The 288,358-nt window shown below is 32.9% G+C and overlaps 14 protein-coding genes across 19 annotated transcripts; 5 read left to right on the top strand and 9 right to left on the bottom strand.

Annotated features, from left to right (window-relative positions):
• Nucleotides 1-31,643: 31,643 nt before the first annotated feature.
• On the top strand, nt 31,644-60,816 carry LOC132730978 (monocarboxylate transporter 12-like). Of its 2 annotated transcripts, none has more exons than XM_060717070.1 (8): nt 31,644-32,405; nt 35,930-36,238; nt 50,006-50,197; nt 50,991-51,132; nt 51,425-51,584; nt 52,615-52,725; nt 54,611-54,992; nt 55,803-60,816. In XM_060717070.1, the coding sequence occupies exons 2-8, from the start codon at nt 35,998-36,000 to the stop codon at nt 56,519-56,521; spliced, it is 1,947 nt and encodes a 648-aa protein (XP_060573053.1). In that variant the 5' UTR covers nt 31,644-32,405; nt 35,930-35,997; the 3' UTR covers nt 56,522-60,816. The 2 variants fall into 2 exon arrangements, with proteins under 2 accessions (XP_060573053.1, XP_060573060.1); XM_060717077.1 differs by lacking the exon at nt 31,644-32,405 and adding an exon at nt 32,744-33,015.
• A 1,945-nt stretch (nt 60,817-62,761) lies between these two features.
• On the bottom strand, nt 62,762-70,572 carry LOC132730956 (uncharacterized). 3 transcript variants are annotated; one of them, XM_060717051.1, is made up of 8 exons: nt 70,410-70,572; nt 67,784-68,614; nt 65,855-66,238; nt 65,434-65,643; nt 65,126-65,196; nt 64,801-64,929; nt 64,296-64,439; nt 62,762-64,046 (listed from the first exon to the last, which is right to left on the bottom strand). In XM_060717051.1, exons 2-8 carry the CDS (start codon nt 68,592-68,594, stop codon nt 64,002-64,004), a joined length of 1,794 nt encoding a protein of 597 aa, XP_060573034.1. In that variant the 5' UTR covers nt 68,595-68,614; nt 70,410-70,572; the 3' UTR covers nt 62,762-64,001. The 3 variants fall into 3 exon arrangements, with proteins under 3 accessions (XP_060573034.1, XP_060573026.1, XP_060573041.1); XM_060717043.1 differs by lacking the exon at nt 70,410-70,572 and adding an exon at nt 69,538-69,845; XM_060717058.1 differs by lacking the exon at nt 70,410-70,572 and adding an exon at nt 68,780-68,834.
• Nucleotides 70,573-82,922: 12,350 nt separating this feature from the next.
• On the bottom strand, nt 82,923-101,242 carry LOC132730938 (uncharacterized). Of its 2 annotated transcripts, XM_060717025.1 has the most exons (9): nt 101,133-101,242; nt 98,828-98,988; nt 98,101-98,214; nt 97,528-97,592; nt 96,643-96,735; nt 95,320-95,565; nt 92,911-92,979; nt 91,828-91,883; nt 82,923-86,316 (listed from the first exon to the last, which is right to left on the bottom strand). In XM_060717025.1, exons 1-9 carry the CDS (start codon nt 101,144-101,146, stop codon nt 84,066-84,068), a joined length of 3,069 nt encoding a protein of 1,022 aa, XP_060573008.1. In that variant the 5' UTR covers nt 101,147-101,242; the 3' UTR covers nt 82,923-84,065. The 2 variants fall into 2 exon arrangements, with proteins under 2 accessions (XP_060573008.1, XP_060573015.1); XM_060717032.1 differs by lacking the exon at nt 92,911-92,979.
• An 8,861-nt stretch (nt 101,243-110,103) lies between these two features.
• On the top strand, nt 110,104-111,330 carry LOC132731024 (uncharacterized). Its single transcript, XM_060717127.1, has one exon. It carries the CDS (start codon nt 110,104-110,106, stop codon nt 111,328-111,330), a length of 1,227 nt encoding a protein of 408 aa, XP_060573110.1.
• Nucleotides 111,331-116,341: 5,011 nt separating this feature from the next.
• Nucleotides 116,342-118,313, bottom strand: LOC132730920 (uncharacterized). Its single transcript, XM_060717004.1, has 2 exons — nt 118,132-118,313; nt 116,342-117,713 (listed from the first exon to the last, which is right to left on the bottom strand). The coding sequence occupies exon 2, from the start codon at nt 117,682-117,684 to the stop codon at nt 116,698-116,700; it is 987 nt and encodes a 328-aa protein (XP_060572987.1). The 5' UTR covers nt 117,685-117,713; nt 118,132-118,313; the 3' UTR covers nt 116,342-116,697.
• Nucleotides 118,314-118,717: 404 nt separating this feature from the next.
• Nucleotides 118,718-120,708, bottom strand: LOC132730929 (uncharacterized). Its single transcript, XM_060717014.1, has 2 exons — nt 120,558-120,708; nt 118,718-120,014 (listed from the first exon to the last, which is right to left on the bottom strand). The coding sequence occupies exon 2, from the start codon at nt 120,005-120,007 to the stop codon at nt 119,027-119,029; it is 981 nt and encodes a 326-aa protein (XP_060572997.1). The 5' UTR covers nt 120,008-120,014; nt 120,558-120,708; the 3' UTR covers nt 118,718-119,026.
• Nucleotides 120,709-125,075: 4,367 nt separating this feature from the next.
• Nucleotides 125,076-134,419, bottom strand: LOC132730908 (GSK3B-interacting protein-like). Its single transcript, XM_060716995.1, has 3 exons — nt 134,207-134,419; nt 129,851-130,104; nt 125,076-127,436 (listed from the first exon to the last, which is right to left on the bottom strand). Exons 1-2 carry the CDS (start codon nt 134,390-134,392, stop codon nt 129,919-129,921), a joined length of 372 nt encoding a protein of 123 aa, XP_060572978.1. The 5' UTR covers nt 134,393-134,419; the 3' UTR covers nt 125,076-127,436; nt 129,851-129,918.
• Nucleotides 134,420-137,382: 2,963 nt separating this feature from the next.
• On the top strand, nt 137,383-201,978 carry LOC132730898 (mannosyl-oligosaccharide 1,2-alpha-mannosidase IA-like). Its single transcript, XM_060716985.1, has 11 exons — nt 137,383-138,163; nt 144,996-145,211; nt 153,250-153,330; nt 164,572-164,666; nt 186,664-186,787; nt 187,708-187,801; nt 188,465-188,580; nt 190,513-190,621; nt 191,401-191,505; nt 193,023-193,195; nt 196,451-201,978. The coding sequence occupies exons 1-11, from the start codon at nt 137,555-137,557 to the stop codon at nt 196,688-196,690; spliced, it is 1,962 nt and encodes a 653-aa protein (XP_060572968.1). The 5' UTR covers nt 137,383-137,554; the 3' UTR covers nt 196,691-201,978.
• Nucleotides 201,979-217,811: 15,833 nt separating this feature from the next.
• Nucleotides 217,812-223,748, top strand: LOC132730888 (uncharacterized). The gene is made up of 4 exons (XM_060716974.1): nt 217,812-218,425; nt 219,896-219,971; nt 221,767-222,951; nt 223,240-223,748. Exons 1-4 carry the CDS (start codon nt 218,411-218,413, stop codon nt 223,689-223,691), a joined length of 1,728 nt encoding a protein of 575 aa, XP_060572957.1. The 5' UTR covers nt 217,812-218,410; the 3' UTR covers nt 223,692-223,748.
• Nucleotides 223,749-231,425: 7,677 nt separating this feature from the next.
• Nucleotides 231,426-251,642, bottom strand: LOC132730875 (USP6 N-terminal-like protein). Of its 2 annotated transcripts, none has more exons than XM_060716957.1 (14): nt 251,507-251,642; nt 249,219-249,275; nt 247,333-247,412; nt 246,688-246,773; nt 245,368-245,410; nt 244,019-244,099; nt 242,358-242,465; nt 240,662-240,771; nt 239,755-239,869; nt 239,516-239,570; nt 238,931-239,025; nt 238,459-238,524; nt 237,980-238,079; nt 231,426-237,454 (listed from the first exon to the last, which is right to left on the bottom strand). In XM_060716957.1, exons 2-14 carry the CDS (start codon nt 249,226-249,228, stop codon nt 235,959-235,961), a joined length of 2,445 nt encoding a protein of 814 aa, XP_060572940.1. In that variant the 5' UTR covers nt 249,229-249,275; nt 251,507-251,642; the 3' UTR covers nt 231,426-235,958. The 2 variants fall into 2 exon arrangements, with proteins under 2 accessions (XP_060572940.1, XP_060572945.1); XM_060716962.1 differs by lacking the exon at nt 251,507-251,642 and adding an exon at nt 251,257-251,439.
• Nucleotides 251,643-253,442: 1,800 nt separating this feature from the next.
• LOC132731015 (sialate O-acetylesterase-like) lies at nt 253,443-259,111 on the bottom strand. Its single transcript, XM_060717116.1, has 9 exons — nt 258,953-259,111; nt 258,021-258,358; nt 257,660-257,792; nt 257,255-257,420; nt 256,732-256,820; nt 256,097-256,227; nt 254,344-254,498; nt 253,962-254,154; nt 253,443-253,694 (listed from the first exon to the last, which is right to left on the bottom strand). The coding sequence occupies exons 1-9, from the start codon at nt 259,002-259,004 to the stop codon at nt 253,443-253,445; spliced, it is 1,509 nt and encodes a 502-aa protein (XP_060573099.1). The 5' UTR covers nt 259,005-259,111.
• Nucleotides 259,112-261,080: 1,969 nt separating this feature from the next.
• On the top strand, nt 261,081-268,584 carry LOC132730848 (uncharacterized). The gene is made up of 5 exons (XM_060716921.1): nt 261,081-261,214; nt 262,712-263,208; nt 263,402-263,470; nt 264,935-265,046; nt 265,275-268,584. The coding sequence occupies exons 3-5, from the start codon at nt 263,402-263,404 to the stop codon at nt 268,127-268,129; spliced, it is 3,036 nt and encodes a 1,011-aa protein (XP_060572904.1). The 5' UTR covers nt 261,081-261,214; nt 262,712-263,208; the 3' UTR covers nt 268,130-268,584.
• Nucleotides 268,585-271,851: 3,267 nt separating this feature from the next.
• Nucleotides 271,852-277,643, bottom strand: LOC132730867 (sialate O-acetylesterase-like). The gene is made up of 9 exons (XM_060716944.1): nt 277,484-277,643; nt 277,051-277,388; nt 276,460-276,595; nt 274,497-274,662; nt 274,045-274,130; nt 273,341-273,471; nt 272,867-273,021; nt 272,441-272,633; nt 271,852-272,147 (listed from the first exon to the last, which is right to left on the bottom strand). The coding sequence occupies exons 1-9, from the start codon at nt 277,533-277,535 to the stop codon at nt 271,896-271,898; spliced, it is 1,509 nt and encodes a 502-aa protein (XP_060572927.1). The 5' UTR covers nt 277,536-277,643; the 3' UTR covers nt 271,852-271,895.
• Nucleotides 277,644-281,795: 4,152 nt separating this feature from the next.
• Nucleotides 281,796-287,079, bottom strand: LOC132730857 (sialate O-acetylesterase-like). The gene is made up of 9 exons (XM_060716933.1): nt 286,921-287,079; nt 286,486-286,823; nt 285,907-286,042; nt 284,119-284,284; nt 283,681-283,766; nt 283,310-283,440; nt 282,796-282,950; nt 282,398-282,590; nt 281,796-282,094 (listed from the first exon to the last, which is right to left on the bottom strand). The coding sequence occupies exons 1-9, from the start codon at nt 286,970-286,972 to the stop codon at nt 281,843-281,845; spliced, it is 1,509 nt and encodes a 502-aa protein (XP_060572916.1). The 5' UTR covers nt 286,973-287,079; the 3' UTR covers nt 281,796-281,842.
• Nucleotides 287,080-288,358: the final 1,279 nt, after the last annotated feature.

The raw sequence follows: 288,358 nt of genomic DNA, 5'->3' as shown, positions 1-288,358 counted from the left end.
TGGAAACTATAATAGGGCGCCCCCCCAAAAAAAAGGTTTTTAGAGATGAAAATAAAAGCATTTCTGAGGTATAATGTGCCTTTAAGATAAGAGACTGAAGAAATGTATCAAGTCACATTCTTGAAGCCGATTTGTACATTTCAAATAATGAATGCTTAGTTCAAATATAGTAGTAATGCAGTAATTCAGTCATAAGAATGAAAATTGAGTAATCTATTCATTTTAGTGAGGAAAAAGAGTTTACATGGAACGCTGGCACCCCATGGAGCGAAAATGCGACATGGCACAAATCAGCCACCATATGCAACACCAAAGACAGCAAAATCATTACAAAAAACTGTGCGATGTGCTTGCTTTTGGGCATCACATTGTCGGCACATTTGCCTGTAGAAAACTATAACGAAATGAGCACAGATACAAAGGAATCCATTGTGAAAACATACTTAGGATTTTTTTTTTCAAATATTAAAAATCCCTCGTTCACCTTATAATTGTGATAAGTATAATATTAGTGAAATAAATACTAGTAAGGGGAATTTTATACAAAGAGCGACTTTTAACAGTGACCGTATTTTCACCCATTCATTTGCAATTTCATATCATATTGACTTTAGAGTCGTAATTTTCACACTTATTTCATTAAAAACTTAATCGTGTTTTGATATGGATTTTTTAAATTGAATAACGTTTCATTTTCTATGTTATTTACCTATAAATTTGGACAAATTTGATTTCAATAGAGTGCTATTTACATGGTATTATATACAAATATAGGTAGCCACTAATACATTCTTTTTGAAAATGTTAGTCAATCTTATTAAAAGTCAACAAAAACATATTTCTGACTTTAATTTTATGTCACACGTTTATTTTATTTGTATGGTATAAAACTTTAGAAATAAGTTCTTTGGTTTACTTTCTGTCGCATGTTTATAGCTTTTTCATGGGTAATATTTCGGTCCGCTTCATATGAATAAAACACCATGTCTAATTTTCGCAAAAATGTGTATACTGTGCTCCTCTTAGTTCACGGTACTTAACGCTTTGAAATCAGAAAGAAAACAACAAGTGAAACCTATCGTACACAAATTGTCATAAGCTATACCATGTAGGTATTTTCTGCTGTATGGCATAAGAGAACAACAATATATTCAGTGAAAGTCAGTTTTAATGGACCAAACGTTTTCAATCTGTCGGCCATTTTGAAAACAGTATGTCATCATTTAAATCGCGGTAATGGTGTAACATTTCAGTTTTTTCATGTTTCAGTTATAATTTCTACATATTGTTTTGCTTGATTATAAATATTAAAATTATCCTTACTTCGTAACTCAAAATTTATTTTTTCAACAAACAAGAACATTTAGAAAATGATGATTGTTTCAGACATATGCACAAATTTAATGGACTATTGATATGTGAGAAGTTAGCAGTTAACAGTGAGCTAAGCAAAAAGGCATTGCAATTTATATAGGGAAATCAATGATCTGCTGCTATGCTCAGCTTGGTAAGCAATCTAGCGGGGCATTCCAAAATATAGTGCGAAAAATGCTCTGCTGCTATGCTCAGCTGGGTAAACAATCTAGCCGGGCATTCCAAAATATATGTGCGAAAAAATGCTCTGGCTGGTACGCTCAGCTGGGTAAGCAATCTAGCGGGGCATTCCAAAATATAGTGCGAAAAATGCTCTGCTGCTATGCTCAGCTGGGTAAGCAATATAGCAGGGCATTCCCAAAATATAGTGCGAAAAATGCTCTGCTGGTATGCTCAGCTGGGTAAAAAATCTAGCGGGCATTCCAAAATATAGTGCGAAAAATGCTCTGCTGGTATGCTCAGCTGGGTAGGCAACTAGCGGGGCATTCCAAAATATAGTGCAAAAATGCTCTGCTGCTATGCTCAGCTGGATAAGCAAACTAGCGGAGCATTCAAATTAATGATCTGCTGTTATGCTCAGCTGGGTAAGCAATCTAGCAGGGCATTCCAAAAAATAGTGGCGAAAAATTGCTAAATGCTGGTAATGCTCAGCTGGGTAAAAGAATCTAGCGGGGGCATTCCAAAATAAGTGCGATAAATGCTCTTCTGGTATGGCTCAGCTGGGTAAGCAACCTAGCGGGGCATTTCCAAAATATAGTGCAAAAATGCTCTTCTGGTATGCTCAGCTGGATAAGCAAACCTAGCGGGGCATTCCAAAATATAGTGCCAAAAATGCTCTGCTGGTATGCTCAGCTGGGTAAGGCAACCTAGCGGGGCATTCCAAAATATAGTGCGAAAAATGCTTCTGGCTGCTATGCTCAGCTGGGTAAACAATCTAACCCGGCATTCCAAAATATAGTGCGAAAAAAAATGCTCTGCTGGTATGCTCAGCTGGGTAAAGAATCTAGCGGGGCATTCCAAAATATAGTGCGATAAATGCTCTTCTGGTATGCTCAGCTGGGTAAGCAACCTAGCGGGCATTCCAAAATATAGTGCCAAAAATGCTCTGCTGGTATGCTCAGCTGGGTAAGCAAACCTAGCGGGGCATTTCCAAAATATAGTGCGAAAAAATGCTCTGCTGCTATGCTCAGCTGGGTAAACAATCTAGCCGGGCATTCCAAAAATATAGTGCGAAAAAATGCTCTGCTGGTATGCTCAGCTGGGTAAAGAATCTAGCGGGGCATTCCAAAATATAGTGCGAAAAAATGCTCTGCTGCTATGCTCAGCTGGGTAAGCAACCTAGCGAGGCATTCCAAATATAGTGCGAAAAAAGCTCTGCTGGTATGCTCAGCTGGTTAAGCAATCTAGCAGGGCATTCCAAAATATAGTGCGAAAAATGCTCTGTTGGTATGCTCAGCTGGGTAAAGAATCTAACGGGGCATTCCAAAATATAGTGCGAAAAATGCTCTGCTGCTATGTTCAGCTGGGTAAACAATCTAGCCGGGCATTCCAAAATATAGTGCGAAAAATGCTCTGCTGGTATGCTCAGCTGGGTAAGCAATCTAGCGGGGCATTCCAAAATAAAGTGCGAAAAATGCTCTGCTGGTATGCTCAGCTGGGTAAACAATCTAGCGAGGCATTCCAAAATATAGTGCGAAAAAAGCTCTGCTGTATGCTCAGCTGGTTAAGCAATCTAGCAGGGCATTCCAAAATATAGTGCGAAAAATGCTCTGCTGGTATGCTCAGCTGGGTAAAGAATCTAGCGGGGCATTCCAAAATATACGTGCGAAAAATGCTCTGCTGCTATGCTCAGCTGGGTAAGCAACCTAGCGGGGCATTCCAAAATATAGTGCGAAAAATGCTCTGCTGGTATGCTCAGCTGGGTAAGCAATCTAGCAGGGCATTCCAAAATATAGTGCGAAAAATGTTCTGCTGGTATGCTCAGCTGGGTAAGCAATCTAGCAGGGCATTCCAAAATATAGTGCGAAAAATGCTCTGCTGGTATGCTCAGCTGGGTAAAGAATCTAGCGGGGCATTCCAAAATATAGCGCGAAAAAATGCTCTGGCTGGTATGCTCAGCTGGGTAAAGAATCTAGCGGGGCATTCCAAAATATAGTGGCTAAATATGCTCTGCTGCTATGCTCAGCTGGGTAAGAATCTAGCGGGGCATTCCAAAATATAGTGCGAAAAAAGCTCTGCTGGTATGCTCAGCTGGTTAAGGCAATCTAGCAGGGCATTCCAAAAATATAGTGCGAAAAATGCTCTGCTGGTATGCTCAGCTGGGTAAAGCAATCTAGCGGGGCATTCCAAAATATAGTGCGAAAAATGCTCTGCTGGTATGCTCAGCTGGGTAAACAATCTAGCTCCAAAATATAGTGCGAAAAATGCTCTGCTGGTATGCTCAGGGATAAGCAATCTAGCGGGGCATTCCAAAATATAGTGCAAAAATGCTCTGCTGGTATGCTCAGCTGGGTAAACAATCTAGCGAGGCATTCCAAAATATAGTGCGAAAAAAGCTCTGCTGGTATGCTCAGCTGGTTAAGCAATCTAGCAGGGCATTCCAAAATATAGTGCGAAAAATGCTCTGCTGGTATGCTCAGCTGGGTAAAGAATCTAGCGGGGCATTCCAAAATATAGTGCGAAAAATGCTCTGCTGCTATGCTCAGCTGGGTAAGCAACCTAGCGGGGCATTCCAAAATATAGTGCGAAAAATGCTCTGCTGGTATGCTCAGCTGGGTAAGCAATCTAGCAGGGCATTCCAAAATATAGTGCGAAAAAATGCTCTGCTGGTATGCTCAGCTGGGTAAGCAATCTAGCGGGCATTCCAAAATATAGTGCGAAAAATGCTCTGCTGGTATGCTCAACTGGGTAAAGAATCTAGCGGGGCATTCCAAAATATAGTGCGAAAAATGCTCTGCTGGTATGCTCAGCTGGGTAAACAATCTAGCGAGGCATTCCAAAATATAGTGCGAAAAAAGCTCTGCTGGTATGCTCAGCTGGTTAAGCAATCTAGCAGGGCATTCCAAAATATAGTGCGAAAAATGCTCTGCTGGTATGCTCAGCTGGGTAAAGAAATCTAGCGGGGCATTCCAAAATATAGTGAGAAAAATGCTCTGCTGGTATGCTCAGCTGGGTAAGCAATCTAGCGGGGCATTCCAAAATATAGTGCGAAATAATGCTCTGCTGCTATGCTCAGCTGGGTAAAAATCTAGCAGGGCATTCCAAAATATAGTGCGAAAAATGCTCTGCTGGTATGCTCAGCTGGTTAAGCAATCTAGCAGGGCATTCCAAAATATAGTGCGAAAAATGCTCTGCTGGTATGCTCAGCTGGGTAAACAATCTAGCCGGGCATTCCAAAATATAGTGCGAAAAATGCTCTGCTGGTATGCTCAGCTGGGTAAGCAATCTAGCGGGGCATTCCAAAATATAAGTGCGAAAAATGCTCTGCTGGTATGCTCAGCTGGGTAAGCAATCTAGCGGGGCATTCCAAAATATAGTGCGAAAAATGCTCTGCTGCTATGCTCAGCTGGGAAAAGAATCTACCGGGGTATTCCATAATATAGTTCGAAAAATGCTCTGCCGGTATGCTCAGCTGGGTAAGCAACCTACCGGGGCATTCCAAAATATAGTGCGAAAAATGCTCTGCTGGTATGCTCAGCTGGGTAAACAATCTAGCCGGGCATTCCAAAATATAGTGCGAAAAATGCTCTGCTGGTATGCTCAGCTGAATAAGCAAACTAGCGGAGCATTTAAATTAATGATCTGCTGTTATGCTCAGCTGGGTAAGCAATCTAGCGGGGCATTCCAAAATATAGTGCGAAAAATACTCTGCTGGTATGCTCAGCTGGGTAAGCAATCTAGCAGGGCATTCCAAAATATAGTGCAAAAATGCTCTGCTGGTATGCTCAGCTGGGTAAGCAATTTAGCGGGGCATTCCAAAATATAGTGCGATAAATGCTCTGCTGGTATGCTCAGCTGGCTAAGTAGTCTAGCGGGTCATTCTTATATATAGTGTAAAAATTAAAAAAATGCTCTCCGTAATGCCGAGCTCGCAGAGCAATCTAACTGGGAATTGCAAAATAAATTGTATCATTGCACTGCTGGAATGCTCAGCTGGCTAAGCAATCTAGTGGGGCATTCTTATATAAAGTGTAAAAACTATAAAATTGCTCTACTGTAATGTCGACCTGGCAGAGCAATCGAGCGGTGCATTCCAAAATTAAGTGTTAAAATGCTCTGCTGGTATGCTCAGTTGGCTAAGCAATGTAGCGGGGCATTCATATATATAGTGTTAAAACTATACAATTGTTGTCCGTAATGCCGAGCTAGCAGATCAATCGAACTGGGCGTTACAAAATAAAGTGTATCATTGCACTGCTGGAATGCTAAGCTGGCTAAACAATCTAGCGGGGCATTCTTATTTATAGTGTAAAAGCTAAAAAAATTGCCCTCCGTAATGCCGAGCTGGCAGAGCAATCTAACAGGCCATTACAAAATAAAGTGTATCAATGCTCTGCTGGAATGCTAAGCTGGTTTAGCAATCTAGCGGAGCATTCTAACATATAGTGTAAAAACTATAAAATTGCTCTCCGTAATGCCGAGATGGAAGTGCTATTTAACGGGGCGTTACAAAATAAAGTGTATCAATGCTCTGCTGGAATGCTCAGCTGGCTAATCAATCTAGCGGGGCTTTCTAACATATAGTGTAAAAACTATAAAATTTCTCTCCTTAATGCCGAGCTAGCAGATCAATCTAAGGGGATATTACAAAATAAAGTGTATCATTGCACTGCTGGAATGCTAAGCTGGCTAAGCAATCTAGCGGGGCATTCTCATATAAAGTGTAAAAAATATAAAATTGCTCTACTGTAATGCCGAGCTGGCAGGGAAATCTAACAGGGCATTACAAAATAAAGTGTATCAGTGCTTTGCTGGAATGCTCAGCTGGTTAAGCAATCTAGCGGGGCATCCTTATATAAAGTGTAAAAAACTATAAAATTGCTCTCCTGTAATGCCCGAGCTGGCAAAGCAGTCTAATGAGGCATTACAAAATAAAGTGTATCAGTACTCTGCTGGAATGTTCAGCTGGGTAAGCAATCTAGCGGGGCATTTGAAAATATAGTGCGAAAAATGCTCTGCTGGTATGCTCAGCTGGGTAAGCAATCTAGCGAGGCATTCCAAAATATAGTGCGAAAAAAGCTCTGCTGGTATGCTCAGCTGGGTAAACAATCTAGCGGGGCATTCCAAAATATAGTGCGAAAAATGCTCTGCTGGTATGCTCAGCTGGGAAAACAATCTAGCGGGGCATTCCAAAATATAGTGCAAAAAGTGCTCTGCTGGTATGCTCAGCTGGGAAAGCAATCTAGCGGGGCATTCCAAAATATAGTGCGAAAAGTGCTCTGCTGGTATGCTCAGCTGGCTAAGCAATGTAGCGGGGCATTCCAAAATACAGTGCGAAAAATGCTCTTCTGGTATGCTCAGCTGGGTAAGCAATCTAGCGGGGCATTCCAAAATATAGTGCGAAAAATGCTCTGATGGTATGCTCAGCTGGCTAAGTAGTCTAGCGGGTCATTCTTATATATAGTGAAAAAAATTATAAAATTGCTCTCCGTAATGCCGAGCTCGCAGAGCAATCTAACTGGGCATTGCAAAATAAATTGTATCATTGCACTGCTGGAATGCTCAGCTGGCTAAGCAATCTAGCGGGGCATTCTTATATATAATGTAAAAACTATAAAATTGCTCTACTGTAATGTTGACCTGGCAGAGCAATCGAGCGGTGCATTCCAAAATAAAGTGTTAAAATGCTCTGCTGGTATGCTCAGTTGGCTAAGCAATGTAGCGAGGCATTCTTCTACATATAGTGTATCATTGCACTGCTGGAATGCTCAGCTGGCTAAGCAATCTAGCGTGGCATTCTTATTTATAGTGTAAATGCTAAAAAAAATGCTCTACTGTAATGTCGACCTGGCAGAGCAATCGAGCGGTGCATTCCAAAAAAAAGTGTTTAAATGCTCTGCTGGTATGCTCAGTTGGCTAAGCAATGTAAAAGGGCATTCATATATATTGTGTAAAAACTATACAGTTGCTGTCCGTAATGCCGAGCTAGCAGATCAATCGAACTGGGCGTTACAAAATAAAGTGTATCATTGCACTGCTGGAATGCTAAGCTGGCTAAGCAATCCAGCGGGGCATTCTTATTTATAGTGTAAAAGCTAAAATAAATTGCTCTCCGTAATGCCGAGCTGGCAGGGAAATCTAACAGGGTGTTACAAAATAAAGTGTATCAGTGCTTTGCTGGAATGCTCAGCTGGTTAAGCAATCTAGCGGGGCATCCTTATATAAAGTGTAAAAACTATAAAATTGCTCTCCTGTAATACCGAGCTGGCAGAGCAATCTAACGGGCCATTACAAAATAAAGTGTATCAATGCTCTGCTGGAATGCTAAGCTGGCTAAGCAATCTAACGGAGCATTCTAATAAATAGTGTTACAACTATAAAATTGCTCTCTTGTATTGCCGAGCTGGCAGGGCAATCTAACAGTGCATTACAAAATGGTGTGTCATTGCACTGCTGGAACGCTCAGCTGGCTAAGCAATCTAGCGGTGCATTTTTATGTATAGTGTAAAGAATATAAAATTGCTCTTCTGTAATGCCGAGCTGACAAAGCAATCTAAAGGGGCATTCCACAAATATACTGTAAAAATGTTTTGCCGGTATGATCAGTCTGGCTAAGCAATCTAGGCAGGACATTCCCAATTAATAGTGTAAAAATCGCTCTCCGTAATGCCAGACTGGCCTACCAATCTAAAGACGGCATTGCAAAATAAAGCGTATCAATGCTCTGCTGGAATGCTCAGCTGGCTAAGCAATATACCTCGGCATTCTTTTATATAGTGTAAAAATGCTCATCTGGCTGGTCAATCTTATATATAGTGTAAAAATTCTCTGCTGGTATGCTCAGCTGGCTAAGCAATCTAGCGAGGCATTCTAAAATTTACTGTAAAAATGTTCTGCTAAGCTGGCTTAGCAATCTAGCCAGGCATTTTTATATAAATGTATAGTTTACAAATGCTCTGCTGGAATGCTCATCTGGCTAAGCAATTAAGCGGCACATCCCAAATATAGTGTTAAAATGCTCCTCTAGTACGCTCAGCTGGCTAAGCAATCTAGCGGGGCATTCTTATTTATAGTGTAAAAACTATAAAATTGTTTTCCTTTAATGCCGAGCTGGCAGAGCAATCTAACGGGGCATTACAAAATAAGGTGTATCAATGCACTGCTGGAATGCTAAGCTGGCTAAGCAATCGAGCTAGGAATTTTTATATAAATGTATAGTGTAAAAATGCTCTGCTGGAATGCTCAGCTGGCTAAGCAGTCTAGCAGGGCATTCTAATATATAGTGTAAAAACTATAAAATTGCTCTCATGTAATGCCGAGCTGGCAGAACAATCTAACGGGCCATTACAAAATAAAGTGTATCATTACACTGCTGGAATGCTAAGCTGGCTAAGCAATCTAGCGGGGCATTCTAATATATAGTGTAAAAACTATAAATTGCTCTTCTGTTATGCCGAGCTGGCAGAGCAATCTAACGGGGCATTACAAAATAAAGTGTATCAATGCTCTGCTGGAATGCTCAGCTGGTAAAGCAATCTAGCTGGGCATTCTTATATATAGTATAAAAAACTATAAAATTGCTCTCCTGTAATGCCGAGCTGGCAGAGCAATCGAGCGGGACATTCCAGAATATAGTGTAAAAATGCTCTGCTGGTGTGCTCAGCTGGCTAAGCAATATAGCGAGGCATTCTAAAATTTACTGTAAAATGCTCTGCTAAGCTGGCTAAGCAATCTAGATGGGCATTTTTATATAGCTGTTTAGTGTAAAAACGCTCTGCTGGAATGCTCAGTTGGCTAAGCAATCTAGCGGGGCATTCTAATATATAGTGTAAAAACTATTAAATTTCTCTACTGTAATGCCGAGCTGGCAGAGCAATGTAACTGGGCATTTCAAAATAAAGTGAATCATTGTGCTGCTGGAATGCTCAGAGGGCGGAGCAATCTAGCGGGGCATTCTTATGTATAGTAAAACTAAAAAACTGCTTTTCTGTAATGCCGAGCTGGCAGAGCAATCGAGCGGGGCATTCCAAAAATATAGTGGAAAAATGCTCTACTTGTATGCTCAGCTTGCTAAGCAATCTAGCGGAACATCCCAAATATAGTGTTAAAATGCTTAGCTAGTATGCTCAGCTGGCTAAGCAATCTAGCAGGGCATTCTAAAATATAGTGTTAAATGCTCTGCTCAGCTGGCTAAGTAATCTACCTCGGCATTCTTATATATAGTGTAAAAATGCTCTGCTGGTATGCACAGCTGGCTAAGCAATCTGACTGGTCATTCTTATATATAGTTAAAAAATTCTCTGCTGGTATGCTCAGCTGGCTAAGCAATCTAGCGGGGCATTCTTATATTTAATGTAAAAACCATAAAATTGCTTTCCGTAATGCCGAGCTTGCAGAATAATATAACGGGCATTACAGAGTAAATTGTATCAATGCACTGCTGGAATGATAAGCTGGCTAAGCAATCTAGCGGGGCATTCTTATATATAGTTTAAAAACTATGAAATTGTTTTACTGTAATATCGAGCTGGCAGAGCAATCTAACGGGGCATTACAAAATAAAGTGTATCAATGCACTGCTGGAATAATCAGCTGGCTAAGCAATCTAGCGGGGCATTCTAATATATAGCGTAAAAACTATGAAAAAATTGCTCTCTGTAATGCCAAGCTGGAAGAGCAATCTAATGGGGCATTACAAAATAAAGTGTAGCATTGTACTGCTGGAATGCTCAGCTGGCTAAGCAATCTAGCAAGGCATTCTGATATATAGTGTAAAAAATATATAATTGATCTCCTGTAATGCCGAGCTGCCAGAACAATTGAATGGGGCATTCCAAAAATATAGTGTAAAAATGCTCTGCTGGTATGCTCATCTGGCTAAGCAATTTAGCGGAACATCCCAAATATAGTGTAAAAATGTTCTTCTAGTACGCTCAGCTGGCTAAGCAATCTAGCCGGGCCTTCTTATTTATAGTGTACAAACTATAAAATTGTTTTCCTTTCATGCCGAGCTAGCAGAGCAATCTAACGGGGCATTACAAAATAAGGTGTATAATGCACTGCTGAAATGTTCAGCTGACAAAGTAATTAAGAGGGAAATTCCTAAATATAGAGTAAAATGCTCTGCTGGAATGCTTAGCTAGAAGAGCAATCTAGCAGAGCATTTTGCTCTGCTGGAATGCGGAAATATATATTGAAAATGCTCTAAAAGATTGCTCAGCTGGCTAGGCAATACAGCGGGACATTCTTAAAGTATAAAATTACTCTGCAGTAATGCCAAGCTGGCAGGGCAGTCTAGCGGAATATTCCAAAAGATAGTGCTAAATGCTCTGCTGAAATGCTGAGCTGGCTCGGCAATCTAGCAGGGCATTCCTTAATTAAGTGCAAGAATTGCTCTGCTGCAATGCTCAGCTTTCTAAAATATAGTATAATATTGCTCTACTGAAATGCCGAGCTGGCAGAGCAGTCTAGCAGGACATCAAAAATAAAGTTTAATATTGCTCTTCTGAAATGCCATGCTGGCAGAGTAGTCTAGCAGGACATCTAAAATATAGTATATTGCTCTGCTGAAATGCCGAGCCGACAGAGCAGTCTAGCAGGACATCTAAAATATAGTATGATATTGCTTTGCTGAAATGCCAAGCTGGCAGAGCAGTCTAGCAGGACATCTAAAACATAGTATAATATTGCTCTGCTAAAATGCCAAGCTGGCAGAGCAGTCTAGCAGGACATTCCAAGATAGTATAAATGCTCTGCTGGAATGCTGAGCTGGCTAGGCATTCTAGCAGGGCATTCCTTAATATAGTGTAAAAATGCTCTGCTGGAATGCAAAGCTGGTTTAGCAATATGGCAGGGCATTCCTAAATATAGTGCAATAATTGCTCTGTTGCAGTGCTCAGCTGGCAGAGCAATCCAGTAGAGCATAACTAAATACGGTGCGAAAATTATCAAATGAAATGCTCAGCAGAGAGAGCAATCTAGCAGAGTATTCTGAAATAAAAGAGTATACTGTCACTGATTTTTGGGCAATGGAGACTTACAGGAATATTTGTGCCAACGCTGATGATCACATTTTTGTTTGGTCTGCAATTTATTCTTGGACAATCGCAGACTTTCAAGAACTTTTGGTGCCAATAAAATCATGACTATTTTTATTTCTAGGGACCATCCAGAGTCCAAATATTTGGTCTGCGTCTGATTATGAGATACTCGCAGACTTTCAGGAATTGTCAGTGCCAATGGAGATAATGGTAATTTACCTTAAGGGACCATCCAGAGTCCATTTCTTTTGTCTGCGACTGATTATGAGACACTCGCAGATTTTAAGGAATTGTCAGTGCCAATGGAGATAATGATATTTTTGACATCTAGGGACCATCAAGACTCCATTTCTTTTGTCTGCGACTGATTATGAGACACTCATATAATGGAGATAATGGTATCTAGAGACCATCCAGAGTCCATTCAGGAATTTTCGGTGGCAGTTGAGATACTGCTATATTTTACTTCTAGGGACCCTCCTTAGTCCATTTCATTGGTCTGTGACTGATTCTGAGCACTCGTAGACTTTCAGTAATTTTTGGTGTCAATGCTTATTATGACATTGATAACATCAGTAGACCCTCCAGAGTCCATTTTCTATCTGCAGCTAATTATGGGATACTCACAGACTTTCATGAATTTCGGTGCTTATGGAGGTAATGACATTTTTGACATCGTAAAACCTTCCTGAGTCAAGTTTTTTGATCTGCAACTGATTCTTGGATACTTGCAGACTTTCAGGATTTTTTGGTACCAATGGATATAATTACATTTTTTATTTGGAGTGACCATCTAGATTCCATTCTTTGGTCTTCGCTGATTCTGGAACACTTGCAGATTTTCAGGATTATATCATGCCAATTGAGATCATGATATTTTGAAATTCTAGGGGCTCTCCAAAGTCCATTTCGTTAGTCTGCGACTCACTCTTGGGCACTCACAGACTTGCAGAAATGTTGGTGCCATTTCAGATAAATCCATGTTTGACTTATTGGGACTCTCGAGAGTCTATTTCTTTGGTCTGTGACTTATTCTTGTGACTTATTCTTGTTCCCGGATCATCCAGGTCTTTGCCGGCAAAGTTATGGATGTACCCGGTTGTTCCCGGTCATACCCCGGTTGTTCCCGGATCACCCCGGACGTCTACCGGGGCTCTGCCGGGATGTCAGTGAGACGGTAGCTTTAAGTCAAGACCTATTATGAGGACCTTGTATTCACAGTTGTTATGGTGTCTCTGTCATATTTCCAAACAAATATTTTTCAAATGCTACAGCTGAAACTGTAAACCTGCTAATGGTGTCACACATTCTATCATGCAACCAGTAAAGATCAGAGCCAGCGTAATTATCCTTTAAAACATTTTGAAATCTAAAAGCTTTTGAATGATTTTGCTAAAATTGAAGATCTTAATTTTATAATATCAATTGGGGTAAGGATTAAATGCCCAGCAGCTGAAAGGGTGGCTAAACCTTACTTTTTGTTTTGAAATACATGTACATGTGTCTAAGATAGCATTTATACCATTCTGTAGAATAACATATAAATTTATAATTTAAACCATCAACAATAATTTTAGCTTATCCCTTCATATATTTTTAAATAAAGTGGTATATGCTATATTATTCTCTATTGGGGACATTCATTCTCTTCAAACTTATCACTGATTATTCTTACATTCATTTTTTTCATCATTTAAAAATGACTTGCACTTATTTTAAAATTCTGGGTGGCCTGGGTTTTTGGCTTACCCAAAAAATTTGGGCATTCCCAGATTGGGGAAAGAAATTTTTGGGGGTTTTTCAGAAAATTTGGCTTGGTTTTGGGATACGGGGGAATTTTATTTTTTTTTTAATTATTTTGGAAAATTTTTCCCCCCGGAAAATAAAAACCGGGTCTTTCCGGCTTTGGATGCCCCTTTTAATTTTTTTTAAGGCCCCCCTTAAATTGCCCCTGTAGTGGGGGATTTAAGTAAGAAAATTTTATGGGGTTTTTAATTATGTTGAGGGGCCCTGTAATTTTTTCCAAAAAAAATTTTTTTTTCCCAGCAGGCTTTATCCAATTTAATTTTTAAATTTTCCCTTTAAAAACAGACCCAAAGCAATTAGGGAAAAACCTTTTTAAAATTAAAGTTTTTAAATATTTTGTAAATTGGTTTTAATTTTTAAAAGGGAAGGTTAAATTTCCCGCAGGGGGGGAAAATTTATTTTTTTTTAAAGGGGCTTAAATTGTCTAAAAAGTTTATCTTTTCGAAAGATTTTTTTTTTTTTAAAACCATAAAAAAATTTTTGCCCCCTAATTTTTAAAAGGGGGTTTAGCTTTTTCTCGAGGCCAATTTTTTTTAAATTAACGAATTTTAATTATTTTTTCCAAAAAAAGGCGAAATTTTTTTATTTTTATTTTTTAACAAAATTTTTTATTGTTTTGGTAAAATTTTTAAAAATTATTTTTAAAAAAAATTTTTAAATTTTTTTTTGGGCACGTTAAAATTTTGCCCCTTTGTGGGGGAACATTTTTAGATAACCCTTTTAAAAAAATATTTAAAAAAATTTTATCCGAAATTTTAAAAAGGTTGAACTTAGCATTAAATACCTTTTTTTAAAAATTTCCCATTAGGGCCCTTTCTAATTTCCCCAAAAAATTTAAAAAAAAACATTTTTTTTAATTTTTAAAAAAATTTTTTAAAAATTTTTTCCCCTTTTTTAAAAATTTGTTTTTGGAAAACTTTTGAAGAAACCCAAGAAAAAAGCATTTTTCCATTAAAATTTTGGGAAGCTCCCCCAAAGATGGGCCCCCTTTACCGCGACCCATAAACCCAAAATTCATTTATTTGGGAAGCCCTTTGGGCTAATTCAGCCTTTAGCCAAAAAACAACCCGGAAAAAAATTTTTCCCCCTTTAAAATTTTGGGAAAAACCCCCCGGGTAGAAATTGCCAAACCAAAACGGGCCCATACCGAAAGAAAATTTTGGCAGAATATTTTGAATGCCCCGAAGTTTTCCCTTACCAAAGGCTTAAAACATTTCCAAAGGCAAAAAAAAAACTAAATTGGAATTTAAATTTTGTAAAAATACTCCTTAAAGATTGCTTTGGCCCGGGAAAAAATTGGGGAAAGGCCTTTTTTTAAGATTTTAAACCACCAAAAAAATTTAGGGAAAATTTTTCACTAGAAATTTTAAAACCCAATAAGCTCCGCCCTTTTTTTTTAAAATTTTTTTTCCCAAATTCCTTTAGTTTGCTTGCCAGCTGGGCTTTTAGGAGAGTTTTTTTTTAATTTTTTTTACACTAAATAAGAATGCCCGTAGGGGGTTATCCACCCTGAGTTTTCCAGCGGGTTTTGATATTTTTTTTGGGAATCCCCGAGATTGCTTCCCCTCTGGCCCTTTTAAAAAAGGGCTTTTTAATTTTTTTAAATATTTTTTAAAAAGCCCGCCAAATTTTCCCTTCCCCCAGTAAAGAATAAAAGGGGCATTTTTCCATTTAAAATTTTAAAATGCCCGCTGTTTGGGTTAGCCAGCAAAAATTTCCAGCAGCCATTTTTTAATTTTATTTGGGGACCCCCCGGGTTAGTTTTCTTACCCAGTAAAAAAAAAAAGGGAGAGCATTTTAACATTTATTTGGGATGTTCGTTTAGATTGTTTACCAGTAAAGGTTTCCAGCAAAGCATTTTCCTTTATTTTGAAAATTCCCCCTTTTTAGATTTTTTGCCAGCTGGGTCATTTGGGGAGAAAATTTTTTTTTTTTTTTCATTTTTAAAATTAAGGGCCCTTTTTTTAGTTTGGCTTACCCAGTTTAGCCCCCAGCAGTAAAATTGATCACAATTTTGAAATGCCCCCTTAAAATTTGTTCCCAGCGAATTTTTAAAAACAAAAGTTTTTACACTATTTAAAAGAAGGGCCCGGGTTAATTGTTAGAAAACTGAGCTTTCCAAAGGCATTTTTTAAAAATTATTTTAAAATGCCCCCCCGAGCCCCCAGTTGGCATTAAGGGAGCTTTTTTATAGTTTTTCACAAATTTTAAAAAAATGCCCCCTAGATTGTTTAAAACCCCCGTTAGCTTTCCCAGCAGGCAATTGAAACAATTTAAATTTTTGTTAAATTGGCCTTTAAAAGAGACCTCCCAAGCCCCGGTTTTAGGGAGAGAAATTTTTTTAATTTTTACACAAAAAAATTTTAGAACCCCCCGCTAAGTTAAAAGGCCGCTGGGGAAACCGGGCAAGGCATTTTTAACTTTATTTTTAAAAGCCCCCTTTAAAATTGCTTCCCTTGGCTTTTACGGAGAAAATTTTTTAATTTTTTTAAAAAAATGCCCCGTGATTGTTTAAACCCAGTGAGTAAGCAGAGGCATTTTTTCCCCTTATTTTTTAAAAATTTCCCCGTTAGATTGTTGCAGTGGTTTCGGGGGAAAAGATAATTTTTTCACTTATATTTTTTGGAAATGCCCGCTAGTTTTCTTACCAGTTTGAGTTTTCCCAGCTTTTTGTTGAAAATTTTTTTTTAAAATCCCCGTTGGGAGGGGTTTTGCAGCTGGCTTTCCCAGAGAATTTTTTTTTTTCCAATTTTTGGAATGCCCCCAAAAAATTGTTAGCCGGGGAAATTCCCGCAGTGCAATGTTTATTTTTTTAATTTTGAATCCCCCTTGTTTTGTCTGCAGTCGGCATTAAGGAAAAAAAAATTTTTTTTTTTTTTTTTAACAAAATATTTAAGAATGCCCCGCTGGGTTTGTTAAGACCCTAAATTTCCGGGAAGGGATTTTTTAAACTTTTTTTTTGGGGAATCCCCCGAAAAATTGACCCAACTGGGCATCCCCGGGAGCATTTTTTTTTTTTATTTTTGGAAGGGTCCGCTGATTGCAAACCAGTGGGGCTTTTCCAGAAAGATTTTTTCACAAATTTTTTGGGTTTCCCCTTTTGGATTGTTTCCCCGTGAAATTTACCCAAAAGGGGCTTTTTTTGACCCTATTTTTGAATCCCCCGCTGTTTTTTAACCCGCTGAGCTTCCCCAGACATTTTTAAAATATATTTAAAAATCCCCCGTTTTGTTTGGGCTTTCCAAAGTTTGGCTTTAAGGGGAAAATTTTTTTTTTCATTTATTTTTGAAATGCCCCCTGGGATTGCTTAACCAGTTTCCACCCCCAGAGTTCTTGAAAATTTTTTAAATTTTTGTAATCCTTTTAGTTGTTTCCCCAGCCGGTTTAAAAGGGAAAAGAATTTTTTTTTTTTTACACTTAAAATAAAAAGCCCCGTAAAATTGCTTAAAAGTAAAACATTCCAGCAAAGCACTGATACACTTTATTTTTTGTAACGGCCTGTTAGATTTCCCTGCCAGCTCGGCATTACAGAACAGAGCAATTATATATTTTTTACACTTTAATGAGAATGCACCGGGCTAGATTGCTTTAAGGCCAGCTTAGCACTCGAGCAGTGCAAATGATACACTTTATTTTTGTAATGCCCCCTTAGATTGATCTGCTAGCTCGGCATTAAGGAGATAAATTTTATAGTTTTTTACACTATATGTTAGAAAGCCCCGCTAGATTGCTAAGCCCAGCTGAGCATTCCAGCAGAGCAATTGATTACAACTTTATTTTGTAATGAACCCGTTAAATAGCACTGCCATCTAGGCATTACGGAGAGCAATTTATAGTTTTTACACTATATGTTTAAGAATGTCCCGCCTAGATTGCTAAGCCTAGCTTAGCATTCCAGCAGAGCATTGATACACTTTATTTTGTAATGGCCCGTAAGATTGCTCTGGCCAGCTCGGCATTACGGAGGGCAATTTTTTTTAGCTTTTACACTAAAAATAAGAATGGCCCCGCTAGATTGTTTACCCGCTAAGCATTCCAGCAGTGCAATGATACATCTTTTTTGTTAAAGCCCAGTTCGATTGATCTAATATCTCGGCATTACGGGACAGCAATTGTAAAGTTTTTACACTATATATATGAATGCCCCGCTACATTGCTTAGCCAACTGAGCATACCAGCAGAGCATTTTAACAACTTTATTTTGGAATGCACCGCTCGATTGCCCTGCTAGGTCGACATTACAGTAGAGCCATTTTATAGTTTTTTACAAGCTATTTATCAGAATGCCCCGCTAGATTGCTTAGCCAGCGAGATTCCAGCATTGCAATGATACAATTTATTTTGCAATGCCCAGTTAGATGGCTCTACCGAGCTCGGCATTACGGGGAGCCATTTTTTTAATTTTTACACTATATAAAAGAATGCCCCCGCTAGACTGCTTAGCCAGCTGAGCATATCAGCAGAGCATTTTTTCGCACTATATTTTGGGAATGCCCCCCGCTAGATTGCTTACCCAGCTGAGCATACCAGCAGAGCTTTTTTTTGCAACCTATATTTTGGAATGCCCCGCTAGATTGCTTACCCAGCTGAGCATACCAGCAGAGCATTTTTCGCACTATATTTTTGGAATGCCCGCTAGATTGCTTACCCAGCTTAGCATAACAGCAGATCATTGATTTGAATGCCCCGCTACTTTGCTTACCCAGAAAGCATACCAGCAGAGCATTTTTCGCACTATATTTTTTGGAATGCTCCGCTATATTGCTTACCCAGCTGAGCATACCAGCAGAGCATTTTTTTTCGCACTATATTTTGGTGTGCCCCGCTAGATTTGTTTACCCCAGCTGAGCATACCAGCAGAGCATTTTTTTCGCACTTATATTTTGGAATGCCCCGCTAGATTGTTTTACCCAGCTGAGCATACCCAGCAAAGCATTTTTTGCAACTATATTTTTGGAATGCCCCGCTAAATTGTTTACCCAGCTCAGCATACCAGCAGAGCATTTTTTTCGCACTATATTTTTGGTATGCCCCGCTTAGATTGCTTACCCAGCTGAGCATAGCAGCAAGAGCATTTTTCGCACTATATTTTTGGAATGCCTCGCTAGAATTGTTTACCCAGCTGAGCATAGCAGCAGAGCATTTTTCGCACTATATTTTGGGAATGCCCCGCTAGATTGCTTACCCAAGCTTAGCATAACAGCAAGATCATTGATTTGAATTGCCCGCTACTTTGCTTACCCAGATAAGCATACCAGCAGAGCATTTTTTCGCACTATATTTTTGGAATGCCCCCGCTATATTGCTTACCCCAGCTGAGCATACCAAGCAGAGCATTTTTCGCACTATATTTTGGAATGCTTCCGCTAGATTGTTTTACCCAGCTGAGCATACCAGCAGAGCATTTTTCGCACTATTTTTTGGAATGCCCCGCTAGAATTGTTTACCCAGCTGAGCATACCAGCAAAGCATTTTTTGCACTATATTTTGGAATGCCCCGCTAAATTGTTTACTCCAGCTCAGCATACCAGCAGAGCATTTTTCGCACTATATTTTGGTATGCCCCCCGCTAAGATTGCTTACCCAGCTAAGCATAGCAGCAGAGCATTTTTTTTCGCACTATTATTTTGGAATTGCCTCGCTAGATTGTTTACCCAGCTGAGCATAGCAAGCAGAGCATTTTTCGCACTATAAATTTTGGAAATGCCCCCCGCTTAGATTGCGCTTTACCCAGCTGAGTAATAGCAGCAGAGCATTTTTTCGCACTATATTTTAGGATGCCCCGCTAGATTGCTTACCCAGCTGAGTATAGCAGCAGAGCATTTTTCGCACTATAATTTTAGGATGCCCGCTAGATTTTGCTTACCCAGCTGAGCATAGCAGCAGAGCATTTTCGCGCACTATAATATTTTTGGAATGCCCGCTAGATTACTTTACCCAGCTGAGTATAGCAGCATAGCATTTTTCGCACTATAATTTTGGAATGCTTCCTAGATTGTTTTACCCAGCTGAAAGGCATAGGCAGCAGAGCATTTTTTTCGCACTAATTTTTGGAATGACCCGCTAAGATTGCTTACCCAGCTGAGGTAAGCAAGCATAGCAATTTTTTTTCGCACAATATTTTGGAATCCTCGCTAGATTTGTTTACCCAGCTGAGCATAGCCAGCAGAGCAATTTTTTGCACTAATTTTTGGAATGCCCCCCGCTAGAATTGTTTTAACCCAGCTGAAGCATACCAGCAAGAGCATTTTTTTTGTTGCCCTATATTTTTGGAAATGCCCTTTCTAGATTGTTTTACCCAGCTGAGCATACCAAAAGCAAAGCATTTTTTGCAACTATATTTTGGAATGGCCCGCGCTAAATTGTTTTACCCAACCAGCTCAGCATATTACCAGCAAGCGATTTTTTTCGCACTAATTTTTGGAATGCCCCGCTAGATTGCTTACCCAGCTGAGTATAGCAGCAGAGCAATTTTTCGCACTACATTTTAGGATGCCCCGCTAGATTGCTTACCCAGCTGAGTATAGCAGCAGAGCATTTTTCGCACTATATTTTGGAATGCTTCGCTAGATTGTTTACCCAGCTGAGCATAGCAGCAGAGCATTTTTCGCACTATATTTTGGAATGCCCCGCTAGATTGCTTACCCAGCTGAGTATATAGCAGCATAGCATTTTTTCGCACTATATTTTGGAATGCCTCGCTAGATTGTTTACCCAGCTGAGCATAGCAGCAGAGCATTTTTCGCACTATTATTTTGGAATGCCCCGCTAGATTGCTTACCAAGCTGAGCATAGCAGCAGATCATTGATTTCCCTATATAAATTGCAATGCCTTTTTGCTCAGCTCACTGTTAACTGCTAACTTCTCACATATGTTAAATCTACTGTGTGTAGAAACATTTTGAGAATAACGAATTTTGAAAATGTTGATAAAACTTTGTTTGCTCATTTTATTTCACTCTATAATTTTTCAAGCGAAATACAAATTATTAAAAGTGAAATAAATGTTAAACCTAACTCGTCTGCGATATTAAAATAACGTACTTGATTTGATTGTTTTGCACGTGCTGTTTGGCGCTACATTGTGACGTCACGTAAACAACACTTTAAAAACGTCTGTACAGCGTTAACGAACTGAATAAAAAGATATTGGTGTTCGGATTCATTTTCTTAGTTAGACCATTTTTCTATCATTCTAGATAGTTTTCACAAAAAAATTCGACAAAAAATGTTTTTATTTATCAGATTTTTAAACAAAATGGCGCCCTCAATGTGAAAATATACAGGGAGATAATAAGAACGGCGAGTGCATTGTTGTAGAATAATGCACGCTTCCAGCCTTCTTTGTCTATATAGGAAAATTTCCGATAGTGTTAGAATTTGCATTCACACAGTTCAGTTCTTCTCTAATTAGCTTATAGTAATTATTATAGTGAAATGCAATTTTAGACATGTTACTGCTAGATTATATTAATGTTTAGTCTACGAAACGTGGCTCATCAAGATACTGTTTTATACAGGGTGATTCATAATATCAGATACAGTTTCAAATGCTATAGAATATTGTTCCATAATAAGTCAATTATGAATATCATATCACTTGAAACTTAACTTATTTACTGATACAGTTTCAAATGTTATAGAATATTGTTTTATAATAAACCAATTATGAATGTCATATCACTTGAAGTTTTAACTTATTTAATTAGCTCCAAATCGTAATCATTTGTTGGTGGTAAAACGAAGTTCCCGGTGTCACATACTTAATTGTCATTGGAGTAATTTGATTGTATTTGGTGTTTATTGCCTTGCATAATGTATATTAAAAAACAATTAGATAAAAAAAAGGATAAATGAAAGAAAAAAATATAGTTGACTTGTTGTGACATTCTAACAAATATGTACGAACTATTAATTTGATTTTTTCAGTTTACTTTTGATTTCAGAATTGGTTGATGAAGAAATCAAAACAATTTCCTTTTTGTCGCCTACTACACCAAAGACATTTGTATCACCATTGCAGTGTTTAATTGATATTTGATAATTGTACTTAAGAATAAGACTTATAAATATTTAGGTAACACTCTTCAAGTCATAAATATATTACACTGTTAAGGACGACTTTGAGTTCTGACATTTTACGTAGACAAAACACTGCCAATTTTTTAAGTGACAAATTAAATTCTTTCCCTTTAGTTCTCATTTTAACCGCTGCACTTATTTTCGAGAAAGTAATGATGCCTTTAAACGATATTGAGTAAACATATTTGCTGGACTTTTCTAATTTCGTTCACACCGGTTCAGAATGTAGCTGCTATGTTTACATATATTGCCGTTATTTCGTGGCGCTTAAGGTCTCAACCCGGTACGGAATTAGACCGAACCCATTGTAGTCTAGAAAGTAGTTCTTTAAAATTTTGAAATGACCCAGTTTAAGTCATCTCTAGTTAGATTGGTCATAATTAAAGTGTATTTATTGCATGTGTGTAGTTTTTGTGTGTTATATGATGACTTTAAAAGTTATTTTTTGTGTATTCTCTAGGAACTCATTTGTTGGTGGAAGGATTAAAGATGTACTACCCACCAGCTGTCTGGGAGTTTTTAAAGAGGTGAATTTAAACAGTGTTACAACAGAATGAAGATTTCTGAAAAAAGTAGATGGCTAACCTATTATATTTTGGGCCTCATTGGACTTAGATAGGGTTAATGTTTAAAGTTGAAGACAGTATATAATTCATAAAGAACAGTGGAATCCAGAATTAAGCCTCAAATTTGACTGATTTACTATAGAACAAATAGTACGAAAATTCACTGGTCCGAGTCCTTAATAGGAGTTTGAACTTTAAGTTTAGAGGTCACTATCTTTATAAAGCATGTTTGAATTATTATTTTTAAATCAACTGTAAAGTTTAGTGATTTTTGCTGAATGCACTCTTTTACTGCCAGACAGAATGAGAAACAAGTTAGAGTTTAATTACTTTTATTGATATTTATATATATTAAAAAAATGATTCATGGGGGTATCAAATCACAATGTAATATAAAGCTAGGTTTATTAAATATTGCCGACTACTAAAGATTCATATTGCATGTAATTGCTGTATCTTAATGAGGAAAAAGTTAATTAAAGACAAGGCTTATATTATAACATGACTTCATTCGTTTTCATATAAAGTACAACAAGTTCTAGTTTGTTTTGTATAACTGTTATTTGTTTCAAGGTAAATGCTCATTTTTATAATGCTGACTCGCTTCTAATAAAGTAAAGATTTATGAATGTCGTTAACGTATATGATGAAATTTCAAATGAACATATGCTGCACTGATAGCGATTCTAATTAAAATTAGTTCTTTCTTATGAGAGTATGGGTGTGTGAGTAAATATGTGTACTTGTACATGACATGTACTTTGTACAAGCCTTAAATACCGTTTCTGTTCTGTTGTTATAAGGCATAAGAGCGATTAGAGTGATGAGTGCTCATTAAAAAGGATGCTCACTCAATAGAGTGCATGCTCGCTGGAATATATCATTTATTGTTTTAAATGAGTGCATAGATTTTTTTTTAATTTAGCAAAACACTACTGATGAAAACAATGCCGAAATGTCAGATGTTAGATAAGCAGACAAAAGATTTCTCGCAAATAAAGTCAAAACTAACAAATATAATAGAAGTAATATTTCATTTTATGTCATTGTTATTTATTTGCTAAGAATCTTTTTATATACATTCTTAAATTTTATATTAAAATGGCAAAATAATTATACACAATAAAAATACAGCTGCTAGTACATAATAAATCACTAATATATATTAAACCGCTCCATAAAACGTTTACACAAACACATCAGATCTTTAAAATCACATTTATAAGAAAAATGGAAAGGTGTTTTTTAATGATCGGTGCTTTGCTTATTACTTTGATATTTTCTATTTAGGAGCTTTTATTCACCCCATCATACGGCTTTTGGTTATTTTGCAAATTATATTGAGGGGCTTTTGTCCGTATTATGTGGGGCTTTTGTCCGTATGGTAAGGGGCTTTTGTCCGTATGGTGAGGATGCTTTCTTCCGCATAAGGGCTTTTGTCCGCATGTTGAGTGTCATTTGTATGTATAGTTAGGGACTTTGTCTGTAAGGTGAGGGGCTTCTTTTAACCAGTTAAGGTACTTTTGGTCGAGGGCTTTTGTCTGGATATAGTGGCAAAATCACCTGAATACACAATAAGTGCATGAATATATACATTATTTTAGAGCATGACAATATGTCTACATCCATTTTTATGTTTATCTACGTAAAGGGTACATTGTACAAATCGATATCTAATGAAATATTTTATAAAATTTATTAACGTAACATTATATTGTTTATATATATATATATAAATCAAGGCGTAACCTAAAGATATCACTTTTCAATGTCTGTTGTAAACCGATAACACGATATAACATAATAAATATAAAGCAGATTTTTTGAAAATATTATATGTACATATTTGTATCATTAAATTGTATACAACATGTAAAAACGCATAGTTAAACAAATTGGTTTCAATAAAACATTTCTTTACATAAGCACATCAATCCATGCATCATTTTAAAGTTTTAATATTGGCGTCTGCTTAATGACATGGAAAACACTTTGCATTAACAAGCTCAATCAAACTGACCTTCCAATATTTTAAATATTGCCGAGTTGGGCGACCTCTGTGGTTTCTTTTTTGATAATTCTATATTCTATTATTCTCTAAAAGGGTCAACTACTAGAACCGTCATAGAAATAAAATGCTTCATAATAAGTCAGTTTATGTCATATACACTTCTTATGTTTATTTTACTTGTAGTCAATGTTTAGAAATATCTATCTCTATGGTAAAGTAATTAATGCTGGACAATAAACGGTTTCTGATATCATTTTAAAGTAATAACACTCTACAATAAGAACACATATATACATGTACACACATTTACAACTAAAGATGAACTTATGTCCATCTTATTTAAAAGATTATCAACAATACTTAAGCATTAAATCCGGTATAATCCGGTGGTGGCTGGTGCAAGATTAATAATATCTGTCATATTTTGCGGTTCGGATCGGAATATCCGTCCCGAGGTGACCCGCCCATTGGGCGGTAACGAGGCTTGCCGAGTTACCGCCCATGGGCGGGTGACCGAGGGACGGATATTCCGACCGAAACGCAAACATATGTCAATATTTTTTCTTGCATATTCTAATACCATATTCCATTATATTTTTAATTCTTTAATCTTTAATTTTCAAATGAAAATGTAATATCATTACAACCGTAAACTATGTTTCATTCAAACAGCTATGAAATTAAACAAAATCAAAATTCATTAAAGGTAAAATGACGTCATTAAATATCGTGCCATTGTACAGCACCACTCATCTGGAAAAACCCCCCATCCCAGATGAAAATTTTCCGGCATGGGTAAAACTAACGGAAACGCCAGTCTGATATGCAAGAAATGTGCTTCCCATGGCAGAACTAGTGAACATGTGTTCAGTCAAATCAGCCAACATTCCGGGTGACGACAAAGCATCTTTGTTTATCTAATTCACAATTTGTTGTGGTAGAATTCAATTGACCAAAGGACTATAAAAAGTGCAAAACATCATACAAAACTTTATGCTGTATATAGTAGTATAACGTTGAAACATATTAAGTGACTTATAACGACAAATTTGTAAATATGCAGGGCTCAATTTTGACTGAGCATGTTGTTAAAACCTCCATAGGCAAAATGCACCACCCTTGGGCATTCAACTAGACTTTAATCCATTTTTTATATAAAACAACAAACTATATCTGTATGACAGTGTAATCACAAGGCATGGGATATTTTTAAATATAAATGGATAAAAGATTAAGTCACCATAACTATTTTTCCCATTCGTTGTGCCCAATTTTATGAAATTTTAATAGGAAAACAGTATACAAATATCCGGCTCAATTGGATTTAAAGCACTAAATGAAAATACATGAACTTATTTTGTGGATTTTTAGTTGTGAAAATAAAATATTGCTGTCTGTGGGAACTTTGTTCTTGTCCCCAAAAAATAGGCAACAAAAAGATGGCATGCTGTTAACTTTTGCATTCGGAACTTTGTTCAACAATAAATGACACAGCATATACCTATAACTATGGAGAATATAATAAGAATATGATGCGTGTAGTACAAGCAGTATGGTACAATTTAAGTGAAGATAAATAGTTCTTTAAGTTAACAAATCTTGTACAAGTATATTGCATTAATTTTAGTGTGTCGTGATATTTTATTGCCTTTTCAAAACATCTTCAACTATAATTGTTATTCATCTATCTAGAACCTGTGTAAGATCATCAGATAACGTTTCTTGCTTGAATCTGAAGAAGACTACCAAGTTTATTTCTAGTATTATAGGCATTTGGCACAACACAATCAAACAATAGAGTGATAAATTGCAAATACATTTTTTGCTAAATGTAATTAATTGAATTATCAATTGATTATACAGTATTAAGCTCTTCCTTTCTTACATACACTCCTTGCATGATATGAATATTTAGAAATAGAAATTACTTCATTTGTTATTTTTAATGACACGTGAGGATAAAATAAATTATTGGAATAGTGATGTAACCATGAATCTTAGCAAAAGAAAGCTCTGGTATTGTTATATAATGAACATTTGAAGAAAACATTAGTCATCTTCAATAACATAGATATATTTGTCTTTAAGCAATGATAGCAATATCTTAAATTTCCATCTATTCCAATATGTCTGGCTACCTTTTTCTACTATAAGATTATGACATGAACAGCGAAAATTAGAAATAGCTCTTTTATACTTATACACTTAATCTAAACTAGAATATCGTTCAACATTAAGTTAAGTCTTAAAGTACTTGTAATGTGAGGCATTTGGTGAAGACTCGACAACATTATGCCAGTTTTGTGAATAAAAATACAATAAGCGTTGCCTAAACACATTAATGAAATTTGAGTCATCAACGACAACATGAGAGATCCATACATATCAAAAACCAAATTGAAAAAGCATATCTTTAATGTTACCAGCCCGTGCTTTTCGTCAAGATTCGTGTAGTCGTTTTAACATTAAATAACAATGTTTTGGATACCTGTGATCTCCCATTCATGACAATTTTAACCACTATTTAACACAATTTGTCAAAGAGGTAATCTGCTACATTCACCAAGAGAAAAATAACTTGCCAAGGTATGTTACAATGGCACTAAAATAAGGTGGACTAAGATATAAAAAAAAAAGGTTTGATTTTGAGAGACTGGCAGAGTGTTAACATGTGCCAAAGAGTTATCAAATTGAATTGAAAAACAACATACATTGTCTTTAACACATTTAAAGTAATAAAAACCAGAATAGTTTTTGAAGAAATCAGTTTCTAAACTTATAAAACTTGGATTTTGTGGGATAGCTCACTATTGAATTGCTATTTTTTGAGACTTTTATTTACACAATTGATGCTTAAAATCGTTTCAAAAACAAAAAAATATCGTTAAACATGATAATTATGGTAATTAATGATTAAATTGTCTGCGAACACATTTGTATTATGCAATACTGAACATGGCTGTTTACTGTTTTGTGTATACTAATATAACTTAAAACTTTAAGAACCAAAACTATTGGTTCTATAACTGGCATTTCACTTTATGAGATGTCTTCATATAAAACCAATTGTTGAACAAGCAAGTCTACACAATGGCTGCAGGTGTAGTCATTGCATCGTTTTATTAAGGACATTAAATTGCCAACAAAAACATGTCAAAGAACTCACAACATGCTATTGGTCGCTTCCATTTCAGTTAAACATTGAAACGCAAAGACAATAATAGTTTAATATAAGTTCTTCACATTCCATTGGACTTGATATTTCAATTTTTAACTCCAAACTGTGTTTGCTGTTATATATATGTCCTGTGTTCCGAATGTTCAGGTGTAGAGGCCATGCATGATAAAGGTTATTCAACCGTTTACACGTGAGAGGCAGGTGGGGAACATTTAGTATATGTAGATATTTTGATATGTGAAGAGGACCTTCATCTGTGAGAACTAGTTAACTATTACATTTTTCAAGAGATAACACTTGAAATGATATTGTTTTCATATTGATTAAACGTGATTTCAATACACGATCTCGTAAGAGTTGTTATATAAAATTCCTAAAACGAGTTCAATAAACTGTAATTAAGCCATCTTCTGGCGAGATTTATATCATTTTCTTGGACAAGTTTTATAACATTATATATTTTATGATAGAAAATACGAGATCCGATTCTTTCATTACAAATCACTTACCGCATTAAAATTAATAAAATGAAAATTTGTTTTGATATTTTGCTGAAATGTATAGTGTCGAAAATGAAGCCATGGCTATGTGATATACATCGTGTATAATAATGGTTATATGACATTACAATGGCATCATGATAAAGGCATTTAGATGTATTTTTTAGATTACAAACCTTCTATGTTTACAGTTTATGAAGACTTTGTAAAAGTTATAAATTCTATAAACATACCTAGTTAATGAATAACATTAGTTTACTTGTTTAATTGAAACGTATTTTTGAAATTTATTTCTCTACCTTCCCCCATTTCGTATTCTATTGAATAACCGCATGTGTCATCCACAAGTACTTTTATAAGCCTTATTATAACTGAAAGAGTGGTAAATTGGAGTTATATATAGCAAAAGTACCCTCAGTTCAGCTCTCTTTCCAGTGTTATTGCTCCCCTAATGGGATTTAAAAATGGTTGTTCTAAAGAAAGCCTTGGTCCATTGGCTCTGTTCTTTTTTGGTTCGAGATCATTTGTCTTGAAATAATCCTGAGTGCGGTTGTATTTGTAGTAAAGCTTCTCGGACGAAGTTTCCTTAAATGGAGGTGCTTTATGCTTAGCCACTCTACCTTTCTTCCAGATTTAGCTTTTTCATGTTTACCAAAGCTTTCTTACTATAAGAGGAAAATACAAAAGTGCTTTGACCATTACAATTTAGTTTAATATTGTACCACTAATCTGGACTTTTAAACCATTTGAATAAAGTTTTTTGCTCACTTTTCAGTATCACCAAAGTAAGTGCTGCATGGTATTTATGAGTGTCAACTTTTGTGGACTTTATGTTCCATTAACTAAAGTTATGAGTTTTCCAGTAAATGAAGCCACATCACACATATTTTGATATTTCTGTTTGGTTCTCAATATGTATCTGACCAAAGAGTCAGATATGTTACTTATAAAGACAATTTGCTAAATAAAAAGTGCTGTAAACAGGAGACAACACACTAATTTCAGGTCACATGTTTATAATAAGTTTTCTTTTGTAATTGATAACTAAATTTCGAGCATTTTAGCTTTCTGTTAGGTGGACAGTGTGCTCTTTGGACTGTGTGCTCTTTCTGATCCTCATGTACCTTATCATCGTCTCTTTTACTTTCTGTTTTACCATTTTTGGAACGTATTTGCGTGTCGGGGCTATCACAAGACCTACAAGTCTTTTTGGTAGAAAATGTGAATGTATTATTAAATTCAGCATGAAATATTGATACGCACTCTTATATATTTTTGCAAACAGAAGTCAGGTTTTCATCACTTAAATGTTTTATATATACTTTATACACCAAAATTCTACTGGAAGACACCTTTTGTGAATCGGATCAAGAGTAATATGAGATGTACCTAGGACGAGTCTTTTTCCAGGTCCATGTTTAATGTTACATTTTACATATCTTTCATGCAGTCGCTCTTCGTTTTCACGAATGCCACTTGCACCCGATGTGTTTGTGCGAGTATCTATCAAGATAGTAGTTTTTTTTTTCATTTTTCTTATACTTCCTTTCCCATTTTTTATATATCAATATATACTATCTTAACATAATCACTGATGTAGGCTTTTTCAATTTCCCTGTTTCCACAATCATAATACATGTATGTGTCATTTTTTCCGGACCGTTTTCAATTTAAACTTGTCATTGTCTTTTATATTTCGTTTTGTTTTCCTTTCTGTTGACTATTGTAAAGACTCATTCAAACCGAATCTGCAGTTTTCATGTTATTTTTTTGCAATAAATACTTCAGAAGGATCACCATTTTTACAAGATTTTTTGTTGGCGCTTTAAGTACGTTTCTTTCAACTTTGATATTTGCTCGATTCACAAGAAAAATAATCTTTAGGGGGCAGGGGACCTAAAAATGAAAAATTTTGTATTTCAGTGTGACCAGAAACACAATTCCAAATATTTCAAAATATGTTTCACAGGCAGATAACCAGTTGCACAGCATTATTCAATGATATATGACATACATTGAAGAAAATAATAGTTTGCATGCATTGCTCCTTCAAAAAATGACTGACAGCAATTAATATTTACCCCCACCCAGCCAAAATCACACCTAAAATATACCAATATGGGCAACCTTCATGAAGGTGCAGCATACTCCAGAATCCGCCCGATTCCTTTAGAAATATCAGTAACACGCAGTGCAAACCATGGCATTTTCAGAAATGACCAATAAAGTGTCTGTCATACGTTTAGATTTTTCACAAAATTTATCTGAAATTTCTTACTTGTTTGGCGCCAACTGTCAAAGCTTGATTTTTAACTTTTTTACCTCCATTCGGAGAGTCAGAAATACATACAAAGCTACCAAAATGCTTAGTTTCGGGTAAAAACCCAAAAATATTTCTCATTTCCTACATACAAACAAGAAAGAATTACAATGACAAAGAAATATCAGAAGTTATCAGTACCTTCAAAACACCATGTCTGAGTTATTAAAAAATTTGACCGGGGCCATCATTTGAATATGTCCCCTGCCCCCTTACATTGAGCCGTGTACTCCTGTACATCTCCGCCTTTATCAGTATCACTACTTTACCTTAAAAGTGCATGCGCATCACATGTTCAAAAACACTATCAAAACACTATCAAACATATCCAGAATTAAAGCAATTTGGAATGCGTTCTTATGTCTTGAGAACAGAGACACATGAATCCACAGTTAAGCAATTATTTCAGACATGTGTGAAAAAATGAAAACAGTCATGAAAAAAATCAAACAATATTGGTTAACCTTTGTCATATATTTTTTATAAAGCAAAACTTACGTCAACTAAGTTGCATTTACTCGTTGACTTTATTCTGTTATGATGCAACTTGCGATGCATATTGAGATATTTTCGTGGCAATGTAATACATATCCAAACTTGAAACTAATACATCAAGACTCTTGCTGGTTGTACTCGTCTCGTTAATTTTATCTCTCAAAAAATGTTCTATAATCGCGATACTTGTCAGTCGTATCAGGGTGTTGTTAGGTGAAACCTGTATTGTATCATAATATATGATGAGTTTTTTATACATTATTGAGTACAATACTGAATTCAATTGTTGTCAAAACTATATTGGACGAGGCGCTAGCCGTCAAAACACTATATGGCGTTAATAAAATTCTCTTTATTAGTGTTATAATCTTAAGTTTAGATACATAATTATAATTGATTTATAATGTAAAACGCTTCATCGGAGGTTTATTTTTCTATAGTTTAACATTTGTTCACTAAATTAATCGAGGTTTATTGACATGACGGAACTGGTATTAATGTTCCATTTGAGGTAATTTTAGATCATTCGCTCGCTCTATTTTCCCAGAATAATTATAATTCTTATTTCAAAAAAATGACACGAAATTGAAAAGCGTTGTAACGCTTTTGCCCAAATCCGGATAAGAATTTTGCAAAAGTACGATTTTCAATTTATTTTAGAGTATTTTTATTTTTATTATCTTTTTTATTGTCTTTTGTGTGTCTCTCTGTTATTCTGTATCCTAACTGATCTATGTAAGAAATTCAAATTTAATGTTTTCAAGCTTTTGTGTTCCTTTAAATTGTTACTGTAACTTACGAGCTAGTTTGATGACATATTTTCATAATACATAATATATAAACAAAAATTCATAACCTAAGCAAAATTTAAATTTACATAAAATGAAGATTGGATCAACTTTATCTTAAGACCTTCCCTAATAAAACATTAAGTGAACAAGCGTAGCTTTAATGATAAATATATAACATGATATGCACTAAAAGCTTAAAATAGGTGCAGTGCAAATATACTATAATGATTGTTGGGAGTAAACATTCTCTTATTCTTTTATACATGATGATTTATATCCGGTAACTGCGTATATAAAAGAAATAAAAACTCATACAACGATCAACCGCGGTTTATTTGTTTTGTGAAAGTTCGGTTGTAATTTACATTTCAGCGCATGTAAATGTAAAAAAAATTGATTTACACGTGAGCTGCCTTACGAAATAAATTTTAATGTTAAAACGTAAGACGGACTTTATTTGGAGCATGTTTTTGTTTAAAATGTGTAGAGACGACTAACGCTTCTAGTATAAAATATGGATGTCTGTATATATAAGCTGTATATAGTCTCGAATAAAAAGTATTGAACATCGATAATGCTAATGTAAGAGAGTGGATAAATCAAACATGGATCAGACACTTGTCACTGGCTTGTAACAAAGTAGCAGACGACATTCAAATAACGCCATCGGATAAAACGAAGCTGGAAAATTGCAGCATATATTCATGTTCTATTGTGCTTTATAAACGTCACGTATCTATGGCAACGCAATATTGCGAAAAAAGACATTAAGATTGCTTTATAGTGCCGTTGATGGTATTGATAAGGAATTAAAATATTAAATTTGACGAGAAAATGATAAATATTTGAAATTTTAACACGATTATATTTCAGATAAGTGAATCCGGGATAATTGTAGACTGATAGATAGAAAATGACGTTAAGTGAACTACGTAAAAACTGCTGCAAAGATGTTTGTTCTATTTTCACATTTCTGCAGTGAATATTTTGATCTATTTCTGCACGGTGTTTACAAAATCATTTAAAGATGAGTGGATATAAGAGAATAACGACATGCATGTAGCCTAGAGGGCTCGTTAGCAGGTAATTTATCATCTTTTCTCTAGTAATTATTGTTAACAATACAACTTATATGAGTCACTGTACAAAAAATATAGTAATTGCTATCACTAACAGTAAGATAGTATCATATATATTTTTTGTTACTGAGGAATATGATGGGTAAAAAAAATATATATGTTTTTCGTTGTAAAATCGATAATATTCTTCTTGGCTGTAAATTGCTAGGTCCGGGGGAAAATATTTCTTTATCGCCATCATCTTTCTAGTGATTTTTAGTTCAGACAGCTACCTGTGTAAGATCGGCCTCTTGTTCGGTGAAAACTTATTAGAGACGGTATTTATAGGTTTTTCCATAGAAACTGATGCACGACCGAAGATATATTCGTAAGTGCACTGTTTACATAATCCTGGCATAGCTTAAAACCGTCTACTACGAACACACGATAGTAGTAAAATATTATGGAACATTTTCTGGCATTATTCTTGTGGGAAATAGATTATCGATCGTTATTAACTTCGTCATACTGGACTGATACAATGGAACGCAGATGGACGCTTTGGTTTTGTTGAATAGTGATTGGATATTACTCGCATTAAAATGTATATAAAATCTATTCAAGATGAAATTGACGTAAGTTGCCATGCCGACGACATTTTACTACGTCGTCGCATATCAAAATTATTTACTCGGATGAGATGATCAAGTTTACATTCTTTTGTATCATGTCAATTTTACTTTCGCCGGATAATGTTGATGACTCACTAGGAGTTCAATACTTCAAATAAAATAAATAACATGTAGGTTGAAGGTAACATACGAATAAAAAGGGCGCATAATATTTAGAAAATGTGAAAAGATGTTGTTTTTTCTTTAAAATAGATTGCGTTTTACATATTCCTAGCTTACTGGTGACACGCTGCAAAAACTTATAAATCCGCATTCCAGATACATGTACGTGTACTTTATTTAAATCATTGATGACGCGTGCCTTTAAAGTTTTCAAATTAAGTGTTTTTTTTTCTTATTTCATAACAATAATATAATTATTCATAACTTTATATGATATAGTAGACAGGCCAAAGGTCAGTAATAAAGAACTCCAGAATACAAATTCAAGACAAATACCTATGTGTTTAATGGTGATTTAATCTTGCGTGATATGATATAGAATAATATGATATGTAATGTGATGAGATGAAATATGAATTGATACGATATAATAAGATATGATGCGATAAGATGGTATACCATAGCAAGGTACATGTATGCTATGATGTGGAATGTGATATGATTTATCATGATATGATATGATACAATATGATAAGTGATATAATGTTTCATGACTTGATATAAAATAATATGTGATATAATGTTTATGACATGATAAAAAATTATATTTGATATGACATTTCATGACATGATATGATATGTAAAAGATATTCCATGACATGATACAATATGATATGTGATATGACATTTTATGACATAACATGCTATGATATGTGATATGATATTTCATGATATAATCAATTAAATATGATGTGATATGATATGATTTGTGAAATAAGAGAACAAAGTAATACTTTATTCAGATATATAAGTTATTTATGTAATCAAAAAGATTATCGTGTTTTCTGATAATGTATTCAGATATATCATATAAGTAATTGAAACTTTTAAAATGATAACTGATATTATCAAATTAGTAATTGCAATTCAAATGACTAATTAGTTTATGAAATCAGTATTCAATTTATCAAATCTAAAAATTGAGAGTTATTCATATTTTTAGATATGTTATTTTGTTGTATTTTATTAAATAAGTAATGGAATTTATTAAATCAGTGATTGAAATTATGAAATCAGTAATTAATTTTTTCAGATGAATTATTCTGAAAAAGATCATTTCAGTAAATGAATTGTGATCATATTTTCTTATGATTATTTTGACTGATATGTGATATATTAATTTAGTTTACAAATTAAAATCTGAAGATGGTTTTACATGTTTAGGTAATCATCATTATACATGTATACGTATATCGTTATCATGAGTCTAAGATGTCGAAATGCTAAATGTATATTTATAGTTTCATGATGTATCACCTAGAGCTATCATCGATAGAAATGATATCAATGTATCGATGATATTTTTTGTCAATCAATAATCGATACACATTTTAGAAAATCGATAATTTTGACTTAATAATTGAATGCTTAGAATATTATGAAAAATCACCTAAAACATATGTAGAAGCATATTTCATGGCAGTGATACCAAAAAACTTGGTCAGTAAAAATCAATCATTCAATGGGCTTTTAAAACAAGAAACATTTAAGGAAACACCTGAAAGCATTTAAACAGTTGTGAAAAAGAATAACAGACAAGTCATTAATACTTAAAGTAAGTCATTATCGATATATCGGTGTATCATCGATATTTGTCATATGATATCGATATATCGTTGATTTGCTTTGCACTGAATCTATGACAGCTCTAATAGCACCATTTGTATCTCAAAGCCTCTGGCGGAAACGAAATGTAATTAATATAATTATAATTTATAGTAAATCTAGCTCCTATTTATAATTGTACTCTAGGTAGTAAGGTATATTGCTGGTATGCACGTTCTTCTGTAAGAAGTACACATGTCTAATGGTCAGATGTGGTCAAAAAAGAATCACCTTGTAAAACATCGCCGAGGAGTGTCCAAGTAAAGCAAAAAAAAAATGAAATTACATAAATTGTGTTTATTTACAGAAATGACCATAGTACATGCTTATTTTCGGATACCATTTGACATATAAGAGTTCACTCATACACTCTCTATTGCTCTTTGTAAAGGCGTCGACATATTAAAACTGTGCGTTTATCAGACGATATTGCACTGAAGTTATTTTTTAAACAAAACTCGTTTAAATATGTTTAATGATCGTGACATCGGTGTAGTACGTTATATTTTACAGTTATATCTTTGTAGTGCGTTTTTTGTTGCGACGTGACACCGTTGTTCTGCAACATGTTGTGACCGTGACATCATTACAGTGCGTTTATGTTGTGTTTTACGTTACGTTATGACCGTGACATCGTTATGTGGACAAATTGCGTTACGTTATGACCGTTACATCGCTGCAGTGCGTTATGTTATGACCGTTACATCGCTGCAGTGCGTTATAACCGTGATGTCACTGCAGTGCATTTTGTTGCGGCGTGACATTTTTGTAATGCGATCATGACTATCTTCCATTTTACTTTTTTTCTCAGTTTGATTGATTTTTGGAAGATATTTTCTTTATTCACTCTTTAAGTCAAATATCTTACCGTTCTTTGTTTTCCCGTGTTTGCTGTATAAAACATTGTTTTCATTGCATGTTCTTAATAATTCTCTTTGCTTATATCGCTTTTACCAATGTTCTTTAAAAGTAAATAAATAAGGAATACCGTCTTTCTTTTGCCAAATTTATTACTTTTATTACATTAAATATGTTTAACCCATCAATTTATTTAATGTGATATTTACACTTTAATTACTTTATTTTTCAGACTTGTCTGACATCTCTACAAAGTTATCATATTGAATTAAGAGTTGACCACAACAAGAGGCTGGCTCAATGAGAATGAAAATGTTATCCCGTAAAGACTTAGCCATCATACATGACCCAAAACCCGTGACCCGGATAGACTTTGGTGATCACTATCCGGAAGGTGGGTGGGGTTGGACTATAGTCGGCGCGGCCACACTTGTCTATGTTTTGTGTCATGGAATACACTTTGCCTTTGGAACTCTGCTGATTAAAATAAAGGAAATATCAACACAACAGTTTAAAACTGAAATAGACATCATAGATGCAGGTAATTATATTGATGTTGTAATATTTAACTCATTTAAATTACATTTTATTTTATTCCAAAAGTGTTTTGTACATAAATAATTTTACTTATAATAGACTAGCTAGAAGACTTAGTTTTAAGATGGTTCATGTACATGATTGTAATATTTACAATCGTACAAACAAAAAATAAATACTTATCTTCAATGTATATCATTCTCAAAACCGACTTAGAAAAGTATATAAGTATCCTTAAGTATATTAGTATATATATATAGCTTATAATCTACACTATTGAAACAAAAAGGTGGTAATACTATTGTTTTGTATATTGTTCAACGAATGTTACATGATCAGTTCAAACAGAATTGGCATTATAGATTGAATAATTATAGCAGAACATTGTTTTATACTAGAACTGTGTCCAAAGGTCACGGATGCCCCCACTGACAACAAATATATGGTATATAGTGAAAAAATCAACAAAGGGCCATAATTCTGTTAAATTTGGTCGAAGCGAAAATTCCTTCCTTTACTACCGTAAGGCTGTTCATCCCTGGAAGTTTAAGCAAAATCTGCAATCCGGTTTAAAAGGAGTTGCGTTCACAAAATTTCTATATGGTATATCGTGAAAAAATCAACAATGGGCCATAATTTTATTAAATTTGGTCGCAGCAAAAATTCCTTCCTTTTCTGCCATCTACACATTTAGGTTGTTCATCCCTGGAAGTTTAAGCAAAATCTGCCATCCGGTTTAAAAGGAGTTGCGTTCACAAAATTTCTATATGGTATATCGTGAAAAAATCAACAATGGGCCATTATTCTGTTAAATTTGGTCGCAGCAAAAATTCCTTCCTTTTCTGCCATCTACACATTAAGGTTGATCATCCCTGGAAGTTTAAGCAAAATCTGCCATCCGGTTTAAGAGGAGTTGCGTTCACAAAATTTCTATATGGCATATAGTGAAAAAATCAACAAAGGGCCATAATTCTGTTAAATTTGGTCGCAGCAAAAATTCCTTCCTTTTCTACCATCTACACATTAAGGTTGATCATCCCTGGAAGTTTAAGCAAAATCTGCCATCCGGTTTAAGAGGAGTTGCGTTCACAAAATTTCTATATGGCATATAGTGAAAAAATCAACAAAGGGCCATAATTCTGTTAAATTTGGTCGCAGCAAAAATTCCTTCCTTTTCTGCCATCTACACATTTAGGTTGTTAATCCCTGGTAGTTTAAGCAAAATCTGCCATCCGGTTTAAGAGGAGTTGCGTTCACAAAATTTCTATATGGCATATAGTGAAAAAATCAACAAAGGGCCATAATTCTGTTAAATTTGGTCGCAGCAAAAATTCCTTCCTTTTCTGCCATCTACACATTAAGGTTGATCATCCCTGGAAGTTTAAGCAAAATCTGCCATCCGGTTTAAGAGGAATTGCGTTCACAAAATTTCTATATGGCATATAGTGAAAAAATCAACAAAGGGCCATAATTCTGTTAAATTTGGTCGCAGCAAAAATTCCTTCCTTTTCTACCATCTACACATTAAGGTTGTTCATCCCTGGTAGTTTAAGCTAAATCTGTCATCTGGTTTAAGAGGAGTTGCGTTCACAATATTTCTGGACGGACAGACTTACGGACGGACAGACGTACGAACAGACGGACAGACGGACGGACAAGTGCAACGCTATATGCCTCCCACTTTGTGGGAGCATGAAAACTGTTTCGAACTTAAGGTTTCAAACATACCTAGAACACTTTGCAAATGGTAAATTTTGTTGTTTGAAGCATTATAGTCTATTTTTATGTAGAAATAACACGTTGGTCAAGTATCTTATTTTAATATGATGTTCTCTCCAGTCAGTCACCTTTATGTTTAGTTTCATGGAAAGGTTGACTTTAAAACAGGAATCATGTAGCCTGAAAATAACTGTGACTACCAAAGTTGAAAGGCCTTCTCCATAGCATAAACTACTGATAAAGTTATTTCGTTTACACGTTTCATTTTATACATATAAAATAATTTAGTTTATACATGTCTTGATATACTTATAAAGTTATTAAGTTTATATGTGTCTTCATATGCTTATAAAGTTATTACGTTTAAACGTGTCTTCATATATGTATAAAGTTACTCCTTTTATATGTGTCTTTATATACTTATAAAGTTATTAAGTTTATATGTGTCTTCATTAATCGTTATGTAAAATGACAAGCTATGACATAGGAAGAAAAATGGGTTCTCTATATATTAAAGGCTACAAGCACATCGAAAGTATGTCATAAAACAAAAGAAAATAGTTAACTTTTAAAGAAAAGTTTGCTATGGCAAAAAATGTTAAAAGTTTGCTATGGCAAATTTTGTTTAGACCTGGAAGAAACATTGCCATGGTAAACAAAACCTAAAGCCCATTAAAATAGAAATCACCAAAAACGTATAAACTTTAAGCAAATTGATAAAATTTCATTTTAAAGATTTCATGTTCATTAGGAGGGTTAAGAATATTCCAAATTATTAACATGGCGTGACAAAAAAGAAACCGTCGGCTATTTGTAATGATTCATTTATTTCATGACTCCATATGACAACATTTAAAATATGGCTTCTCAAGAATAGTTTTGTTTTGTTGGCAAAACAATTAAAATGAAATCTTACATTGTTAATTTGATGCTAAGATGTTTGACATTTTGTTTGACCTTTGATGAATCTATATTAACTGTCATTTGATGCATAATGAAAATTATTTAAGAAGAGAAAATCCAAATGACACTAATGAGAAAAGTAACTGCTTATTTTGTTATTTATGAGAAATTCTTGAATTATTTATTCTAAACAATGTAATCTTGAAAGAGACCAAATATAATGGAAATATGCAAATTAACTTTTGTTTCATACAAAGAATTGGTGTATGTTGAAGTATAGGATGTGGAATTATATACTGTCGACTGAACATTCTGTTTGAATGTTATGTTATGTCCGATTCTTGTTATAAAAGACAAAGATTTTTTTTTCCATTTTATTCACAATTATTAGATGGGACTATAAAAAAATTCTCTACTTGCGTTATTCTCTATTTTGTAGCACTGTTATTTAGAAATATATATTTGTTATCCTCGAACAAATCTTAATAAAAGGAGAAACACACACATATTCAATCTTAATTTAATTTCAGAGGTTGATTTCTTTTGTGTTATTTATAAATAATAAAAAAATACAATTGTATGAAAATCCTTGACAATATGATAACAGATGTTGCCATAGATATAGATAACAACAGAACTGTAGATATCAGTTAGTATATTTGCACTTTACGTGTTGGTATAAAAACTAGAAAAAGACGTCTAATAAATGGTCTACACCTTTGCCAGCAAATTAGTTCTATATTTACTTATTAAAAGGAAGTGACATTTATGAATTGATAGAACGTGCCTATATGTTGCATTGTCCCTAGATATCTAGATATCATCTAGATATACATGTTTATTAAAGAAAACAATGTTTCCAATGCCTAATTGGTAACCTTCATCTTTTTTATTTCTTCTTAGAATCTTATCGAGTAAATAGAGAAAAAATAAATAGATAAATTTACTTTTCAGATTCTATGAAAATTTCATAAGTCTCCTGCAGAAACGTAACTTTTAATGTTGTTTAAAAATACAGTCATCTTCACAGCACCATAAATAACCTATTTTTACAAAGGCAAAAAAACCTAGTGCCGAGAGTTTTCGTTAACATTGCTTTATTAAATAGAAACTAAAATAAATGAAAAACATTCGGGGGTCCCCACTAGTGAATATGAGTTTCTAGCTCTGATGATATTTTCAAGAACAGAAACATAAAAACTGTGGCAAACGACACCTTATTTTATTTCAAATTCATGTTAATTACTTTTATATTGTAGGACAAATATGTTATATAAGTTCGGGACGACGGCTTTAATGCTTATACAGCAAATAATCATTTTCTTATACTACACAAGTTAATGACATCTGTAGCGAACAGACTGGTTTTGTTACATAATATCAATGTCATTGACACTGTAATATAAATTCCAGTCCTGCTACACAGTCTTTGTTCTTTTGGTAACAGATTGTCTGTAAATTAAACACAACATAAACCTTGTTAAACATGGTAGACAAAAATATACTAAAATGAAATAAAATATGACAAACATATTATGATATGCTACATGTATTTTCAAAGGAATAGTCGGCAGTTTTAAGAATATATCTTGACTAAGTAAAATACTTCTGTACCTACAATTATGCCCCTCATCACTTTTTATAATGTTATAGGTTTGATTAAAAATAGACGAGGAAATTTAGATATAGATCTTTTTTTTCTAATTTGCAAATATTTACTTTATTTTATTTGTAAAGACCTCGGAAAAGGCGCGGAAATGAAGACATGTACAATTGTACATACATTTGTAGTTTGTTCTATTCCATTCGTTTCAGTCATTAAAACATATGTTCTATGCTGATGTAACTATTCTTATTCATTAACATTCATTGTTAATATGCCGCGATTCATTTTTTAATAATAAGTTAAAGTTGTTTGAAATTCATATGATCATATAGATATATTACCTCTTGAATAGATTGATATATATCACTTCTTGGGTATAATGATATTTTTTGAATATATGAGCCGCGTCACGACAAAACCAACATAATGGATTTGCGACCAGCATGGATCTAGACCGGCCTGCGCATCCGCGCAGTCTGATCAGGATCCATGCTGTTCGCTTACCAACTCTATTACAAGTAGACCAACTGATAGCGAACAGCATGGATCCTGATCAGACTGCGCGGATGCTCAGGCTGGTCTGGATCCATGCTGGTCGCAAACCCACCATGTTGGTTTTGTCGTGATGCGGCTCATATTTTGTCTATCACACCTTGAATAAAACGCTATATATCACTTCTTAAATATACTGATACATATTAACACATTCTGAGGTCATCTTTCACAAGAATAAAGTATGTACATATTTACCCTTACTTACATGTGTTTATACTATCAACTATTTTGACACACATTTTACATGTTTTAACTATATGGCAATATATTAGCAATATAGGTTAGGTAATAGTTCATCTTTAATCAGATCAAAACGTATTATTATTTTAGGGAAATTTTCAAAATATGTACTGTCCGAATTGCGAAAAAAGCAGACCATGATTAAACGGCACCATTGGTGATCTAAGTCTGTGCTGGTCTGCAATTGTAGTATGGGTAGATGCAGGCTAGGTGTTAAGGAACAACCTCTTCTGTAACCGTTAGCTAAAACTTGTGACATCTTTCACGAGGAAAGAATACGAAATTAAATATCTAAAACTGAAATTTGTTGACCATAAACGACAATAAAACTGTCTAAATTTTAGTTTTCTTACGTCATTAAATGTATCTAGTTTAGATGCAGCGAATCATCGCCATATATATAGTGGTCAGATTATTAAATTTTAAGTAAAGGAAATTATAGCATATCTTAATACAATATACGTAAATGATTGCTTGAAGAAAAAGATTGTTTGTATAAAAACAGCATTGTCTCATTATAGAAAATATCGTCTGCTGTTTCATCTAAATTCTGTATATGGTATTTAGAGAAAATGACGTGAAGAATTTTATAAGAAGACGTAACCTACGAGAAAGGCAGCGACACGGTGTGCTTGTAAAAATGAGCCGCGTCACGACAAATCCAACATTATGGGTTTGCAACCAGCATGGATCCAGACCAGCCTGCGCATCCGCGCAGTCTGATCAGGATCCATGCTGTTCGCTTACCAACCCTATTACAAGTAGAGAAACTGATAGCGAACAGCATGGATCCTGATCAGAATGCGCGGATGCCCAGGCTGGTCTGGATCCATGCTAGACGCAAACGCACTTTGTTGGTTTTATCATGACACGTCTCAAATTATTGATTTAACAACATCGTGATGTTCGCATGCTATATAAGGAAACATTGTTATCGAGTTACAGTTATAACTTCTCAGAAATATTATACAAACACTTTAATGAGCTATATTTTATATCTGCTCTTAATCTCTACTCTTCCACTTACTTGTTTTGTTTCACCTTAAAACCAGGATAGAACACGTGGGTTTGATTATGTTACAACCACGCATTTGTTATAGTTATAATTAATATAACACAAATGTAGCCTGTGATAGGCATGGTCTAATAAGGAACACACTATGAAGTAAACTGCGATTTAAATAAACCCATTTCACCTGTGTCTAAATTTCAACTAAGTTCTTAATTCTGAAAATAAAACTAGTTATTGAATTATTGAACAATGGACTGATCTCCAAGCTCGGTTAGTCTGAATCGGAGTAATGAACTTCGGATCGAATAGAAATCTGCCAGGGAGTTACTTAGAGTCCATATGTTCGGATGTCAATGAAATATTGATTAAAATCAAAAAGTGCATTCCGCTCAATAACTTAAAACTAGAATTAAGTAATTGTCACGAAAGTTTCTTTGTCGATGTTGATTTATACTGTTGGAACAAGGTTAATGTTATTCTTTAAGAAGAAGAAAGCATATAAATAGAGGCAGAGTTTGTTCTCCTTTGGCATGGTTCAAGGTCACAATTTCGCTGAAATTGCCTACCCAATGACTTTAGGTTATAGTTGATTTATTTAGATGATGTAAACGGTTTTACTCGAGTCGTGGCCTTTTTGGGATGTGTTTGTAGTAGGATGCAGATGGTCGTGTGTGAATGTCCTTAGGATTAAGGTGTATGTATAGTCGATTATATAGACTGTGCAATATTATTGGGAGAAAAAAGTTTGTTTCTTCAGAATCTCTAGGTTTTAAGATGTCTCTAACCAATATCTTTTTACCAAACGCCAACATTTTTGCTAGACTTGTTCTTGTTGACCCATAGATAACAATATTGAGTTTCTCTGATTGCAGTGAGTTTGCTCTGGGAAGGGCTTAATCTAATGTTGTAAGAACTTGTTGCCCAACCCTTTTGCATTTTGATATATACTCATTATTTGTATGATTTATTTGTACACATGTATTAAATGCAATAAAATATGTTTAAACTAGTGAGTTTGATCAGAACTTTGCCAGAATACATTGTTTTTTTTTCTATTTATATATATGTACAGGACTACATAAAGCTATTGTTATAGATCTGTCAAGATAATGATAATTATCATATACAAAGAACGTTTCTCTAATTAACATACATGATTATGAAGTTGACCTCGCTTTAGAAGCCATATCTAATTTGTTCAATTGCGACATCGCTTCATTGCTTTTCTATCCCTCTTACCATCAAAGATTCTGTCAGTTCCACAAACGGTATATGATGTTGTTTTCACTTATATTGATCCATTCGTTTTCTTACAGTTCCTTAGAGCGCGGCAGTATCGTCTGCCCATTATCTGAACGTTATTGATCTTGGCGCCAAATATTCCGCCATGCATATACGCGGAACTACGTCATCGCTGTCCTCGACTCTCGTCTGCTAAATATGTTTCTGAAATGTTTACTGAAAGATAGACAGTAACAATCAAAGTTATCGTGCGTTCGTTATAAAAACATCAGCTACTTTGAACTTTTGTGCTTGTTCACTTGTGTCACCATTTATGAAGCAATAGCATCGAAGCCATATGAATTTTACAGTATAGAATCTTAATTCCTATATTAAAAACCTTATGTAATTTTACAACGGAATTCAAATTATTACATTACAGACAATATCATAATCAATCTTAAATTAATTCATTTTACAGTAAATTGTTGATTTTTTTGTAAGAAATATATACAAGGACCATTTCTTTTTCATATTATGTGTCATATTTTGAAAAATGATACTAGTATTATGATATATATCTACTTGTTCTCATAAACAATATGTCATTTTATTGACTTTAGAATAAAAATATGTAAAAATCAACAAACAAGAAATAATGGGAGTATAACCATGGCAACTCAGACTGGAACAAAATCAAGGTGTTAGGGAAATTGTTTAAGTTTTATTAAGAATGGTTTTCAAGTAGGTCACTTGTACCAAAGTAAAAAAAGAAGTCACTGAAGGTTTTTCAAAAATATATTTATATGTATAGTGTTTGATACACAAGTTATGTTTCATGTATCTCTAATTCTCTATTCATCTTGTATTTTTAAATTACAGTTACTGATTAATCTGATAAGTTCTTCAAATAGATATGAGCCGCGTCATAACAAAACCAACATAGTGGGTTTGCGACCAGCATAGATCCAGACCAGCCTGCGCATCTGCGCAGTCTGATTAGGATCCATGCTGTTCGCTATCAGTTTCTCTACTTGTAATAGAGTTGGTAAGCGGACAGCATGGAACCTGATCAGACTGCGCGGATGTGCAGGCTGGTCTGGATCCATGCAGGTCGCAAACCCATTATGTTGGTTTTGTCGTGACGCGGCTCATATCTATCATCACACAATGCTATATTTGCAGGATCACTCTTTTATATCTTATGTCGGTTGACATTAAATTTATACTTGCTATTCACCTGTTTTAAGTACATTCATTATATAGGTTTTACATGTGTTTTCAGTGCCAAGCTAGCTGGTATACATACATCATATATTAAAATAATAAAGTCACAGCAATAACACGTATAATATCATTTTTTATTTTTCCAACGTTTCGGCAAATGTATGCCTTTTTCAAGGTAAATAAATAATAATAATATCAACGGACGTGACGTCGTAATTTTACAATTAACGTCACGCCCACTTTAGCGGAAAAACGAACAAATACGAACAATTCCAATTCATGATAAAAGAGATAAGTGCACCAAACAAAACATCAAAATATAAAAACGACACAATAGATATCGGATTAATAAATACGAATATTTCCTATAGGGTTTAATTATAAAAAATGATAATAGGAAAAAACGAATATCTATGTGGCGTAATTCTAGCATTTGTAGCGTGGATTGATATTTTATGAATTATTTAATTGAGTATAACAACTTTGTGTTCATTCCTTCTGGAAAATGAGTTTTTAGCTTATGAATCCAAAATGTTTCTTTGCACAAACGATCTAAAGTATTGTAAACAACATCTATGGGCATAAATGAAAAGTCGGTAAAATTATGATCGTCCTTATTAAAATGATTTGCAACATTAGTGGAGAATGCAGGATCTACAAAATTGCATATATCAAATTTATGGCTATTCATTCGTTTAGACACAGGTTGTTTGGTTTGACCAACATACTGCATGCTACATTTTTTACATGTTATCAAATATATACAATTCTTGGTTTGACAGTTAGTATGTTGACGTAAGTCAAATATCTCTCCTGTATTTGAACTGTAAAATGACGTACCACTATTAATACGAACACAATGAGAACAGCGTTTTCTACAACAACCTCCAGAATGTTGATGTAAAGTCACTGTCAGTATCAAATCTAGATCTAACTAAAAAGTCTTGTAAGTTTCTTGGACGTTTATAGGCAATTATGGGTGTGTAGTTATTGTGAATATTTTTAACACCTTCGTTTTTTGACAGATTTAGTAGGTCCCAATATTTATGAATAGTATTTCCAATATTAGGTAAGGACGGATTATATGTCACAATAAATGGAAGAACGTTTTTCTTTTCTTTATCTTGTGGCCGTAAGGCATCCTCTTGTGACATCTGTGACACGTGAAGAAACGCTGAATCTATAACCGTCTCAGGGAAATTTCTACTTATGAAGAATTCTCGTAGTTTGCTTAGTGAAGTAGAGAACACGTCGTCGTCGGATATAATTCTCCTGTAACGCTTAGCCTGACTGTGGGGTATTCCGTCTTTACACCGTTTTGGATGACAGGATGTATAATCAAGATATTGGTGGTTGTTAGTTTCCTTTACATAAACATTAGTTTGAAGTTCGTACGATTTTCCTTTTGATACTTGAACATCAAGAAACGAAACAGATTGTTGAGATATGGTGTGGGTGAATTTAATGCTTGGGTGAACATTGTTGATTTTGTCAATAAATGTGTTAAGTTCTTCAAGAGAATGATCCCAAAGCATAAAAATATCGTCTAGAAAACGAAGCCACAATGACGGTTTAAGCTGACTATCTTTCAAAAAATCCTCTTCGAATTTCCCCATAAAAAGTGCTGCGTACGCGGGGGCGACTGGGCTTCCCATAGCGGTACCCATTTTCTGAAGAAATAGTCATCCCCGAACTTGAAGTAGTTATTTTCAAGAATAAGTTTCAAAAGTTTAACAATTTCATCTGACGAAAGTCTGCTGTTATTATTTCCTTGTCTTAAATAATACAAACACGCATCAGTTCCATCCGTATGTGGTATATTAGTATAAAGTGAAGAGACATCTAGTGTTACCAAATATGTGTTTTTGCTTTGTAGTTTAATATTACGTAATTTGTTGATGAAATCTGTGGTGTCTTTTACATATGATGGCAATCTAAGCATATGTGGTTTAAGTATAAAGTCGAGATACTTTGAAATATTTTCTGTCGGTGAGTTACATCCTGACACAATAGGTCTACCCGGATACTTTAATGGCAGTGTGAAGTCTGGAGGTTTGTGTGTTTTAGGTAAGATATAAAAACACGGTGTACGTATGTTCGTTGGAAATACATCAAATTCATCTGAAATACAGTCGTTTGTTTCTTTAATCTTATCAATGCATTCCGATATGTTACATTTAATAATTTCTGTAGGATCTTTCGTACATTTTTCATAGTAGCTGTTGTTTTCGAGTTGACGTAAAACTTCCCGTCGGTAATCGTCAGTATTCATAATTATGATAGTGTTCGATTTGTCCGCTTTCTTTATAATTATACTTTTATCTTGTGACAGTTTACGTCACATATGAAAAATTTTTTTTTTTTTTTTTTTTTTTTTTTTTTTTTTTTTTTTTTTTTTTACATCATATATGTAATTCTATATATTTGTCTAGAAATGGTTGCTTAAATACCGGCGTCAAATGTTTTACAAAAGAATGACATTAAATATTCCTAACTCATATGTTCTGTTTTCATATATTCATCGTTAAGCAAACGGCAGCTTTCACATTGACATATATTTTTTACACCTACTAAAACAGGATTTTTATATAGTAACATTAATATGCATATGACAAAGTAACAAACATTATATTCATGAAAAAAGTCTTCCAGTTCTATTGTTACTAGGTACTGTATTAGTCCGGCGATAATGTCATTTTGCATACCGCCCATGTTTTTTCCTTTTTATTTACAAGTTAATTTGCCAAATTTGGCATGTGATATGCCTTTGACCATTTACAATTCTTATTAAAATGAGATGGTCAATACAACCTATAAAAAAAACATAAGAAAAGAAAACAAAAAACATATACATATACATCTATATCATATACAAAAATAAGATATGAATTGGTAAATATATTTATATTTTTACCATATGTAAAAAATGACAATATTAACAAAATTTTAAGGAGAAGCTATATTTGCAAGCAATTATTTTCTTATTTATGTTCTAAATCAAGCAACATTTCTAATAGATCTTGTAGTTTTACTAGACAAGTCAAATCTGTATGTAGAGATCTAGCACTTATTGAATTAATCTCCATAACAAAGGTTTTAAAAGAAAACTCTTGTGCCATATGAAACCTCAAAGGAACACCCATTTTTTTGTATCTGTACCTTTATTCTTCAATGTATCCATAAAATATTTATATACAGCCAATGACAAACAATATATGCGCAATGGACTATAGCAATTTATTTTTATTTTTTCCAAGAAGCCTTTTTAATTATTCAAACGTTACAGCATGTATTATGAATTTTTACTCAAGTATTCAAGTGCACCGAAGCTTGTGTATGCTTTAGTACATCAACATTCCATGTTGTTTGTGAACATTTTCAGCTTGTAATTCAATACATGTATAAAAAGGACTGAACATGACAATATAACATTGTTACGAAAACCAGAAAAAGTAAAAAGAATTGAACTATGTTGAAAACTCACGTATATTTGTCCATACACATTTATGACATTTAATACAGTCTTATCAAAATGATAATTATACTTTATAATTGTAAGATTTGACAAAATGCGTTTTAAAAAAAATAACAAGAACAGTGAAACTAACTTCAATAAAAATAATCTATAATTGCCTCCATTTAACTACAAAAACCGATGTTCCAGTAACAAATTAATAAAAATTGATGTACTCATAATTGTCATATCAATAATGTATTTGGTATATTTTCAACTAATGGTTAGCAGTAGTACATACATGTAGCGGACCAGTTTCACGTTAGAAACATAAAAAACTTCAGACTCCAGACGAGGCCAAATGGTCAATTATTCCATACAGCGACGGGTGAAAAATAGTGCAGGTTAAGTGATGAATCTCTTGCAACAAAAAAAAAAACAGAAAAGATTAACTGTATATGTAAATGGAAGCTTTATTAATGATACATTGATACTGATTATCTATCACATTTGAAAGATGTATGTCAAAATTCTAACAAAATATCGAATGGCACTTTTAGTCTTCATTTCTTGGAATGTAATTGATATTACGTATCGTCCATAGACACAGAATTTTAATAAGGTGCCTTGAACATTTTTCTATTATACATTGACCGTGCATTTTATGTACGTTGTCTAGCATGTTATTAAGTACATGTATTGCATGTAAGTACAAAGTATAGCGTTCGTATTTTGACAGATACAAGATAGATAATGGCCATGTGTTAAAACTATTTGTACTTAAATAGTCTCACTGGTTTCCATTTTCATTAATATTCTGACATCCCTGCTTTATCATCAAGTTACTGAAACGCTTGTTGTAGAAGCAGACGATCGATTGAAAATATCTCAGCTATTTCTCAAGAACATCATACATAATTATTTATGTCAAAACATGTTTGTTTTTGCCGGAGAAAACAAGATACAGTTCATAAAATGTATTTAGAACGTTGTTTTCGTGTTAAATAACACATGTATTGACTGCACCGTACTCCAGAGAATCAGGGTCGTGACCGTTGATTATTACTATTGTTATAAAAAGATCTATTTTAGGAGAATATTCAACTTTAATAAAAAGAGATAACCTTAATCGATGTTGATATAAAATTTTAAAGGACAAATGTGAAAAGACATTGTCCTATGAGATGAATTAGAAATCACAAATCGGTACAGACTGATTTCAAACAACATATAACTATACAGCAATACAATTTATATTTCAGCTTACGTCTGCCCACATTTTCAGTATATGACATCTAGACCAATTCTGGCCGATTTTTGTAGGAATGTTCCATGGTTCATCTTCCGAAATAGTTATACTACTTTTACTGAACCTTTAAAACAGTTTGGTAAATTTTAATGTTTTTTCAGAAGATGGTTTGGAAACCATTATCCTCCATACAAAACCGTCACTATATGTTTGCATAGTACAATAAACTTAAATAATCATAATCAAATCGCAGTGATAGTCAATAATCATTCGTAGATTGATATTGTTAAACATAGATTTAGGTTCACAAGAAGACAAAATTTCATAAGTTTGTTATATGTCTTATACTAAAAAGGTATTCATGTTTTGGTCACACATGTCGGCATGAAGTTAATTAACAAAGATATACAGCAATAGGAACGCTTCGTCGATTATTCATTATCATCACGGAAACAGAATTCTGCCACGCGACTTTAGATTTAAGCAAATATTAATAATGATTATTTTAACTTTTTATTTCAGTATGGCTGGGTAGTATTGAAATCAGTATATCATATTGGTGACTATTTTAACTTTATATTTCAGTATGGCTGGGCAGTATCGGAATCAGTATATCCATGATGCTTTCTCCAATAATAACAACAATATGCCGACGGAAAAGTCCGCGACTCTATGCCGTGATTGGAGGACTGGTGATCTCCCTTGGAATCCTGTTTATGTCTTTCTCTAAGTTATTAGAACAATTATTCATCAGTTACTGTTTGGTGCTATCCGTCGGTAAGTTGGGGTTATAACAATTCCGAAATGACTGTTTAATTACAATGTCATTATTTTTTTTTTCTTAGAGTCACAATTTGCCTCAGATTTTTTTCTTTCTGTAGAACATGTAAGATGCTTATCACCTGAAGCAAATAATGATGAATCGGAAATGTTTATGATAAAGATAGCAATTTTTATCAAAGTTTATTTTGAGTTAAATACTAAATACTTAATCATCATATGATGTACTTATCAAGCGAAAGATGTTTCAACTGGTTAGCCAATGAGTTACTTTTTGGAAACTGTGACAGGACACCATAAATAAAAGACAGACTTTTGAAAACTTAAGATAACAGTATTTAGCTTAACGGGCATTTAAAAAATAGCATGTGGCTGTGTGGTAAATTTCTTATCCCAAAGCACACGGCCATCATTTCTTTAGGTTTCAGATCCGTGATGTTGATGTCATTTTCTAGTGATTACGATTATTTATATGCATTGGTCAGATGCAAGAACTGTCATATTATCTTGATACCCTGCTTTGTCAACAAAAATTACCATTAGTTTTCCGGATGGAGTTGAGCATTTGTGGTCTGTGCTTTGAATAAGGCAAACTTTGTAAAACGTATTCCGATATCATCATTATATATAATTATAATGTTTTGGTTTATAAGTTTCTATAACGTTTTGTCCGTTTCAGCATTTAATGAAGATTATCTAATTTTACGTGGAAGTTAGGACTTGTGTTTCATTGTATGTTGCCTATATTTTTATTGACGATAGCAATATAGCAAGTCTGCTTTATATACAGGTTCTGGGATCACGATAAATACCGCTAACATCATGGTTGGCCGTTACTTCCGTTGCAGACGAGAGTTTGCGGAGATGATAATGTTGGCGGGAACTGGTGGCGGCGCTGCTCTTGTCGCTTATATCATAGATGAATTGATGAAGTATGATGCGTTTTTCATTTCTATTATCAAATTAAACTTTCATTGAAGTCTTTAGATTTTTATGTATTTCAAACTGATTATAAAGTAAGGAAAATGAAATAACCAAGTGACTATTGGCTAGATAGAGTCCATGCAATTCTGTCTGACATGGTCAAAAAGAAGAACTAAAAATGTAATAAAAGCTAAGCTGTTTTGTGTCGTTTTCCCAATGCTGTGCATGACTTATCTAAAAGAATCTTCTACACTGTTTTTCATTTAACTACAATTCAGGCCATTTTCATGAATGTTTCAGGAAACTTGAATGGAATCACGCAATGCAGTCAATCGCCGGGTTATCAGCTATTACTATGATTGCCGGTGCCATGTACAGGTCGGCGTCCCTTTATCATCCACGTAGAAATGTTATTCTTCATATCAAAAACCAAAAGAAGTGCCGTCGGGAAAGAGACCAGGTATAGATGCATTAATTATTGTAAATAAACGGGAAAACAAAAGAAAACGACAATAATTACTTACAATTTGTGTATGAGAATTTAAACTTAAATTAGATTTGGAATCGTAGTCTTGCACAATCAAAATAAAATAATAAATTGAAGCTAACTACTATAACTACTTCGCTGAGACGCCCATTACAATAAATAAATACCTTGTGGTCGTAATTAAAACTAAGCATAGTAATCGGGCAATAACTGGTATTATATTTGTCATCCTAATTCAGGGCTCTAAATTTTTTAAGGTCAGTTTATTTAGGTTGTGCATAATAGGAAAAAAATAGTATACATTGTTTGGGTACTAGCTTATTGCTAAAGAAATTTATCTTTTATTTTTCGGTTTGTACCATAGTAAATGTACATTAATTTAGTAGATGGAATTAATGCAAAGTACATGGACTTTATACCAAAATACATCTTGATTACCCGAGTATTTTGTTAGTGTCTAATGAAGCTGACAGAAAGTAAATTAAAGTACATGAAAACAATGTATGTTTATTATTGTTGTTTTGTATATCTGTTTATGAAAGCTGTATATGCCTGTACACAACACATCAAATACATGTCGTACCAAACCATTGCGTGATATATTTGGCTGAAGAAACAAAACAACAAAGCTGACAGTTCGTATTATTGAAGATGATTGTATACAAAATTCGAGCCGCGTCACGAAAAAAACAATACAGTGCGTTTGCGACCAGCATGGGTCAAAAAAAGCCTGCGCATCCGCGCAGTCTGATCAGGACACATGCTGTTCGCTTACCAACTCTATTACAAGTAGAGAAACTGATAGCGAACAGCATGGATCCTGATCAGACAGCGACGATGCGCAAGCTGGTCTGGATTCATGCTGGTCGCAAACCCATTATGTTGGTTTTTGTTGTGACGCGGCTCAGATGTAGTTCAAGTTTGTGATGTTTTTCTTTTTTAATGATTCGTCTGCTTTGCTTTTTTTCTTGGCGTTCATTTTTATGATGCTATATTTGTGCAGGAGAAACCGTCCTATTTTGACTTCGCAGCGCTAAAGATGCGGGCATTACAGGGTATAATGGTGATGGTGGCAATCATAGGATTGGGCATGCATACACCGTATATACTTATGGTAAGCTGAAGTTTATATAGAAGTTTATGAGTACCGTATGTTATAGTTCTATATAAGAATTATATACAAATTAAGTGCAAGGGGTAGATGTGGTTTAATGATTAAAGTATGAGCGTCTCGTCATAAAGATTTGGGAATCAATTTAATCAACCCATTCGGATTGTATTCATGTTTTCCTTCCTGTGTCACCAGCGCTTGACTGTTCCAGTAAGGGGTACTCTAAAATGATTTATATAGGTTGCAAGAATTTCACAATCAGGCATAGAAAAATACAGAATATGTTTAAACTAAGCCTACCCTAAAGTTATCAGTGTTAACTTTGCTCATACATGTTGGTTAAACCCAGTTTTCAGACGCTATTTAATACGAGAAAGTCAAACGTCAACTCTTGTTTTACTGATATCATTTTATAAAACAACCTTTTACACATTTCCTGGGCATGGTTATTATCATAAAAATGTCAACATATTAGTAAGTCATTAAATAAACGTATTATACTATCATTTTAGATACAGATATATTACTTATGTCACTGAATCTGTTCCTAAATGTTTGGTTTTGTCTTAAACGACAAGGAAAAAATACAGCATTTGTAGATTTAAATATGAACATATTAGCTAACTTTTCTTTGCTCTCTACTTCTGTCCTTCTTCTAATAAATCCATGTATAATCTACATGTGAAGTTGTCAGATGAGGGGTACAGTCAGTTAGAATACGAAATGCTCGAGACATATATTCCATGCTCATCAGTTATAAATGTTTTACCTTAAAAAAAATAATTAAATTGATATCACTCTGTACATATATAGTATTGATGTTCCATCGCTTTAGTACTGGTGTACTAATGGTCTGTCTCGCTTAACAAAATATCCAGTGAAAAGAATGGAAAATGACCTTTCGGTTATATATAGATCTATAAGTCTACTGTAGCTCATTCGTGAATTTTCCATGACCTGTTAAATACCGTCTGGAACTGTGATTTTAATACATGCTTGTCTTACATTTAGGTCAGACATAATTATGTCGTAGAATTAACAAGAGGTAACAGAATAAATAAATCATAATATATCACTGTAGACGGACAGCTATTACTTAAGGTTTATTCCTCTTTAACATTCATATTTCTCAATCTAAATTGGTAAAATAGACAGGTTGGACTGCCCAGTTGTAGTGTAAAAATACAAAACTTGAATGACTTACAGTAGTGATTCTGGTCAGATTGGAAGAGGTTCAGGTGATATAAAGGTCAATAATGACCGTCGCCAGTGACCAAAGGGTTAAAGCATTGCATGCTTTGAAGTACATAGTGGTTTGGTGCACTTCAGTTCTAACTCTAATTTGATAAAGTTCTTATTTAAACGTCCGAATCTCATAAGAGTTAATAACTTTTGTAAATGAAGTTTTCCTCAGTATCCGAGGTATACTCAATAACTTTGGTGAGCTCTATACTAAATCACAAAATTACTGTAAACATTATAAAAATGTGTCCAATTGCTTCTTAGTTTGTATGAAAAAAATCCTTATATTGCGGATACTTTGGGTTTTATGGACATTGTGAACTGCTTTCCGGACCTATTTCGGAGAATTTTGAGTATATTTCAGCAGTAGCTTTTATAATTACAGAACCGACTATTACTTAGCCGACTGACGGTAACTCAATTTACACATGCAACCATTTCAAAAATCAGCCGGCACCGTCTGATCATGGTTTGCACTGTTAGTCAATATACATATTTTGAAAATTTTCTTTGTCTAGTTTAAGAGTTAACATGCTTCATTTACAAGCATCGTGGCAAGAGAACATATATTAACTTTGTTGTCTTGAGCCTTTCAGGGAAAGAGATTTAAATCTTATAAACAAACATTTGGTGCTTCTCTTTCCAGCTTCAAACAGCCAAAACAAGAGGTATAGATGAAGATTCACTCGTTCTTTTGAATGTTTTCTTGGGCTTAGGATATCTTCTCGGCTGTTTCATATTTGGCTACATTGTGATTCGAAACAGTAACGAGTGTTCCATAAGCAGACGACATCTAACACAATCATGTGCACTTGCTAGTGGTGCAAGCACGCTGTTGTTCATCATGGCACGTGACTTCCACGCATTCGCGCTCTACGCGTGGTTATACGGGATCTCGTCTGGAGGTTATTACTACACTGTGAAAATGTACACTTACGGGATTGTGAAAGAGCGGATTATGGAAAGAGGGTGGGGGTTCGTCAATGCTGCTCAATTCTTGTCCTTCCTCCTTGGACCCCCGCTTGCCAGTAAGTATAGTGTAGATGTCTTATAAACTACTTATTAATGTCTTCCTGTCTTATAAGAGTATGATAGTGAAAGAAAACATTAGAATGAAATAAAATCGAATTTGGTGTCTAGCGTTCTTGCGACTTTCTAGTTACAGTGTGTCCATATTTTCCAATGGCCCTTTCAGAGGCCAAGAGAGCTCAAATAGGTATAAAACATTTAACATCTGATGGATCAATGAATGGATCATCACTATACTCCATGTTAAGCATTTCGAGATGGTTTCTGTAATACAATTACATTTTATAAATATGAAATTCTTTTTTTAAAAAAGGCCACCTTTCATTAACCTTAAGATAGATCTGAATGGCCATTCTATATAATTATTTGATAGACAGACAACTGATAGAGCCAATCTGACAGTTTAAAGGTTTTTTTATACAAAATTGAGTACTGTTAATTGAGTCCATGTAAATAAAGGGAGGTAATTAGAAATTTATTTTCTATAAATTTTAAGTCAAATTTTTCAATACGAAATGAATGTATTTATTTTAATGATTACATATAATGTGCGCAAATATTTGCAGTACATATTTTACATATTCTTCGATGTTTGAAAATTGTTTTATAGGCATAATTATATACATATACAAAATTTAACTTAAGTTTGGTATACAACCTCAATTTTTACATACAGGATTTTTAAATAAAGGTTGATTTATTTCTCTACACTTTGATGCATTTCATTATATTGTAAAACACTGAAAGTGGTTATTGAAGTTTATTTGATTTATGTCTATATAATACGTTGTAATCTTGTGTATTTTCAGTATATCTCAACGAGTCTTACAACAGTGATGTTGCATGTTACATATTCTCCGGTATCATTATGATCGTTGGTGGTCTAATGTTCTACTGTATGCCGCTCTTTGAACGACATCAATCTAATATGGATATTGTTCAGCGCTACCAGAGCGCATGCTCCAAAAACACAACGGAAGCGGCCGCTCTTCTCGACCTTGACCTTACAAATGCGATGGTGACGAAACCATTGAACAATGTGCAGTTTATTGTTTCACCATCGCGGATGAAACATAATCAAGGAAGTAAGGACGCCAGTAAGATTCAAATGCAGTGCTTTATACAACACAGAGATAAAGAAAAGCCAAAACAAATAGTGCTTTCAAGAATTACCGAAGAGAAAGAAGGCCTTCGGTTGGATTTTAACGAAATTTCATACGTGAGTAATTCAAACTCTAAGTCGTGTTCAGACAGTAGTGGGAGGAGAAAGAGTGTTTCAGACCGCGATTTTTCAATTCCTCTGTGTGAGAATCATTGCGCGGACATTCCTTCAGACAGCGTTGCTTCTCACCACACGGACAAATCGTGCAAAGGATCACACGCTTCTCGTGCAGAGGGAAAATTCCGTCGAAGTTCGGACAATGTGAAATTGGAATTCTTTGATCCTCCTAGTCAGGAAAAAGAATCCACAGCGACTGTTTCATATGACAGTGATCTGTACATAAATCTTTGTGAAGCTCAAGTTTAAATTTCTATGTTTCTCAAGAGTGAATCTCTGTATATTTTGAATGTTATATATGCTTTAAGTGGAGCCATATATGTATTTAAGAATTATGTTTATATATTTCATAAGATCATGTTTAATGAGGTACACGTTCACATGTTGGCTGAATTGTGTCATATTCAAATTGTAATCTAGCGTCATATGAGTACATAGATTGTCGTTTGGAGTTATATACAGATTGTCGTCTGGCGGGATGAAAAAAGTGAAATGGCACAAAATTGCCACCATACATTTAGTACTTTGTGCTGTTTTTTCAGCGACAGGAGCATAATTTATCAGATTTACTCCTGCTATACAAACATAATTATGATATACAAAATTGCTTCCTTTTTAAAAAAAAATGGTAGAATGTTAAAATGTTTTATTTCTTTATGTTTTGTTATAAAAATATTTGTGAATTTTTATTTGTTGTAGGACAAAATTGATTGAAATCATATCTATCTTGATATTTTCAATCTAAAATGATAGGATTTCGCATTGTTTTGTTGCTGTACATGTTTATTTATCTAAGTAATATTAACAGATTGACGAAGTTCATCAACTTCTTTGGTACTATCTTGAAACTTAGAAGTTGGATATTTTTATGAACATGAATTTCACATCAAGGATTCGATGATAAAACGCCAATGACTGTCTTCAGTATAAGACGTTTGGCTGATAAACTTAGGTACATGTATTTTATATATTATAAATGGATGTCATAAAAATAGAATATTTCTTCAAGTGAAGTTATCCCTTTTCAAAGTCTTGATAGTTAAGTTCATAAAATTGACACTTACTAACTTAATATCATATCAAAGTTAAATAGAGCTTAATTTCAGTTTCTAGGTTCTTCTTAAAACATCTCATTGAAAGCTTATTTTTATCATCATACTGAGAAATCGGACAGTTGCATGATTTCTTCCAAAGTTTTATTTAAAACTTATTAGGATGTAAAGAAATATATACCTGTACAGATTCTATGAAGGGAATGTGGCGCACAGTAACAAAGGGAAGATACTCATAGTAAATTTCACAGAAATAGTTTCCGATTTACCTCCCATTCAAATGGTCAAATGGTGTTATTTACAAAAAAGAATATTGAGCCTATGATATTCTTAACCATTATTCTTAATGGATTTTTTTTCATTTATAGTAGATGTGTAAATTTATTTCATGTTTGATGAGACTCTGGTGGAATATTATCGAAGAAAACATGTTTATTTTTATATTGTTATAGATGTATATTATATTACATATAATATGCATTTCGTTATGCGTTATCTTTTATTTATCGCATGGCTGTGAGCTTTTCCTTTGTTCTTTCCAACCCATTATACTCAGTACACTTCAATGAGCATTTCAAAACTGTATTGATATATAACAGTACAGTTTTTTCATTGATTCATATAGGAAAAAAAACTGTACTGTTATATATCGGTCTAGTTTTTTACGCACCTTGTATATATCAATACAGTTTTTTCATAGAGGCTCCAAATGGGGCAGTGGTAACGACCATTCCCAGTAGTAAAAAAAAACCCATAAGATAATAAAAAATGAAATCAATAAAATATAATATAATAAATATATAAATACAATGAAAAATATAAACAAAGATAATTAATGAAATGAAAAAAGCCCTTTAATTTCAAATCAATCTTGTTAACAGTATACAATCCGCCTCTTATATTTGATGTCTTTTGAATATTTTTTTGCGGCAGCTGCCTTATGATAAATAACTGTAATGTAGATAACGATTAATTTATTTATTTGTTTCTACACAAAAAAGAAAACATTATGCCATTGCGATAAAACAGTTATAGTATACGAAACTCGTTAGTTACGGGGGTATAACACTGGCTGGGGCGACATCTCGGGATGTTTCTGCAAAAAAATGTCTCGGCCTAACGGCCTCGCCATTTTTTAGCAGAAACACCCCTTGATGTCGCCCCAGCCAGTGTTATACCCTCGTAACTAGCTCGTTTCATATACTATAACTATTACGTAAAAGAAAGCTCCATTGTTTTGTTTGAAAGTCTGGGCGACTTCACGTGTCTGGAATTGTATGTGCCGGTATGGGGAAAGGGAGGGGGGGCAGTCTTGTAGAAGGAAACGCTTTGTGGGTATAAAAAATATTTGATAAAGAACAAAAACATAGTTTTGTTGCAAACCTTTGTTTCTAACATAATTCACACATGCTACAAGATTAAAATGTGACATATAGATATTGGCCTAAAAAGTGAAAACACTACTGTAAGATTTATACAATGTATTTGTTTGTTTTTTAGAATGATATGGAATATTTTTATTTTTGGCCTAAATTGTCACGTGATATCTAAGAGGTCGCTTGGTAAAAGGACAGGTTCAGGTTATTTGAATATTCAATAACTTTCTACACAATTTGGTTTTAACCAAGCTAAACCTGGAATAGCTTTCTTTATTGCTTACAATATATGAAATACCTCCACTAAACACTACTTTTGAAAGATGACTGTTGATTGCATCATCATCATCATCATCATAATCATCATCATCATCATCATCATCATCATCATCATCATGATTATCATCATCATAATCATAATCATCATCATGATTCTCATCACCATATACTTAATTATATTCAAATAATCCTACATAGCTACTGACTGTAATAAAACTAGGTCATCAGAGTAGTGTCAGGATAGCCTGCAAACTATGTTGTTTTGACTGACTACCATGTTACCTATTCGAAATAATCTGCTTTCACTCTTACAGTGAAACCCTGAAAATTGTCAGTTTAGTGGTTCAAGTTCAAACCAGGTCAAATCCGTTTACTTTAATTAAGCGTGGTAAAGGATTAAAATGTTTTAGGAAAAGTGCTTAAATGTTTATAGATGTAAATATTTGATCACCTTTCGGGTATTTTTAAAGTGTGAAAATTATATATTGACTGGTATAACATATATGAAAAGCTTGAAACCCGCTTAAAAGTCTTTATAATACAAACTCTATATATAGCCAATAGCTTTCTGCTTCTTATTTTCATTTTGTACGGAAGTGATTCTAGAAACTGGTAAGCGGGCTTGTATGACATCATTGATAAAATTACTGAAGTGGTCTTATTGTCGAAATATTTTCCTATTTAATTCTTATTGCTCACACTTTTCACACATAAAATCTTACTTCCTATTTATTTTAAAATATTTTGTTGTAGTGTTAATAGTTTTTTGGAGATAATGCTCTTCCACTGTGATCACATATAGTGGATTGAAGTATCTTTCATGAGTACAAAGATTAAGAAGGAAAAATTTTAGTGGTGTTTAACCTCTAAAGACATTTGAGCCGCGTCACGACAAAACCCACACAGTGCGTTTGCGACCAGCTTGGATCCAAACATCCTGCCCTGCGCACCCGCGCAGTCTGATCAGCGATCCATGTTGTTCGCTATCAGTTTCTCTACTTGTTATAGGGTTTGTAAGCGAACAGCATGGATCCTGATCAGACTGCGCGGATGCGCAGGCTGGTCTGGATCCATGCTGGTCACACACGCGCTTTGTTGGTTTTGTCGTGACGCGGCTTATCTATGTAAATATATACATGTATATAATGTTGTATAGTTCACGTGCTGTGATTGTTATTCATTGCTGCAGTGCTTCATGTATCTTGTGTAAATAATGAGAGATTCCTAATAAAATTGTGATTTTATTTTAGAAACATTTTTATCATTTAGCTGAATGTTTAAATTTGTAGTAGTGCTGTATGTTCAAAAACTGTCGATCATCGATTTAGATTGGGTTTATACAGGGTATGTTCTTTCTAACTAATGGATTTAATTAAGAAAAATATATTAAAGCATTTGATTTTTTTTACAAAATGTTAAGTATTATGAAATACTTTAATTAATGCTGATTTTCAAAGTTGAAAATTTCTCAGCCTTTCTTCATCGTTTTGTAGTACCTATATACAGTAGATAAGATATTCATTTACATACTACAGATATTTTTCCTCCATCAAAGATTTGGTGGCAGTTCTTTTCACATACCAAACATGATTAATTTTATATCTTTACATCTAATATATCATAAATGCACGAGATCTATTTTGTACACAGACAGACGGGCGGATATGTTTTGCATACAGCATTGCTACAAATGTCAAGTGAAGTTAGACTATATACTTGCTCCAGTTATATTTTGCTATTAAAATAATTCTGACAGTGCTGAATGAAATAAATATTCTTTATATATAAACATGAAATAAATTCTGTCAGAAATCTTCAAATAAAAGTGTAATTAATACTGGTGGTTTTTCTTTGTTGTTGTTGTTTCTACTATAAGCGATGGTCCTGGCGGAAGTTCATAGTTATAGCATAGCTATTGCCACATTCTGCCGTGAACCAAATGGTGAATACCACTGGATGAGTTCAAAAAGAACAAATTTATTTAATGAAGACTCCTTCATTCCTATTTTGCCACATAAACGGTATAATTTATCTACACCTATATGCCTATAGAAATAATGCAAGTTTGGGCTTTTATCAGAAGTATAAATATCCAAAAGTCTAAGTCTCCGATGTTTAAGTCGTGTTTAAAATTGAATGACGCATAAAAAATGACATCAAAACAAAATCCCAAACAGTCTAATTTTCCTGTAAGAGATAGAGGATATTCAAGTGTTGTTTTTTCCCCTATAAATACAAGATTTATTCTCATCGACTGTATGAAAATAAATATTTCATGAGTGGCGGTAGTCACGAGTGAAATATGATACTTTTCTTACCATAAGATGAAAATAAATCCTTTATTTATAGAAAAAAAACTTGAATTTTCTGTTTATGATATACATTTTTTTTCCTTTTCTTAACATTACAATTTGAAATATTTCCCTTAAATATTGTGTATTGGCTGAAGAAAGTAGTCCAGTAAGACATCGGTGAAAATAAGGAAAATATGTTCCACTGCAGTGAAAAATACTCATTTTATTTAATGATTTTTTCTCAATAAATTATTTCATTTATAAGTATATAATAAAACGGTATATTTGTCCGCCAAGAACGATTTTCGCACGACAACAGGTCAAATGGGAAGCTTCAATTAATGGTGGCCTTTCATTTATTCAAAGGTGGACATTGCAATAGGTTAAACTGCGCGTATGTTACGGTCTGAAGTAGGAAAATTAATTAATAATCAATTAGTTTCGTGTACTTGGAGATGGAACAGGCCTGTATATATATATCCGGATTCATTTTTAATCTACCATCACAATTTTCCCATCAGGTGTGTTATTCTTTTTATGTTTTTTCCTCATACACAAGCAGCAGGTTTCATCATCATCATCATCATCATCATCATCAACAACAACAAAAACATTCTGTTTTGTAAAAGTGCAAACGATAACAGAAACTTCGCTTTAATTTAATAGTAAGAACAAAATGCCAGATGTTTCGCTTAGTGAACAAAGGTTTAAATAGGAAGTATGTCCCTTTTATCTCAATCCACAAAATTATATCATTCTAAAATAATTGGTAAAAAGATAATAAAGTTCAGTTAATGTTCAAGTGGATTTAGTTACCACATCTCTTTATATATACGGAAAGTACATTTATTATTACAGTACTTCTATAAAATGATGTTTGAAATGCTTTGGTAACACAATTATATCTTCAATGATAAGAGTGAATGATTCATCGATTGTCAATACTTTAACTTGTCACTGCAGATATCGATAACTCTAAACCAACTGTTACAGCGGTAATTAGTCACAGCAGATGAGGTAAGCTCTAAAAGTGCACAATTCATATAGGTGGTTTAACTTTTTTATTCACAGAATCGATTTTTTCACACATTCAAAAGTCATGATTTGAACAAGACATGTGACACACGTGTCGTCATAACAAAATGACAAATCATTGAAATCTTATTTGACAAAACCAACATAATGGGTTTGCGACCAGCATGGATCCAGACCAGCCTGCGCATCCGCGCAGTCTGATCAGGATCCATGCTTTTCGCCATCAGTTTCTCTACTTGTAATAGGGTTTGTAAGCAAACAGCATGGATCCTGATCAGACTGCGCGGATGCGCAGGCTGGTCTGGATCCATACTGGTCGCAAACCCATTATGTTGGTTTTGTCGTGACGCGGCTCAGATCATTGAAATCTTATGTGACAAGCTTATATATTTTTACCTAGTTTGTAATCATCATTCTATATTTCTTCACCAAAATGACAGCAACAACAACAAATCAGTTTATAAACTTTATTACATTATATGTGATAACAAAATATTAAAACAATAAATATAATAAATTATCACAATAGAAAAAAACATTATGCAAGATGTCTATATCACGATTACTTTGATTAAGAATATTCAAGTATTTGTGCACAATATTTTAAAATGTGTGTATGGAATTTAAAAAAAACTGTTTCCCAAAAGTTTATTTAACAAAACGTCGTGATATTGAAGTACAGATAGATCAAGCTATTGGTATCTTAAACATATTAACAAAGGTGTATCAATTGTACATTTCCACTTATCATATTCATGTCATCCTTCAAAAATGTGTTCAATTTAAAGCTTAGAAAAACAAGCGAGATCTTAAAACAACATAATATAACGTTTAATATTCATTGAAGACAAATATCACATAAAACCATTGCTCCCATTTGTGGTTAATTACAAATACCTCTCCTACTCATTCATACTATTTTACAATACTGAGATCATTAGTGGACGATATATGTATATCAAAATATCTACAACCATATGTGTACTATCACAAAAACCGACCTAAAACTTTCATTTACTACTTAATATGAGCTTTTCTTAAAAAGTCGAAAATTACAAAAAAAGCTTAACGTAGTTAGAAATTTTACTATAGATATGTATTTTTTATACAACAAAGTATGCATTCTTGCATAAAATAAACCATTTCAATGTAAAAAGGTTTGAGCTAAACGCAAATCACTGACAAAATTACAGACACAGTCCAATTAATAGTCTCTGTTCTTTAATATAACAAGTTCTGAGCAAAAGAATACATATGAAGATTTAATGTGCTTCAACACACAATATGAATGCTCCACTTCGGGAATTTTGAATGTAAGTAAGATATGTTGCACCAATACTGTACAAAGGACCGCTTGCGACAGTGAGCAACAGGTTTGCCCATTTCCATCTGACATATTTCATAAAAGTCTGGGTCTTTAGCCTTACAATATGCCGAACGTTTCGCGTTTATGTCATTTCAGTACGACAGTACAGTGACGGCCATTGTGTACATAAATTGTTTTTGCAACTTCACATCCGCTGTGTAATCTCTATCCACTGTGAGTGTCGATCAATGTACATACCGATCCATTGCGTATGTCGATTCCATGCGTATGTCAATCTATTGCGTATGTCGATTAACTGCGTATGTCGATCAACTGCATATGTCGCATGCATTGCAATACATTGTCCAGTATAGATATTATTTAGCATCAGTCCACTTCACATTCGGTATCTGTCTCCTCGTGTAAAGATTCCTACAAGACAAAACAAATAATTATACCAACTTCTACTAATTCTATCATATCACTAACAGGTGTCTCATCTTTGACACATTATTTTTTAAAGCAAGTAAAACATATGTGAATGAAGTCCTAGAGTCAAAAACCTAATAAACATGGTCTGAAGTAACAATAAATTAGAGAGGAGAAAATGAAATATCTTTAACTTCGTAATATAAGGATTATTCCTCTTTGAGAAGTGTAACAATTTGGTGTATCACTCACCCATCCATTTGGTTGTCGCTGTATCCAGGGTTTTAAAGTAGAAGAGAAGTAACGTGTGGCATGAGTCTTCATAATTCTGCCCGCTGTCTTGCCAGCACCGGCGATATCCATTGTTGCTTTCATTAGGTAAGTGTACCAGGCTACCTGTAAGTTTATATAAATAATATATTATCAAAGGTTTCTCATTCAAATAGGAATTGAATACCTATGTATTCAATAGATAGTTTAAAATACCTTTACAATATAATCATTTGAAATAGAAAAGGTTATAATCATTTGAAATAGAAAAGGTGTGTATCACTGTTGTCCGACATGATATGTTAACATTGGAGACAGACGAGATACGAGACAGCCGAGATATGAGACAAACGAGTTATGAGGAAAGGGAAATGATGACAGTGGACCACCTTTTGGCAAAGAGGAAAGTGAAATAAAATGAACTCGAAGGTATTAGAATGAATGATATAAAGTCACTAAGAATAACAGTCTGATGTTAATTACTAACCTGTTCCCAGCCTACAGTATTTGAGATCTCACGTTGAACAACTTCTCTAAACGTGCTGTAATCTTGGGACCGGATGATTTTACAGATGATAGGCAGTACTACTGATGAAAACTGAACTCTGTTTTGACTCTGCAAATTAATACAATATTATAAAGCTATTATCAAAATATTCTCTATTTGATAGGTATAATAAAATAAAAGGCAAATGTCATGTATTTGTATTTATAATACTCTGACCGTGACAAAAACGAAAGAGTGAGGTAATCATTACAAAAAGAAACTACATTTTGAGCATATGAACTAGGTAATCAAGAAAACGTCTTACTCGAGCCATTAAAGTGCCATCAATTTGGTCACCAAAACGCCTGAGCTCCCTTAATAGCTCTTCTTCCAGTTCTGTAATGATAAAGGTCACGTGTATGTGATAATAATTTCATTGGTTTAGTAAGATTATTTTATTCATTATTAGAGATAAATGTAATAGAAATTTGCCATTTAGAAAATTGTTAATATTAAAACATATGTGTTGGAAAACATAAGAAACTATAAAAAAAACATTTATAAGTGCATCTAATACATAATAACTGTTCATATGACAGTTTTTGGTGACGAATGATAATCATTTACAATTACCTGAACGTCTTCTAGGTTGATTACCAACTCTGAAGCCTTCAACTTCCTCTGATGAACCGGCACTCTCGGACTCGATCCTGCCGGCGATACTATCACCAATGGCAGCAAGTCGCTTAGCAACATCATCCACGCGACGTTGCTGCTCGTGCTCGGAGATCTCAGCAAACTCTACCTCACTCTCTTCAACACATCGGACACAAGGTGGCGCATCTGAAATACATTAGTTCTGTTTAGTCTAATATAGTTTTAATTCTTTACATAAGCTTCTATAAATACAGTACATATCTTTAGTTATATACATGTAGTACATACAGTGTACACTAATCTTAATATAATTATGTATCTTTATACTGTAATGTGTAACATACTAAGAATTTTTATTGAATAAAGATGAAGAACAAAAATATTCAAGTTAACCTACCGGCGTAATCAAGTCCGTCGATTTCTACAGTTGGAGACAAATCACTTCCGTGTGCGCCACGTGCATGATGACCATCTGTGGAAGGTGAATTTCTGTCAAAACTTCTTGGTTTAAACTTTTTCAAACCTTCCAATCTAAACTTGGACGTGTCCGGTCTAGGTCCCTTCTGGAAATTTGACGTGGCATTATCAGAAGTGCGACCCTCGGGGTCAATCAAACTTCCAAAAAGTTCGGTAATAGAGTCATCAGCTTCCATGAAATCTTCTTCAATCGTTTGCACATGCGTAGCCGTTGGCACGGTTTGATCTCTTTCTAAAGAACTAGGTAAACTAGGGCTACTATGTGGTTCACCGCTACTTTCTTTTTCCTGGTTCTTCTTGTATTCTTGAAATATACAGACAAATATGTTACTATAAAATGGGATAAATAACCATACTCTTTTTTTCTATTTTATATGGATAAGCTGTTATGATTATATAAAGACCTTCCTGTTTAACATGACCTAATTTCATGAATTGTTTCAAAACTATAACAAAAAAAAACAACATATATACATGTTATTAATTCAAATCTTAAATCAATCAAATATTTTCAAATACCATTTGGCTTTTTTTCTGACTGCATTAGATTTATTACAAACATCAGTCTTATTTATCTCTACTTATTTGCATGTCTTTACTACGTATTAAGATAGTTTATCTTATCTCATATCAAAATAAACATGTCGGGTAATCTAATATACTTTCAATATTTGATCCGGATTATTAAAATATGACTCATAAGTATAAGTGTATATTTTATATCTACAGGTGGATGTATGTACCCAGGGGTTACGCATCAATGACGTCGACACCTATTTGATCAATGGATGACAAGTTTTAATTCAACTTCCTAGATAATGTGATTCACGGAAATAAAAAATCACAGACCAAGAAACATATTGACGTAATAACGCCTTGTATTGCAAATAATTCTTACTGAAATATTTGTATTAGATTAAATGATAAATTTGCACAGTTGCGTCACAAGAAATCAATAGTTGAAATCATATAATATTGTTATTTTAATAGGCATAATGTAAATTATAAATGTCGTATAATATTTTCAATATTTATTAGCTATGATACAAAGGTCTAGGTTTTGTATTCCATACCAATACAATAAATACAATAAATAAAGAAACAAAGAAATAATGAAGTATAGAAATAATGAATAAATACATGTAATAATAATAGCTCAAATTTGGAATTAACGCGCATTTAGCCCTATCACTAAAACAGATAACGCTTCTATGGTATTACACCCTTATTTCTCACAAATTTGGTTTTCAGCCATTGTTAAGGTCATATGATGACGTTCCAGCTAAGTTTACTTGTCAGGTGCCCCTTAGAGCATTACTTCAGGCACGATCGAGCATTACTTCAAGCACGTACACACCACCCAAGTAAACCACCAACGTATTGTAAGCTCTATCTTAGATTGATAATAATATTTGTTTGGATCAAATAAAGCCACAACTCCTAACATAAGTTTGGATAAAATAAAACCACTTTTCTTTGTATAAAAATATAACTCCTACATATATTTTACAAACTAGGACTCATTTTATCAACCTATTTTCCCTTCTGTTCCAACATGGTATGACATAATAGACTATCATAACGTCATACAATTATATCAATAGAAATATTATATAATAAATTTGTAATTGTTACTGTTGGTATCCCAGTCATGTTTACTTTGTAACTTGATATACATTATCATATCTTCTGAATAGATCTCAATATATCTTTCTAAAATTTACACATAAAGGCTTTAACGTAAGCTATTATGTAAACGAACAATTAAATCGTGCACGTACTTATATACAGGTAATACCCAGGAAAGATTACAAAAAACAAGGTTTGAATAAAACTAAAATGCACTTACTTGAAGGCGCCGCTTTTATCCTAAAACTGTTCCTCAGAGTTTTTAAGAAGCCAGGTCCTTTGTTAGGTTTTGAAAAACCACTATTAGTAACACCAGACTTGTGGTCGTCATTATTATTGTCTTCTATAACTTCTATATCAACATTAGGAGTTTTAAATGCGTCACGACTAGAAGATTGATTTGGTTTAACACGACCAGTTGGTCCCTTATATTTGCTACCATTCCCTTTATGTTTTTCATGATCCCTATTCTTTCTGAAAGTAAGGATGAGCCTTTCTTTCATTCTTTTAAAAGTACTTTTCTTTTTACGATCAGGTTGTATTGACCTCTGGTCTTCGTCTGTATCAGGAGAAGGGTAAGTGCCGGATTTCTGTGAAGCTGTTCTTTCAAAATCGCTCCGCGGTGCTTTTGCCTCCCGCTTACGGCGCCCAAGTTCGACAGGTTTCTTTTGAGGAACAACTGTTTCTGTCCTCGGAAGAGTGTTATACTTTGTCCGATCCACTGTCCGAACACCTTGTGGACCTCTTGTTGTGTTAGCACTAGATCCTAATGCACTTAATCCGTCCAGGTCATCGGTTGATTGACGGTTGGTGGCGATCTTATAGGAAGACGTTCGTTTGACTTTGTTTAGTTTCGGCGAGCGTTTCTTACCAGCCACCATATTAGGATTTGTATTCACGTAGTCCTTCTCTTCAAACTTCTTTGGCGTTGTACTAGAGCCATTCGCTAGCAACGAGACCCGCGTGCCATTTGACAGAAGTGAGTCCCTCTTTGTCATGGGTATCGTTGGATTTCTTTGTATGTTCGTCATTATTGAGTCACGTGACCTCGCTGGAATGAGAAAACAAAATTTTACAACTTCTCTCGAAGACTACTAATATGTTTACAATGTATACACGAGATCACCCTTGAAACATACTATAGTGTATGGAAAACACTGATATTATATATATTTGTTTCCATTTGTATACTCATTCATTAATCAATATATTTAACCTGAGAATTAGATTCCTTAATTAATTAAACGTAAAATCCTGTATACAGTATGTCCATAATAACGAAAGGATTAAATCAATAGTGTTTTAAAAAACATGCATGATTCACGTACAGATAACATTCCGGGACAATGTGTAATTAATTAGGACAAGAAGCATTGCTATCTTACAAGTCAATCTTAAGTTTAAACAATGCGTTCATGTTTAACAGATAATGGAGAAAAAAGATAAAAAAATTAACTTTTCAAAAGTCCATAACCTTCTATATGTTTTACTTTAAAATAACATCAGTAAAGTAAACACGAACACTAGATTCACAAGTGACATACAAAATAAATTCTGAATATTTAAACATACAGTTAAAGATTTGTTTGATTTCTTAAGTCCATTTTATTACAATAAAACACTAAAAACAGTTATATTTTAAAACATTGGTCTGTTATTTAATACTTCAACTAGGTGTATTAAATTTAAGCTAGTTTAAAGAGTTCAATGTTGATTAAACTAAACATGACGCCAACTTATTCCATGTACAATAAATATTCGAGATCTATGTAACCCATCCACATATTTCATTTATCTAATGAGGAAAGAGAAATCAGATTAAGCACCCGGTAAAAAAAGATAAAAAAAAGTTAAAATGTACATATCAGATAATCAACCGAACTATATCAGTAATTAAGCGGAAACACCAACCATTTCTCAAACTATGGAAGAATATGAAAGTAAAGTCTTCTTTAAAACATCATAAAATAATACCTTCTGTTTTCCCGTGACCCATTTAGCCGTCTGTCTGTATTAACTTTATTTGTAAATAAATGGTCAAAATAAATAATCAACTAATTCAAAACTTAATAAGGTTCTTAACCCTCTATTTTCAAAAGAGGTCCTATTTGTACAACAAATGAAATGAAAATATTAGATCAATATCAGGCGTATGAATGTTAATGACCAAACTTCATAAAGAGTTTTATAGTCTCATAATATATAATGTATTTTTAGAACAACAAATTTCCCCAACGTTGACTATAAAGGAATTCTAAAATAATTCACGTGACTTGTGTCAAATTGGTTAAGCAGATGTCAACGTCCGTGTTTACTTTAATACAAAATCAATCCGGGTATACTGTAGCTCAGTGTGATAACTGTATGTCAAAACATGTTTGTCTTGATTCTGGGCCAATTCAACCATTGTAAGAAATATCATGAAAAGTGACGTACACCGTAAAACGGGTAATTTCCGATTTCTTGATAACCAGCCACAACACAATTTAATTATAATTATGATGATGGGTAGTTTACTTTATCAATGGTTTATGATGTAAGATAGATATATAAAGATATGACATTGTGTAAAACCGTTGGGTGGATCTACTTTCTCTTTGGGTCCAACTCTTTGTTGTATGCCTGTCGTGACGTTATTTGAAATAACCTGGTTAAAATTGGAAGATGAGGCGGGGGTGAGATGAGATGGGTATCGTTCCACCCGATAGATTAACATTCACCAATGATAAACAATGTGTCATCTTTCTTTTATTTTTTCAAAATGGTGTCATTTACAACACCTGAAATTTTAGCATAATTAATTTGACAGATCAGACTTGAACTACGAGTTATATACAAAATCTTACCTCATGTTATACAAACTCAAATTATCAATTAAACGTATTCCAGAATAGTATCTTGCACTCTGTTCACTTAAACAACGGGAAAACCCGAATTAACTTGTCACTATGTTTGTGACACAGAAAAGACATAACATTTTTTCTAAAAATAGAACTATACAGGTGTGTTGTCACATCCGGTGTAATACCTGTTAAATGATTCGTCATTGTCGCGTGTCGATACAAAAATAAACTACACATAAAAAGAAATTTCAAAAATAGGTATATCGTATTTAGTAAGAGCAGATTAAACAAATATTAAGGCGGCAAATTATTATATAATGCTTACGTAGTTATATTCTAACTTTGGGATATACAGTTAAAAGAATGAATGAGTTTACTATAAAAAAATAAATAATGATTATGTACACATTCATATATAGACCATTACATACATTACATACAGATCAATTATAGAAAACCATGTATAAGTTGTACAATAAATATTATTTACAACATTATAAAAGCATTCAAATAATTTCATTGACAAATACAAATATTTAATGATCAACAATATTTTTTGTCCAATCACATTGCAGTATTTTTCAAATTTCTGCTTAGTCTAACTTTGGTTAATGTGTATTAACTAAATAAAATTCACTTAATCTGTCGTCTAACCGCAGTCTAACAAATTTCAATAATGCATTATACTAGGGAGGAGTTAGAGGTATGGTTTACACTCTGATTTGTAAAATGTCAAGGTTAGCAAAACAATGCCAACATAAAAAAATAGGCGAGGTCAGGTGTTTCTAAATGTGAGGATACAATCAATTGATTTATTACATAGATAATACATGTTGGGCACGCAGAGACAAATGATTACTAGTACATAGTAACTTTTTATATCCTTTTAACTCTAAGAAAAATGTCTGTTATAAATTGCTTCAAGTGTTGTAAACTTTATATTTTCCAAAACATTATTTTTTTTCACTTGATAGGAATGAACTGCATTAACAATCATTGATATTAAGAATACAATGATTACATTTTTTGGCTGGAAAACTCATTGTAAATGGACCCCCTCCACCTGTAAAAACAGAAAAATAAAAAAAAATGAACTGTTTTTCAAATGAGCAAATCAATAGGGATTTTAAATGTTAGTGAATAACTTGAATCTATATAACGAACTTGTATCAATTAATAATCTTTAATGTATTTTCTCACATTTTCCATTTATTTTGAAAGGATATACACATTTCATTAACTCCATTGTTAGGGTTTAAATGGATCGCTTCTCCAATGGTTCTCCTCTTATTTGTCTTGCAGGCGACAAAGAGTACAGTACAGAAATGTATCCTCAGCATGGGTTTCTATCTCCGCAGGTGTCCCTCAAGGTTCAATTCTTGGCCCCCTTTTGTTTCTTGTTTACATCAATGACATCGTAAATGACATATCTTCTAACATAAAACTTTTTGCGGATGACACGAGTTTGTATATAGTCGTAGATAATCCACTTACTGCAGCAACCAGTCTTAACTCAGACTTAGATCGGATACATTCTTGGGCCAATACTTGGCTTGTTTCTTTTAATCCAGAAAAAACAAAAACAATTACTTTTTCAAGGAAATTATCTAAACCGTCTCATCCTTCACTTAGTTATAACTCTATTCCAATATCTCAGGTCACATCACATAAACATCTTGGTGTTACTTTATCTCATGATGCCCGTTGGAAAACCCATATTCATCTATTACTTGATAAGGCCTGGAAAAGAATCGGACTACTCAGAAGTTTTAAATTTCTTTTATCACGAATAAGTTTAGAACGCATGTATTATTCATTCGTCCGCCCACTTCTTGAATATGCTGATGTAGTCTGGGATAACTTAACTGACGAACTAAATAAGGAAATAGAATCCGTTCAAAATGAAGCAGCAAGAATAGTCGCAGGCGCTACCAAACTATGTAATATTAACAAGCTTATCAGTGAACTTGGGTGGGAATCATTAGAAAATAGAAGAAATAAACATAAATTAATCTTATTGTATAAAATGAAAAACCATATATCACCTTCTTATCTTTCAAATCTTCTAACTCCCACCCAACAAAGTACATATAACCTTAGACATATTGACGATTTAACTCCAGTTCCAACCAGAACACTTTTATACTCAAAATCTTTTCTACCTTCTACTATTCGCACCTGGAATTCTCTTCCTGAAACTCTACGATCTAGTCCAACTTTAAACATATTTAAGTCCAAAATAACCCCGAACATCAAAAGACCACCGTCTTACTATAATACAGGCACACGTAAAGATCAAATCCTTCACACAAGATTAAGATTAGGATGTAGTTCATTGAATGAGGATCTGTTCAGAAGGTCTATTGTGGAAAGTCCAACATGCACATGTGGAATGAGAGAAACTGTATCTCACTTCTTATTGCAATGTACCAAATACAGAAATATACGCGAAAGATTTCTCACTAATTTAAATTGTCCGGCTACAGTAAATAATCTTCTTTACGGCAACGAACATCTCTCTTCTGATGAAAACAAAACCCTCTTTCAGAATGTCCAAAAATTTATTACACAATCGAAGCGCTTTTTGTAAGAATTACTATCAGTGTGAATAAACTTGGTCTTTCCGTACGCTCATATTTCCTTACATGTTAATCTTAATTATTTAACTCCGATATATATATTCAATCATACCTTTCCTTACATTCTTCCTTTCTTTTAGCATTTCACCATAATTTACTTTAGATTTTCTATAGTGATAATTTAACAATATATTATTCTCTTATTCTTTGTTGTACATTCAAAGAGCTTACATCTAACCGCAACATTTTTGTATCTTTATCTTGAAAATTACTTTTACTGGAGAGGAATTGATATAAGTATTGTTTTACTTGTTTTCCAATCCAGTCTGAATTACATTGTTGTGCAATGTTTGTAAATGTCATTTATGTACAATTTATTGAATAAATAAAGTTTAAACTAACTCCATTGTTTTTACCTAATTGCATCGTTTTCCTCGCTGTTTTTTCCAGATATATTATAAACATGATAGTCTTACAATAGATAAAGGTATAAATTCTGTGACATTTCAATAAAAAATGTGCCTGGGCCATTTATTTAGCTTATCTAAATGTGACATGTTAGCAACTTGACAAGGTGTAGTCATGTTGTAGAGCGAAAGGGCGGAGCTATAGGTGATTTAGAGAAATGCCTTGTTGTTGGTTGAAAAAAATAATGTTGATCATTAAATAGGTTAATGTTTAATAATATGCATTAACAAAAATAATTGGTCGCCTGCCTGCGGCAGGCTTGACCAATTATTTTTGTTAATGCATATTATTAAACACTAACCTATACATAATTTTTTGAAAAATAAGGAAAATTTAAATGGCCTATATTGAGAAATTAATTAAACTCGGTTAATAAAAAAATAAAAAGAGATCACTCTTATTAATTAATTTGCGAACCCAAATGAACGTCATAATTATTTATGAATCGTGTTCAAGTGTCTATGCATTTTAGATATAAAGCCCACGAAATGTGTGCTTTATTAAATATACTTTAAACAATTAACAATTAAATGTTGGATCAGATTACTAAAATACATTATTCTATTGAACAAAATGAATTCCATTACATGTATTTACAAAAAAAAATGTATGAATTCGGATTGTTCTAAGCTACATTTGTGTTTCAAATTATTTATGTCCAATAGAATTGCAGTATTTCGAATGAATAATAACACATTTACTATGGATTAAATCAGTCTAGTAAATCGACAGTTTCATAAAAATAATTTCAAACACTAAATTGGGTAAGGTTTATTAGTAAGCATTTACTACATTAATTGGTCGGACGGTAGCCGTTCTTGGCCAATTTCATTTTGGAAATGCTTACTAATGAACACTAACCTATACGTAAATTTGTGTTCATGACTATACAACATCGTAAAATATACGTACGCGTTTCTAAATAACTTCACAAATTATCTATACTACGTTTAAAAAAAAATACATTTAATAATGAGATTAAAATAAAAATAGTATTGAATTAAATTGAAATAATAAAAATAGTGTGATAAAATTGCACTTACTGAATATTGAAAATTAATACTATAGATATATAATTCTAGAATTATTTTCAAACAAAATAAACATGCAATTATTCGAATAAAATAAACATGCATATTAATGTGTCTGCATATGTACATATAGCGCAGCAATGTGTTGTTTTTTGTTGTTGCTGTTTTTAAATAGGTACAGACATATAAGTAATACAGATTCCCAGAATTTCGACCCAAAAATCACTGTGCCCTTGATGACTGTGGCTATGACGCAAGTAGTATGTTTACATAGCGAATTCAAATATGTGGGTGAATTATATGTATTAAATATGTCATTACTTTTGTAGCTATTTTTGTATTCATTTTAAGTTGTTTTATCATGTTTATCTCCATGCCATAAAAGTACATTATACTTTATCCCTCTGCGGTAACGCTCCTTCGGAGGGGTTATGATATTTTAAATGATATAAAAGATAAAGCAATTGCCAGTTCCAGGAAAAACAACTTTTTGGTGCACGAGTTGCAAGGCACCAATACATGGGGCTTCATAATGTTCTCATCTTTTTAATTGGATAGGCGGAAAAGAGTATGGGGGCAAACTCGCGACCCTCATATTTGTAGTGGGTAAATGTGTTGTACATGTACCAGTCTCGCGACCCTCATATTTGAAGCGGGAAAATGTGTTGTACATGTACCAGACTCGCGACCCTCATATTTGTAGCGGGAAAATGTGCTGTACATGTACCAGACTCGCGACCCTCATATCTGTAGCGGGAAAATGTGCTGTACATGTATCAGACTCGCGACCCTCATATCTGTAGTGGGAAAATGTGCTGTACATGTATCAGACTCGCGACCCTCATATCTGTAGCGGGAAAATGTGCTGTACATGTACCAGACTCGCGACCCTCATATCTGTAGCGGGAAAATGTGCTGTACATGTATCAGACTCGCGACCCTCATATCTGTAGCGGGAAAATGTGCTGTACATGTATCAGACTCGTGACCCTCATATCTGTAGCGGGAAAATGTGCTGTACATGTACCAGACTCGTGACACTCATATCTGTAGCGGGAAAATGTGCTGTACATGTACCAGACTCGCGACCCTCATATCTGTAGTGGGAAAATGTGCTGTACATGTATCAGACTCGCGACCCTCATATCTGTAGCGGGAAAATGTGCTGTACATGTATCAGACTCGTGACCCTCATATCTGTAGTGGGAAAATGTGCTGTACATGTATCAGACTCGCGACCCTCATATCTGTAGCGGGAAAATGTGCTGTACATGTATCAGACTCGCGACCCTCATATCTGTAGCGGGAAAATGTGCTGTACATGTACCAGACTCGCGACCCTCATATCTGTAGTGGCAAAATGTGCTGTACATGTATCAGACTCGCGACCCTCATATCTGTAGTGGGAAAATGTGCTGTACATGTATCAGACTCGTGACACTCATATCTGTAGCGGGAAAATGTGCTATACATTGATTAGACTTCGCGACTGCTCTTCTTACTCTATGGTCAGCTATCAAAATCACAAAAGCAGCGGACCATGGTGGTGGTGGTGGTGGTAGTAATTTACCCTCAGTATCACGACAGTAAGCTACATGGAATTCACCAGAGCACAGTTCAGCCACCGCTTCGTTTCTTGGACAGGCTGTCAAGCAGTTTACCAGGACCAGTTACCTTCACTTCCGCAAGAAACTGATAATTAACTTCTTTATATGCCAGAGTAGAGTTACTGTGCGAATGACCGTGGAAAAAATCACAAAAAAGTGACCTGCATCGTCCGGGAAATGACCTGGGTCCTCACGAATTTAATACCATAAAAATGGGTGTTAGGGTAAGTCCGAGTCAGGCCTTATGTACCAGAGTGACTTACACTTAAACGAAGACTGTACATTATATGTGGAATGAATTTTGCATATATAAAACTATAATTCAATGTGCATGATTGAACCTTAGAATATTTTAATTTTTAAAGTTCAAATGGTAAAGTATTCGGGTTTGCAGGTAAAAAGGAGTTTATTCAATTAGATTTGAGATAAATGTTGAAAAAAACAACAAATGTCGATGGCTAATCGGGGAATTTTATTCTGTCAATGAGCAATATATAACTAAAACGTTTTACTCGAAAGTTGGGGGGGGGGGGGGGCGAGGAGTGTGGGTATGTTTGATTCATTTTTAATAGAAAATATATTTATCTATCAAGTGAATTAGTCAAAGTCTACGGTAATAAACACGTACTGTACCACAACACCTTTTTTCTAGTTAATTAAATACAACATTTTCTGTCGGTGATCTTTTCTGGACTTTCTCGCTGCCAACCAAAAGCGTCGATACATTCAAAGCGACGTCTTGTATAAAGTGAAGAAAGCCAACAAACAACCTTCCTTTGGGCTTCTGCTTTTACCCATTTTAAATTAATGACAAAGTTCTATATGGAGAATTCGAAAATACCAATTAAAATACAACACATGTCATGGGCCAGTTTACATGTACATTAAATAACTTTATTTAGATAATCAGTCAATTGTTATATTGATAAATAACCGCAAGCTTGACCTTTTTCTTCTGCCCTGAACATACTTTTTTGTAAAATTCATGTACAATGTTGGGTTGCATAGTACGGGTCATGTACCGGTTGTTCCCGGATTTGATGCAGGTGCAATCTGTAAATTGTAACAAATGATGAAGAACAAATAGTAAAGAACTCAGTGACATGTCATCCACACATTCCTTGCGATATTGATAGATAATGGAGACGCTAAATTATGGAACGCCGTGACTGTCTTATGCTATCAATGTTTTTGCTATCTTGTGAAATGATGATATTATTTTGTCATTTAAGCATATTAACATGTGCAAATTACATCATATCTTGTCTAAAGACAATGCTGACTTGTTCAAACAGCATGTTAACTTGTCGAATAATCATTATGACATGTGCAGACAACATGTTAACTTGTCAAAGTATCATGATGACTTGTGCAAACGACATGTTAACTTGTCAAAATATCATGATGACTTGTGCAAACGACGTGTTAACTTGTCAAAATTTCATGATGACATGTGCAAACAGCATGTTAACTTGTCGAATTATCGTGATGACATGCTCATAATACCTTAACAAGTTAACATGTGTTTTGCACAAGTCATCACGATTTTTTTGACAAATTAACATGTTGTCTGCACAAGTCATCATGATAATTTGACAAGTTAACATGTCGTTTGCACAAGTCATCATATTTTGACAAGCTAACATAGCATTTGCACAAGTCATCACGATACTTGGACAAGTTAACATGCTGTTTGCACATGTCATCATGAAATTTTGACAAGTTAACATATCGCTTTCACAAGTCACCATGATACTTGGACAAGTTAGCATGTTGTTTGCACATGTTATCACGATGATTTGACAAGTTAACATACTGTTTGCACATGTCATCATGAAATTTTGACAAGTTAGCATGGCATTTGCGCAAGTCATCATTATACTTGGACAAGTTAACATGTAGTTTGCACAAGTCATCATGATACTTGGACAAGTTAACTTGCTGTACGCACATGTCATAACGATAATTCAACAAGTTAACATGCTGTTTACACATGTCATCATGGAATTTTGACATGTTAGCATGGCATTTGCACAAGTTATCATGACTTTGACAATTTAACAGTACGTTTTGACATGTCAGCATGATACAAGATAACATGTCATTTGCACAAGTCATCACGATTCTTTGACAAGTTCACATGTTGTCTTCACAAGTCATCATAGTTATCAGACATGTTAACATGCTGTTTTCACAAGTCATCATGATACTTTGACAAGTTAACATGCTGTTTGCACATGTCATCACGATAATTCGACAAGTTAACATGTCGTTTGCACAAGTCATCATTATACTTTGACAAGTTAACATGGCGTTTGCACAAGTCATCATGACACTTTGACAAGTTAACATGCTGTTTGCACATGTCATCACAATAATTCGACAAGTTAACATGTCGTTTGCACAAGTCATCAGTACATTTTGACAAGTTACCATGTCATTTGCACAAGTCATCATTATACTTTGACAAGTTACCATGTCATTTGCACAAGTCATCACGATACTTTGACAAGTTAGCATGTTGTCTGCACATGTCATCATAATAATTTGACAAGTTAACATGCTGTTTGTACATGTTAGCATGTTCTTTTGACAAGACATGATGTAAATTGCACATGTTAACATGCTCAAACGACAAAATAATATCATCGTTTCACAAGATAAAAAAAAACATTGATTACATAAGACAGTCACGGCGTTCCATACTAAATATAGTAAAGAAATGTTACGCTTCAGACAATACCGCATTAGTATTTTCAATAGTTAAAGATACATGCATAGCCGCTAAAATCGTCGTGTTATTTGCAAATGTTTTAAAGAGAAGTCTTATTAATATGGTAACATATGGACCTTGATACTGTGTCCACATTGCACAACTATAAGAACATATTACATGTTAAGGTGTATTCTGTAAAAGAAATATTAAATTCTTGTTTCAGGCCAACATGACAAAAAGGAATAAACAATAGTCATCTATTGGTTTAGTAGTTATGATCAGTCTCGACTTGTAGGCAAAATCATTATCTAAATATTGGTCGGACAAGCTAGTAGGAGGCCGTATATTTGACCCCTCTGAGTTAAAATATGTCATCTACTAGCCCATCAACATCTACCACAACAAATCCTGGGACATTATGCGGAAGCATTCTCTCCTTATTGGCTGGGAAAGTTTTTTGTTGTCAAGTCGCCCTTCACACCAAGTCTTAGGTCTGTAGACTTCTTAAGCGTTATGTTATGATTGGTTAGATAAGCTTTTCATAGCCAAAGCCACGGTTGAACCCAATCATTTGAAGTCATCTACTAGACATGACTATAGCCTCCCAATATCAAGAGGGCCATATTCTAGTCATGACCAACGTCCATATCAAATCCTAATAGGACTGAAGGTCTTATAGTTCTCTAGTTATTAGAAAGGAAAGTTTTTTACGGACAAGGCTTTGGTTAGATAGACGTTTAATTTAATGACCCTATTATATACACCAGATAACATAATCTGACTGTAGGTCTACATTCTTTAGTTAATGGTCAAACCAGCTTTTTGTGGCCAAGGTGAAAGAAACTTTCAAACCAATACGGTCACCTACTAGCCATGACAACCTCCACAAATAATCTTAGGTCTGTAGGCCTAAGTGTTGTCTAGTTATTGGTTTATGGGGCTGGGGCGGATAGAAATTTAAGTTTGTTCCCGGGGCAATATCGGTACCCTTTGTTTGAAAACTTGACACTTCATCTTGGCACTTTCATTAGCCTATTAATGTATTTAAAACTGGCAACAAACCAAACGTAACCAGTTCGAAGAACAAATCAGACAGTTTTTATAGTCACAAGCAGAAAACAAAATGCAACATTTGTAACTTAGAAATAATTAAGTTACCTTGGTGGTGGTAGGCCTTAATTGCCCACGAATAAAACATCAATAAATACAACAAACAAAAGTTACAGATTTCTTAAGTATCTATCCCATTTGTCAAAGGAATTATTTATCATGTTGTTTGAGCCACTTGATCAAGACGTGATAATGCTAAGTTCACAGCAGCGTTGAGCCTAAAAAGTCCATTTAATTGCTTGCGGTAGCATCTCTAACAGTTAAAAAAGTATATCTGCACTTTTAATTGCACAAATTAATCATCAACTCATGACGTTTAAAGTATTAATTTTGCTGAGAATTCGGTTATCATTTGGACTATAGATGTATAAAGTGCAAATAAATCACGCATGAACGATAATGTTTTGCTTTTGTTATCGGCGTTCGGGAGTTTTCATGTAGACATAATAATAGCAATAACCTTAGTGCAGTAACGGGTCAAGTCCTTCTAAATTTTGATATTATAAGCAATATTAAAACTGTTCCAACAGTTTCTTCAAACTTGGCAAGTTGTTAGAATATATTTGTATGTATACGTATGTGTGTGAAATATATACTATATATTTATATATTACTACTACTTACTGGTCGGACAAGGTTTTTGTATGGCTGACAGACCTCAAAATCAATAGAGGATCATCTACAAGTCGTGACTAACCTTCACACCAAATCTTAGGACTTCAGGCCAAAGCGTTTTCTGTTGGATAAGCTTTTTTCCGCGACTGACACAAAACATAATGGGTGATACAATACCAAACCCATTTGCATTTCAGAACCAAATCTACACGAGTTGGCATTCGTCATCTAAAAATTTTAGAACACATTTCTCTTAATTAGTGAATATTATCAGGCGAATGGTCAAAATTTTTAGTTTAATTTGTCATGAAAATTCTTGTAATCATTCTCTCAATATAAATGACAAGAACATGTTGAACCGGGTGATGCTCCCCGAGAAGGTTTTGGACACAGGCAAGTATAATAAAATAAACAAAGGGCAAAAACTCCAAAATTAGGCAAGGCAGAGTTATTATTTATTTTTTGCACTGCAATTCCATTCAATGAGATCTATCTACCTATAAAGTTTCGTGATGATTATAGCTTCAGAGTTGTGTCCCGGGTAAAATTCAAAATGTAAAAATGAACAAAGGGCAATAACTCTAAAACTAGACAAGGCTGTGTTAAGGTTGTTTAGCATTGCAGTTCTATCCAATGAGATCTATCTACCTACAAAGTTTCATGATGATATCTTATAGTTTTAGAGTTATGTCCCTGACAAAAGGCAAAAAGTAAAAATAAACAATGGGCAATAACTTCAAAATAAGGCAAGGCAGAGATATGGTTCTTTAGCACTGCACTTCTACCTAATGAGACCTATCTACCTACAAAGTTTCATGTTGATATCTCTTATAATTTTAGAGTAACGTCCCGGACAAAATTAACAAAGGGCAATAACTCCAAAATTAGGCAAGACAGAGTTATGATTCTGTAACAATGCACTTCTACTCAACGAGATCTATCTACCTACAAAGTTTCATGTTGATATCTCTTATACTTTGGAGTTCTGTCCCGGACAAAGTTCTAAGTGTAAAATAAACAAAGGGCAATAATTTAAAAATTAGGCAAGGCAGAGTTACAATTCTTGTGCACTGCACACCTACTCAATGTGATCTATCTACCTACAAAGTTTCATGTTGATACCTCTTGTTGTTTCAGTTATGGCCCGGACAAGAAAAGGGGACGGACGCACAAAGCGGCGACTATATGCTCACCCTTCGGGGAGCATAAAAATGGAACGCGGACATATAAAATCTGTTTAATTAATTTTTGAAAATTCAAGAAATTTCACATTTTCCTTATTTATAAACAGATTTGAACTAGAACTATCACTAAATGTGATTAATACCCCAGCAAGACTGCTTTGGAAATGAGGAAGTTACTAGTAACAGAATACCTTGTAAAACAATTGAAATATAGTTATGGTTGTGGGCAATTAAAGATAGTTGTGGTTCTTGTATGTTGCATTTCCTTTCAATGTGGTTGCCCATTGATGAAGTTTCATTGGATTACTCTGTAAAAAGTCCAGAAAGAGTTGCACTTCTTGAGCACTGCACTTCCTCTCATTGCGCTTGACCATTGTATGAAGTTGCATTGAATTCCAAAACATTAGTTTTTAAGTTATGCACTGGACAAGGAAAATGATGATCAAAGGGCAAGAACTCTACAAATACTGAAGATTGAGTTATGGTTATTGTACTCTGCACTTCCTCTCATCGCGCTTGACCACTGTATGAAGTTGTATTGAATTCCAACTATAAGTCTTGTGCACTGCACTTCATCTCACTGCCCTTGACCATTGTATGAAGTTTCATTGAATTCTCAAGTTGTGCACTGGACAATTAAAAATAACACAGGGCAAAAACTCTTAAATGAGTCAAGAAAGAGTTATGGTTTCTGTGCACTGGGCTTCCTCTCAATATATTGACCATTGTATGAAATAGTATTGAATTCCAACTAGTAGTTTTCAAGTTATGCTCTGGACAAGGAAAAGTAACAAAGGTCAAATACTCTGTAATTAGTCAAGATGGAGTTATGGTTCTTGTGCACTGCACTTCCTCTCAATGTGCTTGACCATTGTATGAAGTTGTATTGAATTCCAACCATTAGTCTTCAAGTTCTTCAAGCTCCGGACAAGGAAAATGCTGGACTGACCAACCACCAGGTGACTCCTATATACCCACCCAAACTTTTGTAACAGATCTGCTGTCCATTCAAAGGATTTGAACATCAATATAGAATTGATCTACCTGCCATACAGACAGTAAAGCACCTGGTCAGACAGGCTTGGCTCTATACTTGTTGTGGTTAAGACTGTAACTTTCAGTTCCTGCAGGTGTTGGAAGATATTTCTTTAAACCACTCTTTTTTTCCATAAAAGATTGATGCCCAACATGAACAAAACAACATATTTCAGATTTTGATGTCTTTATATACAGAAATATATATAAAAGATGCACAACATCAAAAAGCAAAGAATATACATGCATAGTTACAAATGTACATGCTGTAAAACAGAGACAGAGGTTTTCATACAGTTTTATATACATTATGATTACATAACTATGATACCTTAACAAATACAATAACTGAAAAAAAAACAAGTCACAACACTGACTATTTTATACCCGCTTTTAAAAGATCAATTAAATAAAGAAACAAAAAAAATATCCCTTACTTAAACATTATGGATAAACAAATTATTTGAACAATTCAAAATTCATATTTTTATCATGAAAACAATATTGTACCTAAATGGATACATTAAAGGCCCAAACCAATAAGCCAAAATATATCATTTTTATTTTTCGAAAATATTTTAATTCCATAGTCACTCATTGCCAATCTTTTGCATTTTGGCAATAAATATAGTATTATGTATGGAAGTTAAACTACCACTTCTTTTACATTGTGCTACCTTTACCATAAATTGTATACATTCAGTGCTTTTTTTATTCCAGTAATATCCTCATACAATGTCGATCAATAATTACAACATTATAAAACATATGTTTGCCATTTCTACTGAAAGAAAAAACTTGCTCATATATGACGCTCTCAACATGCCTTTAAGCTGGGACAGAATATTGTGTCCCAGCTAACTTTAAGAAACAAACCGATTAATGCTTAATAGGGAAATACACCCCCTTTACCAAACTATCTTCCCAATTGAAACTTGTTATTTTAGGCATAAAGCTACTGAATCTTAAATAAATTTATATGATAAATGATATTGAGACAGCCTTAAATATTAACATTATATTAGATACTAGTAAGGCACACAAAAAACCAACAATTCATTACACATATATTTGTCCCAAACATACCAATACATTGAAGCTACATTTTCAATCTAAAAATAGATGTGGAGTCTACCTATTTCTACAGGGAAATGGTTTAAAGTAGTGAGAGTTCAGAGCCTTGCGGCCAAAAAAAATGCCAAGCCAGGTTGCATGTCTGTGCAAACTGACTGAACTTGATACTGACTGTGGGCCGCCCAATCTTAACCTTCAAAAACAATAAAATTGAAATTCACTAAACCCAGATTCATATTGCTACCAGATATCTGTTACAACTGTACTAGTGCCTGTATCAAAACCACTGTGACTTTTACTTTTCTTCATTGACCTCCGGCTTTTATCAGTGATCACTTTATCAAGATCAGTCTCAAGATAGTGGTCATCTACAGTTAACATACGTTTCTTATCTCCACAATGTCTCTTGCTATCTGGCCAATGCAAGCTTTCATCACTTCCATTAAAACCTTCTTCAAACTTTGACTTTCCATACAAAACAGTCTCACCCTTTCTACTTTTTGCCGCATTAGTTACGGTCATGGCATCTTCATATTTTACAGGGATATCTTGAACTGTTTGTACAGTATGTCGCCTCTCTGTTTCCTTCCTTGAAGAGGACTTCCCTACATCAACTTTGGTCTTCACCCCAGACAATTTATCTTTTATAGCTAACCTTGATTGGTTATCAAACAGTTTCTGATTGACAAGAGGTTCACCAGTCTTTTTAGGTTTTCGCACATGGCTGTCTAATGTTGTCTGCAAAGTCTTCTCATTTTCAGGGACATTTTCTTTACTTTTATCATCTTGTTTTGCAGGTTTCAGTAGATACACTGATAAATCTATTCCATGTTTTAGAGCACTTATTTTCCCTGGGGTCAAAGGAACAACATTTGTTTTAACTGATTCAAAATCACCATTCACAGAGTCCACAGGTTCATGTGTCAGACTTTTCGTATTTTGTTTTCCAAGTAATTCAACTTTAGTTTTTAACTCATTCTTTGCATCCATGCATTGATCAAATTCCTCTTCTTCTTTTACTGGTGAAAGTGATTTGTCAGAATGCAAGCTCTGAAGTGAGCCAGATTTATCATCTGGGCCAAATGAAAGGCTTGAATTAGTTGAGGTTGACATGTGACTTTGGGAAGACAAGCTCTCATATGACCCAGACTTATTTGGCAAGCTATGTGATGAAAAAGATTTACAACTAAGAGGTGTCACATTACAGAGAGAATCAAATGATGGTGTGGCCATTATAATTGGTGTTCTTGGCTCTTCTATGTTCCTTAAACCATCCTCGTAACTTTTAGCTCTTCCGCTGTCTTTCAATTTATTTTCATTCCTATCTTTATGTGTGCTTTTGTTATTTTCAATTGGTTTGAAAGAGCTGAACTGAGGAACAGAACTTAAGTGATCCTGGTCTTTGTTCATATCTATATCAAATGTTTGAAGTCCTTCACTGAATGAAATGTCTGGTTGAGATTTAGATTTCAACTTCAAGGAATGTGTAAAGGGACCAGAGTTAAAGTCTGAAGCTGTGTCTGGTAATTTTGGGATATCCGTTTTCCCTTTGAAAGGGTTTGCATTCCTTCCTAGACTCAGGTAGGTTTCATAGATTTTCTCAGTTGAAGCAGCCATTACCCTCATTTTCTTTGACCGTGAAATTGTAGCAAACTTTTGTGTACCTTCTTCTCCACTTTTATCCATCATATCTTTTACTTTCCTTGTATCATCTTTAACTTCCCTAATATGGCCTTTACTTTCACTGGATTCACTGTTAACCTTGGCAAGACACTCATCAATTGTTTCATAATCAGGGTCGGGTTTAAAACTTGTTATCTTACTAGTGTCTTCTGAACTGCTTTTGTTTATATGTTCCATTATTTCATTGTACAAATCACTTGGTTCACCAGAGACTGGCTCAGGCTTTTCTGTACCTTCTGATAGACTGCCAATATTATTTCTTTTTGCTTTCTTGAGAGGTTTTGCATAAAGTTCTTCCAATTCCTCTTTGCTTAATCTTTTCTCTTTCACAGGTTTAGAATACAAACTCAAATCTGGTTCATCATTTCCTGCCAAATTCTGGAGAACAAGTTTAGCATCTTCCGGAATGGTTCTCTGTTTTACAAGAGGAACACAGTCTACAGGGTCCTGATAATGAGAAGTAACAAGTCTCTGTTTAGACTGTGGATCTGGAAGTTTATCATACGGATCTGCATAGTTACCAGCCAGTTTTGGAGAGTTTGAAGTACATTCCCTTTTCTTCAGACTTCCCATTCTAGGAGGAGGGGGTGGAGGTACATGTGGTGAATCATGAGTTCTTGTTGTGTGTTCACCTAGTAACTCGCTATCTGAGGGTGGCGGAGGCCAAGACTCCTCCTCCTCTTGTAGGTTAAAACTTGGAGGAGTAGCTGTAGAGCAAATATCAACATCATCTGATTGGTCATTCTCGCTTACTTCTGTTGATACCCATGGAAACATTGAAACCTTGTACGGAGTAGCACCTCTAGGCCTGAAAAGTATAAAATACATCAATGATATGTAATAATCTTTTATACTACAAAATTCATATCAAGAGCTACTTGTGTACTTGTCTTTATAAAATTTAATGTTGAAATACAAATTGTAATTTAAATGTCAATCTAACAGGACTCGAACCCCAAGACCCTTGGAATACCATACCAAGGCTGCACTGGCTAAGCTCTCTGGTTGCTTACACAATTTCTCCCCTAACAAGAATTTGTAACAGTTACCAACGTCCCCCGCCTCGGGGATGAACTGGATGAACGCTAATAAACTCAAGATGATCTCATCGAAAACAGAGTTCATAACATTTGGAAGTTCTCAACAACTCGAAAAGTGTCACCTAAAATCCATTTGTATTAACGGAGATAAGATCAACTCCGAGGAGTCCATTAGATATTTAGGCGCATTTCTAGACCAAACACTAAATTTCAAGGAACATGTCAAACGAAAGTGCCGTACAGCAATGTTAAACTATCTTAGAATAAAACGTATCCGAAAATACCTCACCAAAGAAGCAGCTGAAATACTAGTTATAGCACTCGTAATGTCACACTTGGATTATTGCAATGTCATTCTTTATGGTGTATCCGATTTTGAATTGAAAAAAATGCAACGTATTCAAAACATGTGCGCTAAGTTAGTTCTGCAACGAAAGAAATTTGACAGTTCAAGGCAAGCACTGTTCGACCTTCACTGGCTGCCCATCAAATCTAGAATCGAATATAAAATTTTGACTTTTTGTATACAATTGTTCAATCGGTCATGCTCCAAAATACCTTTCTGGACTCCTAACCAAACAAGTACCAAATACCCGACTACGTTCAGCTAAAACCTCTGAGAACTGCTACATTATTCCATTCAATAAAAGAAAAACATTTAGTGACAGAAGTTTTGGAACTATTGGTCCAAAATTGTGGAATCCGCTGCCATTAGAGTTGAAACAATCTAAGAATATTGATGTATTTAAGAGAAATCTTAAAACACATTTTTTCAGAAAGTTTGAATCACTATTTTAAAATCTGAATTGAGATAAACATGAGTAACGTATAACTGATAACTGACAGTGTGATGAATGTGCAATGTAAATGAATGTTTTATTCTTTTTAATCTATTTGTAATCAAGTTACATGTATGTACATAATCTTATCTCATGCTACATGTATATCAATCAGTTTTATCATTTCATGGTCTCTGCAATTTTTTAAAAATATGTTAATTGGAATTGTATGTAAAAGCTTTTATTTCACTTGATGTTGATCCACATATTCTCATGCATTCACAATTTTATTCTTATTATTTATATGTACTGTACAACGCAGTTGAATATTGTTAAATAGAAACAGGCGTTTAATTAAATAAAAAGTTTCAAGTTTCAAGGGAAGTTTTATATGAAGCATAAAATTGTGCTATTTAAAAAGATTGAGGTATGGATTAAAGGACTTTCAGTCCAAAATTATGATCAATGCTAGATCTGCAAATGCAACAATAAATTTATTAAAGAAAAAAAAAGAATGTTAAGCTTTGACCTCTTAGTGTGACATTGACCTTGGAAGTAGGGGTCCAGGTGTTGTGCATGACATATCGTCTTATTATTGTAGCTATTTGTACCAAGTATTTTCAAAATCCCTTGAACTATGAAAAAGTTATAGATGGGACACAAAATATACCCTCTAAGAGACTATGTTAATCTTTGACCTCTACATGTGACCTTGACCTTGGAGGTAGGGACACTGGTGTTACACATGACATATCATCTTATCATTGTGACTATTTGTGCCAAATATTTTCAAAATCCCTTGTTCTATGAAGAAGTTATGGACGGGACATAAAATATACCATGTAACATATACTCTAGGTCTAATATTTTTTGAAAACTAAAAATCTTTTACTAAGTAAAGGGCAAGAACTTTACAAATACTGAATAAATCCACAAGCAAACCCCAAGGCGCATACGTACACATGCTGACCAACATTCTTGTAAACTTTCAGGCCTACAAGTGAAATACCTTTTGAGCTATGCATGAACAAGTTGAAAATTGCAAATTTATACTTCTGTAAGTCAAGGGCAATAACTCTAACAAAACTGAAAAAAATCCACATGCAAAGTCTCAGTTGCATAGCTTCACAGTGATGTGAATCATTATTTCTGTAATTTAGTGATGTTGATCATTATTCCTGTAAAGTTGGTTGATTCTAACTCAAGCACTCAAGGAACAAATAACATCATAATGAAATGGTTTTTACTAAGTCAAGGGAAATAACAAATACTGGATAAATCCACGAAACCCCAGGTGCAAAACTAAATATGCTGAGCAACCTTCCCATAAGGTTTAATGACTTTATGTCAAATCTTTTTTGAGTTACATGCAACACAAGTTGAAAATTACAAAAAAAAATTTAAGTCAAGGGCAATAACTCTAAAAATACTAAATAAATCCAAACGAAAATACCCAGGTGCACAACTACATATGCTGATCAATATTCCTGTAAAGTTTCATGACTCTAGGTCAAATACTTTTGAGTTACATGCAACACACGTTGAAAAATTACAAAATTTTACTAAGTCAAGGGCAATAACTCTAAAAATACTAAAAATATCCAGATGAAACTACCCAGGTGCACAACTACACATGCTGATCAACATTCCTGTAAAGTTTCATGACTCTAGGTCAAATACTTTTTGATTTACGTGCGACACAAAAGAGAACGGATGGACCGAGGACAAGGGTAAATCTAAATGCCAGCCACTAAAGTGGGGGCACAAAAATTTATGGACCGGACACGACATATACCCTCAAATAGACAATGTTGACCTTGAATGAGCAAGTGCGACCTTGACCCTGGAGGTAGGGGTCTGGTTGTTGCTCATGACACATCGTCTTATTATAACAAACATTTGTGCCAAGATATTTCAAATTCCTTTGATAAATGACAGTTATGGACCGGACACGAAATATACCCTGTTACAGACTTTGTTAATCTTTGACCTCCAAGTGTGACCTTGACCTTGGAGGTAGGTGACAGATTGTTGCGCATGACACATCTACTCATTATTGTGAGCAATTGTGGCAAGTATTTACAAAATCCCTTAAAAGATAAAAAAGTTATGTACCGGACACGACATATACCCTCAAATAGACAATGTTGACCTTGAATGAGCAAGTGCGACCTTGACCCTGGAGGTAGGGGTCTGGTTGTTGCGCATGACACATCGTCTTATTATAACAAACATTAGTGCCAAGTTATTTCAGATTCCTTTAATAAATGACAAAGTTATGGACCGGACACGAAAGTGTGACGGACGGACAGACGTTCCAACATTTTGGGTTTAGAGGCTATTTTCTTTGTTAGTTTCTTTGTTTTCTTAAGGGCTACCAGCCCATAAACTCTTTGATCACAGAATGAACCTATTCTCTTTACTGTCATATAGCCCCTAAACCCAAAATAGACCGACGGAAAGACAGACAGACGGACAGAGCCTATTTCTATATCCCCCTTTTTTCTTCGAAAAGGCGGGGGACAATAACAGGCTGTCCAGCACCTTCTGACAAAAAATTAGGGCAAATTTTAGGGCAATTTTTAAGAAATTTTAGGGCTAAAATTAGGAATTTTAGGGTAAACAAAAGAAATTTTAGGGCTAAAATTTGAAATTTTATAACTAAATTATGGCCTCAAAAGACCATAATATGGACTCAAATTTGCATATTTGACACAAAAGTAACTCACAAATAATGTTCTAGTTCGGTTATAGTAGAGGTGTTACCAGTATTCCATAGTCACCAGTGAAGAAATGGATTCACTGGTCAACTGCCTTTAAAAAGAGCTGAAAAACTACATTAAAACATAACTAGAATGAAAACATTTTCAAAGTTATAAGTTTACCGGAACAACTTATATTCAATTAGTTAAGCTATGATTAGCCAATAATAAATGGAAGGGGAAATAATGCTTTAAATTTATTTTAGCTTTTAGCTATAAATGCATTTTCTTATCAACATTTATTTATTTTAAGGTTGGTACATTTTCAACAAGTCTTGATCTTTCTTAAAAAACAATAAAAACGATATGACCCACTCAAGTCATTCCCAGGAATATTAAAACTTAAATTCAAACAGCAGGGTATATATTCCTATGAAGAATTTGTTCATGATAAATCAGGCTACTAAAAATTGTAGAAAATTTCACAACAGTATCACCTTTTTCAATGATTTTCGACAGTTTTTTTTTCCAGATTAAAAAAAACTTACACTATATGTTATAGCATGTGTTCAGAACATGTTAATGTGTACAAAAAGGGTAGCTGAAGGTGTCACTTCTTAGTATGCTAATTGGGTAGCAAAATGGTTAAAGCATCCAATAATTACTGCCAGTTTACTTTACCCACTTTATAATTAGCAAATATTGAAACTTGTCTAGATCTACCAGCTGGTATCACTTACAAAAGATCTGTTATACAGTCATCACTTGAAAATAACTTGATTACAAATTAAGATTTTATTAATAAGGACCCCTACATAAAGTTTGATGAAATTCAGTGGTACATCATGTAAAAAGTTGCTTTGAATACACCTAAGACTGAGGTAAATGGTAAAACTCTGTAGCCAATAAAAATGTAACTTCCTTGGAAATTTTTTTTATCAAAATTTTAAACAGGTGACAATTTTGATATAGTCAAAGTCAGACAATTTTCATTGTTCCATTTAAAACAAACAGTTTCTTATTATTTTTATGATAACATCTGACAATTTATCAAGTACATTTCTGCAGGAGTTGAAGTAAATACAACATGTGACTTTATGCAATTTAGTCAGACATGACATCAGCTCCACTGACTGTTCGAATTTAGGTTGTGATTGAAACATGGTTGTTTCGCAATATGTTTATCACAGAAGATAAAAAAAATAGGAATTTAAGTGAAAAAATAGGGCTTTTTTAGGAATTCCCTTTGAATTTTTCATTTTTTTTAGGAATATTAGCCATACTGAAAAAAATTAGGATTTTTTAGGAATTTTAGGGACGCTGGACAGCCTGCAATAAGTAAACAGTTTAATACTGAGACTTAAAAAAGATCATTGACATGTTTGGTTGGGTTTTATGCTGATGTTAAAAATATTTGGTCATCTCTCGGCAGAACATTTGCTTTTCTATCTTAATCCTAATTTTTATGACTTTCATTTAAAGGACTTTATTTCCCATAATTAAGTAGGTTAACTATAAGAGTTTTAAAACAGTAAATGTTTATATAAATATACAATATAAATATACACATTATATTGGGCATAAGATCCAGACACTGGTCAACTATGTACAATGAACATGTCCAGCTGTTAATTTGGACCTGTCCGTTGTTGGTTTTAAAGATTTTAGTATCAAAACAATAAAACTGAGCAATCATCAGTATAGAGTATAGAGCCTGGTCAGACTTCATAAGAAAGCTGTTCTGGCTCTTTATTTATGACATAGGTAGTTAGTTATCTCTGCTGTTGAATATACTTACATTTTCTGAATGTCATCGCCAGATTCTTTCTTTTTGCGTAGCTTTGGTACCTGGTACTAAAACAAAAGCTGACATTATTGTATATGACTTATATTCACTAATACTATCATAACACTATATAGTAATATCTGAAAATAACAAATTTTACCTGCAGACATAAATAATAATGTGTTAACAAGACTTTTACAAAAAGCATCAATATCATTTTTATTATCAAAAGATGATTTATGCCCTGTAAGATTACTCTTGACAATAGAATTTGACTTGGATCCCAATGGTGAACATTTATGCCTTGTAATTTTAAAACCCATCAAGGAATAAAGGATAGAACCCAGAAAAAATTATTCCATGTTTGGCCTTTGACCTTTATGTAACCTTGACCTTGTCCACCCTGATCTTACATGCAGTACACTTGACTGTGCCAAGTCATTTTAACATCACAAAGTCATCGACCATACCGAAAAATAAAATCCATTTTAGGTTGATTGACTCAGCCTGTGTCTGTGAACATTCAAGGAACTCAATCTTGCACGCACAATATTGTCTTATGATAAAAGAACAACAAAAGTTATGATATGACCCCATTTTCGACAGACTTAAGGATGGACAAGGTGATATCTTTAGAGGAAATAAGAAAAATATCAACATAAAACAAGAAGGATGAATATGGCTGTATGTAATCACACAAAATTCATTTTAAGAAACTTTCTTCTAAACCCATATCAATAAACTTTAAAGCCTGAAATTTAGTTAAGATTTAAACTTTAAAATGTTAAATTCTAAATAGTAGTCTTGCCAGACTTTTTTCCACAATTATTTGCTTAATTTTGTAAAGTTTTAACTTCCTAAGTGTATTTGCAATATAAACAGAACCAGTAAACAAACTATTCAACTGTCTTTTGCACATTAAAGTCTAAAATAAAATAAATCAAATAAACCACAAACAAGTTCAAGGTAATCCATGGAGTACTGTCCCCTTTTTATGATAACAAAATCAAGTAATGGCATAAAAAGTCATTCTTCTTTTCTAAATAAGGAGATTTCTGAACAAAGTAAAAGCATTAAAATTTAAACTACATATACCTGTTCTTTAGAAATATTTTCTTTTTCCATTTGTACAACTTGTGGGGAACCTATGGGCGCAACAGATAACTAAAACAAAAAATAAACAAAACATAACAAAATAAACATAACATATGATAACAAAATTAGAGCTGTCATTGATTCAGTGCAAAGCATATTGACCGTACATCGATATTGAAATACAAATATCAGTGATACACCAATATATAAATAACTACTGACTCCTAATTTCTTGTATATAATTCATTTTTATACCCCTTTAAATGATTTTAGTAAAATACATGTTCTGTTCATACAAATATGTTGTGCCTTGTTTATAGGTGTCCTCTGCATGATTTTTTTCTGATCATATTTTGTCATTACAATATAAAATACGTCCATAATGTAAATACAACTTAGTGTTAGACATAGTCATCTGTTTTTGTATATGTTTTGATCGCATTTTCATAATTAATAAATATTTAAATAATAATATTTATCGTTTTCTTCAAATGTGTATCGATTATTGATTGGCAGAAAAATATGAACGATACATCGATATTGTCTCTATCAATGACAGCTCTAAGCAAATTAACATTACAATGATAACAAAATAAACATATCAAACTAACACACCCAATATAGGCCAGTATATGTTAGAATGAAAATTTAATGGGATACAAGAAGCGCCGCAATGCGACGAAAACCAGGTTTTCAACGACCTAGTTTTGATGTGACAGCAATCAATAGGTCAAAATGCACTGAAGTTATTGAGTAGATACTGAAAATTCTATTGTAAGCAAATTACCTTGACCTTGCTCCCAGATATCTGAGTGGCAATCCAAAGCTGCCACTCAGCAAGTTCGGTGTCAAAAGGTCAAAGCAAACTCAAGTTACAACATGAAAACTAAATGCATTAACCTTGATCACAGACACTTGGGTAGCAATCCCAAGCTGCCTCTTGATATAAGCTACCCATTCATCTAGTTTGGTGTCAATAGGCCAAAGCAAACTCAAGTTATTGAGCAGAAACTGAATTTCTATTTTTAGTCACAGTGACCTTGACCTTGATCAAAGACACCTGGGTAGCAATCCCAAGCTGCCTCTTGATATAAGCTATCCATACACCAAGTTTGGTGTCAATAGGCCAAAGCAAACTCAAGTTATTGAGCGGAAACTGAATTTCTATTTTTAGTAACAGTGACCTTGACCTTGATCACAGACACCTGGGTAGCAATCCCAAGCTGCCTCTTGATATAAGCTATCCATACACCAAGTTTGGTGTCAATAGGCCAAAGCAAACTCAAGTTATTGAGCGGAAACTGAATTTCTATTTTTAGTAACAGTGACCTTGACCTAGATCACAGACACCTGGGTAGCAATCCCAAGCTGCCTCTTGATATAAGCTATCCATACACCAAGTTTGGTGTCAATAGGTCAAAGCAAACTCAAGTTATTGAGCGGAAACTGAATTTCTATTTTTAGTAACAGTGACCTTGACCTAGATCACAGACACCTGGGTAGCAATCCCAAGCTGCCTCTTGATATAAGCTATCCATACACCAAGTTTGGTGTCAATAGGCCAAAGCAAACTCAAGTTATTGAGCGGAAACTGAATTTCTATTTTTAGTAACAGTGACCTTGACCTTGATCACAGACACCTGGGTAGCAATCCCAAGCTGCCTCTTGATATAAGCTACCTACACACCAAGTTTGGTGTCAATAGGCCAAAGCAAACTAAAGTTATTGAGCGGAAACCAAAAGTTGACGCCCGCCGACTTCGGCATTACAATAACCCGGTTTTCGTTGAAAACCTGGTTAAAAAGTAATATTTCAAGTGAGATAGAACCCCACCTGAAACATATCATAGAAAATGCTTTTTCTGTCTCAATGAAATTTAAACTAAGAATATAAATTAATAATAACAGTTTGAGAGACGAAGGGTGGATACAAAATAAATGACTAAAATATTTGACTATAAACTAAGACCTTGACCTTATTATGATAATGTGGTGCCTCAAATGCTTGCTCTGCCAAAGTATCATCAACATCCTTTAAGTAGTTCAAAAGTTTGATTGGACAAGAAAGTTAATAACAATCAGGTGGAGTTTATAAATTGTCTCAGAGTTAAACATTTGACCCATGTAATATTAATATCTGTTAAGCAGCTCAAAAGTTACAAGACAAACAAGAAATTCTAGGTTGAACCAAGGACCTCTTACTGTGACCTTGACCTTAAATCAGGGAGCCTGAAATGCCAGGTTTGCATGTTGTCTATCTTAAAACATTGGAATCAAGTATCACAAATAAGCAGTTCAAAAGTTAAAATAAAGAAGACAAATTTGCTGGCTTAAACCATTTACTGTTAAACAATGTGTCTAAAATGCTTAGAGAAAACTTTTAAGAACAAAATCTGATGAAAAAACTTACAAGTGCAACTTCCTTAGATGACCCAGAAGAACCAAAAAACTGAAATTTCTTTGATCTGAACACCTTTGGTGGTGTCTTGCCAAATGTGACAAATGGCGATGCTAGAACATCTTTTTCAGGAGCTTCACTGTCCTGATCATGGAAGAGAGGACTCCCTCCTTCAGTTACTTCATCTGACAGAAAGTTAAACTTCTGAGGTGTCAGAGGAGCAGGACTCTCTGGCAAAGTTGAACATCGGTAATATTTCTATAAATACATGTAGAAAGCATATAATTTTGATGGTCCTTTTTTAGTTTAAAGGCGTTTCATTAAGTTACAAAATTTATGAGAAATTGCATAAAAATTAATTCAGAATAAATATAGTTCTGGTTTCATATAAAAATACTGTAACCTTCACTATGTGATACACCCTGTGTCAAGTCAGTGCTCAGGTGTCCCTCTGTACATTATTTCAGGCACAAACAGGCACCTGAGTAGAACCACTGACGTTCTGTAAACTAACTTTCTCACATGCAGAATCTCGACAAGGCTTGTGCGGCTCGAACCTACAGCGATGACAGGAAAGTCGATTGAAGTTAACCTAGATCCACTCAGCCACTGAAGCCTCAAGGTCTCAGGTCAAATAAACACCCTGACTTTGACAGCCTAACTGGTCTATTTGATTGATTGGCTGACTTTTAAAAGCCTGTCATATTTATGATATTATTTTTGCATTCAAGTACAGCTTAAGATTTGCAGAGCGACCCTCTATAGACCAGTCACCTCTGTACAAAAAGTTAAAACAGTATCGTTTTTACCCAAAGTAAGACTTAACAATATAGTTTTGACATCTGTCGATCAACAACTCTCAGCAGCAACCAACATTTCTGTCTACCAAACGATGTTGCTATACAAAGATTTCCATGTATCTACTAATAGCTCTTGTCAAAAGATATTAAAGCGGCCTTCAGCTTTAATTTTCTGTTGGAAAAACAATTTTGTGTTGTTTCCAACTAATTATTTCAGTAATTTAATAATGGAAATGTGCATCATATCACTGTTAAGCCTTCTTCAAAACAGCATCCGGAGAGCTATTTATAATGCATATGTATGTGAGGTCGTTTTTAAAATCAGAAGATTGGGAAACTAATCGTCCCCAGGCCCTTTACTCATTTAAAGTTAGAGAGCGAACCGTTAGATTAGAGGTATCAAGGGGTTTACATATTGTTTATGTATTTTGTTGTCTGTAAACTTCATTTTCCACCTTAATTCTTTTGATCTGATAATTATATGAATCGATATTTCACCTTTAGAAAAGATGAAGGCTGCTTTTTAAGTACTTACTGTTGCCAGTTTCTTCTTGTTCCATAATCTCACAAACTGTTTAAAATGAGCTTTCAATTTTGGTGATGACATTTCTCCAGCATTCTTGCTTTTCTGTACAATATAATTTAACATATCATTTAATTACTATTTAGTCTGGTGAATTTCATAAAATGAACTTGTCCAGTTCCTTTTCTTCAAACTTTCCATTATATAGTTAGGGAAATTTAAAGATGATAAACAAACAGTATGGAGCTTGGCCAGACTGTATGGATGTGCATCCTGACCAAGTTTTACGGTGGAAGCAAATGCTACTCACTCTTGGTTGCAGCTGAGTAAGAGTTTAAATATATCTATTAACTAACATTTAAGTTTACTAAATTATGCTAGTTTACCTCTTATTCTATAAAATGGACAAAGGTTGTCAACTTCATTTATCATAGCATTAAGCAGGCTAGAAAATTCAATTTAAAAAACAACTACAGAACAATATACATGTGTCTGGTACAGTAAAGAGCCTGTAAGTTTTTTTGGGGGGGGGGGTGGAGAAACATATCCATATCATTGGTGATGAGACTCAAAGAATGATTCATATTAAGAACAAGTACTGTCAGTAGAACAAAGTGCTTGACTATTCCAGTACTAGATAGTTAAACAAGAGCCTTGTTGATGAAGAATTTTCTAAGTTGACAAAGGGTCATACCTCTGTCAAAATCCATGCAAGAGTTACTAACTGAGTTATGTACCTTGAACAGTGACATCCTATTATCTAAGTGTGTGAAGTTCCAGTTGTTTTGGAGATACCAACTTGCATGCATACCTTAACCAAAGTGTGACAGCCTTTGCATTATCCAGAAACTAAATAAGTATTTTTTATATAAATTGTGGTTGATAATTCATTTATACCTCTTCATAAAGCCACATCTTGAATTCTGTCTGTTTACCAAGGAAATCTTCCATAGATATTAAATCTGAAATGCATTAAATATATTATAACAACTTATGGCATAATTATCTTATAAATATTAATAATATTAATAAAACTGATGATATAACATCAATTTTAGACAATTGAAATTTGTATATTTAGTCACATAAAATTACAACCGATACGTAGAGCTTGGTAATATGTTGATTATCTGAAGAGTTGTATCATAGAAAGTTTCAGTTATTTAAATTAACAAACATGAATACTGCACATAAACAGAATAAAATGTTCTGGAACAAAATATTATGCAGATATTTTAAGTAGGGTTTTAACCATTTAGCAAAGACTTCATGCACATTAGGAAATATAAAAATATATCTATACAAGCATACAAAATGTATATCTGTCATACAAATATTTTGGAGTAACTCTTTTTTTTTCAAAACTCAAACATAAATCTTGTAAACTGCTGCCAGGCAGCAGGGAATATAGCTTTATACACTTAATACTGAACTAAATCAAAATATGAAATAAGTGACATTAAAGATTACTTTTCTCAGTCTTTTTCCTCTGCTCCTTCTCTTTCTGCTTGGCCCGCTTGATTGAAATTTTGGCAAAAGCCTTTTGTTTTTTACTTGCTTTATTAATATCATTATCATCATCATCTATAAATCAATATAAGAACAAAATCTTAACAATACTCCTTTTAAAGTTTAAAATCTTAAATGAATTAATTTCTTCACATGAAATGTTATGCATTCAAATTCTGTTTATCATAAACAAAGTCTACACATAGTATGCATCATGCATACAACTATAGATACTAACTTATATTAACTATACTTTACAGCCACCTCATAAATACAGATTGAAATGAAGTTTTCCTCATTTGAAACTGAAAGAATAAAATAAACAGCATGGCATTCTAAATTTAAATATGACTTGTCAATAACTTTCAGAGTGGCTGCGTGGCCAAGCAGTTAATGATTCGGACAAGAAATCTAAGGATTGCTGGCTGCATGGATTCATACCCTATCAGGGGCAAGTCCTTGTTTCTGTGAGCAATAGATTTTACACCTTATGCTTAGGACTGGTTAGTTCCAGAAATGGATTCAAGAGTGTTTAAATAAGCTACTGGCCTCTAAAACAATCAAACTTAAATTCTTATAAACTAATATACATGTAGTAATAACTAAAAATTTACTTATTGAATCTGACAACACAAAAACATTCAGAACTATGTGAAATAAGAAATGGTATAAGTAATATTAAATCTACCTGATTCTGAGGCTGTATTCTCTGAGGCTGTACCAAGGACATCATCATCATCCTTTCCAATATCTAATAGATCATCTAGTGATCCTGACAAACCATGGTGCTTTTTCTGGAGGCCCACATCATCCTCTAAAGATGCCTGATTAACATCTCGCTTCTTAGATCTATAATGGAAATAAACAACAACAAAATTGAACTAAACTGATGAAAACTTTTGATCTATTACAACATAATATAAATAAACCGAAAATATGTAATACATTTTGTACATTTGTTCCTGAGAGGTTGCTAAAATGACCTATTCAGTATTTACCTGCATTGATATTATTTGGCAACATTTTAAAGCAGTGAAGGGGCAAGTAACTAATAGCAAACTAAGCATCAAACTAAGTTTAACCCGGATCATTGAAATAACAGCTTATGAGGAATTTTTATATTAAAAAACATAAAGAATTATAAAATTGATCCATGTTTTATAAATTTTCATACCGGTAAGTGTTGATAGTGAAAATTTAAATCTGAAAGCAAAATATAATATATATACATCTTAATTTATGTGTTGTATAAACATGAAAAAGGGGAAATAATTCTCACAAAAGTGACAGCAACCAAATATTTTTCTTTCTGTTTATGTCATATACATGTATTATGCGTAATAAACAAAGTTTAAAAGAAGTAGCTAGCCATAACAATGAACGATAGTTTTTTAATAGCGAGCTCGACGAGCTGGCCCAAAGGGCCTGCTCGCAAAGCGAGCTTTACGGTAACGCGAGTACCTGCAAAGTGATGGTTTTGAAAACTTTCGCAACTTTTCGAATTTAAAGATAACGATAAAAACTGAGGAATTCTGACTGAAAACGGATGTGTAGACTGGTCACCCGCGTACGTCTATGGGAACCATAATTGGACAGGGAACCAGAATAACGGAAGCTTTCACATTGAAGGCGCCATTTTGTTTGAAAAATCTGATAAATAAAAACATTTTTTGGTCAAATTTTGTTGTGAATGAACGAAAATGGCCGAACTAAGAAAATTTATCCGAACACCAATATCTTTTATTCAGTCTTAACGCTGTACAGACGTTTAAAGTATTGTTTACGTGACGTCACAATGTAGCGCCAAACAGCACGTGCAAAACAATCAAATCAAGTTCGCTATTTTAATGTCGCAAACGTGTAAAGTTTTACATTTATTTCACTTTTAATAATCTTTATTTCGCTTGAAAATTATAGAGTGAATATATATAGCCATATTTAACACAGTACTTGTGACGTCACACGCACTCGGAATAAAAATGAGTGTGACTAAAAAAAGGATTGGAGCACCACACTAAATACCGTATTCCGGTATATACCGGACAAGGCGCTTGAACTATAAAATGCTAAAATCTTGCTTTTCGACCCAGCGGAATGAACTTTATAACGTCTAATTCATCTTTTCACACCGATTTATGTCAGATAATGAATGAAAAATGTAAAAATCGGCGAAAAAAAACGATATTTGTCTATTTTCAATTTGTGATTATGATTTCTGCAAGCGTCTACAGGTACTGCTCCAATCCTGTATTGAGTTAAATCCAATAAAAATGAGCGATTATTTCATACTATTTCACGTTAAAAGTACATCGAGCTTGCTTTGAGGCTTTGCCTTTTTCATATTACTATTTCACGGTAAAGAAAATAGAGCTTGCCTTGAGGTTTTGCCTTTTTCATATTAATTTCAGTTTAGTAGCGAGCTCGACGAGCTGGCCCAAAGGGCCTGCTCGCAAAGTGAGCTTTACGGTAAAGCGAGTACCTGCTAGATGATGGTTTTGAAAACTTTCGTCCGAAGTACTGAAATTCTGAATCGACAAATCGCAACTTTTCGAATTACAAGATAACGATAAAAACCAATGTATTCTGGTTGAAAACGGAAGCGTAGACTGGTGTCCTGTGCACTTACATTTTCACCATAGAGGGACAGGGAACCAAAATAAACGGAAGTAGTGTATAAAATACCAAATGACAATTTTAAAACGGAAAATGTAAAATAAAAATGAACGATTATTGCATTCTTTTTCAAGGTAAAAAATAAATCGAGCTCGCTTTGAGGCTTTGCCTTTTTCATATTAATTGTTGGCACATATGCGATATTTCAAAATAAGAGACACGAATCTACAACATGTACAGTACAAGCATGATGAGAACAGGAGAAAATGGATAATCAGATATTTTTTTAACCAGGAGAGAGTAAAGTTATGCAAAATGTCTTTTTGGGTAAATTTGAAAATCATGTATTATGTTAAACAATTTTTTATTTGTAAAAATACCTGAATAGATCCATTTTGAATCAAATAAAAAGCAAGTCGGTTGATTCAACTCAAATCAAATTTTGCGCCATGTTAAACCCGGAAGTAAATACCCGGAAACGGTGTTTCTGCGAAATTAGCATAATAATTAAATTCGCAAAATGAGTGGTTAAGTACTGATATTCGATTTCACTTTAATAGATGAACACCACTATAAAAATCCGTCACGTCAAATAAATTGGACAAATTGTGGTACCGAGATAGGAATGACCTTAGTGAGTTATATTTATATTGATACCGAAAACCATCAGATAAAACCAATTCTTCATGAAAGAGTTTAAGGCTGGTGGAAACTAGCCTTCATCTACTCCAAGATCGTCATAAGTATCGTAAGTATCATAGTTTTGTTCTATTCTATTCTGTACTGTAAGGGTTGATTGATTGATTGATTGATTGATTGATTGATTGATTTGTGTATATATATGTCATATTACAAAACAAATTTAGACAATTTATCACAGATATATCTATCACATTGTTTTTAACACAGTAATTAAATTGAAAAATAATAACTTTACATTCATAATTAAATCAAGATCTTGTTGACTTCAAGACAATATATACAACACAGGATAACCCATGAAAGTTCGATATAAAATAGAGAACTTATTTCCAATGGGGTCCTTTGATGGTAAAGAATATATTTTCTTGAGAAATGGCATTCAGGTCCATACTTAGAGATGATTTACTGGACTGATATCAAATAATATTATTTTCTATTGCACATTATGTTAATTACATATATCACATATTTGCAGGAATAATACTATGAATATGACTAGTTATCACACCAATGAAAGATATCTATTTATATATATCACAAAACCAATCACAAGATACATTTATATAAAACATGTACTATATTGATTAAAACAATTATCTCTAAAACTTATCAAAATAAAATCAGCTTGTTCAAATTGTTTCATATTTTTGCTTAGTTCAGCTTTTACTTTCTTTTTAAAGTTAAAAAAGTTACTTTCCTTTTTAATATCAAGTGGGAGCATGTTCCAATCCCTAATACCCTGGTAAAAAATGTACTTTTTGTAAAACTATTAACATGGGGTATATGAAAGTTCCCTACACTGTTTCTACTATTATAACAATGAACAGACTTTAAAGAAAAGTTATCATACATATAAGATGGACACTTTTTATTAAATATTTTGTGTACATGATTGAGTCTTAACTGTATGACTCTATTTTCTATATTAAGCCACCCAATACTGCTAAAATCAATAACTTTCAATGATTTTCTAGAGGAATAACCATGAATATAACGAACAACTTTGTTTTGTACTACTTAAAGTTTAAAAAGGGTAACATTAGGCAGCACGCCCATTTGAGGTAATACACTCATTTCCGTTTTATTATGTGGAAGTAGATCTATAAGAAAGTCATGAAAAAGATTTCTTTGCAATTAAGGTATACTGTAAAATCTTGAAAAATCTTCAGATATCTGTATTTTTTATGCCTATGATAAATATTCCTTTCTATAAAAAGAGAACACGACTATACTTGAGTTTAATATATCATTCTTTAAGACACAGTTTCAGTTTTTACCGAAGACTCTCTACAAATGTAAACATGTAAAGCTTTAATTCTCATTCGTATGACGCAATATAAGTACATGTACGAGTAACTGAGGAAGGAGGGAGTGAGTCCGATGCCTACACTTGCTCGGGACAAAAGAAAACCTATCCGCGGCTGCTCTTATTGTGACTGTGATCTTTTCTACAGTGTTATTCGTCTTGTTTTTGTTGTTGAACACTGTTTTTCATAATTACAGATAGAAATTCTTTCTTTAAGTTTAAGGCTCTCCATATATCGTTTGTAACGACATTTACCAAAACTGTTTAATTTTATAAAACAAATCATCCCAAGAAAAATATCTTCAAAACAGATAAAAACAGAATCACACAAGAACGCACAAAACGACAAAATTGAAAAAGTTGCAGGCTTGGTTTGGTTGAGCCTGTTCATGGACGGTAATGGAAAGTTCAAGTTACTTTCACGCCCTCTAGCACCGGCTTTAAGAATTCAACATTTGAACACGTAAATGGCGTAATTTTGAATTTAGAAACACCACAGATGTGTTTGCCCACAGCTGGAGTACTGTAGCTCAGTGTAGAGTAGTGTAGGTAAATATGTATGGGTTCATCATAGAAAGATGCTTAAGTTAGGCGTTTTGTCCCATGTTACTCTTTGCATTTTAGCTTTTAAGCAAAACAACATTGATTATAGTGTGTACATATACCCGCAACCTTTTCATATAATTAAGTGATAAAGCTATTCGACAACCTTTTCGATATGTTATAAATCTTTGAAAAATGATGACATGATATAGAGAAAGTTTTGAGTCGGCATGGCATAATCCTAAATTTTCAGACAGAGAAAGTCAATATATAGAGGATATTCAAGTTTCTTTTATAAACACAGGATTTATTTTCATCGACTGGTTTGAAAATAAATATTTCACGAGTGGCAGTAGCCACGAGTGATATATGATAATTTTCTTACCACAAAATGAAAATAAATCCTGTATTTATGGAAAAAACTTGAATTTTCTGTTTATTATATACTTTTTTTCTTCATTTAGCCTATGAATAGAAAGAGTTCCCTTTTAATTTTGTTTATTAGCTGAATTTAGAAGAAAGTAGTCCGGCAAGACACCAGTGAAAATACGGAAAATACCAGTGAAAAATAAATTTTTACAGTGAAAATACGGAAAATAAAAATACGCATTTTATTTCATCAATATTTCTCAATATTTCATTCATAAGTATATAATAAACTCGACGTTTTCAGGATGAACGTTATCAAAAAGCAAACAAAAAAAGCTTTTTACAACTTTAAATTTTTAAATTAACAATTTGCGATTGTTCTAGTGACAAACATTAAATCTGTCATTTTAGACTGTACAAAGAGTAATCGGCAATGTTAGGACCAAGTAGAAAATCTGCAGCTATAGTTGCACGAACTAGACTAGATTGTGTACGACTTGAATCAGTTACTGGTTCTATGCTATTTGTACGAAGTGCTAAACAAATTGGAACTGTGGTCAAAGAATATTCCGGTTATACATTGAACAAACTTCGATCGACAAACAGGAAAAATGGTGAAAAATTTAGAACAAGTAGGGACGAGCATTGGTACTATTGGAACAAAGAAATAAAACTCATAGATGTTCGCAAACGTGTCGACTGTTGAATGTAGAGGTTGACGTTTGAACAAAAACGAATTTGGAGTAACATTACATGATGCTCAACGAATCCAAAGTCTAACAGTCAACGACCACACATTAAATATTCAAAAAATATATCCAAGTAGTTCAGCCTTGTCGTGAGTTTGTTTAAAAGTAGGAATTAAGCTCGAATAAATTAAAATATATTAAAGTTTCTGCACTAGATGATATAAAAGTTTAGACATATTGTATGGGGACCTAACAGTGTAACATAGAGACTTAGCCACCTTTCGAGGGTTCAAAGGTAAAAGGTAATAACTGCCATTTTCAATATTTCGAGAAAAACGCAAAAAACCATATATTTTAATACAACTTTATTTTCCGTAATATTCTTATAACAATTTTGATTCTCCCATATTTGTTGACTACGTTAGGTCATATTTTGTTTAGTTTACCTTGCTTGGTGCTGATAAAACACTGTAATTATGTTTTGTTTTAAAGTTCTAAGATCAAAATAATATCATTTTACAGATATTTATAGCCTTGTTCCTCTGAAAAGAATTTAGATGTTGCAGTAATTGTTACTGTTGCAAATTTATTAATTATGTCCTTACTTTGAAGAACCTTACGTAATGTCATTAACACACATGCACAATAATACTCAAACACAAAATTGACAATTTTCATTCATAGAAATATGAAATATATACCTGCTCAATATTTAGATTCTACAGAATAATTGATAACTAAAAAGTTAGGAAAATACGCACTAAAATCTAAGTTTACAAATTTTCATTTATTTTGAATGTTCTCTGGTATATAATCGAATTGAAGTCAAACATACCCCAGACATCAGCAATTAAGGATATTAGTGACCCATATCATAGTTAAGTAAATAAAGACTACTGTCACAAAATGTGAATGTTTGTCATTAATTATTCCATGAAGTTCACTCATTTTCTTCACTCTCAATAACAGTTTGTGTTTTATAGATTTGCTGCATGGCAATGACTCGTAATATGATTCGTACTCATTCGGAATTGTCCCAGAGACATAAAATCAGCTTTTTTTTGCAGCATATATTGAGAGTTTCTCTGTATAAGCCTTTCGTAGAGCCTTAAGAGACTTTTCTTTGCTTCTGCTCTTCTTCTGCATTGAACTCACATCAAAAACCATAGTTCACAAAAATACTGTATTCTTTCATTTCTTTGTCTTTACGAACTTGAATCCATTTTATATTCAGCCAATTAACACGTTCTCCATCAACATCAAATTTCATTGAGCCAAAGTTTTGTTCTTTGTACAACTTGTAATCTAGTATGTCAGTGTATTTTATTAGAACGACAATATATGGTTGCTTCCGGCGTGCTTATGATATAACTGTTTCCCCCTGATATGGAACCTGTACTTTTGTGAGGCTTTTTGCATGCTCGATAGATGCATGTATGGAATCACATTCCATTTCTGAATGACCACTTTCGAGTAAATTGTGGTTTATACACTTGATGTGAGGAATATACTGGACACAGTGAACTAAGCAACTTGCAACAAACTGATTGCGATTCGCTCCCCCACATGTATCACTATATAATGTCACTTCTTCAATAACAGATGTCTTACTTGCATCAGCAGTAACACACAAGTACACACAAGTTCCTACTTCGCACGAGCCTCGTTTCCCCTGTGTCTCATCCCAAAGATAACAAGTCCCGTTACCATTTCCCAGTTCATAGAATGACAAATAATTATTGTAACAACACAGTTTTCTTTTGTAATAAAGTTCACCAATTAAACTGCATGGTGTTTGGCGATACAGCCTGGATATCAAATGCCGACACAGAAAACTTTGGATCTTTCTTTGTCCGTTCTTTATCGGCTGATTTTTCCATTCTAGCATTGTTTTTTTCTTTCTTGGTGTGCCTGATATTTTGCTTTTGTTGCCTCATCTAGTCTATCTTCCATTCTCAAAGTGTCATACAGATTGCAGAGTGGACATTGATCTTGCTTAGGATGGAAGAAAGACAAGTTATATACTGTACAGAAAATGTTTCTGTATACAGACTCTGAAACACACCTTCTATTTTGTCCTTTGCATTTTTCTACATACAGTGAGTACATTCGTCTTATACTTAAATCTTGCGTTAGATACTTCCTGTTGAAGTCTTTTCGTGTGTAGTGTGATTCAAAAGTCGGAAAGCTTTCGATGTGTTTCTTTACAAATGATCTGTGATATTTCTTTGTTTTATTTCCAGGCACAGCTTTCCCTTTCTTGTCATTTCCAACATATAACCCTGCCACTTTGTGCTTAACTGCGTTTGCAACTGTTTTGGAACCGACATCGAGAGTTTTTAGAAAAAGTCATTGCACACTCTAACCATTTTGCCACCAACTGTGAAGAAAAACGAATTTGAAGTAGTTCTTTGTTTTCTTCTCTGTTTAGATACCTTTTCTGGTTCTTTATTGGCAACATGGAAACAAATGAATTGCCTCTGACTTTTGTAATCACCCATTGACCAGTATGTACTGAATATTTTCTGTCTTTCATCTTCGGTTATATTCTCGCTGCATTTAAATCTACAAGATAAATTTCTTGGGAAAAGAGATAACAGATAGTGCCTGTGAACTGTATGAATGCAGTATTGTGTCAGAGGAAAAAGGTGATAAAATCAGTTATAACCTTTTTCCACTACAGATTCTTCACAACATGTGGAACAACAAGTAAACAACAGGTCATAAATACACTTAGCACCGTTTACCCCTACATAATTTGTAGAAAAAAAGTTATTACAAAATACTTTTTAATGTTTTGCCCTTATAAGGATTGAATATTTATATAATATTTTCGCCAAACATAAAGGACAATAAGTACATTATAAATCAAAGGGCTGCAGCTCTATGGTATTTTCTGATCTTTGCAATCTAAATCATACTGACTATTTGTATGTACTTTCCTGTATAAGTTTATTTTTATATACTATAATTCATCTTACGCAGCGACAGCGTTTTGATTTTCTTCTATAACAGTTTGAGATTGATGCATATGGAATTTTGCATGAAAAAAAATATAATTGCCTCGACTAGGATTTGAACCATAGGCCTCTCACACCCTCAACGAGACCGCTTACCTCTGCACCACGGCGAAGTAATACATATGTACCTTGAATAAAAACGAATACATTATGTAATTCTAAATTGAGAATTTCCATTTCGTGTTTGCAATCCTTATTAATTTCGAGGTATTTTGTTCACGATAAACCTGTTGTTTAACACTGATGAAAATAATTTAGCGAAAATCTTCTCGCCAAAACAGTCCGACATGTATATATTCCACTACTCGACAGTCAGATTTATTTGTGTACTACGCTCTGGAGTATTCATTAATCGACATAGCTAAAAATAGCATTTTCATTGATTAAAATGATATTCATGATAATCCGAAGCTTTACGGAAATAGCCGAACATTTTTCATTGGGTTATAAAGATATTCATCCGCGAAATTTGTGATTGTAACCTCATATTTCTATTGACTAATCTAAACTTTTAATGCACTGTAATTTGTTAAATGCCTACATTAAAAATTATTCTTTCTTTTAAATTGCTGGTTTTTAAGCAGTTATGAGTGAGAACTACTTTGCGTTGTTAGGACTGTAAGGAAATTTTGTGTTAGACCGTGGATGTTAGCTATGTATTTACTGATCTTACGATCAGAAAATACAAAAACATAAAAAGTCGATTTCAGCAAAAATGGCAGTTATAACCTTTTACCTTTGAACCCTCGCTTTTAGACCTCATATTAAAAACCTATTTTTATTCGAGATGACTAAGACTTCCTCAATTACTTTCCGGAAAATGTAGAGAAAGACACTATTTAAGTTACTTAAGATGTCTACAAACATTCCATCCACATGATCTTGGTCTACATTCAATTTAAAATTTCCCAATTTTCCCGATAAAATAGATACTAGATTCCTACATCCATCTTTATTGAAATCACTTCAACTTACTCTAAAAAAAATAACTATTTACTTTGATAGTAAATATATCCAGAATAAAAAAGGAACAGCGATGGGAACAAAGGCCACTCAAACATATGCACTTTTGTTTTGCACTTGGATCTCTAGAGAAAACACTTTATGAAAGAATAGCAACAATTAATTCACGGAAACGAATTTATTAAATTACATGAAAATGATCTGGAAAATATTGTTAGCTGATTGTTTTTCAATACGCAGGAAAAACACTAACACTGTTGAATTATTAAGAGAGATAAACAATATACACCCGTGCACTCAGTTTACTCTGAATAAAAGTGAAAACATTAAACAAGCATATCCTAAAGCGTTTCTCTAAAGACGCGTCAATAACAAAAAAGGATTGTTTTCATTGTACATAAACAGTTCTTATGTTGGTTATTTGATAAATAGAGTACATATATTCGCATAGATTAAACAGAGGCTCGCATAATGTAATTTTACAAAACTCGTTCAATAAATTCAGTATTGAATCAGCTCTCATTTAATATCGTCTGTAAATTAAAAAAAAAGTTTTGAAAGAAAAGTTGAATAATGTTAAATTTGTCATGCGTAACTATAGTTAGTAAAGATAATTCAATACTTAAGAAGAGCAGAAATAATCAATCAAATTGAATGATAAAAATGAAATGGAACTCCTAAAATAAGTTCACTTAGTGAAAAACTCTACAAACATGTACGTAGCACATGACCAGGCTATAGAAATTCCAATAATGAAGTTATTTTGTTTAAGAATTTTTTTAATTCTAGACTTTTTTACAGATATGAATATTAAATTATAGTATTCCTGATTTCTTAATTCATAGGTAACAAAGCAAAAAATCAAGCAAAATTCACTAATTTGACTTTCGGAATCAGGGTCAATGATGAGAGGAAGTCATGTCCGATGGATCGGTGTGTCCAAATATGAAGACCACCATTCATATAATATATATTATAACAACGTGCCTGAATAATGCACGGAAGGGCACCTGAGGTCTCTTGCAAGAGTTAAGCTGGAATGTCGCCATATGACCTAAACTGTGTAGGTGTGACGAAAAACTCAATCAAATAAACAAACAAACAAAAATAGCAGGGTTATAGCAAAAATCAAGTAAAATTTAAGTATTTGACCTTTAAGGTCAATGCCATTTATATGTCAAGGTTTAGTTCTACTTTAATGTCTTGTCTGTCCAAAGGGTTGTTATGTCGAAGTATAAATACAGTCCATTTATAAATAAACGGCCAGTGTTAAAGTTTCTGGACAATATTGAAAAGGACGTACGATATGAATGTAGCATTATATTCGTTCAAAGTTCCATGCCATCTTTCTCATTTTCATGTAAATACATATAAAAATGTAAAATATGTAAAATATTGAAATAGATATGTTTAAACTAACTAAATACGAGTGGTGCGTTTTTAAAGTAGATAAGTCTATATATTTATCGATCTTTATTTTTGAAAACGTCTCATTAACATTTCCAAAAACTTATTTTAACAATTGTAAAATATAAACGAGTATATATAAATATGTTTATCAAGTGACACCACGTACACCAGTCTGTGAATGTGATAAAAATAAAAAAATGACATAAACAATTTCAAAACACTTGGCATTCGTACAAGATTTAATAAAAGCGTAAGAAATCATTTAAAGCTGTGATAAAAGCTAATGGTTTAAACTAAACAAATATACCGGTATATGTTATGGTATTGGTGCATTTCATTTATTTAAAGAATGTACAGAGAGTATTCAGCTATGTCAGCTTCAAGTAGAAAATCTGCTTCTAGAGCTGCACAATCTAGACTTGAGTCTCTACAGTATGGGTCAGAGAATGGCTCTATTTTATACGAACGAACGGCTAAACAAATTGGGAATAGGGTTAAGGAATATTGTAGAAATACTTTATCGAAGCTGCGACAGACAGAAGAAATGGTAAATACTTTAGAACATCTTGGAACAAACATTGGTCTTATCAACGATGAAACAAAAGTTCTTGATTGTGCTAAAAATATATATGAGACTATAGCAGACACTCAGAAAATGTTAGACACAACTAAAATAGAAACGCGGCAGCTTGGGATAACTGTTGATGATCTAATGAGTACAATGAAATCAGAGGGAAATCCTAACGTGAAAGCGTTAGATGATAAAGACTTCATGGTGACATATGTAAGTGACTTAAATATATCGCACGAAAAGGACGGATATTTGGCCTACCATATCTACAGCACACAGGCTCTTGAAGATGGAAGCGTAATTGTCGCTGATTTTTGGAATCAGACAATCAAGCTGTTAGATAGCTCACAAAATGTGTTAAATGCTCTTAAATGCAGAGGTTGTCCTTGGGGACTTTGCAAAATCAAGAAAAACGAATATGCAGTAACATTAACTGATGCTCAACGAATCCAAATTCTAACAGTTGACGACCACACAATAAAGGTTCAAAGGGATATTCAAGTTGACCAACCTTGTCGCGGCCTTTTTTACCACAAAGATAACTTCTATGTTGCTTGTGCTGGAATAGGAAATGAAGGACCTGGCCATGTCCGAGTTGTTGCCATGGATGGAAAACGTAAGGTTATCAACGACAACACCGGAAAACAATTATTCACGAGACCAAGACAAATTTTTGTAAACAGCGCCTCAGATGAAGTGTTTGTGACCGACGCAGATGACGTAAAAGTTCTTGATTTACAGGGAAATGAAATTCGAAGAATAAAAAATGACAAGCTTAAATCGCCGTATGGAATATGTGACGACGGTCGAGGCAATGTGTTGATCAGCGGATTCATGTCAAACAATGTTTTACGGTTGGATAAAAGGGGCAAAAGAATAAAGGAAGTGATCGAAAAAGATCAGGTAATCAATCCTGTATCACTCTTTCTACATCCTAAAACTGCAATGCTGTTTGTTGGTATGGAAAGAAACAAACACATTAAACTTTTCAGTACCGAAAGATAATTATGTGCCGTTGAAAACGTGCCTGAAAGACTAGAATAAATTAGGGATTTTGCATGATAAGGTGCAAATAAACATATCAAAAGTATTTTAGATATTCTCTCTTGATGAGTAAACTTTTGTAAAACTTTGAAAAGACAACAGTTAAATATAAAGGAAATACTTATTCTGAATGCTTGGCTGTATAAAATTTCTGCTTGGTCTCGATACCCGTTTCCACCCGGATAGATAGATAGAGAAATAATGGAATTAAAATGATAAGTATCATGCCAAATCAATTGAAAGTTAGAAAAAAACCGGCTTTTTAGAAGGATACAACTTTTTTATTCTTTTATTTGCCGATCGACGAACGTTATGGTATCTATTGCACTATTTACTGTTGGTGTGTCAAGTATTTTTATGTCGTTGCTATGCGAGAAAATGAAAGGAAACGACGAAAAGAGATAATCTACAAACACAAGTACATTTTAATTAAAGCAATTGAATTTGTGTGATGAATATCCGATTGGAAAACGTTCGAATGTTTGTTTTTGTCATCAAAACGAATTCATCAATTGCATAAACTTGCAAAATTTGATGTAAACTTCTAGTAATTGAACATTAATTACTGTAAATTGACTGTCAGTTATTGTTTAATTACTGTTTTGCAGTCTTATACCTTTTGTTTTGTGTAAACGAATTTAAGGTTCCCGACAATAAGCTATCCAACTGCAATACATTTTATTATTGTGAAATAGATCTACTACATGCATCTACAAAATGCCAAACACAGATCAATACTTGCAAAAATAATATTAGGTTCCCACAAACTATATTTGGAATCTAAAAGACATAGGGGTATTGAAAAAAGTCAAAGAAAATGCACAATATGTATGTCTGGTGATATAGAGGCTGAATTTCACTTTATTCATTAATATGTCCATTTTATAGAGATTTTTGAAGTATGTATATATATATATTTCAAGATACTACATTGCTAAACCCAGTATTTACAAACTCATACAGTTGTTAAATGGTTATCAGAAAATTGGCAATATTTTGTAGCAAATCGTTTGAAAGACGAGACAATGTAGTAGATTAGCACATCAATATGATATTATTAATGTAGTAATTTATTTTTCTTTTTTTTGACATCCTCAATAAATTAAATTAACTATATCATGTTTTGTATGTATTTCTTTATATGGGAATATAACTGATTGAATTCATAATAACATGATTTCTTGATGCATGCTTTGTAATAGATATACATGTATATGTGTGTTATGATGATGGGTGGTGAGCCCGAGTCAGAAATAAAGTATATGTGCTGTTCGGTACTGTATTTGCAAGCTAAAACTGGTAAAAAGTAAACAACTTACAGATAATAATAACATACTTTTAATTCGTCAAAAATGTTTAAAAAGACGTGTTTAGATATAATGTACGATAATAAATAAATAAATAAATAAAAATCAAACAAACAAACAAATAACTCATTTCACTGGAACCATAATTAAAGTAGTATTTTGATTCTTTTAAACTTTGTCATTATTATCATCATTTGAATAAAACATTAATATTGTTTTATGTTTAGCTTTTCCATGAATAAATGACAGTCTGTTATTAGAATAGTAATGTACCTAAATGATAATTAAGCCTTAAATTTTTGTTCAGTAAATTTTAGTGACGTTTTAGTTTTTTCAGACCAATCATCATGCAGATGAGTTGTTTAATACAGTGCCACCTGTATGTAGATGCTAGCTCCCTCTGTGATTTAGAAATTCATTTAACCAGGCATCTCAGGACGTTTTGAAATCCTTCTGCTAATGTTTGAAGAAGTAACACCTTTAAAAGCTCTCTAAGGTTAATTAATTAATTAATTAATTACTGAATTTTCGATAGAAAAATAATCACACAAAAATTCTACCTCAGCCGAGCTATTTTGGCTCATTTTGGCCATAGACACTTGGTTTTGGGAATAAAAAAATCCTTTTGAGAGGTTTAATTGTAGAACTCAAAGATTTCAAATGTAACGATTTTTATCGCAGATGTCTTGATTCTAAAAGCGTCATTTTTCCGATGTTTTAGTAACATCGAAAAAATGACGTTTTTAGAATCGAGACATCTAGTTAAAAAAATCGTTACATTCAATGAGTTCTACAAACCTTTCAGAAGGATTTTTTCCCGAAACCTAGTACCTATATATGATTTTGACCGTGTACGTTGACTTTTGTGGTCACGTGACCAAAGTTGCTTCCCAAGGTGTAAGCCAAAATAGTACAAAATTGAATGTGTTGAGTTTGGTGTGGGCCGTGTTAAAAAGGAGAATCATCGCAAATCAAGTACTGCAAGCCGGATTTTTGATTACAAAGAACGATTCTCATTGGTCAGTTGGCTCCCAATATTTTATGGTTGGATCATAGGGGCAAGGAAAACAAGTAACAGCAATCATCGCTCTATTTTCACCCCAAGATTGCCACGGAAAGAGAAAAACACATCAAAGTTTTTAGTACTGCAAAATACCTGTTACAGACGTTCCGGAAAGAAAATAAAATAACACGAGGACATAAATCCATGAAAAAATAAAGTCTAATCAGAATATTTAATGTATTGTCATGTTGGGTGACCTAGCTTTTGCTAAAAGATAAAAAGAAGCCAATTCGTTTCTATAAACTATCAAGTTATAACAAGCAAATTCGTTGAATTTATATCCCCCGCCGAGTACTGGTTATTATTAACACAACAACTGGAGACATAAGGCTTTATTTATATATTAATCATGGCATAAACAGTAATATTCTTTGAACTTGATAAATATTCAGGGCAATAACAGAGCCATAACTTTGTGTTAAATAGTAAAATCTGGAAATGCCAATGAGATGTATGCAAACTACATAACTAATCAAGGGCCATAAATCTGAGATATAAGTATCTGACTGGAACAAGGCAACTATATGCACATCTCCTCTTAGTATCCCATAAAGTTTCATTGAATTCCAGCCAGTATTAGCAGAGAAGTAGCGAGGAAACAAATATTTTTCTATATGGATACTGCATAACTAATAAAGGGCCATAACTCTGAGTTAAAGTGTCTGACAAGCCGACGATATGCGCATCTCCTCTTGGTATTGAAGGTTCCCATAAAGTTTCGTTGAATTCCAGCCAGTAGTTGCAGAGAAGTAGTGCGGAAACGATTTTTACTCTATATGCATACTACATAACTAATCAAGGGCCATAACTCTGAGTTAAAGGGTCTGACCGGAACAAGCCGACGATATGCGCATCTCCTCTTGATATTGGTGATTCCCATAAAGTTTCGTTGAATTCCAGCCAGTAGTTGCAGAGAACTACTCCGGAAACGATTTTTACTCCATATGCATATTGCATAACTAATCAAGGGCCATAACTCTGAGTTAAAGTGTCTGACCCGAACAAGCCGACGATATGCGCATCTCCTCTTGGTATTGAAGGTTCCCATAAAGTTTCGTTGAATTCCAGCCAGTAGTTGCAGAGAAGTAGCGCGGAAACGATTTTTACTCTATATGCATACTACATAACTAATAAAGGGCCATAACTCTGAGTTTAAGGGTCTGACCGGAACAAGCCGACGATATGCGCATCTCCTCTTGATATTGATGATTCCCATAAAGTTTCGTTGAATTCCAGCCAGTAGTTGCAGAGAACTACTCCGGAAACGATTTTTACTCTATATGCATACTACATAACTAATAAAGGGCCATAACTCTGAGTTAAAGGGTCGGACCGGAACAAGCCGACGATATGCGCATCTCCTCTTGATATTGATGATTCCCATAAAGTTTGGTTGAATTCCAGCCAGTAGTTGTAGAGAACTACTCCGGAAACGAAATTCGGACGGACGGATGGACGGACGGACGGACAACGCCAAAACTATATCCCCCTCCCGATTCCATCGGCGGGGGATAAAAATGCATGGTTGTAATTACTTTGCATCGAAAGGTATGTCAAATGTATGATGTTAGCAGGGTAAGTGCCATATGGAAAAACTGACGTATTCTAAAAGACAGAGGAAAAAATCGTTTTTCGTGGTTTTCCAGAAAGAAAATCGCATCAGTAACAAGCTAATTTATATAATTATAAACAACAAACAATTGTTAACAGAAAATACTTTTATTCGTCACAAAATGCTTGTATATACAGTATATTATGTTTGTTTATACGTGTGTAGTGTATCTCTCTTTTTAAGACACAGTGACGCTGACTATCATAGTAGTTTATTCTTTAATTCCATAAGGCATATGCCCATGATGTCATTACAATGTATAAATGGCGAGCAAAGACAAACATAGATGTTCATTAAACATCAATATTTGGAGAAGTTTGAACATTAACATTGCTCACATTTATATACATACATATACACACATATATACATACATATACACACATATATACATACATATACACACATATATACATACATATACACACACATATACATACATATACACACATATATACATACATATACACACATATACTAGTATACATACATATACACACATATATACATACATATACATATTGACGGATGCAATTTGCAGATCTTATTGATATTTTTATACATATTTGATAATTTAAATCCATCTTAGTAATGATGTCAATAATGATCTCCATATTGAGCTGTTGGTCTTGACGAGAGGAAATTCAAGTCCAATATTATGGATATATCCTAATAAGGCATTTCATTTAATTATATTCTTATTCTTGCACGTGTTTATATAATAATTCTAATGAAATTGAGAATATCACAGAAGCAAAATCACTGATTGCTAAAATAGAGTAAAACAGTAGTTTTAAAAACTGAACACATACATATGTCATGAATAAAATACGAATCTTTGGTCATGTTTAAAATGGATTGGGGCTATATACCCATTAAAAGAAGTTACTATAATTATCTTTCAAATATCAATCACAAATATTTACAAATATTTTTTAAAAACATTAATGGTGATAAATCAAAATAAAGACACATAGATCTATTTTTAAAAGTTAAACAATGTAGTTTTAAAATACAATGCACATATGTAAATACAGGCACACGTAACCAGTACGTCAGCAAGTATCGAATATCATCTTAATTTCAGAGTGAATAACATAATATACAACAAATATATCCCTGAGTTTTCTTGTCACAAACAGCGTCTATGGACGTGCAAGATAACAATGTAAAATATACATTTATGTAAAATAATAATAACGTTAAAACTAAAACGTTAAGATTTATAATAAATATACTAAATGCATAGTCAACATGCTCTTCAAATAATTGTTGTAGTCATGCCGCAGTTAAGTCTGTCAGTTCCGTGAACATGTAGTGATTTCATGGGGTGGCTAAAATATTAACTATGTCACAATGTCCGCAAAGCAATTAATGACGTAAGTTGGAGTCAAATCTGGACAATCTCTTAAATCTTTCAGACTACTTACACCTGTCAAAACTAAGGCAGAATCTATCCCAACTGTTTTAGCAAATCCCATGTCGGCCTTGAGGCTGTCACCAATAAACACTGTGCGACTGTTATCTATATCGTGTTTCTTTTTGATACACTCAAACATGACTGTATTAGGTTTACCGACAATCACTGGAATTCTATTAGCTGTTTCAGATATTGCATTAACCATCATGCCAGTTAAAGGCATACGCCGTCTGTTGTCTGCTTGACCAATAAACGTCCCTTTTTCTATACTGTTTGTTGCAATGAAATGACATTGTGGATTACTGATATACGTGGAAGCTTTGCATATCTTATTGAAGCTAAAATGTTCGTCAAAACCTACAAGCACTGCTTCGATATCGTCATGTAATCTATACTTAAGCAGATCGTTAACATCCGACGAAGGGGTGTCTGAATCCGAGCCCATTCCAACGGATTCCAAACCGACTTGGTCCAACTCCCATTTCATCCCAGCACCACCAACGAGGTAAACTTTTCCAGACACTTTTAGAAGCTCTTTAATGAAAACGGCTGCCGAGTATCCGTTGCCAAATATGTTTTCTAGAGGTGATTCAAATCCATGACTGTGAAACTTCCGTTGCAGCGAATCACGTGATACAATGCTGTTATTAGTTACATACAAAATGCGTTTATTAAGTGATTGTAACTTTTGTATTGCATTGTTTATACCAGGTATTGGTGTTATATGATCATTTCTCCATAAAACACCATCACAGTCAAACATAAACGTATCATATCTGTCCAGAAAGCGATCTATCGAGTCCTTACATTCAACACTTATCACAGAAGCCAGAGTTTCATTATTCAAGACAGAATTAAAATACCTCCGTACGTTTTTATACGTCATGTGCCTAGAAATTGACTTCGAAAACATTGTATTTTTAGCGTGAATTCCTCTAACATCTGAAATGAATAAGGAATGACATAAACATGGGGTTATTTGCTAATAGATTGTTCAAGTTAAAGAATTGAAAACGAGATCTATTGACAACTGGGCAAAATTGTTAACCAGTCAAAAGAAGTCGGAAGTGGCGTTCCATAGTACACAAAAAAGTCAAAAATTGTTTTGTCGCATGCCGAAAGACTATGATCAGAGAAAGAAAAATTATCATGATCAGAGAAAGAAAAATTATCATTTAAAATAATCATTATATCATTCTAGATCTGATTAGTCTAACCTCCTTTGAACTTTGAAAATAAGATAAATTAATTGCCGATGGCTTTATTTTTCGAAGAATATTTGTATACAATGTTATTAATATTGAATATATTTTACGATTTACATTTAAATGACAGCGATTCGAAACAATAAATATCTTACCTACTTCCTGTCACACGAACAACTGACAATACAACAATGGTTTCGATGGTCAAAATTACATAAAACCGTGTTCTAAATATAGCCTCTGGCCGAAATCCGGTCTTTTTCACTGTTAATAAGTGTTACATGGTTTATATCTTAGTGACGTGACGCGTTCTTTACTAACGTGCCATACTACATACGGTAATAACCTTTTACATTTTAGATATTCAATAAACATTAAAATATTAGCGCTATGCATTTATCATAACAGTTTTGCATAAATTCAGTGGAAATGTATGAACATTTTACCGAAAAATTATTATAAATAGGTAACAACCGGTAGAAATATTTGGCTTCTTGTTAAAACAAGGTCTTTAAGTAGAAATACTATTTGAAAGACCCTACTTCAAAAATATAGAAATAATTTCAAGAAACTGCACAATGCATAATTTTGTTTAAAATATATTTTTGAAAGAAAAGTTGAATAATGTAAAAACATTCATAAGTAAAATAATTAAATAAAGTTAATTTCAAAGTGAATTAAGTACTTATGAAGTTCAGAAATAATCAAACAAATCGAATGATTAAAATAAGATGGAACTGCTTATAAACAGATTAAAATAAGATGGAACTGCTTATAAATAAGTTTACTTTTACAAACAAGTACGTACATGACCTGGCTACAGAAGTTCCAACACTGAACACTATATTGTTTAGTAATTAATACTTTAATTCTAAAGAGATAATATCATATAATAGTATTCCTGATTTAATAAATATCAATTATGTTAAGTGTATTTACATCAGCTATTTGACAATTAAAATAAAAGTCATGTGGAATTCAAAGTTTTGAGAATTTTGTTTTTAGTAGCTGCAAAGAAGTAAAATTACATAAAATGATTTTGTAAATATATCAGTGAACAATGTCTGAAAGAGAATGCATCACATAATTCGGTGTCAACTCTGGATTACTATCGATGTCCTCAACCTTGCCAACACCAGTCAACACTAAAACGGAATCAATACCGTTAGTTTTAGCAAACTTTACGTCAGTCTGAAGACGATCACCGACGAAAACAGTTCTGCTGAAATCAATATCACAATGTTTACCGACAATACAGTCCAACATGAACCTATTTGGTTTCCCGACCACCAGTGGCTTTCTACCAGCAACTTCTGTTATAGCGTTCACAACCATACCGGCTAGCGGCATACGGCGTTTATTGACCCCGTCGCCGATAAAGATCCCCTTTTCTACGTTATTGGTCGCTATGAAGTGACATCTCGGATCGCAGATATATGAAGCTGCTTTATAAATTTTATTGTAGCTCATGTATTCATCATGGCCTACAAGAACAGCCTCTATATTGTCATCAAATGAATGATTTAGTAATTCCTGCTCGTCACTTGTCGGGTTATCAGGGTCCACACCAAAACCGACATTATCTACGCCAAGCTGGTCTAATTCCCACTTGATGCCGGGTCCACCAACCAGATATACTTTCCCGCTAACTTTTAGAACGTCTCTAATGACTCTTGCGGCAATATATCCATTTCCAAATATATTTTCCAACGATGAATCAAACCCGTAGCTCTGAAATTTTTGTTGCAACATCAATCGTGAAGCAATACTGTTGTTTGTTACGAATAAAACACGCTTGTTTAAACTCTGAAGCTTCTCTATGGCCTTTGAGATTCCTTCTACAGGAGTAATATGATCACCCCTCCACAATACGCCGTCACAATCCAGCATAAATGTATCATATTTATCTAGAAATCTGTTCACAGAATCTATGCAGCCGACGCTGCAAGCGGTAGATGTCTGAACCTGAGAAGTAAAACACCTCCGTATTAACTTGCACGTTATTCTCGTGGATGAAGACTTAGAAAACATCTTCTATCTGAAATGCAAATTACTTTAAACGTCATTTCTACATTGCCAACCTGTGATTTTAAAATGAATGGCACAACAGAACTATACAAGGCCTTTGAAAGTGATGAATTACTGGGATTTTCGTTATTGATTTTTCTACATGTATATATATATATCTTTAAAGTTAAAATAATTCTGATAATGCGCAGCGCTAAACAGAAATTTCAAATTATATAAATTTCACATATGGCCATTTAAAAGTAATACTGTAAAGAACTCATTAATGGCGTTCCATAGAAAAATTAGACGTCAGAATACCTTGACATTGACTCTTATTAATTATTTTTTCGTAAATTAAATGAAATTAGATTATGTGATGATATAATAGAGTCACAAAAATCTTAAACATGTGTAGTTCATCAATTTCCTTTTTATGTCTTCTTAAATGACGCGTATGTGTAAGTATATGAAAGTATTAAACAGTTAAAGCAATACTGTACTGTACATGGATATGAAGGCCGTAATTATTTTGCTAAGTACGTATATCAACGACCAAAGAAACAATTCTTACCTCTTTAAAATTAAGTATTAGCCGAAAATATCAATAATTTAATTCAACTTTATATAATTCGAAACCTGAAAATCCGGATTATAACCCATTTTACTTCAATGACAGTCAATGTCGATAGCGCATGTGGTTTTCTATAAATAGACAACTAAAACAACCACTTCCCTGAACGTGCTACGGGAAATTAATTTGGAGCAGTAGCCTTGTCCGCGTGAGTAAAATCACGCAAAGAATGGCAGAAAGGAAAGGGTCTTTCCTGACAACTTTACTCATGAAACTGGAAACGCTTAGTGTTTGTGCAACCAAATCAACAAACAAGAGGTCTTTATGGAATTAAATAGCTATCCTTTAAGTCAGAAATGCAGATAAACATATGCAAAAGGTGGGTCACTTTTGACAATAAGGCTTTCATATACGTTTGAAATATAATAGACGGTTTTAAATAAATAACTTATAAATTTCCAAGGAAAAAGTCTTTAAAAGCCATTTCCTTGGTTTTTATGCCATCGAAATGTGGACATATAAATTTGACTCTAAGGGCAATATTTACTAAAACAGCTTGCTATAATTTAATCTACTAGACAATGCTAAATAAGAGCTGTCTAGCTGAACGTGGGAATGATTGTCACTAAGTAGTAAAGCAGTACCTCGTAGAGTAGGAAGAAATGTCGGGTGGTACGAAAAAGTAGGGATGGTGCTCACTAAAAAGCTTCAGAGCAATACCAGAGAAGGACCTAATTATGGATATGTAATACACGATTTCTTTGACCATTAATATCTTTTGCCACAAAGCAATGCCAAAAATGTAAACTTTGGAACTTTTTGTTTCAGATGATTTTTAAAAATGTGTGTTTTTGTTTTGTTTTGTTTTTGCCTAAATAAATCTAGGTAACAAAATGGCACCCATGGCTGAACCATTTTGACTCCTGGGGCACGCTGTACTAGTATTATAATCTAATTTTCATAGAGGACTCAAAGTCAACGACACATGCTTTATACCTAAAACCTAGAGCACCTGTAGTTCCATACTCAAGGTTTTTTATGCGATTTTTAAAAAAGTTTTGTTGAGGACGATTAAATATGCTCTATACCAAATTTCTATGCGCTGGTCTATGAACAGACGATCTTTAAAACTTATTTTCCTACATATTTTCTATGAAATATTTTCTACAAAAGATATGCTATACGCACTTTGTGCTAAAGATATTTAAAATTGGGATGTACTTCACTTGAAATCTGGTAAAGGCTTTAAGGAAAGCATATGGACTTTACTCAAGTGACCGAGCCATAGTACAACTCCAGGTAACACTGCATAGAATAGTTACCATTATAAGGACAAAAAATGATAATAAATTATTTTTGAAGTTATGTATTTGAAATATAAAAAAGCAACAATTAACATGTTATATGGAATAAAAGTACTGAAAATAACACAAATACTAGTGTAAACAGATAAATACGAGACAACAGTATACAATATATATATATCACAAAAACAGATTATCACTATTATTAAAATCTACATTTCATTGTCTAATAGGATTAACCAGGCTCTCTAAAACATATCAATCATATTTTGTAAACATTTTGTGAAACATTTGACTGGAAAAGTATGAATTTAACTGCCTACATTAATTTCAAAATCTTTACTTCTAATAAAGGCTGATCATACATGTTTGGTTTCATAGTAAAAAGACAGTTAAGTTACAACATATTCATTAATGCTTGACGGTGAAACAAATTCTTGCAATAAATATCAAACAGTCTTTTTCCTGAAACGTACGATTATTTGTGTCATAAAGAAAACACGGCTGTGACTTCAGTAGCACTCAAGCCCAGGACCTCTGAATTGAAAGGCAGACACCTTAGCCACTAGGCAATTGCTCCTCTTATGGGGCAAGACCTGATTCTTTACATTAGATTCTTATTTTCTTTTACTTCATTTCATTGTTTAAACCTAAAATATGTTTCTATTTCTATAGCAACCATTCTGTTCAGTATTTTACAGGTACAAAGGTACATTGAATGTACAATAAAATTTTGTACTTTTCAAATTCTGAAGTCAGGAAAATCATGTCATATGTAGCCATTTCTGGATAATTATGCGTGTGGATAAAACCAACAAAATATGTTTCACAGGACATTAATTAATATCAAGTAGACCTCCGGTTTAACTATAGATGTAAGTAAAGACCCATTTTTTCTGATAATGAAATGTAATATTCTCACATCAAAATAACAGCACATATCATTCTCAGAGCAAGGTTAATACTTAAAGACAATAGTCATCTTATCATGAAATTACATAAAAGACATGAAATTACACAACCAATAGGCACTAGAAGATGGATAACAACGGAAAAAAATGTAATTAAAATATAGTAATGTATAAAAATTGAAGAGTGACTAACTAGCACATAATGACATTATAGCATGGCTAAATGAAATTTGCTTATATCAATTTAATCATGCCACTAACACTCAACTATGAAAATATATCTATATTAAAAGGGACTCCACTATGGTTATTTTACATAATGGGACTGAAAATACTTTTTTTAATATTACAATAATGTTCAACTTGATGCATTCTAGATCAATTTACTAACAACAATTTTTTTTATATATTTAAAAAATGAAAATAGTTACTACATTTAAATCAAATTGGTTAAGAATCAAACAAAAATACAGTTTTCAAATTAATTCTGTGTATATTTTCATTTCATTTTTTGCATATCTTTACAGTTTAAGTACCCCAGGTGATATAGGTATATTAATTAATTAATTTATTTATTTAATCCAGTCTCATCTATATACAACATAATATAAAATACATATATATATATAGCCATTCTATAAGAATGTATGAAATTAAAATTTAATGTTTTTTTCTACCTCAGTGGAGTTCCTTTAATAGCTGAACAGAAAATAAGATACATATTATTATGCAAAAAATAAAATGTGACAATCAATTGTAATGAATTCTAGCCAACATATACAACTGTAATTAGTATATTACAGAGGGATATATGTATTCTACTATCTGGTACCTGGCAACGTAATTTAATGTAAATAATTTCTATAATGTATAAACCTGTGTAATGTTTAAATCAAAGATATAATTATTTACTTTTTAAATACATGTAATTATATTAATAAATCTGCTATCTTTCAAACCTTGTTTCATTTTCAAATTTATTGCATTGTAATTGTAACAATGATACACCTAATTATGTTGAGAATGATTATCCTGAAAGGAACTCAAAATCAAACATAAATTGAATTCAAAAACTGTCATAAATTAAACTCAAAAACTATCCTTTAGGGATTTCAGAAACTTAAATCATCAATAAGGGTATTCATTAAATTTTATACTGAAATTAAGGGAATTCTAGAATTATCATCAAGGGAGTGTCTGACAAAATGGTCAGAATCTATACCATAACATAGCCAAATGCTTTATTTTGCTTAAACAGACAGATGAAGATTCATAGAACAGGGGACATATTTAATGGCTTGAAAATACCCAGCAGTGGAAGATGAGATATAGCAAAGAGATAAACAGCTACAAACAACAATCTTTTAATCCCTTTGAGTTAAACTAAAATGGAAGAAATTATTTGAATCAGCACGGTCCAGTCAAGTCCAGTGGACTTGAAATGCCATAACTCACTAAGCAGGAGACATCAAACTTTAAATGAATGTTGAAAAAACAAATGGCTAGTGAGGTTAGTATAATCATGGTAATTTACACCTGTCAGATATTGTAAGCTAAAATAATGTGACTGACAATAGTAACTTTAGATATTTCACCAGTAAAATAATGCTTTAAACAATACCAATGTTGAACAAACAGACCGATACAAACTCTTTTACGGTCGTGAAAAAATTGTAAACTTTAAAGAAAAGCTATTAAAGCACACTAGACAAATATCACATAACATCACTGGAACAAAATTCTTTGCATAGTGGCTTAATGCAACAATATTACATATATTTATACAGCAATTATAAATTACAGTATTATCATCTTCATAGAAAAATACTATAAATGTGTCCAAAGGACACTTATGACTGCACTTAATTTGCTGTCACAGTGGAATACTTAGAAGCTTACAGTATGCATATTTTTTTTTATAAAAGCAAAGTGTTGTATCAATATGTCATATATATATCGATAGCATTATAACAAATAAATTTCAAAAACCTATGACTGAAGAAACTCTTATTCTTGATAAGACAAATATTTCATTTGTTACTTCTGGCCTATGACCTTAAATTCAGTTGATAGGGGTCTCCTACAGGCCATAGGACAATGTCCCTACAAAGTTACATAAACTAGGTTTACTACATCTAAAGTTTTTTGTAAGACAAAGAATTTACATAATGTCACAATGACCTTGACTGTTGACTCGATGACCTCAAATCAACATATAGCATCTACTGGACATAAGGGAACATCCCTAATAAATTAAAGGGTTTATGAAACAAATTTTTACACAGAATGGCACTGTGACCTTGACCTCTAAATCAATTCACTAGTGTTAAAATTTTTGAACGCAAAAATTAGCACTTTTATAATCTATATAACATACATAATACAAATATTTCTCTAAAAAATACAGTAAAATGAATAACTTTTATCTACATAATGTAAACTTAGGCTAGATTAATGTCTATTACTTTTATATACACTATGTTGTAAAGAGCACATGTCACCACATTTATGTACAGCAATGACTATTATTCAACATTTTACACATTCAAGACAGTAATGGATTTCTTTTTACAAATAAAATTACAATAACAATAAAACTGGAAATGTGTCCATAGGACACGGATGCCCCCACACGCCACTGTTCTGTCAATCTTATGACGCTAGGTCAAATATTTTTTGGACTACATGTGCCACAAGTTGAAAACTAAAAATCAACAAAGGGCCATAATTCTGTTAAATTTGGTTGCAGCAAAAATTCCTTCCTTCACTACCATCTACACATTAAGGTTGTTCATCCCTGGAAGTTTAAGCAAAATCTGCCATCAAGTTTAAGAGGAGTTGCATTCACAAAATTTCTACATAGTATATAGTGAAAAAATGAACAAAGGGCCATAATTCTGTTAAATTTGGTCGAAGCAAAAATTCCTTCCTTTGCTACCATCTACACATTAAGGTTGTTCATCCCTGGAAGTTAAAGCAAAATTTGCCATCCGGTTTAAGAGGAGTTGCGTTCACAAAATTTCTACATAGTATATAGTGAAAAAATCAACAAAGGGCCATAATTCTGTTAAATTTGGTCGCAGCAAAAATTCCTCCCTTTACTGCCATCTACACATTAAGGTTGTTTGTCCCTAAAAGTTTAAGCAAAATCTGCCATCCGGTTTAAGAGGAGTTGCGTTCACAAAATTTCTACATAGTATATAGTGAAAAAATCAACAAAGGGCCATAATTCTGTTAAATTTGGTTGCAGCAAAAATTCCTTCCTTTACTGCCATCTACACATTAAGGTTGTTCATCCCTGGAAGTTTAAGCAAAATCTGCCATCCTGTTTAAGAGGAGTTGCGTTCACAAGATTTCGGGACGTACGGCCAGACGGACGGACACTCGGACGGACAAGTGCAACGCTATATGCTCCCACTCTGTGGGGGCATAAAAATTTGAAAACTCTACATATGGAGTGAAAATATTGATGTAAGATTACTAAATTACAACCAATATCTACAATAAGTTTCATTACATTAATAGTTTACTAAAGAGACCATTTTTCAAGAACTTTGCTAAATTTATACTATGAACTATAACATATTCCTACTTTGACATAAGATCAGTTCACAGCCAGTTAATGATTTTTCACTATCAAATACTACCATTAAAAGTAAACAGTATAACAGAATGTGACACTGTATGGTAAGGACGTTCTAGCCTGGTTCTATACTGTAGGCATGAGTGAGTCATTATTGCTTGAAACACTACACGTGATAAGTATGCCATGTTGAAAATCATACCACTGTGAAATTGAAGATAATATCATTACAAAGATGATATCGCTGTGAAGTTGAAATCAATGTGAAGTTGAAGATGATATTGCTGTAAAGTTGTAGAGATATCACTATGAAGCTGAAGATGATATCATTGTGTAGTTGAAGATGATATTGCTGTGAAGTTGAAAAGATATCACTGTGAAGTTGAAGATGATATTACTGCGAAGTTGAAGACGATGATCACTGGGAAAATGCAGATGAAATCATTGTGATGTTAAAGATGATATCATTGTGATGTTGAAGATGGTATCACTGTAAAGTTGCAGATAACATTGTGATGTTGAAGGTGATATCACTGTGAAGTTGAAGATGATACCATTGTGAAGTTGAAGGTGATATCATTGTGATGTTGCAGATGATATCATTGTAAATTTGCAGATGATATCATTGTGAAGTTGGAGATGATATCACTGTGATGTTGAAGGTGATATCACTGTGAAGTTGAAGATGGTATCACTGTGAAGTTGAAGGTGATATCACTGTGTGGTTGAAGGTGATATCACTGTGAAGTTGAAGGTAATATCATTTTGAAGTTGAAGGTGATATCACTGTGAAGTTGAAGATGATACCATTGTGAACTTGAAGGTGATATCACTGTGAAGTTGAAGATGATATCACTGTGAAGTTGAAGATGATACCATTGTGAAGTTGAAGATATCAATGTGAAGATGATATCACTGGGAAGATGAAAGCATGGTGATGTTGATATCAATGTGATGATAAAGATAACACTACTCTGATTATACAAACAGTCCTGAACTAATCTACCCAAGATGATGCTGGCTTTGTTATATTCTGTATTCATTTACAAGATGAAGATCCATTCCAAAATCTAGTGTCAACCTGAAACATATAAATCATTAAACAGTCATTTACTTTTAATCAGGAAATAAGTTAGATTTTTAAGAATTTCAACAATTTAAAAATTACTGGCAATATTTTCTTTATTGTACATGTACTAACATTGCTACATTTTCCGTGAAGTAAATCATTTGCTTTTCAAGTCAAAGATCATTTATATAAGCTCTATTAAAGTCTTTTATAAGTTACTTAATACGCCATCTGTACTGGTTTTATAAAAGGCAGATTCAAAAGTAAATGGCTTCAGTTCAGATATTTCTCCAAATTAAACTTACACAATAAAGTTTTAACTGAATAGATTTACAAATGATCTTAAACACGTTAAGTTTTAATTTATGTCATACTTTGAAGTAATTAATTCAATTGTAACTAAGTTAGGTCAATCAATATTCAATAATTTGTCTAATAACTTATTTACATATTTACCTTGAAAAATAAAGTTAAAAAGTATATTAAATATTCATCAAATGAAAATGTTAAATAATCAATTAAAGTATTAACATGCATTTTAATTAATAGTTTCTTCTTCACGCCATATATATCCTTACATCATAAACACAATTATAGAAATATTTGGTAATTTGAAAGAAAAAAAACACAGTTATGCTCAATAAATAGGCATTCAAAAATATATATTCCAAAAAGAAGAATACAAATTCAAAACAAACCAAAAAGTTATGGTCAAATGTGTCTTCAAATACATTTGTGTACCTTAACAATTACTTCGATAACAAAAGTACCAAACTTTCTTGGTTGACAAACAACTGTAAAAAATCTCTATTTGTAATTAAGCGTTAATACTTATGTGATAAGAAATTTACATTAACTTATACTTTGTTATTTTTTAAAGCAACAACAAGTTTTCATACTCTTCTTAATCTTCATAAAAGTTATTAAATTGTTACAATTGATATAAATGTTGTAATACAAACAAAAAGGTTTAACTGACCTTAAGGCACTTGTAGAAATAACAATGCAAAATATGCAGAAATAGCAACTTCTCTATACTGACTGGGCATTATCAACTTTCAACCTTTTGAGCACTAGGGACAATCATCCCAAGTTTAAAACTAGTGGAGATATATCTATAGAGAGACTGACCTGTTTTGTGTTTTGGAACTAAAATCCAATTAAGAAAGAATGGACAGATCTAAATCAAAGTATAACAAGGAACATTAATATGAAATTTGATCTGGGAAAGGTTGATGATGCAGAAAATAAATATATTGAAGAAGAAGCTATCAGCAACTTTATATTCATTAAATGATTAAAAAGAATCAGATGTACTCTAGTATGCAAGCAAGCTATAAACTAAACATACCAGTATTTAATCCTAGAATTATTTCTATGCTGTAATCTACAAACATCCTCTTATTGTGAGACTGTTGTATTTAATTAAATCTTACCACACTAAATATATTTAATGGACTTGTCCATCTTTCTATTATGACAAAACCATTCATCATTTTTAGGGTTAAATTCAAAAAAAAAAAAATACATACTGAATAGGAAACAGTGCAGACCATGTGCTGGCTGATCTTGGTCTGCACTGGTATTATGTGTAGGATCTGTTGCCCCGAGCATGCTTAGTGCTACATATGAGGCAGGTACATTTATCTCACAATGGTTGTGACAAGAGGCTTATTTTTGTTTAAACTAAGTAGAAAGCATACCTGCATTTTCATTTGGGAAAAACAATTCTTGTATTTATTTTGACATGGAAAGCAAAGCAATCATGAATGACATTTAAAGCATTTAAGCACCCTAGGTCATAAAATAATAAGACAGAACATTGTTTAATATAAAAAATAACTGTCACCTGTCTTTGAATATAGACTTGCATGTCCAAGACATTAAATATCACTGATAAATAAATTGATCAAATAGTGTTAAGTTGCAAATTTCTTGTCCTAACTTATAAAATGGATAAAATGGTAAACTCTCTTTAAAAGTAACTTGAAAGGCTACTCATAAATATTGAGAAACTCTGTATTTTCATATATATAAATTATATCCAATAGAAAGGCTAAAGAATTTTTTACACTTAAATTATCTCCAATAGAAAGGCTAAAGAATTTTTTACACTAAAGTTCTGAAGAAAAAAATCCCCATTAGATATACTGGTAAGTCCAGTTGAAAAGTTACTAATTAGTTAGAACTATCATAAAGAATGACTATGTCTACTAATATATTAATAGATATTTGAAGAAGGTTCTTAAATTCAATATTACCATATAAGATAGATATATACAGCATCATGCTTCTATCTAGCTATGTATACATCTGGTCTGTAATAAACATCACTATCATCTCCCATAAAATCCTCTCCCATCACCACTACCTAGATACATTTCTATAAGCAAGCAGGTGTAACAAAAGCATGCTCATGTACACACATTTCTTGCCCAGTAGCTATCCTATGGAACTGGGACCATCAAGCCAGCAATGTCCTTCCAGTCTGATGTCAAGTGTCCTCGGACCCATCACCATGTTGCATACTATGAAGGCCTTGAAGTTTCTGTATAAGCGTATCACTAAAAGTATTTCTGTACTCGGGACTAATCGAGTCAAGCAGTGCGTAGATTGTCTCATAATATTTGGCATTTTCATCTTCTGCTTGGTCCAACACATCAAATTGTGTTCCTACCAACTAAAAATTAATAAAAAAGAAATAATTTAAAAATCAAGGAGTTTCTGTTAATAGTTCTAGGTCACTAGCGTAACATTATCATGGAAAAATAAATTAAATTAGAAAATTTATGCTTTAAATAATACATCATAAATATAGCATAAGAATATCTTTAACAATATGTTAATACAATATACAATATGTTCTTATTTTGTTAAAAAAAATAGTGAATTAAAACTTATTATTAACTTAGTTGTTTTCATCAAATGAGTAACCATATTACAAAAATTGTCTTTATAGATTTAATTTATCAACTAATTGTCCTACACGCAATTTTGTGTATGAACAAACATGACACAAGATTCTGACCCAGAACAAAAATATCTCAGAATCTAGCTTTGTTTGGAAATCAATAATAGATTAGTAAGTAGAATATATCAAAATCAGTGATTTTATCGCATCGTTCGGATGCGCATCATTATATCACTTGGGGGTACGCCCTTGTGATATAATTCCTCACATCTGAACTCCAAACAGTGATTTTATCGCTCAATAAATCGCTCTTTTTACTATTATTGATTTATATATTTACAGTTGACTCTCAATAAGTCAAAATCGCTTTACTCAAAATTCCGCGTAAGTCGAAGTATTTCTAAAGTCCCGTCAAATTTCCTTCTTTATCTTTGTATTTTAACTCCGCTTAGGTCAAATTTTGACTTACCTAGACTCCTGTTTAGTCGAAAAGAAAATTTGGTCCCGTCAATTAAAGTCCAACATATTTTCATCTCAATTAGTCAAATTGTGAAACCAGCCGACTGATCAAAGGTCGACGACATCAAGGTGAGATGTTGTCTTTTGTGATTCACACGTTCCATAGAAATTTTAATTGCCGGTCATCATGTATTATTAACACGTCGTAAAAGTGGCTTTAATCGGTTTCAGGACTTAATTGGTTTTCACAGTTAGATAACAAAATTAAGACTCGTGCCACTCTGACAGGTGTTAGTAAAAAACCAGCCTAGGTATTCACTCAGATGTGTGTTATCAACGTAAATGACATTTGTATAATTAATGTTCCTTCATATTGCATACATTAATATGTACTCTCGGTTCACGATAGTTGCTACTTTCGTTTTTCGTCCGATGATCAATTCACTTCAAATACTAGATAAATTGTTGTTGAGATAAAAGTGTTATTGTGCTTTTTTGTAATGATATGTCATGAGTGTTCATTATAAGCATGTGCTTTACTGATGAATACTGACAAACTTGCATTTATGTCATTGCTACGAATGTTTGTGTTTATGTTTCACTATCAATATACATGTATTACATTATATATTTTTGTTCATAATTTGTAGTTGAAAGTGATTTACCGTCATTTCAACGGTTAAATATTGTAGCATTGTCGCTATCAACAATAATAAACGTACTTCTTTGTACATTCAATCAGGCACATGTATATACATGTACGAATGTCAACATAATGGCAGCAGATCCACCTTACTCGAATTCCGTTTCTCTCGAAGTAAAATGCCCAGTCCCTTGGATTTCGAGTTACCGAGAGTCAACTGTATATATATTATTTCTTAATTCTAACATGACCCACATTTTACCCTATCACAGATATATACACAACAGATAGGAAGCTCCAAACATGGATGATAGTCAGATTCAGACCCACAATCCTTTGCGCACTTTGGTTATAATGGGGTTTTCCTGCTAGTTTATGATTTTCATGCTCTCGTTAAACTTCGGCGATATCTGTGAATTATTATTTACATTGCCAACATGGATTTTCATCAGAGAATATTTGTATGGAAAAGTGTGTATTGTCATTTAAGAATAAATAACTATTGCTTCTTATATAAGCAAAAAAAGATTCGTCTTTTTTTTTTATTGCTACAAAATATATACCTGCTGTGTCCATTGCGGAGCTTTAAAACATTTACTGGTGCCTCATATTTCCGTGGTACCCATATTTCCAAAGTATTAGGCATAAACAGTATCAACTGACTCCTAGACCTCATGCACCTGTCAGTAGTTTTACTTTTACTTTTTTACTGTATTATCAAATTTTACATATACAACCGGGAAAACTTATTTTATTCAGATTAAGAGCAAAGTAAATTATTTTGCCATTTTAATTTTACTTTTCATACCTTTCAAGACAATTGACTCTGTTAAACAACCATTGAGATATTTGATAAATGCTATGGAGAAAATAGACGAGGCTAAGTATAGATATACTAAAAAATAAAGATTACTTTTGGTTTTCATTTTGAAACTCTTAAAATGTAATTGCCTTGGAAATACGAGAACACAATTTTACTAACTTTGCAGTAGATGGGTGTTAATTGCCATGTTGTGTACATTATTGCTTACATGCAAACATTAAATGGAATAAACTATTATGTACTTGACATGTCTTTCCTACAATATTCAACATATTTTCCAGAATTATATTCTTCTAACTTTTATTGTCTGTGTAAACAGTTAAGTACCACTGAACTATGAGGCACCAGTATACTGGATTCTTGACAGAAATTAAAGACCCTGTCAAAATCAAATTCACAATGAACGAATCCGTGTGGAGAGAATTGTTTTGATTATGAATCGTAACTATAACTGTATATAATTTTCTTATGATTAAAATATCAAGTATAATTTTAAATATCATAAATATAAAGATCGGACTGGAACAATTTACCAGAAGTGGTTGTGAATGCTCCTTCACTTAACAGTTTTAAAAACAGGTTGGACAAATTCATGGGAGCAACACAGTATACCACCATACCGGATCAGAACTCGGTACAAAGCCATGGGGGGTTATAGAAGACGATGACGTCTTGCGACCTCAACTCCAGTAAAGTAAAGTAAAATATGATTTATTAGTCGCCGGTAGAAACCGGCGACTATATTTGTAACAGTTTAATATTATACCTATGGTAGGAGAAGGCATTAAAATCTGAAAATAAAAGCATAACAATTACTGAACAATTAAAGACTACAATTGTTTTCAGTAATCTCAAAATTTCAAACATACAATAATGTTGCTCAATGAAATGAAATATTCAAATATTGACATCGTAAAAAGCAACATTACAATTTTTATAAAATGAATTAATGACGTATCCCTATGGATCAGTCATTAAATTTATGGATGTTTTCCTTTTTTTCAAAGTGTCAAGCAATGCTATTTTATGATAAATAAATCACGCCTGATATTTGAAATTACACTTTTAAATTATCTGGTTGTTTGTATGTTATGAGACCTATTCTATTTTTTTTTCTTATTTATTATAAACAGCTTCTCCCAGAATCACGTGACTAAACGTTGTATGATACTGTTATAAAATCTATTAATAGTAACAAATGGCTGATAAGACTGACATACAGGTAAATTGTGAATGGTTGGCAGCTGGTTAAACTGCAAATCAATGTAATTTCGTATGCAAATCTCGGTATGACAGTAGGGGCCGGAATCGTATTGGATACACAGAGAAAACTAATAAACTATCTTTGTGTTGATAGTTATCGCACTGAAAGGCAAATAAACGTTAACTATATCCTATGTAACAACTTCGTCATACTTACCACTAGGCCATCGAGCAGTATTAATTGATATAATTATACATGTAATTATACTTACAATAAAATCGTTAACATTAATCATAATAAGTTATGTAAGCTAACGAAACAGCTCCCGAAAATTATTGAGTCTTGGGTAAATATTGCCAAACAATACTTGCTTATTTAATGATAACAGTTTCTTGACAAAATTGCTAAGCAAGTTTGCTTAAAATATGATGTTTTATTATAACATAACATCAATTTATTGCGTAAAACTCTTTTACAAAGTTTACAGCAAGAAAGATATAATTGTGGCAAGTACATGAAAACGTGTTTATGAGTAAACATTACTCAACTTATTGTTCCTATTTTCTTTATACTCGAACCATTAAACTGATATTTTCTTTTATTTATGATAATACAATCATATTTCTATCCGGCGACTTGATGCTTTAGCATCAAAATCTCTACTTGTTTGTACGAGGACTGTTAATGTACGGAAACTACTGCAGTTTGTTTTCAATTACTTTGAGATAGTCCCCGTACTAACCCGAAATCCTTTGGGAGTGAGTTCAACAGTATATTTGTGATTCTCCTTGGTTTCCATATTGAAGTAGACACATTCCTCTGTACTTTGAAGTATTTTCGACAGTTCAACACTTTTAACAGCATATTTAATTTCTTTGATAACTTCCTGAGCCTCAATTTTTAGAGAGTAACTTTCATCCGCGTCCATTTTTTAACTCCGTGTTTTGTCTTATCATGCACGGTATGGTACGGCTCTTCATTTTAATCAAAGGGCTGCAAGCTCTGTGGTATTTTCTGATCTTTGCAATCTAAATCGTACAGTATCTGTATGTATTTTCCTGTATAAGTTTATTTTGATATACTATATATGTATAATTCATTTTGCAGGGCACCGAGTTGCAGCGCCTGCGTTTAGATTTTTTGCTATAACAGTTTGAGTTTGATACATAAAGAATTTTGCATGACCAGAGTTTCTAACTTGCATTATGAAATCATTTATGTACATTTTAAGACAGCCACACTTTATCCTTGCATATCGTTGCTTATTCTATAAGAAAGAATGTTAAAATCGCTACAAATACTTAAAAAACACACCAAAAAATATGAGTTGCCTTGACTGGATTTGAACCCCAGACCTCTGGCTTCTTAAACGAGCGTGTAAACCGTGGACCACGGGGAAGTTATAAGAATAGTCTGAAGCAAAACATATTTTTCTAAATTAGGGGATTGTAATCCTATAAAATTACGAGATATTTTGTTCATGGTAAACCTGTTGTTTAACAATGATGTAGATAATTTAGCAAAAATCTTCTTCCCAAAACAGTCCGACATGTATATAATGTTTCACTACTCGACAGTCGGATTTATTTGTGTAATACGCGCTGAAGTGTGTAAGAAAATAGCGCTTTGTTTACGTGGATTAAATTATCGGGTGCTTAACGTATAAGACCGTTACTTATTGTAGAAATTGATTATCGATCGTCGACTGTCCTAAATTCGGCCCTGTCATAGAGTCAACATCCTTACTTTATATTTCAGAAAGTCTAAGTAACAAATGTTCATTTAGTCGGTGTTTAATTCTAATCAAAATGATCCGAAGCTTTACGGAAATATCCGAGCAATTTTCACTGATTAAAATGATATTCATCCGCGTAATTTGTGATTGTGCCTTTATTGACAATTCTATAAGCCAAAGCTACTTTAAACTTTGAATGCGTTATAATCGCTGGATACTTGTAACAAAATAAAAATATTTCTATTTTTTTACATCGCTAGTTTTAAGCTGTTTTGAGAACTACTTTTGTTGTTAGGATTGTTGGGAGCGCTGTTCCTGAGATTGAATGTCAGCATTGTATTTCCTGATCTGCGATCAGAAAACACAAAAAATGAAAAAGCCATATAATATCTTGAAGGATTATAACAGTCCTGTTTTTAACGTGAATTATTTAGTTTTGTTACCTCATACCTTATATAAACGTTATATGGTATTTTTTACTGTTTTCTGAAATTCTAAAAACGTCAAAGTTCGCGAACTGTTGACCGGTTAATAGTTTTGACTGTTTCCCTCGCGTGCTCTGACGTCATAGAGTAATATCCCTTGAAGGTTAACATATTTGCAAAACTATTTTCTTGCTCCTTTTTTCTTCTGCAAGTACTGTTGAAACAGTATTTGATCAGGTAATAAAACAGTTATTTCATATGTGATTTGGGAATAGTCAAACAGTTATCCCTCGATGTTGGGGATAGTGTTTTGAACTGTTGCCCTCGGCACTATCCCCTCCACCCCGGGCCAACAGTTTGACTGTTCCAAATAACATACGAAATTACTGTATATCAATGTTTAATATTATCAAGGACGTATGTTATAGTCTGACTGATATTAATCTTTTGTTGGTAGGTAGGACAAAGGGTTTTTATGTATTATATCTTTATGTCGCAAAGCATTTTCATGCCTGATCTTTTCTTTAAGGTTATATTTCAGAAAAATGGTATCTATATTGAGCAAAGTCGATTAAAATCATTATTACTGTTTCCAGGGTATTTCAAATAGAAATACACTGCTGTTTCTTAGAAGCTATGTATAACCAACCGCATAATTTTATATGTATACATGAGAATTAAGTGTGATTTAGAGTGTAATACTTCAAAATAACATATTTTTGTACAATACTTTTGTAGCATATACATATATCTCATGATCTATCATTGTTAAATATGAAAAAATTACAGTACTGAGTAGACAACACATTCCACTAGTTCTGACTTTAATACTTCTTCATCAGAACAGTCATGAAAATCAACAACATACCGCATACAAAAATTATGTAGATCTAACATTATAAGGTTTAGAACATTTTTTTTTTTTTTTTGGGGGGGGGGGGGCATTATATAGATAATTTGTAATAAAAGTTTTTACCCAATGTATTTTCGTGTAAGATAATTAGGAAAAAGGCTGTAATAAACGTAAAAGATGTATTAGCTTAACAGGGATGCAATGATAATAATCATCATCATATAACAAAGGCTCACACAAAAAATCTTTTGTGACTCTTCCAAAAACACATCTTTATGTACTTTAAGTCGATTTGCAAACACAAATAGTATACATGAAAATACTTTGAACAGCCTCGTTTGTCTTGAACTCACTGTACATATATCATCTTTTATTTCATTCAGTCAGCATGTTCATCGACGGTACCAGCACTAGGCACTATTGTGTTTAAATGTAGTTTAAGAAATTATGTACGGACTTTAAATGACCTTTTTAGTTTATGTAAACGTCCAGGCCGAAACAATAGACCTGTGCTTCTCTGATCCTGTGCTTCTCTGAGCTGCTTAGGCCGTTCGACTGTTTGTTTTAATGGTCACACTATCTCTTTAAAATTACCATTTGTTTTGAAAATATTTTATTTTGTGCATTAATTTTATTTATACATTTAGGAACATAGCACATGATACAACAATAATAATTTCATACAGTTAAGAAAAAACATATATATCAATACTGTCTCTATAGTTTCCTGCTCAACTTGTAAGAACACAGAACATTACTGTTCGTAACTTGATATTTAGATACGGTTTGATATACAGTAGCACTTGGCTTTAAACTTATTTTGACCTGCCCAATTCTTATTCAATTTCAACTTGAATCAGGACATAGCGCGTTCCGAACTTCAGGATTCCTCCGCGGTTTTTGTATTTCATAATTAACTTTGAAACAGTCCCCAGACGGAAACAGCTTCTTCTCACCAAGACGCTTGCAGAAGTTGCCAGTCATTAATTTACATTGGATATGAAAGCGTCTTAGGAGTGACAGTAACTGGAGTTGACACGAAGTATAACTTTATTTTTCTTTTATTTTTAAGCGACCATGGCCACTCCGGGTGTCCTACCAACCTTCCAGAGATATGTCAATGGAGTGCCAATACCAGTTAGCAGGAAATCGCTACGAATGCGTGAAAAATATATCATTTTACTGGTTTTTGCAACATTTGGTGTGGTTTGCTTTGGTGCTTTTTTCTTTTTACCAGATTTGAGAGACAGGGTAAGTGTTCCTGAAATGAAAAAACAGATCCAAATATTTGGTGATGACATATTCATGCCAGGGGGACAAAAAGGAGCATCAGGACAAATGCGACATATGGATAATCATGGCGGTGATGTTGATATTCACAAAGTTGAAGATAAAGCAAAGCTAGATATGAAAATTGCTGAAGAGTTTGCGAAACAAAAAGCTTTGAAAGAGTTAAGTGAAAAGGCAAATTTAGCAAAAGATGATACCTTGAAATTTAAGGAGGAAATAAAAGAAGATAAAGATAAGCTGATAGAACAGCAGCGACAGAGAGAGATGGAAATGAAGGAGGAGGCAGAAAAAAAATTAAAAGAAACAGTTCACAAAGAGCATGAAGGTGGTGATGGTACACAAGGAGGTGAACCATCTGACCCAGATGTCAAACAGAAAAGAGACAAAATTAAAGAGGTAACTATAAATAAGAATGGCACCGTTATATTTTCTGTAAACACCTATTAAATATAACATAAATTGTTGCTAAGAACTGTTCAACTTCAAGTCAAGTAAATTTTATTTATAAGTCGGATATAAGGTTAGATAACTGTTATATATTTAACTTCTATTTAATATAAAATGTGCATGTTTTGTAAAGCTATTGAATTTCAAGCATCAGAGGTATATTATGGTAGTTAGATTGTTTAGTTAAATTCTAGAACTTGGATACAGACATTTTTGCCCAGTCACCATGGTCACCATGGGACAAATTTTAGGCTATACCAGAGACAAAGTAACTATAGTTATCTATGTCTCTGGCTATTCTCAACTTAAAAAAACATTATCTGAAGTCACAGTTTCGATAGTATAATCATGCATATAGAAAAATAAAAGTCATTTGTAAAGTGTTGCCAGGTCATTTTTACCAACATTTTGGGAATGCCACTAACACTGTTATATGAAACTGGGATTAAAATTTTATAAAGTCCAAATTGAGAATTTCACAGTATGGTCGGTATTTTAACTAAGTGAGCCTATTGAACACTTAGGATAAAGAAGAATAGATTCTGTTTATAGTTTTTGTATTCATGTTTTCTTGTATTAAGATTAATTTGAAGTAATAACTCTTCTAAAGGAAAATACATGTGTATATTTCAAAGAAAATTAACAACACCATTAATGCAGACTGAGGGTTGGGAATTTTATGCTTGTCAATTGGGAAAAAAAATGTAAAGAGATGTAATATATACAGATTTCCAGATAAGAAATTAAAGAATTGTTTTATCATTACAGGGCTCTACAAATTTTTTTGGAATAGAGTTGTCCAGGACAACTGACCTAGCAAAATAGAGTTGTCCCAAAATTGACTACAAGTGTCTAAGTCTCAGTAAATGTTCAGTATGCGTAGTATGTATTATATATCCAAAGTAGAAGTAAAAACAATTAATCTTTTAATATTTTTAAGTTACATTAAGTATTTCATTTAGTATAAAATAGAACATTTTGCTTCAACTGAAATAGTTTTGATGGTTCAGCTGTCTTCCCAGGTACCTTTTAGCACTGTTCAAGTTCAATAGCCTGTGTAGGCCTATATGTTTTGTTTCAGTTTTATTTTTTTCCTGGATTTTTATCCTTAAAAATTTAAGTAAAATTATTCTAACATGAATCTAGTTAACCATAGCCTCTCTCAGTTTCCACATTTCACATTGGACATGGTAAATAAGAAAAAGACAGTCATTATTACCCGGTAGGGAAATATAAAATATGATAGTGAATTAGACTATTCAAATACTTACAAATCATTATTTATCTTAACATTGTCAAAAGTCCTTTTGATTCATAAGTAACAAAAGATTTTTAATATTTCTACTTGCTGCATAGCTTTAAACTGATTAAAACTGCCTCACGATTTATATAAAAAAAATCGGCATCGCGAAAATATGTGACAAATGAAAAATTTTCTGTTTTCCTCATAAATTATACTATTTTGACTATTGTATGTTCGAATGCGTTCATAAAAGATGCTTTTTGGATATTTTATTATTGTTTTCCATTTAGGAATTCATAAAAAAAACCTAAAACAAAAAATTCCAAATTTTCAATTCACGGCACAAATTACTGTCTGCTTGTGTCAATATATCAACTTCAAAGACCAAGTCTGTGACTTAATAGTGTTTTGGACATGTCTATAATAATGTTGGACTTTGTCTTTAAGATTTTTATCAAACATTTAGTGTTTTATCTATTTTTATTGCCTGTAGCAACTGCTGAGATTGATTGCCTCAGGCGAAGATTACCGGCGCACCATGCTGTAAACATAATTTTACAGTTGTCCAAGATTAGCATCTGTCAAAATTTGACTTGTCCGGGACTAACTTTCTGCTTATTGTCAGTTGTCCCAAGTGGTTTTAGAGTTGTCCCGGACGTCGGACTATAGGATTTGTAGAGCCCTGCATTAAAACAAAATGATTTTCACCAAAAACAAATAAAATTTCAAATGCTGTTGTTCAAAAACAAATTGATTTTCAATCTTAGAGATCCTGTAACACAATTTTTTTTATGGTTTTAAATCAAAAATATGATGCTCAAATTAAGATTTATCAATATTGAAGGTTCCAAAAAGCATTATTTATAAAGATATTACCGAATTTAACATTTCATGTAAATAAAGGGAGGTAATAAAAAATTATTTTCTATAAAGTTTAAGTCAAATTTTACAATAAGAAATGAATGCATATATTTTAATGATTTCATAATTATAATATGCACAAATATTTGCAGTACATATTTTATATATTCTTCCATGTTTGAAAATTGCATAATTATGTACATATACACTTAGTGTGGTTTACCACTTTGATCACAACATACAGGATCTTTAATCATTTCAGAATGGGTAAAAATTTCTGAAATGAAAAAAGCAGTTTTTCGATATTTCCAGTAATATTTACTGTGGTATATTTTTGAGTGATAACGTACAACTACATAACACCACTTATGCAAACCTTAATGAACAGTTTTGTCATGTGCTAGAGTGACCTCCCTTTTGGAAAAATGACAAGGCAAAGAACAAACAGCATATTTCCTTTTTATGCTAAATTTTGTAAAAAGATTGGAGAAATTGAATGAGGAAATCGAAGTTAATAGCAAATGTCATTGTTCCTAATTGAAAAAAACAACAACATGAAACATAGAAAACTAAACATTACTTAAAAGTTACTTAATTAATGGAAAACTGAGCATCTCACTACCGATGGTGAAGGTGTTTATCTCATGCTTTATAAAATGCATGTAGTTTCTTATTAAATATGACTCTACAACAAACAATAAAAAAATGAATATTCAAAAAAAATTGTCTTTGAAATCTGGTGGTGAAAAAAACTAATTGCTGAAAACATCAAGAAGTTGAAAACTAATTGCATGAAAAATTATCTGGAGCTCTGTAATATATACCATATATCATCACCTAAGTGCAATAACTGGTAACTCCACATAATTCAAACATTTGTTTTAACAGGTAAAAGTGAAATTCATCATATAACCAGTGAAATTTATGAATTATTTTTAAGAAACCATGCATATTTTTGTTCTTCAACATAACTTTTTTCCAGACAGGTATCATCATTTTATACTTAGCTCTTTTAAAGATAATATATGTAAATGTTTTGCAAAGTTTAAGTATGGCCTCAAATAAGCATTTTATTTTTCAAGTTTGTAAATAAAGCATAATTTATATTAAAAGAATTGATTGCAATCAAATCTTATGAAAGTATTATGCATCTTAAAATAATAATTTGAGTAAATGATATTTAAGATGTGATGCACTAATATGTAAGTATGGCCATCACTTTGGCAAAGTGACATTCAGGTTTCTTCCCTGTGGTAATATTTTTAAACGTGATGCAACCTTACATTAATTAGCAATAATTTATGGATCAATTAGTTATCTTTGTAGTTATGGTGGCAATACTTTTATTGTTTTGCGCATGCTTGTACAGTTAGCTCATTTAGAAAATAAAACAAATTTAACATAATTCATTTATGTTAGTTACACTAATGTAAAAACCTACTATTTATCAATTATACATAGCCCAAATTGACCTTAGAAAGGTTTATTGGACTATATAGATACTAAACTGCCTAGAGCATTGTATTTGTGTATTGACTTGTACAATATATTGAATGATTCTTGTCCTTCAATACTTTAAATAGTAATTTATCACTAAATTTGTTGTTGTGATTTATTGGGTTTTATTACTCTAAATCAATCTTTCCTGCAAATTGCAAATACATCCATACTCTTAAAGAAACAAAACTTGTTTAGTTTGTTTTGGTTTGTTTTTTTTGGATGAAGGATAGAATTCTTTTTTCCAGCTATGACTGACTTATATTTTCAATAGAAAGAAGTACAATGTATTTTTCTTTCTCATTTCTTTGGGGGAAAAAAATCTAGTGACACTTTTTAAAAAATAATTTAATTGCCATTAAAAAATACACCCTTTTTGGCTATTACAAGTTGAAACTTGAATGAATGGTCACAGATAATATATATATGGTATATATGATAATAAATGTACTTTCTGAAGAAGAACAAGGCACTGGCAATTGGTGATACTGATACATTGTATTACAGTTGAATTATGACTTTATAGCATGATAAGTATAGACACAGTGGAAGTGTTCAATTACATTATGTCATACTCTATAATAAATCTGTCTGTACCAAGAAACAAACCAAGGAAACTATTTATTATAAGAAAACAATGCTAGTTTATGTCCTTGAGAAAGGGAAATCTTAACAGAGGTCCTAGCAACATAAAAATTTTTTAAATTAAATTTTGCTATGTGTAATTAATAATATTATGAACACTGTATGCTGCAAATCACTTCACCAGTCCACTTTTATGGGGAAAAACCACACTATTATAAATCTTTAAAGTGAAAAATATTTATAACTCTAATAATTCTTTAAAATGTCATTTATTTTGTTGTAAGACAAATTTTAGGAATTGAAGTGAAATAAAGTTGAAGCTGAACAAGTGACAAAATGAATTATTATATTTGTTTGATTCGAATACGAAGCACTTGGATCAATATTTGTGCCTGTCAGACTGCTGTAAATGTAAACTTTATACTACCGGGGTATATTCAATTCTGTTTCTGTTTCAGCTCTATGCTTTTGAAATATTGCAAGTTTATAGTCTTAGTTTAAACTTGTCGGGCAGAATCCATTGGGACAGCTCCACATGAAGTGTTTATCTACAGTTATATGGATCTTAGTTTCCTGATATTATAATAGAAATATTGTTACAAACTGTTCTAGAAATACAACCAAACTTATAACTATAGTATGTCTTTATTTAGATAGCAGAATTAATTTATAGAAAATATTTTGTCATCGGTAAATTAACAGTGAAGTGTAAAAGTAATACATTTGTAGGTCTAGCTATATGTATATTCAGCCTCTATTTTATATAAGTGTTTGAAATTATTTTTTGTCCAATAGGATTGCAGTATTTCAAGTGAATCGTAACACATTTACTTTAGTAAATCGACAAACTGTTAATCAGTTCAGTAAATCTACTGTTTATGAACATAATTCAAAACAATAAGCAGGTTAAAATTTATAAGTACGTATTTACAAATATAAATGGTCGCGCGGCCATGTCACGCCTGACCAATTTAATTCTGTTAATACGTACTAATAAACTTTAACCTATACTGAATGCAAAAGAAAGTACTAATCCTTAAAATCTGAAGGGATGATATATTTCTCAGATGCCAGCCATGTTGTTATACTAACTTCTATAAGAAATATAATTATTAAGAAAGCTTGGGCTATTAAATATTTATTGTAAACATATTATTATTTTAAACATATGTGTTAAGCATGGTATAAAGTGTTAAAGCAGCTGTTACATTGTGTTGAACTAATAGTACAGTATGATACATGTTTGAGCACAAGTAAACTACAGAATACAGATGTATGTAAACTATATACATGTTATCAAAACATATTAGTTTGGATTAAACATATGTACATGTATGTTTTTAGTAGCCATAATCATTTTGTATATGTATATGTCCACCATAATTTCATTCTACCCTTAACCCATAAAGGATTTGCCATACTTTGAATTTTGAAAGTCAATTAATTTGAATTTTGAGGATTTCAATAACAGAATACTAAAATAAAACAACCAGCAATAGATTGGACAGTCATATAATTATCATAACATTTACCATGCTAAATATCTTACATGGACTTTTCCATCTTTCAATATGGATAAAATCATTCATTATTTAATACTTTAAATTTTGATGTGATAGTGACCAGCACAGACCATGATCAGGCAGCACATGGGTGCAAGCTGATTTTGGCCTGCACTGGTCACATAGGTAATATCAGTGGACACCAGCAAAGAGTTAATAAGTAAAAGAAAGAGCATTATAATACAAGGCTGTCTGATTTGTAGGAGGGGTGAAGCCCCTGAGTGTTAATCAGATTGCCTAGTGTTTTGATGTTCTTTCTGTCTTGTATTATAGGAAAAACATGTTCCATGTAGTCACAACATGAAACCCCAGAAAAAAGTGCTGGTAACATCTGAATATGACTTTTCTATTGTTATCCTTTCCTTGACGTCACAATAAGTAAACCCCAGAAAAAATGTAGCCAATCAATGAGCATTATGCATTCATGGATAAACAATTAAACATATTTTCAAAACAAAGGTCACCAAACTATGATACAATTATCTTTATGTTGGCCTGGAACATACACTGGTGAAAGAGTCTAAGGCCCATCATAATGGTTGCTATTGCCGGTCTATGATTTGTAAAAATTCCATTCTTTGCTTGATTTTCTGTAGATTGATATTGAAATCCCTTTAATTTACAATGGTTGATTCCAAATGTAAAGCAGGACTTGTCTAAGGTAAAATGAGGTTAAAGAAACATCTAACTTATTAGATGGAAGCTATTTGTGAAAGGCTATTTTAGTCATCTGTGAATCAGTTTTGTTCTTTATTTGAATATTTATTATTTATCAATTATGCATATCAGTCCTTTGCACTGAATATTGTTACAATTCAATTGTAGAAAAGTTGCCCCACTGGTACAAACGGATTGATTGTTATTTATATTAAACAATAACTACATTAATGATTATAAGCGTTATTTTTAAAGAGATAATGTCTTGAAATCAATTTTATTCAACTTAGTTCTCATATGTTGTTAAGTTAATTTATTGACAAACATGTATGATATTGATCGATTTTTTACAATGATAAAACATTATATGTTGTAGATGATGAAGTTATCGTGGGAGAGTTACAAGAAGTTCGCATGGGGAGCAAATGAGCTGAGACCTATCTCAAAACGAGGACACAGTGCCAGTATATTTGGTACATCAAGTCTTGGTGCAACAATTATTGATGCCCTTGATACGCTGCACATTATGGAGATGAACGAAGAATTCAAGGAGGCAAGAGACTGGGTTGCCACACAATTTCAGTTTGAGGGTGTAAGTATCAGAAATAGTGTATGATGTATCATTGAAGGTATTGAGCCTCGTGGTAGCAGATGTGAATTTAGCTCACTTCTTCCCTTTTTATGCTCACACTACTTCAGTGGGGGCATAACAAATTTCCCCCTATTTGTCCTGCTGTCTGACTGTCTGTCTAGAATGTTGTGGCATTTTGTCTCATGGATGCATTTCTAGTTGTAGCCAACATTCACTTGGAAGGCAGAAGTAAAACACAAATTTATTTTTGATGCTATCTTGTTTTTAGTTATTCTTTATGAAGCAGACATTAATAAGTTTTCCCAAAAGTTCACATCATTCTCATGAATGCCACATTGTAAATTTGATAATGTAATACAGTCGCACTACCCTAAATAAAGCAGGCTGACTTTATTATTAAAAAAGTCTTATTAAAGCTGAATTGCTTGCAAACAAACCAATTTGACTTCTGTGTTAAACAGTCTGACTTGTGAGTAAACCTGTTTGAACCTGTTTGACTCTGTTAATAACGGCACAATATGGCCAGTTATGTGTTGACGTGCCATAAAATCCGAACAAACAAACTCTGTTAATAAAATAAGCTGACTTATAACAAATTCAGTGTAGTCCATCAAACCGAGCTTGTAACATTTATAATTTTGCCATCTTGGACTTTTTTTAGGGATTCTATTTCTCTGTATTTTAAGTATAAGACCAAGCTAATGAAAATGAAAATTCTACCACTTCCTGACAAGTGGTCTTTCAAAATAAAAGAAAGCACATATAAGTAAAGTTGTTTACAAGGGATAAATATCATGTTTGCCATTAATGTCAGAATATTCATGAAGTATCAGTGTTTTTGTTTTGTTGTTGTTTTTCTTTCATTTTGTGGGAAAGTGTTCCAGGCCCAGGGGTAAAAAGCATGCAAACAGGCTATAAAATAGGATTTTACTACTATATTTAATGGTATTTTGTTTAAATCTCATGATATTTTGGGGCTTAAAGAATATTAAGAACAATTACATAACATGTATTAACAATTTGATTTCATAATAAGTAAAACAAATCAATGCCATGGAGTATATTTATTATGAAAAAGTAATTACTTGGAAAAATGTACAGCTATGTATTCCAAGCTGAGGGGGATATTTACACACAACAAACACTTGAAGAGTTTTTATAGTACAGTGTGAGTGTTGTTATTTTAATTTGTGTGAAAGTGCATGTTAATGATGCACTTGAAGTAATTGGCCTGTGGTTACAATATGTCATTTTGTTTTACGATGTTTACAGACTTCTGATCTTGTCAATGTTAAAATGCTATTATATAATTAGCCCATAAATTAAAAGCTAAATAATTAGATAGGAAAATTATGTACCGTAAGTAAATAGATTTAGATATTAATAAAGAAAACAATTGTGTACCTTTCAATATTAATTGTGTCACTATAGCAATAATTTGATAGGTTTATATTATGTATAGCTTAGTGTTTAACCTTTTCCCTTATATAAGCGTGTTTCGACGGCTTTCCCCCCCCCCCTTTTTGAGGCCTCAAACAGTGAAAAAATGCCCTAATTAGGCCCCAAACACTGTTTTTCATTTGAGAAATGTTGTTTAAAAAAGTGACCAGTTTTTCGGCGCCGTCCCCCATCCAAATATTACATCAGGGGGTTGCCAGAAGGGGGATGTGCCCCCTTCTGTTTTGGAGGTTTAAAGGTGGGCGAAGCCTCATCGCAAGAAAATTTTGGACATGTGACAGGCTAAAATGGCCTCAGGTGGATCTTAGGGTAACTAGTAACCGACGCTGAAAAGCCTTTTACTCTATCTCAATTCATTGAGAAGTTGCAGCACTTTGAAATCAGTTTTGATGGAAAAAAACAATGCAAAATAGTGATTTTGGCAATTTTGAGACGTCCCCCCATTGCCATGGTAACAGGAAATTGACCATTGAGCATGCTGTTACAGAGGCTATGGTGTAGTCAACATTTGTGCCAAGTTTCATTAGTATTGAAGCATTTTTCATAGTTTCATAGCAGTTTGAACTTGTTACAGGAGGCTTTTCAATGAAAACGGCCATTTTTCGCAATATGCTCATGGGGTAAAAGGTTAATAAAACATATTAACAAAAATAATTGGTCAAGCCTGCTACAGGCAGGCGACCAATTATTTTTGTTAATGCGTATTATTAAACACTAACCTATACATGTTGTTCTAAAATAACCTGGATTAAAGAACTCAATAGTATATTTAAAGGAAATATATCCTAATGGCAAGAAAAACAAGACTGTCTGATTTTGAAGCAAAACATGGAAATATGCATGTTTTAAAGCTTTTAATTATTTTATGCATTTGGGGAGAGATTTAAAGTATTATATAAGTACAACGGTAGATTTTCTGTTTTCTTCTGGAGGCGTGCTGCTTTTAACATATAACTCTGACATTAATCTTCTAATACCTGTATTCTTAAAAGACTGTTTAGTTAAATTAGTTTACTGATTTAAATCTATTATATCTTCAGGCCTATAATTTTCTCCATGGCATTATACTTCCAAATGCATTTTATTCCGACTAAAAGACTTTCCGAATAAAAAATGGCTTCCTTTACAGGAAATAAATTCCTCACAGCAGTCAGAAAGGAAATAGGAAAATAAGTTAATTGTTTTTGACAATTATTTCCTGGAAGGTTTCTTCATATGTCACTGATGTATCCTTTGTTTTCAAACAAGACTAAATGAAGAAAAATGATATATAAAGTATTTATTTACTTTTCTTTGAATTAAATTGTAATGACTCTTTTGAGATATAGTTTAAGAAATGCTGTTTTATACACACTAAGAATTTTTTGAATATGTTGAACATCTGAAAGTGAAGCATTTTTAGTACTGATATAAATCATTGATTAATGACAAATGGTGCAAATTCAACTTCAACAAAAACAACAGAACATAATATTATGTTACTTTTGCTTTTGTACAAATAAAGTATAGAGCAATTTAAATTTAGAAAGCAAAAACAACAGAAAATATGCTGGTTATCCTTTTGTACAGGCAAACTAGAGCATAACAAAACAATAAGGTATTGATGGGCTTTTAACATCATTAAAGTTTTTTTACTTACATATACAAAATGTATTAAGCTAAGATATTGTACATGTATTGCATGCTCAAGTGAAAGCTATAATTTGCCCTATTTCCAAAAAAAGTATATTTTCTTCATCAGTCGAAACATTATTTAATCTGACCATTCTTTTTCACATTAATATATCACATTCTAAATGGTTTACTTACATATTTTTATTTTATTAAATTAATGTAAATGTGTCTATAATGGCAGGTCAGTAATACCAAAAAATAATGAAATATATTGATAGTGTTCTGTATCAGTTTATTAAGGACCTTTTTAGTATGCTCCATAACTGAACACAAACTACGGTAGTTATATTTTTAACCAGGTTTTCCGAAGGAAAAAACTGGTTATTAGATTGAGGTATGTCGGCGGGCGGGCGACTCGGCGGGCGGGCGACTCGGCGGGCGGGCGGATGGGCGGGCGGCGGGCGTAAACAATTTCTTCTGTGCGCAACTCCTTCTACATTTCTCAACGGATTTTGACCAAACTTTTACAGAAGCTTTGTCATCAAGTGCCCTGGCGCATATTGTCGGGGTTTTGCGATTGGATTATATTTGACCTAATTATGGCCCTTTGTTTTTTTTCCTTATATAGAATATATAGTGAACAATTTCTTCTGTGCGCAACTCCTCCTACATTTCTCAACGGATTTTGACGAAACTTTCACAGAAGCTTTGTCATCAAGTGCCCTGGGGCATATTGTCGGGGTTTTGCGATTGGATAATATTTGACCTAATAATTGCCCTTTGTTTTTTTTCCTTATAAAGAATATAAAGTGAACAATTTCTTCTGTGCGCAACTCCTCCTACATTTCTCCACGGATTTTGACCAAACTTTCACAGAACCTTTGTCACCAAGTGCCCTGGGGCATATTGTCGGGGTTTTGCGATTGGATAATATTTGACCTAATTATTGCCCTTTGTTTTTTTTCCTTATATAGAATATATAGTGAACAATTTCTTCTGTGCTGAACTCCCTCTACAATTCTCAACGGATTTTGTTCAAACTTTCACAGAAGCTTTGTCATCAAGTGCCCTGGCGCATATTGTCAGGGTTTTGTGATTGGATAATATTTGACCTAATTATGGCCCTTTGTTTTTTTCCTTATACAGAATTATCAATATATAGTGAACAAATTTTTTCTTCTGTGCTGAACTCGTCCTACATTTCTCAACGGATTTTGTTCAAACTTTCACAGAAGCTTTGTCACCAAGCACCCTGGCACATATTGTCGGGTTTTGTGATTGGATAATTTTTGACCTAATCATGGCCCTTTGTTTTTTTTCCTTATACAGAATATATAGTGAACACTTCTTCAGTGGCAATTCCTCCTACATTATTCATGTTTTACATTGCACATAGTTACATTGTTTGTTGCTTGTATTTGTATTTCAAATACAACATATTTATCTACAATGGTGATAATTGAAAACCTGGTTTCATGGCATTGCCATGTTTCTTGTTATAAACATGAAGCGGGTTGCATTCACGTATACCCAAGATGCTAGAGGCTGCCGTTCCCTTCACAAGCAAACAAATGCTATGTTATTTGTTGACATGTGCATATTTCAGATTGTCATCTGTCAATGTGGGTGTTTCAAATTAAAAAAAAAAGCTATAAACAGTATTTTATAAACTTTTTTCAAGCAATGAATCATGATATTTCTTTGGTAACTTATGTCATACAGAAAATTGTTTAAATAATTCCTTTAGAATTTTTTTTGATATGAATATCAAATCACTATAAATATAAAAAGGTGGGGCATTTGGTGTATAATTTTCATGAGGATTATACATTATAATATTATTATTGAGGGACATATAAGATAATGCTCAATAATAAAATTGAAATATATATGAATTAATTAAATCTTACCACACAATATATCTTAAATGGCATTTTCTATCTTTCAGTCTGTACAAATCTATTCATAATTTTTGGTAAAATTTTAAAATAAATACTGACTGAATTAAAGAAAACAGGGGAGCGATGACTTAGTGGATAAGGTGTCTGCCTCTCAACCCACCTGCGTGATCATGGGTTTGAGCCCTAATTGGGTCATGACCATGTTTCTTCATATGACACCAGTACTGGCTGGTTCCAGAAAGAGGACTCAGAAATCGAGTTTGATTGAATATGTTCAAACCAAAGCAAACAGTGCAGATCATGGTCAGAAAACACAGAAATGCGGGCAGATCTTGATTTGCATTGGTTAGCAGGCTAACAGTTAATATAAAATAATTTAAATACATGTATTTTGTACTTGTTATAAAACTTTCTGCAATATAATTTCCTCCTTCAATGATATTTCTCCTTGAAGTGGGCTCTATGACAGTGTAATTCCCTGCAGTATGACCAAGTCTTTGTTCTGTGTAACAGTCTGATTAGATTAGAAAACAAATTAAAAAAAAACACAACCAAATAAAGTGATCATGATGGGCCATTTGTTCTCCAGAAAACCAGGGCAATGTTATAAATTGTGGTATTTTTTATCTAAATTACAATCTATTTTGCAGTTAATTTCTTTGAAAAACATTTTTCTGCACACAGTGCAGTGTGTGTTGTTTGAAGGTCAACAGACAAAAAATCAAATGTTTGATGCAATCACGAAAAAGATACATCATCGTTCCCAACTCTGATCGAGTAAAAAGATAGATCTTTTTTGCTTGTCATTTCAGGGAAAATTCAGTTTTAGCAAATGAATTTGAAAGATAGTTCTTTTTATTTAATTTATCTGTTTGTCTGTCCGTCTGTACAAGGTTAACCTAATACGGCAAGTTGGATTTTTTGTACCAATCATGAATGGCTTCATAATTTACATACTTACCTACCAATACAAAGAACATGATCTGGCCAAGTTACATAACTATGACTGTTTTTTTTCCAAGTTATTTCCCTTTTCAGCACTTTTTTCCCCTTGTGGATGAGGGGTTGCATTTAAGGGATGAGGCATCAGAATTGCAGCCACTGTTATGTGATCATAGGAGGCGACTAAATCGGTTCAAATTACTGGAGTCTATTCATCTCTTAGCTCCAGCAGGGGACCTCCAGGTGTTTCTATAAGTTTTTAGCACACAAGGTTAGCAAAACTCATCTTTCCTGGTCCCATACATGACTTGTATGACAGAAATTGTGTTGGTGCACTGTAAGACCAAACAAAATAAACAAACCAGAAATTTTGAATCATCATTCATGCAGACATTATTCTTAGGAAATTTATAATCTTGTAGATGAAATGCCAATATCCGACCGACTATAGCTTATAGAGATATAATATTCAAATGGGAATTGTCTGATATCAAAATCCTTTGGAACCAAAATAAACTTACAAGTCTGTGTGTATCTTTACAAATTTTATTACATGCATATAAACAATGTAACTTGTTTCTAAATAATCATTGTTCATATAAGGTACAGGCTTTTCAAATTATGATTTCTAACTTAAGGGCAGTAATGTTTATCCGTTTTATGATTAAAATTGGAATGGTCAGTTTTAAAGCCACTGACCACTGTGGTAAAATGAAAAAATGAAATAAAATTTCAAGTAAACGGTAAATACTGATTTAGTTAGGTTTATTGTATAAATCCATCATTAGTGACACCCTAATTCAACAGAATGTTGACAAAAGCGTTAATATATCAGGTTTTTTCTTTTTCATAATAAATCTGCTAGTCGGATATTTTCAAATTTAGGCCTTCTCTTGGACAATAAAGAAGGTCAAAGCCTGAAGAAGGTTTACAATTAGTATTGTAAAACCTTTCAAAATGTCAGCAGAAATTCTTGAAATAACATTATTATCAATCAATAATCTAAAAACTTTCCTATTACTAAAAAAGAAGATTTTTTCCCTCAAAACTATCCTAGTTAAAAGGTTATTATTTATTTTGCCAAGTTTATGGCCCTTAGGACCAGTGTGTCTCATACTCAAATTATTCACAGTGAAACTACTTTACAATAATACTAACAATTATTTTTCTTTTTTTTGTTGACCATATTTATAAAGTTATTTCTGAGGAGAAATCATGTTACATTATTTTGCCATGTTGACAAGGAAGTTAAATCGTGTCTCTGTGTCCCTGATGTAATAAATGAAATGAAGAAATGTAAGATAATCCATGCCTGACAGCTTGTTCTCTTCCCAATAGAGTAAATCATAAAAACAATTCTCCAACAGAACAACTTGTACGACAATATTTGATAGATTAATAAAAGAAATAAATATGTTATGATATTAGCAAATGAAAATAACTACCGTCCAAATATCTGACATGAAGTTTTAAATTCAACAGTAAGGTTAAAGTGTGGTCAAGTGTATAAGTTAAAAGTGGCCTATATACAACTGTAAGTCGCTGACATGATTGTGTGGAGATTATGTTAAAATTTTATTTATTTAAGCTTGATTATGGAGATTGATTTGAATAACTCGCAACATTTCTTCCTGGAACAGTCAGTACTGCTCTCATATGAAGAAACATGGTTGTGACCCAAGGCAGTGCTTGAACCCACAATCTATGAATTGAGAGGCAGACACCTTAACCACTCTAGGCCACTGCTCCAATTTAATTTTTATGTGTAGATTTGAGTCCAAGTATATCAGCTGCAATTTTATCTTAAAATTTTATTATGAAGTTTTTTTTAACCAACTATAAGGTTACTAAATGACTTGCATTGTGAACCTGAAATTGTTGCTTTTCTTTTCTTTACCTTAGGGAACTCATGTAGATTTTTATTTCCAGATGTTAAGTATTACAATTATACTTGCATGAAAGGTCTGTTATTTTAGTATTATTACTTGGAAGAACTAAATTTTATACAAATTTGTTCAGATAATGTTTTTATGGAATTTCTAATTTTTAAAGAAATCCATCATATTATAGCAAGGGCAAAACCAAAGATATGTTTAATGATTTAATTGTTAATTTATTTTCAGTCTACAGAATTGTCAGTGTTTGAAACAAACATCCGATTTGTTGGTGGTCTGTTGTCTGCTTATGCATTAACTGGAGACAAGGTGAGTTCAGTTGATTCTCTTAACACTGGCATTATGACAGTGGTATTTCTCTTAACACTGGCATTATGACAGTGGTATTTCTCTTAACACTGGCATTATGACAGTGGTATTTCTCTTAACACTGGCATTATGACAGTGGTATTTCTCTTAACACTGGCATTATGACAGTGGTATTTCTCTTAACACTGGCATTATGACAGTGGTATTTCTCTTAACACTGGCATTATGACAGTGGTATTTCTCTTAACACTGGCATTATGACAGTGGTATTTCTCTTAACACTGGCATTATGACAGTGGTATTTCTCTTAACACTGGCATTATGACAGTGGTATTTCTCTTAACACTGGCATTATGACAGTGGTATTTCTCTTAACACTGGCATTATGACAATGGTATTTCTCTTAACACAGGCATTATGACAGTGGTATTTCTCTTAACACAGGCATTATGACAGTGGTATTTCTCTTAACACTGGCATTATGACAGTGGTATTTCTCTTAACACTGGCATTATGACAGTGGTATTTCTCTTAACACTGGCATTATGACAGTTGTATTTCTCTTAACACAGGCATTATGACAGTGGTATTTCTCTTAACACTGGCATTATGACAGTGGTGTTTCTCTTAACACTGGCATTATGACAGTGGTATTTCTCTTAACACTGGCATTATGACAGTGGTGTTTCTCTTAACACTGGCATTATGACAGTGGTGTTTCTCTTAACACTGGCATTATGACAGTGGTATTTCTCTTAACACTGGCATTATGACAGTGGTATTTCTCTTAACACAGGCATTATGACAGTGGTATTTCTCTTAACACTGGCATTATGACAGTGGTATTTCTCTTAACACTGGCATTATGACAGTGGTATTTCTCTTAACACTGGCATTATGACTGTTGTATTTTTCAAATGAAATATATTCAATATCAGCCATTGTAAATACTATATATCTCATTGTTCAGACTTACTGCTTTTTAAATGAAAGTTGTATGTCTATCAGGGGATATTGAACAAGATCAAAATGTCAAAATGTAGTTTTGATAATAATTCACTTATGCCAAATTATGCAAGACCTGCAAATGATTGAAATTTCTTGTGATAATAGTTCTAGTTCTAGGATCACAAAATAATGTTTTAATAGCATTTGTAAAATACAATGTCTTACGGCTTAACATATTTTTTGGCACTCAGGAAATGTATTTTTGAGGCTTTACAAGACAAACAAATATTGCATGTTAGTTTTCTACATCTGTGATGTTTCCAGCATGAAAGATTAAAATTCCAAATACAGGATATGATTGGAAACAAATATGCAAATTTTTCTGTGAGAATGCAGATTTTTTGCAATTTGTTCATTTATATGGCACGCTAAAACATTTTGCCTGTCACTTTGGTAATGAAATCATGTTAAGAGAATTTAAAATGTTAGAACTTTATCACTTCTAACAGTCTGATGCAGATTTTTGCTTAGAATAAGAGAGTTTTTAACAAAATAACAAGAGTTTTATGGCACAAGATAGAATTAACTTAAACAGCAAAAGACATTTTCAGCAATAAGTGTTTCAGTTGAGGACAGCACATGTTATAAGCAAGAGGTGTTTTAAAAAAAGACATTACATGTACAAGCAAATCACATGTATAATTAGCAACACAGGTACATGGCTAACTCCTATAAATAAGTCCCTATTTTAGTTTTCACAAATTGACAGTGATTGGGTTGAAGTTGATGACATCAGATTGAGACTGTTTGATTCTTTTATTACCTAACCCACTTAGTCTGCTGAATTAGTGAAATGTATTTTGAATATAAAACAGTCCATTCAAGATTTAAGGAATTCCATGTACATTGTATATCACAATGATTATCTTAGATAAGTTTGATCAAAGTCTGAATAAATGTAATATAAAAAAAAGGTTACTTCCTCTTATTTTAAAGAAGAACCTAGATTATTCCAGATTATAAAATGTTTGTACACAGCAATTGATTAAAGCTCTCTCAAGTTACAACCTTACCGCAAGGAATGAAAGTATGAAGTAATTAAAGCATGTTAATCCATCAGATAGTAGCAGATTCCTGTAATTTGTACCTTTAATCAAATGTTTGGAGATACTGTTTTCTCGGAGGACAATAATTTGTAGAATAAACAGAATGTTTTTCATTTGAAAGATTGTATTTTAGAGGATTTTTTAGGTTGTAAAGCATTTTAAGTGACGGAATGATGAACAAATAAGAGATACTACTGACAGTTGATCAATCTCCGCGAGAAAATGAGAAAAATTAGAACAGATAGAAGTGCAGTGCAGATAAAATGAATGAAGTAATGTTTCTGTTTTGCAGAAAATGCCTGATTTATGTGTCCATTACTTTGAAGATCATTTTCAAACAAATGAACTCTCTTTTCTGTTTATTTTGTAGACAGTTTTAAAGAAATCATTTTGTCACTAAGTTTTTAGTTTATGTTTATTATAGAAATAACCACTGCTAGTGAATACCAACAATTTCATGCTCTTAAAACCAGCACACTTGATAGCTGATGAAGTGTCTCCTTATATATTATATAACTTGAAATTTTAAAGGATTAAAGACTGTTCATGTATATATTATAAAAAAAACCATAAGCATATATCATGCAAATACAGTACAAAAAGCTCAGCAGTTATAATGATAATTATGCTTCTTAAAGTTAAATCTAGTGGTCTGTTCTCTAGGTATAATGATAATTATGTTTCTTAAATTTTAATCCAGTGGTCTGTTCTTTAGGTATAATGATAATTATGTTTCTTAAATTTTAATCCAGTGGTCTGTTCTTTAGGTATAATGATAATTATGTTTCTTAAATTTTAATCCAGTGGTATGTTCTCTAGGTATAATGATAATTATGTTTCTTACATTTTAATCCAGTGGTCTGTTCTTTCGGTATAATGATAATTATGTTTCTTACATTTTAATCTAGTGGTCTGTTCTTTAGGTATAATGATAATTATGCTTCTTACATTTTAATCTAGTGGTCTGTTCTTTAGGTATAATGATAATTATGCTTCTTACATTTTAATCTAGTAAATGGTCTGTTCTTTAGGTATAATGATAATTATGCTTCTTACATTTTAATCTAGTGGTCTGTTCTTTAGGTATAATGATATTTATGTTTCTTACATTTTAATGCAGTGGTCTGTTCTCTAGGTATAATGATAATTATGTTTCTTACATTTTAATCTAGTGGTCTGTTCTTTAGGTATAATGATAATTATGCTTCTTACATTTTAATCTAGTAAATGGTCTGTTCTTTTGGTATAATGATGATTGAATTTCTTACTTTTGAATACAGTGGTCTGTTCTTTTGGTACAATGATAATAATGCTTCTTACATTTTAATCCAGTGGTCTGTACAGAGTGTGGGTAGGATTATAATTCATAATGTTTCTTACATTTGATAAGTTTAGTACATCAACTGGTCTGTTTTATACACAATATATTCTGTCTGGAAAGAAACTGATTAAACCTGAAAAATAATTCAACATTGTATCTTGACGTTCTGATCATTCTGATGAATAGAAATAAGTCCCTGTAAAATGAATTATAAGAAAGGAAATACAATATATACAAGTGCAAGTAATTTCTGTCAGATTATATTTGGTACATGAAGATTACTCTGTGTCACAGACAGAAGAAAAGCCTCAATTGGCAGCAATTCTGGGTTGTAAATATGGTATTATTTCTATTGATTTTTCCTCCCCCCCTCTTCTTATCAGAATTTTCCAAAATTATTCGTTAAGCATGTATTATGTAGATGATTGTGATGATTGTTTCTACAGTAGAGGCACGTTCCTTTACGAGACAGAAACTTTATTGTTGTTACCAGAATAAACAGGGACTTTATTACACCAACAAGTCTGATAAACAACTTGCTTTGCATATTCTCATTCATACAAGTTAAAATAATCAATTTTGTACAATTTAAATCCTGTTTCATCCGAGGTCTTTTTAATGAAAAAAATGGAGGGAGAAGTAAGAAAAAAGTTATGTATAGATTATTTAAATTGAAAAGGAAGAATGAAATCTGTCGGAATCACTTTTAGACATATTTAAAGTGGCCTTCAGATTTTTTTTCTGTTGGAAAAAACAATTCAGTGTTTCAGTAATTTTATCTTGGAACATTTCATCATATCTCTGTTAAGCCTTCTTCAAAACAGCATCCTGACCGCCTCCTTGGTCGTTGGGTTAGAGTCGATGACTTCTAATCCAGTTACCTCTCTGGGGTGGGTTCGATCCCCGGGAGATGCTTTGGTAGTTTAGCGCGGAGGAAGGTAGTCTAGTACTGGTGTAACTCTCCAGGAACGGTGGTTAGGAAACTCCTCGCCTGTATGACTGAAATACTGTTGAGTAAGGAAAAAATGAAACAAACAAAACAAACAAATCAAAACAGCAACCTGATAGCTATTTATAACGCGTCAGTGACGTTCGTTTCTAAAAATAGAAGATCGGAAAACAAATCATCCTCTTTACTGATTTAAATATAGGAAGTTGACAAGTAGATTAGAGGTATTGAGGGGTTTCCTCATTGTTAATGTATTTTATCGTCATTAATACTAATTTTCCACCTTAATACTTTTGATGATTATTATTACAAGATTTATCTAGAAAAAAAAACAACATTGTTTAACCTTTAGAAAAGCTGAAGGCAGTTTCAAGTACTTTCATCTCTTATAATATACAGGAAAAGTGGTAACATGTGCTGCATAATTATGTAACAACATTATGTAAGTGCATTTATACATGCATGTGTGTTTTATCCTTAATTGTTAATGATACATTGCAATGCAATAATGAAAATACATGTAATACACTTTATAAAAACACAGAAATAATGTTCAAAGGTGTTTTGTAATATGATAAGTTTTATTTTTTTCTAATGTTTTCTTTATATGACATTGTTTACCTTTTGTTTTGTTGGCTTTTATGTCACCTTGGCACTGTAAAGGTCATAACGTAGTACTTACTTTCTTTCGTTAAAGTTAGAGAAAGATTGGTTTAATATATGCCAACTTTCTAGCTTTACTACTATGAAGTGCTAGAAGGAAGAAGCTTGATGCCCCTTGGTGCAGTATTTCATACATAAGTAGCACCAGAAATTCACCAACCTTCCTTTTTCTAGCTGGAAAGCTCCCTCACCTTAATGATTCCAAAGTTCCTTATAGAATTTGATCCAACAACATTACTACAGTTTAAGTGCTATCTAATAAAAAAGAAAAATATTAACTGCTTCAGTGTGCCCAGATAAGGTATGAATATTGACATTGTTTATTGTTTTATCTGACTGTCAGTATCTCTGTGGACAACATTAACCTTGTCCATCATATTTTCATGTTATAATCTCAACTCTTGTACAGGTGCCTCATGGTAATATAATTATAGAATTGCATGTATAACCTTGTCATGGTAATATTTTCAAAAGTCAGGAAATGCATCAAATGTTTTAGATAAAACGTATCTTGTTTGAAATGTATTCTAAGCTATGTATTAGGCACTTTTCATGAAAACAGTTATTACTCAAATTTTAAGACAGCTTTATTTAATAAAATCTACATATTAGACTTCTGCAGACACTCAATGCTTTAATTTAGATTTTCTTTGTGCGCAATTTTCGTTTTTGGTTGTGATGAATAATGTTTGATTTTTCCTTCCAGACAATCTGAAATATTGGCAAGAAAAATGTGACATAACAGTTGTGAGTCCATAAATTCTTGCTAAATAGTGATTACTGAATCTCAATAGTTTAAATTTGTCTGGTGTATTTAATCTTGTGATATATGAAGCGGAGATTAGGGTTATCATACATTCTCCTCCAGACATTATGATAGAAGGGAAGCAGCAATTTTGTCTCCCCCTTCAAGATAACGTTTGAAATGCTGTGACAAGGTTGTCATTATTTCCACAGTAGATTAAGACTTGTTTTAAAAGTCTTACTTCATGATGTGACAGTATTATATTCTTGTACATGTTTAGTTCTTAAAGAAGTGATAAATGTCAAGATAACCTCCCTTATCTGTGATTTAATTGATAAAATTACACATGTTGTTAAATTGTTTGTCCTACCAGTTATTTGGTCACAAAAAGTAGAATGCTGTTAATTTCTCAATTATAACTAATTTGAAATTGACAATGTACTCATATATAAATATATAAACATATAAAAAAAAGTTCTATGGTCAAGGGCTAGCTTCAAATGGGCTTGCTTCAAAATGATTGTCTCACCTTTTTTTATATTTGCGTACAAGTTTTTCTTTTGCTATTTTGTTAAAAAACAATCTTTTCATACTTTATGATTTTTAAATGGAATGTACTATTTCATCCAAAGTAAAGCTCTGAGTTTCAGCTTTATTTGGTAAAAACTTTCACAGTAGATTAATACTAATAGCTCTGTCGTCTACATGTATGTGATTTATAACAGTAGGTCTCTTGTCATAGAAAACATTTATCGTCTTCTACTTTATTTCCCTACAGAGTGGCGGATATCTTTGAGAAGTTTTTTTTTCAAAGCGTGAAATTACAACATGGATTGCAAGAACTTAATTCTCCTGATAAGGAAGCTGTCTAGCCCTGTGATTAATGAAACAGCAAGATTTATGATGTTCTCTACTGTTTTGTTATATTGTGTTATATTCTCTTAACTAGTTAAAGGCAGTATCAAATATCTACTATTCTAATGATATATGACTGCATGTCAAAATGATGCCAATCTTTGCTTACTGCTTCTTTTAGAGACAAAAGGTTTCTCCAGATTGTATTTTATCTATGTAAATATTGCTTACGTTGAATAAGTTTTGTCCTATTCAGAATATGGAATATACAAAAATCAAGGCTTGACATTGTTTCAAGAGAATTACACACTCTAAATGCCAGGGACGTTGTTGAAAAAAAGTTAGTGGTGGCAGATGTTCCAGAGTTTGTGTAAATGTGCATCAGGACTTAAGTAATAATGGTTTTCGGCCTTATGTTTGGGGTTCTAACCCCCTCTCTATGGGTGCACATTAATGTTTTTTTCTCTTAAGCAAGAAATCCTGTTACATTCAATTTTTATTTGTAATATGGTTTTCGTTCCAGGAAACTTATTCGTAATGGTTTGTGTGTTCTAATAAGCTTATAACTTCCTACACAATCAAACTTAAATAAATACTGTATAAACTAAGACTTTGCCAAATATTTGCCTGAATATTTGAACTTACATTATATATAAGTAAGGTTAATTTATGTGACAAGTTGAGGCAAACATCTTCGATAATTGAAGTTGTAATTTTGCTCTTTGCTGCAGTTTGATGTATTGTAATTAATCAGAAAAAAAAAATTATTGACAAGAGTTAGATTAATGTTACCATTATTACTTGATAAAATACTGAAAAAATGAAATTCTGCAATGTTAGGGGTGGTTATATTGAACTCATTCATAAATATATAGGTTCTAATGCTTCAGTATAATAACTGTATTTCAAATGTTTAATTAAGATTTCAATGGTCTAACAATGCTTAGAAAAATAGGAACTAAATCTATGTAATCCATTAACACTCTGATAAATAGATGTGATAAATGAATATGATGATAACATTTTGAAATAACTATAGAAGTTAGTATTTCCAGTAACTACTCTTGTATTGGACCTGGTAATATTGTAACAATAAACACATTTTATGACCCAGGTAGCTGAAATGATCAGTATTGTAAGTAGGTGCTCATTAATTATTGATATAAAATCATTTACAATAGTACTTTGATGCTGATAATAATTGCTTAGAGGAACCTCTCAGTTAGTATAAGTCTTATAATGAAATAATATTATAGTGGACAATAAGTGGCTGGTGCTGCTTGTTTTATGCACAGAATATTGTCATAAACACAGACTTAATTGAATGAATATGGAAATATAATAGGGAAAGGGCCTTTAATAAAGAAAAATTGTACAACTAATTGAGTTCCCTATTTCACCAGCATAAGTACAATAGAAAAGAGAAAAACAGAATCCCTAAAGAAAACTCAACATGACAAAATTGAAAATTTTACAGGCTCAGTTTGATAGGTCTGTTCATGAATGGTACTGGAAAGTGCATTGGTTACCGTCAACACCCCTTAGCACTGGCTTAAGCATTATTCAACATTTGTATGCGAAAATGGTGAAATTTTGAATTAACCCTTTCCCCCATGAGCATATTGTGAAAAATGGAAGTTTTCGTTGAAAAGCCTCCTCTTACAAGTTCAAACTGCTATGAAACTAGGAAAAATGCTTCAATACTAATCAAACTTGGCACAAATGTTGACTGGACCATTGCCTTTGTAACGACATGCTCAATCTTAAATTTTCTGTTACCATGGCAACGAGGGGACATCTCAAAATTGCCAAAAATCACTATTTTGCCTCGATTTTTTCCATCAAAATTTATTTCAAAGTGCTGCAACTTCTCAAGGGATTGAGATAGAGTCAAATGCTTTTCAGCGTTGGTTACACAATACCTTATGATCGACCTGGGGTCATTTTAAGCCTCTCACAAGTCCAAAATTTTCTTGGGGATGTATCTTTTGGATGGTGGGCGGCGCCGAAAAAGTGCTTACTTTTTTAGCAACATTTCTCAAACGAAAACATATGTTTGGGGCCCAAATAGCACATTATTTCAGGCCTTAAAAAAGGGGGGGGGGGTCAAAAGTGCGTTGTTTCGCGTATATATGAGGTAAAGGGTTAAGAAACATCCACAGATGTGTTCATATGGCGGTTATCGTGGAAGTTGACCCATCTTGTAGCAGTTAGATTGTACTGTTGGCTGTAACCTGTTGTAGCTGTTTATGTTCAAAAATCCCTCAAATTGAAATGGCTAGTTTCAAATCAATGCAAGATATTAAAAGCACTATATTATAGCATTGATTTCGTTTTACTTTAAAGATGGACCTGGTCAACAGGCTTGGATCTGCAGTTGTTGGAAATTTCTTTTTTCCCAAATGGATATTGTCAAAATTCAATATTTGGCTGTTTATTTTTTTTTCTTCTGCAAGTTGTTGTTTTAAATTTACTTCATTCACAAAAAAATCTTCCTATTTCATTGGAACATTGCAGACCTTAACACAATTATATGAAAAACAAAATGCTATAATGTAAAATGGAATTACTGTATATTTAAAATCATTTCTTTATTAGAATATCATATAAATGAGAAAAGCTCATCTTAAAAATTTCCAGATTTATATAACATTCTTAGTCAGTCTAAATGAATTTTTGTAACAAAAATCAATGAAATATTAACTTTATATGTAAATCTGCCAGAGTCTCTTGATTTTTACTTGTTTGTTTTCCATTAATGAAATCTTGCTTGTAAATGAAAGACATCTTTCTCTTCCTGTCTTTTCCTCTCAACTGTTAGAAAATCTAAGAAAAAAAAATGAAAACATCAACATTAAAGCGCCCAGAAAAGATCATTGATTTTTGCGGATCATCTTTATATGAATCAGTAATCAAATGTTGAAAGTGTATAATTAGAGGACGGTAAAGATATGTTAAGTGTTCCCAGTTGTCAATGATTTTCCTATTGAATTACTTACTGGAGAATTTTACATTGAGTATTACAGATATATCTTGGTAGTCAAATTCAGGGAAAGAAGAGATTTGTCTCTTTTTATTTTGAAATAAAGAATACAATAGTTCATTAGTTGCATGAAGGATACAGCTATAGAAGAAAAGTTGGACAAGTTACTGCAGGCCAATATTTTACTAAGCATTTTCTTGTTGTAAGAAGGATGAATATAATATAGTTGACCAATTAATGGACATAATAAATAATTCACTGGCCAATATTTTACCAATCATTTCAATAGTATGAACATAATCTGTTATATATGTAATATTTTACTGAGCAATTCAAAAGTGGTGAACATAATAAATATGGGTCAATAATATATTTTAATTAGCAATTAACATAGCTTTGATTGAAGCAGAGCAATTAGAAAAAAAGGCCATGTTGGACATTTACAAATGTTCATGATAATAATGAGGCCATAAGCAGTAGCTTTGACTGTTTGTATATTTATCTTTGTATATTGGATTTAAAGATTAAACCTATATTTCCTTTTCTGAAGGAAAAAAATATCCATTACTTTCTGTGATTTTAGCTGGTCTGTTTCGAAGAAAAAGTCAACCTATATTATAATGATAGCTGTGGCATCGTCGTCCTTGAGATGTCTTCGTCATTGCTTTCATGTAAAAACTTTAATGTAGCCCATTTTTCAAACCTTTCAAAAGGTATCAACATGAAATTTGGAATACTTGCTTCTCATGACAAGGTGCAGTGGTGTCAATATTTTTGAAGTTATGCCCCTTTCTAACTTAGAATTTTTAACAGACAATCATTAACAGTTAACACATAACAGTTAACACGTTTTATCATTAACACAGTGTGCAGTGCTCTTGTTTTAAACATAATGATATTGTTGACCTAACCAGACCAGATATAAAATCTCCAGTAAGCAGATTAAATGTTCTTAAGGATTTAGTTATGAACTTTTTACCTAGAAGTAACTACCAGCTTCAGAAACATCAGGGTGTACAATGGTTTTATAAACTGTAACTTAAGTTCTATGGAAGAAACTTTATAACTCTCCATTGATCTTTTCAGTCTTGTTATTGTTATTAACACGGGAAGAGTAATACACTTCTATTCTGATTGAGTTCTATAAAAAGACACTGTCAAATTGCCTATATAATTGAGCACTTTTAACCTCAAGGTTAATTTGGTAATCAGAAGAATGGATATAAGTTAGCTATAGACCATTGGTGATTACTATGATCATTTTATACTGGGGAATTACAATGCATCCTTGACTTTATTTGCCATGAGAAATTACAGTGTTGGTAAAACTGGTATATTTGACAATCCATTCTCCAGAAATCAACTTATCTTTTATGCCTATGAGGGAATGAAGTTTTATTACTAATAAGATGTCATGAGACCTATCAGCCAATAATGTTTATCTATAATTAGCTGGGATTTTATTTATTTTGTGGTATAATCCAAGGTTATTAAGTGATATAGAGTTTCCCTATAAAGTAAAAGTAATTTGAAAGAAAATGTTTATGGACACAATCATTCACATTGGGATGGCATCTATTTAATTGTCTGTTAACTACAAAGAGCAATGGTTTACAGGGGGAGATGTAAATGCTTCTGATATTTGAGTTAAATTGGTTTATTTTGTTTCAGATCTTCAAGGAGAAGGCTGCAGGGATTGCAGAAAAGTTGTTGCCCGCATTTAAAACACCAACTGGGATCCCTCACTCCATGGTTAACATAAAATCGTAAGCATAATATTGTTTCTACATGTTGTTTGATAATATTGATATTTTATATCTCACAGGAACATTATGCATCCACATATAAAATGTAAATCTTTACTTATTCATTTTAACAGAAATGATTAGAAAATAGCACAAGTTGATAAAAATATATATTTTATCGTTTGAAAAAGCATAAACTAAATAGAGAAACTGGATTGTTTTACACGTAAAGTCAAATTTATTTTTCACTTGTGAACAAAGCTGTGTTATCTTTATTGATGGCATATGAAATGCCACCAGGGCCCTCTCAGCCACTCCTAAAAATTATATTGTATCTGGTGTTCACTTCTCTAAATTCACTGCACTTAAGTTAAAACAATACATATATATTATTAGCTCGACTACTGTAAAATCATTATTATTCGTGGGGCACGAATTTTCGTGGTTTTCATGGGTAGGTCAATCCACGAATTTAAGATCCGACGAACTTTTATCCCAACAAATACTTCTTACCCAGTCTCTGTTCTATATATATTAAAAACATGCGTCGGCTCTTTTCCGGCCGATATTTCGTGAAATGGATGTAAATACAGACAGATAATCAGGTTAGTGTCATATTAAATCCGTTTGCAATATTTGAGAAACTTGAAAGAAAACTCGATTATATGTCCTCAATTTACTGTCACAAATGTCGCATATACATACTTGATCGTTGTAGTCTACTAGGACTTGATCGTTGTAGTCTACTAGGACTTGATTGTGTTAACAAGAATACGTGACATAATCAAGTAAATATGGGAACCCAGGCAGTGCTAATAAAAATTGTCAGTTTGCTTTTATTAATTAAAAAAAAGTCTTTGATATTAATGTCGTAAGTACACAAAACTATAAAAAAATACGATCGCTAAAACAGATTTATTGTACATTCTTTTGTCGTTTTTAAATGATCAAGTTTATATGAATTTTAATCCGTATTTGTGCGAATGCTATTCCGTAAACATCAAAGACGCCACCGACTTTTACAAGATTCACATATACTCGTGTTATTTACCGAGATTAATTTATATGCATGTAAATTTACACAGTCGCTGTGACGTTGCGTGTAGTTACTGTCAAATATGTAAAGACCAATTCAGGGTGTAAACTTTTTAACTCGCTGGTTAAAACATGTCAGGTGTCGTATAAATTATGCGATGTTTACATCGGCGAATTACAGGGTCAGTGTGTCCAATGGAAGTGCATATCATGTCACATAAATGTGTTAATTGCAGTCAATTATCGGCAGTAACTGTGCTATATTAGAGTTATGCCCAGAGGCAAGGATTTAATTTATTGACAAGCGCTGTGTGACAAGTAAAGATATGTACACGTTGTAAGTAAAAATGTTCGGCGGTTAAGTTTAAGATTACTTTGCATTAGGTTACTGAATTTTTTTTTTAACAAGAAAACGAAAATCCACGAATTTAAGAACCCACGAAAATGCCCGTTTTGATAAAACCACGAAATTTCATGCCCACGAATATAAGTAAATTCGCAGTATTCGAAGAATATGAGAGCTATTGTAGTCGCCCCGGCGTCGGCGTCAGCGTCCGCGTCGGCGTCTGCGTTGGTTAAAGTTTTTTGTAAAGTCAAATATCTCAATTATTACTTGAGATATTCAATTGAAACTTACAATACTTATTTATAGTAACAAGGTACATCAGATTGACAAGTTGGATAACTCTGCCTACAATATTGACAGAATTATGCCCCTTTTTAACTTAGAAATTTTGGTTAAAGTTTTTTGTAAAGTCAAATATCTCAATTATTGCTTGAGATATTCAATTGAAACTTACAATACTTATTTATAGTAACAAGGTACATCATATTGACAAGTTGGATAACTCTGCCTACAATATTGACAGAATAATGCCCCTTTTTAACTTAGAAATTTTGGTTAAAGTTTTTTGTAAAGTCAAATATCTCAATTATTGCTTGAGATATTCAATTGAAACTTACAATACTTATTTATAGTAACAATGTACATCAGATTGACAAGTTGGATAACTCTGCCTACCATATTGACAGAATTATGCCCCTTTGGAACTTAGAAATTTTGGTTAAAGTTTTTTGTAAAGTCAAATATCTCAATTATTGCTTGAGATAATCAATTGAAATTTAAAATACTTATTTATAGTAACAATGTACATCAGTTTGCAAAATTGCATAACTCTGTCTGCAATATTTGCAGAATTATTTGCCCCTTTGAAATTTTGGTTAAAGGTTAACGGTCTTCAAAGATATTTACTTGAAATTTTACACATGCACTTAGGGTCATAATTGGAGGGTCATAATTGTATGTCACTGACCAAGTTCCATAACTCTATCTTGCATTAAGGCTGATTCATATCCCCTTTTTAACCAGGTTTTCAATTTTGAAAATCCTGGTTATTAGATTGGGGTATGGCGGGCGGATGGGCGGATGGGCGGCTGGGCGGATGGGCGGGCGGGCGTCAAACGAAATTGTGTCCGCTCTGTAACTCTTCAACCCTTTGAAGAATTTTGATGAAACTTCAGACAAATGTTTACCACATCAAGATGACGTGCAGAACGCATGTTCCGCATGGCTGGCTCCAAGGTCAAGGTCACAGTGACATTAACATTGAAAATCCTGTCCGCTCTTGTAACTCTTCAACCCTTTGAAGAATTTTGATGAAACTTCAGACAAATGTTTACCACATCAAGATGACGTGCAGAACGCATGTTCCGCATGGCTGGCTCCAAGGTCAAGGTCACAGTGACATTAACATTGAAAATCCTGTCCGCTCTGTAACTCTTCAACCCTTTGAAGAATTTTGATGAAACTTCAGACAAATGTTTTACCACATCAAGATGACGTGCAGAACGCATGTTCCGCATGGCTGGCTCCAAGGTCAAGGTCACAGTGACATTAACATTGAAAATCCTGTCCGCTCTGTAACTCTTCAACCCTTTGAAGAATTTGAGAATGAACTTCAGACAAATGTTTACCACATCAGATGACGTGCAGAACGCATGTTCCGCATGGCTGGCTCCAAGGTCAAGGTCACAGTGACATTAACATTGAAAATCCTGTCCGCTCTGTAACTCTTCAACCCTTTGAAGAATTTTGATGAAACTTCAGACAAATGTTTACCACATCAAGATGACGTGCAGAACGCATGTTCCGCATGGCTGGCTCCAAGGTCAAGGTCACAGTGACATTAACATTGAAAATCCTGTTTACATGATTTAACTTGATTTGGCAGTCAAAGGTCATATCATCTTTGGAGGTAATTTAAAAAAGATATGATATATTATTTCATGTCTACTTTGTAACTTGTTTTTCATTATACAGAATTATCAATATACTTATAGTGAACAAATGTTTTCAATTTTGAAAATCCTGGTTATTAGATTGGGGTATGGCGGGCGGATGGGCGGGCAGGGCGTCAAACGAAATTGTGTCCGCTCTGAAAATTTTAAACCCCTTTGAAGAATTTTTGAAAACTTCAAAACAAATGGTTTACCACCCCAAATGAGGGTTTAAAAGGGCATGTTCCGCATGGCGGCCCCAAGTAAGGGTTTCACGGGACTTTAAAATTTTGAAAATCCTGTCCGCTCTTAACTCTTCAACCCTTTGAAGAATTTTTATGAAACTTTCAGACAAATGTTTACCACATCAAGATGACGTGCAGAACGCATGTTCCGCATGGCTGGCTCCAAGGTCAAGGTCACAGTGACATTAACATTGAAAATCCTGTTTACATGATTTTAACTTGATTTGGCAGACAAAGGTCATATTCATCTTTGGAGGTAATTTAAAAAGATATGATATATTTATTTCATGTCTACTTTGTAACTTGTTTTTCATTATACAGAATTATCAATATAATTATAGTGAACAAATTCTTCTTGTGCTGAACTCGTCCTACATTTTCTCAACGGATTTTGTTCAAACTTTCACAGAAAGCTTTGTCATCAAGCACCCTGGCACATATTGTCCGGGGTTTTGTGATTGGATAGTTTTTTACCTAATTTATGGCCTTTGTTTTTTTTCCTTATACATAATATTATACGTGAACACTTCTTCAGTGGCAATTCCTCCTACATTTAATTCATGTTTTACATTGCAACATAGTTACGATTGTTTGTTGCTTGGTATTTGTAATTTCAAAATACAACATATTTAAATCTACAATGGTGATAATTGAAAAACTGGTTTCATGGCATTGCCATGTTTCTTGTCTACTTTAGTTTCTTGTTAATTGTTTATACATGCAAGTTTACATATATCTCAATAACTATTAAAGATATTTTTTTAAAACTTCACATATGCATTTAGGGTCTAATTGTAGGCTCACCTGACAAAAGATCCATAATTCTATAACTTGCATTTTAGGCTGATTTTTCTCCCCTTTTTCAACTTTGAGAAATTCATGGTAAAGTTTTGCTTGTAAGCTGTTATCTCAATAACTACTGAAGGGGTTTGTGCCTTTTTTGGACAATTTTATGCAATTCATAATAATAAAGTAGTGATTTACTTGATAAAACATCTTAATAACAAGCCTTTGTACCTTTTCTGTAAAATTTATGTATTCATAGGTAATTAGTAGGGATGGCAACGAGTAACCGGTTAACCGAGTACTCGATCGAACGTCCGAATATTCGGTTAACAAAACTGATATCCGATTAACTCGGAAAAAATATATATATTTTCTATTTTTTTTTTGCTCGATTTAGAAAGATTGGTGTATCCAATTGGTTCAGGAAATTCGGAGATGTGCATCTATCTTACATACTTACGTTAAATGCAAATCAAAACAATTCTTGCAGAGGTGCGAAAATGATATCATAACTTTAACGAGGCAGATCAACAGTTTAGGCACGCGCACTCTGCGTCGCTTATATCATTCCAGCCTCTTATGATATTTAATTAACCCTTTAATTGTATAGCCGAAGTAACGCTTTGAAAACAACAAAGGGCGATTGCTTCATGAATGTAAGAATAAAGGTAGCTAGTATTTTAGAGTAGACCCGGTTAGACTTTTGTGCCGCCGATCAGTCTATATACTATTTCAAGAAGAAAAGAGATATATGAATTGTTATAACTTGTTTAAAACTTGATATTGCATTAATCAAAACGTAAAATATTATGTTGTTGATTTAATTATAATAAATTAATTTGTTCCCGTGCAGTTCATATTTACTATCTACAGAATTTCTATTAATTTAAATAGAAAACGAATGTAGCATGCAGACGGTGTTGATATTGTGTTAAACTTTGAAGATCACTGGAAATCATCCGAGTAACCGAGTACTCGATCGGAAAAATGAGCGAGTACTCGAGTATTGATTTTGGTATTCGTTGCCATCCCTAGTAATTAGTATTATTATACTCAATAAAAAACCCTTGTGACATTACCTTCCTAATAGTCAAGCCAATTCTTTATAATTAGACTCTCTCTAAGGCCTATAACATGAATTTATAAAAAAAAAATTAGCCCTTTTGTGAACTTAAAAAATTTAACAATATCAAGGCTCTTTTACTATCAAGTACTTAGAATAGTCGAGCGTGCTGTCCTACAGACAGCTCTTGTTTATAATCTTTTCATTTACATGCACTCAAAATCTATTTCCTAAATTGTACACAGAAATCCACCATGTTTTATTAACCAGGTTTTCCGAAGGAAAAAACTGGTTATTAGATTGAGGTATGTCGGCGGGCGGGTGGATGGGCAGGCGGGCGGGCGTAAACAATTTCTTCTGTGCGCAACTCCTTCTACATTTCTCAACGGATTTTGACCAAACTTTCACAGAAGCTTTGTCATCAAGTGCCCTGGTGCATATTGTCGGGATTTTGCCATTGGATAATATTTGACCTAATTATGGCCCTTTGTTCTTTTTCCTTATATAGAATATATAGTGAACAATTTCTTCTGTGCGCAACTCCTTCTACATTTCTCAACGGATTTTGACCAAACTTTCACAGAAGCTTTGTCATCAAGTGCCCTGGCGCATATTGTCGGGGTTTTGCGATTGGATAATATTTGACCTAATTATGGCCCTTTGTTCTTTTTCCTTATATAGAATATATAATGAACAATTTCTTCTGTGCGCAACTCCTCCTACATTTCTCAACGGATTTTGACCAAACTTTCACAGAAGCTTTGTCATCAAGTGCCCTGGGGCATATTGTCGGGGTTTTGCCATTGGATAATATTTGACCTAATTACGGCCCTTTGTTTTTTTTTCCTTATAAAGAATATATAGTGAACAATTTCTTCTGTGCACAACTCCTCCTACATTTCTCCACGGATTTTGACCAAACTTTCACAGAAGTTGAACCTTTGTCACAAAGTGCCCTGGGGCATATTGTCGGGGTTTTGCGATTGGATAATATTTGACCTAATTATGGCCCTTTGTTTTTTTCCTTATATAGAATATATAGTGAACAATTTCTTCTGTGCGCAACTCCTCCTACATTTCTCAACGGATTTTGACCAAACTTTCACAGAAGCTTTGTCATCAAGTGCCCTGGGGCATATTGTCGGGGTTTTGCCATTGGATAATATTTGACCTAATTACGGCCCTTTGTTTTTTTTTCCTTATAAAGAATATATAGTGAACAATTTCTTCTGTGCGCAACTCCTCCTACATTTCTCCACGGATTTTGACCAAACTTTCACAGAACCTTTGTCACAAAGTGCCCTGGGGCATATTGTCGGGGTTTTGTGATTGGATAATATTTGACCTAATTACGGCCCTTTGTTTTTTTTTCCTTATAAAGAATATATAGTGAACAATTTCTTCTGTGCGCAACTCCTCCTACATTTCTCCACGGATTTTGACCAAACTTTCACAGAAGCTTTGTCATCAAGTGCCCTGGCGCATATTGTCGGGGTTTTGTAATTGGATAATTTATTATCTAATTATGGCCTTTTGTTATTTTCCTTATACAGAATATATAGTGAACAATTTCTATCGTGCGCAACTTCTCCTACATTTCTCAACGGATTTTGACCAAACTTTTACAGAAGCTTTGTTATCAAGTGCCCTGGCGCATATTGTCGGGGTTTTGTGATTGGATAATATTTGACCTAATTATGGCCCTTTGTTTTTTTTCCTTATACAGAATTATCAATATATAGTGAACAAATTCTCGTCCTACATTTCTCAACAGATTTTGTTCAAACTTTCACAGAAGCTTTGTCATCAAGCGCCCTGGCACATATTGTCGGGGTTTTGTGATTGGATAATTTTTGACCTAATTATGGCCCATTGTTTTTTTTCCTTATACAGAATATATAGTGAACACTTCTTCAGTGGCAATTCCTCCTACATTATTCATGTTTTACAATGCACATAGTTACATTGTTTGTTGCTTGTATTTGTATTTCAAATACAACATATTTATCTACAATGGTGATAATTGAAAACCTGGTTTCATGGCATTGCCATGTTTCTTGTTTAAAAATTAAGAAGAAAGTCAGTATAAGTGATAATTTCTAATTTGAATTATCCTAGTGCAAATGCTTATAATCTGGCATCCAATTATTACAACCACTTATTCACCTTTTCTCTGTCATAAGCTAATTATCTGGTACAATAGGTGATTTGTTAATTTACTTTACATACATGCATATATGCATATAAACATATGATTTTTGAATAGATCTCTGGAAATATTAGCATTAGAACTCTTTGTAGAATATTAATCTATCAAAAATAATTAAACTGTCTTGTTCTGGCTAGGTCCCTCATGGAATTTTTAACTACCAGTTTTCTGTTTTATTTCTGTGACAGTTTGAGTCAAAGTTATTGAAAAATGATTTACAGCAACATTAACTGAGTACCATTTCTGTGTGGATAAAATATATAATATTTTATCTATTAATTTTAATTAAGAAGGTGTTGGTGTTATTTTTTCTTATTTTCTTGTTGTTTTTTATATTAAAATTTGATTGAGCATCTTTCTTACGTTATGGGAACAGAGGTATAAAAATACCAAAAGATATTCCAAAAGATGTACCCAAAGATAAAAGGTAAGACGGTCATCCAAGGTGAACAAGAGGGGCAAACATTCAGCACATTGAAAATCACTGCTAACTCTTTTTGATTCAACTATTATATTGTTTAAGCCAAACTGTCCATATGTTTACTATTTTGTGTCAAAATTATGTAACTCCAAAACTATAACCGCTAGAGCTATGAAACTTACCAAGAGAAGTTGTTTTTTCATCTTTTGTGAATTTACAGACTTTCTGGTAATTTGACAACAATTCATTAAAGATTACCATCATAAGTTATGGCCAAAGCATGTTTTGACTTTTGTCACAATTTAACTGTCAAAGTATAACTGCTATGTTATTGTACATTGTGTTTTTTGTGGCAATGCAGGGAAGTGTGTTGGCATCCATGTCCTATGGGCACATAAATAGCTTTCATGAATGAACCAGTGGAAATTGGGTCCCAACCAAATATTGTATAATATAAAAGTATTCTTATGTGGTGCTAAAGTTGCTGTGTTTAGGTGCCACAAGAGTTGGACATAGTTTAACTAGAGACTTTAAACGTATGAACAAATCACACATTGACGACCTTCACTAAACTCTTATTACAATCATCTACTTACCGATTTGTATCTTAATCATTGTACTAGTGCTGGATGACCCTTTCAGAATATTTATGTTTATACCCCCTTTATTTAAAGTAATGTAATTCTGGTGAGTGGCTAAATAGGAACATAATGGCCCTCTTGTTTCTGCAATAATGTGAGACTGTCAACTGAGAGCTATATAAAATTGTCTAGAAACAAACACAGACATTTTTGGACAGAGAGCCAAATTAACATTCGTTTGTACAATTGTAATAAATTTTGTTTCATATAAAATGTCTTTCATTAATGCCTTTTATTACAATAGACATGAAAGTTTTATGATATGTTTATGGTATGGATAAGGGAATTTCATTATAGGAGTCAGACTAATAAGAAAACATGATGCTATAGACATTACATAACTCTAGATTTATCTCTCCTTATGAAAGCAACGGCTCATTGTTGTATACAAAAATTGGGAAAAATTTTATGTTAAAAACTTATTTTCTTATTTCAAAACTACCAGATTTATTTTTAGCTCGACTATTCGATAAGAATAAGTAGAGCTATTGCAGTCACCCGAGCGTCCGCGTCGGCGTCGGCGTAACCACTTATGTTAAAGTTTTTGTAATAGTTCAAATATTTTCAAAGTCCATTGACATATGGCTTTGAAACTTTGCACACTTGTTCACCATCATGACCCCAACCTGTAGACAGGAGGAGGTAACTCTATCAAGCATTTTGACAGAATTATGCCCCTTTTTCGACTTAGAATTTCCGTTAAAGTTTTTGTAATAGTTCAAATATTTTCAAAGTCCATAGACATATGGCTTTGAAACTTTGCACACTTGTTCACCATCATGACCCCAACCTGTAGACAGGAGGAGGTAACTCTATCAAGTATTTTGACAGAATTATGCCCCTTTTTCGACTTAGAATTTACGTTAAAGTTTTTGTAATAGTTCAAATATTTTCAAAGTCCATTGACATATGGCTTTGAAACTTTGCACACTTGTTCACCATCATGACCCCAACCTGTAGACAGGAGGAGGTAACTCTATCAAGCATTTTGACAGAATTATGCCCCTTTTTCGACTTAGAATTTCCGTTAAAGTTTTTGTAATAGTTCAAATATTTTCAAAGTCCATAGACATATGGCTTTGAAACTTTGCACACTTGTTCAACATCATGACCCCAACCTGTAGACAGCAGGAGGTAACTCTATTAAGCATTTTGACAGAATTATGCCCCTTTTCGACTTAGAATTTACGTTAAAGTTTTTGTAATAGTTCAAATATTTTTCAAAGTCCATTGACATATGGCTTTGAAACTTTGCACACTTGTTCAACATCATGACCCCCAACCTGTAAACAGGAGGAGGTAACTCTATCAAGCATTTTGACAGAATTATGCCCCTTTTTCGACTTAGAATTTACGTTAAAGTTTTTGTAATAGTTCAAATATTTTCAAAGTCCATTGACAATGGCTTTGAAACTTTGCACACTTGTTCACCATCATGACCCCAACCTGTAAACAGGAGGAGGTAACTGTATCAGGCATTTTTTTAGCTCGACTTTTCTATGAAAAGGGGAGCTATCCTACTCGCCCCGGCGTCGGCGTCGGCGTTAGCGTTGGCGTCACACCTTGGTTAAGTTTTTCGTACCACCCCACTTTATTTCAGAAGTATTACAAGTATGGCTTTGAAACTTACCATACTTGTTCACCATCATAACCTCCATCTACAGACAAGAGTACATAACTCTGTCAAGGTTTTTGACAGAATTATGGCCCTTTTTAGCTCGACTTTTCTATGAAAAGGGGAGCTATCCTACTCGCCCCGGCGTCGGCGTCGGCGTTAGCGTCGGCGTTGGCGTCACACCTTGGTTAAGTTTTTCGTACCACCCCACTTTATTTCAGAAGTATTACAAGTATGGCTTTGAAACTTACCATACTTGTTCACCATCATAACCTCCATCTACAGACAAGAGTACATAACTCTGTCAAGGTTTTTGACAGAATTATGGCCCTTTTTTGACTTAGAAAGTGTATTGAGCTTGGTTAAGTTTTTTGTACCACCTCACTTTATTTCAAAACCATTGGAGTATTGCTTTGAAACTGACCATACTTGTTTACCATCACGACCTTCATCAACAGACAAGAGGACATAACTCTGTCAAGGTTTTTTGACAGAATTATGCCCCTTTTTGACTTAGAAAATACATTGAATATGGGTAAAATCCACTTATTGCCTTAACCCTTTGAGATATTGCTTTGAAACTTTTAATGCTATTTCACATCATTACCCCCATCTGTACGCAAGAGAAGGTAACTCTGTCAAGGATTTGTTTTTAAAAATTAAGGCCTTTTATCGACTTAGAATCTTGGTTAAGTTTTTAGTACCAGTCCACTTTTTGACTGAACTGTTTGAGATATTAATTTGAAAGTTGGAATACTTGTTTACAATCATGATTCCCAAACATGTCCAGGAGAAGGTAATTCTGTCAAAGATTTTATTTGAATTATGGCCCTTAACTGTCAATGTTTTGTATTATAGGCAAGCACTAAAAAACTTAAAAAAATCTAAAAAAATTCATTCCTATCCACTTGTTCACTTTACCATAAATTATGTCAGTATAAACATTGCTGTAATATTCAAGGGTATCAAACAACTAGTTCACTTTAAAAATACAGAGATTCTTGTATTGCCTTTTACTGCAAAAACTTTTTTTATTGGCAAGCAATAAAAAAGTCGAGCGCGCTGTCTTACGGACAGCTCTTGTTTGACTTAGAAAGTGTATTGAGCTTGGTTAAGTTTTTTGTACCACCTCACTTTATTTCAAAAACCATTGGAGGTATTGCTTTGAAACTGACCATACTTGTTTACCATCACGACCTTCATCAACAGACAAGAGGACATAACTCTGTCAAGGTTTTTGACAGAATTATGCCCCTTTTTGACTTAGAAAATACATTGAATATGGGTAAAATCCACTTATTGCCTTAACCCTTTGAGATATTGCTTTGAAACTTTTAATGCTATTTCACATCATTACCCCCATCTGTACGCAAGAGAAGGTAACTCTGTCAAGGATTTGTTTTAAAAATTAAGGCCTTTTATCGACTTAGAATCTTGGTTAAGTTTTTAGTACCAGTCCACTTTTTGACTGAACTGTTTGAGATATTAATTTGAAAGTTGGAATACTTGTTTACCATCATGGTCCCAAAACATGGGCAGGAGAAGGTAATTCTGTTAAGGATTTTATTTGAATTATGGCCCTTTTTGACTTAGAAACTCAGTTAAGATTTTCATTCTTGTCCACTTGTTGACTTAACCATTTGAGATATTACTTTGGAAGTTGGAGTTCTTATGTGCCATCATGAGACCTATCTGTAAGCAAGAGAAGATAACTCTGTGAAAATGTTTCTTGATTTGTACTTAGAAATTCCTAGTTAAAGTCTTGTGTGCCCTTAACTGTCAAAGTTTTGTTTTATAGGCAAGCACTAAAAAAGTCGAGCGCGCTGTCCTTCTGACAGCTCTTGTTTACTATCAAGCACTAAGAATAGTCGAGCATGCTGTCCTACCGACAGCTCTTGTTTTTTAATCTAACACAAGATACACACTTATGTATGGAACGCCGTGACTGTCTTATGTAATCAATGTTTTTGTTATCTTGTGAAACGATGATATTATTTTGTCGTTTGAGCATGTTATCATGTGCAATTACATCATGTCTTGTCAAATGAACATGCTGACTTGTACAGACAGCATGTTAACTTGTCAAACTATTATGATGACATGTGCAGACAACATGCTATCTTGTCAAAGTATCGTGATGACTTGTGCAAACAACATGTTAACTTGTCAAAGTATAATAATGACTTGTGCAAATGACATGGTAACTTGTCAAAATGTAATGATGACTTGTGCAAACGTCATGTGAACTTGTCAAATTATTGTGCTGACATGTGCAAACAGCATGTTAACTTGTCAAAATGTCATGATGACTTGTGCAAACGCCATGTTAACTTGTCAAAGTATAATGATGACTTGTGAATAGGACATGTTAACTTGTCGAACTATCGTGATGACATGTGCAAACAGCATGTTAACTTGTCAAAGTATAATGATGACTTGTGCAAACAGCATGTTAACATGTCAAATAACCATGATGACTTGTGAAGACAACATGTGAACTTGTCAAAGAATCGTGATGACTTGTGCAAATGACATGTTATCTTGTATCATGCTGACATGTCAAAAAGCACTGTTAACTTGTCAAAGTATCATGCTGACTTGTGCAAATACCATGCTAACATGTCAAAATTCAATGATGACATGTGTAAACAGCATGTTAACTTGTCGAATTATCGTTATGACATGTGCATACAGCATGTTAACTTGTCCAAGTATCATGATGACTTGTGCAAACGACATGTTAAACTTGTCCAAGTATAATGATGACTTGTGCAAATGCCATGCTAACTTGTCAAAATTTCATGATGACATGTGCAAACAGTATGTTAACTTGTCAGATCATCGTGATAACATGTGCAAACAACATGCTAACTTGTCCTAGTATCATGATGACTTGTGAAAGCAACATGTTAACTTGTCCAAATTTCATGATGACATGTGCAAACAGCATGTTAACTTGTCAAAGTATCGTGATGACTCGTGCAAACTACATTCTAACTTGTCAATGTATCATGATGACTTGTGCAAATGCCATGTTAACTTGTCAATGTATCATGATGACTTGTGCAGACAACATGTTAATTTGTCAAAGAATCGTAATGACTTGTGCAAAACACATGTTAACTTGTTAAGGTATTATGAGCATGTCATCACGATAATTCGACAAGTTAACATGCTGTTTGCACATGTCATCATGAAATATTGACAAGTTAACATGTCGTTTGCATAAGTCATTATGATATTTTGACAAGTTAACATGTCGTTTGCACAAGTCATCATGATACTTTGACAAGTTAACATGTTGTCTGCACGAGTGTAGGACAAAAGCCCTCCCGGACAAAAGCCCTTCCATCAAAAAGTGACAAGGTGGACAAAAGCCCTCCCGTGAAAATGCCAAGGCGGACAAAAGCCCTCCCTTGAAAATGACAGGGCGCACAAAAGCCCTCCCGTAAGAATGACTTGGCGGACAAAAGCCCTCCCAAGAAAACAATAAGGCGGACAAAAGCCCTCCCGCAGCAAATACATATACATGTACGTTGAATAGTTTATATTTTCTTTTCAATGCACTCAACATATTAATATTGTAATCATGAATATTTTTGTTTTCCATTGGCATAAGCATGTTTGTATGAGCTTGAGCACATTCCTGAGAGGCATCTGAATAATCAGTGCTAAAATCTGTAAGTGCATATTTATTTATGTAGATAGGAAGGATTACTCCTATATGTGAAGTTAAGATTTATAGAGTAATAAATGATGAAAAGAAGTTAAAATTATCTAACTTAAAGTTAAAAACATTTATAATGTGCCTTGTAATGAGTCAATTACTTTTAAAAGTGACTTTGTTTTTAACGACATTCGTGTAAAGAGTTACCTCGTTAAACATTTCAGGAAGGTATATTCAGAATAAAAGGTGGTTCTGTCCGCTCATACACATACTTAGGCCAATTGAAAACAACAAGAAATATATGTAACAATTTAATATGTTGAGTGCATTAAAAATACACAGGTATTTAACATACATATTTTTTTGTTACTGGAGGGCTTTTGTCCGCCTTGTTAATTTCTCGGAGGGCTTTTGTCCGCCCAGTCATTTTCACGGGAGGGCCTTTGTCCACCTATATTTTCACCGGGAGGGCTTTTGTCCGCCCTGTCATTTTCACGGGAGGGCTTTTGTCTGCCTTTTCATTTTTTTACGGGAGGGCTTTTGTCGGGGAGGGCTTTTGTCCGTTTCCCTGTCTGCACATGTCATAATGATTATTTGACAAGTTAACATGCTGTTTGAACAAGTCAGCATTGTCTTTAGACAAGATATGATGTAAATTGCACATGTTTATATGCTTAAATGACAAAATAATATCATCATTTCAGAAGATAGCAAAAACATTGATAGCATAAGACAGTCACGGCGTCCCATACTTATGCATGAAATAAGTATGATTTCATGAGTAAATTACAGCACTGATTGTCATTGTCACAATGGATAAATTATGTCAGTCTACTTCCTGTTTAAGGACTATACAAGCATATAAGCTCAAAATATATAAGCTCCTAAGAAAGAAACATAATTTATATAGATTGGAAGAAGCAGGTGCTTGTGATCCCAAGACAAGGTGCACATTGAATTGACAATTTGTTCGGGAAATTGATAATTTTTCTGCATAAATATTGATATTTTAATTCAATAATCACTTGATATTTTAATTATTCATCATACAAAAATTCTTTATACCTTGAAAGTAAATAAAGTCAGATATCGGTAAATGTTTTCATTGAAATGTTTAAGATCGAAAGAATTCTTCCTGTAAATATTTGTGATAGAGTTCTATTTTCATTTTAAATTTATGATACATTCATTTAGTTAATTAATAAATTAGAAGCTGTTTAGTGATTTGTTTTAGTCACTTATTGTGTTTCCTATTGAAAAGTAATCAGTAATGGAAAATTGATATTTTGACTTTTATGTATATGGTTATCTCGGGACAGTCTTAAAGACTGCTAATCAATGCTTCTTTAACATCTATAAACATTTAAACAATGAAATGAAAAGTTCAATACAGACAAAATTATCAAAGTTACATTTTTCCTTTTTGACTAGGAGGTGTTCCTCCACCAGTAAAGCTGAAAAGTCGCCATATGATATTATAGCTGTGTTGGTGCAACATTAATTCCAACAGAGAGAAAAAAAGTACAGTTTAGTGTTTCAATCAACATTAAAGGCAAACACCCATACCAAATTAGAAATGGTGTTATAGAAGCCAAAAATATCAATATATCACAATGTTTATATCGACTATTGTGATTGGTTTAGTGAGTACCAGCAGTTTTGACTCTGATTACAATATCTGGAAAAGAAGTGGCAAATAGATAAATGTAATAAAAATTGGGTTTTTATTCCTTTTTTATTTTCAGGTTTTTTTATAAAAAGGGTTTTCGGGGAAAAAAACATCAATAATTAATTTTTATCGCAATGCCAAAAACATACCAAGGGGACATGCGACATGACTACCTAGCCCCCCCCCCTTGATTGTATGGGTTTTTAAGGCAGGGTATGGGAGATTTTTTTTTATCCACTTTGATTTTTGGAAACCCCAACAGTGCCCAGTTATTCAAGTTTTTTTGAACCAAGGGGGGCCAGTGATATATTTGAAAACACTTGCATGTTTATAATTTATATTTGTTTTTAAATACAATTATATCCAATTACACATGTCATTATAGCACTGTATTTTATATTGAACATTTTTACGTAAATACATTGAATGATCTTTCAATTAGTGATGCCACTGTTGCTCATGTAAGTTTAAACATTATCTTTTTAGGAAAAATTGTGAAAATAAATTGTGTAAATGTATTTCCATTGCATAGAAAACTAGTGGCTAATTTGATAGTGAAGAAAACATGTAGGTTATCCAAATGACTCTCAAGTCTTCTTCCTAAAACTATGATAACCAATAATGCTGTCATATGAGGAAACACAGTGAAACCCACAATCCCTGAGTTAATAGGCAGAAAACCCAGAATCCCTGAGTTAATAGGCAGAAAACCCATAATCCCTGAGTTAATAGGCAGAAAACCCATAATCCCTAAGTTAAGGGCAGTGAGCCATCAATCCCTGAGTTGATAAGCAGAAAACCAACAATCCCTGAGTTAATAGGCAGAAAACCCACAATCCCAGAGTTAATAGGCAGAAAAACCCACAATCCCTGAGTTAAGGGCAGTAAACCATCAATCCCTGAGTTAATAGGCAGAAAACCAAACAATCCCCGAGTTAATAGGCAGAAAACCCACAATCCCAGAGTTAATAGGCAGAAAACCCACAATCCCTGAGTTAAGGGCAGTAAACCATCAATCCCTGAGTTAATAGGCAGAAAACCCACAATCCCTGAGTTAATAGGCAGAAAACCCACAATCCCAGAGTTAATAGACAGAAAACCCACAATCCCTGAGCTAAGGGCAGTAAACCATCAATCCCTGAGTTAATAGGCAGAAAACCCCCAATCCCAGAGTTAATAGGCAGAAAACCCACTATCCCTGAGTTAAGGGCAGTAAACCATCAATCCCTGAGTTAATAGGCAGAAAACCAACAATCCCCGAGTTAATAGGCAGAAAACCCACAATCCCAGAGTTAATAGGCAGAAAACCCACTATCCCTGAGTTAATAGGCAGAAAACCCACAATCCCTGAGTTAATAGACAGAAAATCCACAATCCCTAAGTTAAGGGCAGTGAGCCATCAATCCCTGAGTTGATAGGCAGAAAACCAACAATCCCTGAGTTAATAGGCAGAAAACCCACAATCTCAGAGTTAATAGGCAGAAAACCCACAAATCCTGAGTTAAGGGCAGTAAACCATCAATCCCCAAGTGGATAGGCAGAAAACCATCAATCCCTGAGTCAAAAGGCAGGAAATCATCAATTTCTAAGTATATAGGCAGAAAACCATCAGTCCCTGAGTGAATAGGCAGAAAACCATTAATTGGACCTGAGTTAAAGTAGGCAGAAAACCCACAATCACTGACTTAATAGGCAGAAAACTTCACCACTATAGGGCTACCTGTTCCATTTAGCTCATTTTGATTAACTTGCAATAATGATCCGGAGCATAAGTCAAGTCATTATAAGTCTGATTGACTTCAAACTTGGTATGCATGCTTCTTATAATGACCCGAAGTGCAGTGCATAAGAATCAATACAGTAAAGACTGTTTACAGTGACCTTCGATGGGAGAAAAGAAAAAAGGTCATTATAGACAGGGAGTCATTGTGGACAGACTCTACATAATTCGGATATATGAACATATCATACCAATATTTTGTTGAAAAGCAGGATAGTACCATACTAAGGGTTTAATTATATTTATAATTGATATTAAACATATCAAATATCTTTTATAAAAAACAATAGAGTATTAAAATTGCATGTATAATTGGTTAAGAATATAAACTACACCATAACATTAGTATTTAAAAGTTACATATTCATTAAAATGTAATTTATATTGATAAATCTGTTTGTAAAAAAATGTTTAATTTCAATTTTACTAATGAGATGTTACTGTAGAGACATTTAATTTTGTATAATCAGCCTGTTTACTTTACGGAGTTCAATGTATTAATAAAACATTAGATACAAATCTTCACATAATTTCTACAGATAAGTGCTCCGAAAAAAATTAACAATCGAGGTTTCAAACATAACTACACCTTTAAGACGTTTGGCATTGTTTATCTTTTCGTGTATTGAACTTTGTTGATGTTGACACGCGTTCTTAATTAGCGGATTAACGGTAATTGGTTGTAATTGAGAGGTAAACAAATTATTAGCAGACCTAGCGGCGTAAATAAGTATGACGGAAAATTATAAAAATCGGGCGACTTCAAAATCTCTTTGAAGTTTGTTTTAGGCAAAGTCGCTGATCCGAAGGCGACTTCTTCGCCAAAGTCGTCACCTAGTTCAAGCCTTGCTCCCCTTGCAAAAGTCGCTGTTCACGGCTCAAATACCGTAACGGGTGACTAATTCATGGTCGTTGTACGGACTAGACAGGGAGTCGCTACATACAGACCATTTATATAGTAAATACTGTTCGGCGCACCTAAATATGGTCACTAAAGACAGAACGTCACTATATACAGGGGGTCGCTAAGACAGTCTTAACTGTACTCTGCACTTCTTAATTTTTGAGTTATTGCCCTTTGTTAATTTTCATACTTTATTTTTGCCCGGGCCATTTCTCCTTATGTATAAAAGCTATGGACTTGAAACTTTATAGGATGATAAACCTCATTTAGAAGAAGTGCAGTGCACAAGAACCGGTACTCTGCATTTCTTATTTTTTGAGTTATTGCCCTTTGTTAATTTTCATACTTTATTTTTGTCCAGGCCATTTATCCTAAAGTATAAAAGCTATGGACATGAAACTTCATATGATGATAGGTCTCATAAGAAGAAGTGCAGTGCAAAGAACTGGTACTCTGCATTTCTTATTTTTTTGAGTTATTGCCCTTTGTTAATTTTCATACTTTTTTTTTGTCCAGGCCATTTCTCCTAAAGTATAAAAGCTATGGTCTTTAAACTTCATAGAATGATAGATCTCATTAAGAAAAAGTGCAGTGTACAAGAACCGGTACTCTACACTTCTTATTTTTGAGTTATTACCCTTTATTAATTTTCTTACTTTATTTTTTGTCCAGGCCATTTCTCATAAATTATGAAAGCTATGGACTTGAAACTAATTCATAGGATGATAGATTTTATTGATAAGAAATGCAGTGCACAGAAACTTTTTTTGAGTTATTACCCTTTGTTAATTTTCATATTTCATTTTTGTCCTGGCCATTTCTCCTAAACTATATTGTTCACAAGGCGACACATCCGACTCAGGGAGTTCTAGTGTTTATTTATCATAACAATCAGTGTTAACATATTGACAATGTTATTTAGATCAATTATATGATATATGCAACATTTACTTTCATCTTGCTTTTATTGCTGTCATGAAACCCTTTTGATGAAATTCAAGTTTTTGGTTGCATTCATACAATTTTCTGATGCATTTGTTTTTTTACCTTGTTTGAAAAGTTAATGATTTTACAATTTTAATAAACAAAACTTAATTACACCTCTGTGAATTAATGCACAGGATGTGCGAGGCAGAATTGCTTTCATTCTTTTATCACCAAATGTATAGAACACTTGATTAGAATTTCCCAGTAATGAATTAAAATGAAGCTTCAATATTCATGGGTGTGAAGTCAGTGCTATTAAAATATACCATCAGGTGGGAAATTATCACTTCAGGAATTAGACTATATTAGTAACTATAACAGAACTGCCAATGATTATATATTGATTGATATTGAATCAATTTTGTGAAAAGTGGCACACCACTAGATCAGACTTAAAAATGATCAAATTTGCCATTGACCTTAACACTGACTGTGTTGGTGTTACTTAAAGCCCAACAAAAAAATATCTGTGAAAATTAAGGAATCATAAGCCATTTAATGTTTGCCTGTCATGTCTGTCACCCAGGGATCGTAAGCCATTTAATTTAATCTTTTTTATATAAGATTAATATTGAACAGATGATTTGGGAGTAAAATTCATTTAGTAAATGTATCCTAGTGATGCACCAAGGAAACATTTCAGTGATTTTGAACTATAAATGTGATGGGTGTTTTATCTTTATTGTCTGGTATAATATTAAAATATTTAGGTATTTCAATATGTCCCCCTGCCCAGTTTTAGTTGATATCTCATAACCTGTTCAGGCAAGTATTCAAGAATGTGTAGGGAAGTGATGGCCAAGTAGCTAACTGTTTTGGCCAGTGACTGTGGGTTTGAGCCCTATTAGGGTCACAACCATGTTTCCTCATATGACTGGTTAGTTCCAGGAAGAGTACTTGAGAGTGGTTTGAATATAAGTTTGGAGTATTCTTCAATAAAGCTTCATCTAAGTTTATTCATACTTTTTTTTTATTTATTTTTTATTTGATTTATCCTATGATTTGATGGGGCATGTGAAAAGTATATATAAAACATAGTCAAGAAAAACCTGCTGACTTTGTGTAGTGGATTTGCACAGCTTTCAATTTTGAACAGTCCATTTAAAGCTGAAGGGATTTCCCAAAATCAAAACACCAAAAATTTAAAATTAACTATTTAACCGTTGCGAAAATTTGAGCCTTGTCAAAATGGCCCAGCTTGGCTTTTATAAAATTAAAATGGTTTGGGAAAAAAATTATCACTTTTCTGTTCCTTCAATATAGGGTTTTTAAACACCTAAATAATTTTTTTATCATTTTTAAATTTTTTCCCTTTTTTAGTGCCTTTAAAGATATTTATGCTTTTAAATTGATATTGATATTTGGGAAAAAAATGATTTATAAATGACTTAAGTCTTTTTTAAAATTTTTTATAAGTCTTTTAAATTTTTTTATGGGAAACCCCAGAAATATATGTTACATTTTAAAAATACCCGTTTACTGTAGTAAAAAAACATATGAATACTATGATAGTATCTTTTAAAAACTCAGTGTTTTAAAAATTGACCAGTTATAGGGATTGCATCTTCCCCAAAATAGTTTGTGCATTCTGTTATTCATATAAGACAGTAAGAATTTCCTAGATTTTAATAAATAGCCACACTAGAAGTATTTTATCCAAAGATGAGCATATTATATCTTAAACAGTTAAATTCAAGACAAAAACCAAAAGGAAAAATATCATGTGTTTTCCTGACACTGGATGGTTATAGGGTTCTTTTAAAAGTAAATATGTTAACAAAAGTCCATTCTATCTTAAAGTTGTCTCTGTTCAATAAACACTTACAAATTACCATGCAAGATTAAATAGGTTATAATTGATTAATTGTGATATTTGATCAATATTTAACCTTTTGCTGTTTATCTCTTGAAACTGTTGATTTAAAGTTTTTGATTAATGCTGATTAATGGAATGTCATTAAACATTTCTATAATCAATGGTAAAAATTAAAAAAAACAAAAAAACAAACAAACTTATAGACACATTTAGAATACAATTAGAAACAAGAATAATAATTCATATGAAAATTAAACAATTACATGTAACTGTATTCACATGAAAATAAGGAAATCAAAAACAAGAATTGTTATACATGAAGTGAAGAAAATGATTATTTACATGATTTTCTTAATACTGAACATAATAAATAATCATTCACATCTATGGAAACCAATCACATCTATAAGAAATCATTCACATCTATGGAAACCTGTGAATCACATCTATAAGAAATCATTCACATCTATAGAAGGAACTCATTCACATATATAGAAACCAATCACATCTATAAAAATCATTCACATCTATGAAAACCAATCACATCTATAAGAAATCATTCACATCTATTTAAGTGACTCATTCACATCTGTGGAAATCAATCACATCTATTGAAATTATTCACATTTATATAAATCATGCATTCACTTGTATGGAAACCAATCACATCTATGAAATCATGCATTCACATTTATGGAAAATTAGAATATTTTGGCACACTGATTTTTCACAAAAACCATTTCATACTCCTGTAACTAAAGAAAACAAGTCTACATATAATTCATAGTTTACATTGTTAATGTGCCTCGATAAAAACAAACAAGAATTAATAAAATCAATCATACAACAGAAGAATGAAGAACGATTATTCATAAATACCAATTTACTGTTATATTATTACAGAGGTAGCAGTAGAAACTGGGGCTGGGCATCAGGAGGAGCTTCTATACTGTCAGAGTTTGGTTCCATGCATCTAGAATTTGTCTATCTCTCTAATGTTACAGGAAATGCTGTGTTTGCCGAGAAGGTAAGATAACCAAACTCTGCTTTATATTATGAAGCCTTACAAAAAATAAAGATCTTAGTTTGATTGACATATGACTGTAGATTTGGTGAGAGAAGTGTTATCAGTTTTACATTAAAGGTATTAAAATGTAGAGATGTTGGTGTTTTCTGAGTGTAACACAAGTGATATGTGACTTACCGAGCTAGCTACTTACATGTTGATGGTTCTACTTATATGCACACTAGTGTCTGAAATACTGCACACAAACCATCTTGTGTCTTCTGGTACAGATAGCTGGAGAGTTAACATATCAAACAAATTATCATGTCGTTCTAAAAACAAAAACAACACAACAACATCCAAAAACTTCAATGGCAAAGTTTACCATACAATCAAGACACCAGCCCATACACAAATTGCAGAATATGTACAAAAATATTAGTCATTTGAGGTGATGATAATTATAGTATTTTCAAAAATAATGCAAAGAAACCCAGCAAAATCAGGAGAAGAAATCAATTAAGATCAAAATTAACAACTTCTTTCTTGTGTAGAACATTATAATATGTTTTATTTCTGATCAATAGATGTTTTGCTTTAAATCAGGCAAAGATGTTGGATTACTTCTGGGACAAGTATATCATTCAGGCAGTCTTTTGATATTCACTATACGTTAAACTATATGTGTGATTGTTTATCACCTTGCTGAATTTCTTAAATGCCTTTGCTCACCTTTAATATTTTGGACTGTCCATTATCAATTTTGGGGATGTCAAGATAAGAAATTCAAGTGTGTCAGCCAACAGTGTGGAGCCTTGTCGGACTGTATGGTAGTACATGTTGACCTGGCTCTATACTGGTGGTAAATGCTAAGTTTGGTATCTATAGGTAAAGGGTTAAATGTATTATTTCTTGTACATGTATATATTTTGTATTTTCAGGTTTACAAAATTAGAGACTTCTTAAATGAAATAGAAAAACCAAATGGGTTATATCCAAATTACCTCAACCCAAGGACTGGCAAATGGGGACAACGTAAGGACTTGACTACCATTATTTTTATTCATTGTTATTTTATTTCAGATAATGATGTTCATTTGGCAAATTCTTCTAGTCTTAACAATTTCCTCAAACTACCTCCTGTTAAAATTGGCTAGTTCTGTCTGCCACAAACTAAACAATAAATGTCTGGTGCCAATGCTTATGTATATACAGTTTATTCTTTTGACCAGTTATCATTTACAAGCATTTAAACAATTGTCTGTTTTAGTTATTTGGAATATGATTAAAAGTAAAGGATTTGGAAAAATTTAATGATACGATATTTTAAGAAAACTAAATTAGTGACAATGCAACTTAATTTAAACCATCTGCCTTGTTATTACTGCCTTGTTTGTTCTATAACATTAATTCAGTTTGTACACCTATCATCATGTCCTACAGTTATAGGGCTTACTCTAGCTGACTGTCTGCACGTGAATGATTAAAGTTAAGCTGTTGTCGTCTACGTAGATGTTGAAAAAATTGCTTCGTCAGCATATTACTGTATTTGATCTGTTTTACGAATTTCCTAAAGAAAATAATGTATTATACTTAAAGTGTTAGTTCGGATAACACTGAAAGTGGTAAATGTTTGTTCATTAGATATATTCATAAGAAATTAATGGTACAACCAAACATTTTGTTTTATATTTACAGACCATGTTGCTATAGGTGCATTAGGAGACAGTTTTTACGAGTATTTGCTCAAGGCGTGGTTATTGTCAGGTAAAACTGATACAACAGCTCGTAAGATGTATGATGATGCTGTCAAGGTATATTTAAATTTTTACACATAATGATAAAATCTTTAACAAAAGAAGGTAACATACATACATAGTTTACTCATAAAAAATGCTATACTTACTTTCTCTTTAGCCTTCTGACTTAACAATAAGTTGGGGTGTCTGTGGCCGAGTGGTTAGGGTTGTTGACTTCAAACTACTTGCCCCTCACTGCTGTGGCTTCGAATCACGACAGGGACTTTGGATTCTTTCATGTCAGAAACCTATCCAGCTAGCTTACAGAACGTCGGTGGTTCTACTCGGAGGCCTGTTTGTGCCTGAAATAATGCACAGAAGGGCATCTGTTGTCTTCCCCCACCAGTAAAGCTGAAACGTCGCCATATGATCTATAAAGTGTCACTGTGACGTAAAACCTAATCAAACAAACAACAGTAAGTTAACCAAATGAATAAAAAATATGCATGTATACAAAATTCAGTATACAAAATTCAGAAATCCCATTGCACACAATCAAAAATTCATATACATGTACTACTAACTTTTACATAGATGACATTGTACATAAATGTTCATTGTTTTTTCATGTAAATAACACCTACACAATTTCTATCATCTGTTAGTCATATGACCCTTCTGTTAGCTGCTGATTTATGTTCTTTATCACTCATAATGCTAAATATTGTTAAGGACTTGCACATCTTTCAATTTGGACTAAACCATTCATCCCTTTATAGGGATGGTTTCAAAATGTATACTGACTGAGTAGCAAACATTGCAGACCATAATCTTGGTCTGCACTGTTTGCATAGGTAGATTTTGCAGCCGCAAGATGGTTTAATGTTTATACATAAAACACTTATATATTCATACTGATCTAGAATTCTGAGAAATTTGTGATGGAAATGTTGAAGAAATGATGACATTTTTATTTGCATTTATGTACAAGATTGTTCTCCTAGTAAATGTTAGAATTCTATTACATGCAACACAAAAGCTGTCACCAAACAAATCTGAATTGTTAATAACCATGCATTTATGCTTCTTCAGTAAATGTCTACAATATCATAGACTTTTCATTATTTTTCTGACTGAATAAACGTAATGGTAGCTATTTCTATTGTATTTTGGTTATGTGAGAGACATTTGTTATGGTTGTGTTAATTTGTATGGTAACCTCATTTATAGAATGTTTCATTAACCAGATAATTACAACTGTTATCAGCGGTGTATTGTACACTCAGTTGTGGAATATAGAAAACTTTTATATTGCTGTCTGTTTATACTTAGTAAATAGCAATGAACTGTGGCTGTTGCCATTTAATTTAACATTATTGACTATTTCCATTTTTGGTTAGGTTTATTGTGCAACACTGAACAATAAACAATAAAATGGCTGCATAGCATCCTCATAATAATGAATCAAAAATGGTTTTTGTCCTTAAAATATCACTTGTTAGATTAGATTATTAATTTGCTATAAACCGTTGTTCACTATACATGTATGTAAGCTTACTAGCATTCATAAACTTGTAAAAATCTTTATAACTTATATTGTATCATTTTATCTATGGAAATATACATAAACACATACTATATTGTCATATATATCAAAATGCATATAAAACACACAAAAAATGCAACAAAATAATTATAAAATTAATTAGTAATATTTTATCCTAGAATTACCCATTAAGCTAAAAGCTTATTTCTAGTGGGGTCCAATTACTGTATTATTAACACACTAAATTATGTAGTAATAAATGAATTATTATGAAGTTAAAATAAATGAAATAATTTTGCCAACATTGTACTACAATGAAGACACATTTAAGGATATGTTAAGACAAATATATTTTATACATTGATGAATTAGAAATATTGCAAATCATGTCAGAAATGCTTGTAGAATAACATGTATAATTATGTGTTTTAAGAAAGTTTTGTGAAAAATATTTTTTACAGGCTATTGAAGAAAATTTGATAAAGGTTTCCCCAGGTGGACTAAAATATGTTGCAGAATATAAGTCTGGTAGAATAGAAAACAAGATGGACCATCTAGGATGTTTCTGTGGTATGTATATCATATAGGACATGAGACAGTTGTTTAAGTTGTTGAAATTTCAATGAAAACGATGTTTATTAACTCTCTGAGCTCTTATGCCACTAGTGTAAAGCCAGCTGAGCCTGTAACTCTCCATACAGTCTAACCAGGCCATGTGGTTATGAAACTTTTTTGTGAGTCAGGATTTTCATTGGGCAGAGTACATTCTGTGACAGTTTCTAACCATCAAATCAATCAAATACCTGAGATCTCTGTTTGAGCTTGAAGGATTTCTTTATAACATTGGATAAGTAGCCAAGTTTGTTTTTGTTCTCTGATATATTGATACACATTGAATAGGAAGGCACACTTATGATATTTGATATCGTACATCTTATGCTTAATATCAACATATCTTTAGAGTAAAGAAATTCACCACTAGTGGCAGACTCAACTCTATTGATCTGTATTCCATGATTTCATAAATCATCAAAGTTTAAAAAAAAAAGCTGTAACCTCTCGTATTGATAAAAGTTTTTATTGGATGGTATGTTCATGTACATTTAATTCATCAGATGTACATTTAATTCATCATATCTGAATTGAAAAATTTGTAATGCATCCTAATAAGGTTAAAGTTATCTTTATGTTAAAAAAATGAGTTATTCCTGTTTTTTAAATGCAAGATAAACAATTTACTTTTGAGTGTTCCAGGAAGAGTTCACTTATGACTGACAGTATAAATAATAACAATCATGAATTGGTAATGTTATAATGAGTTTTAACATGATTTATTATTTATATTACAGGGGGTATGTTTGCACTAGGGGCCGAAGGATCACCAGACCCAGAGAAATATAAAAAACTAGGGGCTGATATCGCCCATACTTGTCATGAATCTTATGACAGATCAGGTTTGCATTTTATTTCTATATAATCAACATACAGATGTTTAAATTAAAACAGACAGATATGAAAAAAATTATTTAGATTAAGAAATATTCTCATTATAAATTTGAAATTGTATTTTTGCATTATTTCATAGCCTGATTTGAGTGAAAAGCGTTGCAATGCTGAGTGAAAAGCGTTGCATCAATTTTCAATTTTGGATCATTTCTTACAATTTAAATAATTATTCTCGAAAAAAATGAGTGCATGATCTGAAAGTTTGCACACAAGTTATGCAATGATCCCGTCAAAAAACCTCAGCAGAGTGCCTTTAAGAATAGCTATTTATGTACATAAAATTTTATGGAATTAGCTTATTAAGCACGCTGTCTAAAAATCAATAAATATCAGACTAAAATAAACAGTAAATAACACAGGTATATGTTATATGTTCTGTTAAGTAACTTTTTACTTTTAAACAATCTCTCGGATTTATTTTAACCCTTTGAAGTTTAGTAGTACTAAGGATAGACATGCCACAGCAGTATAGAACCAGGCCAGCCTACTCTTTTATGTAGTCTGCACTACCCTGTACTATTGCCTGCTCAATTTCAATATCTCTGTACCTAAACCCCTAAAACTTACAAAGGAATTGTCCATTTTCAAAGCAGGATAAGTCCATTACACAAAATAAGAAAAAGTAAAATCTATTTTTAGAACAAATCATGTGCCGTAAAGTAGACCCGTTTTTTTATAAGTTAAGACAATGATTTCTTTATACTCTGATATTTTATAACCCAGATGAAGACTCGAGTCGAAACTTCGGTTGTCATCATTAAATGAAACCTTAAAGGGATATTCAGGCAAAATAATGACAAAAATATTAAAATGATCCTATGTACTCAAACCACGCTAAAATGAGTTTTCTTGAAGTTTCAGCATGAATTTCTGTTTAAATTCTATATATTTTGGGTTTGAAGCATAAATATATCTATATATGTTGAACAAAATTCAGACGCCAATAGAATCACCAAATAGTTTTAAAACAAGTCTGGTGACTTGAACAAACCCTTGAAGTTACAATAACAGATATTGTGGATATTGTATGATTGAAACAAGCCTAAGTCATTCATTTGCCATGTTCTTTAACGTTTCCAGAGTTTACTTTGACAACTATTGTGAACTGCTAGCGCCTAACCTGACTGCGGGTCAAGTTAGGAAACCACCATTTTATTCTTTATATGGAGAAAAGTTTTGTTCCCTTTGACTGTCTAATATTTTCATTTTGAGGGCATTTACAGAATAAGGAATGAAAAATTCAAAATTAAGAAATGAAAATTTTGCCTGTGTCTTTCTTTCAAACTTATCCTGTATTGAATGTTTGTTCCACTTTCATTAATTTTCTTAGTAAATTAAGAAAAAGTTAAAAGTTAATGTTGCTAGGATGCAAGTGTTTGTGTTTTCTCTCATCATAGATACTCCCCAATAGTAAAGGGTTATTTTTCAAGTCCATCTGTATAATTATTACTTTATGTACATATAGAGACCAAGTTGGGACCAGAAGCATTTAGATTTGATGGTAATACAGAGGCAAAGGCTGTGAGGCAGAATGAGAAATATTACATTTTACGACCAGAAGTATTAGAGACACACTTCTACATGTGGAGACTAACCAAAGAACAGAAATACAGAGACTGGGCGTGGGAGGCAGTTCAGGTGAGAGTGTCATATTATTGAAGTTTCATTGTTTCAATGTAATATTACTCAATTACCTAAAACTTAACTTTAATAGAAGAGGTATACATTACTTTAAAATTACTCAATATTTCAGTATTGATGCTAGCATTTTACTGTTGTATAATTTCCTTTTGATGTTATACTGTTTGTTCTATTAATATATGTTAACTTTAATATTTGTGGAAGAATTACCAATGAAGCTATAAATGTTGTTATCCCTCGACAAAAAAGTCAGAGGATTAGAGTATTGACCTTGTCCATGGGTTTGTATGTAAAGAAATTCCAAATACAGAATTGTATATAGAATTTTTTGTATGTAAATTATTGCCAGAGATTTGCCAAGAATTTGAAAATACTGGGCCCTGGGCCCACTTGGTCTGAAAATGATGGGCCATTTTCACCAAAGTATGGGCCTTGGGAAAAGAAGTAAACATTGACCTAAATGACTGTTAAAAAGTTTGTAGATAATTGAATTTCCTTTGTTATGGAACTTAAATCATATTTTATGACAAGTGGTTCACTTATGATTCAGTATTTAACAGAGAAGATAACCAATAATTAAAAAAAATGCCTAGACAGTAACTTTCTAATATTAATTGCAGGCAAAACATTTTTTCAAATGGCTGCTCAAAAATCTGATTTGCATAATTTATCCACATAATTTCTAATGCCTAATACTGTGCATTATCCATTTAATTGTTCCTACTTTGCACCAAATGTCCCTGTCACAATGTATATTGACGGATTTTTAGCTCGACTATTCGAAGAATATGAGAGCTATTGTAGTCGCCCCGGCGTCGGCGTCGGTGTCGGCGTCAGCGTCCGCGTCTGCGTTGGTTAAAGTTTTTTGTAAAGTCAAATATCTCAATTATTACTTGAGATATTCAATTGAAACTTACAATACTTATTTATAGTAACAAGGTACAACATATTGACAAGTTGGATAACTCTGCCTACAATATTGACTGAATTATGCCCCTTTTTAACTTAAAAATTTTGGTTAAAGTTTTTTGTTAAGTCAAATATCTCAATTATTACTTGAGATATTCAATTGAAACTTACAATACTTATTTATAGTAACAAGGTACAACATATTGACAAGTTGGATAACTCTGCCTACAATATTGACTGAATTATGCCCCTTTTTAACTTAAAAATTTTGGTTAAAGTTTTTTGTTAAGTCAAATATCTCAATTGTTACTTGAGATATTCAATTGAAACTTACAATACTTATTTATAGTAACAAGGTACAACAGATTGACAAGTTGGATAACTCTGCCTACAATATTGACAGAATTATGCCCCTTTTTAACTTAGAAATTTTGGTTAAAGTTTTTTGTAAAGTCAAATATCTCAATTATTGCTTGAGATATTCAATTGAAATTTAAAATACTTTTTTATAGTAACAATGTACATCAGTTTGCAAAATTGCATAACTCTGCGTGCAATATTTGCAGAATTAATTGCCCCTTTGAAACTTAGAAATTTTGGTTAAAGGTCTTCAAAGATATTTACTTCAAACTTTACACATGCACTTAGGGTCATAATTGGAGGGTCATAATTGTATGTCACTGACCAAGTTCCATAACTCTATCTTGCATTAAGGCTGATTCATATCCCCTATTCTACTTAGTCTCTTGGTTAATGTTTGCATGCAAGTTTTACATATCTTAATAACTACTAAAGATATTTATTTAAAACTTCACATATGCATTTAGGGTCATAATTGTAGGTCACTGACAAAGATCTATGATTCTATCTTGCTTTTAGGCTGATTTTTCTCCCCTTTTTCAACTTAGAAATTCATGGTAAAGTTTTGCTTGTAAGCTGTTATCTCAATAACTACTGAAGGGTTTGTGCCTTTTTTGGGACAATTTATGCATTCATAATAATAAAGCAGTGATTTACTTGATAAAACATCTAAATAAGAAGCCTTTGTACCTTTTCTGTCAAATTTATGTATTCATAGGTAATTAGTATTATTATACTCAATAAAACACCCTTGTGACATTACCCTTAGAATAGTCAAGCCAATACTGTATAATTAGACTCTCTCTAAGGCCTATAACATGAATTTATAAAAAAAAAATTAGCCCTTTTGTGAACTTAAAAAAATTTAACATTATCAAGGCTCTTTTACTATCAAGCACTTAGAATAGTCGAGCGTGCTGTCCTACCGACAGCTCTTGTATTACTTCTTGTATGCCTCTGTGTAGAAAGCATACATCAAAGACACTTGCCGACAGACTTTTTGATCATGAAAAAAGTCATGCACAATGTTTCCCAGATTGGTTAATCACCCTGTCAAATATTCTGATGACGAAAAAGACATATTTTTTTACACTTCATTAGCCAAAGCTTGCGTGAACTTGAGTGACCTTAGGGGAAATCAAGTTGTACACCTGTCAGATTATACTGTAACTTACAGCTTTTCTAAAAATAGCAACTACCAATAATCATTTTAAATATAAGTAGTTGTATAATTTTTTTGTTTGTTTGCTTTATTGGATTAAATTTACGGTAGTAGAAATGAGTGAGTATCTGTGTGGGAAAGGGATTATGAGAAGAAATGCGGTAAGTAAATAAGGTGAACAAAAGCTATAGGGGAATGGATAAACTCAAGAATATGCGTAATTACAGGGGAATGGGTAACATGTTGCTGTTGGTACCAGTTTTGACTGGATGACTAAATAACCCAGCGGACAGTTTTGTTTTCACAAGTCTTGCACAGATTTTAGATGCGCCCTTTGCTGCCAATTTTTCTGCGCCATTCTCATTTTTTTAGCGCCAATGGTGCAAAATCGCGTCCTTGGCAGATCTCTGATTGCCCATAAAATTTTTTATGATACTTATAAGTAATAATGGCATATTACATTAAACTTTTATTTTTGTTTTCCCTAACTTATTTTTGGATGTTAACTTGTCTTGTGTGTCACACTGACTTACTGTTTCTAAAAGCAGCTACATTAATTGACTGATGTTATATATATTATATAATAAGTGTGTTGGAACCTTCCATAGAACCACTTCTTTTTGATGATGTTCACGTCAATTGAGTCAAAATCACTGAAATTATGAATAGATTTTCCATATTTTCTTATAAAAAGGCCATGCAAAGGGACATCTAGCTTTCAGCATTCATCAATGTAAGAATATCTTGTTTTTATTCTGCAGACTTTAGGACATCTATCTGTGAGCCATTATTTCACATATTATCTTTTTTTTATTCTACAGGCTCTGGAGAGACATTGCCGTACAGAGAATGGTTATTCAGGTATACGGGATGTGTACCAGTCACATCCACAACAAGACGATGTTCAACAAAGTTTCTTTTTAGCTGAAACATTAAAGTATTTATATCTTATATTCTCGGACGATGATTTGATACCATTAGATAAATGGGTATTTAATACAGAAGCCCATCCTTTACCTGTGGCGGGAACCCATAAAATACAGTCTAAACAAGACAGATGATGACATTCTTACCCCACCCACAGCATTGTGATCATCTAGAAATTTCAAACTTATAGTAATAGGCATTTTTCTTTGCACAATTTAATGTAGTTACTTCTTTACAGTTGATAAGCTGTACAAAATCTTGTTGCGACACATTACATCAGTCATAATGGACGTGAATATTCATGATAAGGTTTATTTTATGATGGTAAAATGGACTTTTGTGATGGAGTATGAATTTTGTTAAGTTTAAAGTTTTAGTCACTTCATTTGTTTTTGTTTATCTGTAATAGTGAGACTATCGTGTCATTTAATATTCACCCACCAGTAGACTGGTAATAAGTCAGATTCTCAGGTTTTATAATTCTTGATAACAATATAAAACATTTTCTTACATGCATTTTACGTAGATTGTTTTCTTCACAGTTGAAAACAAAACAGCTTAAACATAGCACTCCGTAGAAATATAGAACTCGATATTTACCATGGATAAATGGTCTGTATTTTTTCTAACTATGGTTTTAATAGTTGTCAGATCATGGTTTAAATACAAAAAAAAATTCAGTTAGAAATGATGGTATATGCTGAACATTGAATTGAACGCCAAAGGTGTTCCGTAATAGATTGTAGTGCATGTGTGGACAAGGAACCCAATTTCTGTTCTTATAATATTATATCATCAATCACAAATCATGAGAGCATGTAATTTGAATGCTGTAAAATGACAAAAAAAATGTTTTTTCTCATGTTTATGAAGTCGGGGTCCACCCATTTTGATTTTTTTCAGTCATGAAATTATGTCAATTTGGAAAAAAAAAAATTTGTGCCAACTGTCAAATCATGGTTTTTTTTAGTCAATAAGAATTTTTAGATTTTGTTTTGTGAAAAATTTGAAATTTTTGCTTTTTGGAATAAGCCTGTTTATCAGAATTTTCTAAAAAAGAAATGGGAGGAAAAGCCAGAATGATACATGTAATGTGTTCTGTTGTGGAGATGCCGTGTTTCAGATATGTGTTCACATGTATTCAGATTTAAAGGATGGGGGATAATCCTAAATGTCCTCCTATGATTGATTGGAAAAATAAAATCATCATCATTGCAACAGATTATAGCTGTAACTGTGTAAAATTGAAAAAGGCAGATACAGAAATCTTGTATTGGGATAATTACATACATGTATGTAGACAATCTTGATAATTTTATGTCCAGTATGGTATAATTAAAAGGGTAAATATGAAATGAATATTTATGTGTGATTTTGACAAGCTGTGATATTGTTTAGATAAAGATACATTGCTTGTGACAATTTCCTTATAATTTCTAAAAAAATTGCACGGTTTAATTCTCTGCAGAAATTTTTAAATTTGAAAATAAACTTTATTTTCACTCTGTAGCTAATGTTGGTCCAGAATATTATCTTTTAGAATAAACTAATAATGCTCAACATGTAAGTTGAAAACATAAATAGATAAACATGTTGTCAATTGTTTTAGAAAGGTTTGAAATTTCTTACCTTTACTACTTTATTAGTAAATAAATTCAACTAGACATAATTATTTTAACGAGCACATGTATATAAACTTTTTATCATGTTTCCTACTTTATCTAATTCAGTTAGAGATAATGTCTGATTTAGAGTTTCAAAATCAAGATACATGTACTTATGGTAGTATCTTATGAAAACACCATTATTTGAAATAGATAAGCACTTAGAAAATACAGCCTAGCTTCTACTCAGAATAAAATGAAAACAAATATGTTATTACAAGTGATTTATTGGCATACTTTATTTTATTTCATATCACAAAGCCTCATGTACTTTGAATATTATTAAATTTTTTTTTCAAGTGCCAGTTAAGTTTGTTAAGGTGTGTAGGGTTTTCTCTCAGCCAGTAAATTATTGGTTACCTCATAATATTAAACAGTAAAGTGTAAATATGAAGACTTACTGGATTGTTGTAATTTGTTCTGAAACTTTGTTTGAGTAGTTAACAGTGCAACATATGAACTTTGAAGTTCAACCACCCCAATTTGATGCCACAATTGCTCCAACTGCTCACCCCACCCAACCTCAAAGAAAATCTTTGGAAAATTAATAACTTCTAATATGTAATGTTTATTGGCTAAATCATTTATTATAATGCTAATTGGCTCAATTACAGATGTAATTTTTCCCCAATTGATGTAACAATACAAAACTGTTAGAACTGCACTGAACTGTTATTGCTAAATTTTTGTAATGTACCTCATTCTTCTTTGAAGTAGAATTTTTAGTAATTCCAGTATTTAATTTTAATACTAAAGCTGGTCAGCACATTCAAGAGGGTCAGATTGCATAGATGATTTTGCTGACTTGGCTATTATCTGATGAAAAAGGTCAATTATTTTGACCATTAGTGCTGAAAAGGGTCAAATAGGATGCATTTACAGTAATCTTGCATTATGGCAATAATTGGTACAAAAAAATATATAAAAAATTGTACATTATCTCATGTTGGTTAATGGCACATAAAACATAATTGTCATTTAGTGCCAATTTACCATGGTATTTTATTGTGTAAATATTTAGAGTATATCATCATCACATAGTAATAATAAATGATATATTGTATATGTCATAAATTTTTGGAAAAAAAGTCAATGTATGATTGAATATACATTTTTATATGTTATTTATATTGGGAATGATTTTAAGCTGTTATATTAAATATGGAATTATAAATGAGTGATTGTTGAACTATATTGCATGGCTAACCATGGTATAAATGTTGATAATGACTTGTCAGGTTATAGGTCATGTAATAAATGTGTTATAACATAGTCATATACAGTATGAGAATCTTGTCATTGAAAATAATTTGTTAACATGGAATAAAAAAGGCTGTTCTATATGCAAATTTTACAGGAAACAGTTTGAGAAATCTATGCTGTGAATGTTTTTGATGAGGGCTTTATTATGACTGGTTTAAGTGGGGGAGGGAATGAAGAGTAGTTCAGTTGGTGAAATATTTTTAAGCAAGTAATGTTGCAGATACTGGCTTTTTACAGAATTATGATCCTTTTTAAACTCAGAAAATTCTACATTATCCAGGCTCTTTTTTTAGCATCAAGCACTGGGAATAGTTGGGTACACTGTCCTACAGACAACGTTTGTTCTAGATTACATTGAAACTTATTACTGATTATTACTTATTATTGAATTATTACAATAGACATATAGTGGCAAATTGTCACTGTTACTGAACTTCTCCTTTTTGTAAAATTTGTGTCTAGACATAACTGTGATTATTTTCTTTGTAACAGATTATTTTCAGTCACATGGTTTACCAATACTACATATTAAGCATTATTCATCATGTAGATTATAGCATGTGTATGTATGTATGAATGTGGTATTAAGGTAAACTGATTGCTGTATTAAGTCACTCTAGTCTTATGTATTACATGTTGTAGATGAAAGTTACATATGACAGACATTTATTTACAAATACATGTACTTATATACATTCTGATAAGTGAAAACAGCTGAGGTTCCCATTGTGCCACAAAAACATAAAGTTGTTTTAGCCTTATAATTATATTAAATACTTTACTGTTTCAGACATGAGTATTGTTTTAAGATGAGAGTGTTGTAAAACAAAATATCATGGTATAATGTTTATTTGATAGTCAACTTTCTCAATGGTTTCACTAAGTTTTGTTTTATCTGTGTTTGTACATGATGATTGGTATTTTTATTTTGAGAATTAATGCACTGGAAACAAACTTCAGTCCATTGAGTAACATATATTGAAACAACTATATTGTGTCTTGTTAGCATATGAAATTGTTTTCTTAGGATGTAAAAACATGTTTGATAATATTTTAAATATAAACATCAGCTCAGTCTCAAACTTGTAACAGCCTGGGCAGTGTAGATAAATCAGTTTAACTGTTATAAGAATAAATGTTTTGAAATTCATTAAAAATAGGAATGGAATGATTCAAATTATGTTGTCCATTGATACACCGTGAATCCACAATCATAGGTTAATAAATATTCAGTAACAACCTCAGCAGGTTGTAGGTTGACCTACATTGCTGAAATGAAAAAAAGACTAAATTACCCTTCTTTGAACTTGAAACAGTGCATAAGTAGTTAAAGAGATTTCAGTATTCAACTAGTTAATTATAGTCTGTACAGACAACATGGATATGCAAGCTTGTCTGATTCCATGTAACAAGCATAGGGCTGTTTATATCAATGCTGAGGTAACAAAGTATCTTGAACTTGTTATCCCTGTGAAATCATTTCATGTAATGTATTTTTATCACAACTTTAAATTTTTAGACAATGTCTTTGCTGCATATCATTTTAGATTTTGTATTTTTTTTGTATTATGAAATACATGTATACAATATCCTTGTTTTTGCATAAAAAAACATAGACTAAAAAAGGCTGATATAATGTTTCTTGGGGCAAGACTTTATATGTAGAAACAGTCAAGATGTGGTGGCTGTGATAGTAGAAATGTATCAGTTATGTATTACTGTTAAAACTTGTCATATTGTACATGGTTTTATATTGCTCATGTGTAGCTCTAGTCACTTGATACCAGGGCTTTAAGATGATCAGATTCTGAATTATCCATGGAAATATATATATTTATTAAGTCAAGTTCAACTGTGAACATAGATAATCTTTCTGTGACCATAAACCATTTGTGAACATATACTATTTATGAGCAGAGATCATCTGTGAACATAGATCCTATGTGAACATAGATCATCTGCGATAATAAGCCATTTGTGAACATATACTATTTATGAACAGAGATCATCTGTGAACATAGATCCTATGTGAACATAGATCATCTGTGATCATAAGCCATTTGTGAACATAGATCATATGTGAACATAAACCATTGTGAACATAGAGCATCTGTGAACATATACCATTTGTGAACATATATTATCTGTGAACAAGGACCATCTGTGAACATAGATCATCTGTGAACATATACCATTTGTGAACATAGACTATTTATAAAAATAGATTATCTATGAACATAGGTCATCTGCAAACATTTACTATTTGTGGACATAGATCATCTGTGAACACAGAACATTTGTTAACATAGATTTTTTGTGAACATAGACATTCATTCTGTGAACATCATTGCCATCATTCTATTGTCCATTTCAGGATTTGTATCACATTTTGATTTTAAAATAAGGTCTTATGTCAACAAAGATTCCTTACATGGCTTTCTAACGAATGGTATAGACTTTATAGGCTTTATAGACAGGTTTGATCTGTAAGATGTGTAAAACATAAAGAGGGTCATATTAAACTGTAATATATCTGTAGATAATTCTGAATCTTTTCATCAAATTTCAATTGGTTTGTTTTGGTCAGATAAAGCTTTAACATGGTTAATACATAGAAGTTTGTTTGGAGAACTAATCAAAATATGTTGCCTGGAAACAGCGTAAGGATTATTAGTGTTGCTTTATTTAGTTCAGAGTAACTTTGATGTGTTCTTGTTTAGGTTAATAGTATAATAGTTATTATATATCCATATTATGTTTATTGCCCTTCCAGTTTCTATTGTACCAGACTTAAACACGTAAGTTTGTGTCAATAGTCAAATAGCTCTGTCATTAAACATTTAACAATGATTTTGAATTTCCTTGTTAATTGTTTGGCTGTTTATTTTCCCTACCTTCGAACATGTTGAAATGGTACATACTGTCTTAGATACGTATGTAAAATATACACATGTAGTTAAATATAATGTTTAGATATTCATAGATATCTTAAATATACAATTTGAACATATATAATTTCATCAAATTACTAAAATTTTGATCATCTGAAGATATTTTTTTTATATACAGTTTTTTTGGCTTAATGTTTCCATTCTTATATATTGTATATTGCATTTAAGCAAAGTTGTAATAAAATTGTTTACAAGAATTGCAAACTTAGACGGAGTCCCTGCAAGAGTTCATGATTAATTTTATGACTAAGCTTTTCTTGATTATATTGTGAGTAAAACAGAATGGCAATTCTTGTATAAGATACATATTTTTAAAGATTTGAATATATGAGCCGCGTCACGACAAAACCAACATAGTGCGTTTGAGACCAGCATGGATCCAGACCAGCCTGCGCATCCGCGCAGTCTGATCAGGATCCATGCTGTTCGCTATTAGTTTCTCTACTTGTAAAAGGGTTGGTAAGCGAACAGCATGGATCCTGATCAGACTGAGCCGCGCCATGACAAAATCAACGTAATGCGTTTGCGACCAGCATGGATCCAGACCAGCCTGCGCATCCGCGCAGTCTGATCAGGATCCATGCTGTTCGCTTACAAACCCTATAACAAGTAGAGAAACTGATAGCGAACAGCATGGATCCTGATCAGACTGCGCGGATGCGCAGGCTGGTCTGGATCCATGCTGGTCGCAAACGCACTATGTTGGTTTTGTCGTGACGCAGCTCATATATGTAAGATGTATGATATTTGTTAAATAGATTTCATCATATTGATGAACTTTTTATAATGGAACTGTTCACTGTATTTATGGTGCCGATGCCATGTGAATATTTTGTGAACTGTGGTGGAACACTAATAAGATGATCCAGGTTATGTTTTCTTAATATTTTTTAGCTCAACTGTCACAAAGTGACAGGGTGAGCTTTTGTGATCGCTTTCATCCGTCGTCCGTCCGTCGTCCGTAAACTTTTACTTTAAATGACATCTCCTCATAAACCGCTGAGCCAATTTCATCCAAACTTCACAGGAATGTTCCTTTGGTGGTCACCTTTAAAAATTGTTCAAAGAATTTTATTCCATGCAGAATTCTGTTGCCATGGCAACCGATAGAAAAGACTTAAAATATCTTCTTTTAAAAAATCCAAAGAGGTAGAGCTTAGATATTTGGCATGAAACATCTTCTAGTAAGTGTCTATCAAGTTTGTTCAAATAAAAGCCATGGGGGTCACAATTGGCCTCGCCCCGGGGTCATTGTTATTTCCTATATGCATATAGTAAAAAAACTTAAAAAATCTTCTTTTAAGAAACCCAAAGAGCTAGAGCTAAGATATTTAGAAACGAAACATCTTCTAATGGGTGTCTACCAAGTTTGTTCAAATAAAAGCCCTGGGGTCAAAATTGGCCCTGCCCAGGGGGACATTGATTTTCCTTATATGTGTATAGCAAAATCTTAAAAATCTTCTTTGAAAAAAACCAAATAGCTAGAGTTTTGATATTAAGCATGAAACATCTTCTAGTGAGTGTCTTCAAAGTTTGTTTAAAAAAAAAAAGTTCTGGGGGCAAAACTGGCCCCGCCCTAGGGATGTCATTGCTTTGAACTATATGTGTATAGTTATAACTTAAAAAATCTTTTTTTTTTAAAAACTCAACGAGCTAGACCTTAGATGTTTAGCATGAAACATCTTGTAATGGGTGTTTACCAAGTTTGTTAAAATAAAAGCCCTTGGGTTTAAACTGGCCCCACTCTGGGGGCCTATATACAGGTGAGCGACTTCAGGGCCATCATGGCCCTCTTATTGTTTCATTATCTTAAATGAGTTAAAATAAAGAGAACATTCAATTAAGAGAGTAACCAATACTTTGAATGTGTCATGGGAAAAAAGAGTATTGTTTTTTGTAAAGTGAAACCCTCTCCAATTATATCTGAAAGTTGAAGTACAGGGTTTTATTATATCTGCCTTCATTTTTGACTGCTCAAATAACCAGTTTTGATTTACCAGAAATTTTTTCTCAAGAAAGAAAGAAACCCAGTTATTTTTTTTCTCAGAAAGAAAGAAACCCAGTATTGGTTACTCACTTAAAAATCAGCAGACTCTTTTCTTTATCCCCCCCCCCTACATTATGAAAAAAATATATAATGAAATATTTGAAAGATTCCAAAGAAAGTATAACCTGGACCATCTATTTTATTGGTTTTCCATACAACACAAATGACAAAAGTTCAAGAGGTATAGACAATGTGGTAATTTTATTGAAAAACTGCATTCAGAGAATATCTATAAATTTATGTCTAATAAATGGATATGTCAGGCATATTTTTGGTGTTTTTTAATTCATATGTGTTTTTTGGGGGAGGGGGCGTATTTCATATGAATTATGATGTTTTTTGCTGTTTTTCTTTAGTTAAAAAGAGTTTTAATTGTTTGCTGTTTTATAAATATGAGTTCAGACTTTTGCTAACTTAATGTGAATATGAAATGAAATTTCTTTTTCACTGAAAAGGTTATGTGTACACATGAAATATATTTTTATCTGTTATATCTTGCAAATTGATTATATATTTGATTGTTTTGCAGTGAGATATGAAAAAATATTTTTCATTGTATTTTTCCTTAATTGCTAGAATTCATTAGTTACATTATAAAGCATGTAATTAAAGAAAGTTGGTTTAAATTTTCATACATATTTTGACAATATTTTACTGCATTTAGAAGCACTATATGTAAATATGTTTAACATATATTGTCAGGAATTGAGAATAAATTGAAACTGTTGGCTGCTCAATTATCTAAACAGTTGGAATAGTTTTCAAAATTAAAATGACAGAAAGATAAGATAGTGTTAAAAAGTTGTTTTTTAAATTTAAGTTTTTTTGTTGTTTTTTTTTGTTTGTTTTTTTAGCTCTTCTCATCTGACTTTGTTTTGTCCTTTTCTCCCAGGTATATACTTATTCTAATGGGGAGTATATAAATCAGAAGGGATTGTTTATAAAAAAGAAAAGTATATGAGCTGCGTCACGACAAAACCAACATAGTGTGTTGGCGACCAGCATGGATCCAGACCAGCCTGCGCATCCGTGCAGTCTGATCAGGATTCATGCTGTTAGCTATCAGTTTCTCTACTTGAAATAGAGTTGGTAAGTGAACAGCATTGATACTGATCAGACTGCGCGGATGCGCAGGCTGGTCTGGATCCATGCTGGTCGCAAACGCACTATGTTGGTTTTGTTGTGATGCCGCTCATATAAACAGTGGGATGGCTGATACAGATAAATAAGAGGAGATGGTCTCACGCTAATGGGTACAGTTTAATCATTTGTCTCAAATACTTATTGAGTGCTAGATATATTTTTATACACAAACATTCAAAATCTGTATATAATTGTTGCTCTGAATGCAGTGCCAAAGTATGTTGTAAATTTTGTTATGTCACAAAGTAGATAAAACACTATGTTCTGTTTAACTTATTAATATCTTTTATATGTAATCAACTGACTTCATTGCTTATCTGTGGAAGTAAAGAGAATTTTTTGTTGCCTCTAATCTTGTAGACACTTGAAAAATGCAGAATTTTCTTTTAAAATATGATTGTCACATTTAAATTCTTTTTTAGCTCACCTGTCACAAAGTGACAGGGTGAGCTTTTGTGATCGCTTTTCGTCCGGCGTCCGTCCGGCGTCCGTCCGTCCGTAAACTTTTACTTTAAATGACATCTCCTCATAAACCACTAAGCCAATTTCATCCAAACTTCACAGGAATGTTCCTTTGGTGGTCAACTTTAAAAATTGTTCAAAGAATTTAATTCCATGCAGAACTCTGGTTGCCATGGCAACCGAAAGAAAAAACTTTAAATATCTTCTTTTAAAAAACTGTAAGAGCTAGAGCTTAGATATTTGGCATGAAACATCTTCTAGTGAGTGTCTACCAAGTTTGTTCAAATAAAAGCCCTGGGGTCAAAATTGACCCCGCCCCAGGGGGTCATTGATTTTCCCTATATGCATATAGTAAAAACTTAAAAAATCTTCTTTTAAAGAACCCAAAGAGCTAGAGCTAAGATATTTAGCATGAAACATCTTCTAATGAGTGTCTACCAAGTTTGTTCAAATAAAAGCCCTGGGGTCAAAATTGGCCCCGCCCCAGGGGGTCATTGATTTTCCCTATATGCATATAGTAAAAACTTAAAAAATCTTCTTTTAAAGAACTCAAAGAGTTAGAGCTAAGATATTAAGCATGAAACATGCTCTAATGGGTGTCTACCAAGTTTGTTCAAATAAAAGCCCTGGGGTCAAAATTGGCCCCTCCCCGGGGGTCATTGATTTTCCTAATATGTGTATAGCAAAAACTTAAAAATCTTCTTTGAAAAAACCCAAATAGCTAGAGTTTGAATATTAATCATGAAACATCTTCTAATAAGTGTCTACAAAGTTTGTTCAAATAAAAGCCCTGGGGTCAAAACTGGCCCCGCCCCAGGGGTGTCATTTATTAACTATATGTGTATAGTAAAAACTTAAAAAATCTTCTTTAAGAAACCCAATGTGCTAGAGCTTAGATATTTTGCATGAAACATCTTCTAGTGAGTGTCTACCAAGTTTGTTCAAATAAAAGCCCCGGGGTCAAAATTGGCCCCGCCCCAGGGGGTCATTGATTTTCCCTATATGCATATAGTAAAAACATAAAAAATCTTCTTTAAAAGAACCCAAAGAGCTAGAGCTAAGATATTTAGCATGAAACATCCTCTAATGAGTGTCTACCAAGTTTGTTCAAATGAAAGCCCCGGGGTCAAAATTGGCCCCGCCCCAGGGGGTCATTGATTTTCCTTATATGCATATAGTAAAAACTTAAAAAATCTTCTTTTAAAGAACTCAAAGAGCTAGAGCTAAGATATTTAGCATGAAACATGTTCTAATGGGTGTCTACCAAGTATGTTCAAATAAGAGCCCTGGGGTCAAAATTGGCCCCGTCCTGGGGGTCATTGATTTTCCTTATATGTGTATTGCAAAAACTTAAAAATCTTCTTTGAAAAAACCCAAATAGCTAGAGTTTAGATATTAAGCATGAAACATTTTCTAGTAAGTGTCTACAAAGTTTGTTCAAATAAAAGCCCTGGAGTCAAAACTGGCCCCGCCCCAGGGGTGTCATTTATTAACTATATGTGTATAGTAAAAACTTAAAAAATCTTCTTTTAAGAAACCCAATGAGCTAGAGCCTAGATGTTTAGCATGAAACATCTTCTTATGGGTGTCTACCAAGTTTGTTCAAATAAAAGCCCTTGGGTTAAAATCGGCTCTGCCGGGGGGGGGGGGAGGAGGGCTATATACAGGTGAGCGACTTCAGGGCCATCATGGCCCTCTTGTTTATAATAATAATAATGATGATGATAATATAATAACTTATAATAACTTTTATTTTTCATATAACAAAACACTTGCATGGATGGTAGCTTGAACCTACACTGCAATCAAACCCAGCTTGCAACATTTTCAGTTTTGCTGTTCTTTTAGGGTTTCTTTTTATTTATTTAACTATCACAAAACATTTTCTGTCACATTCTGTCTTGTGTAAGTATATATTAGCAGGCTTTGACGTATTTTTGTGAGTTTTTCTTTTCTTCTTTCTTTTTTTTTTCATTCGAGGCAAATTCATATATACACTCACCACAGGGAATGTTAGTTAAGTGTTGCAAAGTTTTTAAAAAAAGAAGCTGTTCAAAGATACTTTCAGCAAGTGTAAGAGTCACTTATCTTGCTTTCAGCTAGGTATATCCATAGTCATGTTAGTTCTTAAAAAAAATGGATAGAAGGTTACCATGGATACCATCGCCATCAGTAAAGCCGGAAAAGTCATTGTGGCATATGACCTTTTCACCATAGTGACTTGAAACCAAACTCCTAGAAATTAATTTATGTAAAACTTATGATTATATCTAGCACAAGACATACTAAATAAAAACTCTTTATTTCTGTCTGATCATTATTTGTTTTTGACAAATTACAGTGCATAATGAAATGTATCGACTAACCAGTTTTCATCACGAAAGGCACTTTCCTATGTCTTAAATTGAGACTTTACAGAAAGGTTTCATTGATATAAAAACAAAATTGACAGGACTGTTTTGATGATAAATTCTCAGACAAAATTATACAAGCATGTGAAATCTGTATAAGAGCTTTTATATGAATGTAGTTAGAATGACAGTTTGTTCTCAGTATTATTTTGTTCATATTTATTTCTGCTATTATGTGTACAGTGCATTTTATATATCGTTTTCTTCACTGGTTTGATTTTACATTCATAGATTTATTATGTTTTCATGCTTTGTCTAGATTATTGTTTAAATATTTTATTTATTTTTACCAGGTGAAGGTACATTTTACATAGACAATCTGTTACATATACAGTTACACATGTGTTAACATAAATCATTGTATATCAAACAGCTACATCCCAAGGTGTCAGCCTGTATTTCTTTCTAGATTGTTTAACAGTCTATTGTACATGTATTTATCTAGTAAAAATTCTTAAACTACATACCACCTTTAAAAGCAAACAGCGTTTTCTTAAAATATTTTCACTAGGAGATTTGACCGCATCTCATTTGTTTAAAGCTCATAGTACTATGTAAATATGTTGCTGTTATGTCAATAGAATAATATTTGAATCAGTAAAGATATTTGAAAAAGTTATAAATTTTTCAATTTTAGATGAAATATTTCTTTAGGATTGAGCTTTGTTTCATTATATATGTTAAAACTATTTTTGTCAGCTTCTTTAAAGGCCCATTATGCCCCAGAAATGCTTTTATTTTCATTTGTCAAAAGCTTTTTATTTTGGGCGCCCTGTTTCATTTTTCCAAACATTACTTGTTTGCTAATTACCGGAAATATCTTTTGCTGCTGTTACTTCTTTTGGGAGTCTGTACAGATATGGGGATTTAGTGTTTTGTATGGAAGTCAAAATACTTCTTTATTTATATTTTTCTAATTTAGGACAAGTAATTTAACATTCAGCGATATATTCTTCATGTGAAAAACATCAAACAATTTCTAAAACCATTATTTAAATGTTATAAAACTCATGTGCCCTTTTTAAAGAAGTAATTTTTTAATTAATTTCTGAGGAATAAATTGTCTTTAAGAAAAAGAGCTGTGAAAATTTTCTTTGACAAACACGTTCACAAAATTTTTTCTTCAATTGTTTTATCAACTGATTTCTTTCAAATATTTTTCCATTCCAAATGTGATGTAAGAAGTAAGTTTTCCTTCCTTTTGACAAACCTAGCAGAATTAGAAGTAGTTATTAGTCCCCTACCGGTTTACCGGAGGGGATTTTAGGTTTACCCTCCGTCCGTCTGTCCGTCCGTCCGTCCGTCTGTCCGTCCGTAGTCCGTCCGTCCACAAAACTGGATCCCGCGATAACACAAAAACTACTGAAAATATTTTAATGAAACTTGATATATGGATAGATGGCAGTATGGAGATTATGCACGTCTTTTTCTTTTCTTCCTATGTTGAAAATTCTGGTTGCTATGGCAACAAATAGACTGAAAATATGGCAAATTTTACACATAACCTGGATCCCGCAATAACGCAAAAAGTACTGAAAATATTTTTATGAAACTTGATATATGGATAGATGGCAGTATGGAGATTATGCACGTCGTTTTCTTTTCTTCCTATGTTGAAAATTCTGGTTGCTATGGCAACAAATAGACTGAAAATATGGCAAATTTTACACATAACCTGGATCCAGTGATAACACTAAAAGTACTGAAAATATGTTTATGAAACTTGACATATGGGTATATGGCAGTATGGAAATTATGCACATCCTTTTCTTATCTTCCTATGTTGAAAATTCTGGTTGCTATGGCAACAAATAGACTGAATTTCAAGATTTCTGATTCTAGTTTTTAAGTTTTTTCACTATAAGTTCTTTATTACTTAAGGTATTTTCTTCAAACTTTAAATATAAGTTGCTTGTAATCAACCACATCATATGTGACAAGGTTTACAACTCTAGCACAAAATTTATCAGAATTACCTCCCTTGAACTTAAAATTTTCATGAAAAAACATTGTTTTTTTTTTTTTTTTTAATAACTTTTTTTTCTGAATGTATCTACTTCAAACTTCATATAAATGTTTCTTATTATCACTCAACATTTGTGATGGTCCAGTACTCTAGCAAGACTATTTCCAGAATTATGCCCCTTTTGAACTTAGATTTTTTTTTGAGAAATTGGTAATTTTTACTCCAACTTCTTCAATCATGATAGGATTTTAAAAATGATATATTTTGATAACAGGGATGTTTAAAAAATAACTTTAGAGTGTCCTTCAGTCCGTCTGTCTGTACATAAAAACTGTTTCCTGTGATCACTTTTAAAGAACTTTTTCAACAAATTTACTTAAAATAGGAACATAAGTGAATGGCAAATGGCCCTTCAGAATGTTGCTTGGGCTCTTACCGGTAGGGGACTTATGGATTGCTTGCAATACTATGATAATTGCTTGTTACTTTGTGTGTCTTAAATAAAGAATGGATGTCTAAAATTATGTAACTATGGTGTTTTCAATTCATGTATGTCTCCCATATAGTCCTATCATTTAAATATGTGTTAAACTTCATTGAAAACAGCTTTGTTAAACATTATGTTAAAGGTTTAATAATCATTTAAATATCTAATTCAATAGTCACCTTCCAAAGTATTTATACATTATATAATTAATTTACCATAAATATGTAATGTGATTATGTAATACATGTATATGTGATGTAATGTAATGAAAATAATGATGTAATAAATGTAATGTAATGAAAATAATGATGTAATATATGTGATGTAATGAAAATAATGATGTATGTGATGTAATGAAAATAATGATGTAATATATGTAGTGATATAAAAATGTATGTATATTTAAATGATGGTTATCATTCATTATTTATGATCAAAATTTGAGTTCAAGAGAGGAAGTGATGTTCATAATTAACAAATGCTGATCATTGTAGAAATTCTTCCAGTGTAGATAATGTGTAATTCATGAAGAAAAAAAACAATATTATTTGTTTATTCTTTGATTGCCAATAAATTGTCAGTCTAGATTTGTTGTAGCTTACATTTTATTACCCATGTAAATATTTAATGACCTGTGTTTATAAAAACATTTACTGACCCATGTTTATGAAAAGATTTGATGATTCATGTTTATGTAATGGCTGTCCAATGCTCAGTTAAAAGTGCTGAAATACGGGTTTGCTTTAAAAGCTGAGCAAAAACTGCTATAAATGCTGATAATGATATATGTAATATTTCTGGCACCATCAAGCAGTATATACCATCCAAACACTGTGTGGGCCCCCTGTGCAAAAAGCTGTATCAAAAGGGCAATCTGTCAATGGCAAGACTGAGGAAAAACTTTCAACAAACGAAGGCCAGCGGCAGGTCTGTATGGTATTCGGCTGTTGCACGACAATGCTTCATGCCACAATTCTGTCATTCTACGTAACTTTCTAAAGCTGGAAAAATTACATTTTTGGACAAAATGACTATCAAAATGCATTTGAAAATTGGTTCAAAAGTAGTACTTTGAAGCACGGATTTATATTACATTGTAATATAAATCCGTGTTTGAAGGAATGCGATAATCAGGTTTGCGCTATTTAAATACCTACTCGCAAAACGCATCGAATTGCATTACAATTTGGACACCCCTCGTACACATTCATATTGTATAGACTTTCAGATTTGGCATTTCACTGTGATAATAAGCAATTGTGAATCATGCAGAAATCATTGTGATAGTTTGGAAAAATCTAGGACTATATGTTTGTACATGTACACACTATAAACCTGGTAAGTATTTCACACCCCATCCCCTTGCATGGGTAAAGTAACCTGTGCAAAAGGTTTAACAGTACATTGGTGTGAAATATTTCAATGTTCCTTGATCTAATAATTACAATGGACTATGAGCTTCATTCCTTCCGTAATTGTAGTTAAATAAAAAGGTGGAAATCCCATAAAACAGTCGATTTATGTGGTAATTTTTACTGGTTTATGGGGAAAAGTGACACATAAGAATCGAAGAAAAAGCACATAAGCCTCAAATGTTGGCACGTCCGCCCGTTTGTCAGTAAGTTAGTATTTCTGTCCGCAAATACGTGTTCCGTGATAACTAAAAAGTACATGTACTATGAAACTTGAAATATGGATAGATGGCAGTATGGAAATATGGATAGATGGCAGTATAGAAATATGGATAGATGGCAGTATGGGAATATGGATAGATGGCAGTTTGGAAATATGGATAGATGGCAGTATGGGAATATGGATAGATGGCAGTATGGAAATATGGATAGATGGCAGTATGGGAATATGGATAGATGGCAGTATGGGAATATGGATAGATGGCAGTATGGGAATATGGATAGATGGCAGTATGGGAATATGGATAGATGACAGTATGGGAATATGGATAGATGGCAGTATGGGAATATGGATAGATGGCAGTATGGGAATATGGATAGATGGCAGTATGGAAATATGGATAGATGGCAGTATGGAAATATGGATAGATGGCAGTATGGGAATATGGATAGATGGCAGTATAGAAATATGGATAGATGGCAGTATAGAAATATGGATAGATGGCAGTATGGAAATATGGATAGATGGCAGTATGGAAATATGGATAGATGGCAGTATGGGAATATTGATAGATGGCAGTATGGGAATATGGATAGATGACAGTATGGAAATATGGATAGATGGCAGTATGGGAATATGGATAGATGGCAGTATAGAAATATGGATAGATGGCAGTATAGAAATATGGATAGATGGCAGTATGGAAATATGGATAGATGGCAGTATGGGAATATGGATAGATGGCAGTATGGGAATATGGATAGATGGCAGTATGGGAATATGGATAGATGGCAGTATGGGAATATGGATAGATGGCAGTATGGGAATATGGATAGATGGCAGTATGGGAATATGGATAGATGGCAGTATGGAATATGGATAGATGACAGTATGGGAATATGGATAGATGGCAGTATAGAAATATGGATAGATGGCAGTATAGAAATATGGATAGATGGCAGTATAGAAATATGGATAGATGGCAGTATGGGAATATGGATAGATGGCAGTATGGGAATATGGATAGATGACAGTATAGAAATATGGATAGATGGCAGTATGGGAATATGGATAGATGACAGTATGGGAATATGGATAGATGGCAGTATGGGAATATGGATAGATGACAGTATGGGAATATGGATAGATGGCAGTATAGAAATATGGATAGATGGCAGTATGGGAATATGGATAGATGACAGTATGGGAATATGGATAGATGACAGTATGGAAATATGGATAGATGGCAGTATGGGAATATGGATAGATGACAGTATGCGAATATGGATAGATGACAGTATGGGAATATGGATAGATGGCAGTATGGGAATATGGATAGATGACAGTATGGAAATATAGATGGCAGTATAAATATGGATAGATGGCAGTATGGAAATATGGATAGATGGCAGTATGGAATATGGATAGATGGCAGTATGGGAATATGGATAGATGGCAGTATGGGAATATGGATAGATGGCAGTATGGGAATATGGATAGATGGCAGTATAGAAATATGGATAGATGGCAGTATGGAAATATGGATAGATGGCAGTATGGGAATATGGATAGATGGCAGTATGGAATATGGATAGATGGCAGTATGGGAATATGGATAGATGGCAGTATAGAAATATGGATAGATGGCAGTATGGAAATATGGATAGATGGCAGTATGGGAATATGGATAGATGGCAGTATGGAATATGGATAGATGGCAGTATATATAGAAATATGGATAGATGGCAGTATGGAAATATGGATAGATGGCAGTATGGGAATATGGATAGATGGCAGTATGGGAATATGGATAGATGGCAGTATGGGAATATGGATAGATGGCAGTATGGGAATATGGATAGATGGCAGTATGGGAATATGGATAGATGGCAGTATGGGAATATGGATAGATGGCAGTATGGAAATATGGATAGATGGCAGTATGGAAATATGGATAGATGGCAGTATGGGAATATGGATAGATGGCAGTATGGGAATATGGATAGATGGCAGTATGGAAAAATAGATAGATGGCAGTATGGAAATATGGATAGATGGCAGTATGGAAAAATAGATAGATGGCAGTATGGAGATTATGCACATCATTTTTAGCTTGACATTTTCACAGAAAATAAATGCGAGCTATTGCCACAGTCATGTTGTCACTTTCTGTTGCCATTGCTGTCCAGATTTTTTTTGCATTGGCAATTAATTTATATAACTTTATGGATAGTCTTTATATAATGTACTTGGACATAACAACCCTTTATATTATTTGATGTCCTAATATATATAGCGGCGTCATCCGTGTCTCTCAGATATCAAGTTTTTATTTATAGGACCCATATTGATATTTGAGACCATCACAATAAACAAGATCTTGTAAATATGTACATGATATTTTGATAATTATAATTTGCAGTAAAACATTGAATTGGCTAATTCTTTAATATTTTTAAAGGAACTAATTACCATTTTTCGAACATGATGTCTTGAGATTGAACTGTTTTAAATAGAGTATAATGAAATGTTCATCCATTTACAAATAACTATATGATTATATAAGATATACACATGACTTGGTCCCAAGAAAATGAGCTTTTTTAATTTACACGTTTTTCTTGCAGACTTTAATTTTAAGCTGTTGCAAAGTTTAATTTTAAGCTGTTGCAAAGTTTTATATTGTAAATATTGATCTGAAATTGGATTTATACAATATATACGCAGATGCATTTACAGCTGTCTCAAATGAAGGGTAACATCTGTTAGGGTGCCCTAATTTTCTTGGAAACTGCAAACTTTTACAAATATGTGAATAACAGTAAAGTTAATAATAAATCAAACAATATAAACTGTCCTGCATTAAGTTGTTGGGTTTGAATACCGCTACAGAATATGTAATATTTCTGATTGTCAGATTAACATGTATGAGCACTTGTCCTGTTCTAAGAATTTTGATAAAAGCATTTGGAATTTTCTTTGACTTAAGATCAATGTGTGATAATATTTTTAATTCATCTTTGGTAAAAGATTGTTAGTCTTACATTTGTTTTATCATCTGTTTCAGCTTTGATTAACGGTCCCCACCACGTCAACACCCTATGTTTGTTCAATATCCACCTCCGCCACCAAAAAAAAAAATAATAAAAATCAGCATTTGGTAGAAAAGGTATACAACATACTTGATGTGAAACCAAGAACAGGTAAACACTCCTTGAAGTTAATATTAGCAGGCAGAGGACTTGTAAAATTTGGCTTTGTTTAACACTTTTATGATAAAGCGTTAAGCTTATTGTAAACATTCTAGAGTTCGCTTCCTGGAGCTCGCAAGTACTGGTATCTTGAATCATAGTCGTGAACCTATAAGTGCTTAAACCTACGAAACCTAGGTTGAGAGGCAGACATCTTTATCTAAAGGCCACCGCGCTCCCCTTTAATCCTGGCTTGGGCTAGCAAATATAAAATATGGCCTGACAGCCCAGTCTGTGTTTTAATTAGTCTGTTAATTGTTTTCTTTTTGTAAGGAAAGACAAACATACAAGAATATAAATTGTCATCAGTACACAAGCACATTGGTAAGGCAAAACAACAAAGTTCGCATGACATCGCGTTAACTCGCGTATTTGACCGCCAAACCTAAATTTATATTTATCGTAAACCTGAGGTCAAACATTTTGTACCCTAGGACTCACTTGCTTTATGTAAACTAGTACATTTATATAAAATGGCCCGACCTGTGGGTCCGTAAATATTTAAGTATCATAAGGATAAGTCATATAAACCACTTTTGGACACGTTTCCTTAATTGGTTACTTCCCTAATTGAAAGATTAGTTTTGATTTCTGAAACAAATTTTCATTCGGTTATTTACATGCATATAAACCGCGCCTTTGCAGTGCTCTTGTTTATTTCCTTTTTTCTTTTTTGGTTGTTGCTTTTTTGCCCTACTTTATTTCAGATCTTAGAAGGATTTATTACAGATGTTTGTATGCTTTGGACAGCATAAAATCTAGGACGATATCCTTTGGTTGAATTATGATCAATTATAATGTATTCGTTTTTAGACGTATTTGACTGTTGCAAGAAGTCGAAAACAATCTAATATGATTATGAAATAATAATCATAGCTAAAAAGGGATTAAAGAAAAACTCCATTCTAATGCGTTTTAAGTGGTGGACAGATTATTTATATCCTTTATTAGAACGTTGATAGTAACCTTTGACACGAAACGTTTCAAATACATTATATAACTTTTATTTTAGTTCACTTTTCTTTCTCACACAGGAACACAAAGAGTGCGAGGGTCCTGAATTAAAATGTTCAAATTATCATTTAATGGATTAGTTATAGTACGCAAAATCTGTTTTGATTAATTAATAATTGAATGAATTGAATTGAATGGGCTATAAACAAGCTAGTAAAACTTGTTCTAATCATGGTGATAAAAAACGTTTTTCTTATCTATATCTTTTAAAATGTAAGATTAACTGAACGAGGTTGAGAAATATGAAAAATCACCATGATGGAAATGATGTTGTTGATGATGATTATGTTGACGATGATGATAGTGATGCTGATGATGATGATGATGATGAAAGTTAACATTTTCTTTGTGACGATGTTGTTTATTTCAACCAACTTCGTGCCAGGCGAAACATGTCTTTTAAAATCGATTCATGTTGTTGACGAATGCTTTATTCTTTGTTCTCAACAAATATAGCTCTCGGAGATCATTAAAATCTCTCAAATGACAGGATTTTAATTGGTCAGTACACATTTTGTGCCAGATTTTGACCAGTCAAATACATGAGAACTGAGTTTGAGCTAAAAGAACTTATTTTCACATGTAGCCTCGGACCCTGTCCTTGTTGCCAAGTGATACGTTTGGCCGGTACCAATAACACTGCCTAACACTATATATACATATGATAGCTTACTTAGCTATTTAACAGCTATATAAAGGGATATGATTTAAAAGAAGTTATGTTTTATTTCATAATCGAATAAATAATACTCTTTCATTTCTAAATTGAATGGAATGAATGAAATAGTCTTGTTTCGTTATTATATTATTTCAACAAAAATAATCCGTTAAGAAATATTGTGCTGTCACGAAGCCGTCTTAAAAGATTTATTTCCATTTGAAGGACTGTATGTAACTTTACCACGGACGCTATATCAAATGTTCAAATAGACACTTAATACCACAAAAACGTTTCATTCGATAAGTAAAGCGAACTTGAGTAAACAATACAAGTCAATTTTGCAGGTTTATAACAGATCTGAATATTTAATAACATTGAAAAAGCAAAGAGAAAAAAATATTTGACAAGTTTATTAATTGAAAAATAAAATGTGACAATATAATAGTGTCGTTAAAATAAAATGTTGAAAATCGAAGTTTAACTTTATTAACGGATATACAGAAGTAAATGAAGAAATTTAAATTGATCAGTTTTCATATTGAAAGCGTTATAATGGAATCAAAATAGAACGATTCAAGTGAGAGAAAGGCGCGTGTCGTAATATCAATGGAGAAAACATATATTTAAATTTCATTTATATAGGAAGGTTTGAAAAGGAAATTAACCTCATGTACATGCTGAGATAGGTGTAATGGATTATTATCGCTCTATGATAAAGCGACGTATACCGTGAACATTACACATAATTCTGACGCCGTGACGTCAATTACGTCGTAACCATAGTGTGTACAGTTCTGTTTCCGTTTGTGATTGACATTTTAATGTTATTTTAATGGTTATAATTGACAAAATAATGTAAAATCTTCAATCAAGGACAAGAAAGTCCAACTTTGGAGGACGGTATGACATATGATAAGGTAAATTCTATACCAAACATTGTGGTATAAATTATTACAATTCTTTTTATAATTAGATCTAGTAATGCAATCAAATCTATATAGACATGATATATAGACATTATGGTAGATAAACGATTTTTTTCTTTGATAACATGTATGCTATGCTTATTTGCGTAAGCATGAACACATATGAGCCGCGCCATGACAAAACCAACATAATGGGTTTGCGACCAGCATGGATCCAGACCAGCCTGCGCATCCGCGCAGTCTGATCAGGATCCATGCTGTTCGCTATCAGTTTCTCTACTTGTTATAGGGTTTGTAAGCGAACAGCATGGATCCTGATCAGACTGCGCGGATGCGCAGGCTGGTCTGGATCCATGCTGGTCGCAAACGCATAATGTTGATTTTGTCATGGCGCGGCTCAATTATCATTATGTTTTACATGATTGTGCAGCCGTAACGTTGACTGCATCTCTATACAGATCGAATAAATAAATCTGTAATTCATTATTTACATAAACTGTTATCACACAACAAGATTAGATTATCTAAGTTTGAAATACTTAAAACAATGTTCCAAAGTTAACTATAAAATATTTTAAGGGACATTTTGAACTTTATTTTATATGACTATTTAATCTAAAGTCAAAGGTGGTCGTGTATGAAGATAAGAGAAACGATAATATACAATAAACTGTTTACAAAAATTAGGAATAATTGTGTTTGCTCTATTGTAGATATAAATAAAATAAACCTAATGGAATACAAACTATACGTGAAATAAGAAGCTTTCATTGATTTCTACTTATTGTAATAGCATTCCATGAGATTTAAAATGTTTTGTCCGGACCCTACATCAATAAATGTAGTGTCATTTATCAAACATTACAATAGCGGATAGTTTTCATAAAATCCGTCAATTTTTCAATTAATTTTATGTGTGGGGGTTATATTAAATATTGTTACATGCATTGAAAAGAAGGCGATTTATCACTGCCACATAATGTTGGTTTAGTATTAAAATATATTTGAAGGATAAAATTCCATGTAAAAATGAAAATGACTTTGGATAAATCAGGATATATCACTAAAAGTAATTCATGTTTATTATTTGTACAAGCAGATGTTCTATGTTTCCATACATGTAATATTTAAACGATGTTTAAATGCTTTTTTGTATTATCAATTCGACGTATCTTTAGATAATATCTTCTTTTAAGTTAGATTGCAGCTGAGCCATAACTATAAAAGATATAATCTAATAATACATAATACATAAAACAGTAAATTGATTTTTATTCTACATTAGTTTAATAACTACATTTGCGCTTAATCTGTTTTACTGTACACATGTACGTGTAATTAACTCTGTCTCAACGATTTTAATCTGTTTACAATGTGCAGCTTTAAGACTATATGTTTATAAATAGCTTGCTTCAGAGATATTTGATATAATGTGATTGATGGTCTATATATATATGACAGGTTCAGTTTTCACTGAACAGGCACATGTACCTACAGAACGGAGACCTCGGCCAATCACTGGATTGTCCGATAGAAGGTATGTAGCATTGATTTCGAGAGGGGTGATCACGTGGCTAAATGTTGAGAGGGGTGATCACGTGGCTAAATGTTGAGAGGGGTGTTTACGTGGCTAAATGTTTAGAGGGGTGGTCATGTGGTTAAATATTGAGGTGGGTGGTCACTTGGTTAAATATGGAGAGGGATGGATGGTCATGTGGTGAAATGTGGAGAGGGTGGTCACGTGGTTAAGATATACCTGCCTCATGGGTTCGAGTACCACTTTAATAAAGACCAAGTTTCCTTTAAAGACATAAAGACAACGGAATTGTTAATTGTGGGAAGACTGGAATTGAGGGCGGTACAAACAGTTCAAATAAGCGTCATACGTCAAATTAAACAATAGCTTGGCATATTTTCTATTTTAAGTCGATGTTATGCTCAGTTACGTTAAAGCATATTTTTTCAAATTTTACCAACGATCAAAATTTTAGTGTAAAATCTGTATATTCCATTTTTAACCCGCAAACATTTCCAAGTTTATATTCCAGCAAATATGTTTAAAGTTTTGACAATTTCCATGGTACTTTTTATTATGTATATGTGAAAATGATGCCTTAACAAGATATATTTTTCCTAAATAGATTGTGTCCTCCTAGATAGCTTTGAGAATTATCATTATATGTTTGTCATTCTAATATTTATTCACTGCTCTAATTAAAGATGAACATTAACTACTATCTTTGTGTATTATTCAAATTAATTTGAAGAATATTTCCGATAATTTAAGACTGAACAATTCGTTGAAACTCATTTAATTTGTGAAGAATTCTGTCTGATGATACCGATATGAACTACTTGAGTTTACGTTTTATGTACTTTATTTATGGATTTGATAATATTATATTATATTAAATGAAAACCAATTAAAATATATAGAAAAACGATTCGCTGTTGAGGTTTTTGTAAATTTAACAACTCGAAATATTTCATTATTTGGATACATAAGTTTGGTATCTTTTTAAACGCGATCAAAATGCATGATTTTCTTACTATAGTTTAACAACATCTTTTGTTGTTATTACGTACGGATAAACGTACTATATTACAATTTATCATGTTCTCTTAAAAGTGTAGTATTTAAGGCTATATGTAACATTTAAAGTACGTATGATTATTTTTTTTAAAGAAAGGAAAAAAACAAACATATTTCTTCTTGTCCATAAGTCCATAATATATTAAAATAGACCTATACAATCTAATGATACCGTTTGTAACACAATAAAATATTTCCTTCAAAAATTAAAATGCATTAATTATAAGGGACATACAAAAAAACCCATTAATTATAAGGGTTTAACATCACCTTTAAACATGTCCGCGTATTTACTTATATATACCTTTATAACGTGAAATGTCTACTGTATTTTAAAAGATTTAAACATTTGATTAAATCAATGTTTAATCAAGTCATTTGATTTTTCAACCGAAACTTCGTTATGTATTTAGTTTTCGATATTTCACATGGTTTGGCTAAAAGAAAATACACCGGCCTTTTTACGTTCATGAAAGATTTAAGTGACGCATAGACTTTTTGAACTTTCGTATAAATATTAGTTTCAGTCAATTTACACGCCGAGCGTTAATTGTAAATATTATAATGAAGCTAAAATATATATTGACTTAATATCATGTAAATATTTGAGAAATAATATTGATTATAATCTAACAACACAGTCATTGTCAAGGTTATCATTTGATCTCTTTCTCCTATTATATAGCTGTAATTTTACAAGTGAAAAATTTAGTTAATAGTTACTTTACTTGATTTACAGGTGAAAAAGTAATCGTGTCTCAAGTTAAACAGAAACGTAAATCTAGTGCATATGAATCTTCATTAGCAAATATAAAAGAAGTCACGGAGAGAAGAAATTCCGAACGCAACTCGAATAAATTCAAGGAACTAAGTGACGATAATTTATACAAAGGAAATAAACCAGAAACATCCGGAATTAAGTACTCAAGCAGTGGCAATGGAACCATCGAAATGTTTCTTTCAAATAACATAGAAAGTAAATCAGAAATGGAACTTTTTCCAAAATATATAGAAGATAAAATGAGTTTAAGCACAAAAAGCAGACAATCAAGCTATGATGCGGGAATATTGGAGAACGGTAAAAGATCCTGTACAAGTGAAAGAAACAGTAGTAGTAGTCAAAGTAATAATATAATGAAGAGTGAGAATGAAGATGAAGTTTCAATTCCTAAATTAGAATTAGATCGAGAAGATAAACAAGAGCGTAAACGACATGTATCAAACTTGGAAAAATGTTCCAATAATAGTAATGAAATGGGTAATGATCTCCACGTGCATGAAGACGTGACGACAAAACTTCCAAATATTAAATGTGAACATATTCTTGCTGGTCGAGATTTATCTATGAATCAAGCACACAATGGAACTGAAGACTTTAAGAATGGTTCAGATAAGTGTATGGTCTGTGAAATCACCGAAGCAACGGCTAAGTATGCGTCTGTTGAGGCCAACAGACTTCTATTAGAAATTGTATACCCACATGAATTTTACGACAAGTTTCAACGTTCTGGTAAACGAGCCAGAATGAGCAGAAATCAACGAAATCCAGATACTACCAGAGATCATATAAATATATGTAAACCAGCTAGCGTTGCTCCAAAAGTATGGCGCCGTGAACGAACAACACTTATGCAATCCAAGTCGACAACGAACGATCGCCCTGATCCACCGAATTCCACGAGAGAAACATACATAAGTAAATTCAAAGAACGCTCAGAACAAGACCTTAGTCCAGAAAAGAGAATAAAGAGAGATAAAGATGAACCAAAGAAAGAAATACACTTACAGTGTAAGGCAAAAGACAATGCATTAATAGTTACGGAAGACAGTGGAGGCCAAAAACTTGTTCTCAAAGGACTAAAAGGATGGATATTGAAGAAAGATGATATGTGTAAAAATAGATTGCATACAGAGATCAAGAAATGTAAGTTAATTTAAAGAGATATTTTTAAATCTTCAACATTCGGCTTAAATCCTCGTAAAATTTACAGCCATAAAATATGGATTTTTTCAATGTTGTTTAACAGTTCGTTTATTGAATATATTTAACAGGACATGCATTATTTAAAATTGTTTCTGTCTTTAAAATGTGTTTTATTCATAATTTGTTGTGCTTGCACTACTAGTAATGGTCAGTCTAAACAATTATTCGTGCAATCAAGTCAGTGGTGTACATATGTTACTTTCTCATTTATTGATATTTTTATTACAGCTTTGTACCAAGTAAATAGTCTGGGAATGAACTTCAGTATTCCTGAATATAACTCAACTCTCAGCGAAAGAAAGCTTCAGCTCATGCGATCTTTCACGAGTATTACAACACCACGCCCACCAGAAACGCAGCAACCAATCAGAAAATCCGTTACACAAAACTACAGTCCCCGTAGCCATGTGATTCATGCGGATCCGCCGAGAGATATTCAGTCAGTACCAACTAGAACAATAAAAGGTTTACAGAGAGGTTATACGCACGTGCCAAAATTATTTTCAGACACTTCTACTGAGGACTCGTTTAAGAGTCTTCAGAAGACAAAAGTTGCCATGGACAATAGTAAATCAATGACTGAAAATAGTGTTCCTTTTACAAAAGGAAATACTAAACTGTCATTACCTCCTTTAGTTAATGACATTAAATCTAGATCTTATACTTTTACACAATTTTAACGATATTTTAAAGTAAATTATAAAAAACCTAGAAGTTTAAGTGCAATAAAATGTTGAAACATTTACAAGCTTTCTTATCATAGTTATTAAAGAAATTAATATTCAATGTGTGTTATAAAGACGCCTGTAAAATCTTGCACCATTTATTGGTGGCAGGTGGTTCGGTTACATAGATTCAGGAGTTTGCGTAGCTTGTAAAACAATAAACAACTCAAGATAAGTTTGTGTTGTAAAAGGGCTTTTATTTAAGCCGTAAACAAAGTATACTATAGTACATTTAAACATGACTAGAATAACAGAGACATATTAAAAGTTGAACTTATTGTTTTATCTGGGGAAACAAATTCCGCCAGACAACATATTAAATGGACTTGTCCATCTTTCAATCTATACAAACCACTCGTCGTCTTAACTGAAATTTTCAAAACATGTTCTGATTGAATAGCTAACAATGCAGACCGTGATCAGGCGACTGGGTTTTCATATTGCGACTTTCTAGCTTCACTGGTGAAGAAAGACTTCATACCCTCCAAAGTGATAAAAAGTGCATTTATTTTTTGGTTCAGTGCCATGGCAACATGACTTAGAATATCAGGCGTAACCTGATAGAAACAAATAGCCATATCAGCGTGTCAGAAGTATAACTGATTATAATTTTATATATTTTGGAAATTCTCTCCGTAACATAATCATTGTGGGAAAAGGACGAAGTTTTTAGTTTTCCACATTATATATATCTGGAAATAATTGAAGCACACACCGGAAATTTAAAATTGGTTGTGATTGAAAGCACTGTCATAAGATGATGACTTAATTGAGCTAAGAACTCGTGAACACCAATTTAGTAATCATAAAACAGTAAATTTATGAGTTTAGTTTATTCTCAACCAAATTATTGAAGCATAAGCAAATGTGTGTTTTTTACCAAAATGTGTTTATAAGTATGGCGTTGGAGCGTTTACAAAACATTTAAAGCCCCATTCACATTAGAGCTTACGACCACTAAAGACCAGTTGACGATCACCAGTGACCTCTAGTCGCGGACAATCTTAAAAAAGTCTTACGACGGTCGTCACCGGTGATCTTCGACAGTCGCAGATTATCTTATTATGGTCCCACGACCAATTTCAGTCGCAGGGAGGTTATTGAGCTTGCACAAAAACCTCTCTGAAATCAAAAGGTCGCAAGTGATCTCATAAGGTCTTAGACTGTTGCACGATCGTCGTTCGAAAGTCTCTAATAATCTTCAACTGGTCGCCGCCGATGTCCTTGTCACTTAGTCGCAGGTTGTCTTTCCATAGTCGTAAGATCACCGTGCGACTAGTAGCGACCTGTCTTACGATCACCCACGATTACAAATGACAACTAGTTGTTGCAATTGCATTTGCAGCTCTATCACTGCAGTCTTATTGGTGCGTCGGCCATAACCATTCTGGGTTGATTACTATCTCGCTACTGTGATTAAAGTAAATGTTTCCCTGTAATGTCATTATTTATACCTCCAATTCATCAGTCTTTTTAAGGTTTTTGTTAATCGCAAAACTGTCGTGCAACAATCTTACGACAGTCTTTCCAAATTGCCACTAGTCACTGATAGTCTTTAGGTAGATGGTAGTACAACAAGGTAGTTGTAAGTAATCCCGGGCAATCTTGAGACCATCGTACGTTCTCGCACAATTGGCAATGACTGGTCGTACGATAATCGCGGAAGTAAATTTATCTGTGCAAAGAGGTTTTGGTCGCAGACATTCGCCGATGATCGTCGGTTTTACATGTCGCCGGTGGTCGCAAGTAATCGTAAGCTCAAGTGTGACTGGGGTTTTACCGGCGGATATTTTTGGTAAATGTTGACGATTACGTAACCTAAAATAACATTATATAGCCAAATTTTAATAATGCGTGTAACCGCCACGTGCCCGGATGATAGCCTCAACCCTTCTCCTCATACTGCCAGTCAGGCGTCTAATGCGATTTTGAGATAATTGGTGCAGAGCTTGGTGCAGGTTGACTACAGGTGATTCGTACCATTGCCCAAATAAAATTCAAAATGTCAGTTGTGGTCATGTCAAAATTGGGGCAAAATGCTGGGTGTGCAGGTGTATATTTCAGGTGTATATATTATGTTAAATGACTTCGTACCTGAAGTGCACTCAAGTTTACCTTGTGTTTAATTAGCAGAAATGAACTTAGATTAATTGCACTAACAGAATAAGAATATCTGATCGTTACGGTGCACAGAAGATTTTAAACTTTTACCTTTACTTACGTCAAATATTTTATCATTTTATAGTACCACAAAAAGGGAAATATTTAAATGGCACGTTCGTTATTTTTGGTATATATTAAAACAATGTATATGTAACAAAATCAATGCTTCTACCATGCTGTGCATGGCTTTTCCTATGTTCTTATCTGCGCGGTCAATTCCTGTTTAAACAGCCAGTGAACACCACTGATAGAAGATTGATTTTAAGTTTTAATAAACAACTCTCATGTCTTTTTTCTGTACCGTTGACGAAAAATGCACTGGTTGATAAGGATACACGGTTGGGTTTCCCCAGTTGGTATTACTTAAGCATGCTAAATTTCACTCAAGTAGAGTCGTTTCTATATAGTTTATAAAAGTTATTCCCTAAAGTTTCTCACATACATGTTGACAAAGAAAGACAATTGAAATCAGTTGACAGATTTTTAACTTTACACGATTAATTAGAATAACAATTGATACAATTTTGTGTCACGATTATTATCTATCTCAGTTCTCTTTGATCATGCAAAGTTAATAAAACAAGAACTGTCGGAGGACAGTAACGCTTGACTATTCGAAAATTTGTCACAAGGGTGTTTCATTGAGTATAATAATGCTAACCTATATGAATACATTAAACTGTCCGAAAAGGTACGAACCCTTTCAATACATTCCCTTCAGTAGTTATGGAGATACAAGCTTACACACAAAAACTTAACCAAGAATTTATGAATAAAAAAAGGGGCATAATTATGCGAAAAAAGTAAATCGTAGTTATGGGACTTGTGCCAATCATCTTAGATAATCACAGACAACAAGAGTGTGAAGTTTCAATCCATTCCCTTCAGTAGTTATGAAGATACCAGCTTACACACAAAAACTTAACCAAGAATTTCTAAGTCAAAAAGGGGCATAATTATGCAAAAAAGCAAATCAGAGTTATGTGACTTGTGCCAATCATCTTAGATAATCACAGAGAACAAGTTTGTGAAGTGTCAATCCATTCCCTTCAGTAGTTATGGAGATACCAGCTTACACGCAAAAACTTAACCAAGAATTTCTAAGTTGAAAAAGGGGCATAATTATGTAAAAAAAACAAATCAGAGTTATGGGACTTGTGCCAATCATCTAAGATAATCACAGAGAACAAGTGTGTGAAGTTTCAATCCATTCCCTTCAGTAGTTATGAAGATACCAGCTTACACGCAAAAACTTAACCAGGAATTTCTAAGTCTAAAAAGGGGCATAATTATGTAAAAAGGCAAATCAGAGTTATGGGACTTGTGCCAATCATCTTAGATAATCACAGAGAACAAGTGTGTGAAGTTTCAATCCATTCCCTTCAGTAGTTATGGAGATACCAGCTTACAAACAAAAACTTAACCACAGGGACGCCGACGCCGACAAATGGGTGACTGCATTAGCTCGATTATTCTGCGAATAGTCGAGCTAAAAATCAATTTACTAGTTAAAATTTTCATTCTTGCCTATGTAAAAAGGGAGAAACTATAAAAACGTGTTTTGAAGTATATACATTTAATACACAATTGTTGCGATACATTTACATAACCAATTATGATACAAGTTTCAAAGCGGACTAAGCGTCTCTCCAGACGAATACAGGGTCGCAACTCTAACGTAACCGTAGTAATACCATGTGAATGCATTTTGTCCACTCATCATAGATGAGAATACAAACCCGCAACAGTTCCTATTTTTTCTGTGTCGGGGATCATCTACACTCGGTTTTAAACGCTCAAATTCGTTAGCCATTTAAATGCTGATTTACTTAGAAATCATTTAACAGAAAATGCATCTTGTGAATGCGGTTATGCTTTTGAAGATGCTGAACATTTCTTTTTTCAATTGCAGACGGTATACATCACAACAAATTCAACTGCTTTTTTTCATCCATTAAACATGTGTACTCTTCTGTTTTGTAATAATTTATTCAATCAATATCTTTTTTATAGTCGTATTAGGGACGGACAGAATTACTGTTATTTGAACTTGTGGTCCAACCCTTTTTCTTTCAAAATGTATTTTTTCTATATATTTGTATTGTAAATCTTGTAAAAATTGAAAGGAATAAAATATGTTTAAACTGCAAATTCATCATAGCAAATCAAGGTACACAACTGTAAAATGCAAATGTTGTTAAACATTTTACTATTCCAAGAATCATGGGTAGTTACCTAAACTGACTCTTTAACAAGGGGAGGACACTGCGAAAAGTCACATGGGATAAAGTAAGTTATTGTGTGTAAAATTTAACTATTTGAACATATTTTTGCTGCAAGTCTTCTGTCTTATGTTCACGTGTCAATCAACACATAATGTAATAAAAGAAACAACAACAAGCATGTGTATAAGACTGATAATTTAATTTATAATTCTATGTGCACAAATGAAATGTTGCATAGAAAACAAAAAGTTCTACAACAAAATATCAAGGAGAAAACAAAATTATATTGAACAGAAATGACGATGGTTCTTTCTATAAGCTATCAAAGTCTGTAGAAATGTAAATTACATTTATTCATTCATGAATAAATTATATAAACATTTTACTTTGTGTCAAAATCATCCATAGCTTTGGTCAGTAACTTGAAAGAACCGATACAATATCTTTATGCTATATAAATTAATAGTGTCCATTATATTACCTTTTACTGCATCATGGTAGTTTGTAAGAGAATGAACGATAAACTGAATAAAAAGATCTGGAATAACCAGTTGTGATATATAAAATATTTCACTATCAAGATATATCTTTATATTTTCATAATGATGGAAAAACAAGATGAATGGAAAATAATACAACGTAAATGGACGTTTTTTTCTTCAAAATTTGAAGAAAGAAGAAACATTAAGAAAAGAAGAGAAGAATATAATATAGAAGAATTTTTAAACATTTGTAAAATATTTAAATATTGGTGTTAATTCATGTGATATTACTTTTGTTAAACACACAGACATATAAAATTCCCTCTCAAATTATTTTTTTAATTTTGTTAAAGATGACATAAAAAGGAGACTATACACAGTTGTCTGACTAGGGCTTTCTTATAAATTCCTGAGTCAATAATTAACCTTGTTTATTTCAAACCCTTAATTAAAATAAATTCAAACTTCAACACTCCCCCATCACCTGTGTATATATAATTTTTTGAGATCCAAAATGTTAGTGATACAATAGAGATTGAGAAAAAGAAGAAATACTTATGATGAATGATATATGTAAACTAAAGAACCTGTTAGACGGTAATTAAAAAGGTAATGTTTTAACCTTGGACCATAATATTATATTGTCTGAATGAATCTAGGATGTTGTAGACAGAAATACATGACTGTATATTTCCAACAGTACATAATTTATGTGTTTCCATCAGTGGTAGACAGAAATAGATGTGAATTTCTATCAGTTTTAGATAGAAATAAATGTATACTTCACACAGAAGTTGAGCTTATCTTTATAGTTCTGAGTAAAAAATAAAAATAACAAATCTATTGAACACATGTAGTAAATCAGCTCAATGTATTCCATCTATGTAAATAAAGAACAAAATGTGATATATTCTCTAAAACAAGAGCTGTCAGTAGGGAGGGGTGCTCAACAATTCTCAATGCTTGATAGTAAAACAAGAGCCTGGATAATGTAGAATTGTAAAAACTCAAAAAGAGCCATAATTCTGTCAAAATACGTGTTTGAGTTATGGGTCTTGGACAGTGAACTCCTAAAATGTTCTCAAATAAGTGTATGAAGTTTCACCCATTCCCTTTAATAGTTTTGCACACAAAAACTTAGGGACGCCAATGCCAGGGTGAGTAAAGTAACACTCCTCATTCCTTGAAAAGTAAATCTAAAATTAGTCACATAAAATTGAAAGTACATCTGTGTACCTATTAAACTTTTAATTGAGTAAAACAAGCTAAGAATTCTTTTTGGTTTTCTTATGTTAGAAATCAAATTAGCTAGTAAAATACATGAATAATAGTACTGTAAGAAAATGGGAGAAATAACTTTCTCTATATTTTTGTTGTTTTCATTCTTCAATCATTTATGGACTGCCGTAATAGTAAACAACATCAAACTGATGTTTATTCTAGACATTATGACCAAATTTTCTACTTCTAATGACTGCCTGATTATAATATTTTGATGCTGAAATCCACCAAAATAACAACAAACATTTTCAAATTTCAAGAAGGACACATAATTAGCAAGGTAAAGGTTAAACGATAGATCAGACAAGCATTTTGTCAAAATTTCCTTATTCTACTAGATGGAATATACTGAACATTAATGTGTATTTAAAATAATTTCCTACATAAAAACAAACTTTAAAACAATAACACAAAAACAATTTGGGCCCTAAATAAACAAATTCCTACAAGCAACATGTTTGGAAGAGTATAAAAATAAAATAACATTTGTAACAAAAAAACAAATATAATCTTCACTGTAGCCAAAAGTGTACAAGTTCTCCTTTAAATTATGGCACTTGGGCACTTTTTGCACTGTGGTGAAGGATGTACAGGGAATAAACAATTAAGATGTCACATCAACACACTTGACAACATTTAATGAAAATTCTAAACTACAAAATCTCATCATTTAAGCATATATATATTGTACATTAAATCAAAACACTATTATTTTCTTATAATATTCAAACATATATCATGTCTTCTAATATCAGGAAATCTCTGTCTCCTCTAATCCAAAATGTTTAAAATATCTTCCTTAAATATCTTCCTTTTCTAATATTAAATATCATTTCCTTCTACTTTTAACAATTTAGCATATATACATATGGCACTTTATCTTTGAATTCTCTTACTTTGAACATTTCTATATCTATCTGTACTGTTATGTTTTCATCGCGACATAGTATCAACAGATAAGATTGTTGCCATTTACAGCACAATAAAAACAGAGGAGATTTTGACACCTTTAGCTTTAAATCACGATTTTTATTAGTTATACCATTCATCATAAGTAAGTATAAATTCCCGTAAGTTTGTCATTTCCTACATCTAATATGTATACAAGAAACTTGTAACTTCTGATTGTACTTATATACTAGGTTTATTGTTAGATAGACTTGATGATTTTGTTTCACCATAATTACACAGGACCTGGAACAGCCAAGTTGGATCTGTTGTATTAAAATCAAAGAGAGAGCTAAATACAAGTAATAAATCAAGAAAGTCTTATAACAACCCACTTACTATATGTATCCTTGTTCTATGTTGTCAACCATAAAGTGAACACATTACATTAGTTACAAGATACCACGTCACAATGATACATTCATAAAATACAGATTTTTATTCAATTGGGTTTAATTAGTGCATGTGATATGTCCCATACATACAGTAAAACAAAGTATGTATAGGCAAAAATTTGTATCCTTGCAGTTAACAGAAAATGACAATATTTGCTGATTTTTTACTATCTAACAATGAATGTAACTAATCTGTTCTTTATAAATTATTTAATGCTATTATCATCATAACAACTATTTTATCCAGCTATAATAGTTCATATAGGCCTTTATCTGTTTTCATAATCTTTGGTTCATCTCTAATCAACTTAATAAAAACAATATATTTATGTCACCAGTTCATGAAACAAGTCAGTAAGCAAACCTCTCAAAGTTTCTAAACAGAGAAACTTACACAAAGCAAGATTTGTTAAAGGGAAATAATATACATGTATATCAAACACTTGCATGAGATATCTCATCTCTGTTGTCTAAGTTTACAAAAACAATGATATTATATAAATGATATTATTAGTTAACGGCTAAATTCTTTAAAACACTATTTATACATAACCAAGTTATATAGTCAAAATCATATGGTTCTGGTGATAAATGGTTGTAATTGATATTCATTGAATAATTTAAGAGGCTTAACAGCTTCTAACTGTGCCCTCGTTAAACACCAATTATACAAAACAGCAAGTACTCCCTTTTTCTAACAGATTCAAACAATCTTAATTCAGGTCAGTCACAGATTGACCAGATCTTTATTTATTTCTCCGTAAAAAAACAACAAAATTATATACAGCTTTTCTCATATTCCAATGTTTCTAACATATACAAATTATGTGATTCCCACACGTAACTTTACGATATTACAAAATTTACAGATGAAAACATTATTAATGGGGGAAAAAATAGAAGAATTATGAACATCAAGCTTACAATATCAGGTTAACATTTGAGAGTCATAACAATTACAGATAGTTGATAAAATGAGCCGCGTCATGACAAAACCAACATAATGGGTTTGCTACCAGTATGGATCCAGACCAGCCTGCGCATCCGCGCAGTCTGATCAGTATCCATGCTGTTCGCTATCACTTTCTCTACTTGTAATAGAGTTTGTAAGCGAACAGCATGGATCCTCATCAGACTGCGCGGTTGCGCAGGCTGGTCTGGATCCATGCTGGTCGCAAACCCATTATGTTGGTTTTGTCATGACACGGCTCAAATATAAAAACAAGAAGCAGTATCTAAAGCAAACAATATAATACTCCTTTTGCACTTCGTTGCAGGGTTTTTATTAGCTTGAAAGTATTTCTTTTTAACAATCTGAATTTTCTGGTTAAGTATTGCATATCAAATATTACTTTAAATTATATTAAATTTTTTTATGTCAAATTTGTATCATTTGTCAAATTTTAAAATCAGTCTAAATTTTAACGCATAACTAATATTGTTCAATAATAAAGATTATCTACAACATTGTATTTTATCATCTTCCAGGGATATGTAGTGCGAGTTAATAATTTTAAAGTCAACAAAAGCTGAGCATTTTTTAACTTTTAAACTTTCAAATCAAATAACATATACCCTACTTTTCATATATGAGGGAACAAAAATAAACAGCAAGAATGGGAATTTAAACATTGTTTTCATTGATAAGTAAAAAACACGATACAACATTGAGCGCACCTAAGAAATATTCTAGGAAAACAAATTATCACAGCATATGTTCTTCGTCATCTTATCGCTATGGTTACAAGCATGCAGCTATATCTTCTAACTACAACAATGTAAATTAGTACAATACATCACATACTTATATGTCTATGCATTAGGGGAGTGTGCAGGGACAGCAAATTGGCACAAAACAAAGAAATATTTACATTTCTTCAAATAAGATTTACAATTCTTTAAGCATTTTTACTATAAAATGAAAAAATATCCATTTTATTTCTAAAAATACAACTGTTTAACTATATATATAAAAAAAATCATGATATTTTGTTGATTTTGATAATGTATGCTTAAAAAAAATGACATTGTACAATTGCCATTTTTTTTTCCAAATGCATTTTGTAAAGTTTGAACACAAAGTTTATGATGAAATATTTTCCATATTCTTTGAATAAAACTTCTTTCGCGAGCAATAATAATACAGCTGCTTTTTACAGAATGAAACTGTCAAAATCATCATTCTACTACTTGTATCTTATTAACATACAGGTCAAATTTTGTATACAATTAACTAAATGATAAAATGTTTTTGATTTTTGGGATGAAAAATGGAATAAATTCAGTGGGAAAAAAATCATTTTAATTCAATCAGCTAAGCAGTCAATCTGTTATCAAGTCTTAACCAATGCTACAGTGATTTGAAAAATAGTTCTTATAATATTAAGTCAGTAAAAATATGACAATTAATATTTTACATGGCAGATTTACCTACTTTCTTCTTCAATATCTATCGTTATTTATGTACAAGTACTTCACTATAAGATAAATATTTCTGTTACATGAGCCTAGAGTTATATTGCACAACATATAATAAGATAAAATATATTTAACATCTTTTTTATAACATGATATAACAATATTGTATAACAACAGTACTTTATTATTACACCTCACAATCCACCTTAACCATCACTGTAACTTTCCCGGCATTACCTTATATCATTTATAACTAATACCAAGAATATGTATGTTTTTTCTTTTCATTACTTAACTTTTTTTCTTTTCATTATTTAAAAACCATGAGCTTGTAATGCTTAAGTCAAATAAAATATTTGTTCTGTTCTGTTCCTAATTTTCTATTCAATTAAGAGTATTTCTTCAATTTCTTAAACCTCATTTTTTTTTTACTTATATAACTGATTGTTAAAATTATTTGAATTACAAATGAATAAAACTGCCTCTGCTAAACAATAATTTATGAATAGATGTACATGTTTATAGGTTGTAACAATTTATACTGTAATCTTAAACTCAATATGACAACTAAACCTATACAAGAGAACAAAAAAAAAATCCTCAAAAAACAAATAAAGATTTAAAAAAAGTAGGATAAACCACTAGAGATTGATATAAGATGTATTAACTTATCAACAATCAATCAGGATGTTGACTTTCAAAACAACTATTCAGTAAAAACAATGACAAAGTTGTCATTTAACAATGTCACTTGAATCAAGTACCAATATCCTCAATGATTATCAGATAACACCCCTTTATTACTTAATACTGCATAAAATAAATTTTCCAAATATCTAACTTAATGATGATATCTTATTTACTACATTTTCCCCAGAAAAATAGCTATTTTACAATAATATGTGTAAATTGTACATTAAATTTTTTTATTTGGCTGACATAGTCATGTGTAATACTTAAACTGTGGAATACAGCTCTATAATTCTTAAATACCAAAAATATATTTACATACTTCAAAAATATTTTGTCATTTTGTAACTATTAAGACATTATTATTATTTAAGTTCAAAATCAGCTGTAACTGAGCATAGCAACATATTTCAACATGCAGCAAAAGTATTCAAGCATTAAATGTAATTTCACTTACTATTATACATGTGGATTTTGATTTATTAAATTTTGTTTTTGCCACAAAATAATAATTAACAAAATTCTTATTGGACTGTGATGTCATGAAAAAAACTGTAAAATGTTACACAGCAGAAATAATAAATCATAACATTAATGATGTTGACTTTGTGAACTATCTTTCAACTTTACATTGAAATTATGTCCTTGGTCATTATCTGCTATCAGGTCAGTTAAACTATTTATTGACCTCAACAGAAGTATATAACTGTATAACCTCAAACATAACATAATGTGATATATTCATATCTGTAATAGAGATTTTATCACTCTGGCAAGTTATGGCAGCACTTCGTCTTGTTTTTACTTTTTATTATAAAGCATAGCACTTAAACCATCAGATTAGAAGCCAACATCCACATTACATTCTTACTAAACTTAAAACACATCACATAATATCTCAAATACTCTTTTATAGGCAACAACAAAAGCTGTAGTTTGATTATAGACCTAACATAGCTACAATGTTAGAAGTCCAAATATAAATCTTATCCACCTATCATATTTGTCCAATGCCGAAAATACAAAATGAGACAGAGTAATACAAATCATAAGCATAATTTAGTATTTGATTAGTTTATCATGTTTTTATTTCCTAATGTACATTAGTAGTAATCATGTTCTCCTAAAAAACAAATTCCAGTAGTAATTCTTTGCAAAAAAAATATTTGTAATGTTTAAATTTGTTAACTAAATCAAGTTAAATTTGTCAACTAAATTGAGTTAAAATTTGTCAACTTAATCATCTAAATGATTCAAATTTCCTATTGCAAATTACATTGTGGTCTTAGTTACCATGACATTAAAAAATTATATAGCTAACAGTAACCAGGATGAAATATAAATGAAATACAGTCTAACATGTTGGGAGATGTAATACAGTAATTTTATAACTACACAAAACTTAAATAAATGTTTAAAATTAAACTAGCAGTTAACTGTTGATGTGTGAATTTTTGTGACAACATTTTACTTATAAGTCTTAACATACTGTATATAGTAAAATATACTAAGAGTAAAATATACTATCGGATATAATGCATTATAAATGCAATTTTTTCTTAAACTATTTCTAGCAAATAAGAGTTATGTCTAACAAAAATAAGGGGAATTTATCTGTACTTAAAGGTGATGCACATTTATCTCCCTTTTAACATTTGACTGTGATGATCTTGATCGTTGAGGTGTTTGCATCTGTTGCTCGGTGTAATCTATCTGCATACTGTATCCATTTTGTTGTTCTGTACTTATACCTGGCTGCCTTCGTATCTGAAGCTGGGAAACAAACTTTGGTGACGGGAATGGCTGACTGCCATGTTCCGAATATGTAGGAGTATTTGGATTACTTTTGCTATTTCCCCTCTGTGGACTGTGCCTGAATTCTGTGGGATGACGTGGACTTGCGGGATTATGACTAGACTTGTTGGAAGGTGGGCGTTCTGAAGATCGTTTCTTAACTGAAGATGTGAATGACTGAGCACTGACACCATTCTGAACACTAGAGGATACGTCCATTGTCTCTTTATTAACAACTATCTGATTTTCTTTCCGTTCAATCCAGACATCTTCTGTCGGAGGAAGTTTTCCGTCTATTATAAAACCATCAGATTTACTGATTGGTATAGAATGTACCTGCGTATGAGGTTTCACAACAATGGTAGGTGAATGGTTAATGTGCGCAGTTTCTACTGAACTTTCATGTTTAACAGGTACTTGCACAGTATTGTCATATCTTATAGGGATATCAGGTATTGGGACACGACGTGGTTGCGATGACAGATGTTTTACTGGTATCTCATATTGCACAGGGATAGACTGTATATGTTCAACATTTAATTCTACTGGCTCATTTTCCAAGTTATCATAATCGGCATTTCCATTCATATTTTCACCATTCATATTATCATAATCAGATGCCTGAGAAGGTGGTTTAACATCAAACACTTCATTTGGCATATTCTCAAGAGTTGATTCTCTTGTTAAAGTATCTGTACCATTCACATGTACTTTCTCCTTAAATGGAATATTGGTCAATTCATGTTCAATTTCCATGTCATCCTCGTCAAGCGGCGTCGGAGTGTGACGCGAACCAGGTAGTCGTGGACTTTCTAAATCGGAACCATCAGCAAATGATGTACGAGAACTTCTAGGTGATTTTGAGCCTAAATCTGCGATAGACAGTCTAGAATTTGCGGCTGTATCGTAGTACGAAGATAAATCTCCGGCTGAGTACTCAGACATTCTACTAGACTGTATAGATCGCGTATCTGATCCACCTCTACCACCCATCTCTGGAGTGGTTCCGTGTAATCCACGCTTTCTATAATACGCTGCTTTTCCACCTTTTATATTTTTCCTAAAATGTTCATCAAATGTTTCATCAGCACCTCGTTTAGATATTATTTCATGAACACTTGGCTGTATTTCTAAACCAAAAGGTAAGGTAGGAAGTTCATTGGCTGTGGGTTTAGGTGGGACATCCATCTTGGCTTTCCTCAACTCCTCTAGCGATACTTGTAGTTGGTCTATAACAGTATCATCATCATATTTAAAATCAGCCTCTAATTCTGACTGGAAAAATGGCAGCAAGTTGTCCATTCTTAGCTTCCTTATCTTTCCTGTTGATAACAAAAAGCCAAAATAATGTTCAAAATATTTATCAAATATTGACAATTTTTGTTGTTGAAAGATTTACCTGAAACTAGATGGTAATTATGTTCTTGCTCTCAGAAGTAAAAGCTGAGCTTTTTTTTGTAATATGTATTTTAAAACTGCTTAACTTTTAATATCTTGCAACAATTTTTATTGTGTTTGATTGGGTAATACTAAGTTGTTTTAAACTTTCCTCATACTGAAATTTTAATTTCTTTGCTTTCAATAATTACTTGTGGTACATTAGAAACATTTGACAACAAATAACATGGCAGGTGCATAAATAGTACAAAAATATACTTCTTTCTAAATAAGTGCATGTATGTTTTAGATCAACATTTATAAAAGAATTCTTTAAATTATATATTGTGTGCATTCTTGTGAAAAGAGTAAAAAAATTACCCTAAAATTATATTTTAATTGTTCCCAGGAAAATAGAAAAAATCTTAAAAATTGCTCTCCTAAGAGAACTATTTTGTAAGATCACTTACGTCTATGAAGTTTAACAATGGTATAACTCATGCCAGTGAGTATTCTCTCCCCTTCCAACATAAATATATCCCATACTCTTAATGTCAATGTAAATGGAAGCTGAAAAACATAGAAAACATTACTTTTAAGATAAAATGGAAATAAAGGCAATGAAAAACATAAATTGATAATGCAAATTTCTGTTGGTTTTTTTTCCTTAGCAACAAATGCTATTAAAATTGGGAATTTTTGACATGGTAACCATAAGGGGATTAGAAGTATTTAACAAGATGTTATGTCCAGTGTTAAATCTGTCCATCCACTGACAGAAACAGACGACAAAGCCAATATAGCCTTATAGGTGGATGTACAACTGCTATTGTGTTTCAATTTAAATCTGTTTACAACTGATCACAAATCATATATCTATCTAAATAAATTATATGTATTTTTTTCGAGCATGTAATCAACTAATAAAACAACACAATTTAGTCCTTACCCTATCAAGGAAACACTGGAGGAAATATTTTATTGTGTAGAGACCTGAATCTATTCCTTCCTTCTCCTGAAATGTTCGAAACAAAAATTGCTCCTTGAATATGAATATGTATCATTTCATAGTAATAATTATAATAATCTGGCTATTTTATATCCCTTTCATTATTGCCACATGCATTCAAATAGTTCAGTGAAACTAGTAATACTAGTTATACACAAACTACAATACTCTCTTTGTTTACTTCATATGCAATTCAAATTCAATTATAAAGTTTCATTAAGTTATATAATAAAAGTAACTTTTTATAACAGTGAGAAACAAGTGAGAAAATCATCAGATATTGCTTGTTTTGTTTTCACAAACACCTAATGACATTGAATTTATTTAACAAAGATCAAACTGAAAAATATAACTCAAATAATAAGCAAGGAAAATAATAAAACAAAGAATAAATGATGACAATTACACATACCAGATGTCTGCGAACTTTCGGGTAAAATTTCTTTAACACATTATCATGATGTTCCTGGAATCTTAATAACTTTGGAAATTTTGGTATAAATAAACCTGAAACACAGAAATGTAATATTTATACCTACAGTCAATGGTCACATTGCTCTTACTAATGCAGGTCATAACACAAAGTACGCAATAACTATTCTATTTTTTAATTTTGTACAGATTTTTTTTATCATTAAATTATCTTTATAAAGTATATTTTTTATCTCATTATCTTCAATATCCATATCATTTTTCTTATTTTACAATGCTTTATTTTCTAACTATACTGTAATATTTTGTATATTTGTTATATACATGAGCATAGAGATATCAACTCAAAACCTGCTAGCGGTGGCAGATTCTATACTGATACCAGTGCAGACCAAGATTAGCAGGTACCCTAGTGCTATCTGATCATGATCTGCACTGTTTGCTTGTGAAATTTTCCCTTAAAATTATAAATGGTTTTGTCCAGAATGAAAGATGGACAAGTCCATATAAGATATTTAGTGTAGTAAGAGTGAGTATCACAAACTTTACATAATGTATAACATACCATGCATGCCATGTTTTTTATCTGTAAATAACTGTGATAATGCCCAAAATGCATCCTGTAAATATAAAATATAGTAAATATGTTACATTATAATCATTCATCACCTGACATTGACAATTACTTTTTAATGTAAATATACCAAAAAAACATGTTTTGTCTTTAATATTTGATAAATTGTTTCACATCAGCTTCTTCAGATTTTTTTTTACAGTATGTTACAGATTAAATAAAGAACGCACCTCTTCATTAAGGTACATGAGAAGTAGTGCTGCTATTTCACTCATCCCCTGGCAGTACCCCACCTCTGTATTATACATAGAATATGCTGCCAGAACATGAAATAATGCTTGTTGCCTGAAATACAAAACATACGTCTGTCTTAACTTACTATGTACTATCTAGAAAAGATACGAAACAAATTGTTACTACTTCTGTACAGCTATCAATATACACAATTCTTAATACATGTAGTATACATCTTATAATTTATTCATTTATTTTCTTTAGTCACAAAAAATGTTTTTTTCGAGTTTTTTTTTTACGTATCATGTTCTCAGTGGTAATTTCAAATGTTTTGATTACACATCAACTCTGTTTTTATACAAGAAAAGCAATAGCTCAGTGGCTAAGGTGTACGAGCTCTATGACAAGTGCCACCATTATATAACAATGTCATTGTATGTATATTTTTTACATCAATATAATATATTTTTAGTCATATCTCAGCAGCTGGTCCACCAAACTGACTTGTTTGGATTACTAACTGGTAATTGCTGATTCCTTAGCAATAAAACCAACTACTATACATGACTTATGAATCAGCTGTGAGAAACAAATAAACAATAAACTTGATGTCCATGAACAATTGTTATGGAGAAATAATGCCTCACCTAAGGATCTAACCAGCAACCCTTGGACTATAAATCTAATAACACAGACACTAGAACTGGCTAGCATAAAATTAACGCTATATAATCAATAAAGTTAAATTGTACAAACATCCAACAAAGACAATAAATTCTTGTATTAACTGTTCCCATTGCACAGATTCTATATAAATTTCTTAATGTTACAGTAGTAAACTACAGCAGTATAGAATTTAACACTGTATGGTAATATAATATTAAAACTATAACATGTACATACTTGACACCGTATCGTTCACGAAACATGATATGATTTCTGTACGTCCTATTAACATCCAGGTCAATCTGGCGGATATGTGGAGATATTGAACGAGCCCTACTCCTCATACGCTGTAACATACAATACACAGGTATAAATTAACTCACTGGATAATAAAAAAAAATTTGTTGGGTTTAACACTGCATCAACACAGAATAGGTCATATAGAGACTTTCCAGCTTTACTGGTTGAGGAAGACCAAGGTGCACTTTCATGCATTATTTTAGTCATGAAAGGGCTCCCAAATAGAACCACCAATTTTCCGTAATAATGCTAGAAATTATGACCGACTGCTTATAAATATCAATAGTTTAGAGCTGTACAAGCCTCTACATTCTAGCACACTGAGCAGACCAAATTAACCAATAATTGATTGTTTGATTTTAACATTTAGACATTGAAATCCCTTCAATTAGTAACAATGGTATTTAATTTTAATAACTTAACAGCAGTCAACTCAAGTACACAAATTTAAAATTTCAACTTATCTCAGGTAAATTATTATATTACAGAAACTCAAGTTTTCTAGATCTAAAATTTGAAGCTTCTGTTTTCATATTTATGTAACTGCTTAATTAAAAACTTAGCATATTCAATTTCCCTAAAAAAAAAAAAAAAAAAGACAGAACTGAAAATGAATTATATGTCAATTAAATCTGAAATATCTGAGAAAAATTCTTAATTAAGACTTCAATTCTTGAAATGTTGATGCATTAATTAAAACCACAAACCTCCATTAACAGAAAAACAAACTATAATATTACAACCTTGAAAAAGTTTTTTCTTTCATTTACTAATAATACAAATGTACAGGTATTCCACATCTCTAGCATTATGGTAGGAAAAGTTGGTGAAAAACTAGTGTAAATTATATAGAAAACTTTGTGTGTTTAACTTTAAACTAGGTCTTACATGTAGTAGTGACTATCTACAATGTAGATGACACTAAATCATGATATACCTTTATTTTTAATAGTATTCACAATTTTAAACATGTTTCATTATGCACTATATATATTTAATTAAAGCAATGAAATATACTCAACAGACACGAAGTTAACCAACTTAAGAGAAAAAGTAGCAACAATTCTATGGATATTATTTATAGTACGAGCATGTGAAAAAAACCCCAATAGTTTTACAATGAGAAACTCTAAACACAAGAAGTGTTGAAGAAAAACTTGATGTATTTAGAACACTAAGATAAACTGTGAAAGCTGAAGAGCCTTAAATATAGTGTTAGAAATCTTCAGTGGGCCATATACAGCCTAAAATCATCTTGTATGTTCGATACTAGCACATATCATATAATTTCGATTTTTACCATAATAATAAGTTAACCTACCTAATCTTCAGATAATAACATTGTATTTAGTAAACATTATATTACATTTCAGGATTGCATATATCATTATGATATCAAAACTAACCAAACTGTCTTAGAAAACAAAACAGTATGCCAAAGGCTCTGATCACTTCATTCAATGGTCAAAAGACTAATCTTGCCCTGCCCATATGTAGTACTTCTCATAATACACAAGTATTTTATCTAATTTCATATTTAGTTTCATTACTGATTTCAACTATTTTTACCAACAATTTTTACAACTTCTTTTTTAACTCTGATTATATCTTTTTTTATAACGAGTATACATACAGAATAGACACCATCTTGTTCTGCTTTGACAAAGCTAACACCCAGTAGTTTACACCATATGTCACCTCTCAATTTGTCCGGTATACCTTTATATATTCTTCTTGTTAACTGAAATAACAACAAAGAATATGTATATCTAAAACATTTATCAGGTAAAGTAAATGCCCTTCATAAACTATTCTTTTTTTAGCAACACATAAATCATATGGCTTTAAAACACCAAAATTTTAATATGTATGTTAAACCAAAAATCTTCAAATACCTTATAATATCCTACCACTGCCACCTAACTACTTTTTTCCCATTAAAGATATAAATTCTTTGGTCTCAATAAAATATCAATGACCAGTCTATCAAACAGACCAAAGAAAAACTAGTTGAAATATATATCATAAAATGTATAATGAATAGTCAAGACCAATTATCTTTCAAAAAATCTCTCAAATATCTATTATGTATAAAAATAAACAAGAGCTGTCACAGGAGACAGTGAATCTCGACTAAGTAAGGAAGAGAAAACTATGAAATAAAAATCAATTATGATACAAATATATTTCTTCTTATGAAGATAAATTCCAATTTCAAGGGGAAAAATCCTGGTTATAGTCACACTAGAGTTAAGGACCTTGTCACACAACATTTGTGTAATGATAAGAAATATATATTTGAAGTTTGAAGTAGATACCGTTAAAAGTAAAGAAGTTATTATATTTCTGAAAGAAAATTCTAAGTTCAAAGGGAGATAAATCTGAAAATAATGCTTTAAGAGTTAAGAACCTTGTCACAGAAGATCTGATTGATGATAAGGAATATGTATTTGAACCTTGAGGTAGATACCTTTAAAACTAAATAAGTTATAGTAAAATATAACATTATTCAAGCCAAAAAACTGTAAGTTAATGGGGAGATAATTCTTGCAATATTGGTGCTAGAGTTACGTAATATGTGGTTAATGATAAGGAACATATATTTGAAGTATGAAGTTGATCCCTCAAGAAATAAAGAAGTAAAAGAAAATTTTTTATATTTTTTAAGGAAAATTCTATGTTCAAGGGGAAATAAATCTGAAAAAATTGGTGCTAAAGTTATGAACCTTGTCACATAAGATGTGTTTGATGATAAGGAACATATGTTTGAAGTATGAATGTGATCCCTTAAGAAATAAGGAAGTAACAGTAAAAAAATAATATTTTTAAAGGAAAATTCTTAGTTCAAGGGGAGATAAATCTTAAAATATTTGTGCTAGAGTTATGAACCATGTCAAATAAGATGTGGTTGATAATAAGGAACATATATTTAAAGTATGAAGTTGATCCCTTAAGAAATAAAGAAGAACAGTAAAAAATAATAATTATATGGACAATTCTAAGTTCAAGGGGAGATCAATCTGAAAATATTGATGCTAGAGTTAAGAACCTTATCACATAAGATGTGGTTGATGATAAGGAATATATATTTGAAGTTTGAAGTTGATACCTTAAGAAATGAAAAAGTTATAGTGAAAAATATTTTACTGCACCAAAACTTTAATCTGAAATCTGGACGCTGACGCCGGGGCGAGTAGGAGTCGAGCTAAAATTAAAGCAACTATTTGCCTACAATTTAAAAGAGAAAAGAAGTAATAGATACATTGAAAAAACATAAATCAAAAACAAACAAACCTTCTCCCCTGGATAATATTTCTTCCAATTTTTCATCATTTTCACCCATTTTGTTGTTCTTTCTAATTCTACCTGTTTTGTCTGAAAAGATTTTTTTACAAAGATCAAGATTTTTTTTGTATGTCTACAGCACATTGTATTATCACTCTGTATTATACGGGTAATCAAAATTTTGTTAACAAGACGATGTACATATGTATTAGTCTGTAAATAAAATTCTGTTCTGTAATCAAAATTGTTTCTAGATTCCAGCTTAAGTTCTTTGTGAAAGTTACTACTAAGCATCATTATCAGTTTAAGTTGATAATTGACCTATCCTGATTTGAAAAAGAGTGATCTCATTATAACAAGAGCGATCAGTGATCACATGTGTCGCCTCATGATGGCCAATTTCATGTTGGGACAAGTTTTGTGACACACGGACAGACAGACGGACAGTGCACAACTACACTTGGTACTGATCATTCCTGTAAAGTTTGAATGAAATTGCACAAGAAGTTTATGAGGAGTAGTCCGAACAAGCTTTTGTGTATCTGGCAACATACAGAAAAAAACACCTTTTTATCAAAGGGCCATAACTCTGCCAAAAATCATTCAACCGGAAAACCCGTGCAATATGCGCAAGGACTTGAGCTACAGATCAATCCTGTAAAGTTTCATTGAAATTGCATTAGTGGTATAAGAGAAGTAGTCCGGACAAACTTTAAAAATAAAAATTATTAAAGGGCCATAACTCTGACAAAAATCATTGAACCGGAAAATGCTGACAATATGCACAACTAGACTTGGTACTGATCATTCCTGTAAAGTTTGGATGAAATTGCACTAGTAGTTTATGAGGAGTAGTCCGGACAAGTTTTGTGACGGACGGACAGACAGACAATGGAGAAGTGATCCCTATATGTCGCCACTACTCCGTAGAGGCGACACAAAAATGCTAAAATTATAGCAGTCAACCATAAAGAGCCTTGTTGAAATGTAAGTCTAGCTTGACTCTGTACTGATGGAATTGGTTAAATTTCTCTCCTTTTTTGTTGGAAAGTAACAAAGACTGTAAATAAGGCTAATTTCCAGTTATACTTTAAGAAGACCGCGGGTCCCCCTCTGGGAATTTTCAAGCACAAGCAGGTACCTGAGCAGAACCACTGACCTACCATTAGGTAGCTGAATAAATTATCCCACATGAAAAAATTCCATAGACCCAATAGGGATTCGAACCAACAGTTGTCTGGGGCAAGTGATTTTTTCATCTGTGACTCTAACCACCTTGCCACAAAGATCCCCTAGTTTATTTAATTATTATAATGTTTTGTGAAATTGTAGAAAGGTGGAACTTTCAAAGCACAAACCTTGACTTCGGCAGCATCTGTCATATGAGGTAGGGCTTTGTTACTGAAATTATATTATTATAATACACTGAAAAACATGCATACACAGTCATAAAATATTACTTTTCAAATGAAAGTTTCCTTGTATAGTATACAAATGATGTTAAGTGCTAGTGCATGGGTAAAAGTTGGAAATTTTAAAAATCCTGAAAATCCTGAATTTAGCAGTTTTTCTATAATTTTAAATAGAAGGCTTTCAGGAGACTGAGAATCCTGAACTTCAGGAAAATTCCTGAAAACTTTTACCCTTGCTATATTGACTGATGTTTTATACATTTTATGTTAAATTTTTTGGGATTAACCTCCTTATTTACATGTTACACCTTTATTCATCAATACATCATGACTGCGGAATAGCCACTTGTAACAGTTAAACATTCAAATATATGTCACACAACACTTGACAGTATAGTCTATTCAAACTGCAGGATACATAAGACTAATCTAGGTCTATACTAGTGTCATTGCTGACCAACTTAAACTAAACTATCAAACTGTTCAATTCAAATGACATACAATTATCCCATCAGACATAACCAGAACATTTTAGGAAGTATAACAGAACTGTAGTACATGTGTCATGTACAGAGAATTAATATCATAGTATAATTAACTTCTATGTTTTATAAAAAAAATTCCTATAAAGTTCTACATAGAAGTTAAGCCTGGGAAAAAGGTCAGTATGGAATTATTCAATAAATTGTATAACATGATTTTTTTTATCAAATAATCTTATAATGTATTAATAACTTATCATGTTTCATTTCTAACTGAAACTAAGCATATCAACATTTGAAACAGTTAATCAGGAAATATATAAGGATGTAAACAGTTCAGATAGTCATAAGAGAGGAAATATTTATATTTAACCTTTGACCTCTCTAGTTTATATGTAACCACCTATTCTACATCAGGTAGTCAGTGGTTTAGTTCATGTCTGTGTCACATAAATGTTTAAAGTTTTCATGATTCTTGATCTTAGTATACTACCCGGTAGTTTTAATTATTTTACATCAACTAAACACTTACAGCAGTACTCCTCTAGATTACTGTTAACTTTTAAGAAAACTCTTTAATGTTTCACTATAATGTTTCATCTTTTACTCTTCTGAGGGTTGGGCTGCTTTAAAGCAAGATTTATTATGACACAGAATTAAGGGAATGAAATAAAATCTCATTTTTGAACCGGTATATTATTTCATTTTTTATCTGGTATAGAATTTCATTTTTTCCATTGGTATATAAAATAAGTATAAAATAAAGAAAGTGGAGTCCACTTACTGAATAAATCCATATCTGTCTGTAACCTGGTACACCTCAAAAGTTGGGTCTTCCCAGGGGTCAATTTGAGCCCCCTCTTCACGTCCCTAAACATTGTAAAATTATTAATTTTTTTATTTTAGCACACAGAGCAATAGAATTAATTATAATTAACTACATGTTAATTGAAAACTACCATAGCTGCATACTTGTTAAAAGATTAACAACAGCAATTTAACCAGGACTATGTAAGAAAAAATTTAAGGGAATAATTTATTCAAAATCCATGCAAGAGCTATGGATCTTGCATAAAGATTTGCATTTATGATCCAAAAGACATGTATAAAGTTTTCAGTGAATACCTGCTACAGTTTGAACAAGCAATTAATATCTATGTATCATTGTCACACAGTAAACTATTTACACTATGGTTTATGTTATTTCACTTCACATGCTTAAACTTGTTAAACCACTGTTCAATTCTTAAGGTAAAGGTAATAAACGGAGTTGAAATAACATAAAACGGTTATAAAATTAAACAGTGCATCCTATTTGCTTTACTTGTAATGTTGTATATAACTGTGTATAAATTCTGTAACATACAAACTGCTGTATATCATCTTGTCAAATTTCTATGACATTCAAATTAATGTATAAATAACATACCTTATCATATTTGGCAACAATCTCCTGACGTTCCAAGGCTGCCCTCTGTAACTCCTCATATTCGTCCAGGCTCAGGGCATCTGTAATATTATCACAATATTATTACTCTTCCAAATACATACATATCATTGCTACTTCGTACTTGTTTCACAGATTTTTTAATCGCCAATATTTATTCAAGCTTAACCAGACTAACAAGTATGATCAAAAGAGGAAACATGTTTGGAATCAAACTTGGCTTGGATACACTTCCCATGGAAACTAAAGTACTTCCCATGGAAACTAAAGTACTTCCCATGGAAACTAAAGTACTTCCCATGGAAATAAAGTACTTCCCAGGGAAACTAAAGTACTTCCCATGGAAACTAAAGTACTTCCCATGGAAATAAAGTACTTTCCAGGGAAACTAAAGTACTTCCCATGGAAACTAAAGTACAAAGTTGCTGACAGCAGCATGTCTCAAGATTCACACTAATTATCATGAAGATTTTGAAAATATATTTAAAAGTTAATTATTTTGAAGGGAACAAACAAAGTAATTCACAGTACCACATTGCAAATGGCACTTACAATCCATGTAAAGTACCAAATAGTCAAAAATATGCAAGAATAGTCCTTCCTGTGTTAGTCACAAATATGGTTATAAATACTGCAAAACCAGTTAAATGTATCAACAACTCATCACATGAATCATGAATCACATTACTTTTCTTAAAATCTAATAGAGAACATTTTCCACAAGTTTGATTTTCACATCTGTTTAAACCCCCACTCCCTCTTTAATTATCTGTAAAAATTGTAATAAATAAGGTAATATTCAGTTCTTAAATAAGATGTAGATAACTCCTACTGAGATGTTAACCTTTTCCTCTTTGATGTTAAATGTTGTACTTTATGTTGTACCATTTTACACAGTATGAATTTTTATAAAGAAAAAAAAAACAACATACATAGTATTAATTTATGTACTGATTTCATGATCAAATTACCACATACATATAATATTTATTAAATTTCCTGATACTGATGAAATTGTCACAATATGTGAATGATACATTATGTACATTTTTATAATACTAGTGATTTTCATACAATTTTTTTGGGGCATTGGTCTCTGTCTACCAAATTTAGAAAACAGAGATCACAACATAAAACTGAAGGTAAATTTGGGGAAAAACTGTGTTAACAATGTTGCTAAATAGAAAATTCTTCAAAATCTTTGACATCATATGGAAAAAATTGAAATTTTTGGCACTTTCTGCACTTGTCTAAGGAAGGTTGTGTAAGGCAGGAGAAAATCAGGAATGTTTTCACAGTTTACATAATTAGACCTAGATTAAATAGAATGGACTATGAGATTTTTCTGCAGTTTATATTTTGTAAAACACCTTCCCATTTGTTACGCATATCAATCAATCGTGCATATATGTCCATGTGTATGAACAAATTTCAATTTTGAAAAGTGGAGTGGTTAAATAAACCACACAGGTAATTTTAATATTCTCACATGTCAAGCATTAAGTGGCTTCAAATGATTGTTATATATTTCACAAAGTTACAAACTGGCTCTAATACCATTATTTAAACGTTTTAAAGTCATGTTTGACGTTTTAAAGAAAGGGAAAAAATATTCTTTTTAAATGAGGAATAACGTGACTTTAAACTATCAATATCATGTCCCACATTTGAAGCACATTTCCTTGATTGGCTTGCATGCCATTCATTGATCAAGTATGATAAAAAATCTTATTTGAATAAACCTCTCTCATTTTAAAATTCATTATATATCAGATTACAATACTGTTATCACATTATGTCTAATTACAGTTTATCTAAAAATATCAATACTGATAATCATTAAAGTATTAAATTTAAACAACACTTACCCATGTCCATGTGTCACAAAATCTTTTACATTTTTCTGGCACTAATGTTTCTTCATTCTAAAATATAAATTACTATTTTATCACAAACAATCTATTTTTTAGTAAAGTAATTCAATTTTTTCAAGATTATAGATGTTATCAAGCTTACTCTCCATTACAAACAAACTTTTGTTACAACAGCTTCAAGGTGCACTGCCGTTCATGAGAGTGATCAACCTGTTGTGCTTATCTTTAATATATCAACCATTATTCAAAATTAACATTCAAAGATCTTTTGTTTGACTAAAAAGGAAACAAACTGCAATATACAATATATAGCAAGTATGTCTCATCCTATTACAATCATAAAGCCCAACATTTTTTATGGTGAAGTCAGTTCTAAGCTTTATACTCTGAGGGTTTTTAGCATGACAGTAAATTTTTTTTTCTTCGAGATTTGTGTACTATAAGATGCAAGCTTGGACCAATAACTTGTTTGCAAAATTCCAGATCAATTGCTCAATCAGTTTCTGAAGGATAATTATTTTAATTGCGCCTTTAACTCAATAATTTTGCATAATTTTTCATTTTCTTTCCCTCACATTATCTTTGCAAGAAGTTCAAATTTTATGATTCAAGACTTTTGCATGGCTTTGGTATAGTTATCATTAAACTTTTTAAAATACATGTAGATTCTTAACAAACATATTGCCAAAGGTCATGATTACCCCCTATATCCAGTTATGTCAGGCATTGATCGATTAATGTGGGGCGTGACCATACAAATTTACTTGCCCTTCATAAAATGAACTTGACCAGTATTTTGACAGACAAAATTTGTTCAAATTTACTACTTACTGTCTATATAGGAATAATCTTCTATACATACAAATACATATTGTTTACAATACTTTTCATTTTTTTAATTTATGATCTTCGACATAGCGGCCAGAAAACTTATTTCATTCAAATTCTAAGGCACTCGGCTAAAATATCGACCTTATGTCTCAGTATAAGACATTACCAAACATGTCTGTATAAAACATTGTCGTTTGCTGCTGTCGTCGAATTGATTCACCTTACGTGTTCGGAAAAGTTTTACATTTTGTCAGGATGTTCGTTTGACCTGTGAAAATTCTGAAATGCACTCATTTGACCCGTCATAAAATCAGCTCTCCTGATAATTTCTGATGGACGCATGGAAACTTAACTGTTTGTCAATCAACAAGTGCCAACGCAAAAATTTCGCATTCACAAAACAATATAGGTTTGATCCTTAAAAATTTTGTGTGACGGATCATTGACCCTTGAGTTTCAGAGTCTACCGAACACCCTCTAAGTCATACAGTCAATTTCCGGATTCGTTTGACAGTATTACAGTTATTATTGCAGTTTGGTTCTCATAAAGAATTACTTCATTTATAAATGTTTAGAGAAACATTGGCTCAGGAGAATCTGACTCGCCCTGGTGGGTGAGTTTGATCAATTTTCTCTCTCGCCGGATGCAAACTTTCACTCGCAAATGCGAGTGGGCAAATGGATTTGTCGAGGCCTGAATTTGTATTTCATGTTTTTAGCTCAGTATGTCAAGGAACTGTCAAAAGAGAGGACCTGAGATAATATTATCTAATCAGTGCATCACTCCATTGTCACTGTTTCATGTAAACAGAAACAAAAATGGCAGATGAAAACCACTGCTGTTTCACTGGCACCATGAAAATCTAATCATGCTGTCATTATGCTAGGCAATATTTTGTGATTTGGGGTGGAGGTTGAGATTGGAATAGATGACAAGTTATGTTATATGAAGTCGGCAACAAAAGTCAAAGCTTTCGCAATACAATTTTCATGTTTCACAAAATATAATTTCAAACACATAAATTTAAATTTTGTTTGTTCTGTAAAGAAACACTTGTTACTTTTATAACATTATTAGACTTTTTCCATGCGGAATGATTAATCACACAACACCGGATTCCACAACACATCATTGACATAAATGAAAACAAGATGTTCAGAACAATAATCATTTCAATTTTATAAAACCATTCATACTTACGCGTCAAATAATGAGATCTAAATATCGTTCCCTTCACCGTAGGAAAAAAAAACATGACAAAAATGTCAACTGAAAATGAAATCAGCGAAGTGACAAAATAATTATGAATGTAAACAGCAGAAATATTGAGGTCAGAGTAAGATTTGACAATTACTGACTTAAGTAAACTTGTCAATCGATTTATAAGCAATCGATTTACAAGAACATTAAAAAAATTAAAAGAAAGAGGCGTGGTTGAAACGTTAAATACCTTGTCAAAAGTAGTAGGTCAACTTCTTAGCTGGAAAAGTCACGTGACGTCATAAATACACCACCAAGGCTCAGTTTCGTATTTTCGCTTAAATTGTGTTGGATTATTTTAAACATTTGCTTAAGGTAACACTTAAAATAAAATGAATATAATATTGAATATTTTATTTTAATTTTGAATAACAACGACTAATCAATGAAATACGAAAATAAAAACACCAAGAAGATGTCTTAATAAAGCCAAAGATATTTTTACTACGACATGTACGTTTTTTTTTCTTTTTGTAGATATCATGCAAACTCTTGGGCACTTGTTTTCAATATTTTCATAGAGCAATGTATTTATAGCTATGTGGACATCTTTGACTAGTTTTATAACCAGATGATATCAGTAATTTTTCTGATTAAATAAGCAACATAAATTATTTTATTAACATTACGTAAATATGGTATTAACTGTCTTATTTTCAAAGGGATGTCACTTAAAGTATTCATCATATTTAAGACTGAACTTGTGTTGTTAAAACGATTTAGTTGTTTATTTCAAACAAAATTTAAGTGTTTGACCCATTTTTTTTGAAGAGTGATGCCCCGTTATTTTTCAGAGTTTACATTTGATTAGTTATAGGTTACAAATCTAAAGCTATAATTGGGCATGTTCATAAAACAGGACGTACATTGTACTACGTACACTTTATGTTATATAGCATTTGGACCATTAACTATAAATAAATTGAATGTATAGAATTTACTGTTAGGTAAAATTAATTTTATGTTATATACATGTATCTAGGGGTATTTTACAACGATGGTCAGAATAGTCGACCGTTGCATTTCTTTAGAAAAAAATCTAGCATGTATCCTGGTTGTTCTATCTACCTGGAATGTAAGCCTTATTTTGCCCACCATCATATAATACAGAAAAAATCCACGATAAAATACTTATTTACTGTAGAGGCTACCATTTTTTGATAAAAATAACAATTATCCAAAAGAAATTTTAACTATATGTAGAATATGGTTTGGGTAAAATAGATGACCAACTCTGACTGGGTGTTCAATATTTATTTTGATGATGTGTAAATTAAACCTATAAAATGAATAAACAATTATAAATACATGAAATACAAAACACAAATTAAAATACAAATTCAATATCAATATCATTTCAACATTTCACATTTCAAATAATTCTAACTATTTAATTCATACACTTCATTACATTTCTTTTAAGTTATTTAAAGTAAAACATATCTTACCAGGTGCAACTGGCTGACCTCTATTATATAAAATAATATCAAATCCGTTCTATAAAGAACAAACGTAAAGTTGATTTATATAAATAATTCAAAATGTTCTATGAAGAACTACTGAGGTTAACTTTACAATGCAAAGTATGAAAATGATTTCTGCCTTAGAAAAGGAATGTTAATTTGCCCATGTATGAAATGATATGAAATCACTCTCATCCAATCACATTCTTACTTAACAAATATACAAGATATTTATTGAACATCACTTAACAACACAGGACATAACAAGGACATAACAAGAGACAGTTCACTGAGCATAGTAACTCGCAACAAGAACAAGACACTACCCATAATTCTATAATGATGAATGAAAATGATGTCATGTGATTATGCCTGAATGAATGAAAATGTACAGTTAGTTATTCACTACAGTGATTACAACTGTGTTTGTAAATATAGGATGAGTATACAGATAGGCAGTTAACTGACCTTATCTACATATACATCAAAAAGATATAGTTCTTTAAATAACCTTATATGAGTGTTATTGATTGTGGCCTGATGCATGCAAATATGTTTTTGGGTAGTTGCTCATTTGTTGGCCTTGTAGATCAGGAATAGGGATAATGAAAATTGTATTTTCAACGTATTTCCAATAAGATACTTTTATTTGAACAATGTACATCATTTAGTATTAAAAGGAGCATATTTGACAAATGTTGCGGCCGGTAGATCGTTAGTACTGTCATAGAGAGGGCACATCTTAAACTCGCATGGACTCATCTCCCAGGCGAATCTTACTGCTACCACAAGGCTCATGTTACCATGACAGCCAGATGTATCGATGGTTACTGTACTTTGATCGTGAGCCACAATTGGAGCCGGTGTCCAATGGTTGTAATGACACGTGTGATTGAAATTGTTCCCACAACAAAGCTAGAAAGACACTTTGAAAGTTATTTAACAATTAATACGTAGTGTATGTTTTTTTATTCAAATAACTTTCACAAAAGCATTTTAAACAATGTTGATGTCAAGTACTGGCATAAATTATTTCTCCAGGACAACATTTTGTTGTTGTTGTTGTATTTTTAAAATAACAAGATTATACAAAAAGAACAAAAAACAAAACAGGAACATGGAACAGGTACTTGCAAATAAGCTACACCTTATACTTGATGAACGTTAAAAGAATAAGTTTACCTCAAATCCATCAGTTTTTCTCACTTCTATAGCACTGTTACCATGATCAAACTCTATGACAAGTTTATTTTCAGTAAGGGTTAAGTCAGTCGGGATTGGACCTTGGAAGTCTAAGTTTTTCTCGTTGTAAGCAACAGCCCTCCCAGCTAAAGCTAGCCGCTTAGCAACATCCTGTTTGTCCCTTGGATGAATTCTATTGAACATATAACAGAAGTTGTGTTTTATGGAAGACAGAGAAGGAAAAACGTAATGAAAGTAAATATGATTCTACATCTCAACAAAGTTAAAGAAAAAAACGCCATCCAAATAAATAATAATTATGTCATGCTTTTAGATCCTATTTGTTTTTAACAAATTAATATTGTATTGCTTTTTATCATACGTTCCAAAAGTTGAATTATAATCTGGAAGGTCCATTGCAACAGCCATGAATACATTCTGAAGACGTGGGTTTGGAACATAACCATATTTGGCAGTCTGAGACCAGCGTAGGTCCGGGAATCCAAAGTGTAATGTCTTGTTTGCATTGGCAGCTAACTGAAATCGACAAATGGATAATAACAATTATAAATCAAAGCACAGAATGTGCTGAATTTGTTTGGGTCTCAGAATGTCAGAAAGGTGAAGGTTGTGAGATTATAAACCAATTTGTTTTTGTATAATGCCAGCAATGCTTTCCAGTGTTTTAACTGTAGTAAATTGGCTATAAGACTAATTGCAACACTGATATTCAATTCAATGTTTATTTGACTTAAACAATTTAAAAAACCTCTCGTTTCCTAAGCGAGCGTGCAAACCCCTCGGCCACGGTGAAGTTATAATTATGTTAACGGCCTGAAGAAAACCATATTATTCTAAATTAGGGTTTGTAACTTTTATTATTTCGACGCTAAACCTGTTGTTTAACACAGATGTAAATAATCATGGAGCTTACTATAAGCATGTTTATCTATAAAGAATAAAATAATATTAGAAATCTTCGGCCATTCGGGAACTATTTTGCTTGAAAATTAATGCGCCTGTCATTTGACGATCTTTACGCAGTTATTTCCCCTGAATTTTTCGGCGTTAGTATACATATAAAGGGAAGTAACCGCTTCAAAAAAGCGGACTACTTTCGGCATTTGCAATTAACAGCATCAGGGTCCGACATTTTGCTACCATTATTTGTTTGATCTGACGACCCAAACAAATAAAAACTAACAAAAGACGAAAGCAACGCCGAATCTGTGCAAAGCTATTGCCAATACGAGTAACACGGTAAGTAAACGGACCAAGATATTAATTTTGACGTCAATTAGATAAGCGCATACGGCTGCTATTACATTATGCTTTAACCAGCATTAAAAATATTTTTTTACTTTTCTAGATCATTCGTGAGAATAACGACACCGTGTTTTAGGTGATATTTTGCGTTTCGTTGAAATTAATAACTACAATAATGCATTTAAAACTCTATTTTCATTATATTCGGTATACCATAGACATTTGCCAAAACACTTGTGTCATACAAAATGATATAATACTAGTGGGAAGCTGATATAATAGGATTCAGCTACTGTTTAAATGAGGTGTACAACATTTCTTCTATACATCATTCAAGAAATCGGCGTTACTTCAGTCATTATTTATCTGCTAATTTCAATATAATATGGCACAGTTGTTTGGCAAATGTCCAAAACTGTAATGTAATACATACGTTATTGTATTTAAAGATATCGATGTCGCTATCAGGTCGCCATTCTCACGAATGTTCTTGAACGATTCGGCGAGGTTTAAAACATAATGTCTAAGCAACCGTATGCGCTTATTCGTTTCTTTCAATTTGATTAACTCTAAAATATACCGATTCATTTTCTTTCCGTGCTGCTCGTTTCGGCCATAGAATTGCACAATTCTGCGTTACTTTTGTACAAATCTGAGTTACTTTTGCACAATTCCTGCGTTAGTAGATATACACGGTGATTGTTGTAATCGTAAGAGTATAAACAATTTTTGTCATGTCACGTTTGAAAAAAGGAGCATTTTTATACAAATGTATGGAGTCTGAAATCTTTTGAAGAAGAAAATCCGAAATAGAGAAACGGAAGCTTGTGTTGGTTAATATAATTTACACAGTTATATTAAATACGTACTTGCACAAACCCAAACGGAAATTGTTGGTTTGTTTGGTGTTTAGAGGCAATGTTGAATTTAGACCTCCAGTCGTCAATCATGGCCGGAAATTGGCATGCATAGGCATCCGGATGGCGGATATTTGCTTCTCCTATAAGGTACATAAATGTATACATGTACTTATGTTTATAAGGCGAAGTATCTAAGGACTCTTTAACCTATTAGTTTACTTTGTAAATTAAAAAGACTTTTTTAATAATGTATTTTTTTTATTTGGGTTTTACGTCACATCGACACAGTATAGGTTATTTGGCGACGTTCCAGCTTTACTGCTGGAGGAAGACCTTAGGTGCCCCTCCGTGCATTTTTTCAGGCACGAACGGGCACCACCCGAGTAGAACCACCGACATACACTGACAATACTGGCAAAAAATTATATATCAATAATAAAAGTTCAATTTAACAAGAAATAAACTAAACGTTCAAATACAAACACACATGTATTTCAAAAATAAGGACTTTGTAATAATACAAGTAAGTTTATTTCATGCATTAATAAAGTGCTGTTATTTTATCTTTGGAAAGTCAATATTTTTTTATGTTATAGTTACCGGTATGTGATTTATCTATGAAGTATATAATTAGTTAGGCCTACCTTGATACCATATTGCACCGTATATTGTCATCTTTAATAACGGGTTCACCATGGCATTCCATAATACACTGTTTTCATGGGGTGTTGCCCTAAAAGAACGAGTTTGAAAGCTATACAGTCTCTGTGTCACAACGCTAAATATGGTGATGCTTACAACATATATTCTATTATTCTAATTAAAATAGAAACCAAGAACAGTACATATGAGACATTAATACAGCACCATTTTACCAACAAGAAGGGAGAAATGATCAAGTGTCGAACTTCATATTTAGCTAAGTCTGACGTACCGTGCAATGTTTAACAAATCGAATTTCTGTCAAGGGACTCTGTAACAAACGTTGTGTTACAAAATGAACATTATTATATACCAAGGTGATGTGACGCTGTAAATACTTCTATACAACTTGATTAATGAACCCAATGCATGTCTTTACACCCTTCATGTTATCTATTGGCGACAGAAATCGTCCTCAGAAACGGTCCGACAATAAACATATGGAAATATGCGTGACATGATTACCTTTTTGTTTTAGATGTACAGCTAGCAATGGCGTCAGGAGAGGACCAGGCTTCTACTGGCGTTCCTCCCCAAGCAGTCTGTATAAGTCCGATTGGTCTGTTAATATGTGGAGCCAATTCTTCAGCGAACATAAGACATACCGCAGAAAAATACCTTGTAGAGCTGCCTGATTACCATTGGCGAAAATTGTACATGCATGTGTTAAAATAAAACACGTAACCCATAACAGTTAAACAAAATGATAGATTAGCTATAATGATATCATATTCGGTAAAATATCAAAGAAAAATCTGGTTTAACAGACCAAGTATTTTTTTGCTTACGATAGAAACGTACGATTTTGTAAAAATTATCTTTATCATTGTTAAGATGATTTGTATGTTAAGTTGCACAATATACATGTACCTGCAGGTGTCCGCCAGTGTATAGCAAGAGGTGTTTTGTCAACGGTTGTATTTGATGACCTTAGAGCGACTTTCATGATTCGGATGTTGTTGAAATGTGAGGAATGTTCTAACTCAGCACTGTTATTAAATACCTGACACAATCAATATTAGTGAATTAGTGAAATATTACGTCAATTTTATTACCATTCAAAATATACAACATGTTTTATTTATAAATCTATTTGAACAAACCTTATTGCATGCGCGTTTGCTCATCCTAAACAGACATTTATAAGATAACACGTTGCTCGTGTAAATATCAAATAAGAAGGACAAAGTTTGTCTAGATATGATTTTTGCATTTAAATCGAATATCTTACTTGTCCTAGCGTAAACGCCATATTGCTTTGGCCTGAGCAAATCCAAACATCTCCGAACAAAACATCCGTTAAAGTAGCGTGACCGTCGTTCGATCGTATATCAATCGTGATTGGACCGCCGGCTTTGTGAGCTGGCAGCAATGCCGACCATATTCCGCCGGCTTTGCCATCGGTTCTCTTGGCGACGGTCGCAGTAGCAGCAACAGTCCCGTTTAAGTCGACAGTGACTGTATCGCCTACTGAGGTAGCATACCCCCAAATCTGAGCTCTTGACGGAGCCATTTGTAGTACCATGTGACTTTCATAATAATCCGCAAACCGCAGGGTACCAGCCCCATCTTCATGACAAATAAGATATCAGTAGATTTGTTAACATCTCTTGAGCATTTGAACATATGTCTACGCTTGTATGAAATTGTGTAAGTTATATTTGAATTGATTAAAAAGTGTGTTTTTTTTAAAGAAAATAAGTACTATTTCTTTTATCAAGGTTTGCTTATTGATCGATTTGTAGCAATCACCTTTTTGAAATTTTGTTTTAGTGTTCATGAGGAATCTCCACTATTCCAAAACCTTTTTGACAACACTGTACACCCTTATTTTTCTGGTTTTTCAGAATTATTGATTCCAGTTATTTTGTCATTGAATAATGCTTAAGCCGGTGCTAGGAGGTGCAAGCGATGTTTCACTTTGCACGAACAGACACAATCAAATGTCATCGATTATTTAATTTTTTCCTGCTCTGGATGTAGACTACCCTTTCCAGAATTTCATTTTAATTGTTTTAGAAGAGAACACTATTAAATGAAAATCTTCTACTGTATTAAATATCATTTATCTTTTGATTTAACAGAACTATTTCAATATATCACACGAAACATATGACACTAAATCAAATATCATTTCATTTAAAATGGAAATATATTACTCACCTGTATTTGAAATACAAAAAAGCAAAACTATCACAAAATAATGAAAGATCATCGTGGAATCGACTGACTTATGAAAGTACCAGCAATATATCTGCAGTTTAAATTAAGTACTAAAGGTCAAATTCAAGCACACAAATGTCTACATACGAACTCATATACGTGAACTGTCTTATCAAATCATTGAAGTAAGAATATACAAATGTGTACATATTTCATTAATGCACTCTAATGAAATATTTTTGTAGATGTTTTTATTATCAGACTTAAGGAATCGTTTTATCTGTAAAACATTAATTACAATAATAGACACAATGTAGTAAAAATTTTAATAAATACATTCATAACTAGTCTGTAAAAAAGTAACAAATTACAGCGTAATGTTAAATATAATATTATTATATTTTTGTATATACATGTATTGCACTGTATTGACGTTTTTTTTGTAAGCTGTTGGAATATGTATGAACATCTTTGATGGATCATCTGAAAATTGAGCAAAATACAATGTATAACAAAGAGTAACAAATATTAACAAATAGGTAACACAGATCTCTCAAGCCTGTACCAGAAGAAATTGGAGTGAATGCCTTTACAAACTGATTATTCAGAATATTTGCCCTACTAGCAGGGTCAGATTTGAGATTGGTTAATTATGACTTGATGAATTAAAATATGTTTAAAGGATTATTAAGAGTAAAAAGTCGAGTTTAACCTATTTCTTAGAGAAACTGGCAACAAATATTATTTATCGGTTAGAATAGAAGAAATATATGCAAGTTGACAGTTTGCGGCGAATTTGGCGGGTTTTAAACTGTTCATAACATTCTTACGAAAGCACGCGATGCGACATACATACGTATGAACATACTCTTGAAAAAATACCATATAAGAAAAGTTATTTTGCAGACGGAGCTGGTATAAACTCGCTATAATTCGTAGGTTATTTATTGAGAGTGAAACCATAGAAATATATGCCATTCTCCATACATCATCATAGATAACTCCGGAAAACTTGTGTTGTCCTATACAGAAGAACTGATATTTAATGCCGAAATAGTGACTATTTGAGCCGCGTCGCGACAAAACCAACATAATGGGTTTGCGATCAGCATGGATCCAGACCAGCCTGCGCATCCGCACAGTCTGATCAGGATCCATGCTGTTCGCTATCAGTTTCTCAACTTGTTATAGGGTTTGTAAGCGATATAGTGACTATTTATGTTATGCTTAAATGCTTCTAGGACTAATAGTATCATAATATATATGTATAGAGATTTTTCAGACTACGAGAGTTATGTCCTGTATTGGCATACCACTTAGTAATAATCCTATAAATTGTATTTACATTTACAGGACACGATTTACGATTATTTATTCAATTATGAAAATGTTAAATATAAAAACGGTCATGGTAATTGATCTACATCTGGGACTTGAATTTGAGACTCGTAGAGTATTTAGGTCATATTATACACGACCTTTCCTTGTGTCACATCTTCAATAAAACTGACGAATCAAATAACTCAAATGTTTTACAAGATTTAGATTGTATTAGACATCACTTTCGACTTTAAAAATTATTATTTTATCATTAATAATTATGTTTTTAAAATGTTAAAGACACATTTGTTTAATCTTAACATGCCGTAAATTTAAAATTGTGTGTTTCTCTTAATGTTTATAGTTTGTATAACTTAAAGATTATTAGAATGGCATGTTCTATATTGATAAAGCGCTTGAAAGTAGATCAGTTATAGTTCACCTTGACTAGACTGCATGAATATCTTGACAATATTTCTGATTAACTCATTTATAGTTAATGATATTCTATATTATCATTTATTTTGATAATATATAATATAATATAATATAATATAATATAATATAATATAATATAATATAATATAATATAATATAATATAATATAATATAATATAATAATAATTATAATATAATATAATATAATATAATATAAAAAATGTAATGTAATGTTATGAAATGTAATGTAATGTAATATTATGTAATGTAATGTAATATTATATTATATGGAATATAAGAGATGTCGCATTTCTGAAATTAACAAAGTTATGTTCTCAGCGGACATTCGGACAGCAAATCCGCATATCATTACGTAACCCGCATATTATACACATTCAATAATTCAGCAGAGTTACTTCGGTGTACAAAATTACGTTAAAAATTAAAGAATCTAACCGACATCTTACTTGTAATGTGTTCTATGGATTGCTAAACTGCGAAAAGGTAATTATAGAAATTTGATATCATACAATTGTTCTCATTGAATTCAATTTACGTGATTCATTTAAGAATTTAAAACCGAAAGTAACACCCATTAAATATTAAAATAACCCAAGTTTCTTTTTCAAAAATGCTAAATAAAGGATTGTATACTGAAAACAAATCAAATAATCAAGAAGCAAAGTCAATTTTAATTTTTTTGCATGTTCATTGTTAACCTGGATATGAAATTAAACATGGCTAAGTGTTTCAAATTATAATGTTTGTGTTGCTAGGCGTGAACAAAGGTGGTTTCCCCGATATTTTTTTCTACATCATTATATAAACAAGGAACATATTTCAAAATGGTCTATATAAAACAGATTCCTGTCTATATATTCCACTTTCTACAAGAATGTAATTAATGAAAATAAAAGAAATGCCGCAAATGACTAAATAGATAGGTGATATTTAAAATCGATTTGTTCTGCTTCATTGGAACTCGCATAGATATCACGTAGTCTGGTTCCGGGTCGTACTTTGCTACGTAAAAGTACGATAACGATAGTGGTAAGGGGCAGGTAATCCAGATTAGATATCACGCTAAACCAATGCTGCAAAATAAGAAAAGATGAAGAAAGAGACCTTACATATTTAATGTCGATGTAAATAATGATCCTTGATATTTCTTTTTCTTTTTTATTCTGCATTCATTACTAAAGCATGACTGAAGTTTTCTCATTTTTTAAAGATATGTTTAATTCTTAGAATTATAAGCGGATACTTTAACTTGATGTCATATGATATTGGTAAGATGATATAAATATTCTAATTTTTAAACTTGTGAACATGATAAAACATATTCATTGACAATACAAATATATATATTTATGCAAATTTTTCTTTTGTTCCCGCAACTTAAATTAATCACTTTCGAGTCCGCTCTCTAGAACATGTAGGCCTAGTACTGTTGTCATATGCGGAAATAAGATCGTGACCAAAGTAAAGCTCGAACTCGTGATCCCTGTCCATGTTAATTCTCGTAAACAAAAGTGGGGTCGAATAATTAAATGAGTGTCATAATGTATTCATAATTTACAAACTTATAAATAAGAATGGATTCTTTCACATGAGGTAGCTATCGAGCTAGCGTACGCCATTGATGGTTCTACTCAGGTGCACGTTCGTGCCTGAAATAATACACGTACGGGCACCCATGGTCTTCCTACACCAGTACAGCTAAAACATCATATGACCTTTACTGTGTCGGTGTGACGTAAAACCCAATCAAACAACTATAAGCACTTACACGTGAAACTTTACAAATCTGTCAATTTCACACTTCACGTGCTGTTTTCTATCGCTACCCTTAGAAGTTAAACTCATATGACGACTGACATTCATAAATTTCAAAATTTTAGTTGCCGAGTTGATAAAACCGATTCGTTTAATTAATGGCGTAAGCTTGGCTCGGGTCACTTGTTTTTATTTACTTCAAACTGTAAAGACAATTTGTTTTAGATAGAGAAAACAGAAAATGGCTTCTGGGGGAGGTCTCGTGGTAGCAGGAGTACAGATACATGGCGGAGGACCTGTTGGGATAGCGCCTGTCGGAGCCCCGGCTGGAGTGCCTGTTGACCTCGAAAAGAAAGAGGCATATTACTTACGTATGCATTTGCTGATTATGAAAGAGGTAACCGCCTTGTTAAGGGCACGGTTTGACCAGGCTGTACCACCACAGCAACTTCATCCGACGTTACAAAATTTTATGCCCACCTTTAATCATGCAAAGAAAAATAATTATCTGAATAAAACGCAGTGGGGTCTTTTGTTTCCGCCACACAAACCACCGTCTTCACACACTTTCTGACGTTACTCTTCTAGCGTATCTTCTTAGACACATCTGTGGACTTAAGTCAAATTCGAAATGGTGGGGTGTTAATGACAACAGCAAGATACCTGGCAATATAGTAACTGAGGAAGCTGACATTGCTCGATTGAGGAACATAAGGAATGATGTAATTATATTACTGCTTCAATCTTGATATTAAATTTAAAAAGCATATATTTAAGCGGTAGTGTTACTGATTTAACGTCATCAAAACAATACCAGTTATTACCATTTAAATTTTCAAACCAGAGAGTAAATCTTATTCGAAGTTACAACTTATATTAATTAATGACAGTTGTCTTTTACATTATTGAAAATAGATGCTGCACAGACAAGTTGCTTCATTAGAGCAAACAGAATTTGAAGACATGTGGGGCTTAGCAGAAACGGTACGTTTGTATATAAACCGTTGACTAAGAGTACGAAATCAGTTTTAAATTAATAGACAGATTGACTGCTGTTTTGTTATTTTCCCAGCAGTTCAATATAGTTATAGTATTCGTTTTGATAATCTGGAACGTTTTTATTATGCGTCATAGAAAATTATTATCACGAACATACGGTGTTCAGTTAGGGCCAGCTCGTTTTCTCTGAACACGACAGTACGGTAATGGCAGCTCGACAGTACGATTGTGAAAATACGACAATAAGATTGTGAGAGTACGATGGTGACAGTATGATGGTGTCAGTACAATAGTGACAGTATGACGGTAAAAGTACGGCAGTACGATAGTGACAATACGACAGTACGATAGTGACAATACGACTGTACGATGGTCTGTCACAATCGTATTGTCGTGCTTCGCCATCGTTTTTTCTCCATATGCCATCATATGGTGGTGCTTTGCCATCGTTCTGTTTTACTTCATGCTTTTCATTCTCAGAGAAAACGCATTGGTCCTAACGGAACACCGTACGAACACATAAAGAGACCTACCTTTTTCACTTCTTCTAAAGTTAAAAGATATTTTCACATCCAGAACAGTTAATTTAACTTTGCAAATATACATCTAAACGATAAAAGTACGCGTCGGAATTTACGTTTAGATATTGTTTTCTTTTGACAGTATTATTTAAAGAACATTTTTTGCTTGCCTACTTGCTCGTCTTATTTCTAGACAGCCCCAGCATTTTAAGGATCAGCACGTGCACAAACGAAGCAAAATGGTTGGCATTCTAATTTTAGATAAAACAAAAGAAAACCTGCATCAACAATGGCTTCATTTTTATTTGCCGTAAGAGTTCCTCTGTTACCTTATGCATTAACCGAGTATGAATAGCATGCGATTCGTATTTAAAGAATAGATTTCCTACAGAAAAAACAACATATTTTTCACCACAACATTTTGAGTTATCCCTATACGGTTTGTTTCCAATAAGAAAATGTACATAATTTAATTCAGAAATTACATTTTGTTAAAGGTAAATGCAACCAATCGATGATTCTTTAGTATTAACTTTTGTCGTATCCGGTGACATTTCCATCAAAGTATTTGACGCAGTGATTAAAGTCTTATAACAGAGCATTCAACTGGACTTCTTACTGTGAAGTTCGAACCTAGTGACGGCATCGCCGAGTGGTTAACGTGTCGGACTAGTATGGGTTCAAACCCCTTCAGGCGCAGTCGTTGTTTCCTTGAGCAAGAAACTTTACACTCAATAATTGCTCAGTACTTGTTGGTTCTTGGAACGGATTCGAAAGTGTGTATATAAGCTTACAGCTTCCTACAGAATCGAACTAAAATAAATTCTGTATAAACCAAGTTCGAACCTCAAGTCAGGCGCATTCCACATATGTTTGATGATATTATTTTGACCTCTTTGATAATGAACGTCTTTTTCTTGATATTCAGGTCATGCTCCGTCTAGCTGCAAAATGTAACATACAAGATCAAAAGCAGAAAATTGATGATTTGATGAATAGCCATCTTGATTTAGTTACAGAAGAAATGAGAAGTATAAGAGGTAAGACTTGTGTTGCAAATTTTAGGTGTTAAGTGTTAAACCTGTAGTATTGGATACATTTCATTTCAATTAGAGTCCTTATGTAGCTATTTTGTCACAGGATAATTTTCCGCAATATATTACCACATTAGTAAGTTACTACAGTACAACCATTATGTGAAAATGATTTATTTTCTATCTTTCGTTGTGAAATCTGACATTAATTTTGATTATCTAAATTGTTTACAGCAAATACAGAATATTTTCTACAAGACTATCAAGACGAACGTCAATTTGTTGAAACTGCTGCCTTCCAGAAAGCAAAGTCAATTTTAAACGATAAACACATGGTAATACTAACTGGTCATCCAGGTGAAGGTAAAACTACAATGGCTGCAAGACTTGCCTTACATGTAAGTCAATCCCCACGTAACTGCCTTAAACTTGTAGCGCCATCTGATTGGAGAATAATTGATTTGTCATTAAAAATATTTGATACAATCATCATTGATGACATATTTGGTGCTGGTGCTTTGGATCAGAAGTTGGTCGGTGACTGGCGAAATCATCTGAGTGAAATAGAGGGAGCAGCAAGGAAAAATGTTGTTCGAGTGATAATAACATCCAGACATTATATATTTGAGGAATCTAAAGAGGAGATTGGTTCTCTGCCAATGATCACGGACAATAATGAAACTCTTCTACTGCTTACATCTTCTGACCTTACACCCGATGAGAAAACTAAAATTCTAAAAATGCAAGCGGCGAAGAATGACAAACATCTGGAAGACCAAACAATACATGAATGTGTTGAAGCTTCCAAAGGGCCGACAGAAGAAGTAAAAGATTTTCTGTTTGGTTTCCCAGAATGTGCATCTATGTTTGTCAGAAACGAAACTATGCGTAGAAAAGGTGCCGCGTTTTTTAAGAAACCGGCTCAATTCTTTAAAAAATATCTAGAAAATTTGTATAGAGGCAAAGAACAAGAAAAGTTTTTAGCACTTGTAGCTGTATGGGCAAGTGATAACAAAAAGATATCTCGAGAAGAACTGAGGAATAGGAAAAGTGCTTCTGACCATGTGAAGAAGATAGCAGAAATATTCGACCATGATTTTAACAGAGCCTTTCTTGACACAATGCGAACGTCATTAGATTCTCATGTGGGAGGATATCTTGTTTTCATAGAGGCTACTGGAGAATATACTTTCAGTCATAATGTCATTGCAGATATGGTTGGTTTGGTTATTGGTAAAAAGAGACCAGAAGAAGCTGTAGAAATTTGTCCACGAGACTTTTTAATGGAGTTTGTTTCGATTGGGGACATACAAGATGATTTTAAAGTAGTTTTACTGGAGAGACAAACAGATTGTCTAGTAGTTAAATGTGTTAAAATGCTTTTGCGAGAAAACTGTAACCAAGTTGCTGAAGAAAACAAAATGGATGAGTTTCAAACACTTTCCAGGACCGGACAGAGAAATAATGACATCAACATTATCAACACAATTGATTTTGGTATCATAAAACACAAGGCTTTTAGCTCTGAAAGGTTTGTCAAAAAGTTCATCGATTATGTCATTGAAGAAAATCTCATACAAAAAGTTTTCTCTGTACCAGTTATGACAATGAAGGGATATTTCCTTGACTATGGAATATCTATGAAGCAACTTGATATGTGTCTAATGGGATATGCCTGGTACAGTGGGGCAACGGCATTTGCAAAGGAAGTAATAACAAGACAGGTACTCGGAGAGGAAAACATCGATTTATCTGTACCACTATTGTTAGCCGTACACTCAAAACAAAAGGATTCAGTAGAATTCCTTCTACGTAATGGAGCAAAGGTAACCGGCGATGCTATATATATCGCTTCTCACAAGAGCATAGAGCTTCTGAAGATATTACTTCAATATCCAGGTACAAACGTAAATGACAGAGGAAATGCAATCAATGGTAATTTTCCTTTAATCATAGCAGCGCGAAAGGGTCTATTCGAAGCTGTGAAATGTATGCTAACCTCAGGTGCAGATCCTGGAGTACAGAACACAGCTCATATGACGGCATTACATAAAGCAATACTATACAAACACGAAGATGTGATCAAGCTACTGATAGATGCCGGAGCACCACTTGATATAAAAGGGGGTAAATTCAAAAGAACACCATTGCATTTAGCAGTTGATTTGAATGAGATCAAACTTGTAGAACGTCTCCTAGAAAAACGTGCATCATTGATGGTCAAAGACCATAGAGGACACTTTCCAATACACATTGCTGCTATACGAGGAAGTACTGATATTCTAAGAGCACTTTATTTAGCTGACCGAAGCCAGGACAAACTACGAATTTCCTCCTATGGTACAAAGTCTGTCATCAAAGGACTGTCATTGTTTCATATTGCCGTTTGGAAAAAGAATGAGGAGCTTTTAGATGCTTTAATACAATTAAATGCTGATCCAAATGTAAAAGATTTCTATGGCCAGACGCCCCTGTTTTTTGCTATTATGAGGAAACATGAAAGCTTCATTCGTAAATTAATAAACTTCGGGCGGACAGATAAAAGAAAACCACAAAAGCAAGGTTTCACTCCTCTACATGCTGCTATTCACAAAGATTTAGATGACATTGCGACTATTTTGATACAAGATTCCGATGTGAACGCAAAGGACAAATACGGGAAAACGGCACTTCATGTAGCATGTGAAAAGGCAAAGATTGGGTTAATACAGATGCTTCTGAACAATGGTGCAGATCCAAGAATTATCACGAAGCGAGGTGATACCGTTTATCATATCTTGAGAAGAAGTAAGAAAAAATTGCCGGACAATGACATTAATTCACAACGTGCTGAGCAGCTCATGCGTGAATTTGACCCGGAATTCGCAGAAAGATTGCCGACATTGAGGAATAAAGCCGGCATAGTAATCAGACCCCTAAAGAGAGTACATCCTGCGATCCAGTTACAAAATCTTATAGACAGAATACAGCATTTCCACGATCCGAATGAACATGAATATGATAACAGTTTAGAAGATGATGATTACATGCCAGATATGTATGACTGTTATGACGATGATGATGATGATGACTATGACTTTGATTTCTGATTAAAATAAAGTACTGGTATATGAAATTTGTTGAAAGGTTTGTATTATAAGTTAAACCATTACAAGTGTTAAATCATTTGAAGAGATGAAAAATTAAATGAAAAATAGTGTATCTGACAATAATTTGTTTCTTCATACATCACTTTTTATTAATGTTATACTGCTTAAGCTTCTTCTTACACACTGTATCTTAAATATTTATATTAGAATTTATGCATGTTTAAGCTTGATGTATTCATGTGCCATAACATTGAAAGAATATGACATGTATTCTAGATACACATAGACAATGTTCTAAATTCATATGGACATGTGCATGTCAAAAGTAACTGGATTCTTGTGTAGGATATTTTAGACAAAAACTTTTAAAATATGCTTTCCTTACGTATTTATCATGTATAATTTTGATTGTGTTGTATTGTTCAAAACGACATTTGAAATAAATCAAAGGAACCCAGTCGTTTATAAGTTGTTTTTTTAAACACAATGTAGCATTTCAATTTTCCTACATGCTCATTATTGTATTGTCGCATTCTATTGACAAATTTCAATAAAGTACTTTTTCACCGAAACGAAAAAGTAACACCCGGTAAGTTTGAAGGTACTTTCATTCAAAAGCGTGAATCAAGAAAAATGACGTTTGCAAGTCGAACGCCTTAAAGGCTTTCAAAAATACACGCATTGAAAAGATAAAACTTTTCTTTGTAACCCACTCGATGATTTACAACTTCATTTTTTATCTCTTTGTTGCACACCGGGTAAAAAATATATTCTAAGAACGACTGCCACTTTTTCAAGCATTTTCTGAGAGAGTCAGGTCTGTGCTTCGGTACTGAAGACACCCATACCCCGTCCCTCTCCTGGTCCCCTCTTCCAGCTTTTCCCAAAGATACGTTTTCAAATTGCGCTGTCAGTTTCATGCCATTGGCCATAGTGTACTCAATTATCAAAACATTTCATTGATGTAATACGGTTGTTAATCTCCTGCCGTGGAGGCTTGAACGTCGTAAGGGTACATTGGATTGGCTTACTACTACACAAAAAAGGAGAATAAGTGCATTAAAAAGTCGAAAAGGTTTATTAGATTGGCTTACTACTTTGCAATAGTTTTCATAAAAAGAGGAGAATAGACGCTTTAAGCAGCACAACATATTTGTCTGCCGTACTAATTATCGCCCGTCAATGACGTAAATGATAAATGAACAAAATATACAAATAGCATTGTTAAATAACCAAAAAACAGGTGCATGAGATAGTCTGGGAAGTAACATACATTTTAAACCTTAGATTTCTGGAGTTCTCTGTCTATGGAAGGGAACTCCCCTCCTACACCAACCATTTTCATTGTATAAGATGTGATCCTGAAAAATCACCAGCCTCTCGGACCGCATTGTTCTGTTGTGTTGTCACAATTTGCCAATATATCTGCATGGAAAAGATGTTAAAATAGGCTTAATGGAACCATATGATTGACAAACACTCAAACTTATACGCTGCCATCACAGGATCGGTTTTTGGTCGTTCAGGCACGTCGTGCAAGGTTTTCGACAGCCACTTCTCTTCGAAATGCCCTTGCTAATGCTGCGGGAGACCGTGTTTCCACGCAGACGGTACATAGACGGCTGCATAGAGGTAATTTGCGGTCGAGAAGACCTTGCATACGTATTCCCTTGACGCGTCGACATCGCCAGGCCCATTTGGAATGCACCATGGAGCTTACACGGTGTACCATGCAACACTGCAGACACGTTCTGTTAACTGATGAGTCCAGGTTCTATCTAGACTTCATAGATAGGCGTGCTAGAGTCTGGAGAGGACCAGGATTGTCCAGTACTACCTAGAGAGAGAGTTTATTGAGCGCATGGACTGGCCAGCTCTGTCACCTGACTTAAATCCAATAGAACAAATGTGGAATGAGCTGCAGATTAGAATTTCAGCTCGTCAGCTGCAACCCAGAACCATCCAGTAGCTTGGAGTGATGTTGGTCCAAGAATAAGCAGCCATACCCGCTAGAACGATCAGAAACCTAATAGGGAGTATGAGAAGGCGCTGCCAAGCTGTCATTGATAGTCACGGGTCACACCCACGTTATTAAGTCTAAAACAAAATATCAAATTTAACAAATTTGGAAAACAGGCTACTTGTTCTGAAATTTTCAATCCTCATCTCTAGCACAACATCAATGTAAAACTCATTTATAGGGTTGAATTCGTTGTTCAGCGGAATTGATAAAACATTAAATCAACATTCAAAACTTTCGCACGGCGTTAATAAAATTATCCCAAAAATATTAACACTCAAACATACGTATTGTGCTTAGTAAATATTGAGTAGTATATTTACTTTCCTTTGACAGCCTCCAGATCAGGGACGTTAACCTCTAGTGTGATTAGAACTTTGGCATTAGGAACATATTGCTGACTTTAATAATTCTGTTAAAGATTATTATTAAATTATTTTTTGTGTCCATTAAATACACGTATATTACATCATTATGGAAAGGAATATCCTTGTTCATCTTTGTTGTTTGATATTCTTACATGCTATTTGTTATTCTATTATGATAGTTTGTACGCAAACATGTTTATTTAAGAATAATATTACAACATTTTATACAGAACAACATCTTTTATCTGAATTCGTATTATCAATTTTATTTGGATATGTTCATATCTATCTGTAAACTACTATTGCATGATAATCATTATTATTTTTTGTATTAAGACATTTATCCTTTAAGTACATTATCAGTTACCAAAACAAGTTTGCTTCTTTAAGAAGAAGCATGCGAGAGGTCTCACAGTTTCTAATGTTTATTTCATTACAAGAAATAAATTTCACCTTCACAAGTCATAAAATAAAACAATTAAAGATTATGACCAAAAAGTAAAATATGTTGTTAAAATTTAAATGTTGCCATAGTATTCTTAATTCGTACAAGAAAAGTGTCATACTAGTAAAAACTATTGTAAAAGAATAAGAATAAGCATGTTAGAATATCAAACAATACAACAGACGAACTGGCGGATATTTATTACCCCTCACTATTTTGTAATGTTAACTTCGCAAAGGCAAAGACGTGATTCATACTTACAATGCTAGTGGACCACATGTTTATGAAAGTATAATATCTGGTCACAAAGTTCGCGTTGTTTATTCTAACAAATAAACAATCATAAATATACAATAAGCTTTTTTCATTTAGAAATCAAAACACAAACTCATTTATATGATGCACTAGGTTATCATGCTATGTTCGTTGTAACGGTTATATCGTTCCGCAACAGTATTTCGTAAAATATACCTCTACCTAAAGAACGCAAAAAAAAAACAACAACTACAAAACGCCAGTATGGCGGTTAAACCTAATACAGGATAGCTTTTGTTTCATGTTAAACTTCAATGTTGATGAGGAAGTGGACTAGAGTTGTTCATTTAAACCAAAACCAAAGACTAGCCAGGAGTTTATATAATTCAACAATATTCTATTAATGGTACCTGTGCAAATATGTATGGCCAACTGGTTCAAATCCCGCCATGAACTACCCAGCTAGCTAACATCATGCCGATGATTCTACTACGGTCCTCATGAAAGGTCCTTGAACAAGCATCACATACGACAACATTACAGATTTTTCAGTCAAAGAATTTAAAGTTTTAGTAAGAATTTGCACGTATTTAGCATAATTCGTTGGAAATCACAAAACAAATCAAACTATTGAAACATTTTCTATTCTTTATTGTTATAATATTATCTAAATATAGATTACTTTGTATTAAAAGGAGGGTATTTAACAAATGTGGCGGCCGGTAGATCGTTAGTACTGTCATAGAGAGGGCACATCTTAAACTCGCACGGACTCATCTCCCAAGCGTACCTTACTGCTGCCACAACGTGTAAGCTTCCATGACATGCGGCCGTATTAATAGTGACTGTACTAAGGTCGTGGGCGACAATTGGAGCTGGTTTCCAGGCATTATAGCTGCATTTGTGGTGAATATTATTTCCACAACAGAGCTGAAATACATTTACATGATCAAAAATTCATTATTTTTTACGATTTACACAACTTGCATGTCCTTATAGACATAAACATGTATTTAAATAACATGCCATATGATCTGCATAGTTAAACAATATTTATCTATTAACTAGCTTATTTATGTCTTTTCATACACGAAATAGGGTGGCAGAATATGAAAACAAATGAGACTAGGTTTGATAGTATCCCATCAAAAGTGTTAATCAAAGACAATTATCTTGCAACACCAACTCAGTAATGATTTATAGAAACTGAGTCCGTGTCTCACCTCAAATCCGTCGGTTGCCCGGACTTCTATAGCACTGTTGCCATGGTCAAACTCAATCACCAGTTTATTAGTCATTTGTGTGATGCTGGTAGGTATTGGGCCCTGGAAGTCTAAGTTAGTCTCTTTGTAAGCCACGGCTCTTCCAGCCAGAGCTAGACGCTTGGCAACATCCTGTTTGTCTCTTGGATGTATGCTGAAATATTATTAATGGTAGAATATATGTTATTATACGGAAGTTAGCATGCATTACTTTGTAGAGAGTCGGGGACATTAAGTGTATGTGTTTATTATATTTTTTATTTCTGATGGTTTTATTTCTTGATAAGTTATGATAATGTACGTGAACATGGAATTGAGAATAGGAAATGAAAACTAATTCAAATCCTTGAATGATATTGAAATGTAAAATTAGGGGTTTTCACATACGTCCCACGAGTAGAATTATAATCCGGTAGGTCCATTGCGACCGCCATAAACACGTTAGGTAGACGCGGATTGGGAACATATCCGTATTTTGCAGTCTGAGACCACCGTATATCCGGAAATCCGGCGTGTAAGGTAATGTTGGAATTGGCAGCTAACTGAAATTGTACAATCTCATCAGTTACAATATAATATGTATCAATGGCAAAATACATTTTACGTTTATGATACGTTAAATACATTTTAACCAGCTATGACTCTAAATACCAACAAGAAATGTAAATATTTTGAAATAATTACATACGTTACATCGAAATTCTCTTTTTAAATTCAACTTGAAAATAAATTCTCTCTGTTAATCTACGAATTCAATTATTTTAAAGCATTTAATTGAAATACATTTTATATCCAGAATATAAAATATACGATAATATTCATCGGATATCCTTTTTTCTATACTATTTTGATGATGCTCACCTGGACAAATCCAAAAGGAAATTGTTTGTCTGTTTGAAGTTGGGAAGCTGTGTTGAACTTTGACCTCCAGTCGTCAATCATGGCGGGAAATTGACATGCATATGCTTCAGGAGCTCTTGAATTTGACTCACCTTAAACAGAATTCCCAAAATAGACATAACATACCAAATATACCACAGGCAGTCACCAGAAAATTGAATAAAGTCTTAAACCATCTATTGTAGTTAAAAAACACAAAAAAACCCCCAACATATGATACAAATCAAAGTGTAGTTCTAATGAATTCAATACCAAAATAACAAATATGTGCAGATTTATTATCAAGAGAAAAATTATGCCTTAGAAATGTTTTTATTTTCATTTCTGAAAAGCTTTTTATATTTGGTGTACTTCTATAGTTTCCAAAAAGTTACCTATTTGCCAATCATCTTAACTATCTTATTCCTCTGTTGCATTTTGACTATTAAATCAGTTTTAGGGATTTAGTATTGTATATGGAAGTTAAAATATTTCATTGTTTACATTTTGCAACATTTACGCCAAACGATTTTAAAATAAGCGCTACTTTTTCATGTAACACGCTTCTGCACTGATTATCTAAACGATATGATACCCAAGTTTGCACTTTCCAAAGAAGTAAAAAAAATCTTTACTGCCTATAAGTCAAGTTCGATCTATGTCTTGAGATATGACAATAGACTTACCTTGATACCATATGGCACCATATATGGTAGCTCTCAGCAGCGGGTAGATCATTGCGTTCCATAACACACTATGCTGACGAGGCCCTCTGACAAAATATTCCAATGAATGATAAAAATGCTTTATGTATGTTTGATATTGATATAAAATCTTACTTGTGTTAAAGGAAAAACTTACTCATTTTATTCTATATACAGTATATCTTGAATATCAAATGCAGAAAGTAAGAGTTATAACGAGTTATAAGTTTCAGTTTGTTCAGCAAAATAAATATTTAACGGAAATGATATTAGTTTCATTTTAAAGAGAGCGTCGATTAATGCACAATCTAAACATTTTCGACTACTTATGACACCTGATAAAACCGCTAATTACTATACTATATCTTATAGAAGTAAAATCTAATATTCGCAAAATCTAATATACCTATGACGTTATACATGTATATTTTTACCTTTTCATTCTGTGTGAACAAGTTGACAGGGCATCAAGAGATGACCAAGATTCTATTGGAGTTCCTCCCCATGCCGTTTGTACCAGACCTATCGGTCTATTAATATGTGGGGCCAACTCAATTGCAAACAACAGGCACACCGCAGAAAATGATCCGGTATATTTATCTGCAAATGCAAAATCGAGTCGTTATACATGATAATGTTGTCTCAATATGGATGTGTCACATTTTCTGACAAAATTCGAAACTCACAATTTCAAAACTGCACAAACGGAACTCGTCCTTCTCATTTGAGTATAAATAAAGATAAAGTACATTATCACCAATAGCTAATTATATGGAACTATAAACATATTACTCTAGCTCGGGAGACTTCAGGAAGTATTTCTTACGGATTTGTCGGAGAAAACCGAGTTGTAACGAATGGTTGTTATACTAATTTATTTTAGTTCGATGTGTTGGAAGCTATAAGCTTATTGAAACATTCCCGAATCCTTTCCTGATACCAACCAGTACTAAGATATCAGTGTAATTTTTCTTCCTCGTGAAAACAACGGCTTGCCCCTTACGGGGTTTGAATACAAGCTGCCAGCAAGCCTTCGATTACTAGTCCAACGCGTTAACCACAGGCCACGCTGCAACCCAATTGTTGTAACAATTGATACACAACAATAAGATTCACAGCCCTGATTAACTTAATTTAAATATTTTGCTGCATTTTTTAAGTTTTAAGTAAATTTTTAAGTGAAATCGCGTTATTTTTAAATCAGAACAGATTGTTATTTATTACACAAGGTCAACAAATACGGCCTTGAACATTTGATTACACTACTTCTGAATATTATTCGGATTTTAACCCTGACCATAGGTTTCAATTTTCATAACAAGGATATAGATTACAATCTATGACCCTATTTTAGCTTACCAAATTCATGAAAACATGATTACTTTTTATAAAAAAAAACAAAAACAAAACATTGTGGATAATTATTAAGGTTTCTTTTTTTACAAAAATGATTTATGTTATTAATATCTTTAAGTGGAAAAAAGACATAGATTATCATCTCAATCTTTCTTTCTATAACAGTGACATGATAAAATGTAGAACCATTTTACATTAACTTAACACAATAAAAGTCTGTAGTTCTTAAGAAACGTATTTGTTTCTAAAATATATGTACCTAGGTATAGGAATATATAATAAAAGAGTGACAGTTTCAACATAATTTTGCACGGACTCATCTCCCAGACGTATCTTACTGCTGCCGCAACGTGTAAGCTACCATAACATTTGGCTCATCATTTTCTGAAAGACGATTCTATACTAGCGACTGAACTAACTTCATTGGCTTCAGTTATAATTTGTTGTTGAGTAAAACGGGACGGAAAAAAGATATCAAATGTAAATATACTTTTATTCAGTTCATCCCTGTTTACTGTAAAAAACTTATAACACAGGCTAAACGTCATCATATTTGTTTAATCTATATACCGCCAATATTTCATAAACATTCGAAATTTAGCATGTGTCATTTTGTCAGTGTCCTTTTTTAAATAAAAAAGTTAAGAGGTATTTTATATTTAATATTGTCAGTCTTATTCTTAATTGTATAAAATGTTTCCATAGCATAACACATTTACATTAAATTGTACACTTATTTACAATTCGATTATTCTTAATTTAATAATATTAAATTGCAACTTTTCACTGGTGCCTAAAAGGTCTCCCAACACAGTCGGAAAATGAACATTAGGCAGGCTTGGTTTGAATTGAGTCTGTTAAGGATCAACAGAGGTAAATGCAAGTCACCACCACGCACCCTCGCACCGACCTAAGCCTGAAAATCATGTTGAATTTAAAATTAAGAAACAACTGAAGATGTGTTAAAAAAAGGCGGTGATCATTGAACATGAGTTTGACACTTCTGTTAAACACAAGAATCAGTCCTCGGGTAAAATCTACCTGCAATAGTTTTACGCCATGGTAATGCAATCACTGGCTCCTCCATAGTAGTATTAGATGACCTCAGATTGACCTTCATTATCCGAATGTTGTTAAAATGAGATGTGTGCTCCAACTCAACGCTATAGTTGAATACCTGTATTGTGGTAATTAATGACAAATCAGTTGTTTGTATTAGTATAAGGCTGTACAAGGTTATATTTATGAATTCTTGGGATCAATGATAACCAAGCAAGAATGAAAATTGCAGTCATGGTCCATGAATTGTCAAGGTAAATTCAACACAGCTTGGCTCATGCCATCAAACAATGTTTTACATGTATATCAATATACTAAATGTTTGCGAGTGAATAAAAAAGATCGTTATGATCAGAAAAAGCAATCATTCAAAAAGTAAGTTCACTTTGAAAGTAAGATATTGTCTTTCAAAAACATTATGCTAGGTGAAATAAGAAAAAAAAGAACTGAACAGAAAATCATATAAATCTTTTTTCACGATATTCTACGAAAAAGTGATCATCGGTTGATAGCCGTATTAAAATTGATACAATAACAATCGTTAATAAACATGAACTTTTATATAATACATACATCTTTCAAACTGAACGCCATATTGCTTTGACCAGAACAGATCCAGACATCTCCGAACAAAACATCAAATAGAGCTGCATGTCCATCTTGTGATGTGATACTTATTGTTACTGGACCTCCAGCTTTATGAGCAGGTAACAATGCCGACCATATCCCACCTGCATGACCGTCCATTCGCTTGTTTACGACTGCTGAACCTGCTGCAGTCCCGTTTAATTTTATGTTAACTGTGTCGCCAATGGTTGTAGCATATCCCCAAAGCTGCGCCTTTGCTGGTTCCATTTGAAGCACCATGTGACTGTGAAAGTAATGCGAAAAACGAAGGGTACCAGCTCCATCTAGAATTGAAATACATTTTCGTAAACAACTGCAACAGATAAACGTTGTATTGTTTAAAAAAAGGATAATTCAAATAATAAACGACTAAACTTACACACATTTTGACTTTCATACAGCACCAGAAATACAAAAATATGCAGAAACATGGTGGAAGCCTATAGTAAACAGAACAGCAGTCTGTCTGTAGATAAGATATGAACGCCGGATTTGGAGAAGTCCTACTTTAACCAGTCACAAGGCCGTCATCTCAACAAATGACAAATAGCAAACTATTTGTGAACTGTGAAATTTGGACATTTCTATTTGTAATCCGAAATGTGATAAGATAGACATATATGCCGATACTTCTATTTTTGTTTCTTGGCTGTTGAATATTGGGGACATATGACGATCTTTCAGAATTAATGAGATGAAATATACGTATGGTCCAAACATCAAGGTGTTACTTTCTGCAATGTTGGCACTTGGAATCGACATATTGATTCTATCAAAGCATAAGCATGGCAACGAATCAACGTTATGAGAAAATTAAAATATATTCTTGATCGAAAATCTTTATAAATCATCTATATATTTTACGTCGATAAGGACTCTTTTTGAATACTCGGATGTCATATGGGTTAACATAACATCACATCAGGAATATGAAATCGAGAAAATACAGCTTAAATCTTTAATAGACTTGTTTCTATTTCAAAATTGTAAAATTGTTCATAATCTGAACTTGAACCGTTTAAAATCAAGAAAAAAACTAATCAACTTTATTATAAGATGAAAACAACATAACTTCGTCGTAACTATCAACCCACTGTTAATGTTGTCGATATTACTATATACCAGTATAATCTGCGCAATTATGTCAACTATACAATTATACATTTCGGCACACAGTTTTATTTAAATTGCTTTCGTCCACTTATTGTTTCTGAATTGAATCAACTCCTAAATGATTACAGAATCTCTTCATCCTTAAGTATTTTAAAGTAAGTTTTAAATTCAAATACACAACAGATCCTTTGTGCAAGTATATATACTATAATCACTATAGCATATTGTCGCAAGGAAACTCATCACTGTATTTCTCATATATAAATCAGTTTAAATTGGCTAATATAATATTTAGGCAAATAAGAGATTTAATTTATGTAAGTCTCTTAACCCTTTTCTTCATATAGAAGTGTTTTGACGGTTTTCGGCCCTACCCCTTTTTCAGGCCTTGACCATTTCCCTGATATAGACGTGTTTTAACGGCTTTTTGTCCCCCCCTTTTGAGGCCTCAAACAGTGAAAAAATGCCCTATTTAGGCCCCAAACACTGTTTGTCGTTTGAGAAATGTTGTAAAAAAAATGACCACTTTTTCGGCGTCGCCCCCATCCAATTGTTACATCAGGGGGTTGCCAGAAGGTAACTAGTAACCGACACTGAAAAGCCTTTTAATCTATCTTAATTCATTGAAAAGTTGCAGCACTTTGAAATCAGTTTTGATGGAAAAAAACAATGCAAAATAGTGTTTTAGGCAATTTTGAGACGTCCCCCGTTGCCATGGTAACAGGAAATTTACGATTGAGCATGCTGTTACAGAGGCTATGGTCTAGTCAATATTTGTGCCAAGTTTCATCAGTATTGAAGCATGTTTCATAGTTTCATAGCAGTTTGAACTTGTTACAGGAGGTTTTTCAATGAAAACGGCCATTTTCGCAATATGCTCATGAGTTAAAATGTTAATTAAAAAATAAAAAATGTCAAGAAACAACAATTTTTCACCAAAATTATGCGTAAGAGCATGTGTTTACATGGAAAAACTAGCTTTTGGATAATTACAAGGTTTTTCATCATTTTGTGTTAATTGAAAAAATAAAAAATGTCAAAAAACAATAATTTTTCACCAAAATTAGGTGTAAGGGCACGTGTTAACATGGAAAAACTAGTTTTGGGTTATTTTAAAGTTTTTCATCATTTTTTGTTAACCTTTTCCCTGATATTGACGCGTTTTGACGGCTTTTTGTATCCCCCCTTTTGAGGCCTCAAACAGTGAAAATGCCCTATTTAGGCCCCAAACACTGTTTTTCGTTTAAGAAATGTTGTTAGAAAAGTGACCACTTTTTCGGCGCCGCCCCCATCTAAATGTTATATCAGGGGGTTGCCAGAAGGGGGATGTGCCCCCTTCTGTTTGGGGGGTTTGAAGGGGCGGTAGTCCCCCTCATCGCCAAGAAAATTTTGGACATGTGACAGGCTAAGAATGACCTCATGTCGATTTTAGGGTAACTAGTAACCGACACTGAAAATCCTTTGACTCTATCTCAATTCATTGGGAAGTTGCAGAATTTTGAAATCAGTTTTGATGGAAAAAAGAATGCAAAATAGTGATTTTTGGCAATTTTGAAACGCCACCCCGTTGCCATGGTAACAGGAAATTTACGATTGAGCATGCTGTGACAGAGGCTGTGGTCTTGTCAACATTTGTGCAAAGTTTCATCTCTATTGAAGCATTATCCATAGTGTCATAGCAGTTTGAACTTGTTACAGGAGGCTTTTCAATGAAAATGGCCATTTTTAGCAATATGCACATGAGGTAAAAGGATAATCAGTGAAAAATTACCATATTTAGGCCCCAAACACTGTTTTTCGTTTGGGAAATGTTGCTCAAAAAGTGATCATTTTTTCGGCGCCGCCCCCTATCAAAAAAGTTCGCTCGCTAAGAAAATTTTGGACTTGTGAAAGGCTAAATATGACCCCAGGTCGATCGTAAGGTAATGTGTAACCAATGCTGAAAAGCCTTTGACTGTACCTCAATCCATTGAGAAGTTGCAGCACTTTGAAATCAATTTTTGTGCCAAGTTTGATAAGTATTGAAGCATTTTTCATAGTTTCATAGCAGTTTGAAATTGTAACAGAAGGCTTTTCAATGAAAACGGCCACTTTTTACAATATGCTCATGAGGGAAAGGGTTAAATAGGTCCTACACTTTCCATTTTGTGACAGTAATACTTTTCCCTTACTCCACTTTCTATGTCTCCATTCTGATCTATTCCTGCCTTTCTGTAAAATCTCTCTTTTCCCATTGCAAGAAATTATTTAAATGTGATATATGCATTGTATCTTACACATTTGACATGCTCAGCTCCTTATTATGATCCTTTTTTCTAGTAACTTCTTACTAAGTAGCTATCGATTATCTTCGTGTAATATATGTAAAGAATTAAATGCAGGTGCAAAGAACTGTAAGTACAAAAGATGTGTTTTTACTTAATAAATTGTTGAAATGTTTTTACAGGAGAGCTTTCATCTCAATGTAATTTACGTATTGAAATTTTGTTTGAAAATATGGAGGGAGAAATAAATATTACTTAAACCAAATACATATGTATGTTTTATTGGTTGAGATGGACATTAGATACAATTTACATGTAACACATTTTGTTATTAAATTCCCTGTCAAAAAAAACTGTGAATCCCAAATATTTGTTTTTATTAATTGTTAAATCAAATCAACTGCTAATTTGTTACTTTAAACATCTTCCTGTTTTCTTATGAAAGTTAATGTAGTATCACTGCTGATCGCTGTAACTTGAATAAATCTATAACTATATAAGAAGTGAATGTATCTTTATTAAAATGTATCTTTAATTCTTACATTCGGACCAAGCGACAAAATATTAAATAAAATCCAGCTCAAATTTGCATGAATATTTTATTTACAATTACCATTACAATCTTCTATCTTTTTCTTTTTTTTTTCTTTTTTTTTTTTGGGGGGGGGGGGGGGTAGGGGGTTATGTATTTGTCGAGCAAGCGTTTGACATTTATGAAAAAATCTTGCAACGCTGTACGTTCGTTTTCACTTCCTGCTTCACGCTACTTTTATCTTTTAGTAACGAGTTTCAATCGACATCGACTTTCAGTTACAACCAGAGATGGACATTTCCATCAGTAGAAAATGTTATTGTTCAGGGAAAAGTCTCTATAATGCTAATATCCGACTTGAAAAAAAATGGTGTTAAGTGTTTTAATCTATAGATCGTGATGATGATATTTATAGCGGGATTATGTTCTATAGTGAGTGAAGATGATCCATAATGTGATAATACTCTTTCGAGTGTGATGATGATCTATAGAGTGTGGTGATGATCTATAGAATCAATGGAGCGTGGTGCTGGTTTTTACAGTGTGGTGAAGTGTGATGAAAATCTGTAGAGTGTGAGTGTGATGGTGATCTAAAGAGTTGGATGGTGATCTATACAGTCTGATGATCCATTCTTACTTTACACAAGTAGCAAATTCCCCCGCAGAAGTTGCAAATGATCATGACCCGAAAACATTCCAGAAATTTAAAGACCTATTCATAAATAATAATATAAATTCGCTTGTATTTAGCGGAATGCATTTAAAGACACAAAACGAATAAATATTATAATATTTTTTGGTTTATTGTTATAACATGATATAAATATAATTATTGTGAGTTAAAAGGAGCGTATTTGACAAATGTTGCGGCCGGTAAATCGTTAGTACTGTCATAGAGAGGGCACATCTTAAACTCGCATGGACTCATCTCCCAGGCGTATCTCACTGCTGCCACAACGTGTAAGCTACCATGACATGCGGCCGTATTTATAGTGACTGTACTAAGGTCGTGGGCGACAATTGGAGCTGGTTTCCAGGCATTATAACTGCAATTGTGGTGAATATTATTTCCGCAACAGAGCTGAAATACATTTACATAATATTCATTTATTTCTCACGATTTACACAACTTGCATGTTCTTATAGAATAAGTATTTAAATAACATGCAATATGATCTGCAAGGTTAAACGATATTTATTGATTGATTAGCTTATTTCTATATGTATCGTTTGTATGTCTTTTCATAAACGAAAAACGGTGGCAGAATAATAAAACAAATGGGACTAGGTTTAATATAATTCTTTCAAAAGAGGTAATCAAAGAAAATTATCTTGCAACCTCAGCTCAGTTATGACTTTTATAGAAACTGATGTTGGCTTTCACCTCAAATCCGTCGGTTGCCCGGACTTCTATAGCACTGTTGCCATGGTCAAACTCAATCACCAGTTTATTAGTCATTTGTGTAATGCTAGTAGGTATAGGACCCTGGAAGTCTAAGTTAGTCTCTTTGTAAGCCACGGCTCTTCCAGCCAGAGCTAGACGCTTGGCAACATCCTGTTTGTCTCTTGGATGTATGCTGAAATATTATTAATGGTAGAATATAATTATGTTATAACACGAAATTTAGCATTCATTACATGGTAGAAAGACTGGGTCATTAAGTCCATGTGTTTATTATGTTTTCATATTGAGAATTGGTTGTAGGATCCTTGAATGAGATTGAAATATAAAAACAGAAAAATGTAGGATGAAATAGGACAAATACAACGTTTTTAACGTACGTCCCACGAGTAGAATTGTAATCCGGTAGGTCCATTGCGACCGCCATAAACACGTTCGGGAGACGCGGATTTGGTACATATCCGTATTTTGCAGTCTGAGACCACCGTATATCCGGGAATCCGGCGTGTAAGGTAATGTTGGAATTGGCAGCTAACTAAATTGTAGTGGTAAAATCTCAACAGTTACAATATAATATATATCAATGGAATAATTCATTTTCAGCTTACGATACTTAAGTACAGTCCGGACTCTAAATACCAACAAGAAATGTTAATATTTTGAAATTCCTTATATACTTTTTCTTTTATTTTCAACATATTCTCTTTACCGAAGTTTAAAAAAAAATAAAGGTATGTCTTATAATTATGGGAAATTGTTTTTATTGTTTATATCATACAGGATAATACATATACCAATCATCCGTTAATCTGAAAAGAAAATTTATATCCAGAAAATATATAATATTTTTCGTATAATCCTTTACTAGACTATTCTGATTTTGATGATGCTCACCTGAACAAATCCAAAAGGAAATTGTTTGTCTGTTTGAAGTTGGGAAGCTGCGTTGAACTTTGACCTCCAGTCGTCAATCATGGCGGGAAATTGACATGCATATGCTTCAGGAGCTCTGGAGTTTGCCTCACCTGAGGTGGATGAAAATTCAATTCCAAACAGATTTCCCAAAATTGAAATAACATACCGGATATACCACAGGCATCAGAAAAGTGAATAAAGTCTTAAATGGACTACTGTAGTTTAAAAAATCATATGGTACAAACCAAATTGTAGTACCAATCAAATCAAATGTGTGTCATTCATCATTTAAGTTAAATCCGTTATAAGAGCTGACAATGCAACTGAAAGAAATATGACAAAAGACTTACCTTGATACCATATAGCGCCATATATGGTAGCCCTTAACAGCGGGTAGACCATTGCGTTCCATAAAACACTATGCTGATGAGGCCCTCTAGTAAAATGTTTCAATATACTATAAAACTGGTTTATGTATATTTGATTTTAATATAAAATCCTACGTGGAAGGAAAAATTACTCATTTTACATAGCTTAAATATCAAACGCAAAAGCAAAATTCATAAAATTGGTCATTCAGTAAAATAAATATCGAACGGAAATGACATTAGTTTCATTGTAAAGAGAGAGTTTATTATTAAAACACGATTTAAACATCTTTATCTGCTTATGACAACTTGTACATTGCTACTGATAAAACCGCTAATAACTGTACTATATCTTACAGAGTAAAATCTAATATTCGCGACAACTGATATACCTATGACGTTATACATGTATATTTTTACCTTTTCATTCTATGTGAACAAGTTGACAGGGCACCAGGAGATGACCAAGATTCTATTGGAGTTCCTCCCCATGCCGTTTGTACCAGACCAATCGGTCTATTAATATGTGGGGCCAACTCAACGGCGTACAACAGGCACACCGCAGAAAATAATCCGGTATATTTATCTGCAAATGCAAAACCGAGTCGTAATACATGATAATGTTGTCTCAATATAAAGATGAAGTAGATAATCACAGAAAACTTATTGTATGAAACTATAAAGATATTATTCTAGCTCGGGAGACTTCAGGAAGTATGTCTTACGGATTTGTCGGAGAAAGCCGAGTTGTAACGATAAGTTTTTATACTAATTAACTGTAGTTCGATTGTGATGGAAGCTATAGAGTTATTTAAACACTCTCGAATCCGTTCCTGGAACCAACCAGTACTAAGATATAAGTGTAAATTTTCTTCCTCATGAAAACAACGTCTTGCCCCTTACGAGGTTTGAATACAAGCTGCCTGCAAGTCTTAGATTACTAGTTCAACGAGTTAACCACTAGGCCACGCCGCCACCCAATTGTTGTAACGATTTATACTCAACAAGAAGATTCACGGCCCTGATTAACTTAATTCAAATATTTTGCTTCATTTTTAAGTCAATAAAATCGCGTTATTTCTAAATTAGAACAGATTGTTATTTATTATTCAAGGTCAATAACAAATACGGTCTTAAACATTTCTTTAAACTATTTCTGAAGTTAGTTCGGATTTTTAACCCTGACCATATGTTTCAATTTTCATAACAGGGGTATAGATTACAATCTATGTCCCTATTTAAGCGTGCCATATTCATGAATACACGATTATTTTTTATGAAAAAAACAAAAACAAAGCAAAAACAAACAAACAAAAAAACATTTCGTGTGTACTAATATATTTTAGTGAAAAAATACATAGATTATCATCTCAATTTCTCTTTCTATAACAGTAACTTGATCAAATGTAGAACCATGTAACGTTAACTTAACATAATCAAAGTCTGTAGTTCTTAAGAAACGTATTTGTTACTAAAATACCTGAACCTAGGTATGGGAATATAGAATACAAGAGTGACAGTTTCAACATAATTTTGCATGTGTTTTGGCTCATCATTTTCTGAAACTAGCGACTGAACTAACTTCATTGTCTTCAGTTACAATTTGTTGTTGAGTTAAACGAGACGGAAAAAAGATGTCCAATGTAAATCTAATTTTATTCAGTTCATCCCTGACTGCTAAAAACTAATAACACAGGCTAAAGGTTATCATATTTGTTTAAACTATATATCGACAATATTTCATATACATTCGAAATTTAGCATGTGTCATTTTGTCAGTGTCTTTATTTAAATAAAAAAAGTTAAGAGGTATTTTATATTTAATATTGTCTGTCTTATTCTTAATTGTATAAAATGATTTCATAGCTAAACACATTAACATTTAATTGTACACATGCATACAATTTGCATTATACTTAATTCTCAATAATATTAAATTGCATTTTTTCACTGGAACCTAAAAAGTCTGCCAATGTCGGATAAAATGAACATTTCGCAGGCTCTTTTTGAATTGAGTCTGTTCATGAACGACAGAGGTAAACGCAAGTCATCACCCACGCACCCACTCACCGAGTTAAGCATGAAAATGATATTTCTTTAGAATTAAGAAATATCCGAATATGTGTAAAAAAAGGCGGTGATCATCAAACATATGTGTGACATTTCCGAGTCAGTCAATGAAAAAATGTTATATTAGGTAAAATTTACCTGCAATAGGTTTACGCCATGGTAATGCAATCACTGGCTCCTCCATAGTGGTATTGGATGACCTTAGATTGACCTTCATTATCCGGATGTTGTTAAAATGAGATGTGTGCTCCAACTCAACGCTATGGTTGAATACCTGTATTGTGGTAATTAATGACAAATCAGCTGTTTGTATTAGTCTAAGGTTATACATACAATGTTATATTTATAAATTCTTGGGATCAATGATAACCAAGCAAGTATGAAAATTGCAATCATAATCCATGAATTGTAAAGGTAAATTCAACACAGTTTTGCTTATGCCATCAAACAATGTTTCAAATGTATATCAATAGTAAACGTTTGCAAGTGAATAAAAAACCTCATTACGATCAGAAAAAGCAATCATTCAAAAAGTAAGTTCACTTTGAAAGTTAGATATTGTCTTTTAAAAACATTATTCTAGGTGAAATAAGAAAAAAAAGAACTGAACAGAAAATCATATAAATCTTTTTATCGATATTCTACGAAAAAGTGATCATCAGTTGATAGCCGTATTAAAATTGATACAATTACAATGAACTTTTATATAATACATACATCTTTCAAACTGAACGCCATATTGCTTTGACCAGAACAGATCCAGACATCTCCGAACAAAACATCAAATAGAGCCGCATGCCCATCTTGTGATGTGATACTTATTGTTACTGGACCTCCAGCTTTATGAGCAGGTAACAATGCCGACCATACCCCACCTGCATGACCGTCCGTTCGCTTGTTTACGACTGCTGAACCTGCTGCGGTCCCATTTAATTTTATGTTAACTGTGTCGCCAATGGTTGTAGCATATCCCCAAAGCTGTGCCTTTGCTGGTTCCATTTGAAGCACCATGTGACTGTGAAAGTAATGCGAAAAACGAAGAGTACCAGCTCCATCTAGAATTGAAATATATTTTCATAAATAACTGCAACAGATAAACGTTGTATTGTTTGAAAATAAAGGATAATTCAAATGTTAAAATACTTAACTTACATACATTTTGACTTTCGAACAGCACAAAAAATACAAAGATCTGCAGAAACATGGTGGAAGCCTATAGAGAACAGAACAGCAGTCTGACTGTAGATAAGATATGAACGCCGGATTTGGAGAAGTCCTACTTTAACCAGTCACAAGGCCGTCATATCAACAACTGACAAATAGCAAAGTACATGTGAACTCTGAAATTTGAACATTTCTATTAATTTTGTAATTCGAAAATGTGATAAGATAAACATAATTATATTCCGATACTTCTATTTTTGTTTCTTGACTGTTTAATTTTGGGAACATTTTACAATCTGTCAGAACTGATGAGATTAGATATACGTTTGATCCTCTCCTTTTTCTTGTATAACAATGATATTGTTTGTGATTCCACTATTAGACTATTTACCGATGATACAAGCCTTGATATAATTGTTGAGATGCGAATATTTTATTAGATGATCTGCAATACATTGACTGGATTGTTACTTCCAACCCAAACAAAATTGAATCATTATTATTTCTCGTAAAGTTTCACCCTCTCTTGCAATGAACGGTCTTGTATATCAGAGGCAACACGAAACAAACATCAGTTGTTACTTTCTCCAATCAACATATTGATACTACCAAAGCAAAAGCATGGGAACGAATCAACGTTTTGAGAAAATTAAAATCTATTCTTGGTCGAAAATCTTTATAAATCATCTATATATATATATATATATATATATATATATATATATATATATATATATATATATATATATATATATATATATATATATATTATGTTTATAAGGCCACTTTTTGAATACTCAGATGTCATATGGGTTAACATAACATCACAAAAGGAATATGAAATCGAGAAAATACAGCTTAAATCTTGCAGAATTATCACTGGGGTCAATAGACTTGTTTCTGTTTCAAACTTGTACACATAATCTGAACTTAGACCGTTTAAAATCAAGAGAAGAAATCATAGATCAACTTTATTATGAGATGAAAACAACATAACTCCGTCGTATCTATCAAACTTAGTCCCTGTTTATGTTGGCGACATTTACTATATACCAGTATAATCTGCGCAACTATGTCAAGTCTACAATTATACATTGTCGCACCAAGCTTAATATAGATTGTTTTCTTCCACTTACTTTTTTCTGAATGGAATCAGCTCCCAAATGATTACAGAAACTCTTCATCCTTGAGTATTTTAAACAGTAAGTTTTAAATTCAAATCCACAATAGATCACGAGATACTATTATATTTGTTCGAGAACTGACCAAAAATCTCACACAAAACTAACGACCTACATACAAACGGAGCATTTATTTTCAAAAATGTTATAGACAGTCATATCTGCGAATGTGGAGAAAATGAAGACACGTGTCATTTCTTTTTCAGGTATCCACGCTTTAATGCACAAAGTGCTGAACTGCTTGA

The sequence above is a fragment of the Ruditapes philippinarum genome, unplaced genomic scaffold, assembly GCF_026571515.1.
Source record: "Ruditapes philippinarum isolate M1 unplaced genomic scaffold, ASM2657151v2 ctg275_1_1_1_1, whole genome shotgun sequence".
Lineage (NCBI taxonomy): Eukaryota > Metazoa > Mollusca > Bivalvia > Venerida > Veneridae > Ruditapes > Ruditapes philippinarum.
This window is presented reverse-complemented; position numbering and strand designations above follow the sequence as displayed.

Excerpts from the sequence above, each read along its gene's own strand:
- LOC132730898 (XM_060716985.1), top strand. The coding sequence starts at position 137,555 with ATGGCCACTCCGGGTGTCCTACCAACCTTCCAGAGATATGTCAATGGA. Across the intron at positions 138,164-144,995 it reads AAAGAGACAAAATTAAAGAG|ATGATGAAGTTATCGTGGGA; the intron begins GTAACTATAAAT and ends TATATGTTGTAG. Across the intron at positions 145,212-153,249 it reads CACAATTTCAGTTTGAGGGT|TCTACAGAATTGTCAGTGTT; the intron begins GTAAGTATCAGA and ends ATTTATTTTCAG.
- LOC132730857 (XM_060716933.1), bottom strand. The coding sequence starts at position 286,972 with ATGTTTCTGCAGATCTTTGTATTTTTTGTGCTGTTCGAAAGTCAAAAT. Across the intron at positions 284,285-285,906 it reads ATGGCGTAAACCTATTGCAG|ATAAATATACCGGATTATTT; the intron begins GTAAATTTTACC and ends TTGCATTTGCAG. Across the intron at positions 282,951-283,309 it reads TTCCTTTTGGATTTGTTCAG|TTAGCTGCCAATTCCAACAT; the intron begins GTGAGCATCATC and ends ACTACAATTTAG.
- LOC132730848 (XM_060716921.1), top strand. The coding sequence starts at position 263,402 with ATGCTGCACAGACAAGTTGCTTCATTAGAGCAAACAGAATTTGAAGAC. Across the intron at positions 263,471-264,934 it reads TGTGGGGCTTAGCAGAAACG|GTCATGCTCCGTCTAGCTGC; the intron begins GTACGTTTGTAT and ends CTTGATATTCAG. Across the intron at positions 265,047-265,274 it reads AGAAATGAGAAGTATAAGAG|CAAATACAGAATATTTTCTA; the intron begins GTAAGACTTGTG and ends AATTGTTTACAG.
- LOC132730978 (XM_060717070.1), top strand. The coding sequence starts at position 35,998 with ATGAGAATGAAAATGTTATCCCGTAAAGACTTAGCCATCATACATGAC. Across the intron at positions 51,133-51,424 it reads ATCATAGATGAATTGATGAA|GAAACTTGAATGGAATCACG; the intron begins GTATGATGCGTT and ends TGAATGTTTCAG. Across the intron at positions 51,585-52,614 it reads GCCGTCGGGAAAGAGACCAG|GAGAAACCGTCCTATTTTGA; the intron begins GTATAGATGCAT and ends ATATTTGTGCAG.
- LOC132730867 (XM_060716944.1), bottom strand. The coding sequence starts at position 277,535 with ATGTTTCTGCATATTTTTGTATTTCTGGTGCTGTATGAAAGTCAAAAT. Across the intron at positions 277,389-277,483 it reads GTATGAAAGTCAAAATGTGT|ATGGAGCTGGTACCCTTCGT; the intron begins GTAAGTTTAGTC and ends TTTCAATTCTAG. Across the intron at positions 273,472-274,044 it reads TGGTGCCATATGGTATCAAG|GTGAGTCAAATTCAAGAGCT; the intron begins GTAAGTCTATTG and ends ATTCTGTTTAAG.
- LOC132730938 (XM_060717025.1), bottom strand. Across the intron at positions 95,566-96,642 it reads ACAAGAAGAAACTGGCAACA|AAATATTACCGATGTTCAAC; the intron begins GTAAGTACTTAA and ends ATGTATTTATAG. Across the intron at positions 92,980-95,319 it reads CATCTAAGGAAGTTGCACTT|TTATCTGTTGCGCCCATAGG; the intron begins GTAAGTTTTTTC and ends TTTTTGTTTTAG.
- LOC132731015 (XM_060717116.1), bottom strand. The coding sequence starts at position 259,004 with ATGATCTTTCATTATTTTGTGATAGTTTTGCTTTTTTGTATTTCAAAT. Across the intron at positions 256,228-256,731 it reads CGGTGCAATATGGTATCAAG|GAGAAGCAAATATCCGCCAT; the intron begins GTAGGCCTAACT and ends TGTACCTTATAG. Across the intron at positions 254,499-256,096 it reads TTCCGTTTGGGTTTGTGCAA|TTAGCTGCCAATGCAAACAA; the intron begins GTACGTATTTAA and ends TGTCGATTTCAG.
- LOC132730888 (XM_060716974.1), top strand. Across the intron at positions 219,972-221,766 it reads ACTGGATTGTCCGATAGAAG|GTGAAAAAGTAATCGTGTCT; the intron begins GTATGTAGCATT and ends CTTGATTTACAG. Across the intron at positions 222,952-223,239 it reads GCATACAGAGATCAAGAAAT|CTTTGTACCAAGTAAATAGT; the intron begins GTAAGTTAATTT and ends TTTTTATTACAG.
- LOC132730920 (XM_060717004.1), bottom strand. The coding sequence starts at position 117,684 with ATGTTTTCGAAGTCAATTTCTAGGCACATGACGTATAAAAACGTACGG.
- LOC132730929 (XM_060717014.1), bottom strand. The coding sequence starts at position 120,007 with ATGTTTTCTAAGTCTTCATCCACGAGAATAACGTGCAAGTTAATACGG.
- LOC132730908 (XM_060716995.1), bottom strand. The coding sequence starts at position 134,392 with ATGGACGCGGATGAAAGTTACTCTCTAAAAATTGAGGCTCAGGAAGTT. Across the intron at positions 130,105-134,206 it reads TCACTCCCAAAGGATTTCGG|TTGGTAGGAACACAATTTGA; the intron begins GTTAGTACGGGG and ends ATTAATTTTTAG.
- LOC132730956 (XM_060717043.1), bottom strand. The coding sequence starts at position 69,559 with ATGGGTCACGGGAAAACAGAAG. Across the intron at positions 66,239-67,783 it reads GATAAAAGCGGCGCCTTCAA|AATACAAGAAGAACCAGGAA; the intron begins GTAAGTGCATTT and ends GTATATTTCAAG. Across the intron at positions 64,440-64,800 it reads ATACTGTAGGCTGGGAACAG|GTAGCCTGGTACACTTACCT; the intron begins GTTAGTAATTAA and ends ATAAACTTACAG.
- LOC132731024 (XM_060717127.1), top strand. The coding sequence starts at position 110,104 with ATGTACAGAGAGTATTCAGCTATGTCAGCTTCAAGTAGAAAATCTGCT.
- LOC132730875 (XM_060716957.1), bottom strand. Across the intron at positions 239,026-239,515 it reads TAAAAAACATGGCATGCATG|GTTTATTTATACCAAAATTT; the intron begins GTATGTTATACA and ends TCTGTGTTTCAG. Across the intron at positions 238,080-238,458 it reads TCCAGTGTTTCCTTGATAGG|CTTCCATTTACATTGACATT; the intron begins GTAAGGACTAAA and ends TATGTTTTTCAG.